The sequence below is a fragment of the Pezoporus flaviventris genome, unplaced genomic scaffold, assembly GCF_033815535.1.
Source record: "Pezoporus flaviventris isolate CSIRO_AGI_PZ_B2104156 unplaced genomic scaffold, CSIRO_AGI_Pfla_v1 ptg000457l, whole genome shotgun sequence".
NCBI lineage: Eukaryota > Metazoa > Chordata > Aves > Psittaciformes > Psittacidae > Pezoporus > Pezoporus flaviventris.
The window spans coordinates 87501-345000 of NW_026893004.1; the positions used below are offsets into that span (position 1 = coordinate 87501).

Genomic DNA, 257500 nt, shown 5'->3' on the forward strand with positions numbered 1-257500 from the left:
CTGACGGGGACCCGCTTGGCGAGCCGGAGGGGGGTCGGGGGGGGGCGAAGGGGGGGGCGAGGGCGCAGTCGCAGAGCGTCAGGCTGCCGAACGCTGCCCCTCCCTCCGCCCACCTGCTCCTGGGCGGTGCCGCTGTCTGGGGACTGGGGCCGCACCCAAGGCGCGGCGGGTCCGGAACGGCAGCGCGAAGGGAGGGGGAGGGGGAGCGGGAGGGGAGGAGGGGAGGGGCGTGCACTGGGCTCGCTCTCTCTCTCTCTCTGCGTCTGTTATGTATGCGCCGCCTGGGGGGGGGGGGGGGGGGGTGTGTTATAAAAATTTCGCCTTGACCATGATCTGATTTAATTAATTTTTAATTACAATTGATTAATACCGAGAGGCAATAAGCAAGCAGCGCTGGGTACGCCGGGGGGTCTCCGCTCCTCCCAAGACGCACACCGACATTTCTGGGGTACAGTCTCTTATACTCCTCGGTCTTGGGTTTCAGCCAATCCTGTCGTCTCCTTCACCCGAATATCGACGTGGGTCCTTTTCATTGTTCTCCTCCTGTTGCTGGGGTCTTGTCTTCGGGTGAAGAAACTTCTTAAAAGAGTTATTGAATTCCTTGGTAATGCAGTAACGGGGGATGTCTATCACAAGCTTAACCACCATCTTAGTCCCCCTAAATTCCATTTCTTATACAGTTAATACACAAGTTTCACCTCATCCTGTGACAGGATGGATCTCTCGATTACCTAACCCCCTTAAGGCATTCAAGCGCTTAAACAAAGTACCCCTTTAATTAGCAACACGTTTTAGACATTCAAGTAGTTAAACGAAGTACCCCTTAAAGTAACAAAGCGTTTTGATTAAGAAGGATTATTCCTTTGTTTCTTCTTTTTCATCGTTGTACTGACAGGAAAATCTAATCCTTCTTCTACGTTCTACACACGAGGCGACGATTTCAAGGATTTCGGATTCCACCCAAAGCGCAACGATGACGAGGACTCCTAAGTCGCTGACACGATCCGTTCCTATAGATCTCACGGGGGGGGGGGGAGGAGGCGGGGGGGCGGGGGCGGGGGGCGGGGGGGGGTTGCTCCGCGAAGAGCGGGCGGGGCGGGGCGGCGCGGCGCGGCGCGGTGCAGCGCGGCATCGGCAGACCCGCAGGTGCGCCGGCTAGTGTGTTACAGTGTATCCCACGCTCGAGCGCGGGAGCTTGTAAGGGGAACGCGATGTTCGGTCCTCCCGGCCACCGCCCCTGCGGTAATCTGAGCATTTACTTGAGCGCGGACAGTTTCTGTTACCGACCGCGTTTCTGTCTCGGTACGTCCCGGCGCAGAGATGCCTTAGCGGCCGGCGTCTGTCTCTCGCTTGGGCTTGCCTAGGGCCCGGTAGTGGGGACGGGGTGGCCCGTGTCTCTGTTTCTTGGAGCTGTCCCTGCCGGGAGCTCCTGCTCTCTGCCCGACTCTGCTCCCTCTCGGTAGTCCTAGAGGCAAGGCGGCTTTTCCTTGCCGGCCAGGGGTTCTTGCTTCCCCCTCAGCTTCCTCGAGCACCTTGGGGAGCTCCCAGGCAGGCTGAGCGCTGACCGACCCTGGCAGGTGGAGGAGTCCCTGCCCCGGCACACGGCCCCTGGACTGCAGGGACCCTGCTCGCCAGGACACCGCTGGGCACCCCTGGCTGCACACCCACGTTCACACCCTGCAGCCAGCCCCGGAACGAGGGACCTGCCTTGTCCTCTCACTCCCGTGCTGCAGAGGCAAGCCCTAAACAGAGAAACCAAGAGCCCTCCTGACATATCCCAATGACTGTCCGAGGCAGCAGCTTGAGGAGATCCTTCCAGGAGCTGCAGCTGCATTGCCCTGCACCCAGAGCCTTATCGCGCACGTCTCGGAACGTTTCTCCTGCAGAGACCTCTCGGCATCCTCCACTGCCGAGTGCCTTTAAGCTCTCCGAGGCTCGCAGGTCTCCCCCTGTGTGCCTGCATTCAGTGCCCCAGCCCCGCTCCTGGGCAGAGAGGTCTCTGCAGCTCTGCCCGCTTGCCAGCATCTATCTACGTCCCAGGAGCCTGGCCCAGCTCAGCAGCAGCAGACGCCCAGCCCAAGGTGGCTCTGCCTCTGCCCCGCTGGGCTCCCTCCGGGGCTCCCTGGGGCTCCAGGGGAACACCACGGGAAAGAGCCTAAAGCCAGCACTGTTGTTCCTTCCCTCAGGTGGCAGACGCACTGTCTTCCTGCAGTGCCATTTCTCTGATGAGGGACAGAGCTGAGTCGAAAAAACTTTTCTTGGAATTGCACAATCGTTCAATTTGGAAAGGACCCTTGAGAACATTGCCAACCATTAACCTGTGCCTAACAACTCCACACACCATGAGAACACGTGGGGTACCCTGTTTGGATGGTCAGCAAGAGCAACCAGTGAATTTTACACAATTTTACATCCTACCGTAATTTCAGAAACCTCCTTGCATAGACTGAAACACATTTAATAACTGAGTAAACCAACCAAACATTTCCCTCAAGTTATAACTGGAATTCAGCACTGTTTGGAGGCAGAGACAAGAGGTGACCACACCACTCTGTGAGAAGGGTGGATTGAGGGAGACCCCTGCTCATGTTTCTCCTAGAACACGGGAGTAGAAAATGAAATATTACTTTTAATAACGTACATTCCAATTACCACTGAAGATATGGAAGAAGATGCTAAAGCCCAACAGGTTTTACCAGGAAGAACAAAAGTTCCCTCCTGTGCTGTTTCCTTTCCCAGCCCATGGATACTTTCCTCAGTAACTGGAAGGGTAATCTGTGTGTCTACTGCACATGAACAATTTTTTGGTGGTAGATCTGCAGTCAGATTTATCTCCAACCTAACCATGTACCAAGGAAACGCAATTTTCAGCTGTACCTGCAGTGCCCTGCTAGGAACTGCACAGCTGGGGACTCCAGAAATAGCTGGGACCTCTTCTCCCAAGGAATCCACCAGTGACAGGAAGGAAAAACACTTCTCTGTGACACCAGGGGTCACTGCTTCAGCTGAGCTCTATTCCCTTTTCAGAATCACGCCAACCAAGTGCACAGTAGTTTTATCAAAAAAGCTTTTATCAAAACGTGACTTCCCTGGAACACTTCAGTTGTAGAGGCAGTAAATTTATGTACTGGGGTGGGAGGGACCTTAAAGCTCATCCAGTTCCAACCCCTGCCACAGGCAGGGACACCTTCCACTAGAGCAGCTTGCTCCAAGCCCGTGTCCAACCTGGCCTTGAATAGTGCCAGGGATGGGGCAGCCATAGCTTCTCTGGGCACCCTGTGCCAGGGCCTCAGCACAGGGGAGAACTTCTGCCTATGAGCTCATCTCGGTCTCCCATCTCCATGTTTAAAGCTATTCCCCCTGTCCTGTCCCTATAGGCCCTTGTAAAAAGCCCCTCTCCAGATTTCATGTAGGCCCTGTTTAGGTATGGGCTTAGTAAGGTCTCCCTGGAGCTTCTTCTCCAGGCTGGACACCCCTAGCTCAAAGACAAAGCCCCACTGACGCAAAGTCTGTGGTTGACAAGTTGCATAGATACGTAAGTACCAGGGGATGAAAACTGACATGCCATTGAAGATAGCAATGTCAAGTGTAGACGTGCTCTGTCATGGACCTACACTTGGAGCCCTTTGCAGAGGACAGCAGGCATTGTATGGCTGTTGAAACATTCAGTCACCAGCTAACTCAGAGCATCCTTGGGCTTCCTGAGGCTCCAGGGGAGCACCATGGGAAACAGCCTGAAGCAAGCACTGATGCTTTCTCCCTCAGCTGGGAGGCACACTGCCTTCCTGCAGTGTCATTTCTCTGATGAGAGACAGCTTGGTCTAAAGATTTTGTAGAATCATGCAACCATTTAGGTTGGAAAAGACCCTTAACATCGAGTCCACCATTAGCCCAACGCTGGCAAGTCAACACATTAACCATGTGCCTTTGAATACCTCCAGGGGTGGTGACACAACCACTTCAGCAGGCAGCCTGTTTCTTGTCCCCTCAGACAGGACAGGCAGGCCAGGACGGGCTGGGATCTCCTTTACCCCTGCTGCAGGATGGGATTCAGCCTGGTTAGCTGAGGCATCTCACCCTGGGACTGTAGCCGTGGGGCTGGAAGGGGACTCACCTCCCTCCCATGAACACCACAAACCCACACAAGGTCTCACTTCCTCGAAAGGTGAAAATGTACCCATACATAGATGATGTCTTAATCAGAGGAGTTTGCCCCAAAGAACTGCAGAAACAGCAGTGTGGCAAGCACTGTGGTGCAGAAGTTGAAGTTCCACCTAAGGAATGTCAGAAACCAAGCAGAAACCAGTCAAATCGGGGGGTACTTGGTGGATAGCAGCAGTGCAGTGATTGCTGCAGATACCTTCAGAAAAACAGAAAAAGAGCAGATGCCCCAGACTAGGAAGGAATTACAACAGGTTATGGGTCCTCCAGGATACTGGAGGAAACATGGACCTGGAGCTCCATCTATAGGGAGCCGTCAACCTCTTGGAATCAGTTCTCCCTCTTATCCTGGGTTGTCTTCTCCTCCTAGAGCTCCTGCGGGAATATTGTCCATTGGTGGAAAGACTTGGTTTGGATGAGAACTTCCTGGATATCACGGATGTGGTGGAGCAATGTGTAGGCCGCTTCCATCCAAGTGGATGGGCTGGGATCCGTGTCTCAGGCCATGTCTACAAGCACCAAGGTGAGTAGCCCGATCCACCTTGGCTTCAGAATAGCCAGAGAAGTGGACTTGGGAAAGTCCAGGTATCCTGGAATCATGGAATAGCTTGGAAAGGACCTTCAGGATCCATGGAGGCATCAGAGTGGCTTCAGTGCGCAAAGGGGCTCTGGAAAGGGCTTTGGATGAGGAGCTGGAGGGATGGGACCATGGGAAGCTTGGGATGGGATCTTGGGAAGTTCTTGGGATGGGATCTTGGGAAGTTCTTCCCCATGAAGCTGGTGGCACAATGGGGATCTTGGGAAGTTCTTGGGATGCGATCTTGGGAAGTTCTTCCCCATGAGGCTGGTGGGACAATGGGAATCTTGGGAAGTTCTTGGGATGGGATCTGGGGAAGTTTGTCCCCATGAGGCTGGTGGGACAATGGGAATCTTGGGAAGTTCTTGGGATGGGATCTGGGGAAGTTTGTCCCCATGAAGGTGGTGGGGCCATGGGAATCTTGGGAAGTTCTTGGGATGAGATCTTGGGAAGTTCTTCCCCGTGAGGCTGGTGGGACGATAGCATCTTGGGAAGTTCTTGGGATAGGATCTTGGGAAGTTCGTCCCCATGAGTCTGGTGGGACAGTGGGAGGTGGGAGATATCCCATCCCCAAGGCCAAGCTGGAGCAACCTGCTCCAGTGCAAGGTGGCCCTGGATGCACTTTAAGCTCCATCCATCCCATTCCATGATCTAGGAATGTGCTTCCACTTGATCCAGGAAACCAAACCCTCCTGCAGGACCGGAATGCCACCCCCTCACCACCACCCCCTGAAAAATCCATGGAATTTGGTTGACTCCCCACATCCTCCCCACTTCCTTCTCCTTCCCAGCCATCAACATGCAGGATCCAACCAATCGGAAGCTCGCCGTTGGATCCCAAGTGATGGAAGAGCTCCGGGAATGCCTTTACTCCACGTTGGGCCTCAGCAGCAGTGCTGGGGTGGCCACCACCAAGCTCTTGGCCAAGGTGGTCTCTGGGACCTTCAAGCCCAACCAACAAACCCTGCTTCTGCCTCACAGCACCCAGGAGCTGCTGAGGAACCTGGGACCCATCCGGAAGGTGCCAGGTAGGTTCTGGGGTCCCATCCAGGTGGGTGCTGGGGGCCCATCCAGAAGGTGCCAGGTAGGTGATGGGTCCCATCCAGGTAGGTGCTGGGGTCACATCCAGGAGGTGCCAGGTAGGTGCTGGGGTCCCATCCAGGTGGGTGCTGGGGGCCCATCTGGAAGGTGCCAGGTAGGTGATGGGTCCCATCCAGGTAGGTGCTGGGGTCCCATCCAGAAGGTGCAAGGTAGGTGCCGGGGTCACATCCAGGAGGTGCCAGGTAGGTGCTGGGGTCCCATCCAGGTGGGTGCTGGGGTCCCATCCAGAAGGTGCCAGGTAGGTGCTGGGTCCCATCCACAAGGTGCCAGGTAGGTGCTGGGTCCCATCCACAAGGTGCCAGGTAGGTGCTGGGGTCCCATCCAGGTAGGCACTGGGGTCCCATCCAGAAGGTGCCAGGTAGGTGCTGGGGTCCCATCCAGGTAGGTGCTGTGGTCCCATCCAGAAGGTGCAAGGTAGGTGCTGGGGTCACATCCAGGAGGTGCCAGGTAGGTGCTGGGGTCCCATCCAGAAGGTGCCAGGTAGGTGCTGGTGTCCCATCCAGGTAGGTGCTGGGCACCACAGGGAATTCATTCTTGCATTAGACCCAATGCTTGCGGTTTCCTTTAGGAGGCCGGAAGGGCTGGGTTGAGTTGAAGGCACCACCAGTATGGATGGGTCGTCTCCCACTTCCCATTATCCCATCATTCCCACAAGCAAGAACTCCCTCAGCTCCCATCCCAAGGACCCCTCGGATAGGATAATGCCATTCCCATGTCCGTATCCTGACAGGCATCGGCTCCAGGACCGCGGAACGACTGGAAGCGTTGGGTGTGAAAACCGTGGTGGATCTCCAAAGGTTTCCATCTACTGGCTTGGAGAAGGAGCTGGGAATTGCGCTTGCTCAACGGATCCGGAAGCTCAGCTATGGGCAGGATGAGGCCCCTGTGACACCATCAGGACCTCCTCAGGTAGGAGAATTCCTTGAAGGAATTCTCAAGGAAGTCCTTCCAGAAGGTTCTGAAGCTCCATGTGTCCACGATTCATTCCATATCTCCCTGCTTCTATTCCTCTTGGGAATCTGGGATAGAATCCAAGTGATGCGATTCCTTCTGCTCTTGGTCCTTTAGTGATGAAGATTCCTTCCGGAGGTGCTTCTCAGAGGCGGAAGTCCAGGAGAAACTGCGAACGATGCTTCCAAGCCTCTTGGAAAGGTGATTGTCTCCAGAGCTCTTCCCGGTGGAATCATGTTCCTCATGGAATGGCTTGGAAAGGGCCTTCTCCATGGAGTAAAGAGGGATATATGGGGGGGTTCATGGTGGCCTTGAAGGTCTTGTCCAAGCTCCCGATCCCATGATCCAGTGATCCATGATCCAATGCTGTGGCAGCTGCCATAGACTTGGAATAGCACTTATTCCTTGGTGCTCCATAGAATCCGCCAGGATGGCAGGCAGCCACGCACCATAAGGTTGAACATCCGCCGCTTCTCCTCATCGGGAAAGGGGTTCCATCGGGAATGCTGTCAGAGCCCTATCCCACCACATCTCCTTCCCAAATTTGGGAAAGGTAAGCTTGGAATGGTCCACCTTGTGCTGCTACAATGGGATGCCTTTCTCCAATCCCATTATTTAAGGTCATCCCATTCTCAGCTCTTTAAGCTTTGGGAATCTTTTCCATTCCTTGATCCCAAGAAAAGGGGGGATCTTTGGAAGCTCTTCCCTATGGGGCTGCTGGGACAATGGAATGGGCTGGAAGAAGCTCCGGCCTCCTTTGCCTTTGCTTCATCTGCTCCATGCCCTTATGTTGAGGCCACCAGGACATGGATGGAGCATCCATGTGGGAATATCCATGAGGGCTGGAATCATCTCCCATTGGAATCGGGCTTAGGCGGACATAGGAGACATTGAGACCAGGATGCTCCAAACTTTACCCTTTCCTACTCAACTCGCTGTTATTCCATGCGTTCCTTGGGATCTGATCCCTGTTTCCCAAGGGTTTTCCCATCTTGTAGATCCCGGGAGCCTCCTCTCGCCCTTGGGGAGCATCCTAATGAAGCTCCTGCGGAAGATGATCCCGACGGAGCTCCCGTTCCACCTCACCCTCCTCAACATCTGCTTCTCCAGCCTCCAGGAGCTTCCCACCAGGAAGGGCTCCATTGGCTTCTACCTCAAGGGCAAGGGCCCAGCACCCCCTTCTGGCCAAGGAGGGAGTGGCAAGGTGTTTGTCTAGGGTGCTTATGAGTGCTATGGGTGCTGAGGGTTCTATGGGTGCTGAGGGTTCTATGAGTGCTGTGGGTGCTAGGGTTCTGTGCATGTTGTGGGTGCTGAGGGTTCTGTGAGTGCTGTGGGTGCTAGGGGTGTTGTGAGTGCAAGGGTTCTGTGCGTGTTATGGGTGCTGGGGGTGCTGTAGCTGCTGGGGGTGCTGTGTTTGCTATGGCTGCTATGGGTGCTGGGAGTGTTGCTGGGGGTGTTATGGGTGCTGGGGGTGCTATGGGTGCTGGGGGTTCTGCAAGTGCTGGAGGTGTGGGTGCTGGTGGTGGTGGGGGTGTTACGGATGCTGTGCATGTTATGGGTGCTTGGGGTTCTATGGGTGTTGGGGGGTCTGGGAGTTCTAGGGGTGCTGGAGTTCTGTGGGTGCTGGGGGTGCTATGAGTGCTATGGGTACCGTGGGTGTTTTGGGTGCTGGGGGTGCTGTGGTTGCTATGAGTGCTATGGGTGCTCGGGGTGCTGTGTTTGGTATGGGTGTTATGAGTTCTTGGGATTCTGTGGGTGCTGGGGGTGCTATGCTTGCTGGGGGTTCTATGGGTGCTGGGGCTGGTATGGTTGCTGGGGGTCCTATGGGTGCTGGGGATGCTATGGGGGTGCTGTGGGTGCTGGGGTTGCTATGGTGGTTGGGGTTCTATGGGTGTTGGGGATGCTGTGGGTGCTATGGGCATTGTTGGTGTTGTGGGTGCTGGCGGTGGTGTGCGTGCTATGGGTGCCTAGAGTTCTGGGGGTGCTGTGGGTGCTGAGGTGCTGCGGGTGCTGAGGGGTGCTATGTGTGCTGGGGGTGGTGGGGGTGCCTTCGGTGCTGGGAGTTCCGTGGGTGCTGAAGGTGTTGGGGGCACTGTGGATGCTGTGATTGCTATGGGTGCTGGGGTTCTGTGTGTGCTATGGGTGCTGGGAGTGCTGTGGTTGCTGTGGGTGCTGGAGTTCTATGGGTGCTATGAGTGCTGTGGGAGCCTTCTCCTGGCCTTTGTCCGCCTGGAGCAGGCTCCAAGGTGCCCTTGGCTGTGGCTCAGGCCGTGGCTGCTCCCTGGTTAGTGACCCCCAGGCTGCTCCTGCTTTGATCTCTGCTCTTTCCATAGGAAGCTGCAGCTTCCCAAGGGAAGGGGAGCGCCTCTTGCAGTGGAATTCCCAACATCAGGAAGCTTCCCCAGGGAGAGGAAAGCCCACAAAGACCCAGAGCAATTCCGTCTTTTCCTTCCATTGCCCAGGAAGTCCTTCCGGAAGCGCTTCAACAAGAACTCCCTTCGCAGCTGGAATTCCATGCTGGGAATGTTCTGGCTCAGCCCTCAGTGCCTTTTCCCAAAGAGATCCAAAACCCTTCCCAAAATCCAACAGGATTAAGCAGTGCTGCTTGCCCTGCAGGGTGTAGTAACTCTGTAGGAGCAACCCAGGCCTCTGAGTACCCCAGCAGGACATGGATCAGGATGGAGAAAGAGCCTCCAGAAGTTGGGATGATCCCGAGTGGGTCATGTGCTTCCAGCTGGGATAAGGAGGCCCCTGCAGCAGCATCGATGGAGCAAACCCATAGTAAAGACGTAGTAATTCCTCCTGATGTGGATACAGAGACCTTCTATGAGCTCCCTGTGGAGCACAGCAACGGGAATTGTTGGCCCAATGGAAGAGTGGATCCCAACGGATGGATAAACCCTTGGGAAAGCCGAAGGCAAGGAAAAGGAGGAGGATGGAAGCGCCCTGCGGCTCCAACAGCTTGTAGAGATACCTTAAACCCCGGGGAGAAGGGGTCGGAAGGAGGGAAGCAGCTCTCGGAAGCGTTTTACGCCTGGAATGGGGTCAGAGTAAAGGGGATGCTCCAACTCCAGACATTCCCTTCCCAAAGAGGCCATAACCACAGTGTAAGCCTGTAGTAACCCCAGTGTAAACCTGTAAAAACCCCACTGTAAACCTGTAGTAATCCCATTGTAAACCTGTAGTAACCCCATCCCAAAGCATTCCCCATGGCGTTCAGAGCGGGCGTTCCTGCCTCATTCCCACCCGGAGCAAAGCAGGAGTTGCTGTTTAACGCTTCCGCTTGGTGTGGATCCACCTCAACCCCAATGTAAATCCATTTCTCCTTGGATAGTGGATCCAAGGGGTTGAGAAGTGAATTCAAGGGCAAATTCCACGTGGATGCAGGGCTTGGGATGCTGCTTCTCTCCGTAAAGCACCTCAAGGCCATGGAATGCAAGGGATTACAAGAGATGGGAAAGCATCCTCTGGATGGGAATTCCTAAAGGTAAGGGTTACTCCAAGGTGGGTGAGTTACGCGCTCTTTACGCATCCTTTACCACCAGCCCTGGGGCTCGGAGCAGTGGGGTCGGAGGTGAGGACCCATTAGGGTTTAGGTGCTGGTATGCCATGGGTGATTCCCATGGATCCAGGGAAGCCGTCAGTGGCTCCCGGTTGGAATCCCAAGGTATCCCATAGGTGATGCCCATGGCTGCAGGGCCCCGAGGAGCTCCCATCGCCACCCTGGAGGGAGGGCGCCGCCGCGGGGCATGATGGGAGTTGTGGTCCTCCTTAGCGCTGCAGCCAATGCCGCGCCTACATCTTCCCTAGTACCCTGCGCTTCGCCGCCATTCCGCCGCGAAGAACACTGGGAGTTGTAGGCTTGCTAGAGCCAGCTGTAAAACTGCGCCTACAACTCCCGTGAGGTACTGCGCGCAGGCTCTAGCCGACCGCGGGGCATGCCGGGAGTTGTAGTCCTCCCTAGCGGTGCAGTCTGCTAAGCCTACAGCTCCCAGGATGTCGTGCGCGCCGGCCGCCGTTCCGCATCGGGGCATGATGGGAATCCTAGTCCTTGTTGGCGCAGCTCAATGCTGCGCCTACAACTCCCAGCATGCTCTGCGCGGCGCCATTTTGTGGCGGAGCGCGGCCCCTTCAAACACGCTCCGCGGGTTGAGGTGAGAGCTGTGGGGATGGAGGCGGATTCCCGGCGGGATGGGAATGGGGCGGGATGAGGCCCCTTTAAAGAGGTGCATTCTATGTGGTGACCGTGTCTTGTGAGGGAAAGGGGAGGGATAATGGCGGCCTGGTGGGGGGTAATGGCGGGGGGGAGGGTGGGAGGGTTGGTGACTATGTGGGGCTGATAGTGATGATGTGAAGCTGATGGTGACGATGTGGGGCTGATGAGGATGTGGGGCTGATGGTGATGATGTGGGGCTGATGGTGATGATGTGGGGCTGATGGTGATGATGTGGGGCTCATGGTGACGATGTGGGGTTAATGGTGATGTGGGGTGATGCGGATGATGTGAGGCTGATGCTGATGCTGTGGGGCTGATGGTGATGTGGGGATGATGGGGATGTGGGGCTGATGCTGATGATGTGGGGTGATGCAGATGATGTGAGGCTGATGGTGATGCTGTGGGGCTGATGTTGATATGGGGCTCATGCTGTTGATATGGGGCTCATGCTGTTGATGTGGGGCTCATGCTGTTGATGTGGGGCTGATGGGGATGATGTGGGGCTGGTGCGGGGCTGCTGATGCTGATGCGGGGCTGATGGTGCTGATGCGGGGCTGATGGTGACGATGCGGGGCTGATGGTGATGATGTGGGGCTGATGGTGACGATGTGGGGCTGATGGTGACGATGTGGGGCTGATGCTGCTGTGGGGCTTATGTGGGGTTGATGGTGCTGAACATCCTCTCCTATATCCTTCCCCCCCTCCCCCCCATTCCCACTGTTATTCCAAATCCCATCTCTTCATTCCCTGCCTTGTGCTTCCCTTTGGATCCCAATGGTCATCCCAAAGGGACCCATCCTGCTTCATGTAATAGATGCTGAGTAACCCCTTTAGTGTACGTTATTCCTTGTCCTTTCCTTGTAGATGCATGGGGAAGATTCGCACATGGATCATGGCTGGAAAACCTGGATCAGCCCCTGCATCCCTGGTGTCCTCCCTCTTTACTCCCTGGAGCAGCCGTTGTTCCCAGCCCTGTTCCATCCTTTACAAGGAGCATCCCTACAGCTCCGCATCAGAAGCCTTGGAAGCCTACATTGAGGACTTCAACCTGAGCTAAGCATCTCCCTGTGGAAGAATGGGGAAGATCTGCATCCATGGGAGCATTCCTAAGGGAATCAGGCTTCCCAAGCGCTGTGCCAAGGAAAAACAAGGTAGTGATTGCTCCTTTTCCCCCCTCTTCTTCCCTTTCCGTTTTCCCTTTTCCTTTCACTTTTCCCTCTTCCCTTTTCCCTTTCCCTTTTTCCTTTCCCTTTCCCTTTTTCTTCTTCCTTTCCCTTTCCCTTTCCTTTTCCTTTTCCCTTTCCCTTCCCTTTTCCCTTTTCCTTTTCCCTTTTCCCCTTTCCCCAGTAGTCCATGCACTAAGGAATGATCTCGTTCTCCCTGTCTCTGTGTATATGTGGATGTAAGTATGTAAGAGTGATGATATATTGAAAATGTGGGATCTGAGCATGACGTGAATAGTATGGAATAAGGGGGGGATACTGTCCTGGGTTCAGCAGTAGCAGTCATTTTTCTCCTCCTTGGTAGCTGGTGCAGTGCTGTGTTTTGATGTTCGGCCTGGGAACAGAGCTGATAACAATGATGTTTTGGTCTGGCCAAGGACTTTGTGAGCTTCATGCTCTGCCAGGGAGGAGGGGAAGCCAGGAGGAAGCAGAGACAGGACACCTGACCCAAACTGACCAAAGAGGTATTCCATACCACAGCACGTCATGCCCAGGAGGTAACTGAGAGTTACCCGGAAGGGCTGGGAGACTGCGGGGTTGGACAACGTATCAGTCAGTGCTTGGTTGGGCGAGGTGGGGTGAGTTATCGGTCAGTGGGTGGTGAGGTGATGTATTCTCTTTCCTTGTTACTTCCTTTATCATTATTATTATTGGTGGTAGCAGTAGTGATTTGTGTTATACCTTAGTTACTAAACTGTTCTTATCTCAACCCGTGGGAGTTACATTCTTTTCATTCTCCTCCCCATCCCTCCAGGAGCGGGGGGGAGGAAAACGGGGGGAGTGAGAGAGCGACTGCATGATTTATGGCTGACTGGGTTTAAACCATGACACAGGGAAACAGCTTTAGCATCACACATCAATGATACATGGTAGGGGGGAGTCCCAGGGAAGCCTCTCCACCCTAATGGCACATTGGAGCCAGACTCTTGTTTCATTGCAGCCATTGGAGTAGAAACAAGATGTCCTGCAAAGGGCTAAAGCAAGACAGCCGTTGTTTGAGCTTATCTCAGCTTATGTATGCATTAAGGATATACCTATCAAACAGGTGCCAAGAAGGACTTATCGTCATTTGCATAGTCATTATCATGTCACACAATTCAAGAATGACAAATTGCATTTAGATACAATAACATTTTACGACACACAAAGATGTACTCCAGATCTTGAGAACTGATCCTCAGGGCCAGGAAACGTCTGCACTGCAGTGTTTCCTTCTGTGACCACCCCTTGAATCCCCCAGACACACCTTTTACCCTGGTCACCATCGCACACAGCGCTGATTCAGCGCGGCAGGGGTTCCGCAGTCCCTGCTCTGTCTGGGGCTGTGCCCATCTCCTTGCCTGGGTTGCCCACAGCAGTGGTTCAGGACTGGGGCAGTTCTCAGGCAAACTCTCTCGAGCTGCACACACACGGTGTGCATGGGACACACAAGGTGGGGGGATCAGATCTTTGCCTGATGTGAAGGGGCAGTGAACAGCTCTCCTCAAGGAGCTGCCTGCTCTTGGCATCCCTGCACCAAAAGCTCATCACCTGGGTTCAGCCTCCTGAGAGCCCAGCCCTGGTGGGGCACAATGGTCCTGCCGCCATCCCCAGCCTGCCCAGCCCCTGCCCCAGCGTGGGCTCCAGCCCTGCCTGCGCTTCCCCTGCTGGGTCAGGTCCCTCTTCCCGTGCTCTCCTGGCACAGCCCAGCCCACCTCACCCCACTGCATCCCTGCTGTACCCCCTGCCCACCCTACTCCATCCCAACCCACAGCCCTGACCCCACCACTGCATCCCTGCTCCTGACCCCCTGTCCCCAGCTCAATCCCACCCCACATCCCTGCCCTTCCCATGCAATCCCTGCCACAGCACCGCTCACCCCACTTCTGCCTGGCTCCATCCTCCTTGATCCTGGCTCCACCCCAGCTTAATCCTGGTTTGAACATGGCTCCATCCCACACCATCCCACTCGATACCATGGTGGCAGGGTAGGGAGAGGGGAAGCTGGAGCCGAAGGTTCCTGCCAAGAAACACCAAGTGCTGGAGCTCACCTGCGTCTGCCCCGGGAGCAGGGTCAGGCCCCACAGCTCTGCTCCTGCCAGCGCTGCCGAGCCCTGCACTCACTCGATGGTGCCATCGGAGCGCCCCACACAGCGCAGCACGGGCTGGGCCGTTGCTCTGGCTCCGGCAGAGGCACAACTGCCTCGGGAAGCTGCCAGCGAGCAACGAGAGCTGAGAAGCGGCTGCAGAAGGGCTCTGCTGTGGGGCTGAAAGCCAAGGGTGGTGCAGGGAGAGGAAAGGAAAGGGAAGGAGAGACTGCAGGGCCTCAGCTGTTGGGCTTCCTTCAGAGGAGGTGGCGGTGCTGCCCTCGATCCTGGCTGTTCTCCAGGCCTGACCTGCCCTCAGGGGGCTGCAGGGGCCTCTGCCGAGGCCAGCAGCAGAGACAGGATGTTCTGCACAAATGTCTGCACCTGATCCTGGGCCTGACTCGGTGCTGAGAGCTCTTCTGCAGCCAAATGGGGATCGTGTTTTACAGTCACACAGTCACAGCCTGGTTTGCGGTGGAAGGGACCTTAAAGCTCACCCAGCCCCAACCCCTGGGTGCCCAGTGGCCATGGGCACGATGCTGCCGCCATCACAAAGCCTTGGCGGTCGCTGTGGATTTGCCCATCGTGACGGGGCCTCCAAGGTGAGCGTGGGCTATTTAAGGAGGGAGAGCCTTGCAGTAACTGGTGCAGAAGAGACCCCTCCCTCGGGAGGCTGCATCTCCTGGGGCTGTCCTGCGCATCCAGGTCTGTGTTCTTTGACTTTGCAATCCTGTTTTAGTGTTGGCTTGAAACACATTGTGGGCGCAAAGCAGGAGCCTTCTGTGTGCAGGAGCTGCTGGTGTCAGAGGAGATGAGAAGGTGTCAGGGCCCACCGGGCTTAAAAGCATTTATATTAGTGTGTATAATTTGTAATGTTAATACATACGTTACCGTTAAAGTCATTCAGAAAAACTAAGACACACACACACGCACATATATATGTCTGAGCCCGTAATGCTGTGGCAGTTCTGTAAAGTCCACTTGCCAGTAGTCTTGTGGACAGTTGCCTTTGTTGTTCCAGGTGGGGGGCCTCTTAGCATCGTAAACAAGGTTCACACTTCTTTATAACACTTTTATAATTCCAGTCATTTGCATACTCAGAACTTGGAGCTTTAAAGCCTCAGTCATTGATTCTGTTCCCCCTTGTGTTGCCTGGTGGTTTTCTTCTCATAAGCGGTTGGGCAGCTATTACTTGCCTGTTTGGTGTAACCCACCATCCTTCATCGTGTTTCTTGGCTCCTATGACTAGGTAATTTTCCATCCTCTGTTTGATAACTTGGAACTTCATTATCCAAGCTCTGATACTGGTGAAGCAATATTAATGAAAGGTCCCCACCCACAGCTTCTTTGGCTGCTTTGTCAGCAATGTCATTACCGATATTCACTGGAGTGTTATCAAACTGATGTGCCTTAAAAGCAAATTTTGACTTTCTGACAATTTCAGAAGTCTCAGTAGCACCACCAGCTCAGCTTTCTGTGCTGATGTGTTGGGGGAGGAGGAATGCAGGGCTTTAGTGTCTGTTATGTTTGGTTTAGCTCTATTATGTTAAGGTCTGTAAACAGTTGTGAGTCAGCACTCCTGCTTCTGGATCTGTTGTCAAAACCGCTGCTGGTTCTAAAGGTTTGATACTTTCAACTCTACGTCCTCTTGTCATAGAAGCGCAGCCTGCCTGGGGAAAGCCACTGACTACTTTTCTGTTCCAGGATGGTTATTAGCATGTGAAGTACAAATACAGACCATTTTTGTCCCAGTGTATTCGATAATTTTTTTCTGTTAGAGGCTCTAGTCCTTTTCTTGCTTCCAGTTTTATAGGATACTGTTTCTGTCTTAGCAGTGTGATGTTTGGTTTTAGAAGAATAGTTACTGCTGCTGCATCTCGTGATTGTCCTGGTGCTCTGGCAGCCCATACTTGCAGATATACCCACTTCCTCTGGGATATCCGGCTCAGTACCTGGTTTCTGTAACAAAAACTCGGGCCTCCACAGCCTTTTCATCAGGAACATGTACCTGAATTTTCTTTCTTTAACCCTAATTGCTGCATGTAATTTACTCAGTATATCTCTATCCAATAACAGCACAGGCCACTCAGGCATGCAAAGGAATTTATGGGTCAACATCTGTTTGCCAGTTTCTCAAATGCAAAGGAAGGCCGGGTTCCTGTCCACCTGGGGCACCAGTGCCTGAAGCTGTTTGTTTGCTTAATTGCCCTTTACAAGTATTTATAACAGAATAAGTAGTTTCTCTTTCTACAAGAACTTTTACCTTCTCATTCCCCAACCTAACTGTAGCCAGGGGCGCTGCTGGGGTGGGATTCAAATCTTCCCCGCTCCTCCTCAGTCTTCATCTAAAGTAATAATTCTTTTTGCCTGTCCTGACATTCCACTAAATCTCCGGTGTTTATTTTGATTCTGAGGGCATTTTCCCTTTGAGTGCAACCTGTGGAGTCTGTTCACAAACCTTTCCATGTAATCCTTGTTTCCTCTCCTCCCTTTCTTGGGGGATAGCTACAAGCAGCAATTTTTCTCTCTTTTCTTTCCCCTAAAGATTCCAGTTTTACTCTGGAGCTTATCTTATGCTCCCGCATATATATTAACAAATTCCTAGTTGAAACCTGACACACTATAACCCACAAAACACAATATTGTATTATATTAATAATTATATTAATTCTATCAATAATATATATATTAATAATCAGGGACTGAAAGCCCTCCCCAGTACCACTGAACCATTTGAACCATTGCAGAGAACTTTCACCAGAGCAATATTGGTCCGATTGTGATAAGTCTCCAAAGCCACATCCATTATTTTTACCAACTCACGTTGGTCCTCCCCCTTAAGCTTTTGTACCTTTTTCCTTATGTCTTCCACAGATTGACTTTTTGTTAACTGGCCTAACTCTTTCCTTCCTTCCTCCGATTCAGGATCTATGTTAGTATATTTATGCATCATGTCTTTTAATCTTCCCATGAATCCAGCAGTTGATTCATTTACATCTTGCTTTATTTCATGTAGCTTAGACCAGCTCACTGCCTTGGGGACCGGATTCCTAGTACTGTCTAAAATCTACCTCCGATATTGTTTCAAAGCTTGCCTGTCCCAGTTAGGATAGGGGGTAGGAATGTGAAGATTCACTGTACCTATCGCTGTGCCTGCTGTTATTTGTTGCTGTACTGCGGTCCGAGCCGTACGAATAATCATATTTCTGTCAACACTCTTGAAAGCAGGATGTGTAATTACCAGCCACTTGTTTCCAACTCTTCAAATCTATAATGGTAAAGGGAATCTTCATCATGAGCAGACCATCATTACGCACCGCTTGTCTTAAAGGTACAATCACAGTTTCCCCTCATTTTCCCCTAGTTTGCCTTGCTGTAAGGCAAAATCCTTCAGCGCGACCCCCCTATATCTCAGGTGCCTGTGCTGGTGCTTGTGCTTGATTCTCATTGTCAGCACCTTCAGCCCCATTATTCACAGTACCCCTTCTCCAGGGGCCTACCATCAAATCGAAATCCTCCTCCACATTCCTCAAATGTTTAGTGCATAACTGCCCTGTGGTGCACAAAGACCAGTAGCATTTAAGCAGATTTCACGGTCTTTCTCCAAGGACAATACTGACAGGTCCTGGAGTGCAAAATGAAAATTGCAATCCTTTTGCTGTTCCAGATGATATCTCAAAGTGAAAAACATTTCTGCATAAGCTACTTCATCCCACTTTCCTTCTCGTCTCAAGAATAACATGTGACAGTATTCTACCAGAGTCTCCTGAGTAACCGAACCCCTCGGGGGTCCACGACTTTGTTCCAGTCTCCCGAGTGACTGAACTACGCAGGGGTTCACCGATTCGTTTCCAGTGTTGTGAAATGCAACCCAGTGGGGATTTCTTCAAACCCCCCTTTGGAGGCAGTGGTACCCATGATCCTGACCTCCACTAAATACCAAAGTCCAGACAACCAAAACTATACTGCCTTTTACCCACCGCGCAGGGCGTCCCTCTCTGCCTTACGTGGAAAGGGACCAAAAAGAATGCCTTTTTAAAGAAATTAAATCGGGGTCTCCCCGAGGTCCCGCGTTGGTCCTTCAGGCAAACTCCCCCGATGCCAGCGTGAAGGTCCCAGGGTCTCCCTGGATCCATGGGAAACACGGCTGAGTGTCCCTGTTCAGGCGCCAAATTGTTACCCTAAAAGTCGGTCAGAGAAACTCTCTAAGGCTCAATTTGGACTTTCAGAAAGCAGCATTCTTCATTGCAGCGCTGGGCGCACACGAGTCCTTTCACAAAGGTGAGCACACCTGGTACTTGCCGACAGCAGCTCTGTATTTAACATACTCATGCATATTCACAGCTTTTCCAGCAACTAGTTCTAATATTTGCATCCTAATTATGCATGCGCTTTCTTGCTGAGTGGGGTCTTTGGTGGGCACCGATAGTCTTCCTCACTGTGTTTACTGAATGACCTCAGTGCTTGCTCAAGCTCGCAAGGTCCTAGTGCCCAGTTAGCAGTTGCTATGTCCTTGCTTCTGCTGTTCCAGTCTCGCCCCACGCTGGGCACCGCTCTGCTGTCTTGAAGGCTGGCATCCGTGGTCTTATTTACTGTCTCCTTAGGTGTTACCAGTCCCATGATGTTCCTTCCCCCATCAGCCAAACCTTCCTTTCTCTCTACATGTTAGTAAGGTAGAACAATTTGGCCTATTCTCCTATGCCAAAGGCACACACACTGTTGTTAGTGTAACATTTAAGGTTACAACGCAGTAACCACAGGGACACGCTGGGGACATGGGGACATGGTGACCGTAGGGACATGGTGGGTCACGTGGAGACCATGGGGACACAGACATCACAGTGACCATTGGGACATGGGGACCACAGGGGTGGCTGATTCTGGAACACCCCATGTTAAGGTGTGCAAGGCCACAGAACCGCTGCATCAACCCTGCACGATGGCTCCAGGGTTTGTGGGGAGCTTCCAACCTCTGCCTGGGAGTCCCTGTTCCAGAGGCACCCACAGTTCCTCTGGTTGCTGCAGCCCTGGCTTGTCTTGGGAACTGGAGCAGTTACTTGGTGTGAAGGGTTTCAAGGCTGCCTGGGCAGGCACGGGCGCTGGTGCTGGCCTCAGGGCTGAGCTCCCATCCCCTGGTCAGGCAGCAGGGCTGGTGCTGGCCTCAGGGCTGAGCTCCCATCCCCTGGTCAGGCAGCAGGGCTGGTGCTGGCCTCGGGGCTGAGCTCCCAGCCCCCTGGGTGGTGTTTTGGCTGGGATAGAATTAATTCTCTACCCTGTAGCTGATGCAGTGCTGTGTTCTGGCTTTATTGTGGCAATTAACACTGGTAACACACTGATGGTTCAGTTGTTGCTCAGTAGCACTTACCCTGATCAAGGACTTTTCAGTCTCTCATGCTCTGCAGTGAGGAGGGGCACAAGAAGCTGGGAGAAAGCAGACAGGACACCTGACCCAGACTAGCCAAAGGGGTATTCCATCCCACAGCACGTCATGTCCAGTATAGAAACTACAGGGAATCACCCAGAAGGGATGGGATTGGGTCAGGCTGGGTATCGCTCAGTGGGTGCTGAGCAATTACATCGGGCGTCACTGCTGGTTAGCATTTTCCTTTCCCGTTTCGTTTTATGCTCTGTCCCTTTTAAACCACAACAGTTCTACAGGAGCAAAGTTTGCTGTACAGCTCTTAATAGTGATTTTAGTGATGGAAGATTTTACCTTTTCTGTTGTTGCTCCAGGTTTGGTTTTTCACTTATTTTCATGACTTTGTTCTTGTTTTTTTAAAGAGCTCTGGCTGGTGGGTGAGTTATTTCTCTCTTCATAATTCCTGCAGGTTTCTAACCCGTGCCTTGCTCCTTCAGCTGCTGATTGCCAGGTTTTCCATGTGGGTCCTTCCCTCCGTGTGTGTCCTGTGCCTGTCCCGGGTCCGCAGCGTTCTGTCCGCAGCCTGGCGGAGGTGCGGAGCGGTTCCTGCTCCCCAGCTCCCTGTGGCCGTAGTTGTGGTCGCTGCTGTTTCCCTGCCATGGACAGATTCTCAACCTGCAGCTGAGGGTCGTTTTCCACAGGGTGGTCTTGTCTGGAGCTGGGGCACGGGGAGCTGGCCCAGACGGTCTGCACTGTCGGGTCGGGCTGTGGGACCGCATGTTGAATCGGTGGGATTTGTGCTCACAGTTAATAGTGCACAGTGTAGGGAACACAGGAATCTGGCTTGTTTTTCATGCGGATTGAAATAAAAGGAAGCACTTGATGGGATGGAGCCATCCCTTTATTGTGGGGTTGCGGGATGAAGAATGCTGCGAGCGTGCAGGGGAGCACAGTGTGACTGGCTGCAGGGCCTGGAGGTTTTTCTCCCACTGAGACTGAGTCTGCGGCTCTGGCAGCAGAGAGCAGAAGCTGGTCCCCCCGCGGTGACTCCCGGAGCACCCCTGGGTGCCCAGTGCCATAGGCACAATGCTGCTGCCATCACAAAGCTGTGGCAGTCGCTGTGGAGACGCCCATTGTGATGGGGCCCCCACGGTGAGCGTGGGCTCTTTAAGGAGCGAGAGCCCTGCAGTAACCAGTGCAGAGGAGAGCCCTCCTTCGGGAGGCTGCATCTCCCGTGGCTGCCCTGCGCATCCAGGTCCGTGTTCTTTGACTTTGCAATCCTGTTTTAGTGTTGGCTTGAAACACATTGTGGGTGCGTGCTGTGAAGGGAGGAAAAGCTGTCAGGAGATGAGCTGGTGCCATCCCAGCTGTAGGAGCAGGGGATGGGTGAGGAGGTGGCACTGGGTTTGTTCATGTGCTTGGAGCTCAGCTTTGCCTGAAGAGGTGCTGGGGGCGAAGCAGGAGCCTTCTGTGTGCAGGAGCTGCTGGTGTCAGAGGTGCTGAGAAGGTGTCAGGGCAGGAGCAGCCCCTGGGCAGTGCAGCTGCTGGTGCTGTCATTGGGAGCTCAGTACAAGGGGACCTGCCTGGCTCCTGCAATGCCCACGCAAGCCCACCGGGCATTGCGCAAGGTGGGAAGGAGCTGATGGGCTCTGGGCACACGTGTGCAATCCTGACTGGGGCAATGCCCGTGGGAGCCCCTGTGCTCCCCCAGCAACGGGGCCAGGACAGGAGATGTTGCTGGGCCTCCCCTGCCCTTGGCAAGCACTGCCCCAGCCCCAGCAACACTCGGGAGCTGCGCTTCCTGAGCCAAAGAACGCTGCTTCCAGCTGCGTGCCCGTACAAAGAGCCCAGCTCCAGGAGTGCAAACGTCCAGCCCCTGCTGTCACAGCAAAGGGGCCAGGACAGGGTCAGTGTTGAAACCCAGCCGGGAACTCAGCACCAGCAGCCGCTCGCTCAGCACCTGGGTGGGATGGGGAGGAGAATGGGAACAACGTAAAACCTGCGGGTGGAGATGAGAACAGATCAGGAACTGAAATCAAGTACAATACTGTAATATTAATAATAATACCAACAACACAAATAGTAATTATTATTGTTATTATTATTACTATTATTGGTATTATTATTATTATTATGGGTCCCCCCAGATCTCCAGTTCCCCCTCCCCAGTGATCTGTAGGGTGGTTTCTGGTGGCTATAGCCCCTGTTTGAGGGCTCTGGTGGTCCCCAAATTATTCTCCCCCCCCCCGAGTTTGGGGACCTACCCATGAGCACCTCCCCATGAGCACCCAAATTCCTCCCATTCACCTCCATTGGCCAACATGGGGCACCAAAGAGAGACACAGGGTGCCCTGGGACAGATGTACCCTTATTTTGGGACATGGAGGGGTCCCCCAAATCCCTTCACCCCCCTGGGGAGTTTTGGGGAGAAGCCCAGAATCCCCCCTGAGCCTCCAAATCCCTTCTGAACACCCAGGCTCTCTTCCTCCAACACATCTCCACCATTGGGGAACATGGGGCACCAAGGAGAGACTTGGGGTGCCGTGGGATGGATGTACACGACCATGTTGTGGAACATGGGGGGTCTCCCAAATTACTGTGCTCGCTATGGGGATTTTTGGAGACCCCCCATGAACCCTGAAATCTCCCATGAACCCCTAAATACCTCTGAAGCCCCAGGTTCCTCACATTTATGCAAAGGGACCACATGGGGCATCCAGTGATGCCCCAGGCAGCCTGGGACAGATATACTGTCCATTTTCAGGAGACGGGGGGTACCCCAAATCTGTGCACCCCCGGGACAGTCTTGGGGACCTCCCTGAACCCCAAAACTCCCCTGAATCCCCAAATCTTCCTCTGAACCCTCAAATTCCCTGCACTTACTGCCATGGGGAAGCACAGGGCATCTGGCGAGACTCAGGGTACTGAGGGACAAAGGTGCCTCTACTGAGGGACATGGGGGTCCCCCAGATTCCTGCCCCCTGGGAGCTTTGGCCCCTGCACCCCCCCACAGAGGTGTCCCTGCAGTCACTGCAGGAGCTGCGGCAGCACGAGGCCAACGTGAAGCTGCTGCAGCAGCAGCGCTGGGACCTGAAGGAGCTGCACAAGAAGCACCTCCAGAGCCTCTTGGCTCTGCACAAGCACCTGGCAGCCAGGTGGGACCCCAGAACCTGGCACCCCCGAATCTGGCACCCCCTGCACCCCAAAATCCCAGCAGGGAGCCCCAAATCCCCCAAACCCAAGCCCTGCAGCTCCAAATCCACCCCGGCTCAGTGCAGCGGCCAGAAGCCTCCTGAGAAAGGGGTGCTCTGAAAAGTGGGGTCCCCCCAGCACCTGCCCTGGGGTTCCCCAAAATGCTCTGAGACCTCAAATACACTGGGGGGACCCCAACATTGCTTTGGATGTTTCCAGGGCCCTTTGGCGAGGGGCAGTGTGGTTTTGGGGTGCCCCTTTATTGGGGTGACACTTTTGGAGGGTCCACTCCCTCTGGACCACCGAATTCACTACTGAACACAAAGCAATCGTGGTGCCCCCAAAATCCTGGGGTAACCCCAAATCTTTCTGCAGCAAAAGACTAGCAGGCAGGACCCCCAAATGGGGGGCCTGTAGCACCCCCAAAGTGAAATGCACTCTGCCATCACCAGAGGCCCCCCCAAATGAACCCAGGGACCCAAAATCCTGGAAGTCCCTCACCAAACAACCCTGCCCCGAACTGTGAGTGCCCCAAAAATCTGCTCCCCCCCTCCCCCACCCCAAAGCCACCCAGCCCCAAATTGTTCTTTGTTGCCCCCAAACCACACCTTATGGGGCACCCCAACGCCACCTCCCCCTCTGGCATCAGGGAGCTGGGGGGGAGGGTGGCCCCAGAGTAGCAGGGTGCCTAATTTGGGGTGTCCCCCCCAAAAGACCACCCCCAAGTAGGTCACGTGGGGGATGAGCAGGAGCACCTGCAGCAGGTACTGGAAGCTCTGAGAGGGACTGTGAAGGACTGCGAGGGACTGGGAGCACCTGCAGCAGGGAGTGGGAGCACTGGGAGGGATTGGGAGTTGGGCACAACCTCAAGCGGGAAAATGTGTGGCAGGGACTGGGAGCACTGGGATATTGAAACCCCAGCAGTATCTGGGGCCATAGTGGCCTATATTGGTCTGTACTGGTGCAAACTGGTCTGTACTGCTCCATACTGGGATGTGTAAATTTGCGGAAAACCCCAAGTTGGGTGTGAGTGTTGATCTGCTGGTTTCTACTTGGTTTCTGGCAGTGCTCAGATGGAACTTTGACATCATGTAGTGCTTCCCACACTGCTGGTGCTGCTTCCCCTGCCTCTGTGGGGGAATCTCCTCTGATTAAGACATCATCTACATAATGGTACATTTTCACCTTCATAGGAAGTGAGACCTTGTGTGGGTTTGTGGTGTTCATGAGAGGGAGCTGAGTCCCCTTCCACCCCCAGGGCTACAATCCCAGGATGAGATGCCTCAACTGACCAGGGTGAATCCCTTCCTTCAGCAGGGGTAATGGAGATCCCAGCCTGTCCTGGCCTGCCTGTCCTGTCTGATGAGGGGACAAGAAACAGGCTGCCTGCTAAAGTGGTTGTGTCACCACCCCTGGAGGTATTCAAAACACGTTCTGAACAAGGGACATGGTTAATGTGTTGACTTGCCAGTGTTCGGTTAATGGTGAACTTGATGTTCTTAAGGGTCTTTTCCAACCTAAATGATTCCATGATTCTACAAAATCTTGTTGTTTAGACCAAACTGTCTCATCAGAGAAATGACACTGCAGGAAGGCAGTGTGTTTGCCGTCTGAGGGAGGGAACATCAGTGCTTGCTTCAGACTGTTTCCCATGGGGTTCACCTGGAGCCCAGGGAGCCCAAGGATGCTCTGAGTTAGCTGGTGACTGGATGTGCTTCAGCAGCCATACACTGCCTGCTGTCCTCTGCAAAGGGATCCTAGTGTAGATCATGACAGACCATGTCTGTCTTTGCTTCTTTACAGCTGTTTTTCTTTCCCACTTGTGATGTTGCTGTCTTCAATGACATGTTAGTTTTCATCCCCTGCTACTTCAGTATCTGCCCTCCTTGTCTGACCCACAGACTTTTCGTCAGTGGGGATCTGTCATTGTCTTTGAGCTGGGGGTGTTCAGCCTGGAGAGGAGAAGGCTCCAGGGAGACCTTACTAAGCCCATACCTAAACAGGGCCTACAAGAAATCTGGAGAGGGGCTTTCTACAAGGGCCTGTAGGGGCAGGACATGGGGAATGGCTTTAACCTGACAGAAGGGAGACTGAGATGAGCTCTTAGGCAGAAGCTCTTTCCTGTGAGGGTGCTGAGGCGCTGGCACAGGGTACCCAGAGAAGCTGTGGCTGCCCCATCCCTGGCAGTGTTCAAGGCCGGGTTGGACACAGCGGCTTGGAGCAAGCTGCTCTAGTGGAAGGTGTCCCTGCTCATGGCAGGGGTTGGAACTGGATGAGCTCTAAGGTCCCTTCCACCCCTGTACATAAATACTTAGTGCCTCTACAACTGAAGTGTTCTAGGGAGGTCAGGTTTTGATAAAAGCTACTGGTGTGCTGAATGCACAGTGGGTTGGTGTGATTCTGAACAGGGATTAGAGCTCAGCTGAAGCAGTGACCCCTGGTGTCACAGAGAAGAGCTTGTGTTTCCTTCCTGTCACGGGTGGATTTGCTGGGAGAAGAGGTCCCAGCTATTTCTGGAGTCCCCATCTGTGCAGTTCCTAGCAGGGCACTGCAGGTACAGCTGAAAATTGCCTGCCTGTTTCCTTGGTACATGGTTGAGTTGCTTTGGAGGCAAATCTGACTCTAGGGCTCTAACAGCAAAAGGAACTGTTCACCTTCATGTGCAGTAGACGCACAGATCACTTGCTGTGTCATGTGCACTTGTCAGTTATTGAGGAAACTATGTATGGGCTGGGAAAGGAAACAGCACAGGAGGGAATTCTTAGTTAATTGTTGTTCTTCCTGTTAAAACCTGTTGGGCTTTAGCATCTTGTTCCATCTCTTCAATGGCAATAGTAATGTATTTTAGTTATTAAAGATAATATTTCATTTTCTACTCCCCTGTGTTCTTGGAGAAAGAGCAAAAAGGGTCTCCCTCAATCCATCCTTCCCACAAAGTGGTGTGGTCATCTCTTGTCTCTGTGCTTCCAAACAGAGTAGTGCTGAATCACAGTTATAAATTGAGGGAAATGGTTGGTTTACTCAGTTGTAAACAGTTTCTTAAATGTGTTTAAGTCCCATGATCTATGCAAGGAGGTTTCTGCAATAACGCAACTTGTCCAGCTGATTTCCATGCTCTAATGTAGAGCAGAATATTTAACAAGAAACAGAACAGAATAGAAATGAGTGAAATTATGGTAGATTGTAAAATTCAGCTTGGTTCCAGTTGCTGTTGGTGACCATCCAGACAGGGTATCCCACAAGGATGTTGTCATGGTCAGCGTGTGGACTTGTTTGGGACAGGTTAATGGTTGGACTCGATGTTCTCAAGGGTCTTTTCAGATGAAATGATTCTGTGATTCTAAGAAAAGTTGATTTTTAGCCTTAACTCTGTCTCTCGTCAGAGAAATGACACTGCAGGAAGGCAGTGTGTCTGCCAGCTGAAGCAGGGAACATCAAGGCTTGCTTCAGGCTGTTTCACTTTGGTTGGTTTTTCCTCCCCTGTCTCAGGAGACTGGTCCCCCTGGGATGGCATCTTTGCTGCCTCTCGTCACCCTGTCACTGGCATTTGGGACCCCGGTCAGTGGGACCCCCAAGGCATGTTATGAAAATTCTCTTCCCCCCTAGCTACTAGATCAACCAGTCTTTCAAGTATGAATAGGTCTTTTATTTATATATGTGTGTACATATATGTACACTGTAATGTGATGAGGTAGTGGATTTTTCCTGCAAGCTTCAGCCTGGAACTAGGACTTTTCTTTGGGGTATCTTAGAGCTGTCTGTGAAGGAGAAAGGGTATTGCAGCACAGCAGAAATGATCCAGAATCCCAGCCTCTCCAGCATGTCTTTGAAACCCTCCCACTGTCACGCACACCATTCATCAGTATCTCCTGCAGAACAGGCTCCAGGGACATCTGCATCAATAGACAAGAGTAGCATGAGCACCTGGCAGAGTTTGACCAGGACTAGTAATTGGCAGTGAGGGTGCTAGTGCTTGGTCCAAGTGTGTGGTACATGACCGTTTGAAGGGTGTGAGAACCCTGTGTAAAACCACATTTGGGGTTCCCCATGTGACTGGGACACCCTTGTAATTCTCTGCTTTGCATCCCAGGCTCTGGGCGCAGTGGGCACGGGCCACTTGTGGATTGTGGTGGCAGTTCTTCAAGGCAGATGGGACACAGCCGACTGCCTGAGCCAGCGTCTTCCCAGAACCTGTGCCCCAGTGATCTGCACTGCGGGCTGGGGGTGAGTTCACCTGCAGACCCTGTGCTGTCAGGGAAGTAAGTTCTCCATACCTATACTGTGCTATCAGGGAAGTAGGTTCTCCATACCTATGCTGTGCTATGCTGTGCTGTTTTGCGCTGTGCTACGCTGTGCTGTGCTGTGCTATGCTACTCCATTTTAATCCCTGCACTGACCATTAGGCAAATGAGTGTGTTATTTGCCTGATATGTCAGATGGTTTTTCAGCTCCAGAATAAATTTTAAGGACACACAATGGTTCCAAGTGGAAACAGGATTTAATTTCATTTATTTCATTTAATTTAATTTAATTTTAAGAATATATTCCTCACGTTGAGAGTAGTGTGACAGTGGCAGACTCTTGCCCGGAGAAGCTGTGGCTGCTCCATCCCTGGCAGTGCTCCACCCGAGGTTGGACACAGGGGCTTGGAGTAAGCTGCTCTAGTGGAAGGTGTCCTTGCTCGTGGCAGGGGTTGGAGCTAGATGAGCTTTAAGGTCCCTTCCAGCCCAACCCAGTCTGGGATTCCATGATTCTCTACTTTGCGAATGTCGGTCACCCTCCACTTGCTGTAGGTGGCCGTGATGCCCTGTTCCATGGGCCAGGTTGAGCTGTGACCCTTCGCATGCTCCACCTCAGGACCAAAGGCACTGAAGAAGAGCAGCTTGTGAGGGACCTCCCTGACCCGGCTGGGCAGAAGCTGGTCCCCCCACAGCGACTCCCGGAGCACCCCTGGGTGCCCAGTGGCCATGGGCACGATGCTGCCGCCATCACTAAGCTGTGGCAGTCGCTGTGGAGACGCCCATTGTGACGGGGCCCCCACGGTGAGCGTGGGCTCTTTAAGGAGCGAGAGCCCTGCAGTAACCAGTGCAGAGGAGACCCCTCCCTCGGGAGGCTGCATCTCCCGGGGCTGCCCTGCGCATCCAGGTCCGTGTTCTTTGACTTTGCAATCCTGTTTTAGTGTTGGCTTGAAACACATTGTGGGTGCGTGCTGTGAAGGGAGGAGAAGCTGTCAGGAGATGAGCTGGTGCCATCCCAGCTGTAGGAGCAGGGGATGGGTGAAGAGGTGGCACTGGGTTTGTTCATGTGCTTGGAGTTCAGCTCTGCCTGCAGAGGTGCTGGGGGAAAAGCAGGAGCCTTCTGCGTGGAGGAGCTGCTGGTGTCAGAGGTGCTGAGAAGGTGTCGGGGCAGGAGAACTTCCATCTCCCTGTCAGAGCCTGGGGAAGCACAAGGGTCACCCCAGCTCCCAGAAACACCTGCTTAGTTGCATTCCCTGCCCCGGGCAAAGGGATGAGCTCATCACCAGCATTCTTATAGGTAAGATTTATGGGGAACCCTGCAGCTTCACCCCAAAAACATCTCTGGTGTTTATTTTGATTCTGAGGGCATTTTCCCTTTGAGTGCAACCTGTGGAGTCTGTTCACAAACCTTTCCATGTAATCCTTGTTTCCTCTCCTCCCTTTCTTGGGGGATAGCTACAGGCAGCAATTTTTCTCTCTTTTCTTTCCCCTAAAGATTCCAGTTTTACTCTGGAGCTTATCTTATGCTCCCGCATATATATTAACAAATTCCTAGTTGAAACCTGACACACTATAACCCACAAAACACAATATTGTATTATATTAATAATTGTATTAATTTTATCAATAATATATATATTAATAATCAGGGACTGAAAGCCCTCCCCAGTACCACTGAACCATTTGTACCATTGCAGAGAACTTTCACCAGAGCAATATTGGTCCGATTGTGGTAAGTCTCCAAAGCCACATCCATTATTTTTACCAACTCACATTGGTCCTCCCCCTTAAGCTTTTGTACCTTTTTCCTTATGTCTTCCACGGATTGACTTTTTGTTAACTGGCCTAACTCTTTCCTTCCTTCCTCCGATTCAGGATCTATATTAGTATATTTGTGCATCACGTCTTTTAATCTTCCCATGAATCCAGCAGTTGATTCATTTACATCTTGCTTTATTTCATGTAGCTTAGACCAGCTCACTGCCTTGGGGACTGCATTCCTATATGGAATAAAGTCCACCTCCGATATTGTTTCAAAGCTTCCCTGTCCCAATTAGGGTCCCAGTTAGTTAGATTCACTGTACCTATCACTGTGCCTGCTGTTATTTGTTGCTGTACTGCGGTCCGAGCCGTACGAATAATCATATTTCTGTCAACACTCTTGAAAGCAGGATGTGTAATTACCAGCCACTTGTTGCCAGCTGTTCAAATCTACAGTGGTAAAGGGGACCTTCACCATGAGCAGACCATCATTACGCAACCCTGTATCTCTGGTGCCTGTGCTGGTGCTTGTGCTTGATTCTCATTTTCAGCACCTTCGGCCCCATTATCCACAATACCTCTTCTCCAGGGGGCTGCGCTCTGTCGTGGTTTAAACCCAGTCAGGTAACTTGTTCACTCACTCCCAGTGAGTGGTGCCGAGCTGACAACAATCGAGGTCCGTGTCTCCCCTCCCCACCGGGGTTCTCCCCCACTCCCAGAGGAACGGGGAGGAGGATCAAAAAAGTGCAACTCCCACGGGTTGAGACAAGAACAGTCCAGCAACCAATGTACACAAATCACCACCGCTACTATCAACTACAACAATGATAAGGGAAAATAACAAGGGAAGAGAATACAATACCACTGGCCAAGAAAACGAGTTCCACCCGGAAACCCGTGTCCTTCCGGGTAACTCCCAGTTACCCCCCACCCCGGCCATGACGTGCTGTGGTATGGAATACCTCCCTGGCTAGCCCGGGTCAGGCGCCCCGTGTCTGCTTCCTCCCGGCTTCCCCTCCTCCCTGGCAGAGCATGAGCCTCACAAAGTTCTTGGTCAGGGTAAACATCACTTAGCAACAACTGAAAACATCGACTTCACCAACACTGTTCTCAGGCTGGAAGTCAAAACACAGCACTGTACCAGCTACCACAAAGGAAAAAAAAAACCATTATTCCATACCATTCACGTCGTGCTCAGATACCACATTTTCAATACACCATCGCTCTCCCATATATATACATCCATATACATAGAGACCAAGAGGAAAAGATCATTTTCTTAGTGCATGGACCAATCCCTATAATGCTGCCGAGTCCATTCGGTCCATGATGTTCCAAGTTCATTCTCTGTTGGGATGATGGCTGGAGGGAAGTCAGGGCCAGTCGCTGGTGACCTGGAGACATCTAGTTGATGGGCTATAAAAGCATTACACAGCAGGCAACAGCATACAATTGATTTCACTGGCTGTTTTCCCCTAAAATCAAATCCCCTTGAGTTATACATTGGACTTCCCCATCTTTCCGCATTACCCACCAAGTATATCCAGGTCCTTGAGCAAAAGCAATCCCACGAGTGGGTTTGCCTTTACCTGAAGCAGGAATTACCCAGACTGTCTTCCCCAGCAAATTCTTCATATGCACCACGGGAACTTTGTCCCCCTCTACAATATGTAAAAGTTCTGACTGGGCTGGGCCAGCCCTGTTGGCAGATCCTCTGGTGTTGACCAACCAGGTGGCCTTTGGTAAGTGTGTATCCCAATGCTTGAAAGTTCCCCCACCCATTGCTCTCAGTGTAGTTTTTAACAGCCCATTGTACCGTTTGATTTTCCCAGAGGCTGGTGCATGGTAGGGGATGTGATATACCCACTCAATGCCATGCTCTTTGGCCCAAATATCTATAAGGTTATTCCGGAAATGAGTCCCATTGTCTGACTCAATTCTCTCTGGGGTGCCATGTCGCCACAAAATCTGTTTCTCAAGGCCCAGGATGGTGTTCCGGGCAGTGGCATGGGGCACAGCATGTGTTTCCAGCCACCCGGTGGTTGCTTCCACCATGGTAAGCACATGGCGCTTGCCTTGGCGGGTTGGTGGCAGTGTGATATAGTCAATCTGCCAGGCCTCCCCATATTTATACTTCAACCATCGTCCTCCATACCAAAGAGGCTTTAACCGCTTGGCTTGTTTAATTGCAGCACATGTTTCACACTCATGAATAACCTGGGCAATAGTGTCCATTGTTAAGTCCACCCCTCGGTCACGGGCCCATCTATATGTTGCATCTCTGCCCTGATGGCCTGAAGTGTCATGGGCCCACCGGGCCAAAAATAATTCACCTTTATGTTGCCAATCTAAGTCCATCTGAGCCACTTCAATCTTAGCCGCTTTATCCACTTGTTGGTTGTTCTGGTGTTCCTCAGTGCCCCGACTCTTGGGTACATGGGCATCTACGTGACGTACCTTCACCACCAGGTTCTGCACCCTGGCAGCAATATCTTTCCACAGTGCAGCAGCCCAGATGGGTTTACCTCTGAGTTGCCAGTTGCTCTGCTTCCATTGCTTCAACCACCCCCACAGGGCATTTGCCACCATCCATGAGTCAGTATAGAGATAAAGTACTGGCCACTTTTCTCGTTCAGCAATGTCCAGGGCCAGCTGCTTTCCCACAATACGGCAAGAGCCATCAGTAAACAAGGCATACTGCTTTTCACTCTCTGACAGTTTATTATATGGTGGGGCCTCTTCAGTGCGCACCACCTCCTCCTTTGGTGACATTCCAAAATCTTTGCCCTCTGGCCAGTCCATGATGACTTCTAGAATGCCTGGACGACTGAGATTTCCTATTCGAGTTCGTTGTGTAATTAGTGCAGCCCATTTACTCCATGTAGCATCAGTTGCATGATGTGTAGAGGAGACCCTGCCTTTGAACATCCAGCCCAGCACGGGCAACAGGGGTGCCAGGAGGAGCTGTGCTTCAGTGCCAATCACTTCTGAAGCAGCTCGAACCCCTTCATAGGCTGCCAGTATCTCTTTCTCAGTTGGGATATAGCTGGCCTCAGATCCTTTATATCCCCGACTCCAAAAGCCGAGGGGTCGACCTCGAGTCTCCCCTGGAGCTTTCTGCCAGAGGCTCCAGGTAGGACCGTTCTCCCCAGCTGTAGTGTACAGTACATTTTTTACATCTGGTCCGGTCCGGACTGGTCCAAGGGCTACTGCATGAACTATCTCGCGTTTAATTTGCTCAAAGGCTTGTTGCTGCTCAGGGCCCCATTTAAAATCATTCTTCTTCCGGGTCACATGATAGAGAGGGCTTACAATCGAACTGTAATTCGGGATGTGCATTCTCCAGAACCCCACTGCACCCAAGAAAGCTTGCATTTCTTTCTTATTAGTTGGTGGAGACATTGCTGTTATCTTGTTGATCACATCTGTGGGGATCTGTCTACGTCCATCTTGCCATTTTATTCCCAAAAATTGAATCTCCTGCGCAGGTCCCTTGACCTTACTCCGTTTTATGGCAAAACCGGCTTTCAGCAGGATTTGGATTATTTTCCTCCCTTTCTCAAAGACTTCTTCCGCTGTATCGCCCCACACAATAATGTCATCAATGTATTGCAAGTGTTCTGGAGCTTGCCCCTGTTCCAGTGCAGTCTGGATCAGTCTGTGGCAAATGGTAGGGCTGTGTTTCCACCCCTGGGGCAGTCGGTTCCAAGTGAACTGGACACCCCTTCAAGTAAAAGCAAACTGTGGCCTGCACTCTGCTGCCAAAGGAATTGAGAAAAATGCATTGGCAATATCAATCGTGGCATACCACTTGGCTGCCTTTGACTCCAGTTCATACTGAAGTTCTAGCATGTCCGGTACGGCAGCACTCAATGGTGGTGTGACTTCATTCAGGCCACGATAGTCTACTGTTAGTCTCCATTCTCCATTAGACTTTCGCACTGGCCATATGGGGCTATTAAAGGGTGAGCGGGTCCTGTTGATCACTCCCTGACTCTCCAGTCTACGGATCAGCTGATGGATGGGAATCAGGGAGTCTCGGTTGGTGCGATATTGCCGCCGGTGCACTGTTGTGGTCGCAATTGGCACTTGTTGTTCTTCAACTTTCAGCAACCCCACAGCAGAGGGATCTGCTGAGAGACCAGGCAAGGTGGACAGCTGCTCAATTTCCTCAGTCTCCAAAGCAGCAATACCAAAAGCCCACCGGTACCCTTTTGGGTCTTTGAAGTACCCTCTCTTGAGGTAGTCTATGCCGAGGATGCATGGAGCCTCTGGACCAGTCACAATAGGGTGCTTTTGCCACTCCCTCCCAGTCAGGCTGATTTCAGCCTCCAGCACAGTCAACTCTTGGGATCCTCCTGTTACTCCAGAAATATAGATGGATTCCACCCCTTGACAGCTTCATGGCATCAGGGTACACTGTGCACCGGTATCTACTAGAGCCGTATACTTCTGTGGGACTGATGTGCCAGGCCATCTGATCCACACAGTCCAGTAAATCCGATTGTCCCCTACCTCCACCTGGCTGGAGGCAGGGCCCCTCTAATGGTTGTCACAGCGTTGGACACTTAAGTCGTGGTGAAAGGGATTATTCTTCGTTATCACAGGAGCTGGAGTAAAATCAGCTCTTCCATTCCATCTGGGAAACTGCTCACCAGAGACTGAAGCCGTAGCTCTCATGGGACGATCAGTCTTGGCCCTTGCTCCCCTCTTCAGTTCACTCACCCGTTCCTCCAAAGCTGAAGTAGGTTTTCCATCCCACTCTGTCATGTCTTCTCCGTGATCCAGCAGGTAAAACCATAGGGTACCCCGTGGCGTATACCTCCTGTATCTCCTCTCTTGAACAATAGGACGCCTTTTGTTAATAGCTGAGACGTGTGTTGGTACACGTGAGGAGCTGGATAAATCAGATAGATCGTCCCTCAATTGTTCGAGGTCCTGGGACAGTTTTTTCACAGCTGAGATGATGGAAGGGGTGAGGTTGTCTTCGAACTCTCGGAGTTTATGAACCATTTCATCCACTGTTAGTGGTACTATGTCATTCCAGGTTACTGTTGCCAATGAATAGGCATATGATGACGGTGCATTCCGTGTAAGTTTTCGCCACATGGGTCGTGTACATTTAACTTCATCTGGATCTATAGGTGTATCCCCGTTATTCGACTTGATGTGATAGAGCATCTCTACGATGGCCGATTCCCTCAGAGACTGGATGCCTTTGTCTATAGTAGTCCACTTGGCCGAACGACTCGTAACATCGTCCTTGTACGGAAACCTTTCTTTCACAGCTGCCAAGAGCCGCCTCCAAAGGCTGAGGGACGTTTTCTCTCTTGCAATTGCTTTGTCAATTCCCCCTTCTCTAGCAAGTGATCCCAGCTGCTTGGCTTCTGTACCTTCTAGTTCGTGACCATCGGCCGCATTGTCCCAGCATCGGAGGAACCAGGTGATGATGTGCTCCCCTGGTTGACGGGTAAAATCTTTTCACATATTCTGCAGCTCGGTTGAGGTCTGAGGTCGAGAAGTTACCTCTTCTTCTTCTTCTTCGTCATGTGATGATGACTCCTGATCAGATTCTGGACTGGGTGGTGAATTCATTGGTTCTTCATCTCGCTTCACACTTTTTGCCTCCTTTTTACTTGTTCTCTTGCGTACAGGGGCAACCGATATTGGTACAAAGTGTCCTCTGGTTTGGCTGCAGTGATTATCACTGTGGTTTGAGTAGCAACTGTACTTGTTGCTGGGGGTGGTGTAGCTACCGTGCTTGGAGCTGGGGTAACCACGCTGTCTGTTGCAGTTGAAGTTTGAGCAGCTGCTGTACTTGCCACTGGGGTAGCTGCGCAGTTCATTGAGGCCAAAGTTTGAGTAGCGACTGTACTTGTTGCTGGGAGTGCTGTAGCTGCTGTGCTTGGAGCTGGGGTAACTGCGCTGTCTGTTGCAGTTGAAGTTTGAGCAGCTGCTGTACTTGCCGCTGGGGTAGCTGCGCAGTTCATTGCAGCCAAAGTTTGAGTAGCGACTGTTGCTTTGCCCTCAGATCCGCCGACATTCTTTTCCTTTTGAAGGTGCTGGATAGTGTTGAACAAGGCCCTGTAAGCATAGGCCAAGCCCCAGCACGTTGCCGTGATTTGTCCATCTCTGGTATGGCCAGAATGACCACACACCTCATTTAAGTGTTTTACTAATTCTTCTGGATTTTGCAGTTGTTCGGTAGTGAAATTCCAAAGTACTGGAGGGGCCCACTGACCTAGATACTTGCCCATACTATCCCACACACCCTGCCACTCATGGCTGTCCAGCCTCAGGGAAAATCTCTCGGTCCTCCTACATCCTCGTTTGACCCCAGACAAGACCCAAACCTGAATCTGCTTAACTCTTGAAATCAGTAGTGGGCAAAACACACTCTGTATGCGTGTTAGCATGGTGATTCCCATCACCATCAGCAAACAAGTCTCAACAGCATTAAAATGCCATTCAAAAAATTCAAAACTCTCAAATGTAAATGGTCTGGGGGGACGACTGGGAGGGTAAAAGAATGTCTCCTTCACAGGTTGAGCACCTGAGAAGGAGAAAAAAGATGTGTAATTGCTAAGCACCTCCATCATATACCTCCCAAAGTATAAAGGTGGTGACCACACTGGGAACATAAGCCAGATCAGTTTCATGATCAATGATTCTATTGTATTACAAGTCATTATCATAAAGTACAATGAGACAAAAACCTTAGCCCAAGCCCCACACTTGAAAAACACTAATACAGCAAATACCGGATGGACGTAAGGTACTATATACTGAAACTGTGAGATCAAGAGGAACAACCTTGAGAGCCAATAAATCAGCGTTGTGATGAGTGACTATCAATCCAGTCAGATCTGTTCTTATCTCAATCCCTCGTGCCCCACGTTGGGCGCCAAAAAGAACTGTCGTGGTTTAAACCCAGTCAGGTAACTTGTTCACTCACTCCCAGTGAGTGGTGCCGAGCTGACAACAATCGAGGTCCGTGCCTCCCCCCCCCCCAGCGGGGTTCTACCCCACTCCCAGAGGAACGGGGAGGAGGATCAAAAAAGTGCAACTCCCACGGGTTGAGACAAGAACAGTCCAGCAACCAATGTACACAAATCACCACCGCTACTATCAACTACAACAATGATAAGGGAAAATAACAAGGGAAGAGAACACGATACCACCGGCCAAGAAAACGAGTTCCACCCGGAAACCCGTGTCCTTCCGGGTAACTCCCAGTTACCCCCCACCCTGGCCATGAAGTGCTGTGGTATGGAATACCTCCCTGGCTAGCCCGGGTCAGGCGCCCCGTGTCTGCTTCCTCCCGGCTTCCCCTCCTCCCTGGCAGAGTATGAGCCTCACAAAGTTCTTGGTCAGGGTAAACATCACTTAGCAACAACTGAAAACATCGACTTCACCAACACTGTTCTCAGGCTGGAAGTCAAAACACAGCACTGTACCAGCTACCACAAAGGAAAAAAAAAAACATGACTGCTACTGCTGAACCCAGGACACCGTCAAATCCATATCCTCCTCCACATTCCTCAGATGTTTAGTGCCCTATGGTGCAAAAACAGCAACAGCGTTTAAGCAGATTTCACTGTCTTTCTCCAAGGACAATACTGACAGGTCCTGGAGTGCAAAATGAAAACTACAATCCTTTTGCCGTTCCAGGTGATATCTCAAAATGAAAAACATTTCTGCATAAGCTACTTCATCCCACCTTCCTTCTTGTCTCAAGAATAACATCCAGCAGTGATGGCAGTATTTTAGCAGTCTCCTGAGTAACCGAACCCCTCAGGGGTCCACCGCTTTGTTCCAAAGCCTCCCGAGTGACCAAACCCCCCGGGGCTTCACCGATTTGTTTCCAGTGTTGTGAAATGCAGCCCAGTGGGGATTTCTTCAACCCCCCTGTGGAGGCAGTGGTCCTGACCTCCACCCAGATTGCTGCAAAATGCAACCCAGTGGGGACCTTTCCAGGATCTCCCCCCTTGGAGGCAGTGGTACCCATGACCCTGACCTCCACCAAATACTGAAGTCCAGACAACCAAAACCAAACTACCATTGCCTGTGGGGAGAGGCTGGGGGAGCTGGGCTTGTCCAGTCCGGTGAAGGGAAGGCTGATGGGCACCTGAGATCTTGGGAAGGAAACGCTGTTGGGGACTGGCTGCCTGTACCGGCAAGGAGGACATGGAGAATACAGAGCCAGGCTCCTCACCATGGTGCCTGGTGGGAGGACAAAAGGCAATGGGGGATAGTGACAGAGGAGAGGTTCAGGACTTAAGGAAACCTTGTTCCCGTGTGCTCAGGCAAGCGCTGCGTCAGGTCCCCCAGAGAGGCTGTGCAGTCTCTGGCCTTGGGGATTGCCAACTCGGCCTGGACCAAGCCTTGAACCACGAGCTCTGATCCTGTTCCTGACAGGTGGACTTGAGACCTCCCATTCCTCTGGAGCCCTCCCTTAGAGGACCTTGCTGAGTGATATTCACTGCTGAACTGACACTGTGCGAGCTGCCTGCAACTACTTGAAATGTGGCTTCAGAGATGACGGAGGTTTTCATGCTAGCGGGAACAGAAGGAAACCTCCACAAAAACTTTCACTCCCAGGATTTCAGGCTTTAATCCTAACGAGCTCCCTCTCAGCTCCGTCACGCCGCCATCTTGTCTCCTTCCTTTTCTCCCTCCTCACGCCGCCATCTTCGCTCCTTCCCCGCCTTTCAAGCGGGAGCACACCCCATTGGCTGCCAGCTGCCGCTACTCCAGCTCCCATTGGCTGCCCCTCCCTAAGGCCCACCCTCGCAGCGGTCTGAATGACGGCGGGGCGGTGCTACCGAGTTGATAAAAGGGGGCGGCGCGGCGCGGCCCTGCGCAGTGCAGTGAGGGCAGCGTCAGGGTGCCACAGGCGGTAAGGGGGGGACCGAGCGCTTCAACCCCTTTTTTAACCCTAAATTCACCCTTTTAAACCGAATTCTGACTTCTTTTAACCTCTCTGAAGGGTTTTGAAGGGTTTGGGGCGTTTTGTCCCCGTTTAAATGCGTTTAAGTCTCGTTATATCGCGTTGAATTGATGATCTGTGGGGTTTAATTCATGTTGAATGGGGTTTAATTCGCGTTATGGAGAGTTGAATTCACGTTATATCGGGTTTAAGTTGCTTTCTTTCGGCTTTTACCGGCTTTATATCGAGTTTAAGTCACTTTATATCAATTTTAAGTCCCTTTATATCGGGTTGTATTCATTCTATATCGAGTTTAATTTCTTTTATATCGACTTTTCCTCATTTTACACTCTTTCCCCCTCATTTAATCCCCTTTTGTCCCGTTTATTCGGCTTTCTTCACTTCTTTACTAACTTTGGATCGCTTTTGATTCGCTTTTAATTCAGTTTATGCCGGATTTAATGGCTTCGATTCGGATTTATTCGCTTTTAATCTCTTTTTAATGGCTTTTATCTGCTATTTATTCACTTAAATAGTTTTTAACACACTTCTAACCAGGTTTTAATTCAGTTTTTAATCACATTCGTTTTAGTGGCGTTTTAGTCCCTTTTATGTGTATTTATTAAAATTTGTTAGCTTTTAATCATTTCTATTCACTTTTCAGTCAGTTTAATTCCATTTTATTTGCTTTAAGTCGTTATTTATTCATATTTATTAACGGAAATTCGATTTTAATCCACCCCTAATCCGTTCACATTGAATTTTAATCCATTCCAGTCCGCTTTTAATTCATTTTTCTTCAAGTCGGACTTTGTCCCTTTTTATTCGTACTCACTTTCATTCGAGTTTTATTGCGGATTATTCGTATTTATATTTATCAGTTTTTTAGTAATTTTATCAACTGTAACTCGCTTTTAATTTCCTTTTATACGTTTTAATTTGAATTATTTTTTATTCATTTTAAGACTTTTAAATCGCTTTTAGCGTTTTTAGTTCATTTTAATTTACTTTTCATTTTATTTTTACTTCTAATTGGTTTTAAACAGCTTTTAATTCGTTTTTATTCACTTAATTCTAATCGGTTTTAATCCTCGTTTAATTCTCTATTACCCATTTTAATCGGTTTTAATCCACTTTTAATTCGTTTTTAATCCAGGTTTTATTCATTTTAATCGTTTTTAATCCACTTTTAATTCGTTTTAATTCATTTTAATAGGTTCTAATCCACGTTTAATTTTCTATTACCCATTTTAATCGTCTTTAATCCACTTTTAATTAGTTCTAATTCATTTTAATCGGTTTTAATCCACTTTCAGTTCGTTTTAATCCAGTTTTAATTAATTTTAAACAGTTTGAATCCCCTTTTAATCCGTTTCCACCCGTTTTAATCTCCTGTTAACCCGTTCAATCGCGTTTTAACCCCAAACCAGCGCCCCCCCTTTCCTGCCAGCTTTTCCCGCGCTCCTTGGCCCCGCCCACCGCCGCCATGTTTTACTGCCCGGCTGTGCTCCAGCGCCACACGGGCTGCTTCGGCACCATCTGGTAACCACGGCAACGGGGTGAGGGGGAGCGTGGCTTCACCCGCGGGCCAATCAGATCGCGCCTCTCGCTCCGCTGCCGCCCTCTGATAGGCTGGCGGCCACGTGCAGCTGCCGCGGGAGTATCTCAGTGTGGACGTGCCCCGGCTTTGGTAACTGGGGGGGGGGGGGGGGCGTGGCCTCAATTGGGGGGCGTGGCTACGGTGTGCGACCGCGCTCCGCCATTGGCTGCCGTCGTTGCAGCGCGGCGATGCGGGGCTAATGTGGGGCAATTAGGTGCTAATAAAAGTTAATTAGGGTTTAATATAGGGTAGTTAGGTGCTGGGGGCGGATGGGGCTCTGTAGGGTGGCTGTGTGGGTTATGGGGCCCGATAGGGTGGCTGTGGGGGTTATGGGGCTCTATAGGTTGGCTATGGGGGTTATGGGACTCTATAGGGTGGCTATGGAGGGTTATGGGGCTCTGTAGGGTGGCTATGGAGGGTTATTGGGCTCTATAGGGTGGCCATGTGTGTTATGGGGTTCTAAAGGGAGGCTATGGAGAGTTATGGGGATCTATAGTGTGGCTGGGGGGGGCTTATAGGGCTCTATAGGGTTGCTGGGGGGGTTATGCGCCTGTATAGGGTGGCTATGGAGGGTTATGGGCCTCTATAGGGTGGCTGTGGGGGGTTATGGGGCTCTATAGGATGGCTGTGGGGTGTTATGGGGCTCCATAGGGTGGCTGTGGGGGGTTATGGGGCTCTATAGGGTCGCTATGGAGGGTTATTGGCCTTCATAGGTTGGCTATGGGGGTTATGGGGCTCTAAAGGTTAGTTATAGGCTCTGTAGGGTGGCCATGAGCATTATGGGGTTCTGTAGGGTGGCTATGGAGGGTTATGGGGCTCCATAGGGTGGCTGTTGGGGCTTATGGGGCTCCATAGGGTGGCTGTTGGGGCTTATGGGGCTCCATAGGGTGGCTATGGGGGTTATGGGGCTTCATAGGGTGGTTGTTGGGGTTTATTAGGCTCTATCGGGTGGCTATGGGGATTATGGGGCTCTGTAGGGTGGCTATGGAGGTTTGCGGGGCTCTATAGGGTGGCTTTGGAGGGTTATGGTGCTCTATAGGGTAGCTGTGGGGGGTTATGGGGCTCTGTAGGGTGGCTATGGAGGGTTGTGGGGCTCTATAGGAAGGCTGTGGAGAGTTATGGTGCTCTATAGGGTGGCTGTGGGGGGTTATGGGGCTCTATAGGGTGGCTGTTGGGGCTTATAGGGCTCTGTAGGGTAGCTGTGGGGGGTTATGGGGCTCCCTGTGGTGACTATGGGGGTTATGGGGGTCTATAGGGTGGCTGTGTAGGGTTATGAGCCTCTATAGGGTGGCTGTGGGGGTTATGGGGCTCTATACGGTGGCTATGGAGGGTTATGGAGCTCTATAGGGTGGCTGTAGTGGGTTATGGAGCTCTATAGGGTGGCTGTAGTGGGTTATGGGGTTCTATAGGGTGGCTAGGAAGGGTTAGGGGGCTCTTTAGGGTGGCTGTGGGGGGTTATGGGGCTCTATATGGTGGCTATGGAGGGTTATGGAGCTCTATAGGGTGGCTGTAGTGGGTTATGGGTTTCTATAGGGTGGCTAGGGAGGGTTAGGGGGCTCTTTAGGATGGCTGTGGAGGGTTATGGGGCTTTATAGGGTAGCTGTGGGGGTTATGGGGCTCTGTACGGTGGCTGTAGGGCTCTGTAGAGTGGCTATGGAGGGTTGTGGGGCTCTGTAGAGTGGCTATGGAGGGTTGTGGGGCTCTATAGAGTGGCTATGGAGGGTTATGGGGCTGTATAGGGTGGCTGTGAGAGGTTATGAGACTGTAGGGTGGCTATGGGTGGTTATGTGGCTCTATAGGGTGGCGGTGGGGGGTTATGGGGCTCTGTAGGTAGGCTATGGGATTTATGGGGCTCTGTAGGGTGGCTGTGGGGGGTTATGGGGCTCTGTAGGGTGGCCATGAGCGTTATGGGGCTCTATAGGGTGGTTATGGTGGGTTATGGGGCTCTGTAGGGTAGCTGTGGAGGGTTTTGGGGCTCCATATGGTGGCTATGGGGGTTATGGGGCTCTATAGGGTGGCTGTGTGGGGTTATGGGCCTTTATAGGGTGGCTGTGGGTGGTTATGGGGCTCTACAGGGTGGCTACGGAGGGTTGCGGGGCTCTATAGGGTGGCTTTGGAGGGCTGTGGGGCTCTATAGGGAAGCTGTGGAGGGTTATGGTGTCCTATAGGGTAGCTGTGGGGGGTTATGGGGCTCCCTATGGTGGCTGTGGGGGGTTATAGGTCTCAATAGGGTGCCTATGGAGGGTTTTGGGCCTCTACAGGGTGGCTATGGAGGGTTGTGGGGCTCTGTAGGGTGGCTGTGGAGGGTTATGGGGCTCTATAGGGTGGTTGTGGGGCGTTATGGGGCTCTCTAGGGTGGCCATGTGCATTTTAGGGCTCTGTAGGGAGGCTATGGAGGGTTATGGGCCTCCATAGGGTGTCTGTAGGGGGTTATGTGGTTCTATATAGTGGCTGTGGGGGGTTAATTGGGCTGTATAGGGTGGCTGTGGGGCTCTATAGAGTGGTTATGGAGGGTTATGGGATTCTATAATGTCCCTGTGGGGGGTTATGGGGCTCTGTAGGGTGGCTGTGGGGGGTTATGGGGCTCTATAGGGTGGCTATGGGGATTATAGTGCTCTATAGGTATGCTGTGGGGGTTTATGGGGCTCTGTAGGGTGGCCATGGGCATTATGGGGTTCTGTAGGGTGACTGTGGGGGTTTATTGGGCTCTATTGGGTGGCTATGGGGATTATGGGGCTCCATAGGGTGGCTGTCGGGGGCTATGGGGCTCCATAGGGTGGCTATGGGGGCTACGGGGCTTCATAGGGTGGCTGTGGTGGTTTATTTTGGTCTATTTGGTGGCTGTGGGGGATTATGGGGCTCTGCAGGCTGGCTATGGGGGTTGTGGGGCTCTATAGGGTGGCTATGGGGGTCTATGGGATTCTGTAGCGTGGCTATGGAGGGTTATGGGGCTTTATAGGGTGGCTGTGGGGGTTATGGGGCTCTATAGGGTGCCTATGGGGGGTTATGGGTCTCTGTAGGGGTGCTATGAGGGGTTATGTGGCTCTATAGGGTGGCTATGGAGGGTTATGGGGCTTTATAGGGTGGCTGTGGGGGTTATGGTGCTCTATAGGGTAGCTGTGGGGGGTTATGGGGCTTCCTATGGTGGCTATGGGGGGTTATGGGCCTGTATAGGGTGGCTGTGGGGGTTTATGGGCCTGTATATGGTGGCTATGGAGGGTTATGGGGCTCTATAGGGTGGCTATGGGGTGTTATGGGGCTCCATAGGGTGGCTGTGGGTGGCTATGGGGCTCTGTAGGGTGGCTATGGAGGGTTATGGGGTCTTTAGGGTTGCTGTGGGGGGTTATGGGGCTCTATAGGGTGGCTGTGGGGGGTTATGGTGATCTGTAGGTAGGCTATGGGGCGTTATGGGGCTCTGTAAGTTAGGTACGGGGTCTGTAGGGTGGCCTTGGGCATTATGGGGTTCATTAAGGTGGCTATGGGGGTTTACTCAGCTCTATAGGGTGGCTATGGGGATTATGGCGCTCTATAGGGTCGGGGGTTATGGGTTTCCATGGGGTGGCTATGGGGGTTATGGGGCTTCATAGCGTGGCTGTTGGGGTTTATTGGGCTCTATAGGGTGGGTGTGGCGGTTATGGGGCTCTACAGGGTGGCTATGGAGGGTTATGGGGCTTTATAGGTTGGCTATGGGGTGTTAATGGGCTCTGTAGGGTGGCTGTGGGCATTATGGGGTTCTGTAGGTTAGTTATGGGGCTCCGTAGGGTGGCCATGGACATTATGGGCTTCTGTGGAGTAGGTGTGGGGGGTTATGGGGCTCTATAGGGGTGACTGTCGAGGATTATGGGGCTCCTTAGGGTTGCTCTGGGGGTCATGGGGCTTCATAGGGTGGCTGTGGGCATTTGTTGGGCTCTGTAGGGTGGCTATGTAGGGTTGTGGGGCTCTATCGGGTGGCTGTGGGGGATTATGGGGCTCTCTTGTGTGGCCATGTGCGTTATGGGGCTCTATGGGGCGGCTATGGAGGGTTATGGGGCTCTATAGTGTGGCTGTGGGGGCTTATAGGGCTCTATAGGGTAGCTGTGGAGGGTTATGGGGCTCCATATTGTGGCTGGGGGGGGGTTATGGGCGTCTGTAGGGTGGCTGTGGTGGTTATTTGGCTCTATAGGGTGGCTATGGGGCTCTATAGAGTGGCTATGGAGGGTTATAGTGGTGTATAGGGTGGCTGTGGGGGGTTATGGGGTTCTCTAGGGTGGCTGTGGAGGTTTATGGGGCTTTATAGGTAGGCTATGGGGGTTATGGGGCTCTATAGGTTAGTTATGGGGCTCTGTAGGGTAGCCATGGGCATTATGGGGTTCTGTAGGGTGGCTGTGGAGGGTTATGGGGCTCTCTAGGTTGGCTGTTGATGTTTATTGGGCTCTATAGGGAGGCTATGGGGATTATGGGGCTCTATAGGGTGGCTGTGGAGGGTTATGGGGCTCTCTAGGTTGGCTGTTGATGTTTATTAGGCTCTATAGGGAGGCTATGGGGATTATGGGGCTCTGTGGGGTGGCTGTTGGAGTTATGGGCCTCTATAGGGTGGCTGTGGAGGGTTATGGGGCTCTCTAGTGTGGCTGTCGGGGGTTATGGGGCTCCATAGGTTGGCTATGGGGGTTATGGGGCTTTAGAGGGTGGCTGTTGTGTTTATTTTTCACATAGGGTGGCTATGGGGATTATTGGGCTCTATAGGGTGGCTGTGGGGGGTTGTGGGGCTCTATAGGGTGGCTATGGAGGGTTATGGGGCTTTATAGGTTGGCTGTGGTGTTATGGGTTTCAGTAGGGTGGCTGTGGGGGTTATGGGGCTCTGTAGGGTGGCTGTCGGGGATTATGGGGCTCCATAGGGTGGCTATGGGGGTTATGTGGTTTCATAGCTTGGCTGTGGGGGTTTATTGGGCTCTATAGGGTGGCTGTGGGGATTATGGGGCTCTGTAGGTTGGCTATGGAGCACTATAGGGTGGCTATGGAGGGTTGTGGGGCTCTATAGGTTGGCTATGGGGGGTTAGGGGGCTCCATAGTGTGGCTGTGGGGGGTTATGGGGCTCTATCGGGTGGCCATGTGCATTATGGGCCTCTATATGGTGGCTATCGAGGGTTATGGGTCTCTGTAATGTGGCTGTGTGGGCTTTTAGGGCTCTAGAGGGTTGCTGTGGAGGGTTATGGGGCTTCCTATGATGGCTATGGGGGCTTTTAGGGCTCTAGAGGGTTGCTGTGGAGGGTTATTGGGCTCCCTATGGTGGCTATGGGCGGTTATGGGCCTCTATAGTGTGGCTGGGGGGGGTTATGGGGTTTTATATGGTGGCTGTGGTAGGTTATTGGGCTCTATAGGGTGGCTGTGGGGGGTTATGGGGCTTTATAGGGTGGCTATGGTTGGTTATGGGGTTCTGTAGGGTGGCTATGTGGGTTATGGGGCTTCATTGGGTGTCTGGGGGTTTTATTGGGCTCTATAGGGTGGCTGTGGGGATTATAGAATCATAGAATAGTTCGGGTTGGAAAGGACCTTAAGATCATCCAGTTCCAACCTCCCTGCCATGGGCAGGGACACCTCACACTAAACCATGGCACCCACGGCCTCTTCTAACCTGGTCTTGAACACTGCCAGGGATGGAGCATTCACAGCTTCCCTGGGCAACCCATTCCAGTGCCTCAGCACCCTCACAGGAAAGAATTTCCTCCTTATATCCAATCTAACTTCCCCTGTTTAAGTTTTAACTCATTAGCCCTTGTCCTGTCACTACAGTTCCTAATGAAGAGTCCCTCCCCAGCATCCCTATAGGCCCCCTTCAGATACTGGAAGCTGCTCTGAGGTCTCCACGCAGCCTTCTCTTCTCCAGGCTGAACAGCCCAAACTTTCTCAGCCTGTCTTCATACGGGAGGTGCTCCAGCCCCTGATCATCCTCGTGGCCTCCTCTGGACTTGTTCCAACAGTTCCATGTCCTTTTTATGTTGAGGACACCAGAACTGCACACAATACTGCAGCTGAGGTCTCACAAGAGCAGAGTAGAGGGGCAGGATCACTTCCTTCGACCTGGTGGTCACGCTCCTTTTGGTGCAGCCCAGGATACGGTTGGCTTTCTGGGCTGCAAGCGCACACTGAAGCCGGCTCATGTTCATCATCATGTTCATCATCATGTTCATCACTGAAGCCGGCTCATGTTCATCATCAGCCAACACCCTGGGATGCAACTTGTTACTGGACTCCACCCGGACATTGAGCCATTGACCACAACTCTTTGCGTGCGGCCATCCAGACAGTTCTTTTCTCATCAGCCAACACCCCCAAGTCCTTCTCTGCAGAGCTGCTCTGAATCTCTTCTCTGTCCAACCTGTAGCTGTGCCTGGGATTGCTCCCACCCAGATGTAGGACCTTGCACTTGGCATGGTTGGCATCAGCCTACCTCACAAGTGTGTTGAGGTCCCTCTGGGTGGTATTCCTTCCCTCCAGGGTATCAACCGAACCACACAGCTCGGTGTCATCTGCAAACTTGCTGAGGGCGCACTCAATCCCACTGTCCATGTCAGCGACAAAGATGTTAAACAAGACCGGTCCCAACACCGATCCCTGAGGGACACCACTCGTTACTGGTCTCCAGCTGGACATTGAGCCATTGACCACAACTCTTTGTGTGCGGCCATCCAGCCCGTTCTTTATCCACCGAGTGGTCCATCCATCAAATTGATGTCTCTCCAATTTAGAGACAAGGGTGTCATGAGGGACAGTGTTGAACGCTTTGCACAAGTCCAGGTAGACGACATCAGCTGCTCTACCCCTGTCCATCAGTTCCGTAGCCCCATCATAGAAGGCCACCAAATAGGTCAGGCAGGATTTCCCCCTAGTGAAACCCTGCTGGCTGTCACCAAGCACCAAGTTTAATTCTAACTGAGCCTTAGCTTTCCTAACCTGGTCCCTAGCTTCCCAGACAACATCCCTGTACTCTTCCCATGCCACCTGTCCTTGCTTCCACTTATTATAAGCCTCTTTTTTCAGTTAAATTTTCCTCAGGAGATCCTCATCCATCCAAGGAGGTCTCCTGGACCTCCTGCACTTCCTTCTGGTTGGGATGCAACACTCCTGAGCTTGCAGCAGGTGATCCTTGAATATCAACCAAGCGAGGGCCCCCCTGCCCTCTAGGGCTATATCCTATGGAACCTTACTAAGCAGGTTCCTGAAGAGGCCAAAGTCTGCTCTTTTGAAGTCCAGGGCAGTGAGCTTGCTGCATGCTGTCCTCACTGTCCTGAGGATCTCAAATTTGACCATCTCATGATCGCTGCATCCAAGGCTTGCCTGGAGCATCACATTTCCAATGAGCCCTTCCCTGTTGGTGAGCACGACGTCAAGCATGGCACCTCTCCTTGTTGGCTCCTCTATTACTTGCAGAAGGAAGTTTTCTTCCACACAATCGAGGAACCTGCTGGATTGCTTGTGCTGGGCCGTACCGTCCTTCCAACAGATGTCAGGGTGGTTGAAGTCACCCATGAGAACAAGGGCCTGTGAGCGTGAGGCTTTTCCTATCTGCCTATAGAGTGCTTCATCCGCAGGTTCTCCTTGATCAGGCGGTCTGTAACAGATCTCCACAGTAATGTCTCCCATAGCTATATTCCCTTTAACCCTGACCCACAGACTCTCTGTTAACTGCTCACCTGTCCCCAGACAGAGTTCCATACTCTCCAGCCTATCCCTAAGATAAAGGGCAACTGCACCTCCCCGCCTGCCAGGCCTGTCTTTCCTAAAGAGCCTGTAACCTTCCATTCCAGCATTCCAGTGATAGGAGCCATCCCACCAGGTTTCTGTGATTCCCATTATATCATACCCCGTAGATGTGCACACATCCCTAATTCCTCTTCTTTGTTCCCCATGCTCTGGGCATTTGTATAGAGGCATTTGAGTCGAGCTCCACATGAAGCCGACTCATTGGCTGGAGTGGCTGGGATATCTCTACATTGCTCCAGGCATTTATTATAGGTTCTGGCAACTGACTGGGAGTGTTGGGATGGAATGATGCCCCCCTCCCCCAACACAACTAGTTTAAAGCCTCCTTGACCAGTCTGGCAAGCCTCCTACCAAAACTGCTCTTTCCCTTCTTTATCCAGACCAGCCCCCACTAGACCTGGCCTACAAACTTGGGTCCCGTGTTCAAGACACCCAAACCCCTGACTATGACACCACCCTTTTAACCAGTTATTAACCTGGCTAATCCTCCTGGCTTTTTTTAGGTCCTCCCCTGTACCTTGGAGAATTGACAAAAAGACTGCCTGGGCTCCAGAGCCCCTAACCACCTCCCCCAGGGCTCTGTAGTCCTTCTTTATGTTCCTCAGGCTACTACTGTCTATATCCCTAGCACCCACATGTATCACCAGAAGTGGGTAATAGTCCGTGGGACTTACTAGAGCAGGCAGCCTCTCTGCCACACCCCTGGTCCGTGCCCCCGGTAGGCAACACACCTGCCTTGAGATGGGGTCAGGCCAACAGACGAGTGCTTCTGTCCCTTTCAGTGTAGAGTCCCCTACTACTACGACCCGCTGCTTTTTCCTGGCAGCACCAGTAGAGATCTTCTTTACCAGTGCATCAGCCGGCTGTTTCTGGCTCGAGTGCGTTTCCTCATTAGCCCCCTGCAGGACAGCAGAGCGGTTCTGCGTGGGGACAGGGGATTTAGGGGGAAGCCCCTTGCTTTAGATTGTCCTTTTCCTTCTTTTTTTGTTGTTTTTTTTTGTCACTAATTCCCAGCTTCCCGGGTTAATGGCCTCCTTCTTTCATGAAGTAGAGGTGACGCTCGAGGCCCCTGCACAGTTTGGGCCGGGAGCAAGCATTCCTGCTTCCTCTCAGCTTCCCTGACATCTCGCAGTCTATTAACAGCATCCCTCAGCTCAGCCACCTCCTGCAGGAGGACGTCCACCAGGGAGCACCGAGTGCAGCCTTCCCCATTGTGCACCCTCCCCTCAGGAGACCAGCGCAGGCACTCTCTACACTCCGAGCTCTGCACTGCAGCCTCCCCTCTCATCGGCTCTGTCTGGGTGCCTACGCTGCCAGCGCCGGGGCAGGCAGAGCAGAGCCCCCAGACGGGGCCCTGGTCATACGACGAGTGCTCACCATCCCGCTCGCCTGCCCACGCAAACTGCCTCGACCCGCTCCTGGTCGCTCGCGCTCCCTGGGGCAGGTTTTTACCCACTGAGGGCTGGTGCCACTGCTTCAGGCTCTGTCCCCTGTGAGTCCCTGCTGGCGTCAGCTGAGCTGCCGGCTCCCGGGCAGGTCCTGTTGAGGACTCAAGGCTCCCTCGGTGGCTCTCGCCGCTCTGAGTTGAGGCTCCTGGACGCTGATCTCCCCCCGCTCCAGTGTTGAAGGCATCCTCTCTCGAGCTACTCGCCTCACCTGGGGCTCTGTAGGTTGGCTATGGAGGGTTATGGGGCTTTATAGGTTGGCTATGGGGTTATGGGGCTCTATAGGGTGGCTGTGGGGGTTATGGGGCTTCATAGGGTGGATGTGGGGGTTTATTGGGCTCTATAGGGTGGCTGTGGGGATTATGGGGCTCTGTAGGTTGACTATGGAGGGTTGTGGGGCTCTATAGGTTGGCTCTGGGGGGCTATGGGGCTCCATAGGGTGGCTGTGGGGGGTTATGGGGCTCCATTTAGTGGCTCTGGGGGGTTATGGGCCTCTATAGGGTGGCTGTGGGGGGTTATGGGGTTTTATAGGGTGGCTGTGGGGGGTTATTGGGCTCTATCGGGTGGCTGTGGGGGGTTATGGGGCTTTATAGGGGGGCTGGGGGGGTTATGGGGCTCTGTAGGGTGGCTATGGGGTTCTATAGAGTGGCTATGGAGTGTTATGGGGCTCTACAGAGTGGCTGTGGAGGGTTATGGGGCTCTATAGGGTGGCTATGGGGGTTATGGTGCTCTATAGGTTAATTATGGGGCTCTGTAGGGTGTCCATGGGCATTATGGGGTTCTGTAGGGTGGCTGTGGGTGGTTATGGGGCTCTCCCGTGTGTCTGTCGGGGGTTATCCGGCTTCATAGGGTGGCTGTGGTGGTTTATTGGGCTCTATAGGGTGGCTGTGGAGGTTATGGGGCTCTGTAGGGTAGCTATGGAGGGTTATGGGGCTCTCTAGGGTGGTTGTTGGGGGTTATGGGGTTCCATAGGGTGGCTGTGGGGGTTTATTGGGCTCTATAGGTTGGCTGTGGGGGTTATGGTCCTCTATAGGGTGGCTATGGAGGGTTATGGGCCTCTATAGGGTGGGCCTGGGCGTTACGGGTTTCTATAGGGTGGCTATGGGGTTTATGGGGCTCTCTAGGGTGCTTGTCGGGGGTTATGGGGCTTCATAGGGTGGCTGTGGGGATTTTTGGGGCTCTGTTGGTTGGCTGTTGGGATTATGGGGCTCTATAGGGTGGCTGTGGGGCTCTTTGGGGTTCCTATCGGTCTCTGTGGGGCTGAGGCTGCTGTGGGTCACCCCTCAGAAGAGGCCGCACTCGTTCTGGAATGGCTGCACCGGGTCCAGGCCCCCCCCCGCCCCATATGGAGCCCTATAGAGCCCCCGTAGAGACCTTACAGAGCCCCATAGAGCTCCCTGGAAACCTATAGACCCCCGTAGAGACTTGTAGAGCCCCATAGAGATCCTTAGAGCCCCCATAGAGACTCCATGGAGACCCTTAGGGCCCCTATAGATACCCCATAGAGCCCCCCGAGAGACTCCATAGTGCCCCATAGACCCTTAGAGACCCCACAGAGACCCTTAGAGGCCGTATAGAGACCCCATAGGGCCCCCATAGGTACCCCATAGAGACCCATAGAGAACATAAAAGGCTGCCCCATAGGGACCCCGTCGATATCTGTAGCAACCCATGGACCCCTATAGAGACCCCATAGAGCCCCACAGAGTGCCTCATAGCCACCCCATAGCCCCCTGTGTTCAGCCTGCAGGTGCTGGTGGATGCCTAGGCCCAGATGCTGGAGCTGCAACTGGCCCCGGACCCCTTCTTTGGGGTTATGGGGATGGAGCTGCCGAGCCCCATAGTCCTGCCCCAGGTACTGCCCCATAGAGCCTGCGCCATAGCGCTGCCCCAGGTACTGCCCCATGGAGCCTCCCTAATAGCACTGCCCAGGTACTACCCCATAGATCCTGCCGCTTAGCACTGCCCTAAGTACTGCCCCATAGAGTCTGACCCATGGATCCTGCCCCAGGTACTGCCACATAGAGCCTGCCCCATAGCACTGCCACAGGTACTGCCCCATAGATCCCACTGTATAGATCCTGCCCCATCAATCCCTGCCGTATAGATCCCACCCCATAGTGCCTGCTTTAATGCCCACCCCAGCCCCACAGATTGTCCCCTTCAGCCCTAGATCTCTCTCCTTTCAGCCTCATAGATGCCCCATTGAGCCCCATAGATCTCAGTCCCACAGATCCCCCTTTTAGCCCCACAGCTTCCCCCTTCAGCCCCATAGGTCCCCATTTACCCGCATCAGGTAAAGATCTGATCCTCCTACCTTGTGTGTCCCGTGCACACCGTGTGTGTGCAGCCCAAGAGAGTTTGCCTGAGAACTGCCCCAGTCCTGAACCACTGCTGTGGGCAACCCAGGCAAGGAGATGGGCACAGCCCCAGACAGAGCAGGGACTGCGGAACCCCTGCCGCGCTGAATCAGCGCTGTGTGCGATGGTGACCAGGGTAAAAGGTGTGTCTGGGGGATTCAAGGGGTGGTCACAGAAGGAAACACTGCAGTGCAGACGTTTCCTGGCCCTGAGGATCAGTTCCCAAGATCTGGAGTACATCTTTGTGTGCTGTAAAATGTTACTGTATCTAAATGCAATTTGTCATTCTTGAATTGTGTGACATGGTAATGACTATGGAAATGATGAAAAGTCAGGTTTGGCACCCGTTTGATAGGTATATTCTTAATGCATACATAAGCTGAGATAAGCTCAAACAACGGCTGTCTTGCTTTAGTCCTTTGCAGGACATCTTGTTTCTATTCAGGTGGCTGCAATGAAACGAGGCTGGCTCCAATGTGCCATCAGGGAGCAGAGGCTTCCCTGGGACTCCCTCCTGCCATGCATCATTGATGTGTGATGCTAAAGCTGTTTGCATAGAGCACATGGGAACCAGACCTGAGCAAGGAAGGTCAAAGTGAAGTGAAAGCAGCAGAGCTCATCTCAAGCTTTGTTCACAGTTCTGCAACAGGAGCATAAGTGGAAATTGGGATGGTTGTTAGGACCTTGCTCCTTTCTGATGTGAAAATTGTGCAATGAGGAATAACACTTTAAAGAATCTGGTGTTCTCTCTTGTAAGAGAAACAAATGAATCCAGGAATCCCATTCAAAGACCGTATCTCTCAGTGCATTGTTCTGCTCAGAAACATTATTGTCTGCGTTTTTGTTTTTCTTCTTTCCAGAGCTCTGTGGAGAAAGTGGTGGCTGGCTCTGTCTCCGTTCCTCAGGTGGTCCCATTTGGAATCCCTCTTCCAGGGAAGGCTAACCATGAAGGAGATACAAATGCTCTTGTAGAAATGAAATCAGGTCTGAGTAAGAGCTCTGAATCCAGGTAAAAACTTCTGTGTTCATGTGGAACATTGAGCCTCCAGACTTTGTTTGCATTTCATGATGATTTTTATGAGGGTGCATTTCATTAAGGAACTTAGAAAATTAACCACCATGTTTAAATACACCAACTCGACTTGCACTGAATTCTATGCATTCAAACAGTATTGCTGACATATGAGCTGTCTCATACATGGCAGCAGTCTCGATTGTTTTCAAGATCAAGTTCATAAGCCGTTGCATTTTGCTTTGACTGCAAAAACCAGTGTATGAAAGTACAGTATATTTGGTTAATTTCTCATCCACGTCCCCTTGTGCATCATTGGCCTTCACCCACAGCCCAGAGAGCTGGGCTTCCTCAGCCTGGAGAAGAAAAGGCTCCTTAAGGGGGGAGACCTCAGAGCAGCTCCCAGAGCCTAAAGGGGCTGCAGGAAACCTGGAGAAGGGCTTTGCACAAGGGCCTGTAGGGGCAGGACAAGGGGAATGGCTTGAACCTGCCAGAGGGGAGACTGAGATGAGCTCTTAGGCAGCAGTTCTTCCCTGTGAGGGTGCTGAGGCGCTGGCACAGGGTGCCCAGAGAAGCTGTGGCTGCCCCATCCCTGGCAGTGCTCAAGGCCAGGTTGGACACAGGGGCTTGGAGCAAGCTGCTCCAGTGGAAGGTGTCCCTGCCCATGGCAGGGGTTGGGGTTGGAACTGGATGAGCTTTAAAGTCCTTTCCAACACAAACCAGTCTGGGATTCTGTGACTTTGTTCAATACCTTTAGCACTGGATGTAATTCTTAAATGATGAGCAAAATGAACCATAGATTTCTTCAAGTGCCAGACATGTTAGTAAGGCTAAGACTGGAAAAGTAAATTGTGTTTTCTTGGCAGTGTCAGGAAACCTGACCAAATTCAGGTTCCTCTTCATGCTGCAACAACAACCACTGCATCTTCAGGACCTGCGCATGCACCTTGTTCCAGTGCTAACTAGTGCGGTTAGTTAGTAACTACTGCTTGAGTCATAGCTATAGAATCATGCCTCAAACTTTGAACAGTGGCAGGCGTGGGCATATATGTAAGAGCACCACATTTGTACAGTGGTGCCTGTAACTGTCTTCTCTCTGGCTTTTTAATGTTACTGAAAACTAACTTAGTATCTTTCTGGCCTAGTTTTAGTTGTCAGTAACGTCACTCTTTCCAGTTGTCTTCCTGTTTTCTCAATAGCCTTTGAGCTGTAAGGATCGGTACCAGCAGCTGTGGCTATCAGCTTCAATGTTTCTAGTGACTTTGCTGCTTCAGACTCTAACCAGGAAAATACTGAAAACCTCTTGAGAGCCTTAATGACATGATGTGATGTGGCTTTTTCCTCAGATGGCACCATATCTTGAATGCAGACATCTGCTGCCAGTGACTACACCCGCTTGCATTGGATGGGAGTCACCAATAGCTCCACAGATGCAGCCCCAAACCAACATCTGCATAAAGGTAATTGAGAATAAATCTAACAAAAGAGCACTTTACCTCCATGCATGCATGTTTCTAACAGGTGACTTCTGTAAAAATAGTTTGATCCAGCTTTGGTTGCTCTAATTGCATTGTGAGAGCTTTAAGGGTTAGTAGGATTCAAACCACCTTGACTAGAAATAAGCATTAAAGGTAAACCGTGTAAGCTGAGGAAGGCATCTTGAAGAGCAAAGGAGTCAGTTGTGTGAAAGACAGGACACGTGCACTTGTGTTCAGTAGGGAGGTATTCTGTGATTCTGTCATTTACAGCCTTAATATTACTGATCATTTTAAGTTTCTTAAATATGTCCTCATTACTCTGCTTCCCTCAGTTGATTGTAAGTGCTTGGCACAGATGGGCTGGCAGGACTGGGGCAGTGGGGAGATGCCCAAAAGGCTCAAGCGCCCCAGTAGTGAGTGATCCAAAAGTGCTGGTGGGCCTAACTAGACAAAATCTGCCCTCCAGAATGCTCCTTACCCAAGGGTATTGGCCCAGGTAGAGGCTGTCCTTCACCCTTGCAGTCAGGGGAAAGGGTGTGAGAAGGAGTGAACTGATACTGCATGTCCACAACTGGTAGATTATAGGCACTGCCGCAGACTGGTGTTTTCTGGCAGTCCTGATGCAGGTGCAAAGGCAGGCCTGAACTATTTGGTGGCAACCATGAAAAGAAAACAGCAGACTCATGATTCTCAGCTCTGGTGGAATCTGGCTTGTGAGATACAGTGACTGTGCATGGGCACCCTCATGGGGATAAGAACCGTTTTCCTTGCAGACACTGGACTTGCTGCTTTGTGTGAGTGCAGTGGCTAAGCAAACTGGCACTAGTCTATAGAAACATCTGGAGGTATTGATGCTGCATCTGCTGAGGGAACTGTACCGTAGTTTAAAATGAATTGTCAGCAGGATCCATGGATTTGTGATGGACAGGCACTATGGCCTAACTAGCACCTGAAGCCCACGGCACAGACTTGAAGGATCTCTTCTATCTGCAGGGGTGAATAAGCACAGCACTTTGTAAGATCAAGTCCTCTTCTTATTAGTGTTGTTGACAGTTTGCAGATACCATGTGAAATGCATTCTTTCTCTACTTAAAAGGGAATTTGTCAGGCCTGTGGCACAGGAAATCTTCACCATAAACACTGTGTGACTTGTGCAAGCAAGCTGCTTGAAGCACAGATGCTGAGGCTTCTTCCATCAGTCACAGTAGGGTTAATCAAATCAAAGCACAACATTCTTTTTCTCTGGAAAACTGAAGTCATAGCCCTGTGTCCCTGTTATAAAAGCAGAGATGCCCTCCCTCATGGGCTATTCAAGGCCCGTACTCCCACAGATCATCCATCACAAACGTCCAGCTAAACAGAAGCTTACGTTTGAGTTTCTCCTGTGGAATTCAGGATTGTTTGTGCCATTATGAAAGCTGAGAAGGCTCTTAGAAAATGGGTAGTCTTGGCTCCAAGGGAGTTTTTTTGTGTTCAGATTATTTTCTATTGCAGTAGAAAACTTGAGTGTCTACATCAGGAAGGCAATTTTTGTGGTTTTCAATTATTTTGTGAAAATATTTTTTCATACTATTCTTTTAATCTCCATTTGCATCTCCATCTCTACGTGCATACAGCTCCTCTACTTGGATTTGGCTGTGAGCGTGTAATGGATGGGAACCTCGCTGAGAATTGATTCCCTCTCATGACTAAGAGACATAACAGTGTGATTTTGTCACAGTGTGTTTCGCAGAGTGCATATGTATATGTTCATGGTGACTGTTTGTCAGAAAGAGGCAGGAAACCATGAGGGTGCAGCTGTTTTAAGAGCTTCCCACTTGGGCAGGCCGGGGCGCCTGGCCAATGCTCTGGGTGTGGCCAACACTGAGATGATGAGAAACTGCACGGCCCCACGAGTAAACAGTGACAGCTGGCATAAAGCCCCTTGTGTTTCTAAGGGCATAAAAGCAGGAGCCTCTTGTAGCCAAATCTGAGGCCTCACCTGTGGGTGGATGCGCCTTGTAGGAACTTTCCCTGTAACCTGCTCCCAGCATCAGCTGCAACAGGGCTTTCCAGCTGAAGTGTGGGCCTGGAGGATGGTTGGGTTCTGACTGCTGATGTGTTTCTTCAGTCTCTGTTCTCTCTATGCAGTATTGATCTGGTGCATTGCCAGTTGTCCTCTGTACTTTACTTATATTTTTATACACAATTTGTATTATTTTACTTATTTACTATACAGGGATATCTGCCCAGTTTGCTTTAGTGTGCTTGTTTCATCCACTGCATGATACATAGCTAGGGTGTGATCGTTTTGTTGAGTACCCTGCCTGTCAGCAGAACACTTGTGTACCCAGCAACCTCCCTGCCTCTCTTACAGACACCAGGTCCTGCTGCTTTCCACAAGGTGGAGCTGGACATCTACGGAAAAGGACCTACCATGTATGTACACGATGGAACCAAAAGCAGCCTTGGAGGAGACAAAGCAGGGAAGCCAGGGCCAGCAGACTACCGCCCAGGAAAGGTAAGGCAGCCTGCCCACCTCTCCTCCTCTGCTTCGCAACTACCAGCCTTTGAGCATCCCCACCTTCTGTTGGGGCTTCTGAGCACACGACCACCTTAGCGCAGTGACCAGTCACAGGACAGCAGGCGTGCTCTCCTGTCTTGGCCCAAAGCTGAGCAGAGGGAGGCCAAGGAACACATCTTTGCCTCTCCACTAGCTCAGCTGTTAATTAATCTCAGCTATAAACATCATGCAGGCATGGGCTTAACTTTATTGATGTTTGCACATAGACCTGCAACAAAATAAAGTGATTGAAATTGAGTGAAGTTTCTGTCAAGTGACAGCAAAACATAAAATAAAGCAGTGTGAGGAGGGGCATCTGTAGCAAGGATGGATTTTATTGTTTAAGTGAAAATCGGATGTTATGGGCCAGTGGTGCCCTGTGGCAGCTTCTCACAGCTGCAGCTAAATGACAGCTGACACAAAGGGCTGTGAGCAGCTGTAGCCTGTTAGGAGCAAGTGGAAGTGAAGCCAGAGGTAGTGTATGTAAGGAATGGAAGGAGAGCAAAGACAACTCCTAATTCAAGGGTATTGCCAAAGGTTAATGTTGCTAATTCAGGCTGTGGCTGATGACAAAGGCCGTGGAAGCAGTCCTGGCTCAGCTGGAGGAGTTCACCGTTGATTGCTCACATGCATGGTGTGTTTGGGTCACTCCTAATGCTGTCTCTTGTAAAGCCAGTTTGCTTCAGATGTCAAAGGGAGGAATAGCAGAAATGTATGAGGACTTGAAAGGTGAACAGTGGAAGGGAGCTCAAATTATCTACCTGTGAAAAGGATGAAAAGGTAAATATTAAGATAACAAAAGATCCAAGTGATCTGAGTTTTTTTTCTTTCTCCACCTGTGTTTCTCTGAGAAAATAATATGCTCCCCAACATAGAGCTTTCAAAGAAGTGTGTTGGTTAACCGGTGCGTGGAACCAGCTGTGGAGTGTGGCAGACATGCAGATATGACTAGCATAAGCAACTGTGATTGCTCAGAGGCCTTACTGTTTCTGCTTGAGTCATTCTTCTGGGTACTGTGGACCCAGGTGTAGCAGGGATGCTTTATCAGAAATGAGTTGATATGAATCCACCCTACCAGTAGTTCAGTTTTATTAGAAATGAAGGTCACTGAACATTGGCTGGTCAAGGGAATATTAGCCTCGAACTTGTCCAGACCTTGAGAAAACTTCATAAGTAGTGATCACATTCTTGCCTGGTTCATATTTGCATGACTGTACTGAACTCCCCAGCTGCAGGTCTGTCCATAAATTGCCCCCTGAGCTTTCTGTGATAATGAAATCAACACTTTAAATGTGGACTTCTTAACCATAACCTACTGATGTTGTCAGATCTGATACTCATACACAAAGTGGTTAGGACTTATCCTCTATTAATGGAAGTTTTTCCAAAATGTTTTGCTGGGTTTCTAGTGTAAGGAAAGCAATAGAAAACACTGTTGGCATATATTGCCCCTGCTCTGCAGCCCGTTGAACCCTGAGGCAACTCTTACATGTCAACAGCAATAGAAATTACTACTAGAAAAACAGCACTAAGGGCCAGGTACTGGTGTAGGAAACCCCCTTGCTTCCAGAAACTGGTGATGTTTTTTCAAAATTTTTACAGTTTTCAGCAAATGATTTATCAGATGCCACAAGTTTAGGAATAATAGTAAGGTAAATGTGAATTACTGGATCAGAGAACCTGGAGTGTCTTGCAGGGCATGGAGAACTTTAATTTTACATCCAAAAGGGATAGGAAGTTTTATATTTATTTTTCTTGAACTTTGATACAAATTGTTATTGTTACAGAGCTTTTTTCCGGATCATATGATACCTTTTCCAAGTGAGACCCATGCAGCTGTAAGCCACTCTGGGATATTACAGGTGTGTAATCTTTGAATGAAGATGAGCCAGCATAGCTTAGAATTTCTTATTGCCTGTTTTGTTTTTTTGAGAGCATAATTCTTTGCCACTGTTGGATCTGTTCCTAGGTTATGAATATCTCAAAATATGGTTAATATTTTTTTCCTCATGAGATATGAAGTGTTGTGTCCCTGCCAGACAGTTACTGTATGACCGCAGTTGGGAACTTACGCATTCTTTCAGAATCACGGAGTGTCAAAACAGAAGATGAAGTAGAAATGGTTAATGCCTTTCTTGGGTATTTCAGGTGAAAGACCCTGTTTCCTTAAAAAGGTGGAGTGCTGCAGTACTTGGCATATAGTTAACAGCAGGCATTGGTAGGATAATGAGGAAATGGTAATGTGATACAACCGGCTATAAAAAAAGGCTTAAAAGGTTAAACTTAATGAGTAGAAAATTCAGACTGACTAGTGTGATTTGTTAGCTGGAAGGCTACTGTAGCCTTTGGGAAAAAATAAAAAACGGTAGATCACTCAGTGTTAGTCATCTTTAAGTGGACACAAGATTTTAACTTACAGTGGGAATAGATTCACAGAATGACCATATCAGGGATCATCGTCTTACTTCCCAAAGGGGTGAAAAATGAGTAATAAAGGTGGAAACATACTCATCACTCTTGCTTGCTTGTCACTAGAAAAATTAATAGAAGAACTTTCACTGGTCTTAAGACAACAAGCCTATGTGTGAGTTTTGGGGATAAAGACTGGAAAGGCAACATAAGAACACAAGATTTTAAAGGTAAAACTAAAATATTAAAGCTAGGTTGTTGAGCGTTTTTTTTTAATCGTATAAATTCTACTCTAGCATCTGCCAGTAAAGGAAAAACATTGAACAACCAATTCTCAAGACATTCCTCTGTATTAAAAAGTTATATTCTCATAAAAATGGATATTTAGTCAGGAGGTTAAGCTAACCCCAAATGGATTAAAAATGTTTCAAATTAAATATAATTGACACATACAGAACTAGATTCTGTAAATAATTTTTACAAACCTAAATAAAAAGAATGAATTTCTACAGATGCTGCATATCTAATGAAAATTGGTTCACTTTTGCTACCCAAATATCAAGTAGATTTTGCAGTGTACCATAAACATTTGATTTAGATGCTCTTGCCCATATACGATATACAGCGAATGTGCAGAGCTTGTGGGTAAGATTAAGAATCATTCTAAATAGGCAGTGGTTACACCCCATTTTGATAGATGGAAAAATCTGTTGTGAATGCTCCTCTGTTGCTGTTTTATGGTGCATTGTCTGTTTAATTGTATTTTGTTCAATAAGACTTAGGAGGCATGAGGCAGAGAATACCTTTGTGAATTGTGCAGTCCTCACGCACGTTTCAGCAGAAGCTGTTGGGTCAGTTGTTTACAGCCAGTCGCTATATCCTTGGAGACTTTTGCTAAGACAAGTTAACAGTCGTGGTTATTATTTGTGATGTGCTTGGTCAAGTATCAAGAGAGACATTAGTTTTAACTCAGTGCTTACAAGTGATGAAAAAATCACTTCTGATACTTTCATAGTTTTTTGTGGATTGAGCGGTGAGCGAGTAAAATATTTTTCAAGTATGTTTTTCTTGACTTTCATTGAAAGTGAGTATTTTGGCTGATGGCTTTAAGTCAGAACATCTGAATAGCCTCAGAACAAAAAAACAGTTTAACTGTCTGCTATCCATTTAGCATGTGCTAAGTGAAATTGCTAGGTCTGACCTATATCAAATGTGTGTGCCGAAGAGCGGTTTGACCTGTAGCGTAAAAATAAAGTGTGTCACTATTAGAATTAGAAGCCATATTTATTAGAATATGGTTTCTCTGAGACGGCACTGTGTATACATGTCTAGTGGTAGGCGGTGTGGGTCATCTGGAAGACTTGCTGTAGGCTATCGTTGCAAATCCGGTGCTTAAAAACATTTCAGAAAGGAAGGTAGCATGAAGCTCTTAATCTGAGGCCTCTCTCATTCATGACAGCATTTCCAATGAATGGACTGCACAGTCTAGAGTGTTGTCAGAACTGAGTCGTTAGTAGGTGATATCCTACCCTCACTGAAGTCAATAAGGTATTGGTGGTTTTTTTTTTTATTTCCTTTGAAGGGTCAAAATTTTATCCTAGATTTCTTTCTTCCCCCCCCCTTTTTTTGTTGGGTTGGGTTGGGTTGTTTTTTGTCTGTGAATAACATTTCTCCAATTTTTAATTTTGGAGGTTTTTATATTTAATTGTATTTGTAACATATTTTTTTTCACTATGCAGTATGTCAGTGTTTTAAATTTAACAGTGACACCTTCAAAAATAGAAGATTGAAATTACTTGAGTAATCACAGTTCTTTCTGGCTTTGTTTTTAAGAATAAACCTATTCCCCTCCCACTGCCCACTGCTTAATAGATGCAACTGATATTCAGGTTTGGTCGGTAGACTTGAGGTTCAGAGTTCTGTTGGCTGATTTCGCAGCTTCTTTCTAATAGCTTTTTACATGTAATGTGAATACGTTAGAAAAAACTATTGTAGACAGCACACGTCCAACCTATCTTCCAGAGGAATAAAAAGAACCTTGCACCTGGTGTAGGATATATTAAAGAAGGGAGCACATGCCTTTCCTAAATAAGCATAACAAAATAAATTTTATATATGCAAAAATCAAGTTAAAGACACAGCAGGGTTACCAAGACAGGCACTCATCCTTTTGTGAAATGTAGAATTCCTGGTAGTGACTTTTCCTTTTGGCCTTCCCCATTGCCATCTCTTGCCCCACTCCCCCATGTTCTGAGTTGTTCTCATTCTCTGCCTTCACAGATTTGAGAGTTAAGCTTTGTTTCTCTAACCATTCTGCCACAGAAAGTCTCTCTGTCCCTGAGCAGTTTCCCATCTGATTCTGTTCCAGATTTCAGGCTGAAATAGCCGTGCACAGAACTTCAGTCTCTTGTCAATCTCCTCGGCATGTTCCAGTCTGCCTTTCCTCATTTTCCATTCTAGGTTTTTCTGGCCTTTCTGCCAGTCTAAAGCTCTCTGACCGACTGACGTCAACAGGAGACAATACTGAGAGTCAGTAACAGCTCTTCACTGGAACTGCTTGGGGCCCTAGAATTCGTCAGCAGGTTCAGGGGAAAATCCTGCTCATTCCCAGCAGCATTGGGCTGGATCATTGCCAACTGTCGTCACATCTTTGAAGAAATCAGTCATCAAATTCAAACTTGATTCACAGAGCCTTGGGAAAATGTTGGCTTCTTTGACTGTCAAAAATAGTGTGTAATGCTTGAGAAGCGTCCACCTTAGCAAATATTTTCCATGCTACTGCAACCTGGCTTTCATTCAAAATGTTGCAGATGCAGACAGATAAGGTTTCTGGTTATGAGTATGGCTCTCAAACTTCATTGCATTTAGTGACATCTAGAGTTTCTGATTTTTGTTATATTAATGTGAGACAGTGCAATGTTTTTTCCTATTCTGTTTTCTCACCTGTTGATCTGTTTTTTTACCAACAAAAGGCATTTATTTTGCTTTGGTTTTTGTTCAGATTGGTTTTAAGTTGGTTGGCTTTGCAGCTAAGCAAATCATAATTGAGTCCGTGGTGCTGTCATACGCTACTCTCGGAAAGACATGGTGACATTTGACACCAGCCTACAAATCATGTTATTTATTTCACTGCATGGGAGAGAGGGTGCAAGTTTGTTTCTGCGTACCATGTGACTGGTAATCCCTGCCTGCAGCATACCATCATTTAACTCCGCAATTCATCTTCCTGTATTGAGGACTTATCTTATTTTTCTGATATTAGTCATATATTGAGTATCTGTTTGAACAGGGATCCATTCCCCTAGTAATAAATTTGTACATAACTCCGTTAAGAAAAACAACCAACGAACAACCAAAAAAAAAAAAGAAAACCCTACTGTCGTGGTTTAAACCCAGTCAGGTAATTCGTTCGCTCACTTCCCCCCCCTTTCTTGCCCTCCCCCTGCTCTCGGAGGGAGGACGGAGAGGAGAATCGAAAAGAATGCAACTCCCACGGGTTGAGATAAGAACAGTTTAGTAACTAAGGTATAACACAAATCACTACTGCTACCACCAGTGATAATAATGGTAAAGGAAATAACAAGGGAAGAGAATACAACACCTCAGCACCAGCCGACCGATAACTTGCCCCCCTCAGCCCAACCAAGCACCGACCGATACCTCCTCCAACCCTGCAGTCCCCCAGCCCTTCCGGCTAACTCCCAGTTACCTCCTGGGCATGACGTGCTGTGGTATGGAATACCTCTTTGGTCAGTTTGGGTCAGGTGTCCTGTCTCTACTTCCTCCCGGCTTCCCCTCCTCCCTGGCAGAGCATGAGGCTCACAAAGTCCTTGGCCAAACCAAAACATCGCTATCAGCTCTGTTCCCAGGCCGAAAGTCAAAACACAGCACTGCACCAGCTACCAAGAAGGAGAAAAATGACTGCTACTCCTGAACCCAGGACACCTACCAAAACCAAGCGAGAACAAAAATCCAAAGGAAGTGATCTTTTCTACTATCTTTAGTTCTAGGTGTTTATTGCATTCAGTTCTGACTCTGAAATATTTTTCCTGCACATTCCTTCTGACGTTTACTAGTTTAACTTCAGCTTGCTCAGGTTGTACTTTCTCATACAGTCCTCAGCTGTCCTAGAGAGGAAAGATGGATCTGGGATTGCGTTTTTCCTGGCATTATTGCTACTTTATTGTAATCGATAGCATGGGCACAATGATGACGGTTGAAGCTGAGCTTTGTATTTTGTATTCCACTTCGATCTGCTGAGTAAGAAAAGTTTTTCATGACAGCACTTGTGGTTTGAAGCTCTTACGACAGAATCATAGAATAGTTTGGGTTGGAAAGGACCTTAAGTTCATCTAGTTCCAACCCCCCTGCCATGAGAAGGGACACTTCACACTAAAGCATATCACCCACGGCCTCGTCCAGCCTGGTTTTGAACACTGCCAAAGATGGAGCATTCACAACCTCCCTGGGCAACCCATTCCAGTGCCTTACCACTCTAACAGGAAAGAATTTCCTCCTTATATCCAAACTAAACTTCCCCTGTTTAAGTTTTAACCTGTTATCCCTTGTCTTATCACTACAGTCCCTAATGAAGAGTCCATCCCCAGCATCCCTATAGCCCCCCTTCAGATACTGGAAGCTGCTCTGAGGTCTCCACGCAGCCTTCTCCAGGCTGAACAGCCCCAACTTGCTCAGCCTGTCTTCATTACAGGAGGTGCTCCAGTCCCCTCATCATCCTTGTGGCCCTCCTCTGGACTTGTTCCAACAGTTCCATGTCCTTTATATGTTGAGGACACCAGAACTGCACACAATATTCCAGGTGAGATCTCACAAGGGCAGAGTGGGGGGGCAGGATCACCTCCTTCGACCTGGTGGTCACGCTCCTTTTGGTGCAGCCCAGGATACGGTTGGCTTTCTGGGCTGCAAGTGTGCACTGCCTGCTCGTGTTCATTTTCTCATCAGCCATCACCCCCAAGTCCTTCTCCACAGGGCTGCTCTGAATCTCTTCTTTGCCCAACCTGTAGCTGTGCCTGGGATTGCTCCCACCCAGGTGTGTAGGACCTTGCACTTGGCATGGTTAAACTTCGCAAGGTTGGCATCAGCCCACCTCACAAGTGTGTTGAGGTCCCTCTGGGTGGCATTACTTTCCTCCAGCATATCAACCAAACCACACAGCTCGGTGTCATTGGCAGACTTGCTGAGGAGGGCGCACTCAATCCCACTGTCCATGTCAGCGACGAAGATGTTAAACCCGGTCCCAACACCGATCCCTGAGGGATGCAACTTGTTACTGGTCTCCAGCCGGGCATTGAGCCATTGACCACAACATTTTGCGTGAGGCCATCCAGCCAGTTCTTTATCCACTGAGTGGTCCATCCATCAAATTGATGTCTCTCCAATTTAGAGACAAGGATGTTGTGTGGGACAGTGTCAAACGCTTTGCACAAGTCCAGGTAGCTGACATCAACTGCTCTACCCCTGTCCATCAGTTCTCTGGCCCCATCATAGAAGGCCACTAAATTGGTCAGGCAGGATTTCCCCCTAGTGAAGCCCTGCTGGCTGTCACCAAGCACCTTGTTGATTTTCATGTGCCTTAGCATGACTTCCAGGAGAATCTGCTCCAAGATTTTGCCAGGCACAGAGGTGAGACTGACTGCTCTGTAATTCCCTGGTCATTCATTTTCCCCTTCTTGAAAATGGGGGTTATATTTCCCTTTTTCCAGTTGTCGGGAACTTCACCTGACTGCCATGATTTCTCAAATATGGTGGCCAGTGCCTTAGCAGCTTCATTCGCCAGCTCCTTCAGGACCCTCAGATGGATCTCATCAGGACCCATGGACTTGTGCCCATTCAGATTTTTAAGATGGTCTCGAACCAGATCCTCTCCTACAGTGGGCGCAAGGTCTTCATTCTCACAGTCCCTGCATCTGCCTTCCAAGACTTGGGTGGTTTGGTCAGAGCCTTTGCCAGTGAAGACCGAGGCAAAGAAGTCATTCAGAACCTCAGCCTTCTGCAAATCCTGTGTAGCCAGTTCTCCTGAGAGCTTCCTGAGGCGGCCTACATTCTCCCTTGTCTGTTTTTTATTTGCTATGCACCTGTAGAATCCCTTCCTGTTATCTTTAACATCCCTAGCCAAGTTTAATTCTAACTGAGCCTTAGCTTTCCTAACCTGGTCCCTAGATTCTCGGACAACATCCCTGTACTCTTCCCATGCCACCTGTCCTTGCTTCCACCTTTTATAAGCCTCTTTTTTCCTTCGAATTTTCCTCAGGAGCTCCTCATCTATCCAGGGAGGTCTCCTGGCCCTCCTGCTGCACTTCCTTCTAGTTGGGATGCAACACTCCTGAGCTTGCAGCAGGTGATCCTTGAATATCAACCAAGAGTCTTGGGCCCCCCTGCCCTCTAGGGCTATATCCCATGGAGCCTTACTAAGCAGGTTCTTGAAGAGGCTAAAGTCTGCTCTTTTGAAGTCCAGGGCAGTGAGCTTGCTGCACACCCTTCTCACTGTCCTGAGGATCTCACATTTGACCATCTCATGATCGCTGCATCCAAGGCTGCCCTGGAGCGTCACATTTCCAATGAGCCCTTCCCTGTTGGTGAGTACGACGTCAAGCATGGCACCTCTCCTTGTCGGCTCCTCTATTAGTTGCAGAAGGAAGTTTTCTTCCACACAATCGAGGAACCTCCTGGATTGCTTGTGGCGGGATGTACCATGCTTTCAACAGATGTCAGGGTGGTGGAAGTCACCCATGAGAACAAGGGTCTGTGAGCGTGAGGCTTTTGCTATCTGCCTATAGTGTGCTTCATCCACAGGTTCTCCTTGATCAGGCGGTCTGTAACAGATCTCCACAGTAATGTCTCCCATAGCTATATTCCCTTTAACCCTGACCCCCAAACTCTCTGTTAACTGCTCACCTGTCCCCAGACAGAGTTCCATACTCTCCAGCCTATCCCTAAGATAAAGGGCAACTGCACCTCCCCGTCTGCCAGGCCTGTCTTTTCTAAGTAGCCTGTAACCTGATGCCTTCCTCCCCCAACACATCTAGTTTAAAGCCTCCTTGACCAGCCTGGCAAGCCTCCTACCAAAACTGCTCTTTCCCTTCTTGATCAGACCAGCTCCACCAGCCCCCACTACACCTGGCCTGCACATTTGGGTCCTGTGTTCTAGGCACCCAAACCCCTGACTATGACACCACCCTTTTAAGCAGTTATTAACCTGGCTAATCCTCCTGGCTTTTTTTAGGTCCTCCCCTGTATCCTGGAGAATGGACGAAAAGACCACCTGAGCTCCAGAGCCCCTAACCACCTCTCCCAGTGCTCTGTAGTCCTTCTTTATGTTCCCCAGGCTACTACTGTCTATATCCCTAGCCACCCACATGTATCACCAGGAGTGGGTAATAGTCCGTGGGACTTACTAGAGCAGGCAGCCTCTCTGCCACATCCCTGATCCGTGCCCCTGGTAGGCAACACACCTCCCTTGAGACGGGGTCAAGCCAACAGACGAGTGCTTCTGTCCCTTTCAAAGTAGAGTCCCCTACTGTTACACCTGCCACTTTTTCCTGGCAGCACCAGTAGAGATCTTTACCAGTGCATAAGCCAGCTGTTTCTGGCTTGAGTGCATTTCCTCATTACCCCCCTTCAGAACAGCAAAGCGGTTCTGCGTGGGGACAAGAGATTTAGGAGGACGCCCCTTGCTTTTTGTTGTCCTCTTCTTCATTTTTTTGTTGTTCTTTTTTTGTCACTAATTCCCAGCTTCCCGGGTTAACGGTTTCCTTCTTTCCTCCATGAACTAGAGGGGACGCTTGAGGCCCCTGCACAGTTTGGGCCGGGAGCAAGCATTCCTGCTTACTCTCAGCTTCCCTGACATCTTGCAGCCTATTGAAGGCATCCCTCAGCTCAGCCACCTGCTGCAGAAGGACCTCGACCACGGAGCACCGAGTGCAGCCCTGCCCATTGTGCGCCATTCCCTCACAAGACCACTGCAGGTGCTCTCTACACTCCGAGCTCTGCACTGCAGCCTCCCCTGCCATCAGCTCTGTCTGGGTGCCTATGCTGGCCACCACCGGGGCAGGCAGAGCAGAGCTCTCGGTCCGGGCCCTGGTCATACGACGAGTGCTCACCATCCTGCTCGCCTACTCTGCCTCGACCCACTCTGCCTGCTGTGTTCACTGCATTCCTGGTCACTTGTGCACCCACTCAGGGCTGGTGCCGCTCCTCTTTTCTCCTCCCCCTGTGAGTCACCTGATCGCATCAGCTGAGCTGCTGGCTCCTTGGCAGGTCCTGTCGGACTTGAGGTTCCCTTAGTGGCTTTTGCCGCTCTGAGTTGAGGCCTCTGGATGCTGATCTCCCTTCTCCGGTGTTCAAGGCATCCTCTTTTGAGCTACTCACCTCAGCAGTTGAGATTGGCCTTGGCCAGTCTCAACACCTTGGTCAACCTCAACGCCCTGGCCAAGCTCAACGCTTTGGCCGACCTCAGTGCTTTCGTCCATCCTCAACACCTTGGCCACCCTCAGTGCCTCTGGCAACCTCAATGCCTCTGGCAACCTCAGCACTTTGGTCAACCATAATGCCTTGATGAACCTCAATGCCTTGGCCAACCTCCACAACTTGGTCAGCCTCAATGCCCTGGCCAACCTGAACGCTTTGGTCAACCTCAACGCCTTGGTCAACCTCAGTGCCTTGGCCTACCTCAGTGCCTTGACCAACCTGAATGCCTTGGCCATCCTTAATGCCTTGGCCAACTTGAAAGACCTGTCCAACCTCAACGCCTTGGTCAGCCCCAACACCTTGGCCGACCTCAGTGCCCTTAGGGGGATTGCCTCAGGGGCACTGCGACCCTGGTGCTGGAGGCAGTGGGAGGGCAATAGGACCCTGGGGCGAGGGGAAGCGGGCGGGCAGTAAAACCCTGGGGCGGGAGGCAGCGGGCGGGATCTAGGACCCTGTTACCGGAGCTATAGGGGTGAGCCCTGGGACCGGTCCCTGACAGGCAGGAGGCATCCGGCAAGCACTAGGACCCTGATTCGGGAGGCAGCGGGCGGGCACTAGGACCTTGATAACCGCGCTTTAGGCGCGGGCATCGGGACCGGTCCCTGCCAGGCAGGAGGCAGCGGGTGGGCGCTAGGACCCTGGGCGGGAGGCAGGGGGCGGGCTCTACAACCCTGATACCGGCGCTGTGGGGGGGGCACTAAGACCCTGATACCGGCGCTGCAGAAGCGGCCATCGGGACCAGTCCCTGCTAGGGAGGATGCAGCGGACGGGCGATAGGACCCTGGGCGGGAGGCAGCGGGGAGGAACTGGGACCCTGATAACGGCGCTATAGGGAGGGGCACTGGAACTGGTCTTTGGCAGGCAGGAGGCAGCGGGCGGGCACCAGCACCCTGATGCGGGAGGCAGTGGGCGGGATCTAGAACAGTGTTACGGGAGGCAGCGGGCGGGATCTAGGACACTGATGCGGGAGGCAGAGGGCGGGCACCCCGACCCTGATACCGCGCTATGGGAGGGGGGCCTGGGACCGGTCTTTGCCAGGCAGGAGGCATCCGGCGGGCATTAGGACCCTGATGCGGGAGGCAGCGGGGGGACACTAGGACCCTGATAACGGCGCTGTAGGGCGGGGCACTGCAACCGATCTTCGCCAGGCAGGAGGCAGCGGGCGGGCACTTGGACTCTTGGCGGGAGGCAGCCGGCGAGCACTAGGACCCGGTTGCGGGAGGCAGCGGGCGGGCTGTAGGACCGTGTTACGGGAGGCAGCGGGCGGGATCTAGGACCCTGATACCGGAGCTATAGGGGTGGGCACTGGGACCGGTCCCTGCCAGGCAGGAGGCATCCGGCGGGCACTAGGACTCTGATTCGGGAGGCAGCGGGCGGGCACTAGAACCTTGATACCGGCGCTATAGGAAGGGCCACTGGAACCGGTCTTTGCCAGGAAGGAGGCAGCGTGCGGGCACTACGACCCCTAGGAGGGAGGTAGTGGGCGGGCACTAGGATCCTGTTACCGGAGTTCTATAGGGGCGGCCATCGGGACCGGTGCCTGCCGGGCAGGAGGCAGCGGGTGCGCACTAGGACCCTGATACGGGAGTCAGCGGGGAGGCACTAGGACCCTGGAATCGCAGCAATGGGGGGTGACTGGGACCCGTCCCTGTCCGGCACTAGGCAGCGGGCGGGCACTAGGAACCTGGGCGGGAGGCAGGGGGTGGGCTCTACAACCCTGATACCGGCGCTATGGGGGGGGCACTGGGACCTGTCCCTGCCAGGCAGGAGGCATCCGGCGGTCACTAGGACCCTGATACCGGAGCTATATAGTGCTGAGTATGCTGGGGTTTCTATCGGCGCCCTGGGGGTGTTATGGGGGCTGGGGCTGCTGGGGTGCAATGGATGCTGTGGGTTCTGTGGGTCCTGGAGGTGCTGGATCTGTTGTGGTGCTGGCAGTGGTGGGGGTGTTGCGGGTGCAGTTCATGCTATGGGTGCTGTGGGCTCTATGGGTCCTGTGGGTTCTATGGGTGCTGGTGGTGCAGTGGGTGCTGCGGGCTCTATAGGTGCTGCGGGTTCTGCCTGTGCCGGGGTTGCTATTGGTGCTCGGGTTCTATGGCTGCTGGGGGTTCAGTGGGGTTCTGTGGGTGCTGGGGCTCTATGGGTACTGGTGATGCTGGGAGTTCTGGGGGTGCTGTAGTTGCTATGGGTGCTGGGGGCTCTATGAGCGCTGGGGGTTCTATGGGTGCTGTGAGCTGTATGGGTGCTGGGGGTTCTGTGGGTGCTAGGGGCTCTATGGGTGCTGTGGGCTCTATGGGTGCTGTGGGTTCTATGGGTGCTGGGGCTGCTATTGCTGCTTGGGTTCTATGGGTGCTGGTGGTTCTGTGGATGCTGTGGGCTGCTATTGTGCTGGGGTTCTATGGGTGCTCTATGTCCAGTTCTATGGGTGCTGTAAGGCAATGCCCTCCTTGTTGTAGGGGTGCAGCAGCACAAGTCCCTCGTGGTCACCTGTAACTACGAAGCCTGGCGCCATGGAGTGAAGAAGTCGATGTCCCTCAAGGAAGCCATGGAGAAGTGTCCTCACTTGGTGCTGGTCAACGGAGAAGATCTCACTTCCTATAGGGAGATGTCCTACAAGGTCATAGGTAGAGAGCAACCACTTTGGTACATCCCATAAGAGCAGCATTTGATGTTCTCCTCTAGAAGGATGTCTTCTACTAAAGGATGCTCCAAGCTGGCCTTGGGCCAGGGATGGAGCAGCTCCAGCTTCTCCATCCAACCCATCCCAATGTCCTACAAGGTCACAGGTAGAGTGCAACCACTGCGTTACATCCCATAATAGCTTCTGATACTCTCCTCCTTGAGCCCACCTTCTAAAGGGTGCTCCAAGCTGGCCTTGGATCAGGGATGGAGCAGCCCCAGCTTCTCCATCCAACCCATCCTGATCATCCCACCACCCTCACAGGGAAGAGCTCTGGACATAGGGGTGGGTTGGAGCACCCTTCCCTCATCGGTGGCCCTATTGGAGCTCCATCCATAGGGAGCCGTCAACCTCTTGGAATCAGTCGTGTCCCTCTTATCCCGGGGTTGTCTTCTCCTCCTGGAGCTCCCGCGGGAACATTGTCCGTTGGTGGGAAGACTTGGTTGGGATGAGAACTTCCTGGAGATCATGGATGGAGGCTGCTTCCATCCAAGCAGATGGGCTGGGATCCCTGTCTCAGGCCACATCTACAAGGAGCAAGGTGAGTAGCCCATGGTCCGCCTTGTCTTCAGAACAGCCAGAGAAGGGGTCTTGGGAATGTCCACGGATCCTGGAATAGCTTGGAGAGGACCTTCAGGGTCCATGGGGGCATCAGGAGGAGGAGGAGCTGGAGGGATGGGACCATGGGAAGCGTGGGATGGGATCTTGGGAAGTTCGTCCCCATGAGGCTGGTAGGACCATGGGAAGCGTGGGATGGGATCTTGGGAAGTTCGTCCCCATGAGGCTGGTAGGACAATGGGAATCTTGGGATAGGATCTTGGGAAGTTCTTCCCCATGAGGCTGGTGGGACCACAGGAGGTGGGAGATGTCCCATCGCCAAGGCCAAGCTGGAGCAACCTGCTCCAGTGCAAGGTGGCCCTGGCTGCACTTTAAGCTCCATCCGTCCCATTCCATGATCTAGGAATGTGCTTCCACTTGATCCAGGTGACCAAACCCTTCTGCAGGAGCGGAACGCCACCCCCTGGAAAACCCATGGAATTTAGGGTGCCAGGTGGGTGCTAGGGTCCCATCCAGGTGGGTGCTGGGGTCCCATCCAGGTGGGTGCTGGGCACCCAAGGACTTCATCCTTGCATTAGACCCAATGCTTGCGGTGTCCTTTAGGAGGCCGGCAGAGCTGGCTTGGGTTGACGGCACCACCAGCATGGATGGGATCTCTCCCGCTTCCCATTATCCCATCTTTCCCACAGGGAAGAGCTCCCATCCCAAGGACCCCTGGGATAGGTTCTGAAGCTCCATGTGTCCAAGGTTCATTCCGTATCTCCCTGCTTCAATTCCTGTTGGGAATCTGGGATAGAATCCAAGCGATGGGACCCCTTCTGCTCTTCGTTCTTTAGTGATGGAGATTCCTTCCCAGAAGCGTTCCTCGGAGGTGGATGTCCAGGAGAAACTGGGAACGATGCCTCCAAGCCTCTCGGAAAGGTCATGGTCGCTCTTCCCAATGGGAATGGCTTGGAAAGGGCCTTCCTTATGGAGTAAAGAGGGATAGAGGGGGGCTTCGTGGTGTCCTTGAGGGTCTTGTCCAAGCTCCTGATCCCATGATCCAATGATCCATGATCCACTGCTATGGCAGCTTCCATAGACCCGGAATAGCACTTACTTCTTGGTGCTCCATGGAATCCACCAGGATGGGAGGCAAGCCCGCGCTCCATCAGGAATGCCGCCGCATCTCCTTCCCAGACTTGGGAAAGAGAAGCTTGGAATGCCTCCTCCAATCCTGTTCTTTGAGGTCATCCCATTTCCAACTCTTTAAGCTTTGGGGATCTTTCCCATTCCTTGATCCCATGGAAAAAGGGGAGATCTTCAGAAGCTCTTCCCTATGGGGCTGCTGGGACAATGGAATGGGGTGGAAGATGCTCCGACCTCCTTTGTCTTTGCTTCTGATGTGGAGGCTATGAGGACATGGCTGGAGCATCCATGTGGGAATGGCCCTGAGGGCTGGAATCATCTCCCATTGGAATCGGGCTTGAGTGGACATAGGAGGCACTGAAACCAGGATGCTGGTTGTTGTGGGTGCTGGGGGTTCTATGGGTGCTGGGGGATCTATGGGTGTGATGGGTGCTGGGGGTTCTGTGTGTGCTGGGGGTTCTATGGGTGTTATGGGTGATGGGGTTCTATGGGTGTTGGGGGCTCTATGGTGATTTGGAGAAAACTCCAGGAACAAACTTGCCAACAGAGTTTTCAAGCTGACAAGCAGGTATTCTTGATTGCGGCGCCAGGAGATACGGGCTCCTCCTAACGTGTGTCTCTCAATTGCCACGCAAGCCGTCCTTTTCTAGCCACTGGGCATACATACCTATTCACGAGGCTACGTATGGGTGACATAATTTTCCAGGAGGTTCCCCGCCTGCGTGCAGAATTGTGGTGGTGGTGGTGGTCTCTGAGGATCGTTTACTTCTTCCAATGATCTTCATCACTTCTGGCAGCCTTTGAAGCACGCGCAGTAGATGCTCACATCAGTTTAATTGGCTCGTTAGCACCAGAGACATAATAATCCTCCTATCCTCCTACTTATCAGGTAGTTGAACTGTAGCCCACCCTGGACATCTGCAGTTCCCAGATACTCCTTATCCCCGTGTCCTGTTCTTCTAGACTTTTTCTTACAACTACGTCAACTGCAACGATTTCTCTTGTGAGAATTCTCAGTATGTTTTCTAAGCTGTAGTCTATTTTTTTTCTCTCTGTGTCATGCACCTCAGTAATTTTCCATTGCTACTGTTACAAAGCCATCAAACTTAACATTACTTAAAACTAATTATAAGGGTTTCTATATTCCATTTTGTGATTTTGTGCCCCCTTGTTTCAATGGGTGCTGGGGGTGATGCGGGTTTAGTCTGTTTTTACCGGTTTCCATCCCTTTTTGTCCATTTCCATGCGGTTTTCCCCATTTCCCACTTTGGGAAACCCACTTTGAACCCATTCAAGCGCAGTTTAAGCCCAAACCCGGCCCCTCCCTTTCCCGCCCCCTTTCCCCACCCCCTCCCTTTCCCGCGCTCCTTGGCCCCGCCTCCTGCGCTGGCCCCGCCCCCCGGCCGTACCACAGCACCACCTGGTAGCATCCGGTAACCACGGCAACGGGAGGGGGGCGTGGCTGCAGCTGCGGGCCAATCAGATCGAGCCTGCCCCAGGTACTGCCCCATACAGCCTTCCCCATAGACCCTGCCTCATAAAACCTGTCCCATAGAGCAAGCCCTATAGAGCCAGCCCCATAGAGCCAGCCCCATGGAGCCTGTCCCATAGAGCCTGCCCAATAGAGGCAGCCCCATAGAGTCAGGCCCATAGAGCCTGCCACAGGTACTGTCCCATAGAGCCTGCCCCATAGAGTCGGCCCCATAAAACCCGTCCCATAGAGCCTCCCTGTCCTGGTTTAAACCCAGCTAGATGGCTTGTTCACTCACTTCCCCCCCTTCTTGCCCTCCCCCTGCTCCCAGAGGGACGGAAAGGAGAGTCAAAAAGAATGCAACTCCCACGGGTTGAGATAAGAACAGTTTAGTAACTAAGGTATAACACAAATCACTACTGCTACCACCAATAATGATAAAGGAAATAGAAGGGAAGAGAATACAACACCTCAGCACCAGCCAACCGATAACTCACTCCCCAGGCCCGAACAAGCACCGACCCATACCTCCTCCAACCCTGCAGTCTCCCAGCCCTTCCGGCTAACTCCCAGTTACATCCTGGGCATGACGTGCTGTGGTATGGAATACCTCTTTGGTCAGTTTGGGTCAGGTGTCCTGTCTCTGCTTCCTCCTGGCTTTCCCTCCTCCCTTGCAGAGCATGAGGCTCACAAAGTCCTTGGCCAAACCAAAACATCATTGTTATCAGCTCTGTTCCCAGGCCGAAAGTCAAAACACTGCACTGCACCAGCTACCAAGGAGGAGAAAAATGACTGCTACTGCTGAACCCACGACACTCCCCCATAGATCCTGCCCTATAGAGCCAGCCCCATAGAGCCTGCCCCATAGAGCCTGCCCCATAGAGCCTGCCCCAGGTACTGCCCCACAGAGCCTGCCCCATAGAGCCTGTCCCATAGAGACTGTCCCATAGAGCCTGTCCCATAGAACCTGACCCATAGAGCCTGACCCATAGCTCTGCCCCAGGTACTGCCACATAGCACTGCCTCAGAGAGCACGCCCCAGAGAGCCAGCCCCAGAGAGCCTGTCCCATAGTGCCTGCCTGTCATGGTTTAAACCCAGCCAGACAGCTCATTCAGTGACTCCCAGTGAGAGGTGCCGGGCTGGAAGCAACCGAGGCCTGTGTCCCCCACCCCAGGGGCTCTCCCCTTCCCTGCTCCCGGAGGGATGTGGAGGATAATTGAAAGAGTGCAACTCCCATGGGTTGAGACAAGAAGAGTCCAGCAACCAACGTACAACACAAATCACCACCGCTACCACCAACGACAACAATGATAAGAGAAAATAAGGGAAGAGAACACGGTACCACCCGCTGAGAAACGAGTCCGACTCAGAAGACCCCGTGTCCTTCCAGATAACTCCCAGTTACCCCCCGGGCATGCCGTGCTGTGGTATGGAGTACCTCTCTGGCTAGCTTGGGTCAGGTGTCCTGTCTCTGCTTCCTCCTGGCTTCCCCTCCTCCCTGGCAGAGCATGAGGCTCACAAAGTCCTTGGCCAAACCAAAACATTGCTATCAGCTCTGTTCCCAGGCCGAAAATCAAAACACTGCACTGCACCAGCTACCAAGAAGGGGAAAAATGACTGCTACTGCTGAACCCAGGACAACATACCAGCAAAACCTTCATACCCATGCTCTTGAGCCAACAATAAAAACCAACAGCCGTTCTGTTCTGTAGTGAGCTGTGCCTCACAGAATCAACGTCTCAAAGCAGCCCTGGTGTCCAGTGGTTCCCTTTCCGGGCTTAAATGTTCCCAGTCTGTTCCCAGTGGCTGGAAAGCCTGGTTGCTCCCGCAAGGATACGCTCTCTGTTGACTGATTCTCCAAGAAGAGCCCGGTTAACTGGGCACAGTTCCCACGGGTTAACTTCAAACCGGCAGTGAATTGGCACCAATCTTCATTGGCAGCCGTCACTTGTATAAACGGACAGGTTCATCGTGTGGGGATCCGTCGGAGCCCTCGTTCTGTGCAGACACAAGCACAGCCTCTTGTGGAGACAGTGTTCTCCCAGGGGAATGGATATTTGGTGCATGAACTCTGACTAATCCCAAAAGATACAGCAAGGCCATGAGAGGCCCAAGGAAGCTTAAGCAAGCAAGATAAGAAGAATCTGGAATTCACTGAGTTATGAGAACTGTGGACTGTTGGCAAGCTTTTGAGGTCAAGTTCTCACACCTGTGCTTAACCAATTGGTTGTTAGTCACTAAGGGTGTTCAAGACATGTATCCAATCATAATACGCCAAATCCCTGTAAGTGCATGTAAGCAGTAGTATATAAAGAGTTAAGGCTTTGCAATAAACGGCTTTGGTCTGATCAGATTGATCTCTGACTGAGTCCATATATTTTCTGCGGAAGGTTTCCTGGCTGGAAAGGCTTTAGAGGAGCTGTGGCAAAGTGAGTTGCTTTGAAAGCCTTCCTGAGCTGTCAGCTAGAGCACCATCAGCTGCTCTGGGTGTAGTGACATCCTGCAGGTGGTGTTGGGAGCGGGACACAAGGTCATGTGTGACCCTGAGGTACAAAGCTCCTCTCCCTGCTCACCACTGGGGAACCAAACCTCAGCCTTACATTGAATTTCCTGCTTCAGGTGTACAACGAGCAGATCTATGACCTGCTGGAGCCCAAGGGACCTCTAGCTATCCGGGAGGATCCTGAGCGAGGAGCTGTGGTTCAGGGCCTCTCCTTCCACCAGGTAGGCATTAAAATGGGCACACCAGGTATAAGAATGGGCAATGCTGCACCTCCACCAGTTCTGAAAGCAGATGTGTCCTGGAGATAGGGGGTGTCTGAAGATAGGGGGGTGCCACCTGCACAGCTCTTGGCTGGCAGCAAACATGAGCCTGAGCTGAAACGAGGCCCACGATGCTGCAGGATGCCAGAGCTGTTGGTGCTCTGTGTTGGGTTGTGTCTGTGCCTGCAGGTGGGGCACACTGGTATCATCCCTCTCCCTGTTCTGTCCCAGCCTGCATCAGCAGAGCGGCTCATGGAGATGTTGGCCAATGGCAACAGAAACCGGACGCAGCATCCCACTGATGCCAGTGCTGTCTCCTCCTGCTTGCATGCCATCTTCCAGGTGAGGGCTGCTGGAGGCAGTGTCACTGGGGGTTTGTGCTTAAAAAGAGATGAGGAAGCAAGGCCATACCAGGACCGGGGTTCCTGCCACTGCTCCTCATGTGCCACGGGGTAAAGCAGAGCGGTTGTAGCCCTGCAAAGAGAGGTATGGGGCTGAACAGGGCCCTGGCCACGCTGCTGCAGGACGGGACGTACTGGTCACGCTGGTGGCCACACCTCCTGGCCAGCTCCATGCTCTCAGCTTGGTGCTCTGCCCCTTGGGGCTGAAACTTCACTGTGTGCTTTTGACTCTTGTTGACTCAACGTGTGGCAGCTGTACCTAAAACTTGTCCCAGAGCAAAGGGGCTGGTTTGTGCTCGTGCCTTGAGCAGGCTGTCTCCTTCATCATGTCTTCCTTGGCGCTGAGCTGGGAATTACTCCCGCAGAGTAGTTCCTGAGAAAAATTCCCTCAGGGGCTCTGTAAATGGGCTCCCCAGTTTGGTGGTGCTCTCCTATGCACACCTGCCAGGTGATTTCAATTGCAGCCAGGCCCTCTCCTGAATGAGCAGGGCAGCCATGGCTGCGTGGGGAGACGGAGGGCTCTGACTGCAGTTTCAGTCTGAACCTGGTGTCTCATCCGTGGCTGCTTGCAGAGGGAAGCCCAGGTGTCTGGATGCTTTTCCAGGCGGCATCCCAGCTGGGTTTGTTGGTGGGTGCTGGATTCCTGCCTGCTGTGAATCCCTTCGCTGTGCTGGGAATGTGCCCTTCCCGCTGCCAGCTTTGCCTCCTGGCAGGCGAGCCACAGTCCGGTGAGGATGCAGGACCTGTTAGTGGGCTCCAGCAGTCCCATGGCACCTCCAGTCCATGCAGGTGTTGTTCCTAGGGGGCTGAGTGTGTTTTAAGGCTGTGGAGAAAGCATTTGCATTCTCCAGGGAGACCTTTAGGGATGCAGAAGATGAAGTGACGGAGCGATGCTGCCTGACGAGTCTTGGTGACTGTGTCTCTCCTTGCCCACACCAGCTGGGATCTGGGCTCAGGACGGAAAGCCCTGGCTGATGCCTGCAAAGGGGCACAGAGAGCCACTGTCTTTTGGGGGCTTGTAGCCCCCCATTGGTGTCTTGAGTTTGACAAAATGCACTGGAGCTGGGGCTCTGGGTGGTGTTTGGCCCTCTGTGGACCCAGCCGGCTCTGCCCTGCTTGTGCACCAAGCATAGGAGATGCTGGTTATTTTCTATGGCTCTGTCACTTCCTGCAGGATCCCTTTCATGGTTTTGCTGCTTGTGTCATCACTGAGATTTTGGCTTGTCTTCTTGGCGTGCCAGGCTCCTCTCTGCCTCACAGCCCACACGATCCACTTGGCCATCCTGTTCCAAACATCACCCTCTTGCCCTGCTGTTGAGCCGCCTCCAATCGCCGACCCCATGTGCCTTGTCGAGCTGCAGCCTCACCCATCTCTGTCCTCACAGATCCACGTGAAGCAGCAGGACTGCACTGGCAGCCTCAGTCAGGGTCTGAAGGTGGCCAAGATGAGCCTGATGGACCTGGCAGGCTCAGAGCGAGCGTCGGTCGCCAACAGCAGGGGAGAGCGGCTGCGGGAGGGGGCCAACATCAACCGCTCGCTGCTGGCCCTCATCAACGTCATCAACGCCTTGGCTGATGCAAAGGTAATGCTGTTTCCCACATGGCCCTGCTGGGCTCTGGCTCCCTGGGCTGGCTGAATGTGAGTGGTGTCCTCAAGTTTCAGTGCTGCTGGTGCTGTGGGGTGAGCGCATCCATCCCCTTGTGACTCAGGGGTAGGAGCTTAGTGCCCGGGGGCCAAAAGCTGAGCAGATCCTGGCTCTCTTGCTCCAGGGCAAGAAAAGCCACATCCCGTACCGGGACAGCAAGCTGACACGCCTGCTGAAGGACTGCCTGGGTGGCAACTGCCGCAGCATCATGGTGGCGGCAGTGAGCCCCTCTGTGCTGGCCTATGAGGACACCTACAACACGCTCAAGTATGCCAGCAGGGTCAAGGAGATCAAGCTGTCGGTGAGGAGCTCATGTGGTGGGGGTGATGTGTTTGTTGTGTGTGTTTGGGAGCTGCTACTGGATGGGAGGGAGTCTGCTGCATGCTGGGGTAGGTGAGTGGGAGCCTTCCTTCTCCAGCGTGAGTTTTCCAGCCCTGGGGGTGCTGCTCTGGGCAGAAAGCAGCTGATGGAGCTGCAGACAGTGTGTGCCCAGGCTTCTGCTAAAGCTCCCCAGCCCCAAGCCTAAAAAGGCTTGTGACTGTGGCAATAGGTCCCTGAAAACAGATTGTGTCTGCTGCAGCCAGCCCAGGGCTCCATGGGGACCCTGCATCCTGGAGGAGGCTGAAGAGCTGCCCTGCTCCGGTGTCAGGAGAGGGTATGTGCTGCCCCAGTGCTTCTTTAACCTCTGTCTCGTCCCTGTCTCTGCAGCTGAAGAGCAGCACGTGCAGCTCTGACTCCCACCTCTGTGGATATGTGGAGATGTGTGAGCAGCTGAAAGGGAAGGGGAGATGCTGGTGGGGAGGACAGGGCTCTGTCTTTAGCTGTGGTCTGTTTGGGATGCAAACCTCTGAGCTCCAGGGGTCATAAAACCATCTGAGCAACAGAAGATCCCTCCTTGCAGGTGGCAGAGCTGCGGGCAAAGCTTCGTGCTTATGAGGATGGTGCCCGAGTGGCGCAGAACCAAGCAGCAGGGCCACAGGCTCCTTCCAGCGTGAGCCCAGTGGAGCTGCCCAGGTGAGGCTGGGGTGAAAGGAGCAACAGAGCTTTTGTGTGTGACCTCCTGTGGTGTCCCCTGCAGGGTTTTAGTGCTGGTGAGAGCCTAGTGCCTGTCAGGAAGCAGAGGAGCTGCTGGTGTGCAGCATCATCTCAACTGCAGCTGGGTTCAGTTCTGAACCTGCTGGAGCAGAGCACACAAGCCCCAAGGGAAGCTGGGTTTCAAAGGCCCAATCTTGTGTTTGATCCATCCCAAGACTTCTCATGCAAAATGGTGCTTCAGCAGAGGATCTTCTCTGGCTCAGTGCCTGCTTCTCTGGCTTCTGTAGGTTGGAGGAAGCTGTGCCAAAGCCATGCTTGTCCCTTGATGATGAGGGGGAGGATGAGGGAGAGCAGCAGGAGCTGCAGGCTGGTTTTCCTGTTCAGATGCAGTTGGAATCGGAGGGCGAGGTGAGAGAAGGGATGGGCAGCACAGGAGGGCTTGGGGTGATGAGCAGGGCCCAGAAGAACCTGGGGCTCAACGGTGTCCTAGTGGCAGCCCGATGCCTCCCGCATCAGGGTCCTAGTGCCCCCCGCTGCCTCCTCCCTGTCAGGAGCCGGTCCCAGTGCCCGCCCCCCTATAGCGCCGGAATCAGGGTCCTAGTGCCCGCGCGCCGCCTCCCGCAACGGTGGCCTAGTGGCAGCCCGATGCCTCCCGCATCAGGGTCCTAGTGCCCGCCCGCTGCTTCCAGCAACAGGGTCCTAGTGCCCGCCCGCTGCCTCCTGCCTGGCAGGGACCGGTCCCAGTGCCCCCTCCCCAGTAGCTCCGGTATCTGGGTCCTAGTCCCCGCCAGCTGCCTCCCGCTTCATGGCCCTAGTGCTCGCCTGCTGCCTCCTGCCTGGCAGGGACCGGTACCCCCCCCCCCCCCCCCCCCCCCCATAGCTCCGGTATCAGGACCCTAGCGCCAGCCCTCTGCCTCCTGCAACGGGGTCCTAGTGCCCGCCCGCTGCCTCCTGCCTGGCAGGGACCGGTCTCAGTGCCCCCCCCGCCATAACTCCGTGCCACAGAAAATATATGTTCTCAGTGAGAGATCAATATGATCAGACAAAAGCCATTTTTTAAAAAGCCGTAACTCCTTTTGTAGTATTTCTTAAATGCACGTACAGTGATCTGGCATATTGTGATTGGATACATGTCTTGAAGACCCTTAGTGACTAACATATAATTGGTTAAGCACAGGTGTGAGAAATTGACCTCAAAAGCTTGCCAACAGTCCACAGTTCTTATTAACTCGGTGAATTCCAGCTTCGTCTTATCTTGCTTGTTTAGGCTTCCTCGGGCCTCTCATGGCTTTGCTGTATCTTTCAGGATTATTCAGAGTTTATGTACCAATTATTCATTCTCCTGTGAGAACACTGCCTCCACATCTCCCCCTTTTTGTTTTATATATGTTTTGGGTGACCCTACTTGAGCAGGGGATTTGCCCTAGATCATATCTCCAACATATGCCAACTACAGGCTGCTGGGCCTGCCCCTTTTTTCTGCTGTATGGCTCTCTGGTAACAGGGGATGCCATCCTTCACATCAAGGTCTGGCATGGCATGTGTCCCCACCTCCAACAGTGGAGCTAAAGGTTCTTCCTGGTGGCAAACACAGAGGCCAACCCAGCCTTGCCCTTGATTGTGGTAGCAGGCATTTGGTCAGCCTCAGTCCTTGCACCTTGTTGTCAACGCAGAGTTTCACCTGCTTCATCCAGTAACAAGTTGCTACTACTACAGCAAGGCACACACAAATTTACATTAGCAGAGTGCAGCAGCATGTTGATGATGTTGATGGCAGCGAGGGACTAGCCAAAGAAATTTCTTACCAGTGGAATTCTCCCACCCTCTTAATTTGTTCCATTACCTGCTTTATAACACTACCATTGTATTAAAATCTAGCTTTTGCCTTAGCATTTTCTAGCAGCTATTGCAAATTTGCATACTCTAACATCTCTTTTACAAGTGACAAATCCATGCAATACAAGGTGTAGATTCTTATTAGCAACTGACTAGTAAATATAGGTGGTTTTATACACAAAATCACAACCTCTAATAATAGCTACTTTACAAGCACACATATTCAGGATGTTAGTTTTCAGTTGCCCCCAAGTGATGTTTTGCAGTCATTCGTTTTTCTCTTCCTCTATCTCATTCTGCTTGGGGTATTCACAGTCAGCTCCTGTAGCTGAGGCATCAGGTTTTTCCATTCGTCTGTCCAGCTCATGGCAAGGCTTGACAAACTTTGCAGGCAGTTGCCATGGACCTGTAGGCAGGAGGACACAAATATACCCCCTCCCCAGGTTATCAGTTCTTGAGAAGTAGACAGGTTAAACTGCACATTGTTAACTGGCCAGGAGTTTGCTGCATCATTCATCATTGCTTTTTTTTTTTTTAATCCAAAGTCGCTCACCCTACAAACGCCGGCCTGCTCGGCAGCAGCTACAGCAGCCTGCCTGCTTCAGCAGCAACCATTAATACCTCCCAGAAACAATGCACAGATTCTGTTCCTTCATTGTTAACTGACACGTTTCCATGACCTTTGGGAGTTCAAGTCGTGGATGGGACCCCACTCTGTAAGCTGGCAATAAATAAGGTATTACAAGGCCTTTTAGCAAATGGCAATAGAAGTTGTCTTCTCCAGAAGTCTTGGCTTTCTTCAGAGTACCTGGTAGGAGATTCAGTCCCCTCTTCCACCCAGCCTTTCTAGTACTAGCAAGTTAAGGAACAAGGCTTGCACAAGATCCAAGGTGCACACAGTTCAGGTTTGAAGCTTTTAGAGCACAGGATTAGAAGGGGTGCCAGTACCATTTTGATTTGATAATCCAATGCATTATGCTTCGACATTCCACACAGGGAGGAGCTGCCAGGCTCATTTCCCCCCTCAGGCACTTTAAAACCAGGATGAATTGCAAGGGCATATGTATTCAGAATAAGAGTATAAGTTGTGTTTCTTTCCGGAGGCGTTTGATACATTATACTGCTATACTTTGAAGGGTATCGTTTGTGATGCCTTCCCAGTGATGCCAGAAGCTTCCAAAACATATGCTTAGGTGCCCTTTTCAGTATTTCTTCTCATCTAAATCAATAATTCAATGTGCTGGGTCTTTCCTATCCACTAGGAGAAGATGCACAATCTGGTAGAAGCGCCTTTCTCAAGTTATTTGCAGTAAACAGTGTATATTTCCCCATCTGCATGCCTTCAGGCCTTCCTTCCTCATAAAGAAAAGGCAAATGACTTCCCAGAATGCTTAGACAGAAGTGTTCACCAGCAAACTATTTTCTAGGTGATGGATTTGCCGCTCTGCTGTAACAACCATCTGAACAGAAAGCCTTTTACTGAGGCTGAGATTGGCATGCACCCATTGAAAGCCTAAAGGAGAAGAGCATCATGGCTTGAGAGGTCCAAAAGCAGTACAGGAATTTAGGGGGAAAGCAGTGTTTCAGTTAGAGCCCATCACCCCTTGTCCTATCACTGCAGTCCCTGATGAAGAGTCCCTCTCCAGCATCCTTGTAGCCCCCTTCAGACACTGGAAGCTGCTATGAGGTCTCCACACAGCTTCTCTTCTCCAGGCTGACCAGCCCCAATGTTCACAGCCTCTGTCCCACATAAACATGCTAGAGCACAGAGTACTATAATACAAAGACCATACCAACCCAGCTACAGCCTTTCCCAGGTGTATCAGAGTACCTGTCCCATGAGAGGTACACACCACCCCCCAGACCACCTAAACTACAACAAAAAGGTGTTTTGATCAGAGCTCTGTGGACTAGGATGAATTCAGGGTTAAGGGTGATGCTGCTTCCATGCATAGGCTGGCTGCTCCTGCCTCTTCCCAGAAGAGGAATGTGCTTCTCAGAACACTATTAGCAGCCTAAGGCAGCCCTTATCAAGCTTGGGTTTACATCCAGCGTGGGCATCCTCTAAGTCACACATACAAAGCTCCCTCCCTTTGCCATTCTCCCTTTTCCCCCGCACAAATGCACTTCTGTATACACATCATTTTGTGTCTCCCAGCCATCTCCCACTTGGAATGAGGGCTGCACTTCCACGCCAGCAATACTGTACAGTGTATTTACAGGGGAAATGATTATTAATGTCTATAGTTTGTTTCCCTATTGGCAGCTGGCCCTTTAATTACAGAGGCAAAATGCAAACAAAACACTTGTTTGTGAAGAGGGAGACAAGAAGAAGTGTTTTGTCCCGAGGTTGATTAGATTCACTGTTTTAAAAACACCATTCAATTAGACCCATCGAGTGGAGGTTCGGGGAGGCAAAATCAATTACCCCCAGTGGAACGCAGCCAGGATGCTGCGCTTTGCTTTGTGACAGTCCCAAGGGCCCTGAGATCTGCAGTACCTACAGGTGGTCAAGGTCTCCTGCTGGTTCTCACTGAGAACGGTCACTTTTAGGGGCAGCCCACCCCTGTTTCGTGATGTGTTTTAGGAAAGCTTCACACCATCTTGTTCTGCACCTGGCTCCCCACTGTGCCAGGGTTTTCCTTCGAGACCTTCCCTCTAGGAATGCAGAAAATTCACCCCTTGGTGTTCACGTTACTGATGATTATCTACGTTGTAGTTGATCTAGATTGGAAGAGAGAGCAGACTCCTCCCAAACCCCACACACAGTTGCTGGTAGTACATCTGTAGTTGTAATTGCACCCTTTTCTCTGCTGCGACTTGTCAAGTTCCATTACAAATGGGTATTGTACTCATACAGCGTTATATCCCATGTTCTATTTTATACCTGAGGCCAGACTAAATGTTCATCTTTCAGTTACCTGTGTTCAAGACCTCCATTCTTTCCTTTTTAACAGGATGTTATCCCAGTAAAAGCAGCAACCCTGCATTTTTGCAGGCCAGGACTCAAAATCCTAGAGGACTCCCTCAGCATCTTCCCTCTCCTCTGAGGATGCCGAAGCCCCACAGTAGCCAAAAGCTGGGAGTGGTGCTAGTTCTTACTAGGATTACCATCACACACAACATTAACTATGAAAACAAGCAGAGTTAATAAGTGAATTGCATTCAGATACTCAACCCACAGCCTTTTCGCCTGAATATGTCTCATATGCAGCTTCCTTCTTTCTGAAAGCCTCTTGGATGCAGGCCGGAGCACTGACCTGTTAGGTTATTCTGGTCACCCCCTCCATCCTAGCCTCTTTGAGGCTCCAATCCCATTACACTACAAGACATAGAATGCAAAATCACATCCTACATGCTGAGCTATGACAGCTACATACATATGCATCCCTAACTAAGTGTCACTCATCTGCCGCATAACTGGTGCCTTTGGTCATGCCTTTCCATCACTCAGTGCTGCACTGCACTCCTGTCACATACATGCTTAGTGTTAAACCTAAAAAGAACCTGCTTCTTAGTCATGCAACATAAGAGAGGCCAATTAAACACAGGGATAAACTGCTATCCAGGATGTCCCAGCCACTAGACACGTTATCAGTACTTCAGCAGTGCTAAAGACTCAGTCCAGTCAGTTCTGGCATCTTTGTGTAGTTCAGCACAATGTAGTCAACAAGAGGCAAAATACAGGTTTGGTTTTCACATGCAGGCTCAGCACAGACAGATTCAAGTCTTGGACTGCATCACCTTGACAAAGAGAGATGTGCAGAACTCATGATCCTGGTAACCAGAAAAAGGGCAAGAAAAGTACCCAAACAGTGCTTCCAGTTGCCTTGTGGTTATATCCCATCCTCACTGCTTTCTTCTGAGACCTACAGCACCTTAACATTGCTCCTCTATTGCCGAGCTCTTCGATCCATATAGAACCAGCAAAGCAGCTCCAAACAGACCTTCTTCTTCAACCATCAACTTCTTGTGCAGCTTCCTCACAGGCTCTGAAATCACAGCTGATCTTCAGCCTTCCTAATGTCCTCATGCAAGGCTATTCATTCCCTTGCTGTCTTCCAATTGCTTAAATGACCTTCACAGGGCTTTGGGCAGCTTAAACCTGTGCTCACCCTGCTCACCAGTCAAGTATCCAGGCGTATAGCCCTGTACAATCCCAAAGGACTATATGCTTGGAAAATGCACCCGGAATGAGTGAGGAATGAGAATGACTTTTTCACCAGTGCTAATTTAAATGAGCACAGATCTATCCCTACCAGCTTCTCTGGTTGATGCTAAAGGGCCACCAACTCCTTTCAATAGTGTGGGCAGCAATGCATTAGGGAATCTTAGTTAAACTCAGAGTGAAAATGAGGGGTTTGATGAGGCCTTTTTGCCTCACTCCTCCTTAGGAGCATCTCAACCCATGTGAAAGCTTTTCTTAGCTATGGGTAAATCCTATTTCCATCACCTTGAGAGCTCCTTCATTATTCCACTCCTTTCAGGCATGCGGATAGGAAGGGTTCCAATCCATTTGTGGTGCTGTTGTTTGTGACCAAGTCAGTGGGGCAGCACTATGGACCTGTCAAATTAAAGCACATTTTCCCCCTATTTCAGCTTGCTATGGATTGCAAAGCTGCAGATGTAACTCCCCAGGTAACTGACAGGAAAAACCCAGCATGAAGCTGGGGCTGTACCTTGCAAAGCTCTCTGGAATGAGACTCGTGGGGCTTTTAAAGTCAAAGAACATCTCGGCACTGGGCTGTAGTTGAGCTCATCTAAACAAAGGTCAAATGAGCTGACCCAGTGGCTGCTTGTGGTTTGTCTCAAGTCTCTCCTCAGTCATCTCGAGAATGCAGGAATCGGGATTTTTGGTCCTGTCTGGAGGCTGGCAAGAGCTCTAATTAGAAGCCAGGCCATGAGATGGTGGATTCTTGGGACTCCTTTCTAGTCCTGTCATTCTGAAATGGCCACTCTAAAATAATGCTGCCATAGTGATAAGAATAATGCTGCCATAGTGATAAGAATAATGCTTTTATTGTTGTCCTTATGGTATGTTTGCCCTTACAATTAGTGGGTATTTATGGATTAGTTACAGCTGAACATCACTAAAAAGAAGACAAAAGGACTCAAAAACCCCCAAAGAACTGAGCAATCTCATGGTTTTCTCCTGGCAACCCATGAGTCCAGATGAGAAGGCAAAAAGGGAAGAGATGTAGCACATCAACCACCTGTATGTGGGGCATCAGGACCTGCATTTCTGCCACCTCCTTCTCCTTTTCACCATCTATTAGAATAAAGGATTTAAAGCCCTTTCCATTCGCCATTCAGAATGCAACACTTCCAAAAATCAGGCTTATATATATATATAAGTATAGTATATAAGTATAAAGTATATAATATATATAGTATGATATAAAGTATATAACAAGTATATAATATAGTATGTAAGTATAAAGTAAGCATCCACCAGTCACAGGTTTGTCCTAAAGGAAAAGGCAAGTCTGAGATACAGAACTACTCTCTTTTATTCTAGATACGGTTCCTTTTGCCTTGTGAAGGGTTTAGACTGGTCATAGAAATACCTATGTTGCAGACATGAAGCTGAGCACAGATTGCACCTCAAGTGGTTCATGCTGATGACTGGAACAAGGGAATCAAAATGTGTCCCTAAATTTCAACTTCTGACAGTTTGGGTTCAGGTGGGAGACACCAAATCCTGGAACAGAAGAGGGAATTAGGTCTGGAATCTGCTCTGGTGGATAAGTCCCTGGGACAGTGCAGTAGCAGGAGGGAATTAGAACCAGAATGAGTCTGGTTTCTGAGCAACCTCAATTATCTGTTAATGGCCCAGCATTGCATGGGCAAATGTGCTCTAAATTAGTCCAAGTCCCTCTCCTGTAATATCAACCAAGCTCATCGGATGGGGGACATTTCCTGCAGGCAGGGTAAATAGTTGAAAATGCTGAAAGCTTTTTTTTGCCATCATTTCCCTCAAACTTCCAGGGCTCAGAGTGATAGCTTTAGTGCCAAACGATCCACTGCTGCAGCAGCCGGAGGTTACAGATGGCCTTGGTAAAAACCCCCATAAAGTCTATGGGCAACAGGCAAACAGGAGAGAGAAAGCACTTGCAGACAAACACTTCAGAGAGGATCCTGAATTAAAGCAGAGACACCCGGGAGCAGGGCAAGGAAGCTTTTCACAGCCATTCATTAGTTACTCATTACTATCAACTATTAGTTGGATAGAGAATCACGCACATTCAGTTCCAAATGGGGTAGCTGAGTCAGCCCACTTGAAGTGCATCCATCAGAGCAGGGAAAGAGCTGAGCAGGCCCCAGAGGTGGCACAGAGGCAGATGTTGCTGCGTCACTGATGGACAATGAATGAGTGCCTGATCTATTTTGAGTGCTTGATCCTATTTTTGCAGACATTCACCCTCAGTGCTCTGCTGCTGTCAGGCTGCTGCACTGCGTAACCTTTCTGCCCCCCGCAGGTCTGTGTTAATCCAGTTTGGATGAGGAACAGCACACGAGCCTCCAGCTATATGATTCCCAGCTCCCGCTTCCCACTGTTCCCTGCCCTCCATCCCTCATCCCCATCCCTCCCCATGGACCAGAAAAAGAGGTGAGCATGCAAAGCATCCTCTCTATGGGAAAATAAGGCAACTTTACTGAAGGTCAAGCCACCTGCAAGCGATGGCACTCCTCAAGTCTTCTCCCCCCTTAGAGCCTGCAGCAAGTCCTGCATCCGAGTGATGAATTCCAACAGCACCCGAACAGGGAAGTAGCAGAAGCCACTGATGCTCGAGGCCGTGGGCGCAGGCATTGTCTCCTGGACGGGGGTATGGGAGACGTGCTGGTGGCTCCATGTCGGGGGCATCGCGAAGGCGGCCGCGGAGCGGAATGTCCTCAGCTGGTAGAGGATCCACTCATGGAAGTGCTGCGTCGAGGTGTAGACCCCCGGTCTCTTGGCCCTGGCGCAGCCGCGGCCCCAGCTCGTCAGCCCCACAACCCAGTAGAAGTTGGCTCGCTTGTCCCGGCACATGAGGGGACCGCCGCTGTCACCCTATGGAGGAGAAGGAGCGGGGATGGGGATGGGTCGCCATGGCAATGCCGGAGGGGACCACCACTGTCAGCCTATGGGGATGGAAGGGTTCTCCTTCATCATTTGGGTGTGGAGAGGGATCTTCAGCATGAATTGGAGCCATAGGATGAGGGCTGATGGCATCCAACTGGAACAGGGGAGTTTGGGTTGGAGATAAAGAGAAGTTGTTCCATATGAGGGTGGTGGGACACTGGCATGGATAGGATGGAGAAGGATGGATGGGGCTTGGGGCAATCTGGTCTAATGGAAGGCGTCCCTGCCCCTTGCTTAGAACTGGATGCTTTAAGCTCCTTCCCAACCTAAGCCATTCCATGAATCCATGCTCATGACATGGTTTAGTGGTTGAATCTCAATGCTCTTAAAGCTCCAAGCTCTATGGTCCCTGCGTAGGGATGATGGACCAGGAGCTGGATGCTCTTCTGAAGCTGGGATAAAGGGGGATGCAGAGCAAGGCCCTGCAGATGGGAGAGGAGAAGGGAGCCCCAGTGGCACATCCCTACCTGGCAGGTGTCGATGCCACCCTGCGGGTACCCAGCACAGAGGTTGTGGCTCTTGAGGGCCCCTCGGTACCATTGGCTGCTATTGCAGAGCTTGACATCGATGAGGCGGACCTTGGCCTCCTGCAGGGCTGATGGGGACGATGCCCCTGCTGTGGGGAAACAAAGGGGGTCAGGATTAGGGGGACAAAGGATGGATTTGGGGGTATTGAAGGATGAGAAGCTCAATGGAAGCCATCAACAGCGCCCTATGGCCTGGGCTGCATCCCCTTTGCTCTGCATCCTCAACGTAAGGAGGACATGGAGGGACCTTCAGCGATGGGGCAAGGGGTGATGGGTTCCAACTGAAGCAGGGATGCTCAGGTTGGAGAGAAGGAAACGGTGGGACACTGGCATGGGCTGGATGGAGAAGGCTGGCATACTCCATCCCCAGTCGGAGCAACCTCCAATAGACCTGGATGAGCTTTACCCTCCCTTCCATCCCATTCCATGAACCCATGACCCAGCATTCCAATGCCAATGGAGCCATCGGGCACTCACTTCTGGCTTCCCTCGCGCCCCATCCGCTGACGAAGCACTCGGAGAGCTGGGATTGCCTGAGCGTCGCATCGGGCAGGCAAGCGAGCTGCACTTGGTACCCGCACTGCACCGGCTGGTCCAGCTCCAGCAAGGCGATGTCAAAGCCACCAGAGATGCCGGCGTAATATTCATGGACCACAACGTGCCGGATCCCACGCTTCTGGGTCTCGGAATTGGCCCAAGCCAGGTCCGTGACTCCGACCATCACGAACCAATCCATGGTGAAGCTGGGAGAGAGTGGAAGAGCAGGGATTAGAGCCGGAGGACAAAGGGTGATGGGTTCCGACTGGGAATTGTAGGGTGGAGATAGGGAAGGAATTTTCTGTGAGGGCGCTGGGGCACTGGGATGGGATGGATTGGAGAAGGTTTGGATGCTCCACCCCTGGCAGTGCTCAAGGCCAGCTTGGAGCAAGCTGCTGTATGGACGGCATCCCTGCCCATGGCAAGGGCTTGGAAGTGGATGACCCCAAGCTCCTTTCCAACCCAACCCATTCCATGGTCCATTCCATTCCATCCCTTTCCATTCCATCTCATTCCATGCCATTCCATTCCATTCTATGGAGAAGAGGGGTGGGAAGGAGCAACATTCCTGCTGCTTCCCAAAGGAAAGAACTGCCCCAGCGCGCCTCAGGCTCAAGGGCTGTCAAGTTGGAAGCAGGCTTCTCCTGAGAGCTCTTCCCAGTGCATCCAGGATGGGGAAGGGGACGGGATCGGAGCTGCTCCTTGGCTGTTCCCTATGGCTGGAATCCCTTCTCCCCCTTACTTTTGCCCAACGAAGCAGTGAGCAGCTGTGAGGACCCATTGCGGGGTGATGAGGGACCCCCCGCAGATGTGTGAAGAGCCGCTGGCTGTGGGGACCTGGATGCTGACCATCCATGGCCAGGCGCCCTGCTGCGCATCCACGCCTCCAACGATGCGCGACATCCCGTAGTAATCAGCCATGGGACGGGTACCGCAGGTCCCTCTGGAAGCAGAAGCCCAACGTTTGATGGTTAGGGATGAAGGGCGAGCATTGTCCCACCCTATAGGGTGCTGCAGGGAAAAGGGACCCTATGGGGTGCCCCATAGCTGCACTGTGCCACTGCATGGGGTGATGGCAAGGAAGTGGTGATCCCCAATCCCACCACCCCATTGGTGTGACCATGGTTGGGAGCAGCAGTATCTCCCTATGGAATACCGGGAGCCCCGGAGCCTGGTGCTACTCACCCACAGCTGTCCCAGGAGCCATGCACCAGCCAGGCCAATGCCAGCAGGATGAGGACACGGAGCAAAGCCTTTGCTGCCATTGCTGCTAAGGGTGACACCAAGGAGCTGCCACCGAGGAGCTGCAACCAAGGAGCTGCAACCGAGGAGCTGCTACCAAGGAGCTGCTACCAAGGAGCTGCTACCAAGGAGCTGCTACCAAAGAGCTGCAACCGAGGAGCTGCTACCAAGGAGCTGCTACCAAGGAGCTGCTACCAAAGAGCTGCAACCGAGGAGCTGCTACCAAGGAGCTGCCACCAAGGAGCTGCAACCAAGGAGCTGCTACCAAGGAGCTGCCACCAAGGAGCTGCAACCAAGGAGCTGCAACCACCACTGTGCCCAAAGTGCAACTGCCCCAGGGATACGGGTGCTGGATGCAGGTCCCTTGGTGCTGGGGCTGATGTCATAGAGATGCAGGTTCCATGGGGCAGGTTCCATAGCGGGGGGGGAGGTGGGTCCAACGCGGGGTCCATCAGGGGTTCAGTGACGGGGGCATGGGGACATGGGGGTGGTTCTGATGGGCTTGGGGTGATCTGAATCCTTATGAGATGCTCTGGAGCTCTGTGGAATGCTCTGGAGCCCTGTAGGATGCTCTGCTTGTGGGATGCTGTGAATCCCTGTGGGATGCTCTGAACCCCTATTGGATACTCTGCTTGCGGGATGCTTTGAATCCCTATTGGATACTCTGCTTGCGGGATGCTCTGAATCCCTATGGGACACTGGAGCTCTGTGGGATGCTCTGGAGCCCTCTTGGATTCTCTGAATCCCTATGGGATGCTCTGCTTGTGGGATGCTCTGGAGCTCCCTTGTGCCACTAGCTCCTTCCTAAGATCCATACACCAGAGAACATCCACACTGCAGCACAGAGGTGTGGGATCATGGATTCATGGAATCACAGAGTCATGGAATGGGTTAGGTTGAAGGCATCTTAAAGCTCATCCAGCTCCAATCCCTGCCATGGGCAGGGACACCTTCTATAGAGCAGGACGCTCCAAGCTGCATCCAACCATGCCCGCTTTCAGGAACACCCCACAAACCCCATTCCTTCTGCCCCAATCCCTTTCCAATCCCTTCTTTTCCCCAAACACCCCCCCTCCCCCCATGCCCCCCAAATTCCATGGATTTGGCACCATTTGAACTCCCAACTCCCCTCCAAAGATGGCTTTTAACAATAACCTGGGCCCCATTCCACCTCTTCTTGGCCCAAAGCAGAGGCTGGGAAGCTGCTTCTGGGGCAGCAACCATGTCCTTGGATCCACGCCTGCACAGAGGCTCCTGCTGCCGGATCCCACTTCCAGGCTCTGCGATTTAAGGACAACCCCTTCACCGCTCCTTTCCCCCCAAAACCCGGGATTTTGGGTGCTTTCCAGGGGAAAAAAGTGGCGGTTTTGGGATCAATGTGGGATAAATCCTCACCAGGGAACTTGCTCACCAGGGAAAGTCGCTCACCCTACAAACGCTGGCCTGCTCGGCAGCAGCTACAGCAGCCTGCCTGCTTCAGCAGCAACCATTAATACCTCCCAGAAACCGCACTTTTGCATTAACCCTTTCATGTCTGAAATGTTAAATTGCTACCCGTTAAAAACTTTTACATGAACCCGACAACAACAACAAAAAAATACACAGAACACCGTCTGCCCTCAACACACACACACACACGTATGGGATTCCACAAGCACACTCAACACAACTACAATATTTGAAGCACAAAATGCAGACAATCGTTATTCCCACTACAGTCCCATGTACAGAACGTGGCACAAGGACCCTGTGGAGACTTAAGAGCAAACCAGCTCCGAGAAACATCATTGCAGTGCGAGGTGGCAGGCTCAACCTTAGCCGGCATCCCTGCAGAGGCTCTGCCTCCCCCACAGCGCATGGGGCTTGGGCTTTCATACTGACCAAAATGCACACTCATTCTGACACAGGTGGCCAGCCTATGTTGGAAGAAGTGGCCAGCAATATCTATAAAGGTCTCCAAAGGTCAATAGAAACCTGGACGTACTTATATTTACCAACTTCTAGTACATGAGTATCACAGAGAAACTGTATTAAATGAGTTGTATATGGGCTCCCACGTCCACGGTCCATCACAGTATGCCCAATACCCCTGATAAGAGCATACGAGAGACCTTCCCACGCCCAGAAATGCACACAATAAATCTGTATCCCACCCTGGTCTTGCTTCCCTGGAGGTTTGGGGCGGGGGGTGGTTTCTTTTTCTTTTTTTTTTTTTTTTACTTTAACATAAAAAAGGTTGCTCCCTTCACTTTAAGGAGGACTGAAAACATCCATAAAATGAAAGCCCTAGGCTCAAATTTCAATTCATTCAATCACTGACAAGGGGGGGGTGCTGGGGCGGTGCTGACTCTTTCCAGGGTTTCACCCGTCGAGCTGGCACTCACCACAGACCGGAATCTGTAATTACACACATATAACCTCGACCAGTTAGTTTTACTTCCACAGGACCTTTCCAAATGCCGGTTTCCAAATCCTTGTACTGGACCAGGATACCTGGAGTTTTAGTCATATAACCTGAACTTAATGTCTGACCATGTATTATAGCAGGGGGGGTCATTAAAGTCTCCTGTCAATAGCACAAAATTCATAACATTTACAGCTTTCTGCATATGTTATGAATTTCTGTATAGGGGGAGGGAAAGAAGGGGGGGTGAGTGAATGAGTTACCTGACTGGGTTTAAACCACGACACCTTGCTACCAGTGTACGTCCTTCTTCCCCCGTTTTTTGTTTTTTTCCAACAACTGTTTCAAAGTTTGATGTGTTCATTCAATAATAGCTTGTCCTGTAAGAGAATAGTGTCAATAGTAACATGGACATATTTCAATTTCCCAGAAGAGGGTACATGAGTCACATCCATTTGCCAAAGCTGAATAGACTGGAGGCCTCGAGGGTTGATTCCAGGGCCTATACCTACTGCTTGGCCTTGACAATCGGGACAAGATTGCACAATGCCTCGGGCATCTGTTAGGGACAGTCCAAACTGTCGAACTAACATTTTTGCTGATTGATGGAAGAATGCATGGGATGCTTGAGCTTGTTGAAAGATATTTACAGAGGGTCCTGCCCATGCTGGGGCAACTAATTTATCCACTTTGTTATTGCCTTCACTAAGGCTTCCTGGAAGGCCTGAATGACTGCGAATATGCATCATAAAATATGTACATTTACGAGTATTCACAAGGTGTAATAATGTTTTTAACAAGATTCACAACCTGTGATTAGCAACTTCTTGTAAAATTGCCCTTTCTATGCATTGAACAATGCCTACAACATATAAAGAATGGCAGACAACATGTCGTGGTTTAAACGCAGTCAGGTAATTCGTTCGCTCACTTCCCCCCCTTTCTTGCCCTCCCCCTGCTCTCGGAGGGACGGAGAGGAGAATCAAAAGAATGCAACTCCCACGGGTTGAGATAAGAACAGTTTAGTAACTAAGGTATAACACAAATCACTACTGCTACCACCAATGATAATAATGATAAAGGAAATAACAAGGGAAGAGAATACAACACCTCAGCACCAGCTGACCGATAACTCGCCCCCCTAGCCCGACCAAGCTCCGACCGATGCCTCCTCCAACCCTGCAGTCTCCCAGCCCTTCCGGCTAACTCCCAGTTACATCCTGGGCATGACGTGCTGTGGTATGGAATAGCTCTTTGGTCAGTTTGGGTCAGGTGTCCTGTCTCTGCTTCCTCCCAGCTTCCCCTCCTCCCTGGCAGAGCATGAGGCTCACAAAGTCCTTGGCCAAACCAAAACATCTTTATCAGCTCTGTTCTCGAGCCGAAAGTCAAAACACTGCACTGCACCAGCTACCAAGGAGGAGAAACATGACTGCTACTGCTGAACCCAGGACATTATCCACCCCTTATTCCATACCATTCACGTCATGCTCAGATCCCACATTTTCAATATACCATCACTCTTATCTCGGTGCACTCTTATCTTAGTGCATGGACCAGTCCCTATAAAGCTGCTGCGTCCATCTGGTCCATGTCAGGCTCCATCTCTTGTAACAGTCTTCCACAGCAGGAGAGACTGTGTGCAGTGTTCACACTTGTGAATAACCTGGGCAATAGTATCCATTGTTAAGTCCACCCCTCGATCATGAGTCCATCTCTGTGTTGCATCTCTGCTCTGATGGCCTGAAGTGCCATGGGCCCACCAGGCTTAAAATAATTCACTGTCCCCTTAAGCAGTTTCTGCAGCTTGTTGCTGGGGACTCCACACAGCTGCCTTCCATCTCCGATGCTTCCAAAGCACTGGAGGGGCCCAGTGGACTAGATACTTGCCCATACTGTCCCACACACCCTGCCACTCATGACTGTCCAGCCTTGGAGAAAACCTTTTGGTCCCCCTATATTGTTGTCTAACCCCAGACAAGACCCAAACCTGACTCTGCTTAACTTTTGAGATCAGACAAAACGGTTGTGGGTAGAACACAGCCTGTGTGTGTGCCAACATGCTGATCCCCATCACAATCAGCAGGCAGGTCCCAAGGATACCCAAAGGCCATTCAAAACCTTCAGAACTCTCAGTTGATGCTGCTGTACTTGTCACTGGGGCTGGTGTAGCTGCTGTGCTTGCCGGCTCTCCCACCGCCAGCTTCTCTTTTCCTGAGTCCAGCTCTTCCTCCTCTGCCTTGCTGGGAAATGCTGCGTGGTCTCCTGCATCCTCCTGGGGCTCGGCGGGCGGCTGCCGGGGAATGCTCTCGGCCGTCGCGGGGCTGGGCTTCTCCGCGGGGCTGGGCTCCTCCGCGGGGCTCGGCTCCTCTGCCGCCTTCTCCCGCTGCTCGGCAGCTGCCTCCTTCCTCTCCTCGACCGCCCCGGCCTCCTCCACCGGCAGCCGTCCCCTCGCGGCCTCCGGCCCCGCTCCCGCCGCCGCTCGGTCCCTGGGGCCGCTCTCCTGAGCCGCTTCGGCTGCCGCCGGCTCCCGGGGCCGCTCCCCCTCGGCTCCCCGCAGCCTCACGAAGATGGAGAGCAGGGTGAGGGCCAGGACGGTGAAGAGCAGCCGGACGGCCAGGTACAAGTCCACGGCCACGTCCGTCCCGCCCTGCTGCTGGAGCCCGCCCGTATTACAAGTCATGGCCATAAAGCACAGTGAGACAAGAACCTTAGCCCAGGCCCCACACTTGATAAACACTAACACAGCAAATACCGGCTCTACGTAAGTTACAACATTCTGAAGCTGTGAGATCAAGAAGAACAACTCTGATACCCAATAAATCAGCATTGTGACGAGTGACTATTAATCCAGTCAAATCTGTCGTTATCTCAACCCTTCGTGCCCCACGTTGGGCGCCAAAAAGAACTGTTGTGGTTTAAACCCAGTCAGGTAATTCGTTCGCTCACTTCCCCCCCTTTCTTGCCCTCCCCCTGCTCTCGGAGGGACGGAGAGGAGAATCAAAAGAATGCAACTCCCACGGGTTGAGATAAGAACAGTTTAGTAACTAAGGTATAACACAAATCACTACTGCTACCACCAATGATAATAATGATAAAGGAAATAACAAGGGAAGAGAATACAACACCTCAGCACCAGCTGACCGATAACTCGCCCCCCTAGCCCGACCAAGCTCCGACCGATGCCTCCTCCAACCCTGCAGTCTCCCAGCCCTTCCGGCTAACTCCCAGTTACATCCTGGGCATGACGTGCTGTGGTATGGAATAGCTCTTTGGTCAGTTTGGGTCAGGTGTCCTGTCTCTGCTTCCTCCCAGCTTCCCCTCCTCCCTGGCAGAGCATGAGGCTCACAAAGTCCTTGGCCAAACCAAAACATCTTTATCAGCTCTGTTCTCGAGCCGAAAGTCAAAACACTGCACTGCACCAGCTACCAAGGAGGAGAAACATGACTGCTACTGCTGAACCCAGCACACAACATTAAGAGGGGTGTCAGGCCGTCGTTGAAATACTGCAATAACAGCACATAGCTCTAGTGTTTGTAGTGAATTCTAACTTTTTGAGGCCTAATTTCAGTTCCGGAAATGATCCACCCCAGATATTTCTAAGGGGCTTCACGTTGCACCTTGTCTGGTGCAATTATCAGTCCTGCTTTCGCTAATTCTGATTGTAGCAGGTAGAGGAGATGGTCCTTGTTTAAATCTTTGCCTGCAATTAGGATATCATCCATATAGTGATAGATAACCAGGAGCCTCAACTCAGAGTGACAAGAGCCACCAAGGGAGCCTCAAGTCCTCGACAGGACCCGCCCAGGAGCCGGCAGCTCAGCTGACACCAGCAGCTGACTCACAGGGGGCAGAGCCAGGAGGAACCACAGCAGATTTAAACCAGGCATCACCAACCATTGCCGGTCAATTGCTGAGGTGAGTAGCTCGAGAGAGGACGCCTTCAACAGCTGAGCGGGGGGGAGATCAGCATCCAGGAGCCTCAACTCAGAGCGACAAGAGCCACCGAGGGAGCCTCAAGTCCTTGACAGGACCCCCCAGGAGCTGGCAGCTCAGCTGATGCGAGCATCTGACTCAAAGGGGGCGGAGCCAGGAGGAACGGCACCAGCCCTGACTGGTTAAAATCCTGCCCCAGGGAGCGCGAGCGACCAGGAGCACAGAGAACAGAGAGGGCAAACAGTACGGGTCGAGGTAGTTCACGCGGGCAGGCGAGCGGGATGGTGAGCACTCGTCGTATGACCAGGGCCTGGTCCAGGAGCTCTGCTCTGCCTGCCCCAGCGGTGGCCAGCACAGGCACCCAGACAGAGCCAATGAGAGGGGAGGCTGCAGTGCAGAGCTCGGGGTGTAGAGAGTGCCTGCACTGGTCTTGTGAGGGGAGGGTGCACAATGGGCAGAAGCGCACTCGGTGCTCCCTGGTGGAGGTCCTCCTGCAGGAGGTGGCTGAGCTGAGGGATGCTGTTAATAGACTGCAAGATGTCAGGGCAGCTGAGAGTAAGCAGGAATGCTTGCTCCTGGCCCAAACTGTGCAGGGGCCTTGAGCTTCACCTCTACCTCATGAAGGAAAGAAGGAGGCCGTTAACCCGGGAAGCTGGGAATTAGTGACAAAAAAAAAAAACAACAAAAAGAAGAAGGAAAAGGACAGCCAAAAGCAAGGGGCTTCACCCTAAATCCCCTGTCCCCACGCAGAACTGCTTTGATGTCCTGCAGGGGGCTAATGAGGAAACGCACTCGCACCATGAACAGCCGGCTAGTGCCCTGGTAAAGAAGATCTCTACTGGCACTGCTAGGAAAAAGCAGCTGGTCATAATAGTAGGGAACTCTACACTGAAAGGGACAGAAGCACTCGTCTGTTGGCCTGACCCCATCTCAAGGGAGGTGTGTTGCCTACCGGTGGCACGGATCAGGGATGTGGCAGAGAGGCTGCCTGCTCTAGTAAGTCCCATGGACTATTACCCACTTCTGGTGATACATGTGGGTGCTAGGGATATAGACAGTAGTAGCCTGAGGAACATAAAGAAGGACTACAGAGCCCTGGGGGAGGTGTTTAGGGGCTCTGGAGCCCAGGTAGTCTTTTTGTCAATTCTCCAGGATACAGGGGAGGACCTAAAAAAAGCCAGGAGGATTAGCCAGGTTAATAAATGGTTAAAAGGGTGGTGTCATAGTCAGGGGTTTGGGTGTCTTGAACACGGGACCCAAGTTTGTAGGCCAGGTCTAGTGGGGGCTGGTGGAGCTGGTCTGATAAAGAAGGGAAAGAATAGTTTTGGTAGGAGGCTTCCCAGGCTGGTCAAGGAGGCTTTAAACTAGATGTGTTGGGGGAGGGGGGCATCATTCCATCCCAACACTCCCAGTCAGTTGCCAGGACCTATAATAAATGCTTGGAGCAATGTAGAGATATCCCAGCCACTCCAGCCAGTGATCCGGCTTCATTTGCAGCTCAGCTCAGATGCCCTGTGGGGATCTGTTACAGACCGCCTGATCAAGGAGAACCTGCGGATGAAGCACTCTATAGACAGATAGCAAAAGCCTCACACTCACAGGCCCTTGTTCTCATGGGTGACTTCAACCACCCTGACATCTGTTGGAAGGACGGTACAGCCCGGCACAAGCAATCCAGCAGGTTCCTCGATTGTGTAGAAGACAGCTTCCTTCTGCAAGTAATAGAGGAGCCAACAAGGAGAGGTGCCATGCTTGACTTCGTGCTCACCAACAGGGAAGGGCTCATTGGAAATGTGATGCTCCAGGGCAGCCTTGGATGCAGCGATCATGAGATGGTCAAATTTGAGATCCTCAGGACAGTGAGAAGAGCGTGCAGCAAGCTCACTGCCCTGGACTTCAAAAGAGAAGACTTTGGCCTCTTCAGAAACCTGCTTTAGTAAGGATCCATAGGATATAGCCCTAGAGGGCAGGGAGGCCCAAGACCGTTGGTTGATATTCAAGGATCACCTGCTACAAGCTCAGGAGTGTTGCAACCCGACCAGAAGGAGGTGCAGCAGGAAGGCCAGGAGACCTGATTGGATGGATAAGGAGCTCCTGAGGAAAATTCAAATGAAAAAAAGAGGCTTTATAGTAAGTGGAAGCAAGGACAGGCGGCCTGGGAAGTGTACAGGGATGTTGTCTGGGAAGCTAGGGACCAGGTTAGGAAAGCAAAGGCTCAGTTAGAATTAAACTTAGCTAGGGGAATTACAGATAACAGGAAGGGATTCTACAGGTATGTATCAAATAAAAGACAGACTAGGGAGAATGTAGGCCGCCTCAGGAAGCTCTCAGGAGAACTGGCTACACAGAATTTGGAGAAGGCTGAGGTTCTGAACGACTTCTTTGCCTCGGTCTTCACTGGCAAAGGCTCTGACCACACCACCCAAGTCTTGGAAGGCAGATGCAGGGACTGTGAGAATGAAGACCTTGCGCCCACTGTAGGAGAGGAACTGGTTTGAGACCATCTTAAAAATCTGAACGTGCACAGGTCCATGTGTCCTGATGAGATCCATCTGAGGGTCCTGAAGGAGCTGGCGAATGAAGTTGTGAAGCCTCTGGACATCATATTTGAGAAATCATGGCAGTCAGGTGAAGTTCCCGACAACTGGAAAAAGGGAAGTATAACCCCCATTTTCAAGAAGGGGAAAATGGATGACCCAGGGAATTACAGAGCAGACAGTCTCATCTCTGTGCCTGGCAAAATCTTGGAGCAGATTCTCCTGGAAGGCATGCTAAGGCACATGAAAATCAACAAGGTGCTTGGTGACAGCCAGCATGGCTTCACTAAGGGGAAATCCTGCCTGACCAATTTGGTGGCCTTCTCTGATGGGGCTACAGAACTGATGGACAGGGGGAGAGCAGTTGATGTCATCTACCTGGACATGTGTAAAGCGTTCGACACTGTCCTACACAACATCCTTTTCTCTAAATTGGAGAGACATCAATTTGACGGATGGACCACTCGGAGGGTAAAGAACTGGCTGGATGGCCGCACGCAAAGAGTTGTGGTCAATGGCTCAATGTCCAGCTGGAGGCCAGTAATGAGTGGCATCCCTCAGGGATCGGTGTTGGGACCGGTCTTGTTTAACATCTTCATTGCTGACATGGACAGTGGGATTGAGTGCGCCCTCAGCAAGTTTGCCAATGACACCAAGCTGTGTGGTTCGGTTGATACCCTGGAGGGAAGGAATGCCATCCAGAGGAACCTTGACACGCTTGTGAGGTGGGCTGATGCCAACCTCATGAGGTTTAACCATTCCAAGTGAAAGGTCCTACACCTGGGTGGGAGCAATCCCAGGCACAGCTACAGGTTGGGCAGAGAAGAGATTCAGAGCAGCTCTGCAGAGAAGGACTTGGGGGTGTTGGTTGATGAGAAAATGAACATGGGCCGGCAGTGTGCGCTTGCAGCCTAGAAAGCCAACCATATAATGGGCTGCATCAAAAGGAGCGTGACCAGCAGGTCGATGGAGGTGATCCTGCCCCTGTACTCTGCTCTTGTGAGACCTCACCTGAATCATTGTGTGCAGTTCTGGAGTCCTCAACATAAAAAGGACATGGACCTGTTGGAACAAGTCCAGAGGAGGGCCACGAGCATGATCAGGGACTGGAGCACCTCCCGTATGAAGACAGGCTGAGGAAGTTAGGCCTGTTCAGCCTGGAGAAGAGAAGGCTGCGTGGAGACCTCATAGCAGCCTTCCAGTATCTGAAGGGGGCCTATAGGGATGCTTGGGAGGGACTCTTCATTAGGGACTGTAGTGATAGGACAAGGGGTAACGGGTTAAAACTTAAACAGGGGAAGTTTACATGGGATATAAGGAGGAAATTCTTTCCTGTTAGGGTGGTGAGGCACTGGAATAGGTTGTGAATGCTCCATCCCTGGCAGTGTTCAAGACCAGGTTGGATGAGGCCTCGGGTGATATGGTTTAGTGTGAAGTGTCCCTGCCCATGGCACAGGGGTTGGAACTAGATGACCTTAAGGTCCTTTCCAACCCTAACTATTTTATGATTCTATGATTCTATAACAGATTTTTGCAGTTTTTGTCAGATCGGCTGCAATGCCCAGGCAACATACAGTTGACAAATAACAGGAGAATTTTTCACACCTTGAGGTAAAACAACCCATTCATATCTCTTAGCAGGCTCTCCTTTGTTAATTTCTGGGACAGAGTAAGCAAATTTTTCATAATCGCTTGGGTTTAGAGGAATTGTGAAAAAACAGTCTTTAAAATCAATGATTATTAAATCCCAATCCTGAGGTATCATTGAAGGGCTAGGCAAGCCATGTTGCAAAGCAGAGACATTCAATTGTCTTGTGGCCAAATTTGTCACATTTAATACATTTATCTTCAAAACCAGTAACACCAGCCTGAGGGGGGCAGGTTGCTGAACTAATTTTCTTTACAGTACACTGTGGTTTATTAAATGTCCCATCCATCCACAATTATAACATCTCATACCTTTAGTACCCCCGCAATCACCCTGACCTTGTTATAGAAGGGGGTTAACAGCAGTGGTGAAGGCAGTAGCCATGTATCCAGCCTTTTCCTCTGCTGTGCCCACTTTAGAACATGCATCCATCATCTCCTGAAGACCAGCAGATTTTGGCAAAACCTGCAAAATACGCTTACAAGCGGGGTTAGCATTTTCCATAGCCAGAGACACAAGCATCGAATCTGTAGCATTAGATGCCAGATCAATATACTTTCCAATAGCCTCTGTCAATCTGTCGATAAATTGCATATATGGCTCAGTGGGTCCCTGCTTTACTGACGTATGTGAAGGATTAGGTTTTCCCGCTTCTGGCACAGCTTTCAGAGCAGCTAAAGCCAATTGCTGTGCTTGCTGTAAAACTTCAATTTTCATACAAGCTTGTACTCCATCAGGGTGAAATTGTCCCTTTCCCAATCACATTTCAGATGAAACACTGTGCAAAGGGTGATGAGGATTACACTCTGAATTCTCATCTGCAGCTCTTGCACCAAGCTCCTCAAATCCACTTTTAAAATGTAGGAGCTGCGAAGGAGTTAATAAAATTACAGCCGCTCTGAGACAATCATTTGGAGTTAGAACATTACTAGAAAAGAAAGCAGATAGCATTTGCTATGTATATGGGGAAGACAACCCATACTGAGTAATTGCTCCCTTAATTTCTTTCATAGCTTTCCAGTCCATAGGAGTCCAGACAGGCTGTCCCTGAGTATTTGTAATAACAGGGAATGCAGTGGGAACATCTATCAGTAAAATAGTACTGTCTGTGATTGCATCCTGAGTGCAGCCTCGCCATCTAATGGCACTCAGATTAACTTTATTAGATGTAGGAGTCAGTGGTAACGGCACATGAAACCGTGGAGCGACAGCAGTGATGATGACACCGTTGCAAAGCTGATTGTGTGCTGAAGATTCCCAGCACCAGCTTTCCCTCTTGGCTCTTCGGCGGTGGGATCAGAGGCCAAACGTTCGTGCTCTAAACACTGTGCTGCTGGGCAGAAGAGGGCAAGCTCTGTAGAGGTTGCCTTCAAATGCACTTTCTTGTATGAAAGTGAGCAGTGACAGCACTGATAGAGGTGCCCTTGCAAACCTCACTGTGTGCTGAAGATCCCCAGCACCAGCTTTCTCTCTGGGCTCTTCAGCTGTGTGAGCAGAGGCCTAAAGTTCACGCCCTACGCACTGTGCTGCTGGGCAGCTGAGAGCGAGCTCCGGAGAGTTACGATTCAAGTAGTCTTTTCGGGATGAAACCGAGGATTGAGAGCAATGATGGTGACACCGTTGTAAAGCTGCCTGTGCGCTGAAGAGGCCCAGCACCAGCTTTCCCTCCTGCCTCATCGGCTGTGGGAGCAGAGGCCAAACGTTTGTTCTCTACTCACTGTGCTGCTGGGGCCCCTAGAGCAAGCTCCGGAGAGGTTGCATACAAATGCACTTTCAGGTATGAAAGTGAGCAGTGACAGCAATGATGGTGGCACCGTTGAGAAGGTGACCGTACGCTTAAGGGGCCCAGCAGCAGCTTTCCCTCCTGGCTCTTTGGCTGTGAGAACAGAGGCCAAACGTTCATGCTCGACTCACTGCACTGCTTGGCAGCCGAAAGCAAGCTCCGGAGAGGTTGCATTCAAATGGACTTTTAGGTATGAAACTGAGGAACAACTGCAATGATGGTGACACCGTCACAAAGCTGACTATGTGCTGAAGTGGCCCAGCACCAGCTTTTGCTCCTGGCTCTTCGACTGTGGGAGCAGAGGGCAAACATTTGTGCTCTACTCAGTGTGCCACTGGGCAGCCGAGAGCGAGATCTGGAGAGGTTGCATTCAACTGCACTTTTAGGTTTGAAACTGAGGAGTAACATCAATGTTAGTGAGACCGCTGCAAAGATGACTGTGCTCTGAAGATGCCTAGCACCACCTTTCCCTCCTGGCTGTTCGGCTGTAGGAGCAGAGACCAAACGTTCGTGCTCTACTCACTGTGCCGCTGGGCAGCTGAGAGCGACCACCAGCGAAGTTGAATTCTAATGAACTTATAGGTATGAAACCGAGGAAAGACTGTGATGATGGAGCACAGTTTCAAAGCTGACTGTGTCCTGAAGATGCCAAGCACCAGCTTTCCCTCCTGGCTCTTCTGCTGTGGGAGCAGAATCAAAACGTTCATGCTGTACTCACTGTGCTGCTGGGCAGCTGAGAGCGACCACCCGAGAATTCGTATTCAAATGGACTTTTAGGTTTGAAACCGAGGAGAGACTGCAATGATGGTGACACCGTTGCAAAGCTGACTGTGTGCTGAAGAGGCCCAGCACTAGCTTTCCCTCCTGGCTCTTCTGGTGTGGGAGCAGAGGCCAAATGTTCATTCTGTGCTGACTATGTTGCTGCGCAGCAGAGAGCAGGTCCGGAGAGATTGCATTCAAATGCTTTTCATGTATGACAGTGAGCAGTGAAAGCAATGATGGAGGCAGCTTTGCAAAGCTGACTGTGTGCTGAGGATCACTAGCACAAGTTTCCCTGCTGGCTCTTCGGCTGTGTGAGCAGAGGCCAAGCGATCATGCTCTGCTCACTTTTACATCCGGGCAGCAGATGGTCTGGATAGGTTGCATTCAAATGGACTTTTACGTATGAAACCGAGGAGCGACAGGATTGATGTTGAAAGAGTTGCAAAGCTGACTGTGTGCTGAAGATTCCCAGCACCAGCTTTCCCTCCTGGCTCTTCTGCTGTGGGAGTAAAGAACAAACGTTCATGCTCTATTCACTGTGCTGCTGGGTAGGCGAGAGCAAGCTCCGCAGATGTTGCATTCAAATGCACTCTCAGATATGAAAGTGAGCAGTGAGAGCAATGATGGAGGCACCATTGCAAAGCTGACTGTGTGCTGAAGATCACTCGCAACAGCTTTCCCTCCTGGCTCTTCAGCTTTGGAAGCAGAGGGCAAACGTTCATGCCCTCCTCGCTGTGCTGCTGGGCCCCCTAGAGCAAGCTCCGGAGAGGTACAATTCAAATGGACTTCTGGCATGAAAGTGAGCAGTGTCAGGAATGATGGTGACACCGTTGTAAAGCTGCCTGTGTGCTGAAGATCCCAGCACCAGCTTTCCCTCCTGGCTCTTCTGCTGTGGCAGTAAAGAACGACCGCTCCTGCTCTACTCACTGGGCTGCTGGGCAGCAGAGTGCAGGTTTCAGAGAGCTTATATTCAAATGCTCTTTCAGGTATGAAAGGGAATGGTGACCGCAATGATGGAGACACACTTGAAAGCTGACTGTGAGCTGAAGAATCCCAGCACCAGCTTTCCCTCCTGGCTTTTCTGCTGTGGGAGCAGAGGCCAAACGTTCATGCTATACTCACTGTGCTGCCTGGCAGCTGAGGGCAACCACCCGAGAATTTGGATTCAAATGGACTTTTAGGTATGAAACCAAGGAGAGACTGCAATGATGGTGACACCGTTGAAAAGCTGACTGTGTGCTGAAGAGGCCCAGCACCAGATTTGCCTCCTGGCTCTTCTGCTGTGGGAGCAGAGGCCAAACGTTAATTCTGTGCTGACTGTGTTGCTGAACAGCAGAGCAGGCTCCGGTGAGATTGCATTCAAATGCTTTTCATGTATGACAGTGAGCAGTGAAAGCAATGATGGAGGCACCGATGCAAAGCTTACTGTGTGCTGAAGATGCCCAGCACCAGCTTTCCCTGCTGGCTCTTCTGCTGTGGGAGTAAAGAACAAAAGTTCATGTTCTACTCACTGTGCTGCTGGGTAGGCGAGAGCAAGCTCCGCAGATGTTGCATTCAAATGCACTCTTAGATATGAAAGTGAGCAGTGAGAGCAATGATGGAGGCACCGTTGCAAAGCTGACTGGGTGCTGAAGATCACTCACACCAGCTTTCCCTCCTGGCTCTTCAGCCTGGGAAGCAGAGGGCAAACATTCGTGCTCTCCTCGCTGTGCTGCTGGGCCCCCTAGAGCAAGCTCCGGAGAGGTACAATTCAAATGGACTTCTGGTATGAAAGTGAGCAGTGTCAGGAATGATGGTGACACCGTCGTAAAGCTGCCTGTGTGCTGAAGAATGCCAGCACCAGCTTTCCCTCCTGGCTCTTCTGCTGTGGCAGTAAAGAACGACCGCTCCTGCTCTACTCACTGGGCTGCGGGGCAGCAGAGTGCAGGTTTCAGAGAGCTTGTATTCAAATGCTCTTTCAGATATGAAAGTGAATGGTGACAGCAATGATGGTGACACACTTGAAAGCTGACTGTGTGCTGAAGAGGCCCAGCACCAGCTTTCCCTCGTGGCTCTTCAGCTGTGGGAGCAGAGGCCAAACATTCATGCTCTACTCAGTGTGTTGCTGGGCAGCAGAGTGCAGGCTCCGGAGAAGTTGCATTCAAATGCACTTTCATATATGACAGTGAGCAGTGAAAGCAATGATGGAGGCAACGTTGCAAAGCTGCCTGTGTGCTGAAGAGGCCCAGCACTAGCTTTCCCTCCTGGCTCTTCTGCTATGGGAGCAGAGGCCAAACGTTCGTGCTCTAATCGCTGTGCTCCTGGGCAGCTGAGAGCAAGCTCCGGAGAGGTTGCATTTAAATGGACTTTTAGGTATGAAACCGAGGAGCAACAGAAATGATAGAGGCACCGTTGCAAAGCTGACTGTGTGCTGAAGATTCTGAGCACCAGCTTTCCCTCCTGGCTCTTTGGCTCTGGGAGCAGAGGCCAAACATTCGTGCTCTACTCACTGTGCTGCTGGGCAGCCAAGAGCAAGCTCCGGAGAGGGTGCATTCAAATGGAATTTAGGTATGAAACTGAGGAGCGACCACAATGACGGAGGCACCGTTGCAAAGCTGACTGTGTGCTGAAGATGCCCAGCACATGCTTTCTCTCCTGGCTCTTCGGCTCTGGGAGCAGAGGCCAGACGTTCGTGCTCTACTCGCTGGGCTGCTGGGCAGCCGAGAGGAGACTCCGTAGAAGTTGCATTCAAATGGACTTTTAGGTATGAAACCGAGGAGCGACAGCAATGATGGAGGCACTGTTGCAAAGCTGACTGTATGCTGAACATGCCCAGCACATGCTTTCCCTCCTGGCTCTTCAGCTCTGGGAGCAGAGGCCAGACGTTCTTGTTCGACTCGCTGTGCAACTGGGCAGCCAAGAGCAACCAGCAGAGAAGTTGGATTCAAATGGACTTCTAGGTATGAAAGTGAGGAGCGACACCAATGATGGAGGCACTGTTGCAAAGCTGACTGTGTGCTGAAGATTCTGAGCACCAGCTTTCCCTGCTGGCTCTTCGGCTCTGGGAGCAGAGGCCAAACATTCGTGCTCTACTCACTGTGCTGCTCAGTAGCCAAGTGCAAGCTCCGGAGAGGTTGTATTCAAGTGGACTTTTACGTATGAAACCGAGGAGCGACAGCAATGATGGTGACACCGTTGCAAAACTGACTGTGTGCTGAAGATGCCCAGCACATGGTTTCCCTCCTGGCTCTTCGGCGCTGGGAGCAGAGGCCAGACGTTTGTGCACTAATTGCTGTGCTCCTCGGTAGGCAGGAGCAAGCAGCAGAGAAGCTGGATTCAAATGGACTTCTAGGTATGAAAGTGAGGAGCAACAGCAATGATGGAGGCACTGTCGCAAAGCTGACTGTGTTCTGAAGATTCTGAACACCAGCTTTCCCTCCTGGCTCTTCGGCTCTGGGAGCAGAGGCCAAACGTTTGCGCTCTACTCACTGTGATGCTGCTCGATAGCCAAGTGCAAGCTCTGGAGAGGTTGCATTCAAGTGGACTTTTAGGTATGAAACCGAGGAGCGACAGCAATGATGGTGAGACCGTTGCAAAGCTGACTGTGTGCTGAAGATGCCCACCACATGCTTTCCCTCCTGCCTCTTTGACTCTGGGAGCAGAGGCCAGCCATTCGTGCACTAATCACTGTGCTCCTCGGTAGCCGAGAGCAAGCTCCGTAGAGTTTGTATGCAAATGGACTTTTAGGTATGAAACCGAGGAGTGACTGCAATGATGGTGACACAGTTGCAAAGCTGACTGTGTGCTGAAGATTCTGAGCACCAGCTTTCCCTCCTGGCTCTTCGGCTCTGGGAGCAGAGGCCAGACGTTCGTGCTTTACTCGCCTTGCTGCTGGGCAGCCAAGAGCAACCAGCAGAGAAGTGGGATTCAAATGGACTTCTAGGTATGAAAGTGAGGAGCGACAGCAATGATGGAGGCACCGTTGCAAAGCTGACTGTGTGCTGAAGATTCTGAGCACCAGCTTTCCCTCCTGGCTCTTCGGCTCTGGGAGCAGAGGCCAGACTTTCGTGCTCTAATCGCTGTGCTCCTGGGCAGCCGAGAGCAAGCTGTGGAGATTTTGTATGCAAATGAACTTTTAAGTATGAAAGTGAGGAGTGACAGCAATGATGGAGGCACAGTTGCAAAGCTGACTCTATTCTGAATATGCCCAGCACATGGTTTCCCTCCTGGCTCTTCGGATGTGGGAGCAGAGGCCAGACGGTCGTGCTCTACTCGCTGTGCTGCTGGGCAGCCAAGGGCAACTTCCAGAGAAGTTGGATTCAAATGGACTTCTAGGTATGAAAGTTTGGAGCGACAGCAATGATATATTTAATACACATATTTAAAACACTATTTACATATTCAATACACTCCAGCTCAGTGTATTTCAGACCAGGCCAGTTTTACCCTGTCCAGCTCAATATAATTCCAGTCCAGCTCATTTTAACTCATTCCAGACCAATTTAACCCAGTCCAGAACAGTTTAATCCAGCCCAGCCCAGTTTAACCCAGTCCAGCCCAGTTTAATCCAGTCCGGCTCAGTTTAATCCAGTCCAGCTAAATTTAATCAAACCCATCCCAGTTTAACACAGTCCAGCCTAATTTTACCCTGTCCAGACCAGTTTAATTCAGTCCAGCTCAGTTTGATCCAGCCCAGCCCAGTTTGATTCACTCCAGCCCAGTTTAACCCAGTCCAGCCCAGTTTAATCCAGCCCAGCCCAGGTTAGTTCACTCCAGCACAGTTTAACCCAGCCCAGCCCAGTTTAACCCAGTGCAGCCCAGTTTAATCCAGTCCGGCTCAGTTTAATCCAGTCCGGCTCAGTTTAATCCAATCCAACCCAATTTAACCCGGTCCAGCCCAGTTTAATCCAGTCCAGCCCAGTTTAATCAAGTCCAGCTCAGTTTAACTCCGTCCAGCCCAGTTTAATACAGCTTTAGGGTTAGGCCTCGTTTAGCCTAGCCTGCCTTAGATTACCCTAGCCTATCCTAGCTCTGCCTGGGTTAGATTAGATTAGGGGGTTAGGTTTTGGATTAGGTTTATGGTTAGGATTAGGGTAAGAGTTAGGGTCAGATTATTCTGGGCCGGATTAACCCCGGGTCAGATTAACCCCGGGACAGATTATTCCGGGTCAGATTATCCCGGGTCAGATTATCCCGGGTCAGATTAGATTAGCCTAGCCAAATTAGACTCCATTGAGATGCTAAATTCTCCATTGAGACACTAAATTCTCCATTGAAATGCTTAGTTCTGCTTTGAAACGCTAAGTTCTCCAGTGAAACGCTAAACTCTCCATTGTAATGCTAGGTTCTGCATTGGAAGGCTAAGTTCTGCGTTGAAATGCTAAGTTCTGCAATATGAGACTAAGTTCTGCATTAAAACGCTAAATTCTGCAATAAGAGACTAAGTTCTGCATTGCAACACTAAAGTTCTCCATTGAAATGCTATGTTCTGCATTGAAATGCTAAGTTCTGCAATACGAGACTAAGTTCTCCTTTGATACACTAAAATACTCCATTGAAACACTAAGTACTTCATTGAAACGTTAAGTTCTGAAATGAAACAAGAACTTCTCTATTGAAACCCTCAGTTTTGCATTGAAACGGTAAGTTATCCATTGAAACGCTGAGTTCTGCAGTGAAATACTAAATTCTGCATTCAAACACTAAGATCTGCATTGAAATGCTATGTTCTGCTTTGAAATGCTACATTCTCCATTGAAACTATAACTTGTCCATTGAAATGCTACATTCTCCAAGCACACACAAAGTTCTCCAGTTAGACACTAGGATCACCAGTTAGACACTAGGATCACCAGTTAGACACTAAGTTCTCCTTTGAGACAGTACGTTCTCCAATTAGACACTAATTTCTAAAAACTGTTAAGTTGTAAAAGCATCCAAATTCTAAAAACAGTTTAAATTGACAACCCACGTTCAAGGCAAAGACAAAAGCCCAAAGCCTAGAACTGCCCACACACGCTTGCACGCATCTATATATGCTCACACACGTACCAAACTCATTCCCCTGCCGCCGGCCTCACGGGTCCAAAATCCACCTCCGCTCTTCCCTTCCGACACCTACCCCTGCCTCGCTGAGAATAAATACACGGGCACCGCGCTCCTGGGAACATCCTAAACACCCTGCCTGCCAAAACCCCGTCCCTGCACCGAACATTGCTCAAACATAAGCATTGACAAATGTCACCTCGCAGACCACCACCTCCAACCCTATATGAGACAGCAACTTAAGGGCTGCCACACCAACTCTCACATGTTCTTTTCCAATACAAAACAACACCCCCCCCAGCCTGGCGTCAGGAATTCTCAGCAACTAAATTCCCTGAAGCCTCAAAATTACCCTGCCTGAAAACCCCGTACCTGCACCGACTGCCACTCAACCATAGGCAGTGACGAACGTCGCCTCCCAAACTGGCTGGAAGCAATAAAAAAAAAAAAAACAACTTGGGGAGGAAAAGAAAAAAAATCCCATGTCTGCGATTTTAGTTTCTAAACATCTAAAGACCTGGAAACGACAAATATTTTAAATGTACAACCCACGTCCCACGCACACACACAAGCCCTAAGCCTAGAAACGCCCACACATGCTTCCACACATCTACATATCGTCACTCACATGAAAAATGAAACACCCTGATGCCTTTCACACTGGCCCAAACTCTGCCTCCGCTCGTCCCTGCCAAGCCTACCTCTGCCTTGCTGGAATAAATCAGCGGGAACCGTCTTCCCAGGAACATCCTAAACACCCTGGCTGCCAAAACTACGTCCCTGCACGGACAGTTGCTCAAACATAGGCGATGAGAAATATTATCGGTCACACACATGATCAAAGGTAGAAAACTACACTGTGATTATAAAAAACCACCACAGATGTTCCGGAGTTCAAAAATTCCAGGGGACAGAAAACCAGAGACAAACATAGAACGCTCCACAAGCTTAATAATATCAGAAATGATGGAACTAGCAAAGGATATAGTAAAGGACATTTCTCATGTTTGCTTATCTTACCAACTCCAAGGACCCTGGGAAGACCATCGGCAAACCAGCTCCGGCAATTGTCATGGCAGTGCCAGGTGGCAGGCCCAACCTTAGCGGGCGTCCCCGCGCAGGCAACCTTCACCTGCCTGGGATGAGCTTCTGCCTCCCTCACACAGCATGAGGCTCGGGCTTTCGTACTCACAAAAACGCACGCTCATTGCTACGCAGGGGGCCAGCCCACGTCGCAAGAAGCGGCCAACCGTATCTAGGAAGGTCTCCCAGGGTCAGGACTTCTCCAGGCACTTCTAAAGCACAACTCTCAGGCTAGGAACCAAAGCTGGACTTCGCCTGAAGCAGCCACAGAGCAACTCTCTGCGAGGAGCCAAAGGCAACAAACACTACTTTCCCACCCTTGCCTGGTTCACCAAGGACCGTTACCTACTGCCCCTGACACGACACCCCAGACTTAAGCCTCACAAACGGCACCTTCTCATCCTGGTATTTAACTCCCAGGCACTACCTACGCTGAAACTGACCATTCCCCTCCCAGGCGCCTCCCAAGTGTCTTCTCAGACATTCTGCTTCACATACTACATGGGAAGGCCACGTCTCAAAGCCCTTCCTGAATTCTGACACTGTGCCCCAGCCCCTCGCCTCGCCAAAGACTCCCTCTACTTAGCGTGCATAGTCCCACGCGTCTCGAGGCAACCTCACTGCTCACAACTCCCACGGCAGACGCCAGCCATGCTGCAGACCTTGACAAGTTCCTCTTTGTCATCTGCCAGAAACAAACCAAAAACAGGGAACAGCCTGTGGTGGCCCTCATCTCCACCCCCCCAGCCATCCCGCCCGGCCTGTTCCTTACCAACCCTCGGGCTCCTCCAAAGCTCCTCAACACTGGCCTCGCCTGTCCCAAAGCCTGATTCCAAGTGTCTCCTGCTCTCCATGCCCTACAAGAGCAAAAAAATCCAATGGCCACGGTTCTTGCAAAAGTCACCGAGCCCACAATCCCTCTCCTTACCTCCCTGACTCACCACAAGCTCTCAGCTGACTCCAGAGGTCCAGGGCAAGACCTGCAATATCTAGCACAAAAGTGAAGTCCTTTGCTCTGTTCTTCTGAACACTGAGTCACCACACTCTAAAGCAAACCCTCTCCTTTTCAGAACCGGAAAAGGACACTGGAGCAGTGCCCCAGAAGACAGTTGCTGTGTTGTCTGTAGCAAAATCTGTTCTTTTCTGAACTCTTGTAAGTACTGAAAAGAAATACATAGCCCACTTTTAAATAGCCAATGTAATCAATCAGAATATGAAGAACAAGTCCAAACAACAGGCTTACCATGTTTAGTTTTAGTAGTGATGTGGAAGTGACAACACAGATAACAATCAAATGCACTCATTGAAACTGTCAAGCTGTACTACCCTGCCCACTATGAGATGGTGCTATAAAAAATCCCATTTCATTTTTGTCATCTTTATGGCACATTTCAGACCTATTCCTGCTATTCTGATGCTGTTCCCCATCCCTCTTCTGCCAAAAAGTAGTCTTTCTGCTTAGATTTTATAGCAACCTAAGTCTCAAATAATACTTATTGCTCAGGGGTCCCATACTAGACACCTGAGTGTTTACAGCATCCACCCAATTCATTTCTCTCATCTGCCATAAGAACAGGAAAAAATAAAAACAACATTGTAGCCATATAAGATTTTAAAAGCAAACAAATAAAGAGAAATACTCTGAAATCTTAACTACATGCAGACTGTAAAGAACCAGCCTCTCCTATGCTTTAGACTTTTAACATAATGAAAGAGCTGACTATAAACCATTCTTAGACCTTTCTCTACCAAATACCACCATTTCTTTAAGAGCCTCATCCCAAAACAATAATAGTATTCCCTTTTAGTGTTCTGTAAACCTAAGCATTGAACTTAGCTTTTATAATACCACAGACCCAAAAGCATTCTTATAAAAACTCTTAGTCATGTAACCTGTATATTTATTCAGTAACCACAACATGCAAAAAAGCACAGAAACAATCTACCATTAATGAGAACATAAACCAATACCAACTTCTGCAATTATTTCTGTAGCTGAAAACAACAGAAAAAAAACACTTAGCTTAGTACCACCAATTACATCTCAAAGAAAAACACAGCACAAAAGACTTTAGTAGCATATACACACCTAAATATTCCGGCAGCTTAAAACTTAGACCTAAAAAAAAAAAATTGTAAAAAATTACAAAAACAAAACAGAAAACTTTAAAAACACAAAACACCCCAGAAACCTTACCTTGGCAAGAGCCCAACTTTAAAAAAGCCCCTTTGATTCAAAGCTGCGCCTTATATACCCCAGGCCCTACCCAGAACCCCTCCCTCAATTCCCTGGCTCAGGGGTGGGGCAAATTACCAGCTAGGATAAAAACAGCCTGACAAGGTACAGCTGGATCTTTTTAATGTGGGTTTTGTTTCTTGGTTGCTTTGTGGTTTGAACTTTTTTGGCTTTATTTTTTTGCTTTAAATTTGCATTCAGAAATTGCAAACTACATAGCTTCACTTTTTTTCTGTTAGATTTTGAATTATATTTGGTTTCAGACCACATAGTTTTTTTTTGTCTCAGATTTTGGGGCTCAGATTCACATGGGTTTCTTTCCACACAGGCTGGTTCAGTCTCATGTATTTAAACTGCACAGACACTCCAGCTGAGACTTGGGCTCAAGCTGGCATTCACTGACTCACACATTCATACAAGTTATACATTGAGACTAACACAGACTCCCTGGCTCAGACTTGCTTTCACACTTTAAGTGAAAAAAGACATTGAGGTTATTTAGCCAGGGTCAGCCATGCTTAGAACACCCAAGTAACAACTTATTTCATGGTCTTGTCATTTTCATAAAACTGTATTTTTTACTTCTTGTTAGTGTTTTCCAAGGGGTGTACATGTTGGAATAAAGGGATGGAAAACCTTTGAAGTTTAGTGGATGAGTAGTGAAATGACAGGAGAGAGAAATGATAGTTGCTGAGGCAAGGGTGCAGCTTCTATATTTCTTTGTGCGTCCTTGTTTCCATTTCTTTTGTAGGTATTGCAGATAACTCCAGAGAGGTGAAGCTGCAAACTGAGGAGGGCTGTGAGAAGGTAAGGGGGTTGTCTGGGTGTGTTTGGTGATTTAGATTTGAGAAGAGCATGGCAAAGGGGTTCAATATTTGTATTTGGTGTTGCAGGGCCTGCCTTCTTCCATTGGAGTCAGATGAGTGCTTGAGGTGAGTCAGGGAGGCAAGGAGAAGGGTTGTGAGGTTGGGCACTTTTTCTAAGCACTGTGGTCATTTGTCTCTATTGTACTCCTAGGACCTGGAGAGAAGGAGAGGCTCAGTGTTGGACTCTACTATGGGATTGGAACAGGAAAACATAATGTTGAGGAGCTTTGAAGGAAGAAGAGGGCTGTTACAGACTAGGTCAGTACTGGTGGGTGGGGTGGTGGTAATGATGATGGCGGCCAACACAGGGTGTTCCTGTTGGTTCCTTTGTTTGTTGCAGGTTAGACAGAGGAACTTGGAGCTGTGGCAAGATCCCAAGACTTTGATGTGGGTGTCCTGAGCATCCATGAGACCCATGGCACTATGGAAGTTAAGTAGAAGGATTGCTGCTTGGGACTGGAGAGTGAGAGACAAGGTCAGGAGGGCAGGAAGGGGTTTGAAGTGTAGCATGGGGCTGAGGGGAAGACAGGGGGTTACTTTGCAGCATGAGCTTACATGGGTAGGGCTGCTACAGTTTGTCTGTGTTATGGAGTGAGAATGTCCCCCACAGCCCTTCCCTTAGTGCCCTGAGTTAGGGGTGGGGCAAACCCCCAGCTGGGATAAAAACACCCTAACAATCCACAGCTGGGTCTTATTTTACCTACCTCTGGTTCATTGGCTGCTCCCCAGCTTTCATTTTCTGGCTTTCTTTCTGTGGTTTAACTCACATTCAAGACTCGGAGACCACGCAGGTTCCTTCTCACACAGACTGGTTCACACTCATACTCGCGTTTAAATTGCACAGACACACTCTGGCTCAGATTTTGCCTCACACTCACTTAGGCTCAGTCTGACACTGACTGGCTCATACATCCACATAAATCTCTTACTGACTGTATCACAGAAGTTCTGGTTCAAACTACTTGGATAAGGCTCCCTGGCTCAAACTCACTCTCGCTGTCTAGCTGAAAACTAACATTCAGAGGACTCAGTCAAGGTGAGCTATGCTTGAAACACTCAAGTAGTAACTTATTTCAGGGTTGGCTGCAGCTTCTATTTTTCTCTCTGTGTGTGCTTGTTTCAATTTTGTTTTTAGGTGCCACAAGTAACTCGAGAGAGGTCAAGCTGCCAACTGCGGAGGGCTGGGAGAAGGTAGAAGGCTTGTCTGCGTGAGTGGTGCCTCAGAGCAGAGAATAACATGGCAAAGGGTTCAGTACTTATGTTTGTTATTGCAGGTCCTCCCTTCTATCTCTGAAGTCAGATGAGTGTTTGAGGTGAGGCAGAGAGGTAACAATAGTGGTTTTGGGGGTCCATCACTCTTTGCAAGCACCATGGTCAATTCTCTCTATAGTACTCCTAGGTCCTGGAGGGGAGGAGAAGCCCAGCATAGTATTTTGTAGTAGATTAGTAGAAGGTGAACATAATACTAAGAAGGCAAAGTAGAGTTACAGAAGAGGCTGGCATCGATGGCTGGGGTGGTGGAGATGACGGCCTGCGCAGCATGTTACCCATTATTTCTTTGTTTCTGGCAGATGATGAAGAGGAACTTGGCAGTGGCTGAAACATGGCTGGTGTCTGCCGTGGGAATTCTGAGCAGGAAGGCTGCCTCGAGACCCGTGGAACTATGGACGCTTAGTAGAGTGACTCCTTTAAGAGGCGAAGGGGTGGGGGACAATGTCAGAATGGCAGGAAGGGTTTGAGATGTATCATTCCAATGTAGTATTTGAGCCAGAATGTCTGAGAACATGCTTGGAGGTGCCTGGGAGGGAAATGGTCAGTTTTAGCATAGGTAGTGCCTGAGACTTAAATGCCAGGATGAAAAGGTGCCGTTTGTGGCGCTCAAGTCTGGGGTGTCATGTCAGGGACTATGGGTAATGGTCCTTGGTGAAACACACAAAGATAGAAAGTACTGTTTGTCCTCTTTGGCTCCTTCTTGAAGTATTCTGCTTTGCCTGCTCCTCAAAAATTCCAGCTTTGGTTCCTAGCCAGAGAGTTGTGCTTTAGAACTGCCTGGAGTAGTCCTGACCCTGGGAGACCTTCCTAGATACGGTTGGCCGCTTCTTGCGACGTGGGCTGGCCCCCTGCGTAGCAATGAGCGTGCGTTTTTGTGAGTATGAAAGCCCGAGCCTCATGCTGTGTGAGGGAGGCAGAAGCTCATCCCAGGCAGGTGAAGGTTGCCTGCGCGGGGACGCCCGCTAAGGTTGGGCCTGCCACCTGGCACTGCCATGACAATTGTCGGAGCTGGTTTGCCGATGGTCTTCCCGGGGTCCTTGGGGTTGGTAAGATAAGGAACCATGAGAAGCATGCTTTGCTATCTGTATAGTTTTCTGTATTAATAAGCTAGCAGTGAGTTTTCTGCTTGTCTCTGGTTTTCTGTCAGCTGGAATTCTTGAACTGTGGAACGTAGGTGGTGGGGTTTTATATTGACAGTGTGGTTCTCTCCTCTTGCTGAGCTGTGTGAATGGACAGGAGAGCTCTGAGAATAAGCTTGTAGTTAATGAGTAGGGGCCAGAGAGTCTGCTTGGGAGTGGGCGTGAAAGTCTATGTCGAGTGAGTGTCTGAGCCAGAGGGTGTGAGGGTCTGTGTTGAGATTGTCTGAATCAGAGTCTGTGTATGCCTGTCAAACCTGCAGGTCAGTGTGAGCTTGGGCTGAGACTTAGAGGCAGAATAAGCTTTTGCTTGGCGTTGCTGTGAAGAAGGCCCGGTTGTTCTCGCAGATGGCTTAATGGTTAGCCCCGTGTGAGAGGCTGATGGAGGAGGGTTGAGCTGAGTGAGGGTACCAAGTGAGTCACTTTGTGGTGTCAGCAGCCAGTTTTCATGCAAGTGACAATATGTTGATGTGTGGAAGCATGTGTGGGCGTTTCTAGGCTTAGGGCTTGTGTGTGTGGGACGTGGGTTGTACATTTAAAATATTTGTCGTTTCCAGGTCTTTAGATGTTTAGAAACTAAAATCACAGACATGGGATTTTTTCCTTTTCCTCCCCAAGTTGGTTTTTTTTTTTATTGCTTCCAGCCAGTTTGGGAGGTGGCGTTCGTCACTGCCTATGGTTGAGTGGCGGTCGGTGCAGGTACGGGGTTTTCAGGCAGGGTAATTTTGAGGCTTCAGGGAATTTAGTTGCTGAGAATTCCTGACACCAGGCTGGGGGGGGTGTTGTTTTGTATTAGGAAAGAACATGTGAGAGTTGGTGTGGCAGCCCTTAAGTTGCTGTCTCATATAGGGTTGGAGGTGGTGGTTAAGTATGTTTTGGTGCAGTGAGTGTTGTCTATTGGGTGCACATAGTTAGCTTTGCAGATATAGAGAAAAATAAAGAGAGGGTAGGATGTTTAGAGGTCATATTGTAATGATACTGAGAGAAATGTATTTTTGTCTGCAGGTTAGTGTGTTGAGGACCTGTAGATTGCAGAGGAGCTCCTTCTGTTTCTTGATGGCAATTTGCAGCATGCAGAAGATTTCAGAGGCAGGAAAGCTGTCCGTGTCAAATGGAAGGCTGCATTGCCGTGTGTAAAGGACGTCTGATGATGGTTATGTGACAAAGCATGCTACCTGTCGAGCATCTTGTGTAAGTAGTAAAGCGTCTGAGGATGCATTGTAAAATGTGAATGATGTCATTTATGTATGTAAATGCATTTAAATGAAGTGTATGATGTGACCTTACATGAACTTAGTTAATTAGTAAATGTTACAGGTATTGGCCTTCGAATGCCGCTGTTAGGCTTCGAATGAATGTCTTAGTGCTAGAATGCTGGTGTTAGTCTTAGAGTGCATATCAGTCTTAGAATGCATGACTTAGTGTTAGAATGCTGGTCTTAGTCTCTGAATGGTGGTGGTAGTTTTAGAATGCATGTCAGTGTTAGTTTGTGGGTTGTTGCCTTTTTAGGGCTTGTGTGTATGGGTGGGACGTGGGTTGTCGATTTAAAATGTTTTCCCTTTTCAGATTTTGAGATATTTAGAAACAAAAAATCGCAGACTGGGGGTGTTGTTTTTCTCCCTTTACCGGTAGGGGATTTTTTCCCCGATCCCGTCTGGTCTGCGAGGTGACATTTGTCAACGCTTATGTTTGAGCAATGTTGGGTGCAGGGACGGGGTTTTGGCAGGCAGGGTGTTTAGGATGTTCCCAGGAGCGCGGTGCCCGTGTATTTATTCTCAGCGAGGCAGGGGTAGGTGTCGGAAGGGAAGAGCGGAGGTGGATTTTGGACCCGTGAGGCCGGCGGCAGGGGAATGAGTTTGGTACGTGTGTGAGCATATATAGATGCGTGCAAGCGTGTGTGGGCAGTTCTAGGCTTTGGGCTTTTGTCTTTGCCTTGAACGTGGGTTGTCAATTTAAACTGTTTTTAGAATTTGGATGCTTTTACAACTTAAAAGTTTTTAGAAATTAGTGTCTAATTGGAGAACGTATTGTCTCAAAGGAGAACTTAGTGTCTAACTGGTGATCCTAGTGTCTAACTGGTGATCCTAGTGTCTAACTGGTGGTCCTTGCGTCTAACTGGAGAACTTTGTGTGTGCTTGGAGAACGTAGCATTTCAATGGACAAGTTATAGTTTCAATGGAGAATGTAGCGTTTCAAAGCAGAACATAGCATTTCAATGCAGATCTTAGTGTTTGAATGCAGAATTTAGTATTTCACTGCAGAACTCAGCGTTTCAATGGATAACTTACCGTTTCAATGCAAAACAGGGTTTCAATAGAGAAGTTCTTGTTTCATTTCAGAACTTAACGTTTCAATGAAGTAGTGTTTCAATGGAGTATTTTAGTGTATCAAAGGAGAACTTAGTCTCGTATTGCAGAACTTAGCATTTCAATGCAGAACATAGCATTTCAATGGAGAACTTTAGTGTTGCAATGCAGAACTTAGTCTCTTATTGCAGAATTTAGCGTTTTAATGCAGAACTTAGTCTCGTATTGCAGAACTTAGCATTTCAACGCAGAACTTAGCCTTCCAATGCAGAACCTAGCATTACAATGGAGAGTTTAGCGTTTCACTGGAGAACTCAGCGTTTCAAAGCAGAACTAAGCATTTCAATGGAGAATTTAGTGTCTCAATGGAGAATTTAGCATTTCAATGGAGTCTAATTTGGCTAGGCTAATCTAATCTGACCTGGGATAATCTGACCCGGGATAATCTGACCCGGAATAATCTGACCCGAGATAATCTGACCCGGGGTTAATCCGGCCCAGAATAATCTGACCCTAACTCTTACCCTAATCCTAACCATAAACCTAATCCAAAACCTAACCCCCTAATCTAATCTAACCCAGGCAGAGCTAGGATAGGCTAGGGTAATCTAAGGCAGGCTAGGCTAAACGAGGCCTAACTCTAACGCTGTATTAAACTGGGCTGGATGGGGTTAAACTGAGCTGGACTTGATTAAACTGGGCTGGACTGGATTAAACTGGGCTGGACCGGGTTAAATTGGGTTGGATTGGATTAAACAGGGCTGGACTGGATTAAACTGAGCCGGACTGGATTAAACTGGGCTGGACTGGGTTAAACTGGGCTGGACTGGGTTAAAATGGGCTGGGCTGGGTTAAACTGTGCTGGAGTGAACTAACCTGGGCTGGGCTGGATTGAACTGAGCTGGACTGGATTAAACTGGGCTGGACTGGGTTAAACTGGGCTGGAGTGAATCAAACTGGGCTGGGCTGGATCAAACTGAGCTGGACTGAATTAAACTGGTCTGGACAGGGTAAAATTAGGCTGGACTGTGTTAAACTGGGATGGGTTTGATTAAATTTAGCTGGACTGGATTAAAGTGGTCTGGACTGGGTTAAACTGGGCTGGGCTGGATCAAACTGAGCCGGACTGGGTTAAACTGGGCTGGACTGGGTTAAACTGGGCTGTTCTGGATTATACTGAGCTGGAGTGTATTAAATATATCTGTACTGGGTTAAAGTGGGCTGGGCTGGATTGAACTGTTCTGGACTGGATTAAACTGGGCTGGACTGGGTTAAACTGGGCTGGGCTGGATCAAACTGAGCTGGACTGGATTAAACTGTTCTGGACTGGGTTAAATTGGTCTGGAATGAGTTAAAATGAGCTGGACTGGAATTATATTGAGCTGGACAGGATAAAACTGGCCTGGTCTGAAATACACTGAGCTGGAGCATATTGAATATGTAAATAGTGTGTTAAATATGTGTATTAAATATATCATTGCTGTCGCTCCAAACTTTCATACCTAGAAGTCCATTTGAATCCAACTTCTCTGGAAGTTGCCCTTGGCTGCCCAGCAGCACAGCGAGTAGAGCACAACCGTCTGGCCTCTGCTCCCACATCCGAAGAGCCAGGAGGGAAACCATGTGCTGGGCATATTCGGAATAGAGTCAGCTTTGCAACTGTGCCTCCATCATTGCTGTCACTCCTCACTTTCATACTTAAAAGTTCATTTGCATACAAAATCTCCACAGCTTGCTCTCGGCTGCCCAGGAGCACAGCGATTAGAGCACGAACGTCTGGCCTCTGCTCCCAGAGCCGAAGAGCCAGGAGGGAAAGCTGGTGCTCAGAATCTTCAGCACACAGTCAGCTTTGCAACTGTGTCACCATCATTGCAGTCACTCCTCGGTTTCATACCTAAAAGTCCATTTGCATACAAACTCTACGGAGCTTGCTCTCGGCTGCCGAGGAGCACAGTGATTAGTGCACGAATGTCTGGCCTCTGCTCCCAGAGTCAAAGAGGCAGGAGGGAAAGCATGTGGTGGGCATCTTCAGCACACAGTCAGCTTTGCAACAGTCTCACCATCATTGCTGTCGCTCCTCGGTTTCATACCTAAAAGTCCACTTGAATGCAACCTCTCCGGAGCTTGCAGTCGGCTACCGAGCAGCACAGCGAGAAGAGCATGAAGGTTTGGTCTCTGCTCCCAGAGCCGAAGAGCCAGGAGGGAAAGCTGGTGCTCAGAATCTTCAGCACACAGTCAGCTTTGTAACGGTGCCTCCATCATTGCTGTCACTCCTCACTTTCATACCTAGAAGTCCATTTGAATCCAACTTCTGTGCTGGTTGCTCTCGGCTGCCCAGCAGCACAGTGAGGAGAGCACGAACGTCTGGCCTCTGCTCCCAGAGCCGAAGAGGCAGGAGGGAAAGCGTGTGCTGGGCATCTTCAGCACACAGTCAGCTTTGCAACGGTGTCACCATCATTGCTGTCGCTCCTCATTTTCATACCTAAAAATCCACTTGAATGCAACCTCTCCGGAGCTTGCTCTCGGCTGCCCAGCAGCACAGTGAGTAGAGCACATATGTTTGGCCTCTGCTCCCAGAGCCGAAGAGCCAGGAGGGAAAGCTGGTGCTCAGAATCTTCAGCACACAGTCAGCTTTGAAACACTGTCACCATCATTGCTGTCGCTCCTTGGCTTCATTCCTAAAAGTCCATTTGAATGCAGCCTCCCCAGAGCTTGCTCTCGGCTACCCAGCATCACAGTGAGTAGAGCGCGAACGTTTGGCCTCTGCTTCCACAGCTGAAGAGCCAGCAGGGAAAGCTGGTGCTCAGAATCTTCAGCACACAGTCAGCTTTGTAACGGTGCCTCCATCATTGCTGTCACTCCTTGGTTTCATACCTAGAAGTCCATTTGAATCCAACTTCTCTGGTGGTTGCTCTTGGCTGCCCAGTTGCACAGCGAGTAGAACAAGAATGTCTGGCCTCTGCTCCCAGAGCTGAAGAGCCAGGAGGGAAAGCATGTTCTGGGCATCGTCAGCATACAGTCAGCTTTGCAACGGTGCCTCCGTCATTGCTGTCGCTCCTCGGATTCATACCTAAAAGTCCATTTGAATGCAACCTCTCCGGAGCTTGTTCTCGGCTGCCCAGGAGCACAGCGAGTAGAGCACGAACGTCTGGCCTCTGCTCCCAGAGCCGAAGAGCCAGGAGGGAAAGCATGTGCTGGGCATCTTCAGCACACAGTCAGCTTTGCAACACTGTCACCATCATCGCTGTCGCTCCTCGGTTTCATACCTAAATTCCATTTGAATGCAACCTCTCCGGAGCTTGCTCTCGGCTGCCCAGGAGCACAGCGATTAGAGCACAAACGTCTGGCCTCTGCTCCCAGAGCCGAAGAGCCAGGAGAGAAAGCATGTGCTGGGCATCTTCAGCACACAGTCAGCTTTGCAACGGTGCCTCCATCATTGCTGTCGCTCCTCGGTTTCATTCCTAAATTCCATTTGAATGCACCCTCTCCGGAGCTTGCTCTTGGCTGCCCAGCAGCACAGTGAGTAGAGCACGAATGTTTGGCCTCTGCTCCCAGATCCGAAGAGCCAGGAGGGAAAGCTGGTGCTCAGAATATTCAGCACACAGTCAGCTTTGCAACGGTGCCTCCATCATTTCTGTCGCTCCTCGGTTTCATACCTAAAAGTCCATTTGAATGCAACCTCTCCGGAGCTTGCTCTCAGCTGCCCAGGAGCACAGCGATTAGAGCACGAACGTTTGGCCTCTGCTCCCACAGCAGAAGAGCCAGGAGGGAAAGCTGGTGCTGGGCCTCTTCAGCACACAGGCGGTTTTGCAACGTTGCCTCCATCATTGCTTTCACTGCTCACTGTCATATATGAAAGTGCATTTGAATGCAACTTCTCCGGAGCCTGCACTCTGCTGCCCAGCAACACACTGAGTAGAGCATGAATGTTTGGCCTCTGCTCCCACAGCTGAAGAGCCACGAGGGAAAGCTGGTGCTGGGCCTCTTCAGCACACAGTCAGCTTTCAAGTGTGTCACCATCATTGCTGTCACCATTCACTTTCATATCTGAAAGAGCATTTGAATACAAGCTCTCTGAAACCTGCACTCTGCTGCCCAGCAGCCCAGTGAGTAGAGCAGGAGCGGTCGTTCTTTACTGCCACAGCAGAAGAGCCAGGAGGGAAAGCTAGTGGTGGGATTCTTCAGCACACAGGCAGCTTTACGACGGTGTCACCATCATTCCTGACACTGCTCACTTTCATGCGTAAAAGTCCATTTGAATTGTACCTCTCCGGAGCTTGCTCTAGGGGGCCCAGCAGCACAGCGAGGAGAGCACGAATGTTTGCCCTCTGCTTCCAAAGCTGAAGAGCCAGGAGGGAAAGCTGTTGCGAGTGATCTTCAGCACACAGTCAGCTTTGCAACTGTGCCTCCATCATTGCTCTCACTGCTCACTTTCATATCTGAGAGTGCATTTGAATGCAACATCTGCGGAGCTTGCTCTCGCCTACCCAGCAGCACAGTGAGTAGAACATGAACTTTTGTTCTTTACTCCCACAGCAGAAGAGCCAGCAGGGAAAGCTGGTGCTGGGCATCTTCAGCACACAGTCAGCTTTGCATCGGTGCTTCCATTATTGTTTTCACTGCTCACTGTCATACATGAAAAGCATTTGAATGCAATCTCACCGGAGCCTGCTCTCTGCTGTTCAGCAACACAGTCAGCACAGAATGAACGTTTGGCCTCTGCTCCCACAGCAGAGGAGCCAGGAGGCAAATCTGGTGCTGGGCCTCTTCAGCACACAGTCAGCTTTTCAACGGTGTCACCATCATTGCAGTCTCTCCTTGGTTTCATACCTAAAAGTCCATTTGAATCCAAATTCTCGGGTGGTTGCCCTCAGCTGCCAGGCAGCACAGTGAGTACAGCACGAACGTTTGGCCTCTGCTCCCACAGCAGAAGAGCCAGGATTGAAAGCTGGTGCTGGGCCTGTTCAGCACACAATCACCTTTGCATCGGTGCCTCCATCATTGCTTTCACTGCTCACTTTCATACATGAAAAGCATTTGAATGGAATCAGTCCAGAACCTGCACTCTGCTGCACAGCAACACAGCACAGAATGAACGTTTGGCATCTGCTCCCACAGCAGAAGGGCCAGCAGGGAAAGCTGGTGCTGGGCCTCTTCAGCACACAGTCAGCTTTGCAATGGTGTCACCATCATTGCAGTCTCTCTTCGGTTTCATACCTAAAAGGCCATTTGAATACAAATTCTCAGGTGGTCGCTGTCAGCTGCACAGCAGCACTGTGAGTAGAGCACGAACGTTTGGCCTCTGCTCCCACGCCAGAAGAGCCAGGAGGGAAAGCTAGTGCTGGGCCTCTTCAGCACACAGTCAGCTTTGCAACGGTGCCACCATCATTGCAGTCTCTTCTCGGTTTCATACCTAAAAGTCCATTTGAATACAAATTCTCGGGTGGTTGCCCTCAGCTGCCAGGCAGGGCAGTGAGTACAGCATGAACGTTTGTTTTCTGCTCCACAGCAGAAGAGCCAGGAGGTAAAGCTGATGCTGGGCCTCTTCAGCACACACTCAGCTTTGCATCAGTGCCTCCATCATTGCTTTCACTGACCACTTTCATACACGAAAAGTATTTGAATGCAATCAGTCGAGAGCCTGCTCTCTGCTTCGCAGCACACAGTCAGCACAGAATGAACGTTTGGCCTCTGCTCCCACAGCAGAAGGACCAGCAGGGAAAGCTGGTGCTGGGCCTCTTCAGCACACAGTCAGCTTTGCAACGGTGTCACCATCATTGCAGTCTCTCCTTGGTTTCATACCTAAAAGACCATTTGAATACAAGTTCTCGGTTGGTCACTCTCAGCTGCCCAGCAGCACTGTGAGTAGAGCACGAACGTTTGGCCTCTGCTCCCACAGCAGAAGAGCCAGGAGGGAAAGCTGGTGCTGGGCCTCTTCAGCACACAGGCAGCTTTGCAACGGTTCCTCTATCATTGCTTTCACTGCTCACTGTCATACATGAAAGTGCATTTGAATGCAACCTCTCCGGAGCCTGCACTCTGCTGCCCAGCAACACACTGAGTAGAGCATGAATGTTTGGCCTCTGCTCCCACAGCTGAAGAGCCACGAGGGAAAGCTGGTGCTGGGAATCTTCAGCTCACAGTCAGCTTTCAAGTGTGTCACCATCATTGTGGTCACCGTTCCCTTTCATGCCTGAAAGAGCATTTGAATACAAGCTCTCTGAAACCTGCACTCTGCTGCCCAGCAGCCCAGTGAGTAGAGCAGGAGCGGTCATTCTTTACTGCCACAGCAGAAGAGCCAGGAAGGAAAGCTGGTGCTGGGATCTTCAGCACACAGGCAGCTTTACAACGGTGTCACCATCATTCCTGACACTGCTCACTTTCATGCGTAAAAGTCCATTTGAATTGTACCTCTCCGGAGCTTGCTCTAGGGGGCCCAGCAGCACAGCAAGGGGAGCACGAATGTTTGCCCTCTGCTTCCCAGGCTGAAGAGCCAGGAGGGGAAGCTGTTGCGAGTGATCTTCAGCACACAGTCAGCTTTGCAACGGTGCCTCCATCATTGCTCTCGCTGCTCACTTTCATATCTGAGAGTGCATTTGAATGCAACATCTGCGGAACTTGCTCTCGCCTACCCAGCAGCACAGTGAGTAGAACATGAACTTTTGTTCTTTACTCCCACAGCAGAAGAGACAGGAGGGAAAGCTGGTGCTGGGAATCTTCAGCACACAGTCAGCTTTGCAACTCTTTCAACATCAATCCTGTCGCTCCTCGGTTTCATACGTAAAAGTCCATTTGAATGCAACCTATCCAGACCATCTGCTGCCCGGATGTAAAAGTGAGCAGAGCATGATCGCTTGGCCTCTGCTCACACAGCCGAAGAGCCAGCAGGGAAACTTGTGCTAGTGATCCTCAGCACACAGTCAGCTTTGCAAAGCTGCCTCCATCATTGCTTTCACTGCTCACTGTCATACATGAAAAGCATTTGAATGCAATCTCTCCGGACCTGCTCTCTGCTGCGCAGCAACATAGTCAGCACAGAATGAACATTTGGCCTCTGCTCCCACACCAGAAGAGCCAGGAGGGAAAGCTAGTGCTGGGCCTCTTCAGCACACAGTCAGCTTTGCAACGGTGTCACCATCATTGCAGTCTCTCCTCGGTTTCAAACCTAAAAGTCCATTTGAATACGAATTCTCGGGTGGTCGCTCTCAGCTGCCCAGCAGCACAGTGAGTACAGCATGAACGTTTTGATTCTGCTCCCACAGCAGAAGAGCCAGGAGGGAAAGCTGGTGCTTGGCATCTTCAGGACACAGTCAGCTTTGAAACTGTGCTCCATCATCACAGTCTTTCCTCGGTTTCATACCTATAAGTTCATTAGAATTCAACTTCGCTGGTGGTCGCTCTCAGCTGCCCAGCGGCACAGTGAGTAGAGCATGAACGTTTGGTCTCTGCTCCTACAGCCGAACAGCCAGGAGGGAAAGGTGGTGCTGGGCATCTTCAGAGCACAGTCATCTTTGCAGCGGTCTCACTAACATTGATGTTACTCCTCAGTTTCAAACCTAAAAGTGCAGTTGAATGCAACCTCTCCAGATCTCGCTCTCGGCTGCCCAGTGGCACACTGAGTAGAGCACAAATGTTTGCCCTCTGCTCCCACAGTCGAAGAGCCAGGAGCAAAAGCTGGTGCTGGGCCACTTCAGCACATAGTCAGCTTTGTGACGGTGTCACCATCATTGCAGTTGTTCCTCAGTTTCATACCTAAAAGTCCATTTGAATGCAACCTCTCCTGAGCTTGCTTTTGGCTGCCAAGCAGTGCAGTGAGTCGAGCATGAACGTTTGGCCTCTGTTCTCACAGCCAAAGAGCCAGGAGGGAAAGCTGCTGCTGGGCCCCTTAAGCGTACGGTCACCTTCTCAACGGTGCCACCATCATTGCTGTCACTGCTCACTTTCATACCTGAAAGTGCATTTGTATGCAACCTCTCCGGAGCTTGCTCTAGGGGCCCCAGCAGCACAGTGAGTAGAGAACAAACGTTTGGCCTCTGCTCCCACAGCCGATGAGGCAGGAGGGAAAGCTGGTGCTGGGCCTCTTCAGCGCACAGGCAGCTTTACAACGGTGTCGCCATCATTGCTCTCAATCTTCGGTTTCATACCGAAAAGACTACTTGAATCGTAACTCTCCGGAGCTCGCTCTCAGCTGCCCAGCAGCACAGTGCGTAGGGCGTGAACTTTAGGCCTCTGCTCACACAGCTGAAGAGCCCAGAGAGAAAGCTGGTGCTGGGGATCTTCAGCACACAGTGAGGTTTGCAAGGGCACCTCTATCAGTGCTGTCACTGCTCACTTTCATACAAGAAAGTGCATTTGAAGGCAACCTCTACAGAGCTTGCCCTCTTCTGCCCAGCAGCACAGTGTTTAGAGCACGAACGTTTGGCCTCTGATCCCACCGCCGAAGAGCCAAGAGGGAAAGCTGGTGCTGGGAATCTTCAGCACACAATCAGCTTTGCAACGGTGTCATCATCACTGCTGTCGCTCCACGGTTTCATGTGCCGTTACCACTGACTCCTACATCTAATAAAGTTAATCTGAGTGCCATTAGATGGCGAGGCTGCACTCAGGATGCAATCACAGACAGTACTATTTTACTGGTAGATGTTCCCACTGCATTCCCTGTTATTACAAATACTCAGGGACAGCCTGTCTGGACTCCTATGTACTGGAAATCTATGAAAGAAATTAAGGGAGCAATTACTCAGTATGGGTTGTCTTCCCCATATACATAGCAAATGCTATCTGCTTTCTTTTCTAGTAATGTTCTAACTCCAAATGATTGTCTCAGAGCGGCTGTAATTTTATTAACTCCTTCGCAGCTCCTACATTTTAAAAGTGGATTTGAGGAGCTTGGTGCAAGAGCTGCAGATGAGAATTCAGAGTGTAATCCTCATCACCCTTTGCACAGTGTTTCATCTGAAATGTGATTGGGAAAGGGACAATTTCACCCTGATGGAGTACAAGCTTGTATGAAAATTGAAGTTTTACAGCAAGCACAGCAATTGGCTTTAGCTGCTCTGAAAGCTGTGCCAGAAGCGGGAAAACCTAATCCTTCACATACGTCAGTAAAGCAGGGACCCACTGAGCCATATATGCAATTTATCGACAGATTGACAGAGGCTATTGGAAAGTATATTGATCTGGCATCTAATGCTACAGATTCGATGCTTGTGTCTCTGGCTATGGAAAATGCTAACCCCGCTTGTAAGCGTATTTTGCAGGTTTTGCCAAAATCTGCTGGTCTTCAGGAGATGATGGATGCATGTTCTAAAGTGGGCACAGCAGAGGAAAAGGCTGGATACATGGCTACTGCCTTCACCACTGCTGTTAACCCCCTTCTATAACAAGGTCAGGGTGATTGCGGGGGTACTAAAGGTATGAGATGTTATAATTGTGGATGGATGGGACATTTAATAAACCACAGTGTACTGTAAAGAAAATTAGTTCAGCAACCTGCCCCCCTCAGGCTGGTGTTACTGGTTTTGAAGATAAATGTATTAAATGTGACAAATTTGGCCACAAGACAATTGAATGTCTCTGCTTTGCAACATGGCTTGCCTAGCCCTTCAATGATACCTCAGGATTGGGATTTAATAATCATTGATTTTAAAGACTGTTTTTTCACAATTCCTCTAAACCCAAGCGATTATGAAAAATTTGCTTACTCTGTCCCAGAAATTAACAAAGGAGAGCCTGCTAAGAGATATGAATGGGTTGTTTTACCTCAAGGTGTGAAAAATTCTCCTGTTATTTGTCAACTGTATGTTGCCTGGGCATTGCAGCCGATCTGACAAAAACTGCAAAAATCTGTTATAGAATCATAGAATCATAAAATAGTTAGGGTTGGAAAGGACCTTAAGGTCATCTAGTTCCAACCCCTGTGCCATGGGCAGGGACACTTCACACTAAACCATATCACCCGAGGCCTCATCCAACCTGGTCTTGAACACTGCCAGGGATGGAGCATTCACAACCTATTCCAGTGCCTCACCACCCTAACAGGAAAGAATTTCCTCCTTATATCCCATGTAAACTTCCCCTGTTTAAGTTTTAACCCGTTACCCCTTGTCCTATCACTACAGTCCCTAATGAAGAGTCCCTCCCAAGCATCCCTATAGGCCCCCTTCAGATACTGGAAGGCTGCTATGAGGTCTCCACGCAGCCTTCTCTTCTCCAGGCTGAACAGGCCTAACTTCCTCAGCCTGTCTTCATACGGGAGGTGCTCCAGTCCCTGATCATGCTCGTGGCCCTCCTCTGGACTTGTTCCAACAGGTCCATGTCCTTTTTATGTTGAGGACTCCAGAACTGCACACAATGATTCAGGTGAGGTCTCACAAGAGCAGAGTACAGGGGCAGGATCACCTCCATCGACCTGCTGGTCACGCTCCTTTTGATGCAGCCCATTATATGGTTGGCTTTCTAGGCTGCAAGCGCACACTGCCGGCCCATGTTCATTTTCTCATCAACCAACACCCCCAAGTCCTTCTCTGCAGAGCTGCTCTGAATCTCTTCTCTGCCCAACCTGTAGCTGTGCCTGGGATTGCTCCCACCCAGGTGTAGGACCTTTCACTTGGAATGGTTAAACCTCATGAGGTTGGCATCAGCCCACCTCACAAGCGTGTCAAGGTTCCTCTGGATGGCATTCCTTCCCTCCAGGGTATCAACCGAACCACACAGCTTGGTGTCATTGGCAAACTTGCTGAGGGAGCACTCAATCCCACTGTCCATGTCAGCAATGAAGATGTTAAACAAGACCGGTCCCAACACCGATCCCTGAGGGATGCCACTCATTACTGGCCTCCAGCTGGACATTGAGCCATTGACCACAACTCTTTGCGTGCGGCCATCCAGCCAGTTCTTTACCCTCCGAGTGGTCCATCCGTCAAATTGATGTCTCTCCAATTTAGAGAAAAGGATGTTGTGTAGGACAGTGTCGAACGCTTTACACATGTCCAGGTAGATGACATCAACTGCTCTCCCCCTGTCCATCAGTTCTGTAGCCCCATCAGAGAAGGCCACCAAATTGGTCAGGCAGGATTTCCCCTTAGTGAAGCCATGCTGGCTGTCACCAAGCACCTTGTTGATTTTCATGTGCCTTAGCATGCCTTCCAGGAGAATCTGCTCCAAGATTTTGCCAGGCACAGAGATGAGACTGTCTGCTCTGTAATTCCCTGGGTCATCCATTTTCCCCTTCTTGAAAATGGGGGTTATACTTCCCTTTTTCCAGTTGTCGGGAACTTCACCTGACTGCCATGATTTCTCAAATATGATGTCCAGAGGCTTCACAACTTCATTCGCCAGCTCCTTCAGGACCCTCAGATGGATCTCATCAGGACACATGGACCTGTGCACGTTCAGATTTTTAAGATGGTCTCAAACCAGTTCCTCTCCTACAGTGGGCGCAAGGTCTTCATTCTCACAGTCCCTGCATCTGCCTTCCAAGACTTGGGTGGTGTGGTCAGAGCCTTTGCCAGTGAAGACCGAGGCAAAGAAGTCGTTCAGAACCTCAGCCTTCTCCAAATTCTGTGTAGCCAGTTCTCCTGAGAGCTTCCTGAGGCGGCCTACATTCTCCCTAGTCTGTCTTTTATTTGATACATACCTGTAGAATCCCTTCCTGTTATCTGTAATTCCCCTAGCTAAGTTTAATTCTAACTGAGCCTTTGCTTTCCTAACCTGGTCCCTAGCTTCCCAGACAACATCCCTGTACACTTCCCAGGCCGCCTGTCCTTGCTTCCACTTACTATAAAGCCTCTTTTTTTCATTTGAATTTTCCTCAGGAGCTCCTTATCCATCCAATCAGGTCTCCTGGCCTTCCTGCTGCACCTCCTTCTGGTCGGGTTGCAACACTCCTGAGCTTGTAGCAGGTGATCCTTGAATATCAACCAACGGTCTTGGGCCTCCCTGCCCTCTAGGGCTATATCCTATGGATCCTTACTAAAGCAGGTTTCTGAAGAGGCCAAAGTCTTCTCTTTTGAAGTCCAGGGCAGTGAGCTTGCTGCACGCTCTTCTCACTGTCCTGAGGATCTCAAATTTGACCATCTCATGATCGCTGCATCCAAGGCTGCCCTGGAGCATCACATTTCCAATGAGCCCTTCCCTGTTGGTGAGCACGAAGTCAAGCATGGCACCTCTCCTTGTTGGCTCCTCTATTACTTGCAGAAGGAAGCTGTCTTCTACACAATCGAGGAACCTGCTGGATTGCTTGTGCCGGGCTGTACCGTCCTTCCAACAGATGTCAGGGTGGTTGAAGTCACCCATGAGAACAAGGGCCTGTGAGTGTGAGGCTTTTGCTATCTGTCTATAGAGTGCTTCATCCGCAGGTTCTCCTTGATCAGGCGGTCTGTAACAGATCCCCACAGGGCATCTGAGCTGAGCTGCAAATGAAGCCGGATCACTGGCTGGAGTGGCTGGGATATCTCTACATTGCTCCAAGCATTTATTATAGGTCCTGGCAACTGACTGGGAGTGTTGGGATGGAATGATGCCCCCCTCCCCCAACACATCTAGTTTAAAGCCTCCTTGACCAGCCTGGGAAGCCTCCTACCAAAACTATTCTTTCCCTTCTTTATCAGACCAGCTCCACCAGCCCCCACTAGACCTGGCCTACAAACTTGGGTCCCGTGTTCAAGACACCCAAACCCCTGACTATGACACCACCCTTTTAACCATTTATTAACCTGGCTAATCCTCCTGGCTTTTTTTAGGTCCTCCCCTGTATCCTGGAGAATTGACAAAAAGACTACCTGGGCTCCAGAGCCCCTAAACACCTCCCCCAGGGCTCTGTAGTCCTTCTTTATGTTCCTCAGGCTACTACTGTCTATATCCCTAGCACCCACATGTATCACCAGAAGTGGGTAATAGTCCGTGGGACTTACTAGAGCAGGCAGCCTCTCTGCCACATCCCTGATCCGTGCCACCGGTAGGCAACACACCTCCCTTGAGATGGGGTCAGGCCAACAGACGAGTGCTTCTGTCCCTTTCAGTGTAGAGTTCCCTACTATTATGACCAGCTGCTTTTTCCTAGCAGTACCAGTAGAGATCTTCTTTACCAGGGCACTAGCCGGCTGTTCATGGTGCGAGTGCGTTTCCTCATTAGCCCCCTGCAGGACATCAAAGCAGTTCTGCGTGGGGACAGGGGATTTAGGGTGAAGCCCCTTGCTTTTGGCTGTCCTTTTCCTTCTTCTTTTTGTTGTTTTTTTTTTTTGTCACTAATTCCCAGCTTCCCGGGTTAACGGCCTCCTTCTTTCCTTCATGAGGTAGAGGTGAAGCTCAAGGCCCCTGCACAGTTTGGGCCAGGAGCAAGCATTCCTGCTTACTCTCAGCTGCCCTGACATCTTGCAGTCTATTAACAGCATCCCTCAGCTCAGCCACCTCCTGCAGGAGGACCTCCACCAGGGAGCACCGAGTGCGCTTCTGCCCATTGTGCACCCTCCCCTCACAAGACCAGTGCAGGCACTCTCTACACCCCGAGCTCTGCACTGCAGCCTCCCCTCTCATTGGCTCTGTCTGGGTGCCTGTGCTGGCCACCGCTGGGGCAGGCAGAGCAGAGCTCCTGGACCAGGCCCTGGTCATACGACGAGTGCTCACCATCCCGCTCGCCTGCCCGCGTGAACTACCTCGACCCGTACTGTTTGCCCTCTCTGTTCTCTGTGCTCCTGGTCGCTCGCGCTCCCTGGGGCAGGATTTTAACCAGTCAGGGCTGGTGCCGTTCCTCCTGGCTCCGCCCCCTTTGAGTCAGATGCTCGCATCAGCTGAGCTGCCAGCTCCTGGGGGGTCCTGTCAAGGACTTGAGGCTCCCTCGGTGGCTCTTGTCGCTCTGAGTTGAGGCTCCTGGATGCTGATCTCCCCCCCGCTCAGCTGTTGAAGGCGTCCTCTCTCGAGCTACTCACCTCAGCAATTGACCGGCAATGGTTGGTGATGCCTGGTTTAAATCTGCTGTGGTTCCTCCTGGCTCTGCCCCCTGTGAGTCAGCTGCTGGTGTCAGCTGAGCTGCCGGCTCCTGGGCGGGTCCTGTCGAGGACTTGAGGCTCCCTTGGTGGCTCTTGTCACTCTGAGTTGAGGCTCCTGGTTATCTATCACTATATGGATGATATCCTAATTGCAGGCAAAGATTTAAACAAGGACCATCTCCTCTACCTGCTACAATCAGAATTAGCGAAAGCAGGACTGATAATTGCACCAGACAAGGTGCAACGTGAAGCCCCTTAGAAATATCTGGGGTGGATCATTTCCGGAACTGAAATTAGGCCTCAAAAAGTTAGAATTCACTACAAACACTAGAGCTATGTGCTGTTATTGCAGTATTTCAACGACGGCCTGACACCCCTCTTAATGTTGTGTGCTGGGTTCAGCAGTAGCAGTCATGTTTCTCCTCCTTGGTAGCTGGTGCAGTGCAGTGTTTTGACTTTCGGCTCGAGAACAGAGCTGATAAAGATGTTTTGGTTTGGCCAAGGACTTTGTGAGCCTCATGCTCTGCCAGGGAGGAGGGGAAGCTGGGAGGAAGCAGAGACAGGACACCTGACCCAAACTGACCAAAGAGCTATTCCATACCACAGCACGTCATGCCCAGGATGTAACTGGGAGTTAGCCGGAAGGGCTGGGAGACTGCAGGGTTGGAGGAGGCATCGGTCGGAGCTTGGTCGGGCTAGGGGGGCGAGTTATCGGTCAGCTGGTGCTGAGGTGTTGTATTCTCTTCCCTTGTTATTTCCTTTATCATTATTATCATTGGTGGTAGCAGTAGTGATTTGTGTTATACCTTAGTTACTAAACTGTTCTTATCTCAACCCGTGGGAGTTGCATTCTTTTGATTCTCCTCTCCGTCCCTCCGAGAGCAGGGGGAGGGCAAGAAAGGGGGGGAAGTGAGCGAACGAATTACCTGACTGGGTTTAAACCACAACAGTTCTTTTTGGCGCCCAACGTGGGGCACGAAGGGTTGAGATAACGACAGATTTGACTGGATTAATAGTCACTCGTCACAATGCTGATTTATTGGGTATCAGAGTTGTTCTTCTTGATCTCACAGCTTCAGAATGTTGTAACTTACGTAGAGCCGGTATTTGCTGTGTTAGTGTTTATCAAGTGTGGGGCCTGGGCTAAGGTTCTTGTCTCACTGTGCTTTATGGCCATGACTTGTAATACGGGCGGGCTCCAGCAGCAGGGCGGGACGGACGTGGCCGTGGACTTGTACCTGGCCGTCCGGCTGCTCTTCACCGGCCTGGCCCTCACCCTGCTCTCCATCTTCGTGAGGCTGCGGGGAGCCGAGGGGGAGCGGCCCCGGGAGCCGGCGGCAGCCGAAGCGGCTCAGGAGAGCGGCCCCAGGGACCGAGCGGCGGCGGGAGCGGGGCCGGAGGCCGCGAGGGGACGGCTGCCGGTGGAGGAGGTCGGGGCGGTCGAGGAGAGGAAGGAGGCAGCTGCCGAGCAGCGGGAGAAGGCGGCAGAGGAGCCGAGCCCCGCGGAGGAGCCCAGCCCCGCGGAGAAGCCCAGCCCCGCGACGGCCGAGAGCATTCCCCGGCAGCCGCCCGCCGAGCCCCAGGAGGATGCAGGAGACCACGCAGCATTTCCCAGCAAGGCAGAGGAGGAAGAGCTGGACTCAGGAAAAGAGAAGCTGGCGGTGGGAGAGCCGGCAAGCACAGCAGCTACACCAGCCCCAGTGACAAGTACAGCAGCATCAATTGAGAGTTCTGAAGGTTTTGAATGGCCTTTGGGTATCCTTGGGACCTGCCTGCTGATTGTGATGGGGATCAGCATGTTGGCACACACACAGGCTGTGTTCTACCCACAACCGTTTTGTCTGATCTCAAAAGTTAAGCAGAGTCAGGTTTGGGTCTTGTCTGGGGTTAGACAACAATATAGGGGGACCAAAAGGTTTTCTCCAAGGCTGGACAGTCATGAGTGGCAGGGTGTGTGGGACAGTATGGGCAAGTATCTAGTCCACTGGGCCCCTCCAGTGCTTTGGAAGCATCGGAGATGGAAGGCAGCTGTGTGGAGTCCCCAGCAACAAGCTGCAGAAACTGCTTAAGGGGACAGTGAATTATTTTAAGCCTGGTGGGCCCATGGCACTTCAGGCCATCAGAGCAGAGATGCAACACAGAGATGGACTCATGATCGAGGGGTGGACTTAACAATGGATACTATTGCCCAGGTTATTCACAAGTGTGAACACTGCACACAGTCTCTCCTGCTGTGGAAGACTGTTACAAGAGATGGAGCCTGACATGGACCAGATGGACGCAGCAGCTTTATAGGGACTGGTCCATGCACTAAGATAAGAGTGCACCGAGATAAGAGTGATGGTATATTGAAAATGTGGGATCTGAGCATGACGTGAATGGTATGGAATAAGGGGTGGATAATGTCCTGGGTTCAGCAGTAGCAGTCATGTTTCTCCTCCTTGGTAGCTGGTGCAGTGCAGTGTTTTGACTTTCGGCTCGAGAACAGAGCTGATAAAGATGTTTTGGTTTGGCCAAGGACTTTGTGAGCCTCATGCTCTGCCAGGGAGGAGGGGAAGCTGGGAGGAAGCAGAGACAGGACACCTGACCCAAACTGACCAAAGAGCTATTCCATACCACAGCACGTCATGCCCAGGATGTAACTGGGAGTTAGCCGGAAGGGCTGGGAGACTGCAGGGTTGGAGGAGGCATCGGTCGGAGCTTGGTCGGGCTAGGGGGGCGAGTTATCGGTCAGCTGGTGCTGAGGTGTTGTATTCTCTTCCCTTGTTATTTCCTTTATCATTATTATCATTGGTGGTAGCAGTAGTGATTTGTGTTATACCTTAGTTACTAAACTGTTCTTATCTCAACCCGTGGGAGTTGCATTCTTTTGATTCTCCTCTCCGTCCCTCCGAGAGCAGGGGGAGGGCAAGAAAGGGGGGGAAGTGAGCGAACGAATTACCTGACTGCGTTTAAACCACGACATGTTGTCTGCCATTCTTTATATGTTGTAGGCATTGTTCAATGCATAGAAAGGGCAATTTTACAAGAAGTTGCTAATCACAGGTTGTGAATCTTGTTAAAAACATTATTACACCTTGTGAATACTCGTAAATGTACATATTTTATGATGCATATTCGCAGTCATTCAGGCCTTCCAGGAAGCCTTAGTGAAGGCAATAACAAAGTGGATAAATTAGTTGCCCCAGCATGGGCAGGACCCTCTGTAAATATCTTTCAACAAGCTCAAGCATCCCATGCATTCTTCCATCAATCAGCAAAAATGTTAGTTCGACAGTTTGGACTGTCCCTAACAGATGCCCGAGGCATTGTGCAATCTTGTCCCGATTGTCAAGGCCAAGCAGTAGGTATAGGCCCTGGAATCAACCCTCGAGGCCTCCAGTCTATTCAGCTTTGGCAAATGGATGTGACTCATGTACCCTCTTCTGGGAAATTGAAATATGTCCATGTTACTATTGACACTATTCTCTTACAGGACAAGCTATTATTGAATGAACACATCAAACTTTGAAACAGTTGTTGGAAAAAACAAAAAACGGGGGAAGAAGGACGTACACTGGTAGCAAGGTGTCGTGGTTTAAACCCAGTCAGGTAACTCATTCACTCACCCCCCCTTCTTTCCCTCCCCCTATACAGAAATTCATAACATATGCAGAAAGCTGTAAATGTTATGAATTTTGTGCTATTGACAGGAGACTTTAATGACCCCCCCTGCTATAATACATGGTCAGACATTAAGTTCAGGTTATATGACTAAAACTCCAGGTATCCTGGTCCAGTACAAGGATTTGGAAACCGGCATTTGGAAAGGTCCTGTGGAAGTAAAACTAACTGGTCGAGGTTATATGTGTGTAATTACAGATTCCGGTCTGTGGTGAGTGCCAGCTCGACGGGTGAAACCCTGGAAAGAGTCAGCACCGCCCCAGCACCCCCCCCTTGTCAGTGATTGAATGAATTGAAATTTGAGCCTAGGGCTTTCATTTTATGGATGTTTTCAGTCCTCCTTAAAGTGAAGGGAGCAACCTTTTTTATGTTAAAGTAAAAAAAAAAAAAAAAGAAAAAGAAACCACCCCCCGCCCCAAACCTCCAGGGAAGCAAGACCAGGGTGGGATACAGATTTATTGTGTGCATTTCTGGGCGTGGGAAGGTCTCTCGTATGCTCTTATCAGGGGTATTGGGCATACTGTGATGGACCGTGGACGTGGGAGCCCATATACAACTCATTTAATACAGTTTCTCTGTGATACTCATGTACTAGAAGTTGGTAAATATAAGTACGTCCAGGTTTCTATTGACCTTTGGAGACCTTTATAGATATTGCTGGCCACTTCTTCCAACATAGGCTGGCCACCTGTGTCAGAATGAGTGTGCATTTTGGTCAGTATGAAAGCCCAAGCCCCATGCGCTGTGGGGGAGGCAGAGCCTCTGCAGGGATGCCGGCTAAGGTTGAGCCTGCCACCTCGCACTGCAATGATGTTTCTCGGAGCTGGTTTGCTCTTAAGTCTCCACAGGGTCCTTGTGCCACGTTCTGTACATGGGACTGTAGTGGGAATAACGATTGTCTGCATTTTGTGCTTCAAATATTGTAGTTGTGTTGAGTGTGCTTGTGGAATCCCATACGTGTGTGTGTGTGTGTTGAGGGCAGACGGTGTTCTGTGTATTTTTTTGTTGTTGTTGTCGGGTTCATGTAAAAGTTTTTAACGGGTAGCAATTTAACATTTCAGACATGAAAGGGTTAATGCAAAAGTGCGGTTTCTGGGAGGTATTAATGGTTGCTGCTGAAGCAGGCAGGCTGCTGTAGCTGCTGCCGAGCAGGCCAGCGTTTGTAGGGTGAGCGACTTTCCCTGGTGAGCAAGTTCCCTGGTGAGGATTTATCCCACATTGATCCCAAAACCGCCACTTTTTTCCCCTGGAAAGCACCCAAAATCCCGGGTTTTGGGGGGAAAGGAGCGGTGAAGGGGTTGTCCTTAAATCGCAGAGCCTGGAAGTGGGATCCGGCAGCAGGAGCCTCTGTGCAGGCGTGGATCCAAGGACATGGTTGCTGCCCCAGAAGCAGCTTCCCAGCCTCTGCTTTGGGCCAAGAAGAGGTGGAATGGGGCCCAGGTTATTGTTAAAAGCCATCTTTGGAGGGGAGTTGGGAGTTCAAATGGTGCCAAATCCATGGAATTTGGGGGGCATGGGGGGAGGGGGGGTGTTTGGGGAAAAGAAGGGATTGGAAAGGGATTGGGGCAGAAGGAATGGGGTTTGTGGGGTGTTCCTGAAAGCGGGCATGGTTGGATGCAGCTTGGAGCGTCCTGCTCTATAGAAGGTGTCCCTGCCCATGGCAGGGATTGGAGCTGGATGAGCTTTAAGATGCCTTCAACCTAACCCATTCCATGACTCTGTGATTCCATGAATCCATGATCCCACACCTCTGTGCTGCAGTGTGGATGTTCTCTGGTGTATGGATCTTAGGAAGGAGCTAGTGGCACAAGGGAGCTCCAGAGCATCCCACAAGCAGAGCATCCCATAGGGATTCAGAGAATCCAAGAGGGCTCCAGAGCATCCCACAGAGCTCCAGTGTCCCATAGGGATTCAGAGCATCCCGCAAGCAGAGTATCCAATAGGGATTCAAAGCATCCCGCAAGCAGAGTATCCAATAGGGGTTCAGAGCATCCCACAGGGATTCACAGCATCCCACAAGCAGAGCATCCTACAGGGCTCCAGAGCATTCCACAGAGCTCCAGAGCATCTCATAAGGATTCAGATCACCCCAAGCCCATCAGAACCACCCCCATGTCCCCATGCCCCCGTCACTGAACCCCTGATGGACCCCGCGTTGGACCCACCTCCCCCCCCGCTATGGAACCTGCCCCATGGAACCTGCATCTCTATGACATCAGCCCCAGCACCAAGGGACCTGCATCCAGCACCCGTATCCCTGGGGCAGTTGCACTTTGGGCACAGTGGTGGTTGCAGCTCCTTGGTTGCAGCTCCTTGGTGGCAGCTCCTTGGTAGCAGCTCCTTGGTTGCAGCTCCTTGGTGGCAGCTCCTTGGTAGCAGCTCCTCGGTTGCAGCTCTTTGGTAGCAGCTCCTTGGTAGCAGCTCCTTGGTAGCAGCTCCTCGGTTGCAGCTCTTTGGTAGCAGCTCCTTGGTAGCAGCTCCTTGGTAGCAGCTCCTTGGTAGCAGCTCCTCGGTTGCAGCTCCTTGGTTGCAGCTCCTCGGTGGCAGCTCCTTGGTGTCACCCTTAGCAGCAATGGCAGCAAAGGCTTTGCTCCGTGTCCTCATCCTGCTGGCATTGGCCTGGCTGGTGCATGGCTCCTGGGACAGCTGTGGGTGAGTAGCACCAGGCTCCGGGGCTCCCGGTATTCCATAGGGAGATACTGCTGCTCCCAACCATGGTCACACCAATGGGGTGGTGGGATTGGGGATCACCACTTCCTTGCCATCACCCCATGCAGTGGCACAGTGCAGCTATGGGGCACCCCATAGGGTCCCTTTTCCCTGCAGCACCCTATAGGGTGGGACAATGCTCGCCCTTCATCCCTAACCATCAAACGTTGGGCTTCTGCTTCCAGAGGGACCTGCGGTACCCGTCCCATGGCTGATTACTACGGGATGTCGCGCATCGTTGGAGGCGTGGATGCGCAGCAGGGCGCCTGGCCATGGATGGTCAGCATCCAGGTCCCCACAGCCAGCGGCTCTTCACACATCTGCGGGGGGTCCCTCATCACCCCGCAATGGGTCCTCACAGCTGCTCACTGCTTCGTTGGGCAAAAGTAAGGGGGAGAAGGGATTCCAGCCATAGGGAACAGCCAAGGAGCAGCTCCGATCCCGTCCCCTTCCCCATCCTGGATGCACTGGGAAGAGCTCTCAGGAGAAGCCTGCTTCCAACTTGACAGCCCTTGAGCCTGAGGCGCGCTGGGGCAGTTCTTTCCTTTGGGAAGCAGCAGGAATGTTGCTCCTTCCCACCCCTCTTCTCCATAGAATGGAATGGAATGGCATGGAATGAGATGGAATGGAAAGGGATGGAATGGAATGGACCATGGAATGGGTTGGGTTGGAAAGGAGCTTGGGGTCATCCACTTCCAAGCCCTTGCCATGGGCAGGGATGCCGTCCATACAGCAGCTTGCTCCAAGCTGGCCTTGAGCACTGCCAGGGGTGGAGCATCCAAACCTTCTCCAATCCATCCCATCCCAGTGCCCCAGCGCCCTCACAGAAAATTCCTTCCCTATCTCCACCCTACAATTCCCAGTCGGAACCCATCACCCTTTGTCCTCCGGCTCTAATCCCTGCTCTTCCACTCTCTCCCAGCTTCACCATGGATTGGTTCGTGATGGTCGGAGTCACGGACCTGGCTTGGGCCAATTCCGAGACCCAGAAGCGTGGGATCCGGCACGTTGTGGTCCATGAATATTACGCCGGCATCTCTGGTGGCTTTGACATCGCCTTGCTGGAGCTGGACCAGCCGGTGCAGTGCGGGTACCAAGTGCAGCTCGCTTGCCTGCCCGATGCGACGCTCAGGCAATCCCAGCTCTCCGAGTGCTTCGTCAGCGGATGGGGCGCGAGGGAAGCCAGAAGTGAGTGCCCGATGGCTCCATTGGCATTGGAATGCTGGGTCATGGGTTCATGGAATGGGATGGAAGGGAGGGTAAAGCTCATCCAGGTCTATTGGAGGTTGCTCCGACTGGGGATGGAGTATGCCAGCCTTCTCCATCCAGCCCATGCCAGTGTCCCACCGTTTCCTTCTCTCCAACCTGAGCATCCCTGCTTCAGTTGGAACCCATCACCCCTTGCCCCATCGCTGAAGGTCCCTCCATGTCCTCCTTACGTTGAGGATGCAGAGCAAAGGGGATGCAGCCCAGGCCATAGGGCGCTGTTGATGGCTTCCATTGAGCTTCTCATCCTTCAATACCCCCAAATCCATCCTTTGTCCCCCTAATCCTGACCCCCTTTGTTTCCCCACAGCAGGGGCATCGTCCCCATCAGCCCTGCAGGAGGCCAAGGTCCGCCTCATCGATGTCAAGCTCTGCAATAGCAGCCAATGGTACCGAGGTGCCCTCAAGAGCCACAACCTCTGTGCTGGGTACCCGCAGGGTGGCATCGACACCTGCCAGGTAGGGATGTGCCACTGGGGCTCCCTTCTCCTCTCCCATCTGCAGGGCCTTGCTCTGCATCCCCCTTTATCCCAGCTTCAGAAGAGCATCCAGCTCCTGGTCCATCATCCCTACGCAGGGACCATAGAGCTTGGAGCTTTAAGAGCATTGAGATTCAACCACTAAACCATGTCATGAGCATGGATTCATGGAATGGCTTAGGTTGGGAAGGAGCTTAAAGCATCCAGTTCTAAGCAAGGGGCAGGGACGCCTTCCATTAGACCAGATTGCCCCAAGCCCCATCCATCCTTCTCCATCCTATCCATGCCAGTGTCCCACCACCCTCATATGGAACAACTTCTCTTTATCTCCAACCCAAACTCCCCTGTTCCAGTTGGATGCCATCAGCCCTCATCCTATGGCTCCAATTCATGCTGAAGATCCCTCTCCACACCCAAATGATGAAGGAGAACCCTTCCATCCCCATAGGCTGACAGTGGTGGTCCCCTCCGGCATTGCCATGGCGACCCATCCCCATCCCCGCTCCTTCTCCTCCATAGGGTGACAGCGGCGGTCCCCTCATGTGCCGGGACAAGCGAGCCAACTTCTACTGGGTTGTGGGGCTGACGAGCTGGGGCCGCGGCTGCGCCAGGGCCAAGAGACCGGGGGTCTACACCTCGACGCAGCACTTCCATGAGTGGATCCTCTACCAGCTGAGGACATTCCGCTCCGCGGCCGCCTTCGCGATGCCCCCGACATGGAGCCACCAGCACGTCTCCCATACCCCCGTCCAGGAGACAATGCCTGCGCCCACGGCCTCGAGCATCAGTGGCTTCTGCTACTTCCCTGTTCGGGTGCTGTTGGAATTCATCACTCGGATGCAGGACTTGCTGCAGGCTCTAAGGGGGGAGAAGACTTGAGGAGTGCCATCGCTTGCAGGTGGCTTGACCTTCAGTAAAGTTGCCTTATTTTCCCATAGAGAGGATGCTTTGCATGCTCACCTCTTTTTCTGGTCCATGGGGAGGGATGGGGATGAGGGATGGAGGGCAGGGAACAGTGGGAAGCGGGAGCTGGGAATCATATAGCTGGAGGCTCGTGTGCTGTTCCTCATCCAAACTGGATTAACACAGACCTGCGGGGGGCAGAAAGGTTACGCAGTGCAGCAGCCTGACAGCAGCAGAGCACTGAGGGTGAATGTCTGCAAAAATAGGATCAAGCACTCAAAATAGATCAGGCACTCATTCATTGTCCATCAGTGACGCAGCAACATCTGCCTCTGTGCCACCTCTGGGGCCTGCTCAGCTCTTTCCCTGCTCTGATGGATGCACTTCAAGTGGGCTGACTCAGCTACCCCATTTGGAACTGAATGTGCGTGATTCTCTATCCAACTAATAGTTGATAGTAATGAGTAACTAATGAATGGCTGTGAAAAGCTTCCTTGCCCTGCTCCCGGGTGTCTCTGCTTTAATTCAGGATCCTCTCTGAAGTGTTTGTCTGCAAGTGCTTTCTCTCTCCTGTTTGCCTGTTGCCCATAGACTTTATGGGGGTTTTTACCAAGGCCATCTGTAACCTCCGGCTGCTGCAGCAGTGGATCGTTTGGCACTAAAGCTATCACTCTGAGCCCTGGAAGTTTGAGGGAAATGATGGCAAAAAAAAGCTTTCAGCATTTTCAACTATTTACCCTGCCTGCAGGAAATGTCCCCCATCCGATGAGCTTGGTTGATATTACAGGAGAGGGACTTGGACTAATTTAGAGCACATTTGCCCATGCAATGCTGGGCCATTAACAGATAATTGAGGTTGCTCAGAAACCAGACTCATTCTGGTTCTAATTCCCTCCTGCTACTGCACTGTCCCAGGGACTTATCCACCAGAGCAGATTCCAGACCTAATTCCCTCTTCTGTTCCAGGATTTGGTGTCTCCCACCTGAACCCAAACTGTCAGAAGTTGAAATTTAGGGACACATTTTGATTCCCTTGTTCCAGTCATCAGCATGAACCACTTGAGGTGCAATCTGTGCTCAGCTTCATGTCTGCAACATAGGTATTTCTATGACCAGTCTAAACCCTTCACAAGGCAAAAGGAACCGTATCTAGAATAAAAGAGAGTAGTTCTGTATCTCAGACTTGCCTTTTCCTTTAGGACAAACCTGTGACTGGTGGATGCTTACTTTATACTTACATACTATATTATATACTTGTTATATACTTTATATCATACTATATATATTATATACTTTATACTTATATACTATACTTATATATATATATAAGCCTGATTTTTGGAAGTGTTGCATTCTGAATGGCGAATGGAAAGGGCTTTAAATCCTTTATTCTAATAGATGGTGAAAAGGAGAAGGAGGTGGCAGAAATGCAGGTCCTGATGCCCCACATACAGGTGGTTGATGTGCTACATCTCTTCCCTTTTTGCCTTCTCATCTGGACTCATGGGTTGCCAGGAGAAAACCATGAGATTGCTCAGTTCTTTGGGGGTTTTTGAGTCCTTTTGTCTTCTTTTTAGTGATGTTCAGCTGTAACTAATCCATAAATACCCACTAATTGTAAGGGCAAACATACCATAAGGACAACAATAAAAGCATTATTCTTATCACTATGGCAGCATTATTCTTATCACTATGGCAGCATTATTTTAGAGTGGCCATTTCAGAATGACAGGACTAGAAAGGAGTCCCAAGAATCCACCATCTCATGGCCTGGCTTCTAATTAGAGCTCTTGCCAGCCTCCAGACAGGACCAAAAATCCCGATTCCTGCATTCTCGAGATGACTGAGGAGAGACTTGAGACAAACCACAAGCAGCCACTGGGTCAGCTCATTTGACCTTTGTTTAGATGAGCTCAACTACAGCCCAGTGCCGAGATGTTCTTTGACTTTAAAAGCCCCACGAGTCTCATTCCAGAGAGCTTTGCAAGGTACAGCCCCAGCTTCATGCTGGGTTTTTCCTGTCAGTTACCTGGGGAGTTACATCTGCAGCTTTGCAATCCATAGCAAGCTGAAATAGGGGAAAAATGTGCTTTAATTTGACAGGTCCATAGTGCTGCCCCACTGACTTGGTCACAAACAACAGCACCACAAATGGATTGGAACCCTTCCTATCCGCATGCCTGAAAGGAGTGGAATAATGAAGGAGCTCTCAAGGTGATGGAAATAGGATTTACCCATAGCTAAGAAAAGCTTTCACATGGGTTGAGATGCTCCTAAGGAGGAGTGAGGCAAAAAGGCCTCATCAAACCCCTCATTTTCACTCTGAGTTTAACTAAGATTCCCTAATGCATTGCTGCCCACACTATTGAAAGGAGTTGGTGGCCCTTTAGCATCAACCAGAGAAGCTGGTAGGGATAGATCTGTGCTCATTTAAATTAGCACTGGTGAAAAAGTCATTCTCATTCCTCACTCATTCCGGGTGCATTTTCCAAGCATATAGTCCTTTGGGATTGTACAGGGCTATACGCCTGGATACTTGACTGGTGAGCAGGGTGAGCACAGGTTTAAGCTGCCCAAAGCCCTGTGAAGGTCATTTAAGCAATTGGAAGACAGCAAGGGAATGAATAGCCTTGCATGAGGACATTAGGAAGGCTGAAGATCAGCTGTGATTTCAGAGCCTGTGAGGAAGCTGCACAAGAAGTTGATGGTTGAAGAAGAAGGTCTGTTTGGAGCTGCTTTGCTGGTTCTATATGGATCGAAGAGCTCGGCAATAGAGGAGCAATGTTAAGGTGCTGTAGGTCTCAGAAGAAAGCAGTGAGGATGGGATATAACCACAAGGCAACTGGAAGCACTGTTTGGGTACTTTTCTTGCCCTTTTTCTGGTTACCAGGATCATGAGTTCTGCACATCTCTCTTTGTCAAGGTGATGCAGTCCAAGACTTGAATCTGTCTGTGCTGAGCCTGCATGTGAAAACCAAACCTGTATTTTGCCTCTTGTTGACTACATTGTGCTGAACTACACAAAGATGCCAGAACTGACTGGACTGAGTCTTTAGCACTGCTGAAGTACTGATAACGTGTCTAGTGGCTGGGACATCCTGGATAGCAGTTTATCCCTGTGTTTAATTGGCCTCTCTTATGTTGCATGACTAAGAAGCAGGTTCTTTTTAGGTTTAACACTAAGCATGTATGTGACAGGAGTGCAGTGCAGCACTGAGTGATGGAAAGGCATGACCAAAGGCACCAGTTATGCGGCAGATGAGTGACACTTAGTTAGGGATGCATATGTATGTAGCTGTCATAGCTCAGCATGTAGGATGTGATTTTGCATTCTATGTCTTGTAGTGTAATGGGATTGGAGCCTCAAAGAGGCTAGGATGGAGGGGGTGACCAGAATAACCTAACAGGTCAGTGCTCCGGCCTGCATCCAAGAGGCTTTCAGAAAGAAGGAAGCTGCATATGAGACATATTCAGGCGAAAAGGCTGTGGGTTGAGTATCTGAATGCAATTCACTTATTAACTCTGCTTGTTTTCATAGTTAATGTTGTGTGTGATGGTAATCCTAGTAAGAACTAGCACCACTCCCAGCTTTTGGCTACTGTGGGGCTTCGGCATCCTCAGAGGAGAGGGAAGATGCTGAGGGAGTCCTCTAGGATTTTGAGTCCTGGCCTGCAAAAATGCAGGGTTGCTGCTTTTACTGGGATAACATCCTGTTAAAAAGGAAAGAATGGAGGTCTTGAACACAGGTAACTGAAAGATGAACATTTAGTCTGGCCTCAGGTATAAAATAGAACATGGGATATAACGCTGTATGAGTACAATACCCATTTGTAATGGAACTTGACAAGTCGCAGCAGAGAAAAGGGTGCAATTACAACTACAGATGTACTACCAGCAACTGTGTGTGGGGTTTGGGAGGAGTCTGCTCTCTCTTCCAATCTAGATCAACTACAACGTAGATAATCATCAGTAACGTGAACACCAAGGGGTGAATTTTCTGCATTCCTAGAGGGAAGGTCTCGAAGGAAAACCCTGGCACAGTGGGGAGCCAGGTGCAGAACAAGATGGTGTGAAGCTTTCCTAAAACACATCACGAAACAGGGGTGGGCTGCCCCTAAAAGTGTCCATTCTCAGTGAGAACCAGCAGGAGACCTTGACCACCTGTAGGTACTGCAGATCTCAGGGCCCTTGGGACTGTCACAAAGCAAAGCGCAGCATCCTGGCTGCGTTCCACTGGGGGTAATTGATTTTGCCTCCCCGAACCTCCACTCGATGGGTCTAATTGAATGGTGTTTTTAAAACAGTGAATCTAATCAACCTCGGGACAAAACACTTCTTCTTGTCTCCCTCTTCACAAACAAGTGTTTTGTTTGCATTTTGCCTCTGTAATTAAAGGGCCAGCTGCCAATAGGGAAACAAACTATAGACATTAATAATCATTTCCCCTGTAAATACACTGTACAGTATTGCTGGCGTGGAAGTGCAGCCCTCATTCCAAGTGGGAGATGGCTGGGAGACACAAAATGATGTGTATACAGAAGTGCATTTGTGCGGGGGAAAAGGGAGAATGGCAAAGGGAGGGAGCTTTGTATGTGTGACTTAGAGGATGCCCACGCTGGATGTAAACCCAAGCTTGATAAGGGCTGCCTTAGGCTGCTAATAGTGTTCTGAGAAGCACATTCCTCTTCTGGGAAGAGGCAGGAGCAGCCAGCCTATGCATGGAAGCAGCATCACCCTTAACCCTGAATTCATCCTAGTCCACAGAGCTCTGATCAAAACACCTTTTTGTTGTAGTTTAGGTGGTCTGGGGGGTGGTGTGTACCTCTCATGGGATAGGTACTCTGATACACCTGGGAAAGGCTGTAGCTGGGTTGGTATGGTCTTTGTATTATAGTACTCTGTGCTCTAGCATGTTTATGTGGGACAGAGGCTGTGAACATTGGGGCTGTTCAGCCTGGAGAAGAGAAGCTGTGTGGAGACCTCATAGCAGCTTCCAGTGTCTGAAGGGGGCTACAAGGATGCTGGAGAGGGACTCTTCATCAGGGACTGCAGTGATAGGACAAGGGGTGATGGGCTCTAACTGAAACACTGCTTTCCCCCTAAATTCCTGTACTGCTTTTGGACCTCTCAAGCCATGATGCTCTTCTCCTTTAGGCTTTCAATGGGTGCATGCCAATCTCAGCCTCAGTAAAAGGCTTTCTGTTCAGATGGTTGTTACAGCAGAGCGGCAAATCCATCACCTAGAAAATAGTTTGCTGGTGAACACTTCTGTCTAAGCATTCTGGGAAGTCATTTGCCTTTTCTTTATGAGGAAGGAAGGCCTGAAGGCATGCAGATGGGGAAATATACACTGTTTACTGCAAATAACTTGAGAAAGGCGCTTCTACCAGATTGTGCATCTTCTCCTAGTGGATAGGAAAGACCCAGCACATTGAATTATTGATTTAGATGAGAAGAAATACTGAAAAGGGCACCTAAGCATATGTTTTGGAAGCTTCTGGCATCACTGGGAAGGCATCACAAACGATACCCTTCAAAGTATAGCAGTATAATGTATCAAACGCCTCCGGAAAGAAACACAACTTATACTCTTATTCTGAATACATATGCCCTTGCAATTCATCCTGGTTTTAAAGTGCCTGAGGGGGGAAATGAGCCTGGCAGCTCCTCCCTGTGTGGAATGTCGAAGCATAATGCATTGGATTATCAAATCAAAATGGTACTGGCACCCCTTCTAATCCTGTGCTCTAAAAGCTTCAAACCTGAACTGTGTGCACCTTGGATCTTGTGCAAGCCTTGTTCCTTAACTTGCTAGTACTAGAAAGGCTGGGTGGAAGAGGGGACTGAATCTCCTACCAGGTACTCTGAAGAAAGCCAAGACTTCTGGAGAAGACAACTTCTATTGCCATTTGCTAAAAGGCCTTGTAATACCTTATTTATTGCCAGCTTACAGAGTGGGGTCCCATCCACGACTTGAACTCCCAAAGGTCATGGAAACGTGTCAGTTAACAATGAAGGAACAGAATCTGTGCATTAAATATCAAGAACATCGTGTTGAAATGTTACCAAGGAGTTTTTCTTTGGTTGCTGAGCACGTTCATCTCTTTCCTCAGTCCTAGCATCACCATGTAATGAAACCAGTGCATCTGGTAAGATTTATTTCTCAGAAGCAAGGATATTCCTGGCTGTCATTAAAAAGGAGGCTCTTGGGTTCAATATCTTGGTCACTTGTTCTTGTGTTTCTTCCTTTAAAATTCCATGTTCAATGGAAGATGTTTGATTCTTCTGTGGCTTCATCAGCTACATTCCTCATCCAACATAACATTGTGAAGGACAACGAAACCCTTGACTGCTCTCCCTTACCCTGCTTCTCTCCTGCAGTGTTGTACCTACATAACAAATAAGATTGGTTTCCCATTAAGTGCCAATTAAGTGACAATTAAGTGCCAATTTTCCAATTAAGTGCCACACTTAATTACAGGTTTTCTCCATGCAAAGCCTCCAGATATTGGGCAGAGAAATCCTCTGGGATTAGACAAATTTAAGGAAGTCTCTTTGCATCCCATGGAATCAATCTGCATTAGTAAGCACCTCTCACAGTTTGGCAGGTTACCGTTGGGGTGGACACTTCACTACACACCAAACTAGTTGCAAGGCATTCCTGTCATAAAATTGGAATGGGGAAGTGTTTTGTTTTAAAGCCATCTTGTACAGATTGCCTTCTTTTTATTGGAATTCTCTTGAATCTTGAAGCCACTGCATTCTTGTACTAAACGCTTGTAATAATAAGGGTAACTGGAACAGTCTTCTCTTAAATTCTGAGTGGTATATGGCTTCACCGGGTTTCTTGTTTGCTTTTGAAATGACCAAATCTGTAGCTTTTATGTAATAAAACTACAGGGATCATGAGCCATGCTGACATAAAATGCAGTAATAATAGTATAATGTCTCCATATATAAACCACTATCTAAGGCCTCGTCAGCATCTAAAAAGCCAAGGAATTGTCTGGAGTCATTTCCTTGCGTCTTCCCCTTGTTATTTTTAAGACCACAGTGAATTTCATTTGACTGCCATAAAATAAATGGATGCACCCCATCCCTATCAACTGTTTCTCTTTTCCCTTTTTCTTTTAAAGGAAGATGTGGAATAGAAACTTCCAAAGAGGAAGAGCTTTCCACGTGAACCCAAACCAAAACCCCATCACAAACCAAGACACCTTCTCTACACGCTTCACAAACCAGGAGCAAAAGTTCTGCGTGTTAAGACTGATGTCCCAAGAAGCACCTTCGATGAGATAAGGTTCTTCCATTGCTTAACACACCGCCACCTCTTTTCTTGTGCTGGTTCCTGCCCTCAGGAACTCCCTCTAAATGGGATCATGTCCCTTTATGCTGTCAACTAGCTCCGAGGACAGGATTTGGGGAAGGTTTGGGAAATGTGAATCACTTCCCTAAGACGGGGCCAAGCCAGGAATAGAAATGAACAAGGCGAGGCAGGGACCCAAAGTACAAAGAGTTTCACCAATACATCATCTGCCTTTTAGACTGAAGAAACAAAGCTGGCAGAGCTATTATCTCCCCGCGTACAGGATTAGCACTTTACCCAATCCACGTGAGGTTAAGGTGTTTGTATCCTACACCTACCTGTATCCTTTCTGGAGGTTAATTCTCTGGTTGTTATCTGATGGTGGGGGTTTTTAATTGGTATTTGTAAGTGCTGGATTACAAGGAGTAAGTTGAAAATGATACAGCTCCCTTGGGAGCTTCAACAGCCATGGTCTACCCAAGTGGTCTACAAGCACTGTAGAATGCAGCTTTAAATAATTCAAAAACCCCAAACCAGCTCGTGCTGCAATTACCTTGGTTGGACTTGGTGATCCTAAAGGTCTTTTCCACCCTAACTGATTCTATGATTCTACCTTTAATCTCTCGATAAAGATAGGGTCCATATTGTACAAATGCTCCTATAATCTGAACTCACAGTGGTATATCATCACTGGTAATCTTTCTTCAGCATGGAACTAGAAATGGCACAGCAGGAATAGTGCTTAAAGAAAAAAGAAACCCCTGGTGACATAAGTGAGGCTGAAATCAAAGGATGATCAATCTGACACTTCTCTAGCTGGGAGTCGCCTTCTTGAATGCTGGAATTTGACCTGCCCATACTGCACTCCCTATCTGAATTCTTCCCCTTAATGTTGTTGGGGGTTTTCTTTGGCATTCAAACATTTCTCTTACCTATCGGTCTTACACATGCAGTTTATGATCCCTGCAAAATCTGATGTTTGCCTGATACTCCCTATTGCTGTAGATGGGCTCGTTAAATCTTTCAGCACTTAATAGCAAAGATCTTGTTTTAATCTCAGCCAAGCACCAGAAAATGATGGGTTTGGTTTTGATAATCTGCTTATTACATACCAGTACTGCGGTGAGCAAGCTAATGAGGAAATCTGAAGACTCCTTCTTGCTCAACCCCACTAGTACAGGGGAATCAGTTGAGAGGTGAATGTGGCAGAAGCTTCTCTCCAGTGTTTGATATCTCATGGGTCTCTCTCACCTGATTTTGTTTTAGCTTTGACCCATTTTTTCAGCCGTTCCTGATGAACAAACTTGAGGCTTCTCACACAGCCACATGGCTCTAGCAGTGCATTTGTGGGAGCACCTCCAGCAATCTGACAGATATGACACTGATCTCTTTCTCTTCTGAGTCTTCTGCCAGGAGACTATGAAGACAACAGAGGAAATCAAACACTGCTCTTGGCAAAGGCTGCGGTTGAATAATGGACAGTATCTTAGCATTGATGTTCTAGGATTTGGAGAGCCTTTTATTAAGGCTCTTTATCACATGATGGTGACCTGGAAGAATAATATCCAACAGTTTAGAGTTAATATGTTCCTTAAAGCTGATAAATGTTCATAGGAAAAGCCTTATAGTCTCTAAATCCCTTTTATGTGTTTGTGTAACCCAACGGTGAATCACACAGCTACTTCTCTTCTTGGAGAAGAATGAGTGTTTGAATACTGCCTACCAAAGATGAGAGAAGGGATCTGCTGAATACCCTCCCCTCCCAGCAGTGCTGGCATTGTCTGAGTTTGGAATCTTCATCCTGAGTGGCTTTCCTTCTAGAAACCTCTCTAGATCCATGGTGACACAGGGCAAGGGCATTTCTTGGTGAAGAGTGATTGTTTAACTGAACAGGAAACCAAAGAAGTGCTGCAAAACCTTTTAATGGCTTTATAGTCATGAGTGATGGATGAAAACGTGCAAAGAGTATTTAATGATGTGAGCTAGTGCTTTTTGCATGGAATCTGATGAGCAGATCGGGTTCCTACTTAATAAATAGAATACTAACCATCAAAAGCATTGAACTTTGGATCAGACTCTAGGTTAACTCATACTGTAAAAGTGCGAAAATGAAAAAGCAGTTTGTGACTTCACCATTTCACACATCGAAAGCTTAACCGCACAGAGTTACATCTCCATCCTTGCTTTGCCTGCTAATCCCCGTGGATGCTGCATATGTAACACCTCAGAAAACCACTCTTTTGCTTAACATGACCAGCAGGAGGTTGTTTCAGGTTTATTTTGTTGGGCTTCCCCCCCTTCCCATCCCCTTCTAGGCATGGTTTGGTTTGACCCTCCCTAGCCCCATAAGTGACCCATAGAAACCCCCAAGTGCTCCTTGTGCCCCATAAGTGCTCACGTGGGACCTCCACCACCTCTGGCACCTCAGGCACTTCCTCTTCTATGGGGCACAACCCAGGGTCGCTATGGGGCTGGGGAAGGTCAAGGCCTCTCTCCTGCCCTCCCAGCTCCATAAGTGACCCCTGACCCATACCTGGGGTCCCAGTTCAGCCTTAGCCTCTCTCAGCAGCTCCAGCTCCCTCAGGGTCACCTCAGGCAGCTCCTCCTCCTGTGCCCCACAGCACTATGGGGCTGCACCACAGAGCCCCCTAACCCTCTATGGGGCAGCTCCATAGCAAGCCCTAACCTCCTATAGGGCAGCCCTATTACCCCTATTGGGCAACCCAATAGCAGCCCCAAAACCTCTATGGGGCAGCCCGACAGCACCCCCGAACCCTCTATGGGGCAGCCCCATAGCACCCCATAGGGCTCTAGTAACGTAAAGGGACATCAGGTCAACCAACATTGGAGTCCATAGAGCCCCATAACCCCCCATCCGACTCCTATGGGGCAGCCCCATAAGTGCCACTATGGGGCAGATCCACCTAGATGCTGGGCAGCACCAGGGTCTCGGGCTCAGGCTCTCTCAGGGTGATGGCCTCAGGGGACAGGTCGGGGGGAGCCTGCAGTGGGGCAGCACTTGGTGGTCAGCCCCACAGACCCGCCCAGACATCCCATAGTGCCCCACAGACACCCCATAGACCCCCAGTAGAGCCCCACAGTTCCCCATACAAACCCCATAGACACCCCATAGCCCCCATACAGCCCATGGACACCCTATAGCCACCCCACAGACACCCATGCATCCCCCATAGCCCCCCCACTTATGCGGCAGAACTCACCTGGTGGTGGCGGCGGGATCTCCTCCAGCAACATCTATAGGGAATATAGGGTGGGCATTAAAGCAGGCACTATGGGGTGGGATATGTAGAGCAGGGATTGATGGGGTAAGATCTATAGGGTGGGACCTATGGGGCAGTACTTGTGGCAGCGCCATGGGGCAGGCTCTATGGGGCAGGATCTACGCAACAGTACCTGTGGCAGCACTATGGGGCAGGCTTTATGTGGCAGTACCTGGGACAGGATCTATGGGTCAGGCTCTATGCAGCAGTAGCTGGGGCAGCGCTATGGGGCAAGCTCTATGGGGCAGTACCTAGGGCAGTGCTAGGCAGCAGGCTCTATGGGGCAGTACCTGGGGCAGTGCTATTAGGGATGCTCTATGGGGCAGTACCTGGGGCAGCGCTATGGCACAGGCTCTATGGGCAGTGCTATGGGGCTCAGCAGCTCCATCCCCATAACCCCAAAGAAGAGGTCCGGGGCCAGTTGCAGCTTCAGCATCTGGGCCTGGGCATCCACCAGCACCTGTGGGCTGCACACAGGGGGCTATGGGGTGGTTATGAGGCACTCTGTGGGCTCTATGGGGTCTCAATAGGGGTCCATGGGTTGCTACAGGTATCTACGGGGTCTCTATGGGGCAGGTCTCTATGGGGAATCTATGAGGGTCCTATGGGGTCTCTATGCAGTCTCTAAGGGGCTCTATGGGGTCTCTAAGGGTCTCGGTGGGGTCTCTAAGGGTCTCTATGGGTCTATGGGGCACTATGGGGTCTCTGTGGGGCTCTATGGAGTCTCTATGGGGGCTCTATGGGGCTCTCTGGGATGCCTATAGGTCTCTATGGGGGCTCTAAGGGTCTCTATGGAGTCTCTATGGGGCTCTATAGGTCTCTATGGGGCTCTAGAGGTCTCTATGGCCTATAATGCCCATAGCCAACCTACAGAGCCCCATAACCCTCCATAGCCACCCTATAGAGCCCCATAACCCCTCCATAGCTACCCTATAGAGCCCCATAACCCTCCACAGCCACCCTATAGAGCCCCATCAGTCCCCAGATATCACCCCAAATCCTGCTGACCCCCACTGAGCACTACAGTGCCCCATAACCCCCCAGACAACCTGCATTTCCCCACATTAACCCCTAATTAGCTCATATTAACCCCCAGTTACCCCACATTAACCAGTAAATACCCCATACTAACACCTAATTCCTCATATTAATTCCTTTTTACCCTGTTAACCCACATTAAACCCTAATTACCCATTAACGACCCCCATTTACTGCCCTTATGAACTCTTTCAATAAACCCCCAGTGACCCCCCCTTCACCCCCACATTATCCCATCAATTACCCCTATTTAGCCCCTAATAACCCCTTAATTAGTGCTAACGAGGCCCCGTTACAGGCCATGGATGCACACAGCAGGCGTAGACCCGCGCCAGCAGCGCCACCAGGTACAGCGAGCACCGAGGGGGCCGGGCTCCGGCCGGCGGGGGCGGGGCCTTCCACCCACCTCTGCCACTCATGAACGCCGACACCGCCGGGCTGCAACAATGACAGCCAATGGGGGTGCACCGTAGCCACGCCCCCCCATTGAGGCCACACACCCCCAAAGTTACCAAAGCAGCGGCACATCCCCGCTGAGATACTCCCGCGGGAGCTGCACGTGGCCTCCAGCCTATCAGAGGGCGGCAGCGGTGTGAGAGGCGCGATCTGATTGGTCCGCGGGTGAAGCCCCCCCCCCCACGTTGCCGTGGTTACCAGATGGTGCCGAAGCAGCCTGTGTGTTGCAGGAGCACAGCCAGGTAGTAAGACATGGCGGCGGTGGGCGGGGCTTGCACAGGGGGCGGGGCCAAGGAAAGGAGGGGCACGGGTTTGGGGTTCAGGGGGTTAAAATGCGATTGAATGGGTTAACAGGAGATTAAAACAGGTGGAAAAGGATAAAAACTGTTTAAAATTAATTAAAACTGGATTTAAAAGAATTAAAAGTGGATTTAAAACAATTAAAATTACTTAAAACTGGATTAAAACAAATTAAAAAGCATATTAAAACCGATTAAAATGAATTAAAACTGGATTAAAAGGAATTAAAAGTGGATTAAGTGGTTTATAGCAAATTAAAAGTGGATTAAAACTGATTAAAATGGGTAATAGAGAATTAAACGTGGATTAAAACCGATTAGAATTAATGTGAATTAAAACCAATTAAAAGCTATTTAAAACCAATTAAAAGTAAAAATAAAATGAAAAGTTAATTAAAATGAATTAAAAATGCTAAAACCGATTTAAAAGTCTTAAAATGAATAAAAATATAGTGAATAAAACCAAATTAAAAATAAAATGTATAAAAAGGGAATTAAAAGTGAGTTACAGTTGATAAAATTATTAAAAAAAAGATAAATATAAATAAATTGGAATAAACCGGAATAAAACTCGAATGAAAATGAGTACGAATAAAAAGGGACAAAGTCCAACTTGAAGAAAAATGAATTAAAAACAGACTGGAATGGATTAAAAGTCAATGTAAACGGATTAGGGGTGGATTAAAATCAAATTTCCTTGAATAAATATGAATAAATAACAACTTAAAGCCAAAAAAATGGAATTAAACTGAGTGAAAAATGAATAGACGTGATTAAAAGTGTATCAATATTAATAAGTACACATTAAAGGGACTAAAACGCCACTAAAAGTGAATGTGACTAAAAACTGAATTAAAACCCGGTTAAAAGTGAGTTAAAACTGATTTAAGTGAATAAATAGCAGATAAAAGCCGTTAAAAAGAGATTAAAAGAGAATAAATCCGAATCAAAGTCATTAAATCCGGCATAAACTGAATAAAAGCAAATCAAAAGCGATCCAAAGTTAGTAAAGAAGTGAAGAAAGCCGAATAAATGGGACAAAAGGGGATTAAATGAGGGGGGAAGAATGTAAAATGAGTAAAAGTCGATATAAAAGGAATTAAACTCGATAAAGAGTGAATAAAAATGACAAAATCTACATAAAGTGACTTAAACTTGATGTAAAGTTGATAAAAGCCGTCAGAAAGCAACTTAAACCCAATATAACATGAATTCAACTCTCCACAACGCGAATTAAAGCCCATCCAACATAAATTAAACCCCTGTCGTGGTTTAAACCCAGTCAGGTAACTTGTTTACTCACTCCCAGTGAGTGGTGCCGAGCTGACAACAATCGAGGTCCATGTCCCCTCCCCCACCGGGGTTCTCCGCTTCCCCACTCCCAGAGGAACGGGGAGGAGGATCGAAAAAGTGCAACTCCCACGGGTTGAGAAAAGAACAGTCCAGCAACCAATGTACACAAATCACCACCGCTACTATCAACTACAACAATGATAAGGGAAAATAACAAGGGAAGAGAACACGATACCACCGGCCAAGAAAACGAGTTCCACCCGGAAACCCGTGTCCTTCCGGGTAACTCCCAGTTACCCCCCACCCTGGGCATGACGTGCTGTGGTATGGAATACCTCCCTGGCTAGCCCGGGTCAGGCGCCCCGTCTCTGCTTCCTCCCGGCTTCCCCTCCTCCCTGGCAGAGTATGAGCCTCACAGAGTCCTTGGTCAGGGTAAACATCACTTAGCAACAACTGAAAACATCGACTTCACCAACACTGTTCTCAGGCTGGAAGTCAAAACACAGCACTGTACCAGCTACCACAAAGGAAAAAAAAAAACATGACTGCTACTGCTGAACCCAGGACAACCCCACAGATCATCAATTCAACGCGATATAACGAGACTTAAACGCATTTAAACGGGGACAAAACACCCCAAACCCTTCAAAACCCTTCAGAGAGGTTAAAAGAAGTCAGAATTGGGTTTAAAAGGGTGAATTTAGGGTTAAAAAAGGGGTTGAAGCGCTCGGTCCCCCCCTTACCGCCTGTGGCACCCTGACGCTGCCCTCACTGCACTGCGCAGGGCCGCGCTGCGCCGCCCCCTTTTATCAACTCGGTAGCACCGCCCCCCCCGTCAATCAGACCGCTGCGAGGGTGGGCCTTAGGGAGGGACAGCCAATAGGAGCTGGAGTAGCGGCAGCGGGCAGCCAATGGGGTGTGCTCCCGCTTGAAAGGCGGGGAAGGAGCGAAGATGGCGGCGTGAGGAGGGAGAAGGGGAAGGAGACAAGATGGTGGTGTGAGGAAGGAGAAAGGGAAGGAGACAAGATGGCGGCGTGAGGAGAAGGAGACAAGATGGCGGCGTGACGGAGCTGAGAAGGAGCTCGTTAGGATTAAAGCCTGAAATCCTGGGAATGAAAGTTTTTGTGGAGGTTTCCTTCTGTTCCCGCTAGCATGAAAACCTCCGTCATCTCTGAAGCCACATTTCAAGTAGTTGTAGGCAGCTGGCGCAGTGTCAGTTCAGCAGTGAATATCCCTCAGCAAGGTCCTCTAAGGGAGGGCTCCAGAGGAATGGGAGGTCTCAAGTCCACCTGTCAGGAACAGGATCAGAGCTCGTGGTTCAAGGCTTGGTCCAGGCCGAGTTGGCAATCCCCAAGGCCAGAGACTGCACAGCCTCTCTGGGGGACCTGACGCAGCGCTTGCCTGAGCACACGGGAACAAGGTTTCCTTAAGTCCTGAACCTCTCCTCTGTCACTATCCCCCATTGCCTTTTGTCCTCCCACCAGGCACCATGGTGAGGAGCCTGGCTCTGTATTCTCCATGTCCTCCTTGCCGGTACAGGCAGCCAGTCCCCAACAGCCTTTCCTTCCCAAGATCTCAGGTGCCCATCAGCCTTCCCTTCACCGGACTGGACAAGCCCAGCTCCCCCAGCCTCTCCCCACAGGCAATGGTAGTTTGGTTTTGGTTGTCTGGACTTCAGTATTTGGTGGAGGTCAGGGTCATGGGTACCACTGCCTCCAAGGGGGGAGATCCTGGAAAGGTCCCCACTGGGTTGCATTTTGCAGCAATCTGGGTGGAGGTCAGGACCACTGCCTCCACAGGGGGGTTGAAGAAATCCCCACTGGGCTGCATTTCACAACACTGGAAACAAATCGGTGAAGCCCTGGGGGGGTCGGTCACTCGGGAGGCTTTGGAACAAAGCGGTGGACCCCTGAGGGGTTCGGTTACTCAGGAGACTCTGCTAAAATACTGCCATCACTGCTGGATGTTATTCTTGAGACAAGAAGGAAGGTGGGATGAAGTAGTTTATGCAGAAATGTTTTTCATTTTGAGATATCATCTGGAACGGCAAAAGGATTGCAGTTTTAATTTCGCACTCCAGGACCTGTCAGTATTGTCCTTGGAGAAAGACCGTAAAATCTGCTTAAACGCTGTTGCTCTTTGTGCACTGTCACAAAAACCTAATATGCCAATCTGTTTTAATTGATTTTTATTATAATTAATAGAGAGTCAATAAGCAAGCAGCTCTGGGTGCGCCGCGGAGTCTCCGCTCCGCCTGAGGGGAACTTCTGGGGATAGTCTCTTATACTTTTTGGTCTTGGGTTTCAGCCAATCCTGTTGTCTTCTTTTCCCGGGCTTCTCCACCTATTGGGATCTTGTCTCCGGGTGAAGAAATATTGTGTCTATCACAAGTCTGACCGCCATCTTAGACCCCATAAATTCCACTCCTGATGTGTTTATTTGTTCAGTGCACAGATTTCACAACGTTCTGTAACAGGACATTACTCTAAGTTACCTACCCCCCCCCCCCCCCCCTTTTCTAAGAACATTCATGCAATTTAAACAATGAAGAAAACATTTCTTTGCACAATATTGCGGTTGACCCAGGGGAATTACTCCCTTGTTTCTTCTTCCTCCTCACTGTGGTATTGACAGGGACACTTATCATACCCTTTGCACATAGCACAATGATCACAAGGGATTCCACACAGTGCAATGATCACTAGGACCCCTGACTTGCTGACACGAATCACTCTGATGTAACTCACAGCACCATAGGGCACTAAACATCTGAGGAACGTGGAGGAGGATATGGATTTGATGGCAGCCCCCTGGGGAAGAGGTATTGTGGATAATGGGGCCAAAGGTGCTGAAAATGAGAATCAAGCACAAGCACCAGCGCAGGCACCAGAGATATGGGGAAGGGGGGGGGGGGGGGGGCTGAAGGATTTAGCTCTACAGCAGGGCAAAACAGGGGAAAACAAGGGGAAACTGTGACTGCACCTTTGAGTCAAGTGGTGCGTAATGATGGTCTGCTCATGATGAAGATCCCCTTTACCACTATAGATTTGAATAGCTGGAAACAAGTGTCTGGTAATTACACATCCTGCTTTCGAGAGTGTTGACACAAATATGATTATTCTTATGGCTCGGACCACAGTACAGCAACAAATAACAGCAGGCACAGCAATAGGTACAGGAAATCTTCATGTACCCACCCCCAGTCCTAACTGGGACCCTAACTGGGACAGGCAAGCTTTGAAACAATATCGGAGGTGGATTTTATTCCGTATTAGGAATGCGGTCCCCAAGGCAGTGAGCTGGTCTAAGCTACATGAAATAAAGCAAGATGTAAATGAATCAACTGCTGGATTCACGGGAAGATTAAAAGACGTGATGCATAAATATACTAATATAGATCCTGAATCGGAGGAAGGAAGGAAAGAGTTAGGCCAGTTAACAAAAAGTCAATCCATGGAAGACATAAGGAAAAAGGTACAAAAGCTTAAGGGGGAGGACCAATGCGAGTTGGTAAAAATAATGGACGTGGCCTTGAAGACCTATCACAATCGGACCAATATTACTCTGGTGCAAGTTCTCTGCAATGGTTCAAATGGTTCAGTGGTACTGGGAAGCAGTTTGAGCCCCTGATTATTAATATATATGTTATTAATAGAATATAACTATTAATGTAATGCAATATTGTGTTTTGTGGGTTATAGTGTGTCAGGTTTCAACTAGGAATTTGTTAATGTATGTGTGGGGTCGTAAGATAAGCTGCAGAGTAAAACTGAATCTTTAGGGGAAAAAAAAAAAGAGAAAAATTGCTGCCTGTAGTTATCCCACATGAAGCCAGGAAAGGGGGGAGTGGCCCAGGAGGAGAGGAAACAAGGATTACATGGAAAGGTTTGTGAAGAGACTCCACAGGCTGCACTCGAAGGGAAAATGCCAATGGCACCATCAAGGGACTGCAGGGCTCGGCAGCGCTGGCAGGAGCAGAGCTGTGAGGCCTGACCCTACTCCTTGGGCACACGCAGGTGAGCTCCAGCACCTGACAGGATCATCCGCCTCCGCCTGTACTGCCGCCATGACACCAGGTGGCGCAGAGGATGACATCAGAGCCGGCACCATGGAGGGGAGGGCGAGAAGGGGCCGGACGTGCGGCACCTGTGGTAGCCTGGGGGGGCAGGATGTGGAAACGAAAGAGCGAGATGGAGCCGGGATGGGAGCAGGATGGGAGGGGGGTGGAGCCAGGATGGGAGTGGGATGAATCGGGGATCGAACCAGGATCGAACGGGATGGAGCCGGGATGGGAGTGGGGTGGAGCCAGGACAAGAGCGGGATGGAAATGGGATCAAAGCGGAATGAAGGTTGGATGTGAGCGGGATGGAGCCGGGATCAGAACGGTATGGAGCCAGGATGGGAGTGGGATGGAGCCGGGATGAGAGCGGGATGGAGAAGGGATGGGAGCTGGATGGAGAAGGGATGGGAACGGGATGGAGCTGGGATCGAGCCAGGATCGAATGGGATGGAGCCAGGATGGGAGCGAGATGGAGCCGAGATGGGAGCAGGGTGGAGCCGGGATGGGAGTGGGATGAAGCCGGGATAAAAGCAGAATGGAGCCAGGATCGAACCAGGATCAAATAGGATGGAGGTGGGATGGGAGTGGGTTGGAGCTGGGATGGGAGCGGGATGGAGCCGGTATCAGAGCAGGATGGAGCCAGGATCGAACTAGGATCAATTGGGATGGAGACAAAATGGGAAGGGGATGGAGTCAGGATGGGAGCAGGATGGAGCAGGGTTCAGAGCAGGATGGAGCCGGGATCAAACCGGGATCGAGCGGGATGAAGCTGGGATCAGAGTGGGATGGAGCCAAGATAAAACCGGGATTGAACGGGATGGAGCCAGGATGGGACTGGCATGGAGCCGAGATGGGAGCAGGATGAAGCCAGAAACGGAGCGGGATGGAGCGGGGAACGAACCAGGGTCAAGCGGGATAGAGCCGAGATGGGAGTGGGGTGGAGCCGGGATAGGAGCGGGATGGAGCCCTTATCAGTGCGGGATGGAGCTGGCATCGAACAAGGATTGAGCAGGATGGAGCAAGGATGGGAGTGTGATGGAGCCATGATGGGAGCGGGATGGAGGCGGGATCGGAGCGGGATGGAGCCAGGATGGGAGCGCGATGGAGCCGAGATCAGAGCGGGATGGATCTGGGATCGAACCAGGATCGAGGGGGATGGAGCTGTGATGGGAGTGGGATGGAGCCGAGATGGGAGCAGGATGAAGCAGGAAACGGAGTGGGATGGAGCGGGGATCGAGCCAGGGTCAAGCGGGATGGAGCCGAGATGGGAGCGGGATGGAGACGTGATGCAAGCAGGATGGATCCGGGATCAGTGAAGAATGGCAGCGGGACGGAGCCGGGATCAGAGCGGGATGGAGCTAGGATCGAAACAGGATCAAGAGGGATGGAGCCAGGATGGGAGCGGGATGGAGCCCTGATTGGATCGGGATAAAGCCAGGATCAGAGCGGGATGGAGCCGGGATTGAATCAAGATCGAATGGGATGGAGCCACGATGGGAGTGGGATGTAGCCGAGATGGGAGCGGGATGGAGCTGGGATGGGAGCGGGAAGGAGCTGGGATGGAGCCAGGATGGGAGCGGTATGGAGCTGAGATCAAACCAGGATCAAGCGGGATGGATCCGGGATGGGAGCGAGATGGATCTGGGATGGGAGCGTGATGAAGCCGAGTTGGGAGCGGGATGGAGCCGGGAACGAACCGGGATAGAACAGGATGGAGGTGGATGGAGCCGCGAAGGGAGCGGGATGGAACCAGGATGGGAGCGGGATGGAGCCAGGATCAAACCAGGATCAAGCGGAATGAAGCCGGGACAGGAGAAGGGTGCAGCTGGGATGGGAGCAGGATGGAACCGGGATCAGAGCGGGATGGAGCTGGGATCGAACTGAGATCGAACAGGATGTAGGCAGGATGGGAGTGGGATGGAACCGAGATCGGGATGCAGCCAGGATGGGAGCGCAACGGAGCCGAGATCAGAGCCGGGATGGAGCCGGGATGGAACCAGGATTGAGCGGGATGGAGCCGGGATGGGAGTGGGATGGAGCGGGGATGGCAGCGGGGTCGTGCCGGGATGAAACCAGGATAGAATGGGATGGAGCCGAGATGGGAGCGGGATGGAGATGGGGTGCAAGCAGGATGGATCTGCGATCAGGGAAGAATGGGAGCAGGACGGAGGCAGGATCGAACCAGGATCGAGCGGGATGGAGCCAGGATGGGAGCGGGACGGAGCCAGGATGGGAGCACGATGGAGTCGGGATGGGAGCGGGATGGAGCCGAAATGGGAGCGGGATGGGAGAGGGATAGGTGCGGGATGGAGCCGCTATGGGAGCTGGATGGAACTGGGATGGAAAAGGGATGGAGGCGGGATGGAGCCAGAATCAAACCAGGATTGAGCGGGATGGAGCTGTGATGGGTGCGGGATGGAGCCAGGATGGGAGCAGGGTGGAGCCGGGGTGGGAGTGGGAGAGGAGTGGAATAGAGACGGGATGTGAGCACAATGGAGCCAGGATGGGAGCGTGACGGGAGCGGGATGGAGCCGGGATGAAAGAGGAATGGAGCCGAGATGGGAGTGGGATGGCAGAGGAATGGAGCCGGGATGGGAGCGGGATAGAACCGGGATCAGAGTGAGATGAAGCTGGGATCGAATCAGGATCGAGCAGGATGAAGCCAGACCAGAGCGGGGTGCAGTCAGGATCGAACCAGGATCGAGCCGGGATGGGAGCGGGATAGAGCCGGGATCAGAGCGGGATGGAGCCAGGATCGAACCAGGATCAAGCGGGATGGAGCCAGGATGGAAGCGGGATGGAGCCAGGATGGGAGCGGGGTGGAGCCGGGGTGGGAGTGGGATGGGAGCAGAATAGAGACGGGATGTGAGCACAATGGAGCCGGGATGGGAGCGTGACGGGAGCGGGATGGAGCCGGGATGAAAGAGGCATGGAGCCGGGATGGGAGTGGGATGGCAGAGGAATGGAGCCGGGATGGGAGCGGGATAGAACCGGGATCAGAGTGAGATGAAGCTGGGATCGAATCAGGATCGAGCAGGATGAAGCCAGACCAGAGCGGGATGCAGTCAGGATCGAACCAGGATCGAGCCGGGATGGGAGCGGGATAGAGCCGGGATCAGAGCGGGATGGAGCCAGGATCGAACCAGGATCAAGCGGGATGGAGCCAGGATGGAAGCGGGATGGAGCCAGGATGGGAGCGGGGTGGAGCCGGGGTGGGAGTGGGATGGGAGCAGAATAGAGACGGGATGTGAGCACAATGGAGCCGGGATGGGAGCGTGACGGGAGCGGGATGGAGCCGGGATGAAAGAGGCATGGAGCCGTGATGGGAGTGGGATGGCAGAGGAATGGAGCCGGGATGGGAGTGGGATGGAGCCAGGATGGGAGCGGGATAGAACGGGGATCAGAGCGAGATGAAGCAGGGATCGAACCAGGATCGAGAAGGATGAAGCCAGATCAGAGTGGGATGGACTCGGGATCGAACCAGGATCGAGCCGGGATGGGAGCGGGATGGAGCCGGGATCAGAGCGGAATGGAGCCAGGATCGAACCAGGATCGAGCGGGATGGAGCCAGGATGGTAGCGGGATGAGGACAGGATGGGAGCACGATGGAGTTGGGATGGGAGCGGGATGAGAGCGGGATGGGAGCAGGATGGAACCGGAATGGAAGCAGGTTGGAGTTGGGATAGGAGCGGGATGGGAGAGGAATGGAGCCGGGATGGGAGCAGGATGGATCCAGACTGCGAAAGGGATGGAGGCTGGATGGAGCAGGGATCGAACCAGGATTGAGAGGGATGGAGCGGGGATGGGAACGGGATGGAGCCGGGATGGGTGCAGGATGGGAGCGGCATGGATCCTGATGGAGCCATGATGGCAGCGGGATGGGAGCGGGATTGAGCCAGGATGGGAGCCTGATGGAGTCGAGATGGGAGTGAGATGGGAGCAGAATGGAGGCGGGATGCTAGCGGAATGGAGCCGGGATCGGAGCGGAATGGAGCCAGGATGGGAGAGTGATGGCAGCAGGATGGAGCCAGGATGGGAGAGGGATGAAGCCGGGATCGAACCAGGATCGAGCGGGATGGAGCCAGGATGGGAGCGGGATGGAGATAGGATGGAAGCACGATGGAGACAGGATGGGAGCGGAATGGAGCTGGGATGGGAGCGGGATGGGAGCGGGATGGGAGTGGGATGAAGCCGGCATGGGAGCAGGATGAAGCCAGGATGGGAAAGGGATGGAAGCGGTATGGAGCCGGGAACGGATCAGGATTGAGCAGCATGGAGCCGGGATGTGAACAGGATGGAGCCGGGATAGGAGTGGGATGGGAGCGGAATGGAGCCGGGATCGGAGCGGAATGGAGCCAGGATGTGAGAGTGATGGCAGCAGGATGGAGCCAGGATGGGAGAGGGATGAAGCTGAGGTGGGAGCGGGATGGGAGTGGGATGCAGCCGGGATGGCGCTGGGATGGGAGTGGGATGGAACCAGGATGGGAGCGGGATGGAGCCAGGATGGGAGTGGGATGGAGCCAGGATGGGATCGGGATGCAGCTAGGAAGGGAGTGGGATAAAGAGGGGATGGGAAAGGGATGGAGCCAGGACTTGAGAGGGATGGAGCCCGGATGAGAGCAGGATGGAGCTGGAGTGGGAGCGGGATGGGAGTGGGATGCAGCCGGCATGCAGCTGGGATGGGAGCGAAATGGAGATGGGGTGGGAGCAGGATGGAGCCAGGATGGGAGCGGGATGGAGCCGGGATCGGAGCGGGATGGAGCCAGGATGGGAACAAGATGGAGCCAAGAATGGAGCAGGACAGAGTCAAGATGGGAGCAGGATGGGAGCGGGATGAGAATGGGATGGAGCTGGGACAGGAGCGGCATAGAGCCGAGATGGGAGTGGGATGGGAGCGGGATGAAGCTTAAATGGGAGCGGGGCATAGCCGGGACGAGAAAGGGATGGAGCCGGGGTGGGACCGGAATGGGAGCGGGAAGGGAGCAGGACGGAGCCGGGATGGGAGAAGGATGGAGCCGGGATGGGAAAGGGAGGGAGCTGGCATGGGAGTGGGACTGGAGCCAGAAGGAGCCAGGCTGGGAGTGGAATGGAGGCAGGATGGGAGCGGGATGGGAGCGGAATGGAGCCAGGATGGCAATGGGATGGAGCCCGGGATGAGAAAGGGATGGAGCCGGGATGGGAGCGGGATGGAGCTGGGATGGGAGCAGGATGGAGCCAAGATGGGAAAAGAATGGAGACAAGATTCGAGCAGGATAAGGTCGGGATGGGAGCGGGATTGAGCCACGATCAGAGCTGGACGGAGCCAGGATGGGATTGCAATGGAGCCGGGATGGGAGCGGGATGGGAGCGGGTTTGAGACGGGATAGGAGCGGGATGGAGCTGGGATGGGAGCGAATGGGAGCAGAATGGAGCCGGGATGGGAGTGGGATAGAGCCGGGATGGAGCTGGGATGACAGTGGGTTGGAGCCGGGATGGGAGAGGGATGGAGTCAGGATTTCAGAAGGATGGAGTGGGATGGGAACAGAATGGAGCCAGGATGGGAGTGGGATGAAGCCAGCATGGGAGCAAGATGGAGCCAGTATCAGAGCTGGATGGAGCCGGTATCAAAGCGGGATGGAGCCGGGATGGGAGCTGGATGGGAGCGGGATGAAGTCAGGATGAGAGCGGGATGGACCCGGGATGGGAGGGAGATGGAGCCAGAATGGGAGCGAGATGGGAGTAGAATTGAGCTGGGATGGGAGCGGGATAGAGCCAGGATGGAGCTGGGATGGGAGCAGGATGGAGCTGGGATGGGAGCTGGATGGAGCTGGGATGGGAACGGAATGGAGCCAGGATGGGAGTGGGATGAATCTGGGATGGAAGCAAGATGGAGGCAGTATCAGAGCTGGATGGAGCAGGGATCAAAGCGGGATGGAGCCGGGATGGGAATGGGATGGGAGTGAAATGGAGTTGGGATGAGAGCGAGACAGAGGCAGGATGGGAGCAGATTGGAGCTGGGACAGAGCCGGGATCAAACCAGGATCGAGCAAGATGAAGCCGGGATGGGAGCGGGATTGAGCCAGGATCAGAGCAAGATGGAGCCGGGATGGGAGCTGGATGGGAGCGGGATGGACATGGGATGGAGCTGGTATGGAACCAGGATCGAGCAGGATGAACCTAGGATGGGAAAGGGATGGAGCCAGGATGGGAGCAGGATGGAGGCGGGATCGGAGAGGGATGGAGCTGGGATGCAGCCAGGATGGAACCAGAATCTAGCGGGATGAAGACAGTATAGGAGCAGGATGGAGCCGGGATCAGAGCGGGATGGAGCTGGCATGGGAGCACGATGGCAGAGGGATGGGAGCCAGATGGAGCTAGGATGGGAGCGGGCTGGAGCTGGGATGGGATAAGAATGGAGCCAGGATGGGAGCAGGATGGAGCCGGGATGGGAACGAAATGGAGCCAGGATTGGAGCAGGATGGAGCCGGGATGGGAACGAAATGGAGCCAGGATGGCAGCTGGATGAAGCCGGGATGGGCACGGGATGGGAGAGGAATGGAGCCGTGATGGGAGTGGGATGGAGACAGGATGGGAGAGGGATGGAGCCGGGATGGGAGTGGAATGGAGCTGGGATGGGAGCAGGATGGATCAGGGATAGCAATGGAATGGAGCTGGAATGGGAGCCGGATGGAGTTGGGATGGGAGCGAGCTGGGAGCAAAATGGAGCCAGGATGGGAACGGAATAGAGCCAGGATGGAGCTGGGATGGGAGCGGGATGGAGCCGGGATGCGAGAGGGATGGATTTAGGATGGGAGCAGGATGGAGCTGGAATGGGAGCTGGATGGAGCTGGGATGGGAACAGAATGGAGCCAAGATGGGAGCGGGATGAATCCAGGATGGGAGCAAGATGGAGCCAATATCAGAGCTGGATGGAGCTGGATCAAAGTGGGATGGAGCCAGAATGGGAGTGGGATGGGAGCGGGATGGAGTTGGGATGAGAGCGGGATGGACCCGGGATGGGAGCGGATTGGAGCTGGGATGGGAATGGGATGGAGTTGGGATGGGAGAGAGATGGAGCCGGGACGGAGCCGGGATCAAACCAGGATCGAGCGAGATGAAGCCGGGATGGGAGGGGGATTGAGCCAGGATCAGAGCGGGATGGAACCGGGATGGGAGCGGATTGGAGCTAGGATCGGAGCTGGATGGAGATGGCATGGTGCTGGGATGGAGCAGGGATAGAACCAGGATTGAGTGGGATGAAGCCCGGATGGAGTTGGGATCCAACCAGGATCGAGTGTGTTAAGCCGGGATGGGAATGGGATGGAGCCGTGATGGGAGCAGGATGGAGGCGGGATCAGAGCGGGATGGAGCTGGGATGGGAGAGGAATGGAGCCGGGATGGGAGCGGGATGGAGCCAGTATGGGAGCGGGATGGAGCCAGGATGAGAACAAGATGGAGCCAAGATTAGAGAAGGATGGAGCCGTGATGGAGCTGGGATAGAACCAGGATCGAGCAGTATGAAGCTGGGATGGGAACGGGATGGAGCCGGGAACGGAGCAGGATAGAGCTGAGATGGGAGCGGGATGAGAGTGGGATGTAGCTAGGATGGGAGAGGGATGAAGACAGGATGGGAGATGGATGGGAGCAAGATGGGAGCAGGATGGAGCCGGGATCGAACCAGAATTGAGTGGGATGGAGCTGGGATGGGAGCGGGATGGAGCCGGGATGGGATAGGGATAGCGCTGGAATGGGAGCAGGATGGAGCTATGATGGGAGCGGGATCGAGCTAAAATCAAACCAGGATCAAGAGGGATGGAGCCAGGATGGGAATGGGATGGAGCCAGGTAGTGAGCGATATGGAGCCGGGATTGGAGCATGATAGGAGCGGAATGGAGTTGGGATTGTAGCGGGATGTAGCTAGGATGGGAGATGGATGGAGGCGGGATGGGAGTGGGATTTATCCGAGATGGGAGCGGAATGGAGCCGGGATCGGAGCTGGATAGAGATTGGATGGAGCTGGGATGGAGCCTGCATGGAACCAGTATTGAGCGGGATGTAGCCAGGATGGGAACGGGAGGGAGCCGGGATGGGAGCAGGATGGAGGCAGGATTGGAGCGGGACGGAGCTGGGATGGAGCCGGGATGGAACCAGCATCTAGGGGGATGAAGCTGGGATAGGAGTGGGATGGAGCCGGGATCAGAGCGGGATGGAGCCAGCATGGGAGAATGATGGGAGAGGGATGGGAGCCAGTTGGAGCTTGGATGGGAGCGGGATGAAGCTGGGATGGGAGAAGAATGGAGCCAGGATGGGAGCGAGATGGAGCTGGTATGGGAGCGGGATGGGGCCAGGATGGGAATGGAATGGAGCCAGGATGGGAGCGGGATGGAGCTGGGATGAGAGCAGGATGGAGCTGTGATGAAGCCGGGATAGAACCAGGATCGAGCAGGATAAAGCCATGATGGGAATGTGATGGAGACGGGAACAGAACAGCATAGATCCGAGATGGCAGCAGGATGAGACCAGGATTGAGCTGGGACGGGAGCGATATGGAGCCGGGATTGGAGCATGATAGGAGCAGAATGGAGTTGGGATCGTAGCGGGATGTAGCTAGGATGGGAGATGGATGGAGGCGGGATGGGAGTGGGATTTATCCGAGATGGGAGCGGAATGGAGCCGGGATCGGAGCTGGATAGAGATTGGATGGAGCTGGGATGGAGCCTGCATGGAACCAGTATTGAGCGGGATGTAGGCAGGATGGGAGTGGGATGGAGCCGAGATGGGAGCAGGATGAAGCCGGGATTGGAGCGGGATGCAGCCAGGATGGGAGCGCAATGGAGCCAAGATCAGAGCCAAGATGGAGCCAGGATCGAACCAGGATTGAGCGGGATGGAGCAGGGATGGGAGTGGGATGGAGCCGGGATGGCAGCAGGGTGGTGCCGGGATCAAACCAGGATGGACTGGGATGGAGCCGAGATGGGAGCAGGATGGAGACGGGGTGCAAGCAGCATGGATCTGCGATCAGTGAAGAATGGGAGCAGGATGGAGCCAGGATCCAACCAGGATCGAGCAGGATGGAGCCAGGATGGGAGCGGGATGGAGACAGGATGAGAGCATGATGGAGATGGGATGGGAGCGGATGGAGCCGAAATGGGAGCGGGATGGGAGAGGGATAGGTGCGGGATGGAGCCGGGATGGGAGCAGGATGGAGCTGGAATGGGAGCAGGATGGGAGAGGGATGGAGCCGGGATGGGAGCTGGATGGAACTTGGACGGAAAAGGGATGAGGGCCGGATGGAGCCAGGATCGAACCAGGATTGAGCAGGATGGAGCCGGGATGGGAGAGGGGTGGAGCCGGGATGGGAGTGGGATGGGAGTGGAATAGAAACGGGATGGGAGCACAATGGAGCCGGGATGGGAGCATGATGGGATCGGGATGGAGCCGGGATGAAAGAGGCATGGAGCCGGGATGGGAGTGGGATGGAGCCGGGATGGGAGCAGGATAGAACTGGGATCAGAGCCAGGTGAAGCCGGGATAGAACCAGGATCGAGCAGGATGAAGCCAAGATCAGAGCAGGATGGAGCCGGGATCAAACCAGGATCGAGCAGGGATTGGAGCGGGATGGAGCCGGGATGGGAGAGGGATGGAGCCGAAATGGGATTGGGATGGGACTGGGACGGAGAAGGGATGGAGGCAGGATGGAGCCGGGATCGAACCAGGACTGAGCAGGATGGAGCCGGGATGGGAAGGGGATGGAAGCGGGATGGGAGCAAGATGGAGCCAGGATGGGAGTGGGATGGGAGCGGAATGGAGCCAGGATGGGAGTTGAATGGAGCTGGGATGGAAGCACAATGGAGCCGGGATGGGAGCATGACGGGAGCGGGATGGAGCCGGGATGAAAGAGGGATGGAGCCGAGATGGGAGTGGGACAGAGCCGGAATGGGAGTGGGATAGAACCTGGATCAGAATGAGATGAAGCCGGGATCGAACCAGGATCGAGCAGTATGAAACCGGTATCAGAGTGGAATGGAGCCGGGATTGAACCAGGATTGAGTGGGGATGGGAGCCGGAATGGGAGCGGGATGGGAGAGGGATGGAGCCAGGATGGGAGCAGGATGGAGCCGGGATGGGAAAGGGATGGAGCCGGTATAGAGCAGGGAACAAACCAGGATTGAGCGGCATGGAGCCAGGATAGGAACAGGATGGAGCCGGGATAGGACTGGGATGGGAGCGGAATGGAGCTGGGATCGGAAAGGAATGGAGCCAGGATGGGAGAGGGATGGAGCTGGGGTGGGAGCAGGATGAGAGTGGGATGCAGCCGGGATGGCGCTGGGATGGGAGAGAAATGGACCTGGGATGGGAGCGGGATGGAGCCAGGATGGGAACAAGATGGAGCCAAGAATGGAGCGGGACAGAGTCAAGATGGGAGTGGGATGGGAGCCGGGTTGAGAATGGGATGGAGCCGGGACAGGAGCGGCATTGAGCCAAGATGGGAGTGGGATGGGAGCGGGATGAAGCTTAAATGGGAGCGGGGCATAGCCAGGACGAGAGAGGGATGGAGCCGGGATGGGAGCAGAATGGGAGGGGGATGGGAGCAAGATGGAGCCAGGATGGGAGCGGGATGGAGGTGGGATCGGAGCGGGATGGAGCCGGGAGGGAGCCGGGATCAAACCAGTATCAAGACGGATGAAGCTGGGATGGGAATGGGACGGAGCCAGAAATGGAGCGGGATGGAGCTGAGATGGGAACGGGATGGGAGCGGGATGGGAGCTGGGACAGGAGCAGGATGGAGCCGGGACAGGAGCGGGATGGTGCTGGGATGGGAGCGGGATGGGAGCAGAATGGAGCCTGGATGGGAGAGGGATGGGAGCGGGATGGAGCCGGGATGGGAACGGGATAGAGCTGGCATGACAGTGGGATGAATCCGGGATGGGAGCGGGATGGAGCCAGAATCGGATCGGTATGGAGCCGGGATTGAACCAGGATCGAGTGGGATGGAACCGGGATCAGAGTGTGATGGACCCGGCATGGGAGGGGATGGAGCCAGGATCTTAGTGATATTGAGGCGCGAAGGGAGTGGGATGGAGTCAGGATTGGAGCCGGATGCAGCCGGAATGGAACCAGGATCGAGCGGGATGGAGCTGGGATTGAAGTGGGGTGAAGCCGGGATGGGAGCGGGATGGAGCCGGGATCAGAGCGGGATGCAGCCAGGATCGAACCAGGATCAAGCGGTATGAAGCTGGGATCAGAGTGGGATGGAGCCGGGATTGAACCGGGATTGAACAAAATGGAGCCAGGATGGGAGTGGGACTGAGCCGGGATGGGAGGAGGATGGAGGCAGGATGGGAGGTGGATGGAGCCGGGATCGAACGAGGATCGAGCGGGATGGAGCCGGAATGGGACTGGGATTGACCCAGGATGAAAGCAGGATGGAGCCGGGATTAAACCAGGATCAAGTGGGATGGAGCCAGGATAGGAGCTGGATGGAGCTGGGATCAGAGCAGGATGGAGCTGAGATTGAACCAGGATCAAGCAGGATAAAGCTGGGATAGAAGCGGAATGGAGCCAGGATGGGAGAGTGATGGAGTCAGGATGGGATCAAGATGGAGCCAGGAATGGAGCGGTACAGAGCCAAGATGGTAGTGGGATGGAGACGGGATGGGAGCAAGATGGAGCCAAGATCTGAGCGGGCTGGAGCCGGGATGGATCCGGGATAGTACCAGGATCGACCAGGATGAAGCCGGGATGGGAATGGGATGAAGCCTGGAATGGACCAGGATAGAGCCAAGGTGGGAGCGGGATGAGAGCAGGATGGAGCTGGGACAGGATTGGGTTGAAGCCGGGATGGGAGACGGATGGAGCCAGTATGGGAGTGGGATGGAGCCGGGTTGGAGCAGGATGGGAGCAAGGTGGGATCAGGATGGAGCCGGGATCGAATCAGGATTGAGTGGGACAGAGCTGGGATGGGAGCGGGATGGAGCTGGGATGGTAGCGGGATGGCACCAGGATGGGAGCAGGATGGAGCCAGGATGGTAGCGGGATGTAGCTAGGATGGCTGAGGGATGGAGCCGGGATGATAGCGGGATGGGAGCAGGATTGGCACGGGATGGGAGCGAAATGGGAGCAGGATGGGAGCGGGATGGAGCCAGGACAGGAGCGGGATGGAGCCGGGATGGGAGCGGGATGGGAGCGGGATGGAGCCAGGATGGGTGAGGGATGGAGCCAGGATGATAGCGGGATGGAGCTGGGATGGGAGCATGATGGGAGTGGGGATCAAACCAGGATCAAGCGGGATTAAGCCGGGATGGGAAGGGGATGAGGCTGGCATGAGAGTGGGATGGAGCCGGAATGGGAGCGGGATGGAGCAGGGATCAAACCAGAATCGAGTGGGATGGAGCTGGGATGGGAGCGGGATGGAGCCAAGATGGAATGGGATGGAGCCGGGATAGGAGCGGGATGGGAGCGAAATGGAGCCGGGATGGTAGTAGGTTGGAGCCAGGATCAGAGAGGTATGGAGCAGGGATCAAACCAGGATCTAGCGGGATGGAGCTGAGATCGGAGCAGGATGGATCTGGGATTACAGCGGTATGAGCTGGGATCGAACGGGGATCGAACAGGATGGAGCCATAATGGGAGTGGGATGGAGGCGGGATGGGAGTGGGATGGAGCCAGGAATGGAGACGGATGGAGCCAGGATGGAACCAGGATCAAGCGGGATGGAGCTGGGATGGGAGTGGGGTGAATCCGGGATGGGAGCGGGATGCAGCTGGGATCAGAGTGGGATGCAGCCGGTGTCGAACCGGGGTTTAACAAAATGGAGACAGGATGGGAGTGGGACTGAGCCGGGATGGGAGGAGGATGGAGGGGTGGTGGGAGGTGGATGGAGCCGGGATCGAACGAGTATCGAGCAGGATGGATCCGGAATGGGAGCGATATGGAGCCGGGATTGAACCTGGATCGAGCGGGATTTAGCCAGGATGGGAGCAGGATGGAGCCGGGATAGAAATGAGATGGAACAGGATGGAGCCAGGATGGGAGTGGGATGGAGCCTGGATAGGAGAGACATGGAGCCGGGATCGGAGGGGGATGGAGCAGGGATGACAACAGGATGGAGTCGGGATTGAACCAGGATCGAATGTGATGGGAGCAGGATGGAGCCAAGATGGGAGCGGGATGAAGCCAGAAACAGAGTGGACGGAGCTGGGATTGGAGAGTGTTGGAGCTGGGAAGGGAGCGGGATGGGAGCCCAATGGAGACGGAATGGGAGTGGGATGGAACCAGGATGTGAGCGGGGTGGAGCTAGGATGGGAGCAGGATGCAGCCGGGATGGAAACGGAATGGAGCCGGGATGGGAGCGGGATGGAGCTAGGATGGGGCCTGGATGGAGCCAGTATCAGAGCTGGATGGAGCCGGGATTGAAGCTGGATGGAGAAAGGGTGGGTGTGGGATGGGAGCGGGATGGAGACGGGATGGGAGCAAGATGGAGTTGAGATGGGGGCGAGATGGGAGCAGAATGGACCCGGGATGGAGCCAGAATGGGAGCAAGATGGAGCCAGGATGGGAGCAGGATGGAGCCAGGATGGAGCGGGGATGGGAGCAGGATGGAGCCAGAATAGGAGAGGTAAAGAGCCTGGATGGGAGAGGGATGGAGCTGGGGTGGGACCGGGATGGGAGTGGGATACAGCTGGGATGGAGCTGGGATAGGAGCGAAATGGAGAAAGGGTGGGAGCGGGATGGAGCCGGGAAGGGAGCGGGATGGAGCCGGGATGGGAGCATGATGGAGCCAGGATGGAATCAAGATGGAGCCAGGAATGGAGCGGGACAGAGCCAAGATGGGAGTGGGATGGGAGCGGCATGAGAGCGGGATGGAGCCACGACAGGAGCAGCATAGCTCCGAGATGGGAGCGCGATGGGCGTGGGATGAAGCCTAAATGGAAGCGGGACATAGCCGAGGAGAGAGAGTGATGGAGCCAGGATGGGAGCAGAATGGGAGCGGGATGGGAGCAGGACGGAGCCGGGATGGGGGCGGGATGCAGCTGTGATGGAGCTGAGATCAACCAGGATTGAGCAGGATGAAGCCGGGATGGGAGCAGGATGGAGCAGGGATGGAAGCGAGATGGTGGTGGGAATGGAGCAGGATGGAACCGCGATGGAGCTCAGATCGAACCAGGATTGAGCGGGATGGAGTCGGGATGGGAACAAGATGGAGCCTGGATGGGAGCGGGATGGAGCCGCGATGGGATTGGAATGGGAGCAAGATGGAGCCGGGATTGGAGCAGGATGGAGCCGGAATGGGAGCATGATGGAAGCGGAATGGAGTGGGGATGGGAGCACAATGGAGCCGAGACGGGAGCGGGATGGAGCCGGGATGAAAGAGGGATGGAGACAGGATTGGAGTGGGATGGCAGAGGGATAGAGCCAGGATGGGAGCGGGATAGAACCAGGATCAGAGCGTGATGAAGCCGCGATCGAGCCAGGATCGAGCGGGGATTGGACCGGGATGGAGCCGGGATGGGAGAGGGATAAAGATGGGATTGAACCAAGATCGAGCGGGATGGAGCCAGGATGGAGCGGGATGGAGACAGGATGGGAGCACGATGGATTTGGGATGGGAGCAGGATGGAGATGAAATGGGAGCGGGATGGGAGCAGGATGGGAGTGGGATGGAACCGGGATGAGAGCAGGATGAATCTGGGATGGGAGCGGGATTGGAGAGAGATGGAGCCGGGATGGGAACAGGATGGAGCTGGGATAGGGGCAGGATGGAGGTAGGATGGAGCCGGGATCGAACCAGGATTGAACGGGATGGAGCCGGGATGGGAACGGGATGGAGCCGAGATAGGAGCAGGATGGAGCCAGGATGGGAGTGGGATGGGAGCAGGATGGAGCCAGGATTGGAGCAGGATGGAGCCAGAATGGGAGCTGGATGGGAGCAGAATGGAGCTGGGATGGGAGAGTGATAGCAGCAGGAGGGAGCCAGGATGGGAGAGGGATGGAGTCAGGATGGGAGTGGGATTGAGCTGTGGTGGGAGCGGGATGGGAGTGGGATGCGGCCGGGATGGGGCTGGGATGGGAGTGAAATGGAGCTGGGATGGGAGCGGGATGGAGCCAACATGGGAGAGGGATGGAGCCAGGACTGGATTGGGATAGAGCTCGGATGAGAACGGGATGGAGCTTGAGTGGGAGCAGGATGCGAGTGGGATGCAGCCGTCATGCAGCTGGGATGGGAGTGAAATGGAGACGGGGTATGAGCGGGATGGCGCCAGGATGGGAGCAGGATGGAGCCGGGATGGGATCAAGATGGAGCTAGGATGGGATCAAGATGGAGCCAGGAATGGAGCGGGACAGAGCCAAGATGGGAGTGGGATGGGAGCGGGATGAGAGCTGGATGGACCTGGGACAGGGGCGGCATAGAGCCGAGATGGGAGCGGGATGGGAGAGGGATGAAGCCGAAATGGGAGCGGGGCATAGCCGGGATGAGAGAGGGATGGAGCTGGGATGGGAGCAGAATGGGAGCGGGATGGGAGCAGGATGGAGCCAGGATGGGAGCAGGATGGAGCTGTGATGGAGCTGGGATCGAACCAGAATCGAGCAGGATGAATCTGGGATGGGAGCGGGATGGAGCAGGATGGATCCAGGATGGGAGTGGGATGGAGCCGAGATGGGAGTGGGATGGAGCCGGGATGGGAGCGGGATGGGTGCGGGATGGAGCCAGGACAGAAGCGGGATGGAGCCAGGATGGGTGAGCGATGGAGCCGGGATGATAGCGGGTTGGCGCTGAGATGGGATTAGAGTGGGGTGGAGCTGGGATGGGAGCGGGATGGAGCCGGGATTGGATCGATATGGAGCCGGGATCGAACCAGGATCAAGTGGGATGGAACCGGGATCAGAGCGGGATGGACCCGGCATGGGAGCGCAATGGAGCTGGGATCAGAGCAGGATGGAGCTGTGATCAAACCGGGATTGAGCAGGAAGGAGCCGGGATGGGAGTGGGGTCGAACCAGACTGGGAGCGGAATGAAGCCAGGATCAGAGCGGGATGGAGCAGGGATCAAACCAGGATCGAGTGGGATGGAGCCGGAATGGGAATGGGATGGAGCCAGGATGAAAGCAGGATGGAGCCGGGATTGAACCAGGATTGAGCGGGATGGAGCCGGAATGGGAATGGGATGGAGCCAGGATGGGAGCGGGATGAATCCGTGATGGGAGCAAGATGGAGCCAGTATCAGAGCTAGATGGAGCTGGGATCAAAGCAGGATGGAGCCGGGATGGGAGTGGGATGGGAGCGGGATGAAGTTGGGATGAGAGAGGGATGGACCCGGGATGGTAGCAGATTGGAGCTGGAATGGGAGTGGGATGGAGTCGGGATGGGAGAGAGATGGAGCCAGGACGGAGCCGGGATCAAACCAGGATCGAGCGAGATGAAGCTGGGATGGGAGCGGGATTGAGCCAGGATCAGAGCGGGATGGAGCCAGGATGGGAGCAGGATGGATACTGGGTGGGAGCGCGATGGAACTGGGATGGGAGCGGATTGGAGCCAGGATAGGAGCTGGATGGAGATGGCATGGAGTTGGGATGGAGCCGGGATGGAACCAGGATCGAGCGGGATGAAGCCGGGATGGAGTTGGGATCCAACCAGGATCGAGTGTGTTGAAGCTGGGGTGGGAACGGGATGGAGCCATGATGGGAGCAGGATGGAGGCGGGATCGGAGCGGGATGGAGCTGGGATGGGAGCGGGATGGAGCCAGGATGGGATAGGGATAGCGCTGGGATGGGAGCAGGATGGAGCTATGATGGGAGTGGGATCGAGCTAAGATCAAAACAGGATCAAACGGGATGGAGCCAGGTAGTGAGCAATATGGAGCCGGGATTGGAGCATGATAGGAGCAGAATGGAGTTGGGACGGTAGGAGGATGTAGCTAGGATGGGAGAGGGATGGAGCCGCGATGGGAGCGGGATTTATCCGAGATGGGAGCGGAATGGAGCTGGGATCGGAGCTGGATAGAGATTGGATGGAGCAAGAATGGAGCCTGCATGGAACCAGTATTGAGCGGGATGTAGCCAGGATGGGAGCGGGATGGAGCTGGGATGAGAGCAAGATGGAGCCAAGATTGGAGCAGGATGGAGCCGGGATGGGAACGCGATGGGGCCAGGAAAGGAACAGCATAGAGCAGAGATGGCAGCAGGATGAGAGCAGGATGGAGCTGGGACGGGAGTGGGATGCAGCCGGGATGGGAGACGGATGGAGCTGGGATGGAAGCGGAATGGAGCTGGGATGGAGCGGGGATCACAACAGGATGGAGCCAGGATCGAACCAGGATTGAGCGGGATGGAGACAGGATGGGAGTGGGATAGAGCCAAGATGGGAGCAGGATGAAGCCAGGATCAGAGCTGGATGGAGCCGGGACTGGAGAGTGTTGGAGCTGGGAAGGGAGCGGGATGGGAGCCGGAGGGAGAGAGAATGGGAGAGGGATGGAGCCGGGATGTGAGCGGATTGGAGCCGGGATGGGAGCTGAATGGAGCTGGGTTGGGAGGGAGATGGGAGCAGAATGGAGCCGGGATGGGAGCAGGACAGAGCCAGGATGGTGCCGGGATGGGAGCTGGATGGTGCCGGGATGGGAGAGGGATGGAGCTGGGATGGGAGAGGGATACAGCTGGGATGGGAGCGGGATGGAACAGGGATGGGAGAGGGATGGAGCAAGGATGGGGGCAGGATGGAGACAGGATGGGAATGGAATGGAGACGGGATGGGAGCTGGGATCGGACTATTATCGAGCAGGACGGAGCCAGGATTTGAGCAGGATGGAGACAGGATGGGAGCACGATGGAGTTGGGATGGGAGAGGGATGGAGCTGGGATGGGAGCGGGATGGGAGCAGAATGGAGCCGGGATAGGAGCGGGATGGAGCTGGGATGGGAAAGGGATGGAAGCTGGATGGAGCCGGGATTGAACCAGGATTGAGGGGGATGGAGCCGGGATGGGAACAGGATGGAGCATGAATGGGAGCGGGATGGGAGCGGGATGGAGCTGGGATGGGTGAGGGATGGAGCAGGGATGATAGCAGGATGGAGTCGGGATGGGAGTGGGATGGGAGCGGGATGAGAGCGGGATAGAGCCAGGACGGGAGCGGGATGGAGCCGGGATGGGAGCGGGATGGGAGCGGGATGGAGCCGGGATCAAGCCAGGATCGACCGGGATTAAGCCTGGATGGGAACGGGATGGAGCTAGCATGATAGGGGGATGGAGGCGGGATCGGAGTGGGATGAATCCGACATGGGAGCGCAATGGAGCTGGTACCAAAGCGGCATGGAGCTGTGATCAAACCGGGATTGAGCATGAAGGAGCCTGGATGGGAGTGGGGTGGAGCCGAGATCAGAGCGAGATGTAGCAGGGATCAAACCAGGATCAAGCAGGATGGAGCTGGGATGGGAGCAGGATAGAGCTGGGGTTAGAGCGGTATGAACTGGATTCGAACGGGGATCGAGTGGGATGAAGCCAGGATCAGAGCGGTATGGAGGTGGGATCGAACCGGGATCAAACAAGACGGAGCCAGGATGGGAGTGGGATGGAGCCAGGATCGGAGCTGGATGGAGCAGGGATTGGAGAGTGTTGGAGCTGGGAAGGGAGCGGAATGGTAGGCAGATGGAGACAGAATGGGAGAGGGATGGACCGGGATGGGAGCATGATAGAGCCAGGATGGAGCCTGGATGGGAGCGGGATGGAGACAGGATGGGAGCCAGATGGTGCCAGGATGGGAGAGGGATGGAGCTGGGATGGGAGCAGGATGCAGCCGGGATGGGAGCGGGATGGAGCCAGGATGGGAGCAGGATGGAGACAGGATGGGAACGGAATGGAGCTGGGATGGGAGCGGGATGGAGCCACGATCAGAGCTGGATGGAGCCAGAATTGGAGCCGGATGGAGCCAGGATGGGAGCGGGATGGAGAGGGGATGGGAGGAGAATGCAGCTGGGATGATAGCAGGATGGGAGCGGGATGGAGTCGGCATCAGAGCGGGATGCAGCTGTGATGGAGCCGGGACCGAACCAGGACGGAGCAGGATGAAGCCGGGATGGGAGCGGGATGGAGCTGTGATGGAGCCGGGATCGAAGCAGGACCGAGCAGGATGAAGCCGGGATGGGAGCCGGATGGAGCCGGGATCGAAGCAGGATCGAGCAGGGTAGAGATGGGATGGGAGCGGGATGGGAGCGGGATGGAACCGGGATGGAAGAGGGATGGTGGTGGGAAGGGAGCAAGATGGAGCCTAGATGGGGGCAGGATGGAGCTGGGATGGAGCTGGGATCGAACCAGGATTGAGCAGGATGGTGTCGGGATGGGAACAAGATGGAGCCGTGATGGGAGCAGGATGGAAGTGGGATGGAGCCAGGATGAAAGAGGGATGGAGCCGGGATGGGAGCGTGATGGAGCCGGGATGGAGCCGGGATGGGAGTGGGATGGAGCTGGGATGGGAGCGGGATAGAACCGGGATCAGAGTGACATGAAGCCGGGATCAAACCAGGGTCAAGCAGGATGAAGCCCGGATCAGAGCGGGATGGAGCCGGGACCGAACCAGGATTGAGCGGGATGGAGCCAGGATCAGAGCGGGATGGAGCCGAAATGGGAGCGGGTTGGGAGCGGGATGGGAGCGGGATAGATCCGGGATGGGAGTGGGATGGAACTGGGACAGGAGCGGGATCGGAGAGGGATGGAGCCAAGATGGGAATAGGATGGAGCTGGGATGAGGGCAGGATGGAGGCGGGATGGAGCCAGGATCAAACCAGGATTGAGGCGGATGAAGCCGGGATGTGAACGGGATGGAGACGGGATAGGAGCAGGATGGAGCCGGGATGGGAGTGGGATGGGAGCAGGATGGAGCCGGAATGGGAGAGTGATAGCAGCAGGATGGAGCCAGGATGGGAGTGCTGTTCAGCTGGGGTGGGCACGGGATGGGAGTGGGATGCAGCCAGCATGGAGCTGGGATGGGAGAGGGATGGAGCCAGCATGGGAGTGGGACAGAGCCAGGATGAAACCGGGATGGAGCTGGGATTGAACCAGGATCGAGTGGGATGGAGCCAGAAGGGGAGCGGGATGGAGTCAGGATCGGAGCAGGATAGAGCCAGGATCGAACCAGGATTGAGCAGGATGGAGGCAGGATAGGAGCAGAATGGAACCGGGATGGGAGCGGGATGGAGCCGGAATGGGAGCGGGATGGAGCCGGGATGGGAGTGGGATGGGAGCAAAATGGAGCCAGGATGGGAGCTGGAGAGAGCCGGGATAGGAGCAGGATGGGAGTAGGATAGGAGCGAAAAGGAGCTGTGATCAGAGCGGGATGGAGCCGGAATCAAACCAGGATCGAGCGTGATGGAGTCGGGGTGATAGCGGGATGGAGGCGGGATGGGAGCGTAATGGAGCCGGGGTGGGAGAGGGATGGGATCAAAATGAAGCTGGGATTGGAGTGGGATTGAGCCAGGATGGGAGAGGGATGGAGCCGGCACGGGAGCAGGATGGAGCCTGGATGGGAAAGAAATGGAGCCGGGATCGGAGTGTGATGGAGAGGGATGGAGCCGGGATGGAATCAGGATCTAGCGGGTTGAAGCCGGGATGGGAACTGGATGAGCAGGGATAGGAGCGAGATGAAGGCAGGATCAGAGCAGGATGGAGCCAGGATGGAGCCGGGATGGAGTCGGATGGAACCAGGATCGAGCGAGATGAAGCCGGGATGGGAACGGGATGGAGCAGGATGGAGCTGGGATGGGAGCAGGATGGGAGCGGAATGGAGATGGGATGTGAGCAGGATGGAGCCGGAATGGGAGAAGGATGGAGCTGGGACAGGAAAGGGGGGTAGCTTGGATGGGAGTGGGATTGGAGCCGAATGGAGCCTGGACGGGAGCCGAATGGAGCCGGGATGGGAGCGGAATGGGTGCATAATGGAGCCGGGATGGCAGTGGGATGGAGCCAGGATGGGAGAGGGATGGAGCCAGGATGGAAAAGGGATGGAGCCAGAATGGGAGCAGGATGGAGACAGGAGGGGAAAGGGATGGAGCTGGGATGGGAAAGGGATGGAGTCGGGATGGGAGAGGGATGGAGACGGGATGGGAGCGGGATGGAGCTGTGATGGAGCCGGGATCGAACCAGGACTGAGCAGGATGAAGCCGGGATGGGAGTGGGATGGAGCCGGGATCGAAGCAGGATTGAGCGGGATGGAGATGGGATGGAAGCAGGATGGAGCTGGGATGGAACCAGGATAGAGCAGGATGGAGCCGGAATGGGAGAAGGATGGAGCTGGGACAGGAAAGGGGGGTAGCTTGGATGGGAGTGGGATTGGAGCCGAATGGAGCCTGGACGGGAGCCGAATGGAGCTGGGATGGGAGCGGAATGGGTGCAGAATGGAGCCGGGATGGCAGTGGGATGGAGCAAGGATGGGAGAGGGATGGAGCCAGGATGGAAAAGGGATGGAGCCAGAATGGGAGCAGGATGGAGACAGGAGGGGAAAGGGATGGAGCTGGGATGGGAAAGGGATGGAGTCGGGATGGGAGAGGGATGGAGACGGGATGGGAGCGGGATGGAGCTGTGATGGAGCCGGGATCGAACCAGGACTGAGCAGGATGAAGCCGGGATGGGAGTGGGATGGAGCCGGGATCGAAGCAGGATTGAGCGGGATGGAGATGGGATGGAAGCAGGATGGAGCTGGGATGGAACCAGGATAGAGCAGGATGGAGACAGCATGGGAGTGGGATGGAGCCGGGATGGAAGAGGGATGGTGGTGGGAAGGGAGCAAGATGGAGCCAAGATGGGGGCAGGATCGAGCTGGGAGGCAGGTCAGATCCAACCAGGATTGAGCGGGATGGAGTCGGGATGGGAACAAGATAGAGTCTGGATGGGAGCAGGATGGAGCCGGGATGGGAAAGGGATGGAGCTGGGATGGGAGCGAGATGGAGCTGAGATGGAGCCAGGATAGGAGCGTGATGGAGCCGGGATGGGAGCAGGATGGGAGCGGCATGGAGCCGGGATGGCAGCAGATGGAGCAGAGATGGGAGAGGGATGGAGCCGGGATGGGAGCGGGATGGAGCTGAGATGGGAGCAGGATGGAGCCGAGATGGGAAAACAATGGAGACAAGATTCGAGTGGTATGGAGCCGGGGTCAAAGCGGGATGGACCCAGGATGGGAGCAGATTGGAGCCGGGATGGGAGTGGGATGGAGTCGGGATGGGAGTGGGATGGAGCCGAAATGGAAGCCAGATGGGAGCAGAATGGAGCCGGGATAGGAGCGGGATAGAGCCAGAATGGAGTCAGGATAGGACCGGGATGGAGCCAGGATGGGAGAGGGATGGAGTTGGGATGGGAGCAGGATGGAGCTGGAATGGGAGCTGGATGGAGCTGGGATGGGAACGGAATGGAGCCAGGATGGGAAGGGGATGAATCCGGGATGGAAGCAAGATGGAGGCAGTATCAGAGCTGGATGGAGCTGGGATGAAAGCAGGATGGAGCTGGGATGGGAGCGGGATGGAGCTGGGATGGGAGCAGGATGAGCCGGGATGGGAAAAGAATGGAGACAAGATTCAAGCAGGATGAAGTCAGGATGGGAGTGAGATGGAGCCACAATCAGAGCTGGATGGATCCGGGATCAAAGCGAGATGGAGCCGGGATGGGAGTGGGATAGAGCCAGGATGGAGCTGGGATAAGAGCGGGATGGAGCCGGGCTGGGAGAGGGATGGCGTTGGGATGGGAGCAGGTTGGAGCTGGAATGGGTGCGGGATGGAGCTGGGATGGGAATGGAATGGAGCCAGGATGGGCGTGGGATGAAGCCGGGATGGGAGCAAGATGGAGCCAAGATCTGAGCGGGATGGAGCCGGGATGAAAGCAGGATGGAGCCGGGATGGGAGTGGGATGGGAGAGGGATGGAGTCAGGATGGGATAGGGATGGCGCCAGAATGGGAGCAGGATGGACCTGGGATGGGAAAGGGATCGAGCCAAGATCGAACCAGGATCAAGTGGGATGGAGCCAGGATGGGAATGGGATGGAGCCGGGATGTGAGCGATATGCAGCTGTGATTGGAGCATGATAGGAGCAGAATGGAGTTGGGATGGTAGCGGGATGTAGCTAGGATCGGAGAGGGATTGAGCCAGGATGGGAGCAGGATGGAGAGGAAATGGGAGCGGAATGGAGCCAGGATCGGAGCTGGATAGAGATTGGAGCTGGGATGGAGACGGCATGGAACAAGGATCGAGCGGGATGAAGCCAGAATGGGAACGGGATGGAGCCGGGATGGGAGCAGGATGGAGTCAGGATTGGAGCGGGACGGAGCTGGGATGGAGCCAGAATGGAACCAGAATCTAGCGGGATGAAGCCGGGATAGGAGCGGGATGAAGCCGGGATCAGAGTGGCATGGAGCCGGGATCGAAGCAGGATTGAGCGGGATGGAGATGGGATGGAAGCAGGATGGAGCTGGGATGGAACCAGCATAGAGCAGGATGGAGACAGCATGGGAGTGGGATGGAGCCGGGATGGAAGAGGGATGGTGGTGGGAAGGGAGCAAGATGGAGCCAAGATGGGGGCAGGATCGAGCTGGGAGGCAGGTCAGATCCAACCAGGATTGAGCGGGATGGAGTCGGGATGGGAACAAGATAGAGTCTGGATGGGAGCAGGATGGAGCCGGGATGGGAAAGGGATGGAGCTGGGATGGGAGCGAGATGGAGCTGAGATGGAGCCAGGATAGGAGCGTGATGGAGCCGGGATGGGAGCAGGATGGGAGCGGCATGGAGCCGGGATGGCAGCAGATGGAGCAGAGATGGGAGAGGGATGGAGCCGGGATGGGAGCGGGATGGAGCTGAGATGGGAGCAGGATGGAGCCGAGATGGGAAAACAATGGAGACAAGATTCGAGTGGTATGGAGCCGGGGTCAAAGCGGGATGGACCCAGGATGGGAGCAGATTGGAGCCGGGATGGGAGTGGGATGGAGTCGGGATGGGAGTGGGATGGAGCCGAAATGGAAGCCAGATGGGAGCAGAATGGAGCCGGGATAGGAGCGGGATAGAGCCAGAATGGAGTCAGGATAGGACCGGGATGGAGCCAGGATGGGAGAGGGATGGAGTTGGGATGGGAGCAGGATGGAGCTGGAATGGGAGCTGGATGGAGCTGGGATGGGAACGGAATGGAGCCAGGATGGGAAGGGGATGAATCCGGGATGGAAGCAAGATGGAGGCAGTATCAGAGCTGGATGGAGCTGGGATGAAAGCAGGATGGAGCTGGGATGGGAGCGGGATGGAGCTGGGATGGGAGCAGGATGAGCCGGGATGGGAAAAGAATGGAGACAAGATTCAAGCAGGATGAAGTCAGGATGGGAGTGAGATGGAGCCACAATCAGAGCTGGATGGATCCGGGATCAAAGCGAGATGGAGCCGGGATGGGAGTGGGATAGAGCCAGGATGGAGCTGGGATAAGAGCGGGATGGAGCCGGGCTGGGAGAGGGATGGCGTTGGGATGGGAGCAGGTTGGAGCTGGAATGGGTGCGGGATGGAGCTGGGATGGGAATGGAATGGAGCCAGGATGGGCGTGGGATGAAGCCGGGATGGGAGCAAGATGGAGCCAAGATCTGAGCGGGATGGAGCCGGGATGAAAGCAGGATGGAGCCGGGATGGGAGTGGGATGGGAGAGGGATGGAGTCAGGATGGGATAGGGATGGCGCCAGAATGGGAGCAGGATGGACCTGGGATGGGAAAGGGATCGAGCCAAGATCGAACCAGGATCAAGTGGGATGGAGCCAGGATGGGAATGGGATGGAGCCGGGATGTGAGCGATATGCAGCTGTGATTGGAGCATGATAGGAGCAGAATGGAGTTGGGATGGTAGCGGGATGTAGCTAGGATCGGAGAGGGATTGAGCCAGGATGGGAGCAGGATGGAGAGGAAATGGGAGCGGAATGGAGCCAGGATCGGAGCTGGATAGAGATTGGAGCTGGGATGGAGACGGCATGGAACAAGGATCGAGCGGGATGAAGCCAGAATGGGAACGGGATGGAGCCGGGATGGGAGCAGGATGGAGTCAGGATTGGAGCGGGACGGAGCTGGGATGGAGCCAGAATGGAACCAGAATCTAGCGGGATGAAGCCGGGATAGGAGCGGGATGAAGCCGGGATCAGAGTGGCATGGAGCCGGGATCGAAGCAGGATTGAGCGGGATGGAGATGGGATGGAAGCAGGATGGAGCTGGGATGGAACCAGCATAGAGCAGGATGGAGACAGCATGGGAGTGGGATGGAGCCGGGATGGAAGAGGGATGGTGGTGGGAAGGGAGCAAGATGGAGCCAAGATGGGGGCAGGATCGAGCTGGGAGGCAGGTCAGATCCAACCAGGATTGAGCGGGATGGAGTCGGGATGGGAACAAGATAGAGTCTGGATGGGAGCAGGATGGAGCCAGGATGGGAAAGGGATGGAGCTGGGATGGGAGCGAGATGGAGCTGAGATGGAGCCAGGATAGGAGCGTGATGGAGCCGGGATGGGAGCAGGATGGGAGCGGCATGGAGCCGGGATGGCAGCAGATGGAGCAGAGATGGGAGAGGGATGGAGCCGGGATGGGAGCGGGATGGAGCTGAGATGGGAGCAGGATGGAGCCGAGATGGGAAAACAATGGAGACAAGATTCGAGTGGTATGGAGCCGGGGTCAAAGCGGGATGGACCCAGGATGGGAGCAGATTGGAGCCGGGATGGGAGTGGGATGGAGTCGGGATGGGAGTGGGATGGAGCCGAAATGGAAGCCAGATGGGAGCAGAATGGAGCTGGGATAGGAGCGGGATAGAGCCAGAATGGAGTCAGGATAGGACCGGGATGGAGCCAGGATGGGAGAGGGATGGAGTTGGGATGGGAGCAGGATGGAGCTGGAATGGGAGCTGGATGGAGCTGGGATGGGAACGGAATGGAGCCAGGATGGGAAGGGGATGAATCCGGGATGGAAGCAAGATGGAGGCAGTATCAGAGCTGGATGGAGCTGGGATGAAAGCAGGATGGAGCTGGGATGGGAGCGGGATGGAGCTGGGATGGGAGCAGGATGAGCCGGGATGGGAAAAGAATGGAGACAAGATTCAAGCAGGATGAAGTCAGGATGGGAGTGAGATGGAGCCACAATCAGAGCTGGATGGATCCGGGATCAAAGCGAGATGGAGCCGGGATGGGAGTGGGATAGAGCCAGGATGGAGCTGGGATAAGAGCGGGATGGAGCCGGGCTGGGAGAGGGATGGCGTTGGGATGGGAGCAGGTTGGAGCTGGAATGGGTGCGGGATGGAGCTGGGATGGGAATGGAATGGAGCCAGGATGGGCGTGGGATGAAGCCGGGATGGGAGCAAGATGGAGCCAAGATCTGAGCGGGATGGAGCCGGGATGAAAGCAGGATGGAGCCGGGATGGGAGTGGGATGGGAGAGGGATGGAGTCAGGATGGGATAGGGATGGCGCCAGAATGGGAGCAGGATGGACCTGGGATGGGAAAGGGATCGAGCCAAGATCGAACCAGGATCAAGTGGGATGGAGCCAGGATGGGAATGGGATGGAGCCGGGATGTGAGCGATATGCAGCTGTGATTGGAGCATGATAGGAGCAGAATGGAGTTGGGATGGTAGCGGGATGTAGCTAGGATCGGAGAGGGATTGAGCCAGGATGGGAGGAGGATGGAGAGGAAATGGGAGCGGAATGGAGCCAGGATCGGAGCTGGATAGAGATTGGAGCTGGGATGGAGACGGCATGGAACAAGGATCGAGCGGGATGAAGCCAGAATGGGAACGGGATGGAGCCGGGATGGGAGCAGGATGGAGTCAGGATTGGAGCGGGACGGAGCTGGGATGGAGCCAGAATGGAACCAGAATCTAGCGGGATGAAGCCGGGATAGGAGCGGGATGAAGCCGGGATCAGAGTGGCATGGAGCCGGGATCGAAGCAGGATTGAGCGGGATGGAGCTGGGATGGAACCAGGATAGAGCAGGATGGAGACAGCATGGGAGTGGGATGGAGCCGGGATGGAAGAGGGATGGTGGTGGGAAGGGAGCAAGATGGAGCCAAGATGGGGGCAGGATCGAGCTGGGAGGCAGGTCAGATCCAACCAGGATTGAGCGGGATGGAGTCGGGATGGGAACAAGATAGAGTCTGGATGGGAGCAGGATGGAGCCAGGATGGGAAAGGGATGGAGCTGGGATGGGAGCGAGATGGAGCTGAGATGGAGCCAGGATAGGAGCGTGATGGAGCCGGGATGGGAGCAGGATGGGAGCGGCATGGAGCCGGGATGGCAGCAGATGGAGCAGAGATGGGAGAGGGATGGAGCCGGGATGGGAGCGGGATGGAGCTGAGATGGGAGCAGGATGGAGCCGAGATGGGAAAACAATGGCAGCAGATGGAGCAGAGATGGGAGAGGGATGGAGCCGGGATGGGAGCGGGATGGAGCTGAGATGGGAGCAGGATGGAGCCGAGATGGGAAAACAATGGAGACAAGATTCGAGTGGTATGGAGCCGGGGTCAAAGCGGGATGGACCCAGGATGGGAGCAGATTGGAGCCGGGATGGGAGTGGGATGGAGTCGGGATGGGAGTGGGATGGAGCCAAAATGGAAGCCAGATGGGAGCAGAATGGAGCTGGGATAGGAGCGGGATAGAGCCAGAATGGAGTCAGGATAGGACCGGGATGGAGCCAGGATGGGAGAGGGATGGAGTTGGGATGGGAGCAGGATGGAGCTGGAATGGGAGCTGGATGGAGCTGGGATGGGAACGGAATGGAGCCAGGATGGGAAGGGGATGAAGATGATGGAGCTGGGATGGGAGGATGGAGGGCAGGATAAAGAATGGAGACAAGATTCAAGGATGGGAGTGAGATGAAGCCACAATCAGAGCTGGATGGATCCGGGATCAAAGCGAGATGGAGCCGGGATGGGAGTGGGATAGAGCCAGGATGGAGCTGGGATAAGAGCGGGATGGAGCCGGGCTGGGAGAGGGATGGCGTTGGGATGGGAGCAGGTTGGAGCTGGAATGGGTGCGGGATGGAGCTGGGATGGGAATGGAATGGAGCCAGGATGGGCGTGGGATGAAGCCGGGATGGGAGCAAGATGGAGCCAAGATCTGAGCGGGATGGAGCCGGGATGAAAGCAGGATGGAGCCGGGATGGGAGTGGGATGGGAGAGGGATGGAGTCAGGATGGGATAGGGATGGCGCCAGAATGGGAGCAGGATGGACCTGGGATGGGAAAGGGATCGAGCCAAGATCGAACCAGGATCAAGTGGGATGGAGCCAGGATGGGAATGGGATGGAGCCGGGATGTGAGCGATATGCAGCTGTGATTGGAGCATGATAGGAGCAGAATGGAGTTGGGATGGTAGCGGGATGTAGCTAGGATCGGAGAGGGATTGAGCCAGGATGGGAGCAGGATGGAGAGGAAATGGGAGCGGAATGGAGCCAGGATCGGAGCTGGATAGAGATTGGAGCTGGGATGGAGACGGCATGGAACAAGGATCGAGCGGGATGAAGCCAGAATGGGAACGGGATGGAGCCGGGATGGGAGCAGGATGGAGTCAGGATTGGAGCGGGACGGAGCTGGGATGGAGCCAGAATGGAACCAGAATCTAGCGGGATGAAGCCGGGATAGGAGCGGGATGAAGCCGGGATCAGAGTGGCATGGAGCCGGGATCGAAGCAGGATTGAGCGGGATGGAGATGGGATGGAAGCAGGATGGAGCTGGGATGGAACCAGCATAGAGCAGGATGGAGACAGCATGGGAGTGGGATGGAGCCGGGATGGAAGAGGGATGGTGGTGGGAAGGGAGCAAGATGGAGCCAAGATGGGGGCAGGATCGAGCTGGGAGGCAGGTCAGATCCAACCAGGATTGAGCGGGATGGAGTCGGGATGGGAACAAGATAGAGTCTGGATGGGAGCAGGATGGAGCCAGGATGGGAAAGGGATGGAGCTGGGATGGGAGCGAGATGGAGCTGAGATGGAGCCAGGATAGGAGCGTGATGGAGCCGGGATGGGAGCAGGATGGGAGCGGCATGGAGCCGGGATGGCAGCAGATGGAGCAGAGATGGGAGAGGGATGGAGCCGGGATGGGAGCGGGATGGAGCTGAGATGGGAGCAGGATGGAGCCGAGATGGGAAAACAATGGAGACAAGATTCGAGTGGTATGGAGCCGGGGTCAAAGCGGGATGGACCCAGGATGGGAGCAGATTGGAGCCGGGATGGGAGTGGGATGGAGTCGGGATGGGAGTGGGATGGAGCCGAAATGGAAGCCAGATGGGAGCAGAATGGAGCTGGGATAGGAGCGGGATAGAGCCAGAATGGAGTCAGGATAGGACCGGGATGGAGCCAGGATGGGAGAGGGATGGAGTTGGGATGGGAGCAGGATGGAGCTGGAATGGGAGCTGGATGGAGCTGGGATGGGAACGGAATGGAGCCAGGATGGGAAGGGGATGAATCCGGGATGGAAGCAAGATGGAGGCAGTATCAGAGCTGGATGGAGCTGGGATGAAAGCAGGATGGAGCTGGGATGGGAGCGGGATGGAGCTGGGATGGGAGCAGGATGAGCCGGGATGGGAAAAGAATGGAGACAAGATTCAAGCAGGATGAAGTCAGGATGGGAGTGAGATGGAGCCACAATCAGAGCTGGATGGATCCGGGATCAAAGCGAGATGGAGCCGGGATGGGAGTGGGATAGAGCCAGGATGGAGCTGGGATAAGAGCGGGATGGAGCCGGGCTGGGAGAGGGATGGCGTTGGGATGGGAGCAGGTTGGAGCTGGAATGGGTGCGGGATGGAGCTGGGATGGGAATGGAATGGAGCCAGGATGGGCGTGGGATGAAGCCGGGATGGGAGCAAGATGGAGCCAAGATCTGAGCGGGATGGAGCCGGGATGAAAGCAGGATGGAGCCGGGATGGGAGTGGGATGGGAGAGGGATGGAGTCAGGATGGGATAGGGATGGCGCCAGAATGGGAGCAGGATGGACCTGGGATGGGAAAGGGATCGAGCCAAGATCGAACCAGGATCAAGTGGGATGGAGCCAGGATGGGAATGGGATGGAGCCGGGATGTGAGCGATATGCAGCTGTGATTGGAGCATGATAGGAGCAGAATGGAGTTGGGATGGTAGCGGGATGTAGCTAGGATCGGAGAGGGATTGAGCCAGGATGGGAGCAGGATGGAGAGGAAATGGGAGCGGAATGGAGCCAGGATCGGAGCTGGATAGAGATTGGAGCTGGGATGGAGACGGCATGGAACAAGGATCGAGCGGGATGAAGCCAGAATGGGAACGGGATGGAGCCGGGATGGGAACAGGATGGAGTCAGGATTGGAGCGGGACGGAGCTGGGATGGAGCCAGAATGGAACCAGAATCTAGCGGGATGAAGCCGGGATAGGAGCGGGATGAAGCCGGGATCAGAGTGGGATGGAGCCAGCATGGGAGAATGATGGGAGAGGGATGGGAGCCGGATGGAGCTAGGATGGGAGTGGGGTGGAGCTGGGATGGGAGAAGAATGGAGCCAGGATGGGAGTGGGATGGAGCTGGGATGGGAGCAAGCTGGGAGCAGAATGGAGCCAGGATGGGAGGGGAATAGAGCCAGGATGGAGCTGGGATGGGAGCGTGATAGAGCCGGGATGGGAGCGGGATAGAGCCGGGATGAGAGCAAGATGGAGCCAAGATTGGAGCAGAATGGAGCCGGGATGGAGCCGGGATATAACCAGGATTGAGCAGGATGAAGCCGGGATAGGAACGCGATGGAGCCGGGAACGGAACATCATAGAGCCAAGGTGGGAGGAGGATGAGAGCAGGATGGAGATGGGACGGGAGTGGAATGAAGCCGGGATGGAAGACGGATGGAGCCGGGATGGAAGCATAATGTAGCCGGGATGGAGCTGGGATCAGAACAGGATAGAGCCAGGATCGAACCGGGATCGAGCGGGATGGAGCCGGGGTGGGAGTGGGATGGAGCCGAGATGGGAGCGGGATGAAGCCAGGATCAGAGCTGGATGAAGCCGGGATGGGAGATTATTGGAGCTGGGAAGGGAGCGGGATGGGAGACGGAGGGAGTCTGAATTTGAGAGGGATGGAGCCGGGATGGGAGCGGATTGGAGCTGGGATAGGAGCCGGATGGAGCTGGGATAGGAGGGAGATGGGAGCAGAATGGAGCCAGGATGGGAGCGGGATAGAGCCAGGATGGAGCAGGGATGGGAGCTGGATGGTGCCGGGATGGGAGAGGGATGGAGCTGGGATGGGAGCTGGGATGCAGCCGGGATGCAAGCAGGATGGAGCCGGGATGGGAGCCGTGATATGAATGGAATGGAGCCGTGATGGGAGCGGGATGGAGCCAGAATGGGAGCAGGATGGAGCTGGGATCGGACCAGGATCAAGCGGGACGGAGACAGGATGGGAGCGGAATGGAGACAGGGTGGGAGCACGATGGAGTCGGGATGGGAGAGGGATGGAGCTGGGATGGGAGCGGGATTTGAGAGGGATGGAGCCGGGATGGGAGCGGGTTGGAGCTTGGATGAGAAAGGGATGGAGGCGGGATGGAGCTGGGATTGAACCAGGATTGAGGGGGATGGAGCCGGGATGAGAGCAGGATGGAGCTGGGATGGGAGCGGGATGGGAGCGAAATGCAGCTGGGATGGGAGCGGGATGGAGTCAGGATGGGAGTGGGATAAAGAGGGGATGGGAGAGAGATGGAGCCAGGACTGGATTGGGATGGAGCCCGGATGAGAACGGGATGGAGCTGGAGTGGGAGCGGGATGGGAGTGGGATGGAGCCGGGATGGAGATGGGATGGGAGCGAAATGGAGCTGGGATGGGAGCGGGATGGGAGCAAGATGGGATCATGATGGAGCCAGGATCGGGCCAGGATTGAGTGGGACGTAGCTCTGATGGGAGCAGGATGGAGCCGAAATGGGATAGGGATGGCGCTGGGATGGGAGTCGGATGGAGCCGGGATGGGAGCGGGATGGAGCTGGGATGGAAGCAGGATGGGAGCAGGATGGAGATGGGATGGGTGAGGGATGGACCCGGGATGATAGCGGGATGGAGTTGGGATGGGAGCGGGATGGGAGCGGGATGGAAGCGGGATGTAGGTAGGATGGGAGAGGGATGGAAGCGGGATGGGAGCAGGATGGAGCCAGGACAGGAGCGGGATGGAGCTGTGATGGAGCTGGAATCGAACCAGGATCGAGCAGGATGAAGCCGGGATGGGAGCGGGATGGAGACGGGATCGAAGCAGGATGGAGCCAGTATCGACCCAAGATAGAGCAGGATGGAGATGGCATGGGAGCGGGATGGAGCCAGGATGGAAGAGAGATGGTGTTGGGAATGGAGCAGGATCAACCGGGATGGAGCTCAGATGGAACCAGGATTGAGAGGGATGGAGTCGGGATGGGAACAAGATGGAGTCGGGATGGGAGCGGGATGGAGCAAGATGAGAGCAGGATGGAGCCGGCTTCAAACTGGATTGAGCGGGATGGGGTTGGGATGGGAGCGGGATGGAGCCGGGTTCAAACCAGGATTGAGTGGGATGGGGTTGGGATGGGAGCGGGATGGGGTGGGGATGGGATAGGGATGACGCCGGGATGGGAACAGGATGGAGCTGGGATGGGAGCGGGATGGATCTAAGATTGAACCAGGATCAAGCGGGATGAAGCTAGGATGGGAACGGGATGGAGCCCGGATGTAAGCGATACGGAGCTGGGATCGGAGCATGATAAGAGCGGAATGGAGTTGTGATGGTAGCAGGATGCAGCTAGGATGGGAGATGGATGGAGCCGGGATGGGAACCCGATGGAGCCGACATTGGAGCCAAATGGAGGCAGGATTGGAGAGGGATGGAGGTGGGATGGGGCCGGGATGGAACCAGAATCTAGCAGGATGAAGCCGGGATAGGAGCTGGGATGGAGCCGGAATCAGAGTGCGATGGAGGCAGCATGGGAGAATGATGGGAGAGGGATGGGAGCCGGATGAAGCCAGGATGGGAACTGGATGGAGCCGGGATGGGATACAGATGGAGCTGGGATGGGAGAGGGACGGAGCCAGGATGGGAGCGAGGTTCGAGATGAATGGAGCCGGGGGGGGAGTAAGATAGGCGGGAGGCAGCCGGGATGGCAGTGGGATGGAGCCGGGATGGGAGAGAGATGGGGCCTGGATGGGAGCAGGATGAAGCCGGGATGGGAGCAGGATGGAGCAAGGATGGGAGTAGGATGGAGCCAGGATGGGAGTAGGATGGAGCCGGGATGGGAGAGGGATGCAGCTGGGATGGGAGCGGGATGGAGCAAGGATGGGAGCAGGATGGAGCTGGGATGGGAACAGAATGGAGCCAGGATGGGAGCGGGATGGAGCCAGAATGGGAGCAGGATGGAGCTGGGATCGGACCAGGATCAAGCGGGATGGAGACAGGATGGGACCGGGATGGAGACGGGATGGAGACAGGATGGGAGAACGATGGAGTCAGGATGAGAGAGGGATGGAGCTGGGATGGGAGCGGGATGGGAGAGGGATGGAGCCGGGATGGGAGCAGGATGGAGCCAAGATCGTACCAGGATCTAGAGGGATGGAACGAGGATGGGAATGGGATGGAGCCGGTATACGAGCGGAATGGAGCCATGATCGGAGGGGGATGGAGCCAGGATCAAACCAGGATTGAGTGGGATGGAGCCGGGATGGGAGCGGGATGGGTGCGGAATGGAGCTGGGATGGCAGTGGGATGGAGCTGGGATGGGAGAGGGATGGAGCCAGGATGGGAAAGGGATGGAGCCGGGATGGGAGAGGGATGGAGCCAGGATGGGAAAGGGATGGAGCCAGGATGGGAGTGGGATGGAGCTGGGATGGGAGCAGGATGGAGCCAGGATGGGAAAACAATGGAGACAAGATTCAAGCAGGATGAAGTATGGATGGGAGCGGGATGGAGCCACGATCCAGAGCTGGATGGAGCCTGGATCAAGCAGGATGGAGCCGGGATGGGAGCGGGATGGAGCTGGGTTGGGAGCCAGTTTGAGACGGGATGGGAGGGGGATGGGAGAGAGATGGGAGCAGAATGGAGCCGAATGGGAGCAGGATAGAGCTGGGATGGGAACAGAATGGAGCCAGGATGGGCGCAGGATGAAGCTGGGATGGGAGCAAGATGGAGCCAGTATCAGAGCTGGAAGGAGCCAGGATCAAAGCCGGATGGAGCCGGGATGGGAGCGGGATGGGAGGGGGATAGAGTCGGGATGAGAGCGGGATGGACCCGGGATGGGAGCAGATTGGAGCCAGGATGGGAGTGGGATGGAGTCGGGATGGGAACGGGATGGAGCCAGAATGGGAGCGAGATGGGATCAGAATGGAGCCGGGATGGGAGCGGGATAGAGCCGGGATGGAGCCGGGATGGGAGAGGCATGGAGCCGGGATCAGAGCGGGATGGAGCCGGCATGGGAGAAGAATGGAGCCAGGATGGGAGTGGGATGGAGTTGGGATGGGAGCAAGCTGAGAGCAGAATGGAGCCAGGATGGGAGCGGAATAGAGATAGGATGGAGCTGGGATGGGAGCGGGATGGAGCTGGGATGGGAGCAAGCTGAGAGCAGAATGGAGCCAGGATGGGAGCGGAATAGAGATAGGATGGAGCTGGGATGGGAGCGGGATGGAGCTGGGATGGGAGAAGAATGGAGACCGGATGGGAGCAGGATGGAGCTGGGATGGGCGCAGGATGGAGCCTGGATGGGAACAGAATGGAGCCAGGATGGAAGCTGGATGAAGCCAGGATGAGAGCAGGTTGGGAGCGGAATGGATCTGTGATGGGAACGGGATGGAGACAGGAGGGGAGAGGGGAGAGGGGAGCTGGGATGGGAAAGGGATGGAGTCGGGATGGGAGCAGGATGGATACAGGAGGGGAGAGGGATGGAGCTGGGATGGGAAAGGGATGGAGTTGGGATGGGAGCAGGATGGAGCTAGGATGGGAGCAGGATGGAGCCGGGATGGGAGTGGGATGGGAGCAGGATGGAGCCGGGATTGGAGCAGGATGGAGCCGGAATGGGAGCTGATGGGAGCAGAATGGAGCCGGCATGGGAGAGTGATAGCAGCAGGATGGAGCCAGGATGGGAGAGGGATGGAGTCAGGATGGGAGTGGGATTGAGCTGTGGTGGGAGCGGGATGGGAGTGGGATGCTGCCGGGATGGGGCTGAGACGGGAGTGAAATGGAGCCCAGATGAAAGCGGCATGGAGCCGGGATGGAGCTTGGATGGGCGCGAGCTGGAATGGGATCAAGATGGAGCCAGGAATGGAGCGGGACAGAGCTAAGATGGGAGCGGAATGGGAGCAGGATGAGAGTGGGATGGAGCCGGGACAGGAACGGCATAGAGCCGAGATGGGAGTGGGATGGGAGCGGGATGAAGCTGAAATGGGAGTGGGGCATAGACGGGATGAGAGAGGGATGGAGCCGGAATGGGAGTGCAATGGAGCCCGGATGGGAGTGGGATAGATCCGGGGTCAGAGTGGGATGGAGCCGGGAGGGAGCCGGGATCGAACCAGTATCGAGGGGGATGAAGCCAGGATGGGAATGGGATGGAGCCGGAAACAGAGTGGGATGGAGCCGAGATGGGAACGGTATGAGACCAGGATGGAGCCAGGATGGGAGTGGGGTGAAGCCGGGATGGGAGACGAATGGAGCCGGCATGGGAGCGGGATGGAGCCAGGAATGGAGAGGGACAGAGCCAAGATGGGAGGGGGGTGGGAGCGGGATGGGAGCGGGATGGAGCTGAAATGGGAGCAGGACATAGCCGGGACGAGAGAGGGATGCAGCCGGGATGGGAGCAGAATGGGAGCAGGATGGGAGCAGGATGGAGCCGGGATGGGAACGGGATGGGAGCGGAATGGACCTGGGATGGCAGTTCGATGGAGCCAGGATGGAGCCGGGATGGGAAGGGGATGGAGCCGGGATGGGAGCAGGATGGAGCTGAGATGGGAGCAAAATGGAGCCGGGATAGGAGGGGGATAGAGCCGGGATGGAGCCGGGATGGGAGCGGGATGGAGCTGAGATGGGAGCAAAATGGAGCTGGGATAGAGCCAGGATGGAGCCAAGATAGGAGCGGGATGGAGTTGGGATGGGAGCAGGATGGAGCTGGAATGGGAGCTGGATGGAGGGAGGGATGGGAACAGAATGGAGCCAGGATGGGAGCAGGATGCATCCGGGATGGGAACAAGATGGAGGCAGTAACAGAGCTGGATGGAGCTGGGATCGGAGCAGGATGGAGCTGGGATGGAAGAGGGATCGAGCCAAGATCGAACCAGGATCAAGCGGGATGGAGCCAGGATGGGAACGGGATGGAAACGGGATGTGAGCGATATGGAGCTGGGATTGGAGCATGATAGGAGCAGAATGGAGTTGGGATGGTAGCAGGATGTAGCTAGGATGGGAGATGGTTGGAGCCGGGATGGGAGCGGGATGGAGCTGAGATGGGAGCGGAATGGAGCCGGGATCGGAGATGGATAGAGATTCGAGCTGGGGTGGAGCCGGCATGGAACCAGGATAGAGCGGGATGAAGCCAGGATGGGAACGGGATGGAGCCGGGATGGGAGTAGGATAGAGGGGGGCGTTGGGGGGGGGGGGGGGGGGGGGGGGGGGGAGCAGGAGGAAATCAGAATCTAGCTGATGAAGGCCAGGTAGGAGCAGGATGCGGGATCAGAGTGGGATGGAGCCAGCATGGGAGAATGATGGGAGAGGGATGGGAGCCAGATGGAGTTAGGATGGGAGCGGGATAGAGCTGGGATGGGAGAAGAATGGAGCCAGGATGGGAGTCGGATGCAGCTGGGATGGGAGCAAGCTGGGAGCAGAATGGAGCCGGGATGGGAGCAGAATAGAGCCAGGATGGAGCTGGGATGAGACCGTGATGGAGCCGGGATGGGAGCGGAATGTAGCCAGGATGGAAGCGGGATGGAGCCGGGATGAGAGCAAGATGGAGCCAAGATTGGAGCAGATGGAGCCGTAATGGAGCCGGGATAGAACCAGGATCAAGAAGTATGAAGCCGGGATGGGAACGCAATGGAGCCGGGAATGGAACAGCATAGAGCCGAGATGGGAGGAGGAGAGCAGGATGGAGATGGGACGGGAGTCGGATAAAGCCGGGATGGGAGACGAATAGAGCCGAGATGGAAGCGGAATGGAGCCGGGATGGAGCTGGGATCAGAAGAGGATGTAGCCGGGATCGAACCAGGATTGAGCAGGATGGAGCCAGGATGGGAGTGGGATGGAGCCGAGATGGGAGCGGGATGAAGCCAGGATCAGAGCTGGATGAAGCCGGGATGGGAGAGTATTGGAGCTGGGAAGGGAGCTGGATGGAGCTGGGATGGGAGTGAGATGGGAGCAGAATGGAGCTGGGATGGGAGCGGGATAGAGCCAGGATGGAGCCAGGATGGGAGCTGGATGGTGCCACGATGGGAGAGGGATGGAGCTGGGATGGGAGCAGGATGAAGCCGGGATGGGAGCAGGATGGAGCAAGGATGGGAGTAGGATGGAGCCAGGATGGGAGTAGGATGGAGCCGGGATGGGAGAGGGATGCAGCTGGGATGGGAGCGGGATGGAGCAAGGATGGGAGCAGGATGGAGCTGGGATGGGAACAGAATGGAGCCAGGATGGGAGCGGGATGGAGCCAGAATGGGAGCAGGATGGAGCTGGGATCGGACCAGGATCAAGCGGGATGGAGACAGGATGGGACCGGGATGGAGACGGGATGGAGACAGGATGGGAGAACGATGGAGTCAGGATGAGAGAGGGATGGAGCTGGGATGGGAGCGGGATGGGAGAGGGATGGAGCCGGGATGGGAGCGGGTTGGAGCTTGGATGGGAAAGGGATGGAGGCGGGATGGAGCCGTGATTAAAGCAGGACTGAGGGGGATGGAGCCGGGATGGGAGTGGGATGGAGCTGGGATGGGAGTGGGATGGAGCCGAGATTGGAGCAGGATGGAGCCAGAATGGGAGCGGGATGGGAGCGAAATGCAGCTGGGATGGGAGCGGGATGGAGCCAGGATGGGAGCGGGATGGGAGCGAAATGCAGCTGGGATGGGAGCGGGATGGAGCCAGGATGGGAGTGGGATAAAGAGGGGATGGGAGAGAGATGGAGCCAGGACTGGATTGGGATGGAGCCCGGATGAGAACGGGATGGAGCTGGAGCAGGAGCAGGATTGGAGTGTAATGGAGCCGGGATGGAGCTGGGATGGGAGCGAAATGGAGACAGGGTGGGAGCGGAATGGAGCGGTGATGGGAACAGGAGGGAGACCGGAGGTGAGAGGGAATGAGCTGGGATGGGAAAGGGATGGAGTCGGGATGGGAGTGGGATGGGAGCAACATGGGAGCAGGATGGAGCCTGGTTCAAACCAGGATTGAGCGGGATGGAGCTGGGATGGGAGCGGGATGGAGCAGGGATGCGATAGGGGTGGCACCGGGATGGGAGCAGGATGGACCTGGGATGGGAGCAGGATCGAGCTAAGTTCGAACCAGGATCAAGTGGGATGGAGCCAGGATGGGAGAGGGTTGGGACCGGGATGGGAGCGATATGGAGCCGGGATCGGAGCATGATAGGAACGGAATGGAGTTGGGATGGTAGCGGGATGTAGGTAGGATGGGAGAGGGATGGAGACGGGATGGGAGCGGGATGGAGCCAGTACTGGAGTGGGATGGAGCCGGGATGGAGTTGGGGTTGAACCAGGATTGAGCAGGATGAAGCCGGGATAGGAGCGGGATAGAGCCGAGATAGGAGCGGAATGGAGGCAGGATCGGAGAGGAATGGAGCTGGGATGGAGCCGGGATGGAACCAGAATCTAGCGGGATGAAGCCGGGATAGGATAGAGATGGAGCCGGGATCAGAGTGGGATGGAGCCGGCATGGGAGCACGATGGGAGAGGGATGGGAGCCACATGGAGCTAGGATGGGAGCGAGATGGAGCTGGGATGGGAGAAGAATGGAGCCAGGATGGGAGAGGGATGGGAGCAAGATGGAAACAGGATGGAGCCGGGATTGAACCATTATTGAGCGGGATGGAGCCAGGATGGGAGCGGGATGGATACGGGATGGGATAGGGATGGCGCTGGGATGGGAGCGGGATGGAGCCAAGATCGAAACAGGATTGAGCGGGATGGAGCCAGAATGGGAGCGGGATGGAGCCGGGATCAAGCGGGATGGAGCCGGCATGGGAGTGGGATGGCAGCAGGATGGGAGCTGGATGGAGCCGGGATGGGAGCAGCATCGAGCCAGGTAGGGAGCGCGATTGGAGCAGAATGGAGCAGGGATGGGAGCAGGATGGAGCCAGGATGGGAGAGGGATGGAGCTGGGATGGCAGAGGGATGGAGCCACGATGGGAGCGAGGTTCAAGATGAATGGAGCTGGGATCGGAGACGGATGGAGCTGGGATTGAACCAGGATCGAGCGGGATGGAGCTGGGATGGGAGCGGTATGAAGCCTGGATAGGAATGAAATGGAGCTGGGATGGGAGTGGGATGGAGCTGGGATGGGAGCGGGATGGAGCCTGGGTAGGAGCAAAATGGAGCTGGGATGGGAGCGGGGTGGAGCCAGGATGGAGCTGGGATAGAACCAGGATCAAGCGGGATGAAGCCAGAATGGGAAAGGTATGGAGCTGGGATCGGAGCAAGATGGAGGCGGGATCAGAGGGGGATGGAGCTGGGATGGAGCCTGGATGGAGCTGGGATGGAACTAGGATCGAGCGGGATGAAGCCGGGATGGGAAGTGGATGGAGCTAGGAGCAGAGCAGGATGGAGCCAGCATGGGAGCAGGATGGAGTCGTCATGGGAGCGGGATGGGAGCAGGATGGGAGCCGGATGGAGCTGGGATGGGAGCGGCGTGGAGCCGGGATGGGAGCGGGATTGGAGCAGAATGGAGCCGGGATGGGAGCGGGATGGAGGCGGGATGGGATAGGGATGGAGCTGGGATGGGAGAGGGATGGAGACAGGATGGGAGCGAGGTTCGAGATGAATGGAGCCAGGAGGGGAGCAAGATAGAGGCGTGATGGAGCCGGGATGGGAGCGGGATGGGAACAGGATGGAGCTGGGGTTGGGAGAGGTATGGCGCCGGGATGGGAGCAGGATGGAGCCAAGATTGTACCAGGATCTAGTGGGATGGAGTGAGGATGGGAATGGGATGGAGCCGGTATAGGAGCGGAATGGAGCCAGAATGGAAGCAGGATTGAGCGGGATGGAGCTGGGATGGCAGTGGGATGGAGCCAGGATGGGAGCGATATGGATCGGGAATCAGAGCGGGATGGGAGTGGAATGGAGCCGGCATGGTAGCAGGATGGAGCCAGGATGGGAGTGAGATGGAGCTGGGATCGGAGCGAAATGGAGCCAGGATGGAGCCAGGATTGAATGAGGATCTAGCGGGATGAGCCGGGATGGGAGCGCGATGGGAGTGGGATAGGAGCGAGATGGAGCCATGATCGGAGGGGGATGGAGACGGGATGGAACCAGGATCGAGTGGGATGGAGCCGGGATGGGAGTGGGATGGAGCTGGGATGGGAGCGAGATGGAGCATGGATGGGAGCAGGATGGGAGCGGATTGGAGCCGGGATGGGAGCAGGATGGAGCTGGGATGGGAGCAGGATGGGAGCGGGATGGAACCGGGATGGGAGTGGGATGGGAGCGGGATGGAGCCGGGATGGGAGCAGGATGGAGCTGGGATGGGAGCGGGATGGAGCCGGTTTGGAGCAAGATGGGAGGGGAACGAAGCCGGGATGGGAGCAGGATGGAGCCGGGATAGGAGTGGGATGGAGCCGGGATGGGAGCGGGATGGAGCCAAAATTGAACCAGGATTGAGCGGGATGGAGCCGGGATGGGAGTGGGATGGAGCCAGCATGGGAGTGGGATGGAGCCAGGATGGGAGCGGGATTGTGCCAGGATAGAACCAGGATCGAACGGGATGGGAGCGAATGGAGCAGGATGGAGCCGGGATGGGAGCAGGATGGAGCCGGGATGGAAGGGGATGGAGCCAGGATGGGAGTGGGATGGAGCCAGGATGGGAGCGGGATGGGAGCAGAATGGAGCCGAAATGGGAGCCAGATGTAGCCGGGATGGGAGCGGGATGGAGCCGGGATGGAGCCAGGATGGGAGCAGGATGGAGCTGGGATGGGAGGGGGGTGGAGCCAGGATGGAGCCGGGATCAGAGAGGGGTGGAGCCGGGATCGAAACAGGATCGAGTGGGATGAAGGCTGGATAGGAGTGGGATGGAGCCGGGATCGAACCGGGAGCGAACGGGATGGATCCGGGATGGGAGTGGGATGGAGTCGGGATTGGAGTGGGCCTGAGACGGGAACGGAGCGGGATGGGGAAGAGATCAAACCAGGAATGAGCGGGATGGAGCCAGGATGGGAGTGGGATGGAGCTGAGATGGGTGGGGGATGGGAGCGGGATGTGAGGGGGATGGGAGCGGGACGGGAGCGGGATAGAGCCAGGATGGAGCTGGGATGGGAGCCGGGATGGGAGAGGGATGGGAGTGGAATGGAGCTGTGATGGGAGCGGGATAGGAGCAGAATGGAGCCGAAATGGGTGCCAGATGTAGCCGGGATGGGAGCGGGATGGAGCCAGTATGGGAGCGGGATGGAGCCAGGATGGAGCCGTGATGGGAGTGGGATGGAGCTGGGATGGGAGCAGGATGGGAGCGGAATGGAGCCAGGATGGGAGCAGGATGGAGTTGGGATGGGAGCGGAATGGAGCCGGGATGGTAACGGAATGGAGCCGGGATGGGAGAGGGATGGAGTTGGGATCTGAGCAGGATGGGAGCAGTGTTCAAGGCAAGGTTGAACACAGGGGCTTGGAGCAAGCTGCTCCAGTTTAAGGTGTCCCTGCTCGTTGCTGACGTTTGGAACTGGATGAGCTTTAACATCCCTTCAACCCAAACCAGTCTGGATTTCTGGGATGTTGTTCAGTACCTTTAGCACTGGATCTAATTCTAGACACTGCCCCACGCTGGGTGTTTTCTGGCAGTCCTGATGCAGGTGCAAAGGCAGTCCGGAACTATTTGGTGGCAGCCATCAAAACAGCAGACTCATGATTCTCAGCTCTGGTGGAATCTGGCTTGTGAGATACAGTGACTGTGCATGGGCACCCTCATGGGGATAAGAACCGTTTTCCTTGCAGACAGTGGACTTGCTGCTTTGTGTGAGTGCAGTGGCTAAGCAAACTGGCACTAGTCTGTAGAAACATCTGGAGGTATTGATGCTGCATCTGCTGAGGGAACTGTACCGTAGTTTAAAATGAATTGTCAGCAGGATCCATGGATTTGTGATGGACAGGCACTATGGCCTAACTAGCACCTGAAGCCCACGGCACAGACTTGAAGGATCTCTTCTATCTGCAGGACTGAATAAGCACAGCACTTTGTAAGATCAAGTCCTCTTCTTATTAGTGTTGTTGACAGTTTGCAGATACCATGTGAAATGCATTCTTTCTCTACTTAAAAGGGAATTTGTCAGGCCTGTGGCACAGGAAATCTTCACCATAAACACTGTGTGACTTGTGCAAGCAAGCTGCTTGAAACACAGGTGCTGAGGCTTCTTCCATCAGTCACAGCAGGGTTGATCAAATCAAAGCACAACATTCCTTTTCTCTGGAAAACTGAAGTCTTAGCCCTGTGTCCCTGCACCTCTTTCTGTTACACAGCTGATCTGTTCATTTGGGTTTAACAGCTCAGCAACAAGCTGGGTCTTTTGCTTCGCTGAGATGAGTGAAAGAAATAATTCTAAAAATCTTCTTGACCATTTTGCCCCGTTTCCTTTGGAAGCAGCGCTTAAAGGCTGGCGATCAGATTCATTCTGAGCCATGTTTGCACAGGAAGCCTTCTTGTGGAATAAATCCGAGTGCCTTGGAGTCCTTCCCACGATTCCGTTTCTGTTTCCTTCCATTTATGCTTACAAAGCATTAAGTCTGTTAAGGAGGGAGCATCTGCCTTTTACCCCTCACCTCATCAGAATCGGCACTTCTGCAGAGTGCAAAGCTCTGTCTCTGCACACAAAGATCTTGACTTCAGACTGATCCAAGAGGCAAACTAAACCAACCCATCCTTCTGACTAGGCAAAAGTCACTGCAGTTTCCTAACACAGCAAAGCAGCTGCAAATCCAGTGCCTGAGCAGTATGGCCTGAGTGGTCTCTTTCAGGTCACTTGGGGGGCAGTTGTGGGTCCGAGGAGGGTCTCTTGTGGGGTAGTTGTGGGTCTGGGTGGTCACTGGGGGGATATTTGTGGGTATGGGTGCTCAGTTGGAGATCACTTGGAGGGCAGTTGTGGGTCTGTGCAGTCACGAGGGGGGTCACTTGGGGGGCAGTTGTGGGTATGGGGAGTCACCAGGGGCCAGTTTTGGATCTGAAGGGTCACTTGGGGGCAGTTGTGGGTCTGAGGGTTTAACTGGGGGCACTTGGAGGGCAGTTATGGTTTTGGGGAATCACTTGGGGATAACTTGGAGGGCTGCTGTGCGCTTCACTTGGGGGGCAGCTGTGGTTTTGGGGAATCACTTGGGGATAACTTGGAGGGCAGTTGTACGCTTCACTTGGGGGCAGCTGTGGGTCTGGGGGGTGACTGGCGAGGAAGTGTTGGTTCTGCGGGCGTAACTTGGTGGACAGCTGTGGGTCTTGGGAGTCATTAAGAGGGCACTTTGGGGGAAGTTGAGGCTCGATGGTGGTAACTTGAAGGGCAGCTGTGGGTCTGAGGGGTCAGCTGGGGGTCACTTGTGGTGCAGTTGTGGGTCCGGGGGGTCACATGCTGGGCAGTTGTGGATCTGGTGTGTCAGGAGGGGTGTCAGTTGTGGGTCTGAGTGGGGACTTTGGGAGCAGCTGTGGGTCCAGGGGTTACTGGAGGGCAGTTTTGGGTCTGGAGGTTCACCTGGGGGGGACATTTCGGGTCTAGGAATTTACTTGTGAGTCACTTGAGGGGCAGTTGTGGGTGTTGGGGATCAAATGGGGGGCACATGGTGCAGTTGTGGGTGTGGGAATTCATTCGGGGGTCACTTGAGGAACTACTGTGGGTCTGGGGCTCACTGGGGTGTCACTTGGGGGTCAGCTGTAGGTCAGGGAGATCACTTGTGAGGAAGTTGTGGGTCTGGGGAGTCACTTGGGGGTCACTTGGGAGGCAGGTTTGGGTCTGGGGAATCACTGGGGGGGGTCATTTGGGAGGCAGTTGTGGGTCTGAGTGGTTACTTGGGAGCCAGTTGTGGGGCTGGGAGGTCACTTGGGGGCAGTTGTGGCTCTTGGGGGTCATTTGGAGGGCAGTTGTGGGTCTGGGATTTCATTTGGGGACACTTGGGGAACTGTTGTGCACCTGGGGGTCACTAAGGGGTCACTTGGGAGGCAGCTGTAGGTCAGGGGAGTCACTTGTGGGGCTGCTGTGGGGCTGGGGAGATAAGGGGAAGTCATTTGTGGGCAGTTGTGGGTCTGGGGAGATAAGGGGGGTCATTTGGGGGGCAGTTGTAAGTCAGGGGAGTCACTTCTGGGGAAGTTGGATGTCTGGAGGGAAACTTTGGGTCACATGGCAGGCAGTTGTGGGTCTGAGTGGTCTCTTTGAGGTCATTTCGGGGGTATTTGTGGGTCTGGGGGATCACTTGGGAGTAACTTAGGGGGCAGTCTTTGGTGTGGGAGGTCACTTGGGGGCAGCTGTGGGTACAGGGAGACACTGTGGGGCACTTCTGGGTCTTACGGTTCTTTTTGGGGTCACTTGGAGGGCAGTTGTGGGTCTGAGTGGTCACCTGGTGTCAGTTGTGGGTCTGGGGTTTCACTTCTGGGTCACTTAGGGGGCAGTTGTGTGTCTGAGTCGTCACTGTGGGGTCACTTGGAGGCACTTGTGGGTCTGCAGGGTCACTTGGAGGGCAGTTGTAGGTCTGGGTTATCATTTGGGGGCAGTTGTAGGTCTCAGGGTTCACCTTGGGGTCACTGGGGGGCTGTGGTTGGTCTGGGTCAGTCACTTTGGGAGCAGTTGTGGGTCTGGGGGTCACTGGAGTGCAGTTGTGGGTCTGGGGGATCACCTGGGGGGACGTTTTGGGTCTAGGAATTTACTTGTGAGTCACTTGAGGGGCAGTTGTGGGTGTTGGGGATCACTTCGGGGGCACATGGGGCAGTTGTGGGTGTGGGAATTCATTTGGGGGTCACTTGAGGAACTACTGTGGGTCTGGGGCTCACTGGGGTGTCACTTGGGGGGCAGTTGTAGGTCAGGGAGATCACTTGTGGGGAAGTTGTGGGACTGGGGAGTCACTTGGGGGTCATTTGGGAAGCAGCTTTGGGTCTGAGGAATCACTGGGGGGTCATTTGGGGGGCAGTTGTGGGTCCGGGGGGCCACTAGGGGGGCAGTTGTAGGGCTGAGGGGATCATGTGGGGGCAGTTATGGCTCTGTAGGTCACTGGGTGAACACTTGGGGGGCAGAGGTAGGTCTGTGGGCTCTCTTGGGGGGCAGTTGTGGGTCTGTGGGGTCACTTGGGGGCACTTGTGTGTCTGTGGGGTTACTTGGGGGGCAGTTGTGGGTCTGGGAGGTCACTTGGGGGCACTTGTGTGTCTGTGGGGTTACTTGGGGGGCAGTTGTGGGTCTGGGAGGTCACTTGGGGGCAGTTGTGGGACTGAGTGGTCACTTGGGGGCACTTGTGGGGCTGTTGTATGTCTGGGGGCTGACTGGAGGGAAGTTGTGGGTCTTGGGGGTCACTTGGAGGGCAGTTGTGGGTCTGGGATTTCATTTGGGGGACATTTGGGGAACTGTTGTGCGCCTGGGGGTCACTAGGGGTCACTTGGGAGGAGTTCTGGGTCTAGGATGTTACTTGAGGGTTACCTGGGGGGCAGTTGTGGGTATGGGGGCTCACTTGGGGGTCACTTGGGAGGCAGCTGTGGGTCAGGGGAGTCACCTGTGGGGCAGTTGTAAGTCTGGGGAGATAAGGGGGGGTCAGTTGGGGGGCAGTTGTAGGTAAGGGGAGTTGCTTGTGGGGAAGCTGGGGGGTCAGAGGGGTCACTTTGGGGTCATTTGGCAGACAGTTGTGGGTCTGAGTGGTCTCTTTGAGGTCATTTGGGGGGGATTTGTGGGTCTGAGGAATCACTTGGGACTAACTTAGGGGGCAGTCTTTGGTGTGGGAGGTCACTTGGGGGGCAGCTGTGGGTCCGGGGAGTCACTGTGGAGCAGTTGTGGGTCTTAGGGTTGCCTTTGGGCTCACTTGGATGGCAGTTGTGGGTCTGAGTGGTCACCTGGCGGCAGCTGTGGGTCTGGGGTTTCACTTCTGGGTCACTTAGGGGCAGTTGTGGGTCTGAGGAGTCACTTTGGGGGTCACTTGGGGGCACTTGTGGAACAGGGTCACTTGGAGGGCAGTTGTAGGTCTGGAGTATCATTTGGGGGGCAGTTGTAGGTCTCAGGGTTCACTTTGGGGTCACTGGGGGGCTGTGGTTGGTCTGGGTCAGTCACTTTGGGAGCAGTTGTGGGTCTGGGGGTCACTGGAGTGCAGTTGTGGGTCTGGGGGATCACCTGGGGGGACGTTTTGGGTCTAGGAATTTACTTGTGAGTCACTTGAGGGGCAGTTGTGGGTGTTGGGGATCACTTGGGGAGCACATGGTGCAGTTGTGGGTCTGGGAATTCATGTGGGGGTCACCTGAGGAACAGTTGTAGGTCAGGGAGATCTCCTGTGGGGAAGTTGTGCGTCAGGGGAGTCAATTTGGGGGTCACTTGGGAGGCAGGTTTGGGTCTGGGGAATCACTGGGGGGTCATTTGGGAGGAAGTTATGGGTCCGGGGGGCCACTAGGGACGCAGTTGTAGGGCTGAGGGGATCATGTGGGGGCAGTTATGGCTCTGGGGGTCACTTGGTGAACACCTGTGGGGCAGAGGTAGGCCTGTGGGCTCTCTTAGGGGGCAGTTGTGGGTCTGTGGGGTCACTTGGGGGCAGTTGCAATTTTGGGAGATCACTTGGAGGGCAGTTGTGGGTCTGAGTGGTCACTTGGGGGGCAATTGTGGGGCTGTTGTAGGTCTGGGGGCTGACTGGAGCGAAGTTGTGGGTCTTGGGAGGCACTTGGAGGGCAGTTGTGGGTCTGGGATTTCATTTGGGGGACATTTGGGGAACTGTTGTGCGCCTGGGGGTCACTAGGGGTCACTTGGGAGGAGTTTTTGGTCTAGGATGTTACTTCAGGGTCACCTGTGGGGCAGTTGTGGGTATGGGGGCTCACTTGGGGGTCACTTGGGAGGCAGCTGTAGGTCAGGGGAGTCACTCGTGGGGCTGCTGTGGGGCTGGGGAGATAAGGGGAGTCACTTGTGGGGCAGCTGTATGTCTGAGGGGTCACTTCCGGGTCACTTGGCAGACAGTTGTGGGTCTGAGTGGTCTCTTTGAGGTCATTTCGGGGGTATTTGTGGGTCTGGGGGATCACTTGGGAGTAACTGAGGGGGCAGTCTTTGGTCTGGGAGGTCACTTGGGGGGCAGCTCTGTGTCTGGGGAGTCACTGTGGGGCAGTTGTGGGTCTGAGGGTTCCTTTTGGGCTCACTTGGAGGGCAGTTGTGGGTCTGGGGTATCATTTGGTGGGCAGTTGTAGGTCTCTGGGCTCATTTTGTGGTCACTGGGGGGCTGTGGTTGGTCTGGGTCAGCCACGTTGGGAGCAGTTGTGGGTCTGGGGGTCACTGGAGTGCAGTTGTGGGTCTGGGGGATCACCTGGGGGGACGTTTTGGGTCTAGGAATTTACTAGTGAGTCACTTGAGGGGCAGTTGTGGGTGTTGGGGATCACTTCGGGGGCACATGGGGCAGTTGTGAGTCTGGGAATTCATTTGGGGGTCACTTGAGGAACTACTGTGGGTCTGGGGCTCACTGGGGTGTCACTTGGGGGGCAGTTGTAGGTCAGGGAGATCACTTGTGGGGAAGTTGTGGGACTGGGGAGTCACTTGGGTGTCATTTGAGAGGCAGGTTTGGGTCTGAGGAATCACTGCGGGGGTCATTTGGGGGGCAGTTGTGGGTCCATGGGGCCACTAGTGGGGCAGTTTTAGGGCTGAGGGGATCATGTGGGGGCAGTTATGGCTCTGGGGGTCACTTGGTTAACACTTGGGGGGCAAAGGTAGGTATGTGGGTTGTCTTGGGGGGCAGTTGTGGGTCTGTGGTGTCAGTTGGGGCAGTTGTGTGTCTGGGGGGGTCACTTGGGGGGTAGCTGTGGGTCTGGGAGGTCACTTGGATGGCAGTTGTGGGTCTGAGTGGTTACTCAGGGGGGCAGTTGTGGGGCTGTTGTATGTTTGGGAGATGACTGGAGGGTAGTTTTGGGTCTTGGGGGTCACTTGGAGGGCAGTTGTGGGTCTGGGATTTCATTTGGGGGACACTTGGGGAACTGTTGTGCGCCTGGGGGTCACTAGGGGTCACTTGGGAGCAGTTTTGGGTCTAGGATGTTACTTGAGGGTTACCTGGGGGCAGTTGTAGGTCAGGGGAGACACATGTGGGGCTGCTGTGAGGCTGGCGTGATAAGGGGAAGTCATTTGTGGGCAGTTGTGGGTCTGGGGAGATAAGGGGGGTCAGTTGGGGGGCAGTTGTAGGTAAGGGGAGTCACTTGTGGGGCAGTTGGGGGTCTGGGAGGAAACTTTGGGGTCACTTGGCAGACAGCTGTGGGTCTGAGTGGTCTCTTTGAGGTCATTTGGGGGGGATTTGTGGGTCTGGGGGATCACTTGGGAGTAACTGAGGGGGCAGTCTTTGGTGTGGGAGGTCACTTGGGGGGCAGCTGTGGGTCCAGGGAGTCACTGTGGAGCAGTTGTGGATCATAGGGATGCCTTTGGGGTCACTTGGAGGGCAGTTGTGGGTCTGAATGATCACCTGGCGGGAGTTGTGGGTCTGGGGGTTCACTTCTGGATCACTTAGAGAGCAGTTGTGGGTCTGAGGAGTCACTCTGGGGTCACTTGGGGGCACTTGTGGGTCTGCAGGGTCACTTGGAGGGCAGTTGTAGGTCTGGGATATCATTTGGGGGGCAGTTGTAGGTCTCAGGGTTCACTTTGGGGTCACTGGGGGGCTGTGGTTGGTCTGGGTCAGTCACTTTGGGAACAGTTGTGGGTCTGGGGGTCACTGGAGTGCAGTTGTGGGTCTGGGGGATCACCTGGGGGGACGTTTTGGGTCTAGGAATTTACTTGTGAGTCACTTGAGGGGCAGTTGTGGGTGTTGGGGATCACTTGGGGAGCACATGGTGCAGTTGTGGGTCTGGGAATTCATGTGGGGGTCACCTGAGGAACAGTTGTAGGTGAGAGAGATCTCTTGTGGGGAAGTTGTGGGTCTGGGGAGTCACTTGGGGATCACTTGGGAAGCAGCTTTGTGACTGTGGAATCACTGGGGGGGCATTTGGGGGGCAGTTATGGGTACGGGGAGGGCCTAGGTGGGCAGTTGTAGGGCTGAGGGGATCATGTGGGGGCAGTTATTACTCTGGGGGTCACTGGGTGAACACTTGGGGGGCAGAGGTAGGTCTGTGGGGTCTCTTGGGGGGCAGTTGTGTGTCTGGGGGTTCACACGGGGGCAGTTGTGGTTCTGGGAGATCACTTGGAGGGCAGTTGTGGGTCTGAGTGGTCACTTGGGGGGCAGTTGTGGGGCTGTTGTAGGTCTGGGGGCTGACTGGAGGGAAGTTGTGGGTCTTGGGGGTCACTTGGAGGGCAGTTGTGGGTCTGGGATTTCATTTGGGGGACACTTGGGGAACTGTTGTGCGCCTGGGGGTCACTAGGGGTCACTTGGGAGCAGTTTTGGGTCTAGGATGTTACTTGAGGGTCACCTCGGGGGCAGTTGTGGGTATGGGGGCTCACTTGGGGGTCACTTGGGAGGCAGTTGTAGGTCATGGGACTCACTTGTGGGGCAGTTGGGGGTCTGAGGGGTCACTTCCGGGTCACTTGGCAGACAGTTGTGGGTCTGAGTGGTCTCTTTGAGGTCATTTCGGGGGTATTTGTCAGTCTGAGGAACCACTTGGGAGTAACTTAGGGGGCAGTCTTTGGTGTGGGAGGTCACTTGGGGGGCAGCTGTGGTTCTGGGAAGTCACTGTGGAGCAGTTGTGGGTCATAGGGTTGCCTTTGGGGTCACTTGGAGGGCAGTTGTGGGTTTGAGTGTTCACCTGGTGGCAGTTGTGGGTCTGGGGCTTCACTTCTGGGTCACTTAGGGGGCAGTTGTGGGTCTGAGGAGTCACCTTGGGGTCACTTGGGGGCACTTGTGGGTCCGGAGGGTCACTTGGAGGGCAGTTGTAGGTCTGGGGTATCATCTGGGGGGCAGTTGTAGGTCTCGGGGTTCACTTTGGGGTCACTGGGGGGCTGTGGTTGGTCTGGGTCAGTCACTTTGGGAGGAGTTGTGGATCTGGGGGTCACTGGAGTGCAGTTGTGGGTCTGGGGAGTCACTTTGGGGGCACTTGGGGGCACTTGTGGGTCTGGAGGGTCACTTGGAGGGCGGTTGTAGGTCCGGGTTATCATTTGGGGGGGAGTTGTAGGTCTCAGGGTTCACTTTGGGGTCACTGGGGGGCTGTGGTTGGTCTGGGTCAGTCACTTTGGGAGCAGTTGTGGGTCTGAGTGGTCACCTGGCGGCAGCTGTGGGCCTGGGGTTTCACTTCTGGGTCACTTAGGGGCAGTTGAGGGTCTGAGGAGTCACTTTGGGGTCACTTGGGGGCACTTGTGGGTCTGGAGGGTCACTTGGAGGGCGGTTGTAGGTCTGGGGTATCATTTGGGGGGCAGTTGTAGGTCTCAGGGTTCAGTTGGACACTTGGGGAACTGTTGTGTGCCTGGGTGTCACTAGGTGTCACTTTGGAGGAGTTTTTGGTCTAGGATGTTACTTGAGGGTCACCTGGGGGGCAGTTGTGGGTATGGGGGCTCACTTTGGGGTCACTTGGGGGCACTTGTGGGTCTGCAGGGTCACTTGGAGGGCAGTTGTAGGTCTGGGGTATCATTTGGGGGCAGTTGTAGGTCTCAGGGTTCACTCTGGGGTCACTGGGGGGCTGTGGTTGGTCTGGGTCAGTCACTTTGGGAGCAGTTGTGGGTCTGGGGGTCACTGGAGTGCAGTTGTGGGTCTGGGGGATCACCTGGGGGGACGTTTTGGGTCTAGGAATTTACTTGTGAGTCACTTGAGGGGCAGTTGTGGGTGTTGGGGATCACTTCGGGGGCACATGGTGCAGTTGTGAGTCTGGGAATTCATTTGCGGGTCACTTGAGGAACTACTGTGGGTCTGGGGCTCACTGGGGTGTCACTTGGGGGGCAGTTGTAGGTCAGGGAGATCACTTGTGGGGAAGTTGTGGGACTGGGGAGTCACTTGGGGGTCATTTGGGAGGCAGCTTTGGGTCTGGGGAATCACTGGGGGGGTCATTTAGGAGGCAGTTGTGGATCCACGGAGCCACTAGGGGGGCAGTTGTAGGGCTGAGGGGATCATGTGGGGGCAGTTATGGCTCTGGGGGTCACTGGGTGAACACTTGGGGGGCAGAGGTAGGTCTGTGGGCTCTCTTGGGGGGCAGTTGTGGGTCTGTGGGGTCAGTTGGGGGCCGTTGTGTGTCTGGGAGGTCACTCGGGGGGCAGTTGTGGTTCTGGGAGGTCACTTGGGGGGCTGTGGTGGGTCTGGGAGGTCACCTGGGGCGCTGTTGTGCGTCTGAGTTGTTACTCGGGGGGCAGTTGTGGGGCTGTTGTAGGTCTGGGGGCTGACTGGAGGGCAGTTGTGGGTCTTGGGGGTCACTTGGAGGGCAGTTGTGGGTCTGGGATTTCATTTGGGTGACACTTGGGGAACGTTTGTGCGCCTGGGGGTCACTAGGGGGTCGCCTGGGAGCAGTTTTGGGTCTAGGATGTTACTTGAGGGTGACCTGGGGGGCAGCTGTGGGTATGGGGAGTGCCCGCCCAGCGGGAGGCTCGCACCGGAGCAGCCTCAGTGCTTGTTGATGCGGTTGGAATACCTGCAGTGCCTGTCTTCGGAGCTGCAGCAGCCACAGCGCCTGTCCTTGGCATTGGAGTAGCCCATGTGCCTGCTGCCATGGTTGCAGTAGGCACAGTTCTCAGGGCCTGGGGTGGAGAAGCCTCACTGCTTGTCGATGGGGCTGCAGGAGCAGCAGTGTGTGTCACTGGTGTTGGAGAGGCTGCAGTGGTTGTGGCTTGCACTGGAGTAGCCGCAGTGTTTGTGGCTGGGGTTGACGTAGCCACTGCATACATAGCAGGCCTTAGAGTAGCGCCATTGCTCCTTCCCAGAGATAGAGGAGCTGCAGAGCTTAAAACTGGTGGTGGAGTAACTGCAGTCCTTGTGCCTGGGGCTGGATTAACTGCAGGGCATGTTGAATTGGGTCGCACCAGCCACAGTGCCTGTCCTTGGCCGATGTGTCTGTCGCTGTACTTGCAGTACCTGCAGTGCTTGTGGCTTGGGTTTGAGAAGCCTCACTGCTTGTCACTGAGTTTGGAGTAGCCACACTGCTTTTTTTTGCCCCGGTTGGAATAGCAGCAGTGCATGTTGCTGGAGTTGTAGCTGTAGTGGCAGTCCTTGCCATTGGAGTAGCCACGGTGCCTGTTGCCATTGTTGGTGTCACCGCAGTGGTTGTGGCTGGTGTTGGAGTAGCTGCAGTGCTCGTGGCTGGTGTTGGAGTAGCCGCATTGTCTGCTGCTTTGCTGTTAGGTCTTGTCTCTCCTCACTGCAGAGCATGAGAGACTGAATCAGCCTTGCTCAGGGTAAGTGCTAATCAGAAACCACTATACAATCGGTGTGTTACCAGCGTTATCCTCAGACTAAAGCCCGACCTCACCACTGCCCCAGCTACAAGGAGGAGAATTAACTCTTATGAGGCGTCCCTCTGAGACCTATTGCTCTCCAAGGAACCCAGAATCCAATCCCCACAAGCCCCCCAATAACTGCAAAAGTCCCACAAAACACCCAATCCCCCAAACACCCCCCGAAAGTCCCCCCGAAACACCCAACCTCACCAAACTCCCAAAACCCCCAAACACCCAAAACCACCAGCTCTCCGCAAAACCGACAAAGTCCCCCCCAAAAAACAACCCCCAAAACCTCAAAGTCTCCAAAAAATCCCCACAGGCCCCCAATATCCATCCCAACCTCCCAAGAGCCCAAATCCCCACCAAAATACCCAACCTGCCAAACCCCCAAACCCCACGCTCCCCCCAAGAGGCACCCCCAGCTTACTTGCCCAGCTGCTGGCTCAGGCTGTGAGGGTGGAGGGCGGCTGTCTCCTGGGGCAGTGGATGTTTGCAGCCAAGGGTGGTTGAACACATCGTCCAGGGATGGCCTGTCGCGAGCTCTCATGGACAAGCACCACCTGATGAGGTGCTGGCATTCTGGGGAGAATCCGGGAATGCCGCTCAGTTGCAGGAGGCTCCTGCCTACCTTGTGCCACCGTCCGCAGCGCCCAGGCCTGGGTGCGCTCAGAGCTGCACCCAGACCTCCTGCTCCATGACTCGGTTTGGAGGAGAGCAGGATGGCAGGACACGGGCCACCTCCTCCAGCTGACCAAGGGAGATCAGCTGCCACCCCTAAACCCCGACCTTCCCCTGCTGCTGCGAAGCCAGGTACCTACCGACAGAGATCCGGCGCTGGAAGAAGAGCTGCCCGCTGACGATGTCCTCGCAGCACCGGAAGGGGAGGACCCCGCACACCATCTCATACAGCAGCACGCCCAGGGACCAGATCGCCGCCGGACGGCCGTGGTAGCAGTGCCAGCGGAACCACTCCGGCGGGTAGTACAAAGGTGTTCCTACAACAGGATACGGGCGCACCTCATTAGGCAGATGCCGCCTGCTCCTGGATTCTCGCCCGCGGATCCCCAGGGATGCAGGGGCTGCACCGGTGGCCCCACGGACGTGGGGACGCACGCTCGGTGTGACCCGCCACCTCATCATCAGCACATGACTCTTGTTCACAAACCGCCCGGTACCGGAAGCACCCTGGGCTGTGGGCTCACCGCTAAATTTGGTGTAGACCGTGTCCCTGAGGAGGGTGCTGCAACCAAAGTCAGCAAGCTTGACCTCTCTGGTGGCCAAGTTGATGATGATGTTCTTGGGCTTGATATCCCTGTGCAGGACACCGCGGCTGTGGCAGTGCCGCGCAGCCACCAGCACCTGGAGGAAAATGCCCCGCGCCGGATCCTTGGGCAGGAACCTCCGTTTTTTGATGAAGTTGGAGAGGTCCTGCGATGGCTCCGGACGCTCCAGAACCAGCACAAAGGAGTGGGGCAGCTCAAACCAACTGAGGAGCTGGATGATGGCACTGCAGCCGGAGCGCACCTTCCTCAACATGGCTATCTCCATGGGAATGCGAGTGCCGCTGGGCTGCAGGGGGACCACGGCACCGTCAGCAGGGCCGATGCTGGCCCGGGGCTCCTGTGCCTCCCTGCCTGGGATGCTCTGATGCCCTCCTGCAGGCGCCCCCCGCAATCCCCAGGGATGCTCTGGTGCACCCCTACCCGGCCCGTGTCCCCTGGTGACTCCACACCCACTCCCCTCTCGCTGTCCCACTTTCCCCCCCCACCGGCTCACCCCCACCCGCTCTGCCCCGCACTGTCCCGGTGGCCCCGCGCACTCACCCGCTCGCCCCACGAGGAGATGCGCTCCCGAGCCACTTGTTTGATCGCCACCTGCGAGCCAAGGGCAGCGCTGGGCTGAGCTGAGCTGAGCCGAGCCCCGCCGCCGGGCCCGCCCTTACCGGGCTGTTGTCACACAGGCGGAGCCCCGAGTACACGGACGCGAAGCCGCCTCTCCCCAGCAGCGGTCCCACGCGGTAAAGCCGCTCGAAGCTCTCCTTGTCGTGCCCCGTGCGACAGACGCGGCCGCTGTCGCTGCGCGCGGGGTCCCCGCCGGCCCCCACCGGGCGCTCCGGGCCGAGCGGAGCCGCATCATTCCCGGCCTTTCCCGGCCGAGGCTCCGCGGCGCGCCGCTCCCCGCCGGTCCCGGAGCGCAGATAGGCCGACGGGTCAATGCGGGTCAGGAGGAGCACGGGCACCTCGCCCGACCGCGCTGCCGGTGACGGCACCCCCGCAGCAGCACCGCGCTCCGGGGTCCCGGGGGTCGCGGCTGCCGGGAGGCCGCGGCGCCCGGAGGGAGAGGCCGCGGAGCCGCCGGTCCGCGCCGCGCCGGGCTCCTGCGTGTGGCGGCGGCCCCAGGCGGGGCGGGGCCTGGGGGCGGGCCGGGGAGCGCCAGGGGCCGGCGCTGCCTCGGCAGACCCAGACCCAGCGGCGGCTCGGCCGGCGCCGGCGCTGCCAGTACCGGGAGAGGGGAGCGGTGCCGCGAGCCCCTGCGGGGGGACGCTGGGGGGACGGGGGAGGCACCATCGCGGGGAGCGGCGGAGGGCGGGCTCCGGGCCGCCGAGAGCTGCCGCCGCCGCCTCACCTGGTGCTGCTGCCGCTGCTCCTGCCCAAGCCGCTGCCGCTCAGAAGCCGCTGCCGAAGCCGCTGCTGCTCAAAAGCCGCTCAAAAGCCGCTCAGAAGCCGCTGCTGCCGTTGCCGCCGCCGCCTGGCTCTCAACGGCTCTGTCCACGCGCGCCCCGGGCTGGGCAGGGCCCGCTCTGTCTCGCGGCCGCGGGAGCCCGGGGAAGGGCGGAGCGGGCCCTGCCCAGCCCCGCGGCCGGGCTCGTGCGCCCCCCGCCCGGCAGCAGCATCCCCGCGGCCGAGCCTTTGGAAACCGAACCTGAGCCTCGGGACCCTGCGAACGAGGCTTTAGAACTGAAACCGGAGGCTTTGGGAAGTCACAAGGAGGCTGCGATTTACTGCGTATTTTGTCCCCTTTTTCCTTTCCGCAGAGGTGGATTGAGAGGAGACTGCGACGAACACATCGATGCGTTGGCTTTCTCCAGTCATAGGTGTGCTCACGTGCGGGATATAACCGCACGGGTTTACAGTAACAAACAAAGCACGCTAAAGATACCAGAGCAGACAGGAAGTTAAAAAGGTTCAGATCTCTTGATCTAAACGGAGTCACACAGCAAGAGAGCTTGTAAAGGCGGAGGAGCCGTGGCTGCCCCGTCCCTGGCAGCGTTGGAGGCCGGGTTGGACACAGGGCTCGGAGCAAGCTGCTCCTTCCAGTGGAAGGTGTCCCTGCCCGTGGCAGGGCCTGGAGCTGGAGGAGCTTTAAGGTCCCTTCACCCCAGCCCATCCGGTGCCTCAGGGATCCCCTGAGGGGCGGCTCCTCCATGAGGAAAGGCCCCGCCCCCCCTTCGCCGTCCCGTGCGCATGTGCCGGAGCCCGGACTACAGCTCCCAGCGTGCCCCGCGCGGGGGAGCCGTGCGCTGATTGGCTTTGCGCGGCAATGGCGGCGGCAGAGCGGGAGGAGGTGAGGGTGAGCGGGCGCGGCGCGGGTCTGGGGGGCGCTGCGGAGCCCGGGGAGCGGGGCTGGGGGTCTGCGGCCCCCCGAGGCTCTGGGCAGTGGGGCCGGGGGAATGCGGGGGGCGGGTGCGAGCGCTGGGCAGTGGGGCTGCGAGATGGCTGCGAGTGTGGGGTGCTGCGAAGCCGGGGCATGGGGGGCTGGGAGCTGTGGGGGTCCCGCAGCTTTCCGGCCCTGGGGATGGAGCGGGGCTGTTGTGGGGGGCCCTGGGGGCTGTTTCCCCCCGGGGGGGAGGTGCTGCTGGGGCAGCCGATCCCCGGCACCCGGGGGGGGTCAATTCACTGGCTCTTTTCACCCCAAATCAGATCTCCTTCAGGTACTTCCCCACCCTCCCGCAATACCCACCAAATGCCCCCAGCTCTTTGAGCAAAAGCGATCCCACGAGCGGGTTTCCTTTTGCCTGAATGGGCAATAACCCAGAGTGGTTGCCCCAGCGCATCCTTTATGTGCACCCCAGGAACTTCATCCCCCTCTATGGTATGTAAAATCTGTAATTGGGCTGGGTCAGCTCTATTGGCAGATCCTCTGGTGTTGAGCAAGTGGGTGGCCTTTGCTAAGTGTATCCCAGTGTTTGAAAGTCCCACCACCCGTTGCTCTCAGTGTGGTTTTCAGCAGCCCATTGTACCATTTCCATTTCAAGTCTCAGTGTGTTGAGAAGGGCCAGAACCTTTATTTGCCCTGCTGCTGATTTGCCCTGGTCATCAAGATGAAGGCTTTAGATGTGGGAGCAGTTGATCTAGGGCTTGTTCATGTAATTTTATGCCATCTAAAAACTAAACGGAGTTTCTCTCATTAAAGCTCTACAAATGCCCTTTAAATCCTAGTGCTTTTAATGTATGAGATAGCTGTGGATGGCCCGGTACACAGGCTACGCGTACAGCACCCTGCAGTACAAAATATGTATGACCTTACTGGTCACTGCGTGCGGCTGAAAATGAGTGTGGTGTCACAGGAGGTTATTTGAGGATGAACTGAAAATGTTCCAGGACTTGTTTCTGGGGAAGTCTCTCGTTCCCAGGTTGTCCTGGTGCTCTGTGGACAGGCTCCTGGCCATGGGTTGTCTGTGCAGGTGTCCGGGAGGCTCCGTGCTTCGTCACGGAGTCGCGTCCTGCCCTGAGGTGACTCTTAGTTACTGCCGTAGCTCAAGCACAGGCCCTCGCTAACGGCTGCAGTCGCTGTGAGTGCTGGTTTTTGTAAGCACGTTTTTTTGCAGGGGATTGTCTCTTCTGTGAAACGTTTGCATGGGATTTCTATAGTTAAAAAAATACACAACTGCTTTGTTTTCCCCCCTCTGCTTGCCTGTGGAGAGTAGGAAGGAGAATGCCTGGCAGAGACGGGTAAAGAAGAGAAAGGGAAAGAAACAAGCCCAGAGAAGCAGTGAGGAAGATGCCAGTGAAGAGCAGGGAGAAGAGAAACAGGAGCCTCCAGCAGGTCAGGCGAGAAAGTGCCCCTCCCAGAGCAGCGTACCAGAAAAAGGAAGGCGGCGAGAAGTTGGAGTCTCAGGTGAGCTCCTGCTGAGGGAATGGGTCGTGGGTTTTGGTGTCTGAGAAGTTGAAGGGTGAGAAGCAGTCTCTAGGTTCAGGCAGGCCTCGGTCAGACACAGCAGTGAAGCAGCTATTTATTTAACGTTTGTGCACAAACGGGTGTCCTGGCAAGCAGGCACACGCAGCAAAGGCAGAACTTTGATTCGTATTTCCTTTCCCATCCTCAAGTTCCCTCCCTTGTTACCCCATTGGTTGGGGACTCCAAGGTTTACAGTCTATCCGACGTGTACAATCTACGTGCTAACTGTCCCACCTCTGGTTACACCTCCCCTTACTCAGTTTCGTACACCCCTTCCTCTTCTTTCTTTCTCTCCTTTTAGGGTTTGATTTCATAACTCTCTGGCAGGCACACGGTACCCCAACTTACTGCTTAACTACAGCAGCAGTTTGCACCGGCTTAGCTTCATAGGCTGTACAAAGATAGCGTTCTTTTGCACCACAGAGCGTGTCTGTTGCCCAAAGATGCCGTTGTCTTTAAGCACAGAGTGTGCCTGTTTAAGTCACGGTATTTCAAACCCTATGTTTCGTTCCCTGAGTAACTTAGCCCCAGCCCCAATATTGCAAAGTCTTAGTATTACAAAGCCTTAATATTGCAAAGCCTCATCACAGATATGCAAACCCAACAGTGCTTCTCTCTCATGCATGATTTTTCCCCGTAGGGAGCCTGCCATTTTCTTTTCACAGAATCATAGAATGGTTTGGGTTGGAAAGGACCTTAAGATCATCCACTTCCAATTCCCCTGCCGCAGGCTGGGACACCACACGCTAGGCCGTGTCATCCAAGACTCTGTCCAACCTGGCCTTAAACACTGCCAGGCATGGAGCATCCCCAGCCTCTCTGGGCAACCTGTTCCAGGGCCTCCCCACCCTCACAGTAAATGCAGTTGTTTTCATCATTCAGAGAATCTTTTTGGTAAAAGATCAGCGCAGCTTACAGATGGCATCACTAATGGCACAGCTTCTAACTACCCGAGTTTGGATCATTAATTCTTTTATCCACCTTGGAGCAAGAGTAGTCCTAAAGCATTGCTGCCTGGTTCTTAGTTGTTCTCAACATGCGCCAAGTAACAGAAAAGATGAGAAGGAGAAGCTCTTGGGGTTTTATTTCTGGTGTTTAGGCAGTGCCAGTAGAGAGGAGACCGAGAGGTCTGGGAGCAGGCAGCTGTAAGCACACCTTCCTGGGATACCTGCCGAGCGGCTTGCTTTGCTTATCTCTGTTTCCCAGTGGTTTTAAATCCTGAATTGTGAGAGTTAAATGAATCCATTGATCTCAACAGAGCACTTCTGCATGGAAATAGCTGCTCAGGAAGGAAAGGTGTCGCATCGATGTTTCCTCTGGAAAATCGAAGTGCTTTATGAAACAGAATTGTAAAGACAGTTTGTTTTTCTCCCCTCTACTTCTCCCTTTTAAAAAGTAAGTATTAGGCACCCTTTATGCCCTTGTCACTGACAGGAAGCTGGAGGCTCTGCAGGAAGCAAGCCAGAAGCTAGTGTTTGGTAACAGCTCTCTGCTTCTTTCTTTTCCCATTTAGTTTACTAATGGGGAGAAAACGTGAGGATGCCTCTGTCCAAAGGGCATTCCGAAGGGAAGGAGCAGGAGATGGGGAGTGGAACAGAGGCCGAGCTAGGACTTCATATCCTCACAAGTTTTTGTTACAGGGGAAACAGACTAAATGGTGTAAGAAGACCTGTTCCACCCACCGAGATTCTTCACATCAGGTTTTGGAGAGGCCAACTTCCTGAAGAGTTAAGACTAGGAGCAAAAGTTGTGTTGGGTGTTCCCCTCACTGCACCCCTTCTCTGCTCCCCTTTCACCCCCAGTTTGCCCTTGTGCCCTCTGAGATCAGTACAAAGCAGTGGGCAGGTGGGTTTGGGAGCCTCAGACCCACAGTGTCCGTGCACTGTGCGGTGTGTAGCCAGACGTGCGGCTCTGTTATCATCCACTCCCATTCCTTTTCCTGCGTTGTTACACTCCCATTCCTTCTTTCTCTTTGTTAATCAAGACTTCCCTTTGGTTGTTTTATACAATGTGATTTCCAGTTCCTATCCGCAAATGTCCCTCCATCTATATGATTGCTGGAGAATAGTACAGCTGCTGAGACTGCATTTTGGCACTTCCTGGCTATGTTGAGGAGTTTCTCACAAAAATATAAGCCAAAAGAGACATAACGCAACCTCCTGGGAAAGCAGGAGTGTTGGTGGCAGTAGGCCAGGAGGCCCCTCTGAACAAGTCCCTCCGGTCCCTGAAAGCGGAGGTGTGGGATGTGCTCATGATGCCTTCACTGCTGCCATTGTCAGGGTTTTCTGATGTCCTGAAAGTAAGCGCTGTGAAAGGCTAACCCAGGACTATGGTTTTCCTGAGTCTCTAAGGCTTTAGTCTGAGAAGTTTTCCTTGGAAAGTGATCACAGTCTCTGTGTTTTGAGTCTTGTACGTGGAGGAAGCATTGGCAGCAGTGTCACTGAGGAGTAGTCATGAGCACTGTCAAGAAGCTGTTGAAGAGCGATGACATTTCAGTCCAAAAGTTTACTCTGTGGATTTGAAGAAATCACAGCGAATGTTAGTGAAACTGGTTTTGCCAGGATGTGTGGTTTGTTACCAGTGCACCGTAGAACAGACCTTGGTGAAAACAATTTAACCTTGTAAAATGTGGGGCAGTTGAGCTAACCCCAGTTTTAAAGGGAACTTGAATGTGCAGTGAAATTCCAGAAGCTGTCAAGTGTGAGGATCTGGGGTGCAAACTCCTCAGACTGTCCCTTCTTTACATCACAGGAGGTTTGTCAGGGCTAGGAGCAGGTGCTATTATTATTGTTCTGTTTCCTGGCCAGCTGCTTTAAGTTTTCAGCCGTAAAAAGCTTGTGGTTGATTTTGGTGCCTCCTTCTGACCAGCCAGAAACAGGCAGCTTTCACAGTGCAGCATTTACCGATAGTGATTTGGCATGCAGCGTGCACACAGTGTGCTCAGTGCAAGCAGAAGAGCCACAGAGTTTTTGCAGGGGCATTTTACAGACCTCACTTCTCGGAAGCAGGACTACAGATGCCTGTAACAGTGCCTGGGTTGTTTCAGCTTAAAACCGTGCTGTGAAAACACCTTCGCAAAAGTTAGCATTCTTTAGCTATCATAGTTCTTTAGACCAAATGCTTCTGGTTTCAGAGATGCCTTGGCATGAAACACCCAGGGTCTGCTTGGGATTTGGTTGGTTGGTTTTCTTGTTTTGCTTTGTTTTGTGTTTGCAGTGTCACCAATCACAGTATTAGAACTTAAATATCAATACATGCTGTGAGGTTTTGAATGGTAGGATGTACAAGCACCCTTAATCATCACATTACTTATGTCCACTTTCATAGGAACAAGACCATTTTGTTTCACGTCAAGATTCTGGAATGTGTCAGCCCCATAGTGTTAATAAACCTACAGTGCCCTATAGCACAGGTGAGTGAAATACTGAGATTGCCTCTTAGTCATGGTGCTTAAGAACTAGACATACATTTGTTTGATTTAAAAATTCATATCCTTCAAAATGCACTCGCAAGTGCATTGTGTCCTTTTCCAAATGCTGCAGTAAACATTACTGAAGGCAATTCCATAAAACAGGGCAGTTTTGAGGTGGCCTTTTTTGTTGCTTTTTGATTGCACTGACTTTCCTTACCCTTCTCTACCCCCAGTGTCCCTTCTTTTCTTGCAGCTTTGTGTCTCAAAGTGCCCAGGCAGGTGACCTACGTTGATGTTCAGGCTTCCTACAGATACAAACCCGATCAGTGGAATTACTTGAAGCAGTTCTGCCGACCTGGTTTTAAGAGTCCTCACAAGGTCTGTGTGTGTACCAGGAGGTGATGGAATACATGTTTTTTCTTCAAGCAATGTGTAATAAGCATGATTTTACTGAGCTACAGCAAAGCTTTGAATTGTTCTGATTTCACCGTATAAGGAGTTGTCCCATACATACACTTTGACAGTGATTTGGTCAGGGATGAAGGTCTTGTATGCACATCAGATCCCTAACTCTTTAAGTGATTACTGTTTCCTTAAAGAGTATCTGCAGCTACCCATGTGGTTGCGGTACTGTGAGAAGTATCCTTTAGTACTTAAGTACCCCCCAGCAGTCAAGCAGAGTGTCTCAAACCAGTTCTTAAGTTAAATGTAGTTAAATTCATTGTAATACACAAATCCAGTGCAGCAGGAAAAGCAACTTAAAGAACAAAAACTACTGAACAGAGTTAGCTTTATCTTGCAATTATTACTCAATAATGAGCAATTAGTAAAAATGCAGCACCAAAACAAAAGAAGCAGCTATTTTGCTGAAGCAAATTTGTGAGTATATATGCCTACATGGCTGTTCTCTCTAGATCTGTTATTGAAATCAGACTTACGGTGCAGATTCTCTCAAAGGAGATACTGCTCAACAGATGGGCTGGAGAGAGAATTGACCATTTTCTGAGCGGACTTTCTCCATACTGAAGCCAGTTTCCACATTTCAAATAGGATACTTTTATAAGGGATTGTTGTTACTTTTAAAGTAGTTGGGTAGAATTTTCCTCACACTTTTCACCAAATGACAGCATGCATCCAGTGATTTCTGGGCAAACATTAAAGTGCCAGAGTTTGGGTGATGAGAGTGAAGGCCTGATGGTGAAAGGAGGTGGGATTAAAAATCTAATATGGAATTTCTCTGTTCTTTTTATCCTACTCCCAAAGAACTGCTGCTTTCAAGGCTCAGTTTAAGGGAAGCACTCTATTAATGACAGTTGTTACCATGTATTCATTCAGTTTTGGTGTTACTAGAGCAAACCTGAAGCTAACCGTAGATAAAGGTATCTTACTGCCTTGAAGAACAGATTCAGGAACTCCAAAATGACAGTGCTTTTTTTGAGGAATACATTCCGAATTTCAAACGAGCCATTCAGAAAGGGAACACGCATCATGCTGGGAAGCCTCTAAGGGGCTAGGACTTAAGACCAGTTTACAAAGGCTTAACTAAATAAACTGATGTTCTTTTTCTTGTCCCTCTGCCCGTCTGGCTTAGTTTGCCCAAGACATCTGGTTTTGATTGTTTGTGGTCAGGCTGACCCGTTTGTTATCTTTAGTCACTGGCTAAATAAACTGGGAACGTTCAGAAGAGAAGTTCCTGACCACAGGGAAGAAAAGGGTTTCATTTCTTTTGAGTCTGTTCTAACACAAAATTCTGATGTAACACCTCAAAGTGCTAGAGAAATGAAATGTTCTGTGAAACGTCTGAGCTGGATCTTTGTTGGATGGAACCGTTCACACTGCTTTATTTGTATTGCTTTAGAAGAAACCCACTGAGTAAAGGCCTTTTGCAGTCATTCTTTCCTTTCTGATTTGCTTTCTGGGAGTGAAATGAAAGCAAATGTTTCCTTAGCACAGACTTGCTAAAGACACTGGAGATGTCCATCCTAGGGGTCCCACTGATGGCTCTGAACAGGTTCTTTTTATGCATCACTATGCCCTGATCATTTTCTTCTCCGATGGGTAGAAAGGATCACTGGTTTTCCTCCTAAAATGAATTCTTTTTTTTCTAGGAAAGCTCCTCAAATGTTACTTTCCTAATATTGTTTCTGTGCAAGCAGGGATTTTAAATGGAGGACATAAACCAGTAACCTCCCCACACACAGGTATTTCTCCCATTTAACTTTGTGTGCTGTAGACTAGGCCATGGCCTGGAAAAGGCAGTGAGTTGGTCAGCCAGTGTAAATGGCCAAACCAGACCTGTGCTGGTCCCATTCAGACGCCCTGAGAACTCGGTGTACGCAGACAATTCTGGCTGTGTCCAGATCATCATATATAATCTGTCTGTTTCTAACAGCAGAGAGCAGTGAGGAAATATTTCATAAGGAAGATTTTGAAATACATTTTTGCAAACCGTTCTCCTACACGAGATGAAGTGACCCTCATTTGGAGTAAGAGGCATGCAAGAAAGATGCTTACACTTGTTCTCCCTCGGTTTCTGTTTCTTGTCTTTCTAGTGGGCTGTTCGTTGCAGTGATTGTGAGTCTGCTCTTCCTTGTGTTATTGAGGTTCACAGCTGGGATTCTCTTCTGAATTTTCATCATTGGCGTGACTGGAATTATAGGTTATGGTAGGTGTAATCCTCCAGCCTCTGAGGCTGTTTTTTCTTATTGCTTAATTTTGGGCAAGGAAAGTAAGTGATTACATCAGTTAAATGCTGTAGTTGGGAGAACTAGTGCCTAGGTTTAGACTCAATTAAATGAGAAGGGCCTAAATGGCAGCGAAATTTAGTAAGAATCCAGCTGTGCTGATACTTAGCCCCAGATGTAGTAACCTGAACTATCTACCCCCAGTGTACTTAGTCCACTTTCACTTGTACTGATCTGTCTTATCTGTAGATGTGATGTTATAGCTGGCTAGTCTCACAGTAATGCGTGTTTAGTTTTGCTTCCCTGACATGCTGAGGACAAAACGCTTCACTTGTCGAAGATTTAAATAACCCCAACCTTGTCTTGGCACTCTTCAAAAACGCTCATTTGATATTGATTGATTTTTAACAGGCATCTGGCATTGTCACTGGGAGTACGACCATCTTAAAGGAATACCTGGATCTGAGCTCACCGTTTCTGGTACTGGATTCCAGACAGACTTCAGAGTGAGCAGCTGAGGCAAACATGGTTAGCATTTAGTAAGTGCCCTTTAAACTTGGTATCCGTTAAGGGATGTTCAGAAGATTCAGTCGCTGTCTTGCTACAGTTTCTGCTTTGTTAAATCTCCTCCTCTACATATGTTGCTCGTAGAAGTAATCAGAATTCTCTTTCTTTGTATAGTACAAAAATCTACTTTTTCTGCAAAGCGACTAGCGTACGTGTAAGGGGCCAGAATGCAGTCGCATTAGTGATGAGAGTGAAAAAGGCTTGTGTTACTAGCATTCTACTTCCCGTGTGTTCAGTCTTCAGAACGGGGAAGCAGAAGGCAAGAACTAAGTCCCGATGAAGATAAGGAGGGGCATTTTTGTCTCTCAGTCTGTTTATGCCCCCTCCTGGAGGGCCCCAGAAATGAGACGAATAACTCTGTGCATCCTTTGTAGACCTGTTTACATTCAGGTCACTGCATTTTCTTGGAGGCTGTCCTGCGGCTGTGTAATGAACCATCACAAATGTCATCACTTCTGGTTTTCAGAAGTGCTTCACTGCTTTCTCTTACAAGGGCAGTGTATTTAAAACAATCCTACTGGAACAAGACAAGGAGGGGCACAAGAGAGAACAAATACCTGTCAAATACTATTTGTGCTGCTGTTACTACTCTATTAGCAGGCACTAACTGATGATGAATGGCACATAGCCTAAAACACTGCTTCTCCCTATTGGTAGCTAAATTAATAGAGCAGTAGTTTACTCCTTTAGTCTGCTTTCTCTGCTTTGTGTCTTCAAGTAACTGTGTTGGATCATTGAGCTCACGAGCATCTTTGCATATTGTTGAGGCAGAGCTTTTTAGCATGCTGGCCCTAGAGAATATTAGGATTTTATTACATCTTTCCGTGTAAGTCCCCTGCCTGATTCTTAGCAGCCAATGTACAGTTTATCCAGGGGTCAGTGTCACTTTCAGATGAGTGAATTGAGGTACTACTAATGGGGACAAGCTATGTTAACTTAAGAGATCTGAACTGGACTGAGACCAACTGCAAAGCAACCTGCCTATGTATTCCTTCATGGAGAGCCATAGCAAAAATAGATGCTGAAATGTGTGTAACAAAGCCTTTGTTCTGAAGAAAGTCTGTGGCTCTGAGCACCACAGGGGTCACTTGCCATGTGCAGTTCTGATGGCTAGGGGTACTGCTATCAGTACTCGGGATCACAACTGAACATCATCTCTGACTATCTGGGTCTGGATTCTGAGGCTGTGTCAAAGCTGTGGGACCTGAAGCCAATTCCCCTGTCCCTGTGCAAACCTCCAGACGCCACGGCTGAGGGATACCTTCCCTTTGTCTTCCTCTCCCTCCACAGAACTCTTGGTTTCAGCTGGAGGAGACAGGGCCTGCTGTGTGTAACCATCCACCGCTGCTGGGGCTGGTTTAATTGTTGTCTAACCCTCTGAGGCACCCAGAATTAAGGGATGTGTCTCAGCGTGAGAGGAGGTGTGCTTCAGGCATTTAAGACTCTGCCTTCTTGAGGTGGAGTCCAGAGAATTCTTTTGCTTCCTATTGCAGCAGTAGGATTTGAAGGACACAAATAGAAATCAGAGAGAAGCCAACTCTTTAAACAAGATCTGGGTTATGAATCAAACACTGCTCACAACTAAGAGAGGAAATGTTTCGGGACATGGTGCTCTCAGCTCTCTAACCTTAGAGCAAGTTTGTGTGATTCCAGCATCACAGCTGGAAGGTGAAAATCATTTGACCAAAACTGGACAAAAAAAAAAACAAAGCCCCTTTGTTTTCAGAAGTGCTTCACAAAGCCTCTTTGGTTTTTTTTTGACACAAATGAGGGGAAAGGAGCTCACGCCAAGCTAACGCTCAGACAAGCCTGTTGATTTAAGTACACATAAATGTTAGAGGAGTATGTATCAGAAAACTGCACTCAAAAGTTAGAGGAGTATGTATCAGAAAACTGCACTCTTCAGGAAAAGTTGAATCTTTATCTCCTTTTTATTTGTTGTATCTAAATACTACAGATGAGCAGCATTAGAGTATAAACATGCAAAATGCTTGTTATGAAAAGCAGCATTTGTTAGGGGTGAACTGGCAGGGTCGTGCCCATTCTGACAAACTCTGGGTATATAGAATTTCCCCCCACAAAGATGTGAAATGGGCTTGAAGATTGGCAGCTGCAGTGAGAGAAGGAAAGAGGTGCTCCAGCAGGGAATTCTGTCGAGTTCACGAACAATAGTGCAAAACACAAGGGGCAGGGAGAGGGGGGAATTACAGAGGCAGCCTATTGGTTCGGTTCTTCATAAACCTAACTTTTGTGTGTTTCCAGTGGTAATACTTTGTGGTGCTGAGGTCATAATCATACTGATGCTGATCTTCCTAAGGAATCGGATCCTGATTGCCATTGCATTGTGCTTATAAGAGCTTTCTCATTTGCAGTAAGACATTTCTTATCTCCCAGCTCCCTGCCTTAAGAGTACAGACGCTGTTAGCGGCACCATGTATCCTCGGTGCAAGGAGGTGTGTGCCAAGTGTGGGGTACTGTTAATAGGAGCCTAAGAGCTACAGCTGCCAGCTTTGCTCTGTCATTGGATTGTCTCCAGAGGGACATATACTAGTGGTAGAGGAGTGGTGTTGTTTTGGCTGGGGCTTTTAATTTAGGAAAGACCTTTTTTCTGGAAATGCAGAGGGAAAAGGAGAATTCCATGACCAGACATTGTAATGTGGTGTGGTCCAAGGCTCTTCTTTTCAGCTCTGCTTACAAAGGAAAGCAGAGCAGGATGTGAGAGTTGGGAGGCCTCTTCATTTTGTGTTTTCTGAAATCTGGATAGGCTTTATTCACAGTGGTTCCTGGTTTATCCAGTGCCAACTCTTAGTTGTGGTTTGAGTTTGGCTTGTTTTAATGGGAATATAAGACAGGAGAAATGGACTTAACACACCCTTGGATTTAATTGCAAATAGGCTAAGGCCTTGAGGGCCTCGGAAGTAGGGCTCTGTTAGAGCACATGGAGTTAGCTCTGAGTTTATCTGTGTGCACTTGCTTGTAGTTTTCTGCCCTCTCTGTTGTTGTTATGGTTCTCAGGAGTCAGGGTTTAGGATTTTTGTAATGGGATTAGGAAATGCTGAGGTTCTGCATTCAGCCAGGTACCTGTTTCCTGTCTTATGCTACTGTGCAGTTAAAGCATTGCAATTAATTTTGGCAGGGCTGAATTATCCTCTTTAGTTCCTGTTCATGACAAAGCAGGAACACTGTTAACGCTCTGCAGCACTTTTGTTCACAACCTTGACAGGTAGAAGGATTTCAGGAAGTTCATAAACTTCCTGCTGGGAAGTGATAACATTCTGTAGTTTTTCAGCAGCACGGAAAGGTCACTTGAGGGTGATGGTTTTACTCTTCTGCGTAATGCATGAGGTGAAGCTCTGTGTGCAATTCCTGGAAACCTAACAGCCCATGCCCTTTGTTCGGGAAGGTGCAAACCGAGCTGCTAACGACTGGAAATCAAATTGCATTTTTCAATGCCTTTTAACTACTCTTTCAAAAATACTGCAATTGTCTTGAAATCCATAGGGGCAAACAGTTAACAGTCCTTACTCCGTCCATGGTGTCTGTGGAAACCAAGGGGCCTGTCGTGAACTGCTGTGCGCTGCTAGTACGTAGTGACTGTTTCTGCTGTGTGCCTCTACTGGACTTCTGCATCTCTAGACTCAGACAGAAATCAATGTGTTGCTCTTCAGCTCCTGATTGCACATGAGGGTTCCCTTGCGCTCTCCCAGCATTTACTAGTTTAGCAGCAGGAATTGGGTAACTTTGTCTGCTTTTACATTTTGGAAACTGCCTCCTGGCAAACACATAGCATCAGAAATGCCACAAGTCAATCCTGCAGGAAATACTAGGAGACAGAAAGGCTTGTGATAAGCTTACAGGGTCACTGGAGAGAAAATTTAGAGTAACAGAAGAGGCAGGTGGCCAGAATGTGAAGAGAACCAACCTGTAAGCTTGAGTGACCGAACCCCTGCTCTCTGCAATCCCATCCCATGAGATAACCCAGCTGGAGGCGCTCACCTCTGAGGTCGCTGTGTCCGGTTTACCCAGCGGGGCTGTATCCACTCACTCGCTTGCAGAGAGGAGTCCCTGGAGGAGTAGGAGCCGACGCGCTCAGGTTCCTGCCACCAGTGAAAGGCCATTCTTCTTTCTGCCTGCCAGCAGCCAAAGGCAGGCACCATTCGTTTAGGGCACATGCAAGGAAAGTCACATAGTCCAGGAAGGTGTTAGCATGTCCTGGCATTACGAAGACAAACTGAATGTCATGCCCCAAAATAGTCAGTACTTAAGGCAGGCAAGGGCCTGGGGACAGAGTCCTCAAATGCAAAGTAGCAAGAGGTAATTTCAGGTGTGTAGGAGCCGAGGGAAGAGCATATGAGCTGAGCAGCATGGGACAAGGAAATAAAGGGTCATTACTGCAGCAAGAAGATGTGATTGAAATGGGTTTGTGGCGTGGAAAGATCTGGATCTGTGAAGCAGTAATGGAGAAGGAGGAAGTAGAAGACAGGCTGGAACATGGCAAATTGATAATGTTGATTGTAGTGCTGCTGATAAAAGTGAGTGGTAGAAATAGCAAAGTGAAGATGTAAAGACATCTGAAGAAAGAGCCTGCAGTATTCTGAGATCCCAGCTCTAGATTATGCTGCCACTATCAACGAGCAGCTCAGAGTAAAAAGGGTGATGCTAGAAGAGGACTGAAAAAAAAAGCTTGTTTCTTAAATTGCTGCAGCTTACTGACATGTTTTGTTTCTTTCCCAGGTCTGCTGGCTATATAATGTCTGTGTTGTTCTACCCAATCGTCACCTTCGTACTCATTGCCGTTTGTATTTCCTACGAGGCTGTGACAGCTGTGTATCCTTCTATCTGTGTACCTTTCTGGCGGAACAGTCTTCTGGTCTACAAGACCGGATAAGTCTCTGCTTTCACCTTAGCCAAACCAGCGCTAAAAGGGCTATTTGGTCACTTGGCACTTGCTGCACCGGTGCATTCTTCCTCACTGGGCATTTGCGTGTGATGTACCAACTGGACAGCGAATTCAATGTCATTAGAAAGAACTGGACTAAAACCCATGCCAAGGTAGAGGATCATACAAGGTCTTTTATACAACATAAGGTTGGCTTCAAGGGGTGAAAAAGGAACCTCAGCAAAGAGTGACTGTGACCTTTCTTGGCTGTATGCTTTGTAAACCTGATGTTAATGGTCGCTTAGTTAGCTTGGGTGGGCTCCACCTGTGTTTTGTACAGAATAATGTAGGGGAGGAGTGAGAGAGCACAGAGCGCCTGGAGTCCTCTAAATTGCCTGACAGCAGCCATTGTCTGTCCCTGGAAAGGCAAGGCTTTGGCAAAGTGTCAGAAAGGGGACAGTCATGTTTTGCAAACAAATTGTTCTTTGTCATGCAAAGAGGGCCATGGCATACAGCTCTGGGATGAAGTCTGCCTTAGTTCTGTAAGTAACGAAAGTATTCAGTCTTGTCTGTGGCCCTTCATACACATCTCTGCATAGCAAGAGCGTTTTTCTGTGGGCGGCACAAGTGTTTTAGAGCTTGTGGTTACCCCCTGCAGACTCCTGAGTTGCTCAAAGCCCACAGCTCAGTGATTCCTCCTTGAAAAACCTCATGCAGTTTTCTGGCTACATCAGGAGAACCTGTGTATAAAGTAATGGCTAATCAAACACCATGCAAGCATGCAAAGCTGACTTGTGACCCAGAGGGAGGTGTTACAAATACTTCCCTGCTGTGAGAGCTATCCTAATTGTATTTCTTAATCGCTGTTAAATGCAATGTGAGAAAATGTGCGTACCTTAAGTAATGATTCCTCGTGTTATATCTGAAAATAGTGCTTCGTGTTCAGCTAAGACTCCTTTGTTCAAAGCAATTTAGAGCTATGAAGCATTTTCTTTCCGCAGTGTCCTGTGAGCAGGTGAGTATCAACCAGCCTCATTTTCTGGGTGAGAAAAGAAGACTCAGAAATACAGGTTTATTTGGAAAAGTGTTCCTGAGTTCATGAGGATTTCTGTTTTTGTGGTTCTCAAAAGGCAGTGGAAGAATTTGAAAGCTGTGCCTCAGACTTGCCCGAAGAGCAGCCAGGTTTCAAAGCAGAGGCTTGGCTGCTTTTGCACAGTGATGACCTTTATGAAGCTCCAGAAATACTTGTCTTTTGACTTGAGTGTGGGGTTGAATTGAAGTGTTTCTTGAAAACTAGAATTATTTATCCAGTGTTATATCAAGGTTATTTTCAGGTGTTTAAATGTCAATGTACTGCTGTGGTTAGGTACATCCCAGACAATTCCCCAACATCCTGATACCCAAACACTAAAAAGAAAGGGATTAGGAACTGACTGGTTTTATTTAATGCCCAAACTGAGCAAACGCATGAATTGAACAACAGAAGTAAGGAAGAGTAATTTCATATAAGGACTGCTCCTGTTTTAATACGGTGAGATGGGTAAGGGAAGCTGTGGCAGCTTGTACAGAATGGCTCAGCTCAGTTGATTTCAGCTCGGTTGTGGTGATTTGCACAAGCCTCTGGTTTTGACTTACCCTCTGGTTTTCAATTGTTCTTATTTCCTCACTATTACTTTTTATGTGAGCAGCTTTTCTTTAATGAAATGGAAGCGTTTGTGTATCTTAAAAGTATATTTCTGACATTCAAATTCCGTATCTCTAGGTTTCAGTTGTGTGGTAAGCAGCCCTGTTTGCCAACCGCATAGTTTAAAGTTAAACACCTGCACAGGACATGAGTCCTTATATATGCAAACATATATAGTTATATGTTATAGTTATATATAAGTATGCAAACTTATATGTTTGCATATATAAGTACTGGAGTGCAGCGTTGAATGATCTATTGAGACATCAAGCAGAATGATGTGATTTGTATGAAGCTGCTAAATTTCAGAGCCTGTGAACACAGGATTCAGTGCTTATCATTTTGGTGTTGATTTTTCTTCCTGTACAGGCTTCTAGCACAACCAAGGTGACTAAACTGTGTGCAGGTGCTCAGCGTACTTTTGCTTTTTATGGAGGAGAGAGCCCGTACCTAAGTACCTCTTCATCTTCCAGGTAGCCGATGCCTTTGTCTTTCTCTGGCTGGTGAACTTTGCAGTTGCACTGGGTCCATGGACCCTTGCTGGTGCCTTTGCCTCTTGTTCCTGGGCCTCTGGCAAACCAGCTGATGTTCCACTATGGCCACTCTTCATTGGAACAAGCAATGCGGTGAGACTGTGGGGCTGGACGTGAGCCCTGTCACATATCCAGCAAGTGCAGGTTTTACATGTAGGGAAGCCATTCTGCAGATGCTGCAGCCCCCCCCCCCCCCAACTGCCACCCCCGCAGCACGCGCACACACATGTGTGCACCTATGGTCTGAGGTGTCATGAGCCCAGAGGGCTGAAAAGCATTTATCTTAGACTGTATGATTTATAATGGTAATAGAGATATATAAGCATTTCTATTATTACTATGGATAATTTTAATTATGTATATTTTTATATAATTGTATATATTCTATAATTATATAACCTTACTTACGTGTTCATGTGAAACTTTGAGCCTTGAGACTTTTGTTTGCATTTCATGATTTTTATGAGGGCACATTTCATTAAGGAGCCAACCCAAACCAGACTGGGATTCTGAGATTCTGTGATTTTGTTCCATACCTTTAGCACTGGATGTAATTCTTAAATAATGGGCAAAATGAACCACAGATTCCTTCAAGTGCCAGATATGTTAGTAGGGGTAAGACTGGAAAAGTAAATTGTGTTTTCTTCACCAGTGTCAGGAAACATGACCAAATTCAGGTTCCTCTTCATGCTGCAACAACAACCACTGCGTCTTCAGGACCTGCGCATACATCTTATTCCAGTGCTAACTAGTGCAGTTAGTTAGTAACTACTGCTTGTGTCATAGCTACAGAAGATCCATCATGCCTCAAACCCTAAATGGTGGCAGGTGTGGGCATATATGTAAGAGCACCACATTTTTACAGTGGTGCCTGTAACTGTCTTCTCTCTGGCTTTTTCATTTTACTGAAAACTAACTTAGTACCTTTCTGGCCTAGTTTCAGTTGTCAGTAAAGTCACTCTTTCCAGTTGTCTTCCTATTTTCTCAGTAGCCTTTGATCTGTAAGGATCCGTCCCAGCAGCTGTGGCTATCAGCTTCAATGTTTCTAGTGACTTTGCTGCTGCAGACTCTAACCAGGAAAATACTGAAAACCTCTTGATAGCCTTCATGACATGATGTGATGTGGCTTGTTCTTCAGGTGGCACCATGTCTTGAATGCAGACATCTGCTGCCAGTGACTACACCCGCTTGCATTGGATGGGAGTCACCAATAGCTCCACAGGTGCAGCCCCAAACCAACATCTGCATAAAGGTAATTGAGAATAAATCTAACAAAAGAGCAATTTACCTCCTGGCATGCCTGTTTCTAACAGGTGACTTCTGTAAAAATAGTTTGATCCAGCTTGGGTTTCTCTAATTGCATTGTGAGAGCTTTAAGGGTTAATAGGATTCAAACCACCTTGACTAGAAATAAACATTAAAGGTAAACCATGTAAGCTGAGGAAGGCATCTTGAAGAGCACAGGAGGCAGTTGTGTGAAAGACAGGACACGTGCACTTGTGTTCAGTAGGGAGGTATTCTGTGATTCTATCATTTATGGCCTTAGTAGTACTGAGCATTTCATTAAATACGTCCTCATTACTCTGCTTCCCTCAGTTGATTGTAAGTCCTTAGCACAGATGGGCTGGCAGGACTGGGGCAGTGGGGAGATGCCCAAAAGGCTCAAGTGCCACAGTAGTCAGTGATCCAAAAGTGCTGGTAGGCTTCACTAGACAAAATCTGCCCTCCAGAATGCTCCTTACCCAAGGGTATTGGGACCCAGGTAGAGGCTGTCCTTCACCCTTGCAGTCAGGGGAAAGGGTGTGAGAAGGAGTGAACTGATACTGCATGTCCACAACTGGTAGATTATAGGCACTGCCTCAGACTGGGTGTTTTCTAGCAGTCCTGATGCAGGTGCAAAGGCAGGCCTGAACTATTTGGTGGCAACCATCAAAACAGCAGACTCATGATTCTCAGCTCTGGTGGAATCTGGCTTGTGAGATACAGTGGCTGTGCTCGGGCACCCTCATGGGGATATGAATCATTTTCCTTGCAGACAGTGGACTTGCTGCTTTGTGTGAGTGCAGTGGCTAAGCAAACTGGCACTAGTCTATAGAAACACCTGGAGGTATTGATGCTGGATCTGCTGAGGGAACTGTACCATAGCTTAAAATGAACTGTCACCAAGATCCATGGATTTGTGATGGGCAGGCACTATGGCCTAACTAAAACTGAAGCCCACAGCACAGGCTGGAAAGATCTCTTCTATCTGCAGGGGTGAATAAGCACAGCACTTTGTAAGATCAAGTCCTCTTCTTATTAGTGTTGTTCACAGTTTGCAGATACCATGTGAAATGCATTCTTTCTCTACTTAAAAGGGCAAAGTAATTTGTCAGGCATGTGGCACAGGAAATCTTCACCATAAACACTGTGTGACTTGTGCAAGCAAGCTGCCTGAAATACAGACGTTGAGGCTTCTTGCATCAATCACTGTAGGGTTAATCAAATGAAAGCACAACATTCTTTTTCTCTGGAAAACTGAAGTCATAGCCCTGTGTCCCTGTTATAAAAGCAGAGATGCCCTCCCTCATGGGCTATTCAAGGCCCGTACTCCCACAGATCATCCATCACAAATGTCCAGCTCAACAGAAGCGTACCTTTGAGTTCCTCCTGTGGAAGTCAGGACTGTGTGTGCCACTGTGAAAGCTGAGAAGGCTCTTAGAAAATGGGTAGTCTTGGCTCCAAGAGAGTTTTGTTTTGTTCAGATTATTTTCAATTGCAGTAGAAAACTTGAGTGTCTGTATCAGGAAGACAATTTTGGTTGTTTTCCATTATTCTGTGAAAAGAAAATATTCTTTTACATTATTTTTCGTATCTCCATTTTCATCTCCATCTCTATGTGCACACCGCTCCTGTGCTTGGATTTGGCTGTGACTGTAACGGATGGGAACCTCACTGAGAGTTGATTCCCTCTCCTGACTGAGAGACAACACAGTGTGGGTTTTTCACAGTGTATTTGGCAGAGCCCATGTGTGTATGTTCATAGTGACTGTTTGTCGGAAAGAGGCAGGAAACCATGAGGATGCAGCTGTTCTATGAGCTTCCTACTTGGGCACGCTGGGCCACCTGGCCAATGCTGTCAGTGCAGTGCTGCCAGTGCTGAGATGATGAAGAACTTCATGGGCCCATGAGTAAACAGTGACAGAGCTGGCATAAAGCCCCTTGTGTTTCTAAGGGTATAGAAGCCGGAGCCTTTTGTAATCAAATCCAGGGCCTTCCCTGTGGGTGGATGGACCTCATAGGAACTTTCCCATTTACCTGAGACCGCCAGTATCAGCTGCAAGGGGCCTTCCCTGCTGAAGTGTGTGCTGGGAGGATGGTTCGGTGGTGACTAGTGATGTCTTTCTTCTTAATCTCCGTTCTGCCTATGCAGTAGTGATTTGATGCATTGGTAATTGTCCTCTGTGCTTATTTACTGTATAGAAATATCTACCCAGTTCACTTTACTGTGCTTGTTTGCTTTAGTGTGCATGTTTAATCCACTGTGCATGTTGTACAGCGAGTGTGTGATCGTTTTGTTGAGTACCCTGCCTGTCAGCAGAACACTTATGTACCCAGCAACGTCCCTGCCTCTCTTACAGACGCCAGGTCCTGCTGCTTTTCCCAAGGTGGAACTGGACTTCTACGGAAAAGGGGCTCCCATGTACACGATGGAACCAAAAGCAGCCTTGGAGGAGACAAAACAGCAAAGCCAGGGCCAGCAGACTACCGCCCAGGCAAGGTAAGGCAGCCTGCCTGTTAGCGTAAGAACTGACACATAACCACCGGAATGGTTATATGAGGTGCTTTATTGAGGCGCCGGGAACCAGGGGTACGCACCCAAATCTGGTTCCTACTCCTGTCACATCGCGTTCGCAATTTATACACTAAAAATTTTGTAACTAATACATATTCAACACAGATTACATCATTTACTAATACATATGCATCAAAGATTGCTACATCAATCTATTACGACATCAGCCTCTTGTGCGCTTGCGCAGCCCCCTCTGGTGGTCGCCCTGATGAAGTAAGGAGTCTTCCTCAGATGAAGTAAGAAGTCTTCCTCAGGTTGTCCTCTTCACCTTTTCTTTACTTGGCTAGGTCCTAATCGTCTTGTGGACGTTAGCATTCTCTTATCTTCACCAGGATGTTTCTGGTATGCCCTTTTTGGCTATCTTAAACTTAAGTTCTGCTTGGGTAGAGTTTTACAATACATACACCCATACTCCCCTCACCATATACAGTTATGTTAGCTCTTGCTACCAAGACTACCATTGTATCATGTAGTTACAGAGTAACTATGATACAAAACGGCAAAGTTACGTCTTCTAATATACAAAGCCTCACTATTGATTTATAAATTTCTCAAATATAATCTTAACTATTTTATATGATTATTTTGTGGTAAAAACTTCACCCTCTCTAACATGCCCATCTCTCCTCTTCTGCTTTGCAACTACCAGCCTTTGAGCATCCCCACTTTCTTCTGGGGCTTCTGAGAGCACATGACCACCTTAGTGGAGTGACCAGCGACAGGACAGCAGGCCTGCTCCCCTGCCTTGGCCCAAAGCAGAGCAGAGGGAGGCCAAGCAACACATCTTTGCCTCTCCACTAGCTCAGCTATTAATTAATCTCAGCTATAAACATATGCAGACATGGACTTCACTTTATTGAAGTTTGCAAATAGACCTGCAACAAAATAAAGTTATTGAGATTGAATGAAGTTTCTATCGAGTGATTACAAAACATAAAATGAAGCAGTGTGAGGAGGGGCATCTGTAGCAAAGATGGATTTTATTGGTAAAGTGAAAATCGAATGTTATGGGCCAGTGCTGCCCAATGGCAGCTTCTCACAGCTGTAGTTAAACGACAGCTGACACAAAAGTCTGTGAGCAGCTGTAACCTATTACAAGTTAGTGGAAGTGAAGCCAGAGTTAGTGTATGTAAGGAAGGGAAGGAGAGCAGAGACAACTCATAACTCAAGGATGTGGCCAAAGGTTAATGTTTCTGGTTCAGATCGTGGATGATGACGAAGGCTGTGGAAGCAGGCCTGGCTCAGCTGGAGGAGTTCACCATCTGATTGTTCAAATGCATGTTGTATTTGGGTCACTCATAATGCTGTCTCTTGTAAAGCCAGCTTGTTTCAGATGTCAAAGGGAGGAATAGCAGAAATGTATGAGGACTTGAAAGGTGAAAAGTGGAAGGGAACTCAAATTCTCTACCTGTGAAAAAGATGAAAAGGTAAATATTAAGATAACAAAAGATCCAAGAGATCTGAGGTGTTTTTCTTTCTCCACCTGTGTTTCTCTGGGCAAATCGTGTACTCCCCAATATGGAGATGTCATTGCACCAGTGAAAAAGTCTAAGCCTGAGACGGTCAATGGTTAGTTGAGAAGCTTTCAAAGAAGTGTGTTGGTTAACCAGTGCTTGGAACCACATGTGGAGTGTGGCAGACATGCAAATATGAATAGCATAAGCAACTGTGGTTGATCAGAGAGTTTACTATTTCTGTTGAGTCATTCTTCTGGGTACTGTGAACTCAGGTGTAGCAGGGATGCTTTGTTGATATGCATCAACCCTACCAGTAGTTAAGTTTCATGAAAAATGAAGGTCACTGGACACTTGATGGTCAAGGGAATATTAGCTTCAAACTTGTCCCGACTTTGAGAAAACTTAGAATCATACAATCATAGAATAGTTAGGGTTGGAAAGGATGTTAACATCATCTAGTTCCAACCCCCCTGCCATGGGCAGGGACACCTCACACTAAACCATTCCACCCAAGGGTTCATCCAGCCTGGCCTTGAACACTGCCAGGGATGGAGCATTCACAGCTTCCCTGGGCAACCCATTCAAGGCCCTCACCTGGAATTTCTTCCTTATATCCAGTCTAAATTTGCCCTGTTTAAGTTTGAACCTGTTACCTCTTGTCCTATTGTTACAATTCCTACTGAAGAGTCCCTCCCCAGCATCCCTATAGGCCTCCTTCAGATACTGGAAGGCTGCTATGAGGTCTCCATGCAGCCTTCTCTTCTCCAGGCTGAACAGCCCCAACTTTCTCAGCCTGTCTTCATACAGGAGGTGCTCCAGTCCCCTGATCATCCTTGTGGCCTCCTCTGGACTTGTTCCAACAGTTCCATGTCCTTTTTATGTTGAGGACACCAGAACTGCACACAATACTCCAAGTGAGGTCTCACGAGAGCAGAGTAGAGGGGCAGGATCACCTCCTTCGACTTGCTGGTCACGCTCCTTTTGATGCAGCCCAGGGTACAGTTGGCTTTCTGGGCTGGGAGTGCACACTGAAGCCGGCTCATGTTCATTTTCTCATTGACCAACACCCCCAAGTCCTTCTCCACAGGGCTGCTCTGAATCTCTTCTCTGCCCAACCTGTAGCTGTGCCTTTACGTCATAAGTAATGATCAAATTCTTGGCTGGTTCATATTCGCATGACTGTATTGAACTCCCCAGCTGCAGGTCTATCCATAAATCACCCCTTGAGCTTTCCTTGATAATGAAATCAACGCTTTAAATGTGGACTTTTTAACCATGCCATATTGATGTTGTCAGATCTAACTGATATTTGTACCCAAAGTGGGTAGTTAGATAAAAACTGAGAGGACTTTTTCTCTATTACTGGCAGTTTTTCCAGAAAAGGTTTGCTGGGTTTCTAGTGTAAGGAAAGCAATAGAAAACAATGTTGGCATATATTGCCCCTACTTTGCAGCCCATTGAACCCCAAGGCAACTCTTACATCTCAACAGCAATAGAAATTACTACTAGAAAAACAGCACTAAGAGCCAAGTACTGGTGTAGGAAACCCTCTTGATTCCAGAAACTGGTGATGTTTTTTCAAAATTTTTACAGTTTTCAGCAAATAATATATCAGATACCACAAATTTAGGAATGATAGTAAGGTAAATGTGAATTACTGGATCAGAGAACCTGCAGTGTCTTGCAGGGCATGGAGAACTTTAATTTTGCATCCAAAAGGGATAGGAATTTTTATACTTATTTTTCTTGAACTTTGATACAAATTGTTATTGTTACAGAGCTTTTTTCCAGATCATACGATACCTTTTCCAAGTGAGACCCATGAAGCTGCAAGGCACTCTGGGATATTACAGGTGTGTAATCTTTGAATGAAGATGAGCCAGCATAGCTTAGAATTTCCCATTGCCTGTTTTTTTTTTGTGAGCATAATTCTTTGCCACTGTTGGATCTGTTCCTAGTTTTTGAATAACTTAAAATACGGTTAATATTTTTTTCCTTATGAGATATGAAGTGGTGTGTCCCTGCCAGACAGTTACTGTATGACTGCAGTTGGGAACTTACGCATTCTTTCAGAATCACGGAGTGTCAAAACAGAAGATGAAGTAGAAATGGATAATGCCTTTCTTGGGTATTTCAGGTGAAAGACCCTGTTTCCTTAAAAAGGTGGAGTGCTGCAGTACTTGGCATATAGTTAACAGCAGGCATTGGTAGGATAATGAGGAAATGGTAATGTGATACAACCGGCTATAAAAAAAGGCTTAAAAGGTTAAACTTAATGAGTAGAAAATTCAGACTGACTAGTATGATTTGTTAGCTGGAAGGCTACTGTAGCCTTTGGGGAAAAAAAAAAGGTAGGTCACTCAGTGTTAGTCATCTTTTAAGTGGACACAAGATTTTAGTTTACAGTGGGAATAATTTCACAGAATGACCATATCATGGTCTTACTTCCCAAAGGGGTGAAAAATGAGTAATAAAGGTGGAAACATACTCATCACTCTTGCTTGCTTGTCACTAGAAAAATTAATTAATAGAAGAACTTTCACTGGTCTTAAGACAACAAGCCTATGTGTGAGTTTTGGAGATAAAAGACTGATTGGAAAGGCCACATAAGAACACAAGATTTTAAAGGTAAAACTAAAAGCAATATTAAAGCTAGGTTGTTGAGGGTTTTTTTAATTATATAATAAATTCTACTTTAGCATCTGCCAGTAAATGAAAAACATTAAACAAGTAATTCTCAAAACATTCTTCTGTATTAAAAAGTTATATCCGTATAAAAATGGATGTTTAGTCAGGAGGTTAAGCTAACCCCAAATGGATTAAAAATGTTTCAAATTAAATATAATTGACACATACAGAACTAGATTCTGTAAATAATTTTTACAAACTTAAATAAAAAGAATTGATTTCTACCGATGCTGCATATCTAATGAAAATTGGTTCACTTTTGCTACCCAAATAGCAAATAGATTTTGCAGTGTAACATAAACATTTGATTTGGATGCTCTTGCCCATATACGATACACAGCGAATGTGCAGAGCTTGTGGAAGATTAAGAATCATTCTAAATAGGCAATGGTTACACCCCATTTTGATAGATGAAAAAATCTGTTGTGAACGCTCCTCTGTTGCTGTTTTATGGTGCATTGTCTGTTTAATTGTATTTTGTTCAATAAGACTTAGGAGGCATGAGGCAGAGAATACCTTTGTGAATTGTGCAGTCCTCACGCACATTTCAGCAGAAGCTGTTGGGTCAGTTGTTTACAGCCAGTCGCTATATCCTTGGAGACTTTCGTTAAGACAAGTTAACAGTCGTGGTTATTATTTGTGATGTGCTTGGTCAAGTATCAAGAGAGACATTAGTTTTAACAACTCTCTGCTTACAAGTGATGAAAAAATCACTTCTGATACTTTCATAGTTTTTTGTGGATTGAGCGGTGAGCGAGTAAAATATTTTTCAAGTATGTTTTTCTTGACTTTCATTGAAAGTGAGTATTTTGGCTGGTGACTTTAAGTCAGAACATCTGAGTAGCCTCAAAATAAAACACACCCCCCCAGTTTACCTGTCTGCTATCCATTTAGCATGTGCTAAGTGAAATTACTAGGTCTGACCTACACCAAATGTCTGTGTGTGCCGAAGAGCGGTTTGACCTATAGCCTAAAAACAAAGTGTGACACTATTAGAATTAGAAGCCATATTTATTAGGATATGGTTTCTCTGAGACAACACTGTATATACATGTCTAGAGGTAGGTAGTGTAGATCATCTGGAAGACTTGCTGTAGGCTACTGTTGCAAATTGGATGCTTAAAAACATTTCAGAAAGGAAGGCAGCATGAAGCTCTTAATCTGAGGCCTCTCTTACTCATGACAGCATTTCCAATGAATGGACTGCACAGCATAGAGTGTTGTCAGAACTGAGTGGTTAGTAGGTGATATCCTACCCTCACTGACGTCAATAAGGTGTTGGTTTTTTTCTAAATTCCTTTAAAGGGTTAAAATTTTATCCTAGATTTCTTTCTTTTTTTTTCTCCCCCCCCCCCCCCCCTTTTTTTTTTGTTTTGCTTTGGGTTGTGTTTTGTCTGTGAATAACATTTATCCATTTTTTAATTTTGAAGTTTTTTTATATTTAATTGTATTTGTAACAGATTTTTTTTCACTATGCAGTATGTCAGTATTTTAAATTTAACAGTGACACCTTCAAAAATAGAAGATTGAAATTACTTGGGTAATCACAGTTCTTTCTAGTTTTGTTTTTAAGAATAGACCTATTCCCCTCCCACCCCCTACTGCTTAATAGATGCAATTGATATTCAGGTTTGGTTGGTAGACTTAAAGTTCAGAGTCCTGTTGGCCAATTCCACTGCTTCTTTCTAATAGCTTTTTATATGTAATGTGAATACGTTAGAAAAACCTATTGTAGACAGCACACATCCAGCCTATCTTCCAGAGGAATAAAAAGAATCTTGCACCTGATGTAGAATATGTTAAAGAAGAGAGCATATGCCTTTCCTAAATAATCGTAACAAAATAAATCTTATATATGCAAAAATTAAGTTAAAGACACAGCAGGATTACCAAGACAGGCACTCATCCTTTTGTGAAAGGTAGAATTCCTGGTAGTGACTTTTCCTTTTGGCCTTCCCCATTGCCATCTCTTGCCCCACTCCCCCATGTTCTGAGTTGTTCTCATTCTCTGCCTTCACAGATTTGAGAGTTAAGCTTTGTTTCTCTAACCATTCTGCCACAGAAAGTCTCTCTGTCCCTGAGCAGTTTCCCATCTGATTCTGTTCCAGATTTCAGGCTGAAATAGCTGTGCACAGAACTTCAGTCTCTTGTCAATCTCCTCGGCATGTTCCAGTCTGCCTTTCCTCATTTTCCATTCTAGGTTTTTCTGGCCTTTCTGCCAGTCCAAAACTCTCTGACTGACTGAAGTCAATAGGTGACAATACTGAGAGTCAGTAACAGCTCTTCACGGGCACTGCTTGGGGCCCTAGAATTCGTCAGCAGGTTCAGGGGAAAATCCTGCTCATTCCCAGCAGCATTGGGCTGGATCATTGCCAACTGTCGTCACATCTTTGAAGAAATCAGTCATCAAATTCAAACTTGATTCACAGAGCCTTGGGAAAATGTTGGCTTCTTTGACTGTCAAAAATAGTGTGTAATGCTTGAGAAGCGTCCACCTTAGCAAATATTTTCCATGCTACTGCAACCTGGCTTTCATTCAAAATGTTGCAGATGCAGACAGATAAGGTTTCTAGTTATGAGTATGGCTCTCAAACTTCATTGCATTTAATGACATCTCGAATTTCTGATTTTTGTTATTATTATATTAATCTGAGACAGTGCAATGCTTTTCCTCTTCTGTTTTTTCACCTGTTGATTGATTTGGTTTTTTTACCAACAAAAGGCATTCATTTTGCTTTGTTTTTTGTTCACACTGGTTTTAAATTGGTTGGTTTTACAGTTAAGCAAATCATAATTGAGTCCTTGGTGCTGTCATATGTTACTGTGTGAAAGACATGGTGACATTTGATACCACCCTACAAATCATATTATAAATTTCACTGCACGGGAGGGAGGGCGCAAGCTTATTTCTGCGTATCATGTGACGGGTAATCCCTGCCTGCAGCATACCATCATTTAACTCCGCAATTCATCTTCCTATTTTAAGGACTTACTTTTCTTATATTAGTCATATATTGATTATCTGTTTGAACAGGGATCCATTCCCCCAGTAATAAATTTGCATGTACCTCCATTAAAAAAAAACTAACAACCAACAAACAACCAAAACAACAACAGAAAACCCTACCAAAACCAAGCCAGAACAAAAATCCAGAAGAAGTGATCTTTTCTACTATCTTTAGTTCTAGGTGTTTATTGCATTCAGTTCTGACTCTGAAATATTTTTACTGCGCATTCCTTCTGACGTTTACTAGTTTAACTTCAGCTTGCTCAGGTTGTACTTTCTCACACAGTCCTCAGCTGTCTTAGAAAGAAAAAGATGGATCTGGGATTGCGTTTTTCCTAGCATTATTGCTACTTTATTTTAATTGATAGCATGGGCACAACGATGACTGTTGAAGCTGAGCTTTGTATTTTGTATTCCACTTTGGTCTGCTGAGTAAGAGAAGTGTTCTTCATGACAGCACTTCTGGTTTGAAGCTCTTATGGCAGAAATCCTGGGAAAGACACTTGTGCAGGCTGCGAGCCAAGCACTCCTTTTGTGTTAAGCAGAGATACTAAAACCTAAAAAGATGCTGTTCTTTTTTTACATAGGTTGACTCATTTAGATTTTCCTAAAGCTTCCATTTGACATTGTTTATGGAGTTAAAATACTTCTTCAACTCAGCCTTTATATTTGCTACCAGTGAACCTGTTCATTGGTGGCAAATGGGGAGATGAACAGGCTGGAACACCTACCAGAACCTACCCTTCTGCTTCAGTGTGACTGAAATAGCTTAAACTGCATTTGCACACAGCTGTGTGCCAGCAGCACTGTAGACAGATGTACCTAGTCTTACTGTAATGTGACTATTCAGGTGAACAGCGGTGAAGCTATGCATAATGCATTCTTTGTTGTGGGCTAGGACACTCCCCTGTCAAGTGAAGCCTGCCCATGTTACTGCATTCACACCAGCTGAATTTAGACTGCAAGACAGGAGAACAATAGAAGTGAAAGCAACCTTGTGTTTCTTGGTTGAACTGCATTATTTAGTGTCTGAAGAACTTGGTGTGCTTCCAAAATCACATTCATTTCTTTATTTTGCTGCAGTCCTGTACTGGCCATTCTGTCTCTTGCCTGGTCAACTTTTGCTTTGTGTCCTCAAATCCGATTTTCTGGAAGTGGCAGTGGACAGGAGGAAAATGCAGTAGTGGAAACTGCAGATATCAACCCGAAAACCCTTTGTTGCCTATCTCTGTATAAGTCTAGATAGAATTGATAATACTACAGACCAGCCTGGGGCAATTTTCCTTTAAGAGCTTAGTAATGACATTGGTTCCTTTGCGTATATGGAGATTGAAGGATTCTAGGTTAGTATGCTTAGATGTGAGTCATTGTTCTGAGCAGTTTTATTGGAAGAAGAGGAATAAAAATGAATAATGCATTTCATGGAATTAGCATAAAGTTAATGTGGTTGCCAGCTTTTAATGGGTACTTCTGCAGTTTTGTTCTGCAGACTGAATAGAACCGTGTACTTGCTCTTTGCTAAGACAACAGTGTTGCGCTCTGACAATGGTTGAAATGGCTAAAGCAAAACCATTGAATATCTTGAGCAGCTGTCTCGATGATTGGCCCAGCTTCTGGTTTTGGCTCCTAAAGCTCCTGCTCAGGCACCCCTTCAGGTGGCTCCTTTGTCTCCTCCTTTTGAAAATGGTAACATCTACCTGACCTGCATGGGTTTGTGATTCAGTTTTTGTGATTTCTTTGCTGAATTAATTTTAGCTCAGATCGGTTCCTTTATCTGGTTTGTAACAGAGGAGGAAGGAGAGGTAGTTTTGTGTTGTTTCTTCTTCATCTGTTGGTAGCATTCATTTGCGGTTTTATATACGTAGGATCTGAGGCATGGGATCAGAACTTCTTAACACCGGTTTTGTTGCTGAAGTCAACATATTGCATAACTAATGCTCTCATTTCAAACCATATGTTCTATATAAATATGTAACTTGCTTAGCATACCTTGGAGTTGTGTAACATTCTACACATCTTAAGTCTGAAGTACTCTTAATGGGATTAGATACAATCATAATTGAATTACTGTGGTGTGATACTGGATTTAGGGGTTTATTCCCCTTAGTTCTGTCTATGTGAAATAGAAAGCTGGTTTCAGGTGGAAGGAGAAATGCATATCTGATGTTTTCTTTCAGATGTTCCTAAGCTCCAGCACATCTCCTGAGATTCACAGTTATTTGCATGCAAAGGAGCAGGGGGAAAAATCCCGGAAAGAACTGTACTTTCTTTTGAGAAGATCTGGCCTTTTTTTTTCCACTAAAGGTACATCTGAGGTAAAGGAAAATAAAAAAGGGAGAACATAATAACATAACGAAGTTAGAGCAAAGGTGTATGTATTTAAAATCTGTTCTAATAAGAAAAATTTGAATTTCAACTTCCAACGATAAAAAGGAAAAAAATATTTATTATAGATAAAATGTAGAGCGATATAAAATTGGAAAAGTATTGTCTTAGAGTAATTTCCTTTTGCCTAACTTTACTTCATTCTGATCAATATTTTTCCAGTCAGTTAACAGAGTACTCTTCTAAAATGAATTTTCAACTGGTAGTTAAAATGCTGAAGTGTAAGTAGGCGCTTTGAAAAGGGGTTGTCTTACTTCATTATGTAAAATAAAAAACCCTGTGTATAAAGGGATTTTACAGGAAGATTTTGCGAGTTCTCACGTTCTGTCACTGTACAGTTTTCCATTTTACTACTTCAACTTTTTGGTGGCAGTTCTTGAAACCTGATAATGTTTAACAGGATACCCTGGAGTTGAGACACCTTTTACGTAAAGCACTTAAAGATTTTTCTTGTTCTGAATTTTCTGTGCTAACTGCCAGAGTAATCATTGAGCTGCTTTTGTATCCTTCAGCAAACCTCTTTTGTTTTCTTCCTTAACTTGGTTCATCTTAGAGGATGGAGAGAATGGTTAGAAAGAGTAGTGGGCAGTTTTCAGGTTATGAAAGTACCTTTTATTTTGATGTTTGAAATGCATACAGCTCTCAAAACGTGACTCCTACTGTAATATTATTGTGGCTTGAATTTAGCGGATGCTTTCCCAGAAGTGTCATCACTTGTACTTCGGTTCTTCTCCCTCTCTGGCAGAATGAACTCTTTGACTAGTTTGATGTGGTTTTTCTCTGCGTTATGAAATTGATTCTGAGTTGTCTCTTTCTAGATTTCACAATGTCAGAGTTAAAAGTACAGTATGTTAAGACTATTTTGGACCAGGCTAACTACTACATCTCCTGAGTTTCTTCTCTGGAGGGGCTGGCTAAAAATAGTCTAACTATAGTACATTGCTCTTCTTTTTAGGAGCCAAGGCATCTGCAGTTTTTCTGTGAATTCAGCCTTAGTGATATGTACATGTCTTTGACAGGCAAAAAGATTTCTGGAGCACCAACAAACCATGGATTCTGCTTTAAGGTACAAGCTTATTATTAGGATACATATTAAAGTAAACCACAATTTTTAGGTAAGCTGAAGATTCTTTAAGGTTTCTGAAAACAATATTCAGCTGTCTCTTATACAATAGGAGAATTAGTGGCTTTTATTTCAACAGGTATTGTGTCCAAGATATGCATTAATGCTAAAAAAATGTGCCGTGCCTGACTAGCCTAACAAATCAGGAGGAAACCGAGACCTGAAACAGCTCTGTGCAGATGTGGAACAAACTAGGACCTGTTGGATGACAGCAATTTGGTTGCTTAAGGTATTTTTTCTGTGTGGAGTTAGCTTCTTGCTTAAGTTTACTCTGTGAAATTTTGCTGTTGTGTGGTAGAGGAGTATCTAGGTTCCCATGCAATCGCAATCTCAACTTTTGTCATGGTTTAAAACCCAGTCAGCCACGCAGTCTCGCTCGCTCACCTCCCCTGCCTCCTTCTTCTCTCCCCCCTGCTCCTGGAAGGATGGGGAGGAGAATCAAAAGAATGTACCTCCCATGGGTTGAGATAAGAACAGTCCAGTAACTAAGGTGTAACACAAATCACTGCTGCTACACCAATAATAATAATGATAAAGGAAATAACAAGGGAAGAGAACACGATACCACCCGCCGACTGAGCAGTGAGTGCCCTTCCGGGTAACTCTGAGTTACATCCCGGGCATGACGTGCTGCGGTATGGAATACCTCTTTGGCTAGCTTGGGTCAGGTGTCCTGTCTCTGCTTACTCCTGGCTTCCTCTCCTCCCTGGCAGAGCGTGAGACTCACAAAGTCCTTGGTCAGGGTAAACGTTTGAGCAGCAACTAAAACCATCGGTGTTATCAGCGCTGTTCCCAGGCTTAAAGTCAAAAACTCAGCGCTGCACCAGCTACCAAGAGGGAGAAAAAAATGACTGCTACTCCTGAACCCAAGATAGATGCCCTGCTTGTGGGATGCTCTGAACACCTGTGGGATGCTCTGAACACCTGTGGGATGCTCTGCTTGTGGGATGCTGTGCATCCCTATGGGATGCTCTGCTTGTGGGATGATCTGAATGCCTATGGGATGCTGTGAATCCCTATGGGATGCTCTGCTTGTGAGATGCTCTGAATGCCTATGGGATGCTGTGAATCCCTATGGGATGCTCTGCTTGTGAGATGCTCTGAATCCCTATGGGATGCTGTGAATCCCTATGGGATGCTCTGCTTATGGCATGCTCTGGAGCTCCCTTGTGTCACCAGCTCCTTCTGAAGATCCCTGCACTGGGGAACATCCACACTGCAGCACAGAGGTGTGGGATCATGGAGTCATGGAATGATGGAATGGGTTGGGTTGAACGCACCTTAAAGCTCATCCAGCTCCAACCCCTGCCATGGGTAGGGGCACCTTCCATGGAGCAGGATGCTCCAAGCCCCATCCAACCGTGCCCGCTTCCAGGAATACCACACAAGCCCCATTCCTTCTGCACCAATCCCTTTCCAATCCCTTATTTTCCCCATCCACCCCCTCCCGGGCAAATTCCCTGGATTTGGCACCATATCAACTCCCCCCCCCCCCCCAAGCTAGCTTTTAACAACAACCTGGGCCCCATTCCACCTCTTTTTGGCCCAAAGCAGAAGCTGGGAAGGTGCCTCTGGGGCAGCAGCTGTGTCCTTGGATCCACGCCTGCACAGAGGCTCCTGCTGCCAGATCCCACTTCCAGGCTCTGGGATATAAGGACAACCCCTTCACCACTCCTTGCCCACCAAATCCCAGGATTTTGGGTGCTTTTGAGGGGCAAACCGGTGGTTTTGTGATCAATGTGGGATAAATCCTCACCAGGGACCTTGCTCCATGGGGATGCTGCTTCTGCCCCCTGCATCCCTCATCCTTGTGTTTCCTTGGGCACCTTCCTGGTCCTTTTGGGGGGCTCCCATGTGCTTGTTTGAGCCTTTGGGTGCCCCCATCTGCTTCCATTGCCGTTTGGCGTGCCCCCCATCCATCTTTGGGTGCCCCCCATTTGCTTCCAGCTTTTGCATCCCACAGAGCTCCAGAGCATCCCATAGGGATTCAAATCATCCCAAGCCCATCAGACCACCTCCATCTCCCCATGGAACCCCCCATGGAATCCCTCATGGCCGCCCCCCATGGAATCCCCCATCCCCCCCCCCCCTGAAACCTACCTCTCTATGACATCAGCCCCAGCACCAAGGGACCTGTATCCAGCACCCGTATCCCTGGGGCAGTTGCGCTTTGGGTGCAGTGGTGGTTGCAGCTCCTTGGTGGCACTCCTTGGTAGCAGCTCCTTGGTGGCAGCTCCTTGGTTGCAGCTCCTTGGTTGCAGCTCCTTGGTGGCGGCTCCTTGGTTGCAGCTCCTTGGTTGCAGCTCCTTGGTGGCATCATCTTGGTGTCACCCTTGGTGGTGGTGGCAGCACCTTGGTGGCACCTTGGGGTCACCCTCAGCGGTGATGGCAGTGATGGCTTTGCTCCATGTCTTCATCCTGCTGGCATTGGCCTGGCTGGTGCATGGCTCCTGGGACAGCTGTGGGTGAGTGGCACCAGGCTCCGGGGCTCCTGGTATTCCATAGGGAGATGCTGATGCTCCCAACCATGGTCACACCAGTGGGGTGGTGGGACTGGGAGAGCCCCGCTTCCTCGCCATCACCCCGTGTGGTGGCACAGCGCAGCTATGGGGCACCCCATAGGGTCCGTTGTCCCTGCAGCACCCTATGGGGTGGAATGATGCTCATCTGTGAGACACCCCATAGGGTCCCTTGTCCCTGCATCACCCAGTGGGGTGGGACGATGCTTGCCCTTCATCCCTAACCATCCAGTGTTGGGCTTCTGCTTCCAGAGGGACCTGCGGTATCCGTCCCATGGCTGATTACTATGAGGTCCTTGTTTAAATCTTTTCCTGCAATTAGGATATCATCCATATAGTGATAGATAACCAGGAGCCTCAACTCAGAGTGACAAGAGCCACCAAGGGAGCCTCAAGTCCTCGACAGGACCCGCCCAGGAGCCGGCAGCTCAGCTGATGGGAGCAGCTGACTCACAGGGGGCAGAGCCAGGAGGAACCACAGCAGATTTAAACCAGGCATCACCAACCATTGCCGGTCAATTGCTGAGGTGAGTAGCTCGAGAGGACGCCTTCAACAGCTGAGCGGGGGGGAGATCAGCATCCAGGAGCCTCAACTCAGAGCGACAAGAGCCACCGAGGGAGCCTCAAGTCCTTGACAGGACCCCCCAGGAGCTGGCAGCTCAGCTGATGCGAGCATCTGACTCAAAGGGGGCGGAGCCAGGAGGAACGGCACCAGCCCTGACTGGTTAAAATCCTGCCCCAGGGAGCGCGAGCGACCAGGAGCGCAGAGAACAGAGAGGGCAAACAGTACGGGTCGAGGTAGTTCACGCGGGCAGGCGAACGGGATGGTGAGCACTCGTCGTATGACCAGGGCCTGGTCCAGGAGCTCTGCTCTGCCTGCCCCAGCGGTGGCCAGCACAGGCACCCAGACAGAGCCAATGAGAGGGGAGGCTGCAGTGCAGAGCTCGGGGTGTAGAGAGTGCCTGCACTGCTCTTGTGAGGGGAAGGTGCACAGTGGGCAGGGGCGCACTTGGTGCTCCCTGGTGGAGGTCCTCCTGCAGGAGGTGGCTGAGCTGATGGATGCTGTTAATAGACTGCAAGATGTCAGGGCAGCTGAGAGTAAGCAGGAATGCTTGCTCCTGGCCCAAACTGTGCAGGGGCCTCAAGCTTCCCCTCTAGCTCATGAAGGAAAGAAGCAGGCCGTTAACCCGGGAAGCTGGGAATTAGTGACAAAAAAACAACAACAACAAAAAAAAAAAAACAACAAAAAAAAGGAGGAAAAAGACAACCAAAAGCAAGGGGCTTCCTCCTAAGTCTGTTGTCCCCATGCAGAATTGCTTTGCTGTCCTGCAGGGGGCTAATGAGGAAACCCACTCAAGCCAGAAACAGCCGGCTGATAACCTGGTAAAGAAGATCTCTCCTGGTGCTGCCAGGAAAAAGCAGTGGGTCGTAGTAGTAGGGGACTCTACGTTGAAAGGGACAGAAGCACTCGTCTGTTGGCCTGACCTGGTCTCAAGGGAGGTGTGCTGCCTACCAGGGGCACAGATCAGGGATGTGGCAGAGAGGCTGCCTGCTCTAGTAAGTCCCATGGACTATTACCCACTTCTGGTGATACATGTGGGTGCTAGGGATATAGACAGTAGTAGCCTGGGGAACATAAAGAAGGACTACAGAGCCCTGGGGGAGGTGGTTAGGGGCTCTGGAGCCCAGGTAGTCTTTTTGTCAATTCTCCAGGATACAGGGGAGGACCTAAAAAAAGCCAGGAGGATTAGCCAGGTTAATAAATGGTTAAAAGGGTGGTGTCATAGTCAGGGGTTTGGGTGCCTTGAACACAGGACCCAAGCTTGTAGGCCAGGTCTAGTGGGGGCTGGTGGAGCTGGTCTGATGATAAAGAAGGGAAAGAATAGTTTTGGTAGGAGGCTTGCCAGACTGGTCAAGGAGGCTTTAAACTAGATGTGTTGGGGGAGGGGGGCATCATTCCATTCCAACACACCCAGTCAGTTGCCAGAACGTATAATAAATGCTTGGAGCAATGTAGAGATATCCCAGACACTCCAGCCAATGAGCCGGCTTCATGTGGAGCTCGACTCAAATGCCTCTATACAAATGCCCGTAGCATGGGGAACAAAGTAGAGGAATTAGAGATCTGTGCACGTCTACAGGGTATGATATAATAGGCATTGCAGAAACTTGGTGGGATGGCTCCTATGACTGGAGTGTTGGAATGAAAGGTTACAGGCTTTTTAGAAAACAGGCCTGGCAGGCGGGGAGGGGGGACTGCCCTTTATGTTAAGGATAGGCTGGAGAGTATGGAACTCTGTCTGGGGACAGGTGAGCAGTCCACAGAGAGTTTGGGGGTCAGGGTTAAAGGGAATATAGCTATGGGAGACATTACTGTGGGGATCTGTTACAGACCACCTGATCAAGGAGAACCTGCGGATGAAGCACTCTATAGACAGATAGAAAAAGCCTCACGCTCACAGGCCCTTGTTCTCATGGGTGACTTCAATCACCCTGACATCTGTTGGAAGGACGGTACGGCCCGGCACAAGCAATCCAGCAGGTTCCTCGATTGTGTAGAAGACAGCTTCCTTCTGCAAGTAATAGAGGAGCCAACAAGGAGAGGTGCCATGCTTGACCTCGTGCTCACCAACAGGGAAGGGCTCATTGGAAATGTGATGCTCCAGGGCAGCCTTGAATGCAGCGATCATGAGATGGTCGAATTTGAGATCCTCAGGACAATGAGAAGAGCGTGCAACAAGCTCGCTGCCCTGGACTTCAAAAGAGCAGACTTTGGCCTCTTCAGGACCCTGCTTAGTAAGGTTCCATGGGATACAGCCCTAGAGGGCAGGGGGGCCCAAGACCGTTGGTTGATATTCAAGGATCACCTGCTACAAGCTCAGGAGAGTTGCATCCCAGCTAGAAGGAAGTGCAGCAGGAGGGCCAGGAGACCTGATTGGATGGATAAGGAGCTCCTGAGGAAAATTCAAATGAAAAAAGAGGCTTATAATAAGTGGAAGCAAGGACAGGCAGCCTGGGAAGAGTCTTGTTGTCTGAGAAGCTAGGGACCAGGTTAGGAAAGCTAAGGCTCAGTTAGAATTAAACTTGGCTAGGGGTATTAAGGATAACAGGAAGGTATTCTACAGGTACATAGCAAATAAAAAACAGACAAGGGAGAATGTAGGCCCCCTCAGAAAGCTCTCGGGAGAACTAGCTACACAGGATTTGGAGAAGGCTGAGGTTCTGAATGACTTCTTTGCCTCAGTCTTCACTGGCAAAGGCTCTGACCACACCACCCAAGTCTTGGAAGGCAGATGCAGGGACTGTGAGAATGAAGACTTTGTTGCCCACTGTAGGAGAGGATATGGTTCGAGACCATCTGAAAAATCTGAATGTGCACAAGTCCATGGGTCCTGATGAGATCCATCCGTGGGTCCTGAAGGAGCTGGTGAATGAAGTTGCTAAGCCACTGGCCATCATATTTGAGAAATCATGGCAGTCAGGTGAAGTTCCTGACGAATGGAGAAAGGGAAATATAACCCCATTTTCAAGAAGGGGAAAATGGATGACCCAGGGAATTACAGACCAGTCAGTCTCACCTCTGTGCCTGGCAAAATCTTGGGGCAGATTCTCCTGGAAGGCATGCTAAGGAACATGAAAATCAACAAGGTGCTTGGTGACAGCCAGCAGGGCTTCACTAGGGGGAAATCCTGCCTGACCAATTTGGTGGCCTTCTATGATGGGGCTACAGAACTGATGAGCAGTTGATGTCATCTACCTGCACTTGTGTCCAGGTTCGACACTGTCCTACACAACATCCTTTTCTCTAAATTGGAGAGACATCAATTTGACGGATGGACCACTCGGTGGATAAAGAACTGGCTGGATGGCCGCATGCAAAGAGTTGTGGTCAATGGCTCAAGGTCCAGCTGGAGACCAGTAGTGAGTGGTGTCCCTCAGGAATCGGTGTTGGGACCGGTCTTGTTTAACATCATTGTCGCTGACTTGGACAGTGGGATTGAGTGCGCCCTCAGCAAGTTTGCCGATGACACCAAGCTGTGTGGTTCAGTTGATACGCTGGAGGGAAGGAATGCCATCCAGAGGGACCTTGACACACTTGTGAGGTGGGCTGATGCCAACCTCATGAAGTTTAACCATGCCAAGTGCAAGGTCCTACACCTGGGTGGGAGCAATCCCAAGTACAGCTACAGGTTGGGCAGAGAAGAGATTCAGAGCAGCCCTGCAGAGAAAGACTTGGGGGTGTTGGTTCATCAGAAAATGAACATGAGCAGGCAGCGTGCGCTTGCACCCAGGAAAGCCAACCATATAATGGGCTGCACCAAAAGGAGCGTGACCAGCAGGTCGAAGGAGGTGATCCTGCCCCTTTGCTCTTGAGAGACCTCACCTGGAGTATTGTGTGCAGTTCTGGAGTCCTCAACCTAAAAAAGGACATAGAACTATTGGAACAAGTCCAGAGGAGGCCACGAGGATGATCAGGGGACTGGAGCACCTCCCGTATGAAGACAGGCTGAGAAAGTTGGGTCTGTTCAGCCTGCAGAAGAGAAAGCTGCATGGAGACCTCATAGCAGCCTTCCAGTGTCTAAAGGGGGCCTATAGGGATGCTTGGGAGGGACTTTTCATTAGGGACTGTAGTGATAGGACAAGGGGTAATGGGTTAAAACTTAAACAGGGGAAGTTTACATTGGATATAAGGAGGAAATTTTTTGCTGTTAGGGTGGTGAGGCCCTGGAATAGGTTGCCCAGGGAGGTTGTGAATGCTCCACCCCTGGCAGTGTTCAAGACCAGGTTGGATGAGGCCTTGGGTGGAATGGTTTAGTGTGAGGTGTCCCTGCCCATGGCAGGGGGGTTGGAACTAGATGATCTTAAGGTCCTTTCCAACCCTAACTATTTTATGATTCTGTGATTCTTTAACACATTTTTTCAGTTTTTGTCAGATCGGTTGCAATGCCCAGGCAACATACAGTTGACAAATAACAGGAGAATTTTTCATACCTTGAGGTAAAACAACTCATTCATACCTCTTAGCAGGCTCTCCTTTGTTAATTTCTGGGACAGAGAAAGCAAACTTTTCACAATCGCTTGGGTGTAGAGGAATTGTGAAAAAAACAGTCTTTTAAATCAATGATTATTAAATCCCAATCCTGAGGTATCATTGAAGGGCTAGGCAAGTCAGGTTGCAAAGCTGGCTTGCAAAGACATTCAATTGTCTTGTGGCCAAATTTGTCACATTTAATACATTTATCTTCAAAACCAGTAACACCACCCTGAGGGGGGGGCAGGTTGCTGAACTAATTTTCTTTACAGTACGCTGTGGTTTTTAAATGTCCCATCCATCCACAATTATAACATCTCATACCTTTAGTACCCCCACAATCACCCTGACCTTGTTATAGAAGGGGGTTAACAGCAGTGGTGAAGGCAGTAGCCATGTATCCAGCCTTTTCCTCTGCTGTGCCCACTTTAGAACATGCATCCACCATTTCTTGAAGACCAGCAGATTTTGGCAAAACCTGCAAAATACACTTACAAGCTGGGTTAGCATTTTCCATAGCCAGAGACATAAGCATTGATTCTTTAGCATTAGATGCCAGATCAATATTCTTTTCAATAGCCTCTGTCAATCTGTCGATAAATTGCATATATGGCTCAGTGGGTCCCTGCTTTACTGACGTATGTGAAGGATTAGGTTTTCCCGCTTCTGGCACAGCTTTCAGAGCAGCTAAAGCCAATTGCTGTGCTTGCTGTAAAACTTCAGTTTTCACATGAGCTTGTACTCCATCAGGGTGAAATTGTCCCTTTCCCAATCACATTTCAGATGAAACACTGTGCAAAGGGTGATGAGGATTACACTGAATTCTCATCTGCAGCTCTTGCAGAAAGCTCTTCAAACCCACTTTTAAAATGTAGGAGCTGTGAAGGAGTTAATAAAATTACAGCCACTCTGAGACAATCATTTGGAGTTAGAACATTACTAGAAAAGAAAGCAGATAGAATTTCTGTGTATATGGGGAAGACAACCCATACTGAGTAATTGCTCCCTTAATTTCTTTCATAGCTTTCCAGTCTATAGGAGTCCAGACAGGCTGTCCCTGAGTATTTATAATAACAGGAAATTCAGTGGGAACATCTATTGGTAAAATAGTACCGTCTATGATTGCATCCTGAATGCAGCCTCGCCATCACATGGCACTCGGATTAACTTTATTAGATGTAGGAGTCGGTGGTAACGGCACATCACAAGGACTGATCTTGCCTGGTTTTTCCAGTTTTCCTGGGGATTGCTCCCTCTCCTCTCCCAGTTTGCCCAGGCAGTCCCGCAAGTCCTGCAATTGTTTATCTAAGGATTTTGTCCGTTGTCCCCAGTTCCGCTCATTTTGCGGCTCCGGTGGGAGTGATGCAAGCAGTGGTGTAGGTGGCGGAGGTGGGTATTTATTCGGAGTTACACTCTCCTCCTTAGGAGACTCCCACCCCGGCAAAAAATCTTGGAGATTAAGTTTAGGGGCAGTAGCAGCACGAAAAGGGTTAACATCAGTTTGTTTCGGTTGCTCAGTAGCCGCTACTGGCTCCCGAGTATCAGCTGGAGCTACCGCCGATAAAGGCGTTATCCACACAGGACAGGAGAAAGGTGCAGGGTCCTCAACTGCACCATACTGCTCGCCAGTTTTTGGCCAGAATGTTTTATGCCCAAAACCGACGACACTACCATGGCTGTAGCACCGGGTGCTGAATTTAATGTAGGTGCCGAGCCCTGCTGTTGTGAAGGCGAGTCAGAGAGAGCTGTAAAAGCGGATTTTGCCGCCTGTTTCTCAGCCTTCATTGCGGCTAGTGTCTCTTTCAGTAGTAGCCAGGGGTCAGCAAGAGTCTTCGTCTCCTAAGAACCACAAGTAACTTGATCCCACAGGCATGCCCCATTTTTTTCCCCAAGTCCGAAGATCAAAAGCTTCATTAACCCTCTTGATCAGCTCTTTTCCTTTACTCTAGAGCAATAGTCTTTTTAACAGATTATCACCATATTCTATCCCTCTCACTGAGAGGACATGCTGGAAGAGCTTAAGGATGACCATTTCTTGTTTACTTAATTGATTCCCCATCCTAACCCTCTTCCAGACCCGTTGGCTGTTACCTTTTTTGCACTGCGCAGTGTCTTCCAGGCTCACAAGGCTCCGTTCTGAGGCGTCTAGCTCCTGATTCTGGTCCTGCCGGATCAAACCCAGCCGATGTCCCTGCGGCTCCTCATTTTCCACTTTCTTCGGTGCCATGCACTTTAATTCCTTCAGTTTCAACATGAAAAATAGGGGGGGTCCCTGTTTGGGCACCATTTGCTGCAGAAAATATATGGACTTAGTGAGAGATAAATATGATCAGACAAAAGCCTTTTATTACAAAACCTTAACTCCTTATATACTATTTCTTCATGCACTTACAGTGATCCGGCATATTATGATTGGATATATGTCTTGAAGACCCTTAGTGGCTAACATATAATTGGTTAAGCACAGGTATGAGAACTTGACCTCGAAAGCTTGCCAACAGTCCACAGTTCTCATTAACTCGGTGAAATCCAGCTGCTTCTTATTTTGTTTGTTTAGGCTTCCATAGGCCTCTCACGGCCTTGCTGTATCTTTCAGGATTACTCAGAATTTATGTACCAATTATCCACTCTCCTGTGAGAACACTGCCTCCACAATTCCCAGCCCCAGCTTACCCTCCTGGCTCTTTGGCTGTGGGAGCAGAGGCCAAAAGTTCGTCCTCTACTAACTGTGCTGCTGGGCAGCGGAGAGCTAGCTCAGGAGAGGTACCATTCAAATGCACTTTCAGGTATGAAAGTGAGTAGCGACAGCAATGATAGAGGCACCGTTGCAAAGCTGACTGTGTGCTGAAGATTCCTAGCACTAGCTTTCCTTCCTGGCTCTTTGCCTGTGGGAGCAGAGGCCAAACGTTCATGCTCTACTAACTGTGCTGCTGGGCAGCCGAGAGCAAGCTCCGGAGAGGCTGCATTCAAATGCACTTTTAGGTATGAAAGTGAGGAGCGACAGGAATGATGGAGACACCATTGCAAAGCTGACTGTGTGCTGAAGATTCCCAGCACTAGCTTTCCCCCCTGTCTCTTGAGCTGTGGGAGCAGAGGCCAAATGTTTGTGCTCTACTAACTGTGCTGCTGGGCAGCCGAGGGCAGGCTCCAGGGAGGTTGCTTTCAAATGGACTTTTGTTATGAAAGTGAGGAGTGGCAGCAATGATGGAGGCACCATTAAAGATCTGAATGTATTCTGAAGATTCCCAGACCCAGCTTTCCCTCCTGGCTCCTGGTCTGTGGGAGCAGAGGCCAGACATTCGTGCTCTACTCACTGTGGTGCTGGGCAGCCGAGAGGAAGCCCCGGAGAAGCTGCATTCAAATGGACTTTTAGGTATGAAACCAAGGAGCGACAGCACTGATGGTGACACCATTGCTAAGCTGACTCTGTGCTGAAGAGTCCTAGCACCAGCTTTCCCTCCTGGCTCTTTGGCTGTGGGAGCAGAGGCCAGACGTTCGTGCACTAATCGCTGTGCTCCTGGGCAGCCAAGAGAAAGCTCCAGAGAGATTGCAGTCAAATGATATTTTAGGTATGACATCGACAAGCGACAGCAATGATGGTGGAACCGCTGGAAAGCTGACTCTGTGCTGAAGATTCCAGTGCAAGATTTCCCTCCTGGGTCTTCGGCTGTGGGAGGAGAGGCCAAACGTTCGTGCTCTACTCACTGTGCTGCTGGGCAGAAGAGAGCAAGCTCCGGAGAGGTTGCGTTCAAATGCACTTTTAGGTATGAAACCGAGGAGTGACAGGAATGATGGTGACACCCTTGCAAAGCTGACTCTGTGCTGAGGAGTCCTGGCACCAGCTTTCCCTCCTGGCTCTTTGGCTTTGGGAGCAGAGGCCAAACGTTCGTGCTGTACTCACTGTGCTGCTGGGCCCCCTAGAGCAAGTTCCCGACAGGTACGAATCAAATGGACTTTTGTTATGAAAATGTAGCAAATCTGTTTTAATTCATTTTTATTATAATTAATATTGAGAGACATTAAGCAAGCAGCGCTGGATGCACCAGGGTGTCTCCGCTCAGCCCGAGACGCACACGGGGAACTTCTGGGGATAGTCTCTCCTACTTTTTGGTTTCCCGTGCTTCTTGGGTTTTAGCCAATCCTTTTGTTTTCTTTTCTCAGGCTTCTTGGGTTTCAGGCAATCCTGTTGTCTTCTTTTCCCGAGCTTCTTCAGCTAATCCTGTTTTCTGCTTTTCCCGGGCTTCTTCAGCCAATCCTGATGTTTTCTTTTCCCAGGCTTCTTCAGCCAATCCTGTTATTTTCTTTTCCTGGGCTTCTTCAGGCGATCATATTGTCTTCTTTTATGGGGCTTCTCCACCTGTTGTTGGGGTCTTGTCTCCGGGTGAAGAAATATTATGTCTGTCACAAGTCTGACCCCATCTTAGCCCCCATAAATTCCACTCCTTATGTGTTTATTTGTTCGGTGTACAGATTTCACAATGTTCTGTAACAAGACATATCTCTAACTTACCTAACCCTCGCTTTCTAAGAACATTCATGCAATTTAAACAATGAACAAAACATTTATTTGCACAAAATTGTGGTTGGCCCAGAGGAATTATTCGTTGTTTCTTCTTCCTCCTCACTGTGGTATTGACTGGGACACTTATCATACCCTTTGCACATAGCACAAGGATCACAAGGGATTCCATCTTCACACAAAGTGCAGAGATCACTTAGACGACTGAGTTGATGACATGAATCACTCTGATTTAATTCACAGTGCTGAAGATGCCCAGCACCAGCTTTCCCTCCTGGCTCTTGGGTTGTGGGAGGAGAGGCCAAATGTTTGTGCTCTACTCACTGTGCTGCTGGGCAGCCGAGAGCATGCACAAGAGAAGCTGGATTAAAATAAACTTTAAGGTATGAAAGTGAGCCGTGACAGCAATGATAGAGGCATCCTTGCAAAACTGACTGTGTGCTGAAGATCACTAGCACCAGCTTTCCCTCCTGGCTCCTTGGCTGTGGGAGCAGAGGCCAAACGTTCATGCTCTACTCACTGTGCTGCTGGGCAGAAGAGAGGGAGATAAAGAGAGGTACGATTCAAAAAGACGTTTAGGTATCAAAGTGAGCAGTGACAGCAGTGATGGTGAACCATTGCAAAACTGACTGTTGGCTGAAGAACACTAGCACCAGCTTTCCCTCTTAGATCTTCGACTGTGGGAGCAGAGGCCAAACATTTGTGCTCTACTCACTGTGCTTCTGGGCAGCGGAGAGCAAGCTCCAGAGAGTTTGCATTCAAATGCACTTCTAGGCATATAAGTGAGGAGTGATAGAAATGATGGTGGCACCGTTTCAAAGCTTACTGTGTGCTTAAGATTCCCAGCACCAGCTTTCCCTGCTGGCACT

The 257500-nt window shown here is 51.7% G+C and overlaps 5 protein-coding genes and 1 long non-coding RNA gene across 6 annotated transcripts; 4 read left to right on the forward strand and 2 right to left on the reverse strand.

Moving 5' to 3' along the window:
- The first annotated feature begins 1211 nt into the window (after positions 1-1211).
- On the forward strand, positions 1212-8006 carry LOC133263772 (DNA polymerase iota-like). The gene is given in 7 exon segments (XM_061443650.1): positions 1212-1302; positions 4532-4684; positions 5530-5766; positions 6570-6748; positions 6876-6991; positions 7210-7343; positions 7789-8006. Coding segments are annotated over 7 exon segments (1128 nt in total).
- Positions 8007-51717: 43711 nt separating this feature from the next.
- LOC133263767 (uncharacterized) lies at positions 51718-211151 on the forward strand. Its single transcript, XR_009741531.1, has 3 exons — positions 51718-51928; positions 53278-53391; positions 211032-211151. It is a non-coding gene; the product is annotated as an uncharacterized LOC133263767 (long non-coding RNA).
- LOC133263769 (kinesin-like protein KIF18B) lies at positions 55826-86827 on the forward strand. The gene is made up of 12 exons (XM_061443646.1): positions 55826-55909; positions 66235-66298; positions 66837-67160; positions 69304-69464; positions 75305-75409; positions 75680-75790; positions 77235-77432; positions 77620-77796; positions 78204-78274; positions 78393-78509; positions 78818-78938; positions 86780-86827. The coding sequence occupies exons 1-12, from the start codon at positions 55826-55828 to the stop codon at positions 86825-86827; spliced, it is 1581 nt and encodes a 526-aa protein (XP_061299630.1).
- LOC133263770 (acrosin-like) lies at positions 87058-89818 on the reverse strand. Its single transcript, XM_061443647.1, has 5 exons — positions 89739-89818; positions 89296-89496; positions 88494-88759; positions 87957-88102; positions 87058-87417 (listed from the first exon to the last, which is right to left on the reverse strand). The coding sequence occupies exons 1-5, from the start codon at positions 89816-89818 to the stop codon at positions 87058-87060; spliced, it is 1053 nt and encodes a 350-aa protein (XP_061299631.1).
- LOC133263771 (acrosin-like) lies at positions 138009-140769 on the forward strand. Its single transcript, XM_061443648.1, has 5 exons — positions 138009-138088; positions 138331-138531; positions 139068-139333; positions 139725-139870; positions 140410-140769. The coding sequence occupies exons 1-5, from the start codon at positions 138009-138011 to the stop codon at positions 140767-140769; spliced, it is 1053 nt and encodes a 350-aa protein (XP_061299632.1).
- Positions 211152-211184: 33 nt separating the features above from the next.
- On the reverse strand, positions 211185-212982 carry LOC133263773 (serine/threonine-protein kinase pim-1-like; the record flags this gene model as incomplete). Its single annotated transcript, XM_061443651.1, has 3 exons — positions 211185-211264; positions 211954-212698; positions 212953-212982. Coding segments are annotated over 3 exons (855 nt in total), but the record flags the coding sequence as incomplete, so codon positions are not given.
- Positions 212983-257500: the final 44518 nt, after the last annotated feature.

Coding starts and splice junctions, on each gene's coding strand:
- LOC133263769 (XM_061443646.1), top strand. CDS start 55,826: ATGTATGTACACGATGGAACCAAAAGCAGCCTTGGAGGAGACAAAGCA. Junction 55,910..66,234: donor CAGACTACCGCCCAGGAAAG/GTAAGGCAGCCT, acceptor GACATCTTGCAG/CCTATTGAAGGCATCCCTCA. Junction 67,161..69,303: donor CAACACCTTGGCCGACCTCA/GTGCCCTTAGGG, acceptor TCCTTGTTGTAG/GGGTGCAGCAGCACAAGTCC.
- LOC133263770 (XM_061443647.1), bottom strand. CDS start 89,818: ATGGCAGCAAAGGCTTTGCTCCGTGTCCTCATCCTGCTGGCATTGGCC. Junction 88,103..88,493: donor GGGCGCGAGGGAAGCCAGAA/GTGAGTGCCCGA, acceptor TCCCCACAGCAG/GGGCATCGTCCCCATCAGCC. Junction 87,418..87,956: donor GTGGCATCGACACCTGCCAG/GTAGGGATGTGC, acceptor TCTCCTCCATAG/GGTGACAGCGGCGGTCCCCT.
- LOC133263771 (XM_061443648.1), top strand. CDS start 138,009: ATGGCAGCAAAGGCTTTGCTCCGTGTCCTCATCCTGCTGGCATTGGCC. Junction 138,089..138,330: donor GGCTCCTGGGACAGCTGTGG/GTGAGTAGCACC, acceptor TTCTGCTTCCAG/AGGGACCTGCGGTACCCGTC. Junction 139,871..140,409: donor GTGGCATCGACACCTGCCAG/GTAGGGATGTGC, acceptor TCTCCTCCATAG/GGTGACAGCGGCGGTCCCCT.